A 288,358-nucleotide genomic window follows, 5' to 3' on the forward strand; every position below is an offset into this window, starting at 1 on the left:
TCATCTATGAACATTTGAACATCTTGGCCATGTTCTGTTATAATCTCCACCCGGCACAGCCAGAAGAGGACTGGCCACCCCTCATAGCCTGATTCCTCTCCAGGTTTCTTCCTAGGTTCTGGCCTTTCTAGGGAGTTTTTCCTAGCCACCGTTTCCTTCTACACCTACATTGCTTGCTGTTTGGGATTTTAGGCTGGGTTTCTTAACAGCACTTTGTGACATCAGCTGATGTAAGAAGAGCTTTATAAATAAATTTGATTTGATAAGGACAACTCATAGTATGCTATTCTGTTGTTCTGAAATAGACTACACTTCCTTCATATTGTCACATCCGTTTAAAGGAGTGGACCAAGGCGCAGCGTTTTGAGAGTACATACTTGTTTATTTAACGACGTCGCCAACAAAACAATTGTAACGACTCTCGTCGTTGGTTGAAGGAGAGGAGGACCAAAACGCAGCGTGGTATGTATCCATTTTTATTAGAATACTTTTCTAGACGAACAAAACAATAAACAAAACGAAACCAACGACGCTACAGTCCTGAACAAGTGAACAATGAAAAAACAATGAACGCACGAACAGGAACAATCACCCACAAACAAACAGTGAACACAGCCTACCTAAATATGGTTCCCAATCAGAGACAACGTAAAACACCTGCCTCTGATTGAGAACCATATCAGGCCAATCAGACACACCTAAACCAATGAGACACAAAACATAGAATATACCCACCCAGCTCACGTCCTGACCAACTAAACAAAGACTAAACAAAGGAAATAAGGTCAGGAACGTGACAACAATAAACAACCAACCGACACGTGCAGCCAACGTAGTGCTCACAGGCAACTAAACATGGACAACTACCCACAAAACCAACATGGAAAATGGCAACCTAAATAGGCTCCCCAATCAGAGACAACGATAAACAGCTGTCTCTGATTGGGAACCCATTCAGGCCACCATAAACCTACATACCCCTAGACAATACAAAATCCCCATAGATAACCAAAAAACCCTAGACAAGACAAAAACCCCTAGACAATACAAAAACTAAACAAACCACCCTTGTCACACCCTGACCTAACCAAATAATAAAGAGAGCAAATATAACTAAAGTCAGGGCGTGACAGTACCCCCCCCCCCAAAGGTGCGGACTCCCGGCCGCAAACCTAAACGGGAGGGTCTGGGTGAGCATTTCTCCGCGGTGGTGGCTCTGGTGCGGGACGTGGACCCCGCCGCGGGCCCCGGACAGGAGGGCGACTCTGGCAGCTCTGGACAGGAGGGCGACTCTGGCAGCTCCGGACAGGAGGGCGACTCTGGCAGCTCCGGACAGGAGGGCGACTCTGGCAGCTCCGGACAGGAGGGCGACTCTGGCAGCTCCGGACAGGAGGGCGACTCTGGCAGCTCCGGACAGGAGGGCGACTCTGGCAGCTCTGTGCCATGGATCATCACTGGAGGCTTCTTGCCATGGATCATCACTGGAGGCTTCGTGCCATGGATCATCACTGGAGGCTTCGTGCCATGGATCATCACTGGAGGCTTCGTGCCATGGATCATCACTGGAGGCTTCGTGCCATGGATCATCACTGGAGGCTTCGTGCCATGGATCATCACTGGAGGCTTCGTGCCATGGATCATCACTGGAGGCTTTGTGCCAACTTCAGCCCGGCACGTTCGAGGTGCTGACACAGGACGCACTGGGCTGTGCAGGCGCATGGGAGACACCTTGCGCAGAGCCAGTGCAGGATACCCTGGACTGTGGAGGCGTACCGGAGGTCTGGAGCGTGGAGCTAGCACAACTCCTCCTGGCTGGATACCCCCTGTAGCCCGGCAAGTGCGGGGAACAGGCCGCACTGGGCTGTGTTGGCGAACCGGGGACACTGTGCGTAGGGCTAGCGCAGGATAACCCGAGCCGAGGAGACGCACTGGAGGCCAGATGCGCTAAGCCGGCACCATCCCTCCTGGCTCGATGCCCACTCTAGCCCGGCCGATGCGAGGAGCTGCGATTTAGCGCACCGGGCTATGAGTGCGCACTGGGGACACCGTGCGCGTCACGCATAACACGGTGCCTGCCCGGTCACTCTCTCCCCACGGCAAACACGAGGAGTTGGCTCAGGTCTATGACCTGACTCCGCCAATCTCCCCGTGTGCCACCCCCCAAAAAATCTGGGGCTGCCTCTCGTGCACGCGTCCTCGAGCCAACTCCTCGTAGCGTCGCCGCTTCGCCTTAGCTGCCTCCAGCTCCTCTTTAGGACGGCGATACTCTCCCATCTGTGCCCAGGGTCCCTTGGCGTCCAGGATTTCCTCCCATGTCCAACTCTCCAACAAATGCTGCTCCCTCCTACCACGCTGCTTGGTCCGTTGGTGGTGGGTGGTTCTGTCACGTCCGTTTAAAGGAGTGGACCAAGGCGCAGCGTTTTGAGCGTACATACTTGTTTATTTAACAATGTCGCCAACAAAACAATAAACAACCAACCGACACGTGAAGCCAACGTAGTGCTCACAGGCAACTAAACATGGACAACTACCCACAAAACCAACATGGAAAATGGCAACCTAAATAGGCTCCCCAATCAGAGACAACGATAAACAGCTGTCTCTGATTGGGAACCCATTCAGGCCACCATAAACCTACATACCCCTAGACAATACAAAATCCCCATAGATAACCAAAAAACCCTAGACAAGACAAAAACCCCTAGAAAAACCCTAACCCAAAAACTAAACAAACCACCCTTGTCACACCCTGACCTAACCAAATAATAAAGAAAGCAAATATAACTAAAGTCAGGGCGTGACACATATCCTGTTTGTTTAGACCTGTCTAAAAGAAATAATGGATGTATTGTAATGGTGTAGGCTATATTAAATTCATTTAATAGACTTTTTAAAATGTAGATGTTCCAAAGGTCTGCATCACTGGCTTGTAGGCTATGCGTGGAAGCCAGGAGATGCTAAATGTGTTTGTGCTAATTAACGGTCAATTACAGTGAGACCAGCAGTTATTTTCTTGACAATCACAGGCTGACAAAATGTCATGACCGCCACAGCCCTAACCCTATTCCCTTTATAGTGCACTACTTTTTACCAAGGCCCAAATAGCACTATAGGGGAAAGGATGCCATTTAAGACCTTACTCAGCAGGACCTTTAGAGAAGGGCCCTCCTCTCTATGCCCCTAATACTGAGAACAGAGGAACAACAAGTGTCTTCAGACTGAGGCAAAGTATAAGCGTTCAGTGGCCAGGGTAAAACCTGAATAGCCTAGGTCTTGCCATGGCATTGTCAGCTCATTTTGGACTTTTCCATTACAGGAGTGTATTTGAATAAGCTTAAGTGACGTTCTAAAGGGACATTCATGTATTCATTGCTGCACTTGGAATTTCACTCATGCTTAGAAGCTTACTATGCACGTTTTAAAAGTAGTCTAACAACAAATCCAGAATTGTGCAGAAAATAAACAAGATGTGTGCTTTATTTTCTGTACAATTGTTCTACTAAACACACACACACACACACACACACACACACACACACACACACACACACACACACACACACACACACACACACACACACACACACACACACACACACACACACACACACTGCTGTTGTGTTGCTTTGTTGTGCAGTGCACCCAGTCCTAGTGGAGCCCTGCCTTGGAGGAATGTCTGTGTGCTCTCTCAGGGGACGTGCCCAGAGTGGACAAATCCTGCTAATTGTCTGGGAGAGAAACAGAGCGTTAGACCCAAGATGAAGGCAGAGAGGGAGGATCTCTCCAAAGCCATAGCCGCTCCTCAACTTTTGCTGCTCTGGTGTCTTCTTGTCTCACCTCAGTCAGGTAAGGGAAACTTTCCCGTTTTTGGAAAACACATCTGTGTAGTGTTCACTTGCAAGGCTAAGACAATGTGGGTGGGAAGTATTTAGAGTGGAGTGGGCAAGTGTAGGTTGGTTTATGCATGTTTTCTGACTGCCGTATTTGTTTGGCTGATAAGTTGAACACATACATTTTGTGTCCTACTAAATTATGCCTACTTTTGCTTGTAAATTTGTTCATGTAAATTCATCTATTCAATAAAAAAATATGACTGTCAATCATTCAACAGCCCCTAATAAGACCCCTATTATGAATTTAAATGTCTCAGAATATGTATTGAATTAATTTGATTAGCATATATGCATAGGTCCCATATAAATTACAAAAACAATTATATAAAACACAATTTCCATGTTTAACAAGCAAATAAACATTTCCTTGTTGTGTACTAGCTTATATTCTGAAAAAAACGTTATTTAAAACATTCAAACTGACTGCACAATGCCACACAGTATGTATTTTTATTACTATTGCTCAATTACTAGAAAGACAATGACACTCTGATGACACTCATAAAACTATACATAATCTGTGGATTTAAAAATAGATTGATGAAGATATATTATTTGACAGAAAGCAGTCACAATGGGACCCAGATTCAATCCTGGAGTAAAATGTACTTTCAATGGACATTCTCTATTGAGAACGGTTTTTAGTCCAGGACTGCATCATCTGGGTTTGGGAAACCGGCAAATAGGGTTTAGACTTTAGAGAGTTTAGGCGTTCGGTCTGTACAAAAAGCTGTTTAGTTCATATCAATGGTATTTGATCTCTGTAGAGCCCATGTGGAAACTATGCTACTCAGATGTCTTCCGGTTGGTTCAGCAGGTTAGCCAAAGGTTGGAGAAGGACCTGAGCTCAGGCTATTGAGGTTTGACCTAGATACATAAATGGAAAGCTATACGAGGAATTGATCATTTTGTACATATATAATTCTAATTGTATATGAGATAAAGAAAAAAGGTGTGCCGACTCAAACATAGAAATATGATACTTGGTACTTTTAGAGGTGCGGTTGTGTCATGTCATTGCGGTTGTGTTGTCATCAGCAGAATCACTGGGGCCCTCTGTCTTCGGGCTCAGCCAATCGGGGAGCTTGTGTTGCTCTGAGGCCTCTTTCATGGGCTGCCAGGAAGGAAATTGGTCCAAACAATCCCCCCTTTTGTCAGCTCATCACAGCCGTCCAAGAGGACTGCGAGCCGTTACCACGGCGATGCAGTGCTGCCACGCAGGCTCCATGCAGCGCACTCTGCCCCGGCGGAGGAGGGGGCCCGGTGCCCACAGTCAAGTCATCAGCAGCCTGCCGCCCACAACAACAGCCAGCAGAGCTAGTTACAGTCCTTTGGCTCTCACTTTATAAGCCCACTCTGATCACATACTGTAGGCTATTACCATCAAAAAGAATCCTCTGGTCAATCAACTCTGAAAGAATTTCTGCAAAATCTGTTGGCCATAAGTTAGACGGTTTGAGATATGCCTTGCCTTGCTAAGAGAATTCTTAGCATAACCCAGACAATGACCTGTTAACAATGTCACGCCTTCTAGCCACAAATGCTTGAATAGAAGCATGTCACTTAATCAAGGACGGTTTAGACACGACTGGGATGGTGGTATTGGTGGTGTGGAGATTGTGGACAGTCCAATATTTTTCTGAATACTAACCTTCACAGTGTAATGGAATAGGAATGGTCCACAGGAGGCTGCTGAGGGGAGGAAGGCTCATAATACTGTCTGGAATAGACCGAATGGAATGGAATCAAACACTTGGAAACCATGTGTTTGATGTATTTGATACCATTCCAGTAATTCCACTCCAGCCATTACCACGAGCCAGTCTTCCCCAATTAAGGCGCCACCAACCTCTGAGGGAAGTGGGCCAAGTGTCCTTGGGTACACGATCTGGGTAAAGCTTGTTTGTTGGATGGCATGCTAGTGTAACCGGTGTGAAATGGCTAGCATTTCAATCGGTGAGGTGACAGAGGGTCCCTGGTTCGAGCCCAGGTTGGGGTGAGAAAAGGGATGGAAGCAACACTGTTACACTAGGCCTATTTAAAAGACACTTGTAGCAAGCTGAAATGGCATTGCAGGTAGGATACACCTGTACCCTATTGCAGTGTAATGCATGTATCAGTTTATCCATGTCACACATGCATGTAAGTGGTGGAACACGTGTACCATTCATATGAACTGAGACGTGTATAGAATAGAAATCTGCTAAATATATAGTATAACCTGAATAAATAGACTCTGTTCCATCTCCTCTGCGTCCAGGACGTGTCAAGGGAGTCAACATCACCAGCCCTGGCTCTCTGATCCGGGGCACGTTGGGCGGGGAGGCACTCCTCTCTGTTCGCTACAGCAGCTCCAGCCCCGACGCGCCAGTCATCAAGTGGCAGCTGAAGAGGGACGACAAGCCCGTCACCGTGGTCCAGTCCATTGGCACTGAGATCATTGGGAACCTGAGGCCCGAGTACCGGGACCGCATCCTGGTGTTTGAGAATGGCACCCTCCTACTCCACAACCTCAAACTCTCTGATGAGGGAACCTATGAAGTGGAGATCTCCATCACTGATGATACTTTCACCGGAGAGGGGAGTATTGACCTGACTGTGGATGGTATGTGGTCCATAGTGTAAGCAAGAGCCTATCTCCTGATTCTGTAGCGTGAGGCAGCTTGATGTACAAGTAAACCCCTTGGACAGGATGCTAGTCTATCACAGGGCCTTACCCCCCAATCCATCTCCATAATGCTGAGATACATTGGGTACAATTTTTAGAGTCTTTGGTATGACTTGACCCCCCAACCTTCCAATCTCAGGGAAGACACTCGATCCACAAGGCAATTGAGATGTTTGATGCATATTTTAGTATAAGTATACTTGTCCTTTATGACATGACTTGCTTGTAGGAACTGCTGGGATTGTCTGTGATAAAACCAAAGGATTTTTTTCCTTTTTGTTTATACAGTATTTCTCACACATTTGTATGACTGTAACATCGGCTGAATTGTCAAGGAAAGTGCAGGGGACAATGGTCCAAACCGTGTTGTTCTTGTAAAGGCATTGTTGCAATGAGGGTCACCTGAGAAGTTGTTAATGTACACCTGAGCTAATTTTTTAACCCATCATATCAGTATAACCTTTGGCCCAGAAGGAAGAGACATGACTTGACGTGTCTGACTACTATACTTATTCTCCATAGAGCCCATATCCAGACCTTACGTCCACATGGAGGCGTCCTCAGTACTGGAGCTCAGCGAGCACTTCACCCTCAACTGCTCCCATGACAACGGAACCAATGCCAAGTACAGCTGGCAGAAAGGAGGGAAACTGTTGACCAATGAGACGCGTCTGCAGCTGTCACCTGACCAGAAGCTCTTGACCATTGTGCGGGTGCTGATGGTGGATGATGACATCTACGGATGCGCGGTGGAGAACCCTATTGGGAGCATGAAGAGCCTGCCCATCAAACTCACTGTCTACAGTAGGCTACACAGTGGCACTATAGGCTTGAACCAGTGGCAATTCAAAGTCACAATCTTTAATCCGGTTTTAGGTCAAACGGCAACGTTGTCACATGCTTTGCTATAAAATTGAGGGATGAGGCTGGATAACTCCTGTAATAATCTCTGGCTATTTAACCCATGATATAGGCGACTTTAGAAAGTACACACTAAATCAATTGAAATTATTTTCATAATGTCATCTCAGAGTGCTTTTCCCCTATAGTCCTACTTGTCACTGGTTCAAGCCCAGGGCGTGCAAACAAATACTTCACTGAAAAGCAAGTCCTTGTATGTGAGAGAAGGGGTGAAAAAAAGGCAAATGCAAGCAATAGATCGTTTTTTTTTACTAACTGTAGCCTAATGTACTAGCAGCAAAAAGATAATGAGTGGGAGGGAAGTTGATCACTGGCCATGCATCCAGTACATGACTACATCACAGAGACATGAGTGTGTGCGTGGGAGGACGGGGGAGGAAGTACATGCTGTAATTCTGTTTGAACATATTGTTAAGTAGTTCTACTGTGCCGTTTGTTTTCCTATGTTGATGCGTCCCAAATAGCACCCTATTCCCTATATAGTGCACTACGTTTGAACAGAGCCTCGGGGGCCCTGGTCAAAAGTGTACACTAAATATGGAAAAGGGTGCCATTTGGGACAAAGCCTATGACCCTCCTACCCTCCCCCAACAGGGAGGAGTTCCCTATACATCATTCTCTCCACCGGGGGTATTTTCCTCCTTATCACCTTGGTTACGGTGTGCGCCTGCTGGGGGCCGTCCAAGAAGTAAGAACCAAACACACTTTTGTCTCACTCTCTACATGTTTCTGGATGCTTCGGTCTGTTCATGGTCCTATGTGTTGGGAATACAGCAAGAAGATTAGTAACATGGCAGAAGCATATTGATAGTCAAGTTCATTAATGCAATCCAGTTAACTTGATAATAATTATTGAATTATACAATTATTCGTCAAATTTGTATTAAAATAATAATTACTATTTTATAGTACAATAATTGTACTGATATACTGTAGTGTTAAATAGACAAAATGCTAAATTTGACATGAACAATGTTGTTTTGAACAGTTTTTGTCACGACTTCTACCGAAGTCGTTGCCTCTCCTTGTTCGGGCGGTGCTCGGCGGGTCGACGTCACCAGTCTTCTAGCCATCATTGATCCATTTTTCATTTTCCATTGGTTTTGTCTTGTCTTCCCACACACCTGGTTTCAATCCCATTCATTACCTGTTGTGTATTTAACCCTCTGTTTCCCCTCATGTCTTTGTCAGAGATTGTTTTATGTCAGTGTTGTTTATGGTTGTATGGGTTGTATGGTTGTATAGGGTCCTCGTACCCATGTTTATTTTATGTATGTACATATAAGTGTTTGGAGCATGTTAAGTGGACATATATTAAAAGACTCCATTTACACTCCGTTTGACTCTCCTGCGCCTGACTTCCCTGCTACCTATACACACGACTCTGACAGTTTTATACTGTATAATTTAAGCACACAGTTGATTCTCACGTACAGTATATTGTATGTTTATTGTGCAGAGAGCGGCAGAAACAGCAAATGAAGCCCAGAGGGTTGGCAGGACTGCCAAGGCATTTAATAGAACACCCTGATTATTCCCCAATCAATCATGCAGGTAAGGAACCTAATAATTACTTGTTTTTATATTTCCTATTTATTCATAAGAATTATAAATTGTTGTGCTACACCAAAAGTCTTCATCCAATGTATTTTTCATCCTCTACAGTTGACGTTGTACCAAAAATGATGACTGAACATGAACGCAAGAATCCAGTGGCACTCTACATCCTCAAAGAGGTACCTCTTTAAATAACAAAAAAGCTGTCATCAGTATCTGACTCAAAACATAGCTAATAATACATTTGAATTTAATAAATCAATAAAAAGCCCAGAGATACTGTGAGGACTTGTAGGTTTTTATCATTCAGGTGTTAAGATGACTACAATATCTCAATGTAGAAAAAATACAGCCAGTATGTATTGTTTGGGACCTGTTCAGAGCATTGTGTGTGTGTCTGAGTATTGACTTGGTTTCCCTCGTTGTAGGATTTCCCTCAGGGCGACCATGACTCACCCGGCAACATGGGCCTTGGCCCCTCCTCTGAACCACCCAGCAGCCCCCCCGGCTACAGCAGCTCCCTGACTCCCTCCTCACTCTCCCCTGAACCCCCCGCCCACTCCTCTCGCAGGTACCCCCGCACCCCGATCAGCTCCCCCCCTTCACATCACAACAAGGTGCAGAGCAAGTCCTCCACCCCCTCCCCACCCCGCACTCGATGCTCCGGGCGCATGTTTCGCGCCCCAGTGGGCATACCGCCTGCCAGTCAGTTGGAAGAGCCCGCCCCCACATTGGAGAGCAACGGTACCACTCAGCCTTGATTGTCTTTCTACAAGTCCTGGAGGGATGAAGTGTGTGCAGACTTATGTTTCAGCCCAGCAATAAGACATCTGGTCTAAATTCAAAACCTTGACTAGTTGAAATAAGGATCGTATTCATTAGGCACCAAAGGGAACAAAATGGCCTGAAACAGGGATGGACTAACTGGAATTTTCCAAAGAAACATTAATTTTATTTTTTCTTTGCAAAAAGTTATTTTGAATGCCCTAATGAATATGGCACTGGTGTGGTGAAGCTGGGCCAGAAAAAAAGCTGGCACAGTGTGTCTCCTGTTGTCTACCCCTGGTCAACATGTTCTTCCCCCCTCCATGCCTTGGTGCTGTAGAGAGACATTTATCTGTATGTTTACATGGTGACTGTATGTATATATGTAAATAGATTTTATATGAAGTTATAGTGAAGTAATGTTTGTCTCAGAACCCAACATAGCACTTAATCATGTCAATAGATTTGTAAATACACTGTCATCCTCCACAACTTTATGAGTCAGGTTTAGGTTTGAAGTTATGACACGTTAGTTAGCCTATTATTTTTTCTTCAATTATATTATGTCCTATTCATAAGACCTGTTCAATTGTATAAAACCTCTCTTTAAAGATACCCATTTATTCATATGTTGGTACATTTTGTATTGTGTGGATGTTTGTAATTTAACTAATCATTTTCTTTGTTATTGGCTATCATAGCTGAATAAACATTCAATGTTTTTCCGTGGTATAGATTCATAGAATTATTAAGAAAATCAAAGGATACATTGTACATATCAGTAGAGATGTTTATTAAAGGCGTGATGAGGAGGAAATATTGGTTGTCATTTATACATTTGTTTCACTCAAAGTTAAACTTTAGTGAATGTTTGAATGTTTCAAACACTTTATCCTCAATATTGTCATTTTGCATCTTCAGGTGAGCATGCATTTTTGCCATTTATCTATGCAGAAATGAATTGGAAAAATAAGTTAGTGTAGCAGATGGCAATCTGTGAAACTCACTCCTTAGCCTGAAGTGCCTCCACTTGCGCTGCTGAATAGCTACTTTTTCAGTGGTGCGACTATATAAGACCCTTCGAGAGGGCGGTTACGTGTGATAGCGAGGCAGAGGTCCTGGGTTCGAGCCTCGGTATGAGTGAATCAGGAGGAAGCTGTACCCGCTAACCAAGCAGCGTGACGTCTTTTACAATGGTGCCGTGTTCCGGATCATCAGTTGGGCTCAGCTCAATGATGGGGTCGCTGTGGAGTGGGTTTGGGGGGTGAATGTAGGAGATGGCGATGTGTGATACTCACTCCTCAGCCTGAAATGTCTCTACTTGTGCTGCCGAATAGCTAGCTTTTAGGTGGCGCAACAGGGTAAGATGCTTCTGGAAGGTGGTCAGGGGTGTTAGCAAGGCAGAGGTCCTGGGTTCCAGCCTTGGTATGAGCCGAATCAGGAGGAAACGGACCTCGCTAAGCAAGCAGTGTGACTTCCTTAACATTAGCTTATGTGGGACTTCTTCAGACAGTGGTAGGCTGCACCCATCGTTATCAACATCAATGCAATCTCCTCATCTCTCTCCACAGAGAATGTTTGTGCCCTGCAATAAAACAGAGGGGACATACTTTCAACAAAGTACAGTACAGGCTTTATGTAATTTGTTCCTTTTTGTCAAATGCTCCTCATTCTGTTCTCTCACACACAGATAATTTGTTTGCTGATTCACAGTCATAGGACAATAGTATGCCTGTTCAGTGACCACTACAGCTGTGTAGTTGAGGCATGGAGAAGAAAGAAAGTGGTTATACTGCCTATCCCAATATATACACTACCGTTCAAAAGTTTGGGGTCACTTAGAAATGTCCTTGTTTTTGAAAGAAAAGCAAATTGTTTTGTCCATTAAAATAACATCAAATTGATCACAAATACATTGTAGACATTGTTAATGTTGTGAATGACTATTGTAGCTGGAAACTGCTGATTTTTAATGGAATATCTACATAAATGTACAGAGGCCCATTATCAGCAACCATCTCCCATGTGTTCCAGCTAATCCATGTCTGTGTTCTTTTGCCCATCTTATTATTTTATTTTTATTGGTCAGTTTGAGATATGGCTTTTTCTTTGCAACTCTGCCTAGAAGGCCAGCATCCCGGAGTCGCCTCTTCACTGTTGACGTTGAGACTGGTGTTTTCCGGGTACTATTTAATGAAGCTGCCAGTTGAGGACTTGTGAGGCATCTATTTCTCAAACTAGACACTCTAATGTACTTGTCCTCTTGCTCAGTTGTGCACTGGGGCCTCCCACTCCTCTTTCTATTCTGGTTAGAGACAGTTTGCGCTGTACTGTGAAGGAAGCGTTGTACAAGATCTTCAGTTTCTTGGCAATTTCTCGCATGGAATAGCCTTAATTTCTCAGAACAAGAATAGTCTGACGAGTTTCAGAAGAAAGTTCTTTATTTCTGGCCATTTTGAGCCTGTAATTGAACCCACAAATGCTGATGCTCGATACTCAACTCGTCTAAAGAAGACCAGTTTTATTGCTTCTTTAATCAGAACAACAGTTTTCAGCTGTGCTAACATAATTGCAAAAGGGTTTTCTAATGATCAATTAGCCTTTAAAAACGATCAACTTGGATTAGCTAACACAGCATGCCATTGGAACACAGGAGTGATTGTTGCAGATAACGGGACTCTGTACACCTATGAAGATATTCCATAAAAAATGTGCAGTTTCCAGCTACAATAGTCATTTACAACATTAACAATGTCTACACTGTATTTCTGATCAATTTGATGTTATTTTAATGGACAAAAAATGTATACGTTGGAGAGTAAAGACATTACAAAATTTGTCCACAGAACGGAGAAAGATTATTACATGCCTGGATAACAATTACGTGTTGTTACTATGTTTTCTCACGAGAAAACTGTCACTGTGTACTTGGACTTTTCAGTGGGCCTAAATCAAACGGCCTATTTCCATTTATCTGCAAATGTATTCTAAACCAATCCAGCTTGTTTCAGTTACCGGAGAAGAGTTTGACATGAGGTTTATGTAATGTATTAGTAGCTGACCAGTGCAGAGAGTAACACAGCTGAAGAGGGGGACTGTAGCGCAGAGCAGACCGTCTATGGTCACGACAGGTACACCAAAAGCTGGGCCTTGGGTACTGGCACATGCACTGCTTACATTCCCGCTCTTTCGGGAAAAGTGTCTTCACACACATAGGCAGCTGAGAAAAGTGTCTTCACACACATAGGCAGCTGCGACAGCAGGTGAGAAGGTGGACTCGAGCCGTGGACCCAGCAGTGCAGACGAGCACCAGGACAGCGATGTGTTTATAGTGTGTGTGTGTGTGCAAGCTTCGTCAATGGTTTATAACCTAAACAAAAGCCTGGCCTTTAGTCGTAACGGCAGTATGCTGTCCACCACTTTTTTGCTGCTTTATTACTATGTATCAAATAATTGCCCCTCTTTTAATCGTGGAGGGCAGGGAATAGACAGGGAGAGGTTGAACACATCTGTTCAACAGATTCTAACAGCCTAAATATAATTTTAATCAACTCACTTTTATGCCTAGGGTGCTTCTGAGCAGAGAGGAAGTTTTGAGCAGGCTAGACTGCGCATGTTTGAGTCAAACAAATTTTGATGGACACCTGGTACGACCATTCAGATCTCAGATTCTCTAATCCAGAAGAAACCCAAATAAATGAAGTGGGCGGAGCAAAAATGGTCGCACTATTATTACGTCACCAACAACAAGAAGCGTCTACTGTGGCAGTTGAGAAGCCAAACACACTTCAGTATTTAAGAAAGGTTATGTTCACAGATACTAACAAATAATTTATAGCCCTCCGGACAATTAATACTCATGTCAACGCTGTTGCACATGAAACGTATTAGGTTGGTTGAAGAAGTAGCTAGCTAACGTTAACTCAGAAGTTAGCAAACGTTTCCTGGATAGTTAGCAATCTGGCTAGCAACATGCCGCCTAATATCAATCCTAAAGTAAAGGGCACAACGAAAGTTTCAATTAGTGGGATAACAGTACATGCTCAAAGCAAACATTGTCATCGAAATAATGTATTGGCAGAGAGGAATCAGGCAGTTGCACCTGTGGGCGCCTGGGTGGAGAGTGGACAAGACTGCCAGGATGAGCATCCAAATGTAAGTGTAGCCGTACATCAGTTATTCTACTTGAACAGGTAGCTAGTTAGCATATTTACCTGTTGACTTATTCTTTCGTATGAGCCAGGTTCGTGCCATGCTAACGGAGGAGCTACAGATGGAGATTCAACGGGAGAAAGAGGAGAGTCTTCGCCGGTTTCAGGAAGAAGTACGCCGCCGCGTGGCACAACATGCTCAAATCCGCAAGAGGTGGCAGCTTAAGAAGTCATGCGAGATGGTGACTAGGCTATATAATGTGGATAATTAACATATTGTATTACAATTGCTGTTCATGATGGAAGACAGTTAGTAGGCCAACATCATTAAAAAACAACAAAGCATTACAAATGGCAAGAATACAGTTACAGTGGGGAGAACAAGTATTTGAGACATTGCCGATTTTGCAGGTTTTCCTACTTACAAAGCATGTAGAGGTCTGTCATTTTTATCATAGGTACACTTCAACTGTGAGAGACGGAATCTAAAACAAAAATCCAGAAAATCACATTGTATGATTTTGAAGTAATTAATTAGAATTTTATTGCATGGCATAAGTATTTGATCACCTACCAACCAGTAAGAATTCCGGCTCTCACAGACCTTTTCGTTTTTCTTTAAGAAGCCCTCCTGTTCTCCACTCATTACCTGTATTAACTGCACCTGTTTGAACTCGTTACCTGTATAAAAGACACCTGTCTACACACTCAATCAAAACAGACTCCAACCTCTCCACAATGGCCAAGACCAGAGAGCTGTGTAAGGACATCAGGGATAGCATTGTAGACCTGCACAAGGCTGAGATAGGCTACAGGACAATAGGCAAGCAGCTTGGTGAGAAGGCAACAACTGTTGGTGCAATTATTCAAAAATGGAAGAAGTTCAAGATGACGGTCAATCACCCTCGGTCTGGGGCTCCATGCAAGATCTCACCTCGTGGGGCATCAATGATCATGAGGAAGGTGAGGGATCAGCCCAGAATTACACGGCAGGACCTGGTCAATGACCTGAAGAGAGCTGGGACCACAGTCTCAAAGAAAACCATTAGTAACACACTACGCCGTCATGGATTAAAATCCTGCAGTGCACGCAAGGTCATCCTGCTCAAGCCAGCGCATGTCCAGGCCCGTCTGAAGTTTGCCAATGACCATCTGGATGATCCAGAGGAGGAATGGGAGAAGGTCATGTGGTCTTATGAGACAAAAATAGAGCCTTTTGGTCTAAACTCCACTCGCCGTGTTTGGAGGAAGAAGAAGGATGAGTACAACCCCAAGAACACCATCCCAACTGTGAAGCATGGAGGTGGAAACATCATTCTTTGGGGATGCTTTTCTGCAAAGGGGACAGGACGACTGCACCGTATTGAGGGGAGGATGGATGGGGCCATGTATCGTGAGATCTTGGCCAAAAACCTCCTTCCCTCAGTAAGAGCATTGAAGATGGGTCGTGGCTGGGTCTTCCAGCATGACAACGACCCGAAACACACAGCCAGGGCAACTAAGGAGTGGCTCCGTAAGAAGCATCTCAAGGTCCTGGAGTGGCCTAGCCAGTCTCCAGACCTGAACCCAATAGAAAATCTTTGGAGGGAGCTGAAAGTCCGTATTGCCCAGCGACAGCCCCGAAACCTGAAGGATCTGGAGAAGGTCTGTATGGAGGAGTGGGCCAAAATCCCTGCTGCAGTGTGTGCAAACCTGGTCAAGAACTACAGGAAACGTATGATCTCTGTAATTGCAAACAAAGGTTTCTGTACCAAATATAATGTTCTGTTTTTCTGATGTATCAAATACTTATGTCATGCAATAAAATGCTAATGAATTACTTAAAAATCATACAATGTGATTTTCTGGATTTTTGTTTTAGATTCCGTCTCTCACAGTTGAAGTGTACCTATGATAAAAATTACAGACCACTACATGCTTTGTAAGTAGGGAAACCTGTAAAATCGGCAGTGTATCAAATACTTGTTCTCCCCACTGTATCTTGGTTTCCAAGTATTGTAGCTAGCAACTGCACATGTAAATGACATGGACTATGGGTAAATGAGCACCACCTCTATCAAGAATGTCACAGGCTAGTGACACAACCTGGGAATGCCATGCAGTCCTCAAACTCCTCATTTGATGACAGCATATTACCCAGTTTAAAGCCTGCGTTGTTTGTCTTTACAGGCAGAGCAGGAGGAGAGAGTGCTCCAGCAGTCCAGCGATGCAGCGCAGAGATTGACCCCCAGGAAGAATCCGTTCCCCTACTCCCCACAGAGAGAGCTAGCCATCTGCAGCCCCAACTCCCGCTGGGTTCGAGCACAGGGCCATGAGAGCAGCGACAGAGAAAACAGGACAGATCTGCAAACGCATCAGGTGGCAAAATTTATCTGTGATGATCTACATTGACATGTTAGTCATTTAGAAGATGCTCTTCTCCAGAGCATCTTCTATTCCATGCATTAAATGGAAGTAAGAAAAACGACCACATATCTCAATCATTGCAAGGGAAAAAAAACTTCTAAATACCAGTAGCTTTGCAAAATCTGTGCTTGTTATAGTAAAGGAAAAGCAAGTAGTATTTGTTTAAAAAATAAATAATCTGTTATAAAAACATTGAATGAAGCCACACAAGCACTGAGTGGATATTGTTATTGATTCGCATCTACAGTGGGGAGAACAAGTAATTTGATACTGCTGATTTTGCAGGTTTTCCTATTTACAAAGCATGTAGAGGTCTGTAATTTTTTATCATAGGTACACTTCAACTGTGAGAGACGGAATCTAAAACGAAAATCACATTGTATGATTTTTAAGTAATTAATTTGCATTTTATTGCATGACATAAGTATTTGATACATCGGAAAAGCAGAACTTAATATTTGGTACAGAAACCTTTGTTTGCAATTACAGAGATCATACGTTTCCTGTAGTTCTTGACCAGGTTTGCACACACTGCAGCAGGGATTTTGGCCCACTCCTCCATACAGACCTTCTCCAGATCCTTCAGGTTTCGGGGCTGTCGCTGGGCAATACGGACTTTCAGCTCCCTCCAAAGATTTTCTATTGGGTTCAGGTCTGGAGACTGGCTAAGCCACTCCAGGACCTTGAGATGCTTCTTACGGAGCCACTCCTTAGTTGCCCTGGCTGTGTGTTTCGGGTCGTTGTCATGCTGGAAGACCCAGCCACGTCCCATCTTCAATGCTCTTACTGAGGGAAGGAGGTTGTTGGCCAAGATCTCGCGATACATGGCCCCATCCATCCTCCCCTCAATACGGTGCAGTCGTCCTGTCCCCTTTGCAGAAAAGCATCCCCAAAGAATGATGTTTCCACCTCCATGCTTCACAGTTGGGATGGTGTTCTTGGGGTTGTACTCATCCTTCTTCTTCCTCCAAACACGGCGAGTGGAGTTTAGACCAAAAGGCTCTATTTTTGTCTCATAAGACCACATGACCTTCTCCCATTCCTCCTCTGGATCATCCAGATGGTCATTGGCAAACTTCAGACGGGCCTGGACATGCGCTGGCTTGAGCAGGATGACCTTGCGTGCACTGCAGGATTTTAATCCATGACGGCGTAGTGTGTTACTAATGGTTTTCTTTGAGACTGTGGTCCCAGCTCTCTTCAGGTCATTGACCAGGTCCTGCCGTGTAATTCTGGGCTGATCCCTCACCTTCCTCATGATCATTGATGCCCCACGAGGTGAGATCTTGCATGGAGCCCCAGACCGAGGGTGATTGACCGTCATCTTGAACTTCTTCCATTTTTGAATAATTGCACCAACAGTTGTTGCCTTCTCACCAAGCTGCTTGCCTATTGTCCTGTAGCCCATCCCAGCCTTGTGCAGGTCTACAATGTTATCCCTGATGTCCTTACACAGCTCTCTGGTCTTGGCCATTGTGGAGAGGTTGGAGTCTGTTTGATTGAGTGTGTGGACAGGTGTCTTTTATACAGGTAACGAGTTCAAACAGGTGCAGTTAATACAGGTAATGAGTGGAGAACAGGAGGGCTTCTTAAAGAAAAACTAACAGGTCTGTGAGAGCCGGAATTCTTACTGGTTGGGAGGTGATCAAATACTTATGTCATGCAATAAAATGCAAATTAATTACTTAAAAATCATACAATGTGATTTTCTGGATTTTTGTTTTAGATTCCGTCTCTCACAGTTGAAGTGTTCCTATGATAAAAAATGACAGACCTCTACATGCTTTGTAAGTAGGAAACACTGCCGATTTTGCAGGTTATCTATCAAATACTTGTTCTCCCCACTGTATATCTAACGTGTGTCTATGGCTGCGTTTACACCGGCCTTTTGACCAATCAGATCAGATCTTTTGGGCAAAAGATTAGAATTGGGAAGCCTGTGTAAACGTAACCTATGTCCATCATTGATCTCTGCAACAAATGCTGAATTTACACAGGCATCACAATTCTGATCTTTTTGCCACTAATTGGTCTTTTGACCAATTAGATCCATTGCCTATAATTGGGCAAAAGATCAGAATTGGGGTGCCTGTGTAAACCTAGGCTACCTACCTGTTTATCCCCAATAATGCCAAAGGATTATTTACACCGATGTTGAAGCCATTCTGCTCATATTAAGTCAGTGACATTGCCATTACTTCTGTCATTAGCGCTATAGATAAAATAGGTAATCATATGGGTTGTTTCTGGTATTTCAGCTCAGCAAAGTCATGAGGCAGGTCAGACACAGACTGGCAGCCTGTCAGACGATCCGTGACGGAGAAGTGATGTCAGAGCTCCCTGGGGGAATATGGAAGGTGTCTCCTACCAGAGATGTGAGTTTGTTTATGCTGACCCTTTCTAACAGGCCAAAGTCAATTTTTTCAAAAATGTCAGACAACCATAGAATTAGAATTAATTTATTCTACCTCCTATGATTTGGCCAGCAGCATACTACCCTGCATCCCACTGCTGGCTTGCCTCTGAAGCTAAGCAGGGTTTGTCCTGGTCTGTCCCTGGATGGGAGACCAGATGCTGCTGGAAGTGGTGTTGGAGGGCCAGTATATGAGGCACTCTTTCCTCGTCAAAAAAAAATAAATATATATATATATCCCAATGCCCCAGGGCAGTGATTGGGGACTTTGCACTCTGGTCACTGAAGATCCCATGGCACTTATCGTAAGGGTGTTAACCCCGGTGTCCTGGCTAAATTCCCAATCTGGCTCCATACTGTACCATCATGGCTACCTAATCATCCCCAGCTTCCAATTGGCTCATTCATCCCCCTCTCCCCTGTAACTATTCCCCAAGTCTTTGCTGCAAATGAGAATGTGTTCTCAGTCAACTTACCTGGTTAAATAAGGGTTAAATAAATAAAATATAAATTATTTTTCATTCTGTTTCTTTGGCTATAGCTTTATCATTTGGAACTCTCAATTGGAGGAATACTGTCTTTTCTGTCAAATTTGTGTCAACATTTTAGTACAAGGAATTATTGTGCTTTCTAACTCAAAACAGAAACATGTATATCGGGTGACAAGAGAAGAAGAGGATCATGAAAAGGAGGAGGAAGATATTCCTTTGATTGGGCAACATGACTCCGCTCTTCAGAACTTTGATCCTCACGAGGGTTACAGGAGCAAGACTGTCACCTTTGACAACAATCCGGTCTGTCACCACAAGTGTTCTCTTTTTGACACTTCTCCAATTTCCAAACGCTCCCATTTCCCCAAACCCCACACAGTCAATAGTCCTGTGACTCACATGCTTATCCTAACATTCCTTTAGTCAGGCTCTAGCAAATTGTTTGTTTATCAATCTATATAGTTACCTTTCTAGCTCCAACTAAACTACCCTAAAGGTTTAATCTTACATAATGCACAACAAGAGGTACTCAACTCTTACTAAGTTCTGTAAATGATTCTTTGGGTGCTTTTGTCCAGGAGTCACCTGACTTTTATGAAAAAGACTGCTTTAAGGCCAAAACACATCTATTGTGACAGCTAATAATCAAACTTTCATACCTGTGTTTGTTGCAGGTCTGTCAGAGGCTCTTTAGTGAGCCTTATCCTGCAGGTCATAGTAATGAGTTTAGTACTGACCATAGAGCTGCTCAAGTGCTGTGGCCCCAAGAAGACCAGGAGGAACTGAAGAGACAGGTGATTAAGGCCAGTTAGAACTACATTATAGGGTTTTAGTGTTTATGAATATAAGCCCTGGGCCTTAGATGGCTATTAAATAACCCTTATCACTGACCATATTTACACACAGCCCTCCACCAAATCCCCCCTTTAGAGATCAACTAACACTGTATGACACATAATGATTCATGCAGCACGGTGGCCCAGTGTATTTTCAGCCCAAAAAGTGCCACATATTTTCAAGACACACTTTCGGCTAGTTAGCATTTAGTGAAATACACTACAGGGCCAACAGTATGTGGACACCGCTTCAAATTAATGGATTCGGCTATTTCAGCCACACCCCGTTGCTGACAGGTGTATAAAATCGAGCACACAGTCATGCAATCTCCATAGACAAACATTGGCTGTTGTTTGGATGCCACCTTTCCAACACGTCAGCCCTGCTAAAGCTGCCCGGTCAACTGTAAGTGCTGTTATTGTGAGGTGGAAACGTCTTGGAGCATCAACGGCTCAGCGACGAAATGGTAGGCCACACAAGCTTACAGAACCGCAGAGTGCTGAAGCACGTAGCACGTAAACATGGTCTGTCCTCGGTTGGAACACCCACTATCGAGTTCCAAACTAACCCTGGAAGCAATGTCAGCACAATAACTGTTCGTTGGGAGCTTCATGAAATGGGTTTCCATGGCTGAGCAGCCGCACTCAAGCCTAAGATCACCATGCACAATGCCAAGCGTCAGCTGGAGTGGTTTAAAGCTCTTCGCCATTGGACACTGGAGCAGTGGAAACGCGTTCTTTGGGGTGATGAATCGAATCACGCTTCACCATCTGGCAGTCCGACGGACGAATCTGGGTTTGGTGGATGCCATGAGAACGCTACCTGCCGAATGCATAGTGCCAACTGTAAAGTTTGGTGGGGGAGGAATATTGGTCTGGGGTTGTTTTTCATAGTTCGGGCTAGGCCCCTTTAGTTCCAGAGAAGGGGTATCTTAACGCTACAGCACACAATGACATTCTAGACGATTCTGTGCTTCCAACTTTGGGGCAACAGTTTGGGGAAGGCCCTTCCCTGTTTCAGCATGACAATGCCCCCGTGCACAAAGCGAGATCCATACAGAAATGGTTTGTCGAGATCGGTGTAGAAGAACTTGACTGGCCTGCACAGAGCCCTGACCTTTGGGATGATTTGGAACGCAGACTGCAAGTCAGACCTATTTACCGATGGGTACCCGACCTCACTAATGCTCTTGTGACTGAATGGAAGCAGGTCCCCGCAGCAATATTCCAACATCTAGTGGAAAGCATTCCCAGAAGAGTGGAGGCTGTTATGGCAGCAAAGGGGGGACCAGCTCCATATGATTTTAGAATGAGATGTTCGACGAGCATACTTTTGGTCATGCGTGAATTTTCTTTAAACTTTGGTCTCTGCTTCAATTGCATTAATGTGCTGGAACATTATTTTTCTCCATATGCACATTTTATAAAAAATATACCCCGTGACACCATAAAACAACTTTACCTTAACTGTAACAATGTTTGTTTGTAGGGTCAGTCTCAGTTTCTGATGTACCGACGCCTATTCATGGACATTGAGAGAGAACAAGTCAAGGAGCATCAGAGACATAGGAAGCACCTGAGGAGAATCGGAAGGTGACTCGGCACAACCACAATAAACTAATTTAGTTCCTCTGGTTATACTGGTTTTAAAAAAAAATGTCACTATTAGTAAACTGTGCTGTCACATTTGCATTCATATCAGGGTTGGTGTACATCTCATTTCAATGCAGTCAATTGAGATATTAAACTGAAATTCTAAATTTCCCTAGTTTTTCTCGTTTGAATTTCAGTGTACTTGTTGAATTGACTAATTTAAATGGAATGTAACCCAACCCTGATTCATACTGTACCAGTCAAAAGTTTGGACACACCTACTCATTCAATGATTTTTCTTAATTTTTTACTATTTTCTACATTGTAGAATAATAATGAAGACCTCAAAACTATGAAATAACACATATGGAGTCATGTAGTAACCAAAAAAGTGTTAAACAAATCAAATATATTTTATATTCTTCAAAGTTGCCACCCTTTGCCTTGATAACATCTTTGCACATGCTTGGCATTCTCTCAACCAGCTTCACCTGGAATGCTTTTACAACAGTCTTCATGAGCACCTTTTGGCTGCTTTTCCTTCACTCTGCGACCCAAATCATCCCAAACTATCTCAATTGGGTTGTGGTCAGGTGATTGTGGAGGCCAGGCCATCTGATGCAGCACTCCATCACTCTCCTTCTTGGTCAAATAGCCCTTACACAGCCTGGAGGTGTGTTGGGTCATTGTCCTGTTGAAAAACAAATGATAGTCCCACTAAGCGCAAACCAGATGGGATGGCATATTGCTGCAAAATGCTGTGGTAGCCATGATGGTTAAGTGTGGCTTGAATTCTAAATAAATCACTGACAGTGTCACCAGCAAATTACACCCACACCATCACACCTCCTCCTCCATGCTTCACAGTGGAAACCACACATGCGGAGATCATCCGTTCACCTGCTCTGTGTCTCACAAAGACACGGCGGTTGTAACCAAAAATCTCAGATTTGGACTCATCAGACCAAAGGACAGATTTCCACCGGTCTAATGTCCATTGCTCGTGTTTCTTGGCCCAAGCAAGTCTCTTCTTATTGGTGTCCTTTAGTAGTGGTTTCTTTGCAGCAATTCAACCATGAAGGCCTGATTCATGCAATCTCCTCTGAACAGTTGATGTTGAGATGTGTTTGTTACGTGAACTCTGAGGCATTTATTTGGGCTGCATTTTCTAAGGCTTGTAACTAATGAACTTGTCCTCTGCAGCAGAGGTAACTCTGGGTCTTCCTTTCCTGTGGCGGTCCTCATGAGAGCCAGTTTCATCGTAGCGCTTGATGGTTTTTGCGAATGCACTTGAAGAAACTTTCAAAGTTCTTGAAATTGTCCACATTGACTGACCTTCATGTCTTAAAGTAATGATGGGCTGTCATTTCTCTTTGCTTATTTGAGCTGTTCTTGCCATAATATGGACTTGGTCTTTTGTATACCAACCCTACCTTGTCACAACATAATTGATTGGCTCAAACGTATTAACTTTCAACAATGCACACCTCTTAATTTAAATGCATTCCAGGTGACTACCTCCATGAAGCTGGTTGAGATAATGCCAAGAGTGTGCAAAGCTCTCAAGACAAATGGTGGCTACTTTGAAGAATCTCAAATATAAAATATATATATATTTTTTTTCTCTACATGATTCCATATGTGTTATTTCAGAGTTTTGATGTCTTCACTATTATTCTACAATGTAGAAAATAGTACAAATAAATAAACCCTTGAATGAGGAGGCGTGTCCAAATTTTTGACTGGTACTTTATAAACATTCATACTCCTTCAACATGGTCTCTTCAATATAATGGATAAAATGTGTTGTTAACAATGCAGACAGTGGCATTACATCCCATTGCGAAATAAGAACACATTTTAATGTAGTTTTATCTGAATTTCCTTTTAGGATAAAAGCAGAAAAGGAACAGAAGAGGTTGGAAGAGGAGAGGAAGCTGGAGAGATTGCGTCAGCTTGAGGAGGATAGACTGGAAATGGCTGAGAGGGAATTTCTGATTCTGGAGCGACTGAGGATTGAGGAAGAGGAGAGGGCAGAGGTGTTAGAGAAGAAAGAGAGAGCAAAGAAAGATAAAGAAGCCACAAGGTAACTTTTTATTAATCAATACAATCTGAAATTAAATGGACTACATACAGCCCGGAAGGTTTTTGATAATTGTACAGTATCTGACATAGAATGAAGGGTCAATCTTCTGCCAATATATATAATTGTTTTGTCCTTGAGCAACACATCATGTGCACTACTCCTCCAAAAGTCACATTGGGAAATATGAAAGACCTTATTCTTTCTAGAAAATACCAGTGTAAAAAAGGAAATTCTGATGTTTGCTCGTGATAATCATGGCAACCAATTTTTTTATACTTCAGATAACACATCTACATTCTATCCTACTCCTGACCCCACTCCTAGACTAGAAAGCATGCTGAATGATTAATCTCCTTTGAAAGTACTTTTTAGTCCTGGAATAATCTTGGTCCAGGAAACTGGCCCTAAATATGTTTGTGCTGGTCAACTAGAGAATAAGGCCCTGTGTCCCAGCCTGTTTTGTGTCTTGTGGTAGGTACATCGAGGCTCTGAGAGCTCAGATGAAGGAGAGGATAGTTCTGGAGAATACAGAGCTCCCTCCTCTCTGTTGCTGCGGAGACAGTTTCTGGGACTCCCATCCTGACACCTGCGCAAACAACTGTGTCTTCTACAACAACCCTAAAGGTACAAACGGTACCAAATGTCTCAACCATAAGCCAATAGGCTACCTCCAAAAGAACAGTATGGTAATTATTTGACCTGCTGCAAGCCAAGATAGGTGACTTGCACCCTTGATGTATGTTTACAATATAGAGGATGTATCATTTCCCATATAATATTTGCATCAATTATTCAGTGGTTCCTAACACCAATGTTAGGAATGTTCACTTTTTATTTTCTGGTAGTAACATGCCTCGAGGAGTAATTAACGCAACTACAGTGGGGAGAACAAGTATTTGATACACTGCTGATTTTGCAGGTTTTCCTACTTACAAAGCATGTAGAGGTCTGTAATTTTTATCATAGGTACACTTCAACTGTGAGAAACGGAATCTAAAACAAAAATCCAGAAAATCACATTGTATGATTTTTAAGTAATTAATTTGCATTTTATTGCATGACATAAGTATTTGATCACCTACCAACCAGTAAGAATTCCGGCTCTCACAGACCTGTTAGTTTTTCTTTAAGAAGCCCTCCTGTTCTCCACTCATTACCTGTATTAACTGCACCTGTTTGAACTCGTTACCTGTATAAAAGACACCTGTCCACACACTCAATCAAACAGACTCCAACCTCTCCACAATGGCCAAGACCAGAGAGCTGTGTAAGGACATCAGGGGTAAAATTGTAGACCTGCACAAGGCTGGGATGGGCTACAGGACAATAGGCAAGCAGCTTGGTGAGAAGGCAACAACTGTTGGCGCAATTATTAGAAAATGGAAGAAGTTGAAGATGACAGTCAATCACCCTCGGTCTGGGGCTCCATGCAAGATCTCACCTCGTGGGGCATCAATGATCATGAGGAAGGTGAGGGATCAGCCCAGAACTACACGGCAGGACCTGGTCAATGACCTGAAGAGAGCTGGGACCACAGTCTCAAAGAAAACCATTAGTAACACACTACGCCGTCATGGATTAAAATCCTGCAGCGCATGCAAGGTCCCCCTGCTCAAGCCAGCGCATGTCCAGGCCCGTCTGAAGTTTGCCAATGACCATCTGGATGATCCAGAGGAGGAATGGGAGAAGATCATGTGGTCTGATGAGACAAAAATAGAGCTTTTTGGTCTAAACTCCACTCGCCCTGTTTGGAGGAAGAAGAAGGATGAGTACAACCCCAAGAACACCATCCCAACCGTGAAGCATGGAGGTAGAAACATCATTCTCTGGGGATGCTTTTCTGCAAAGGGGACAGGACGACTGCACCGTATTGAGGGGAGGATGGATGGGGCCATGTATCGCGAGATCTTGGCCAACAACCTCCTTCCCTCAGTAAGAGGATTGAAGATGGGTCGTGACTGGGTCTTCCAGCATGACAACGACCCGAAACATACAGCCAGGGCAACTAAGGAGTGGCTCCGTAAGAAGCATCTCAAGGTCCTGGAGTGGCCTAGCTAGTCTCCAGACCTGAACCCAATAGAAAATCTTTGGAGGGAGCTGAAAGTCCATATTGCCCAGCGACAGCCCCGAAACCTAAAGGATCTGGAGAAGGTCTGTATGGAGGAGTGGGCCAAAAAACCCTGCTGCAGTGTGTGCAAACCTGGTCAAGAACTACAGGAAACGTATGATCTCTGTAATTGCAAACCAAGGTTTCTGTACCAAATATGAAGTTCTGCTTTTCTGATGTATCAAATACTTATGTCATGCAATAAAATGCAAATTAATTACTTAAAAATCATACAATGTGATTTTCTGGATTTTTGTTTTAGATTCCGTCTCTCACAGTTGAAGTGTACCTATGATAAAAATTACAGACCTCTACATGCTTTGTAAGTAGTAAAACCTGCAAAATCGGCAGTGTATCAAATACTTGTTCTCCCCACTGTATGTCAAGGTCCCTCAACATGAACCTACTGACGTTTATCAGTTACCCAATATACACTGCTCAAAAAAATAAAGGGTACACTAAAATAACACATCCTAGATCTGAATGAATGAAATATTCTTATTAAATACTTTTTTCTTTACATAGTTGAATGTGCTGACAACAAAATCACACAAAAATGATCAATGTAAATCAAATGTATCAACCCATGGAGGTCTGGATTTGGAGTCACACTCAAAATTAAAGTGGAAAACCACACTACAGGCTGATCCAACTTTGATGTAATGTCCTTAAAACAAGTCAAAATGAGGCTCAGTAGTGTGTGTGGCCTCCACGTGCCTGTATGACCTCCCTACAACGCCTGGGCATGCTCCTGATGAGGTGGCGGATGGTCTCCTGAGGGATCTCCTCCCAGACCTGGACTAAAGCATCCGCCAACTCCTGGACAGTCTGTGGTGCAACGTGGCGTTGGTGGATGGAGCGAGACATGATGTCCCAGATGTGCTCAATTGGATTCAGGTCTGGGGAACGGGCGGGCCAGTCCATAGCATCAATGCCTTCCTCTTGCAGGAACTGCTGACACACTCCAGCCACATGAGGTCTAGCATTGTCTTGCATTAGGAGGAACCCAGGGCCAACCGCACCAGCATATGGTCTCACAAGGGGTCTGAGGATCTCATCTCGGTACCTAATGGCAGTCAGGCTACCTCTGGCGAGCACATGGAGGGCTGTGCGGCCCCCCAAAGAAATGCCACCCCACACCATGACTGACCCACCGCCAAACCGGTCATGCTGGAGGATGTTGCAGGCAGCAGAACGTTCTCCACGGCGTCTCCAGACTCTGCCACATGTGCTCAGTGTGAACCTGCTTTCATCTGTGAAGAGCACAGGGCGCCAGTGGCGAATTTGCCAATCTTGGTGTTCTCTGGCAAATGCCAAACGTCCTGCACGGTGTTGGGCTGTAAGCACAACCCCCACCTGTGGACGTCGGGCCCTCATACCACCCTCATGGAGTCTGTTTCTGACCGTTTGAGCAGACACATGCACATTTGTGGCCTGCTGGAGGTCATTTTGCAGGGCTCTGGCAGTGCTCCACCTGCTCCTCCTTGCACAAAGGCAGAGGTAGCGGTCCTGCTGCTGGGTTGTTGCCCTCCTACGGCCTCCTCCACGTCTCCTGATGTACTGGCCTGTCTCCTGGTAGCGCCTCCATGCTCTGGACACTACGCTGACAGACACAGCAAACCTTCTTGCCACAGCTCGCATTGATGTGCCATCCTGGATGAGCTGCACTACCTGAGCCACATGTGTGGGTTGTAGACTCCGTCTCATGCTACCACTAGAGTGAAAGCACCGCCAGCATTCAAAAGTGACCAAAACATCAGCCAGGAAGCATAGGAACTGAGAAGTGGTCTGTGGTCACCACCTGCAGAACCACTCCTTTATTGGGGGTGTCTTGCTAATTGCCTATAATTTCCACCTTTTGTCTATTCCATTTGCACAACAGCATGTGAAATTTATTGTCAATCAGTGTTGCTTCCTAAGTGGACAGTTTGATTTCACAGAAGTGTGATTGACTTGGAGTTACATTGTGTTGTTTAAGTGTTCCCTTTATTTTTTTGAGCAGTGTAGTTACCTCCTGTTCATTCAACATATCAAATTCCTTCCATATTTTCCCAATTTTTGATTCTTACCTATTTCGATTCTTCCCTTATTTCGATTATTTCCTATTTTCCCTATTCTAGTCTACCTGGGTCATGTTCATTAGGGGACGCAATATAATAAAAAATGTACAAAGTTTGGAAAAAGATTGTTAATTGTCATGGTCGAAACATGTAGATTCACTGGTTGCAAAGATGGGGAGAGGTCTAGGCATAATAAAGAGATGCTCTGCTTTTTTGACCCCACACTCCAAAAAGCTAGTTCTGCAGGCTCTAGTTTTGTCTAATCTAGATTATTGTCCAGTCGTGTTGTCCAGTGCTGCAAGGAAATACCTAGTTAAGCTGCAGCTGGCCCAGAACAGAGTGGCATATTTTGCTCTTTAATTGTAATCAGAGGGCTGATATAAATACGATGCATGCCAGTCTCTCTTGGCTAAGAGTTGAGGGAGACTGACTGCATCACTTCTTTTTACAAGAAACATTAATGTGTTGAAAATCCTAAATTGTTTGCATAGTCAACTTACACACAGCTCTGACACACACACTTATCCCACCAGAGATGCCACCAGGGGTCTTTTCATAGTCCCCAAATCCAGAACAAATTCAAGAAAACGCACAGTATTATATAGAGCCCTTATTGCATGAAACTTCCTTCCATCTCATATTGCTCAAATAAACAGCAAACCTGGTTTCAAAAAACAGATAAAGCAACATCTTGTGGCACAATGCCTCTCCCCTATTTGACCAAGATAGTTTTTGTTGCATTGATATGTAGACTACGTGCGCCTTTTTAAAAATGTATGTAGTTCTGTTCTTGAGCTGTTCTTGTCTAATGATGTTCTGTATTATGTAATTCTGTATTATGTTTCATGTTTTGTGTGGACCCCAGGAAGAGTAGCTGCTGCTTTTGCAACAGCTAATGGGGATCCTAATAAAATACCAAATACCAAACTGAAAATGATAATTAGGGTTTCTTATTGGGCAAGTCAATTTTTCAGTCAGTTCTACGTTTGTTTCCTGATGAACATGACCCAGAGGTTCAGAATGATGTGCTATGAATGGGATGGATGTGTTAATGATTGTGTTTGTCTTTCATCCAGCCTATGTCCAGGCTCTGCGGTCTGCGCTGTTGAGCTGTGATCTGAAGGACAGGAGCCACTCCACTCACCAGCGAGCCTCGGCTCGCCGGATTGCCTCCTTGCACGCCCTTTCACCCAGGAAGGAAACCACCTCGCAAAGGAACAAAAGAAAAGAGGACATTTGAATTTCAGCCCTCTTTGTTTTTTAAAATCAATAATGACCTTTAAACGGTACCATGAAAGGACATGTCGTTTTGTCATTCTATTGATTTTGAATCATACCTTGCCGTCTCTCACTCTCGAATACTTATCAGTTGTATTTCCTTGAAACGTGATGTCGTTTATTTTGTATGGTTTTATTTTAATTATCTGTCTTTAGTTATGTCAAAGATGTACACTTGGTTTTACGCTGTGCTTAATTGCTGAAAAATTGCTGATTTTAAAACCTGACATTTTATCTTTTGAACCTCGGGATGATGTTTCAGTGGTGTTTGTTCGTCCTATAATGTATTTTGGATGCAGCAGTGGGCATAATCACTAGTAGTGTCCTAATCCTTCCTATGACAGTATATATTATTCCATTCCTGTGGAAAAGTAGGGGATGAAAATGTCAGCTGGTTTCATTTCCTATAAAATGGGGAAAGAGTGACTCTTGTCCTAGGCAACAGACCTATGATTAAAATATTTTTTTTTACATCAATGTATTATTAATGTGTTACTCATTGCATTGTTTGGGTGATTTGTTACTGTTTCCTATTACGGTAAGATTGATTTTAAATGTATTTTTTAGTGTTCACCAAAACTGAATGAATGTAAAAGGCCTTCCTATATGATAAATGCTCATGTTTATTAATGAAAAAATGAGAAGCTAAACTTGTAGGATACAGTGCATTTGAGAAGTATTCAGACCCCTTGAATTTTGTTACATTAAGGCCTTACATTTTGTTACATTACAAAGCAAAAACAGGTAGATTTGTTTTGTAATATTTTTTTAAAATGGAAATATCACATTTACATAAGTATTCAGACCCTTTACTCAGTACTTTGTTTGGCAGCGATTACAGCCTCGAGTCTTCTTGATTATGACGCGTCAAGCTTGACACACCTGTATTTGGGGAGTTTCTCCCATTCTTCTCTGCAGATCCACTCAAGCTCAGTCAGGTTGGATGGGGAGCTTTGCTGCACAGCTATTTTCAGGTGTCTCCAGAGATGTTCGATCGGGTTCAAATCCGGGTTCTGTCTGGGCCACTCAAGGACATTCAGAGACTTTTCCAGAATCCACTCCTGCGTTGTCTTGGCTGTGTGCTTAGGGTCGTTGTCCTGTTTGCAGGTGAACCTTTGCCCTAGTCTGAGGTTCTGAGCGCTCTGGAGCAGGTTTTCATCAAGCATCTCTCTGTACATTGCTCCGTTCATCTTTCCTTCAACCTTGTTTCTCATAGTCTGAGAGTCCTTTAGGTGCCTTTTGGCAAACTCCAAGCGGGCTGTCGTGCCTTTTACAGAGGAGTGACTTCAGTCTGGCCACTCTACCATAAAGGCCTGATTGATGGAGTGCTGCAGAGATGGTTGCCCCTCTGGAAGGTTCTCCCATCTCCACAGAGGAACTCTGGAGCTCTGTCAGAGTGACCATCGGGTTCTTGGTCACCTCCCTGACCAAGGCCCTTCTCCCCCGATTGCTCAGTTTGGCCGGGCGGTCAGCTCTGGGAAGTCTTGATGGTACCAAACTTCTTCCATTTAAGAATGATGGAGGCCTCTGTTCTTGGGGACCTTCAATGCTGCACAAATGTTTTGTACCCTTCCCCAGATCTGTGCATCGACACAATCTTGTCTCGGAGCTATAGGGACAATTTCTTCGACCTCATGGCTTGGTTTTTGCTCTGACATGCACTGTCAACTATGGGATCTTATATAGACAGGTGTGTGCCTTTCCAAATCATGTCTAATCATTTGAATTTACCACAGTTGGACTCTAAGTTGTAGAAACATCTCAAGGATGATCAATGGAAACAGGATGCACCTGAGCTCAATTTCGAGTCTCAGCAACAGGTCTGAATACTTATGTAAATAAGGCATTTTTTAAATATTTTTTTTTAATACATTTGCAACATTTCAAAAACACTTTTTTCTTGGTCATAATGGGGTATTGTTTGAAGATTGGTGAGGGAACAAATATATTTAATCCATTTTAGAATGAGGCTGTAACGTAACAAAATGTGGGAAAAGTCAAGGGGTCTGAATACTTTCCAAAAACTCCAAGGCATTCTTACCAGAAGATAAAAGCGAGTCTAATATCAATGCCACAACTAAGCCTGGTAAACGAGATCACATTACCATAAACTATTGCTATTAGAGAGTGCACAGATTCTTCTGCTTTTTCACAAATTGCCAATGTGTGTAGTTCTAATTTGATGGTTAAGACGGCTAATAATAAAATGTTTTCTCAACACTTTATTTGAAATTCTGGTGTGTGTTTTTCCACTCTCACTGTAACACAGTTCATAAACTCTAATCATGAGACTCACTCATCATGACCACCCTCAAGGTGTTTGTGCATCAGTACCCTTTTCACAAACTGTAATAAATAATATTTTATTTTCACACTGTCCATTTCAGCACACTTCTGGGGAAGGGGGATATCTAGTTAGTTGTACAACTGAATGCTTTTAACCGAAAAGTGTTTTACGCATTTAATCCAACCCCTCTGAAATCAGAGATGCCTTAATCAACATCATGTCATCGGCTGCCGTGGAGCAGGTGTTGTTAGGGGGGTTAACTGCCTTGCTCCAGGGCAGAACGGCTGATTTTTCCACCTTGCCGGTGTTGTGCCGAAAATCTCCCCCAACATGACCCAAGAAACGTTTAAATTTGTAATTTTAGAGAATGTATATAAAAATATAGCCATCATTTTCTGCTGTAAGTAGGTTATAACACATCAAGGAAGACAAACCGTACTTCTCTGCTACTTGAAGAGTTAATGGACGATATTGTTTTTTCATAGCCCGGTGCCTGGGTTGAATGGAGATTACATTTCATGTACAATAGAATGGACTGAACTATACAAACTGTGCCCACCCATGAACTCTCTCATTCAATCATCGCTCCTTTAATTCTGTGACGTCAGACACGGGAATCACGTGTCTACACACTTCGGAATATAGATTTTGTTCAGGCGTTTTGCCTGAGTTTGGAAAACATTAGAGAAGGACTGCCTTCAAACTATTATGCACACAATCTGTTAAGATATGTACACATTTCCTTGTGACATGGTAGAGAAGTGCATAGAGTATTTATAGGAACCGGCTTTTATAACGCTATCAGCGGACTCGAGCAAGTATGGAAATCGATGGGAATTCATTGTTTGTGGAGATTCACCCACATCATCATGAAGTAGGAATAGCAAAGCGACTGAAACTTTTTTGATCAGTGCGCGGAGTGTTTTTATTCTTTATATTTTAAATTAATACATTTTAAATTAATAAAAGAAAAATCGGTGTACTTTTAATCAAAGACAAGTGGAAAAGAATTCAAGCGAGAGCCTGTGAGAAAAGAAGCTGTCCCATGTAACGAAACGTAATCTTTTAAATTTGTTTTTAGCTAGTTTTAGAGATTTTTTTGTAGTCCTAGTTTTGGTACAAATACTATATCATCAATTGGGTGTATATAAGGCGCCCGATATATCTTTTGAAGCCATGTCTTAGAGAAAATTTTAAGCGGTTTTAACAAGTTTTAAGAAGTTGTTTTGGCTACTACACCAAAGATGAGGTCTTCTTTGGCTCCCGGCATTAGACTGATCACGTCCTTCTCAAGAGACAGCTGGTAAATTGACACTGTGTTTGAATTATATTGTGACACCCTTTATGGAAACAAAACTAAATGCATTGCATTTTACAGTATGTACTTTGATGATGGGGGAGGGGAAGCGGCGGTTTTGTCCTTAATCAGCTAGATGTCAATGATTGGCAAGAGATTTGGTGTCATTCTATCTATGCATTACTGACATACTGACATTCTAGAATGTTAGGAATTAGTCAACCGTCTAGATTTCATTTGAGTGTTTCATTAGGTATAGTTAAACCCCATATTCAAATATGTATTTGCAAAAAGAAGCATTGACAATCATAGAATGTTACATGCAATCATCCTAGGTGAAGGCTCTTGGATTTGGAAGGCTGTTGGATATCTGTAACTCTTCTGCAATCAACAAAACGTTCTGCATTATTGCTGTCACTGATCCAGTATGCTTAAAGGGTTAAAGGTCACAGCAGGCTTAGTCTCAGGCACTACACTTCCTCCCGAATGGCTGAGTCTGAAATGGCACCCAATTCCCTATGTAGTGTACCACTTTTGACCACAGCACATGGTCAAAAGTAGGACACTAATATGGTGTAATTTGAGAAGCATTCTATATGTTGTGCGCAATTAGCCTGGGTATGAGGAGGTTACACTAGGTTGTAAGTGAGGTGTTAACTGAATTTAACTTGTGGTAAAACCTGCCTTTCCACTCCAGGAAAAGTAAACAGTCAGTACAGAACATGCACTGTGTGTGGGTTGTAGCTAGCTGCCTTCCTGTGCAGTGTGCACCTAGTGTCATGAGGCAGCCAGGTCCCTGTACTGCTCCCAGCACTGAAGAACTATTCTGAATACCCTGTTTTGTTTCCATGTCAGGTTCCCACAAAAAAAAAAGCTTATGTGTACTGTCTACTGTACAGACAAGTCCATGTGAACGATGGTTTTGTGTTCTCCCCAGAACCCTCTCCAGGATGGTAGTTTGAAGCTTGCCTCTCGGTCTCTCTCCCCTCTCCTTCCTTCCTGGTCCTATGATGCTAACATCCCTGGAGACTTCTAGTCTAGACCATGTGAAAGAAAGAGACTGTCCTAAAAACTGTAGAGGGTGTGCTTTGACTTACAAAGAGGTCGAAGTTCATGGCATGGTATTTGCTTTGGATAACATTAGAATGAGCTCTTCTACTCTCTCTGTCCAGGTACCGAGGTTTCACCCTCTTCCTCACCTTCCTCTTCTATACCAGCTACCATCTCTCCCGGAAACCCATCAGCATCGTTAAGGTGATACACTGTCTCCACAAACCTGTATTAAACGTTATTGAAATGTATGGCCACACTGTTTAGCTTTTATATTGTTACATCTCTAGGTGTTATAGGCCACAAAATCCCTAGAACACTCGAGCCGCACTACAATAGTTAACACTATATACTGAACAAAAATATAAAAACAACATGTAAAGTGTTGGTATCATGTTTCATGACCTGAAATAAAAGATCCCAGAAATTTTAAATACACACAAAGTTTATTTCTGTTGTGCACAAATTTGTTTACATCCCTGTTAGTGAGCATTTCTCCTTTGCCAAGATAATCAATCCACCTGACAGGTGTGGCATATCAAGAAGCTGATTAAACAGCATGATCATTACACAGGTGCATCATGTGCTCGGGTCAATAAAAGGCCACTTTAAAATGTGCAGTTTTGCCACACAACACAATGCCACATATGTCTCAAGTTTTGAGTGAGTGTGCAATTGGCATGCTGATTGTAGGAATGTCCACCAGAGCTGTTGCTAGGGAATTTAATGTTAATTTCTCTACCATAAGCCGTCGTTTTAGAGAATTTGTCAGTACGTCCAACCGGCCTCACAATCGCAGACCACGTTTAACCATGCCAGTCCAGGACTGCCGCATCCGGCTTCTTTACCTGTGGGATCGTAAGACCAGCCACCCAGACAGCTGATGAAACTGAGGAGTATTTCTGTCTGTAATAAAGCCCTTTTGTGGGGAAAAGCTCATTCTGATTGGCTGGCCCTTGCGCCCATTGGGGGGGGCAGTCTCCCAGGTGGGTGGGCCTATGCCCACCCATGGCTGTACCTTTGCCAAGTCATGTGAAATCCATGGATTAGGGTCTAATTTATTTATTTAAATTGACTGATTTCCTTATATGAACTGTAACTTAGTCAAATATTTGAAATTGTTGCATGTTGTGTTTATGTTCAGTATAGCTTGTGAGAAAGTGATTTCATAGTTGTTTTTCTTTCAAGACGTTTAGTTCTTTGCCATCTTTATGCAGGTTGTCTTAAAGGCTGAGTGTTTTGTGTCCATGTGTGTAATCTCTGCTTATTGCCCCATGCATTTACAGAGTCAGCTGCACAGAAATTGTTCCACCCTCATTCGACCTCCAAACCTCAATGGAACTGACAATGAAACCTGGTGTGACTGGGCGCCCTTTGGTGAGTTTTCTGAGTGCTTACAAAACCAACATCTAGAAAGCACAACATGTCAGTAGAATGGGACCGCAGATTTCATTTGGATATTTTCGGTGTCCTCTTGTTCTGTCCAGACCAGGACAACTACCAGACACTGTTTGGAGCCGTGGACAACTCCTTCCTGGTTGCTTATGCCATTGGCATGTTTTTCAGGTAGGCAGAAGGATGTATTTGATTGTGTTTTGTATATGTGTGTTAACTCACTACAAGCAGTTGACCAGATGATGTTGTGCGGTTTGACAGTGGGATATTTGGAGAGCGCGTGCCCCTGCGCTACTACTTGACCATCGGTATGCTTCTCAGTGGTCTCTTCACGTGTCTGTTTGGCCTGGGCTTCTACTTGAACATCCACTCAATATGGTACTACGCCTTCGTCCAGGTACGGGTTAAATCTCCAAAACCATTCAGTCACTTGCTCACACTCTGCAGCATAGTTACCAAATTTTTTATTTATTACTTTATTTATACTTTTTTTCGCCATACACTACCATCCCGTCCCTGACTGGAGTAAACTAACGGGAAACAATACTTCTACTGCTACTTACAGCCAGAGGTGTGGACTCGAGTCAGATTCGTGTCACAAATATGATGACTTGAAAATCGTCTTTGACTTTAACACCAATGACTCGTGACTTGACTTGGATTTGAGCCTTATGACTCGACCTGACTTGATACCCTCCCCAAGCCCAAATATAAAAAATGATGCTATTAAAAAAAGTGTGCAGCGCATCAACTCTTCATTTAACGGATTACAGTTTGAATCGGACAGCAGCCAATCAAATTGTGCCAGCTGAGAAAAAGTTGTGCGTGGCAGTGCAGAGGAACGTCGGCGGGTGAATTCAGATGGAGCCCTTGGAAAGATGATACCCAGAATTATTATTTTCGGATATAAAGACAACGCTGTATCAACAAAAAACGGATTGCAACTTGCAAAACATGCGGGAATAAAATTACAGACGGAGGCGCAACAATTTCCAACTTTGTTCAACATTTGAAGCTGCACAAAGAACGGTAAGTCGTGGCTAATATAACCGACAGTTATATATATTTTATTACTTTACTAGTGTATCATGTAGACTAACGTAACGTTAAAACAATGAGCCTCCACACAGTCAGTCAGTGCGGGAACGTGATCATTGCACTCAAGATTGAGCTACAACTGGCTAGGAATTTCTTATTGCACAAGTCCAGGTAGCCCCTTTCTGTTTCAGTATCATGTGACAGCGATAGTGTGAGGGAGGGAGGCTGAGAGAGTGTTTCAATGCCAGTACTTTTCTCAAGGCTGTTTGTGAGAATGCAATGTAGGAAACCAGCCCTCCCACCTTCTCTTTTTATTTGTATCTCTTTCTTTCTCTCTTTCTCGTTGAGATACTTTTTGTATCCCAATCTCCCTCTCTTTTTCTCTCATTGGGTCGGGTGTAGGGACATATTTAATGTTGAAATAACAGAGAATTTAAAGACCTCAATCTCCCTCTTACTTTCGTAGGCAATGAATGGACTGGTGCAGACGACGGGCTGGCCTGCAGTGGTGGCCTGCGTTGGGAACTGGTTTGGAAAAGGGAAGTGAGTGAGACATATCCTTACTGTAGACTGGTTCAGCAATGCTGACTACGCAGTATCAGTACCCTCTTTTCCATCTCGTGCAGGGTTTTTATCTGTTGCTCACAGTCAGTCACATGATGTGAAAGTAAAAACAACTGTACATTCAGCACCTTTGGTTGAGCAGGTTTGATTGTAATAAGATTTTGGACATTCAAAATAGGAACTATTTACAGGCGTCCAGTTCCTAATTCAGCATTTGAATGCCAAAAGCTGTCCTCGGTATTTAGTAAGCTGTCTCACTGTTCACCGTCAAGATGTACAATGCTTCTCAAGGTAAATCCACCTCTCATTTCCATCCTATCTGTATGTGTCTGTCCCTCTCCCTCCAGACGAGGGTTCATCATGGGCGTCTGGAACTCCCACACCTCGGTAGGCAACATCCTGGGCTCGCTCATCGCTGGCGTCTTCGTATCCTCGGCCTGGGGCATGTCCTTCATCGTGCCTGGCATCATCATCGCCTCCACTGGCGTTCTCTGCTTCTTCTTCCTGGTGGAGAGTGAGTCTGACCTCTTGGCCCGTATTCTTAAAGCGTCTCAGAGTAGGATTGCTGATCTAGAAGTTTTGCCTTTTAGATTATAATGAATGGACAGAGGGAGCCTGATCCTAGATCAGAGTTCCTATTTTGAGACGCTTTATGGATATGCCCAGACCTTGTTCAAAACATGCCAATAGTGCTGACTGTAATCCATTACAATTTATTGAAGCTTGATAGATCATAGTCAAAATGTTCATTGCCACTATAAAGTTATGGAGGATACATTTTTATTAAGCTAGTTTGAAAAAGAATCATGTTGCATTTCAGAGTTTTCACTGCAGCCATTTCATCTTAAACCTAGACTGTTAACATTAAGACAAAATGTCAAATGAGAGTTGGCTTGTCCCAAGACTGTATTTTGACATGAAAATGTATTTGTGAGCAAAACCTTTTTTCTGTCACAGAACCAGAAGATGTCGGTTGCAGCCCTCCGCAACACCATGTAAGTACAACCAAAGAACACATTAAGTAATTGGTGCCCTTAGTAGTATAGAGAAGGGCTGCCTTGCTAAAGGCCACAAGGGCAGTAGGTGTAGGTTGCACCTGAGATATGATGCCTGGCCCACTTCACTAACCTCTAGGCTACCAGCTATGCCCAGTTTTTGACCTTATTTTTGTTTTGTGATGACCACCGTTTTGTCATTACATTACTTTCCTTCGTAAGACTTGATATTATAGAGTAATAAAATAAATGTCAGACAGACCTATTCAACCTTAAAACAGTCAATAGTTGCAGCCCTGGTTAGACCCATGCTAATTGCTGTGTACGGACAGGAGGACAATGAGAAGGAGCCTCTCTTACAGAACTCATACAATAATGAGGAGATCTTCAGCAGTCCTGGCCAGTCCAACTCTATCTCCTCTGAGCCGGCAGAGGAGCACACCAAGGCCATCAGCTTCTGTGGGGCCCTCAGGATACCTGTGAGTGGGGATCACAATCTACTTTCATTTCAAGCTGTTTCAGTTGCTGAATCTCATCAAATGTTACACAAGTATTCCTCTGGCAAAACAGACACAGGCAATCAAAATAATAATGGGTTGTATTTTATGTCACTGCACCTAAGCCTTGAATTCCTGTTTCACCTCTGTTGTGACTCATTGTTGGTAATTACTCTCAAAACCCACATGAATGCAGTTGACTGTTGTTATGACAGTTGCTATGACTGTAATATGTGTGTTATCTTACAGGGCGTGATGGAGTTCTCCCTCTGTCTGCTGTTCGCTAAGCTCGTTAGCTACACTTTCCTCTACTGGCTTCCTCTCTACATTGCTAACGTTGGTACGTACTCAGTTTAGCTCCTATTTGTTTACAGTTGTCATTTCACCTGAGGGTTCAAATGCTAACAATGTTTATAAGCTGATAATGATTTGCTTTGCATTGTGAGATAAGCTGTCAATTATTTTTGCGTACTGTGTCACTTAAAATTCCCAATGTTTATTTCCTCAGCCCATTTTGACCCCAAGGAAGCTGGGGACATGTCAACACTATTTGATGTAGGAGGAATTGTTGGTAAGCCTTAACAGTTTTGTGGCGGACTTTATATGGCATTATCTAACCTTCTTATAGCCCAATAATCTGTAAAATCATATGAGGAACCAGGACGCTCTTCTCTGATTACCTGGATGTTTTGTCTGCACTGTAGTTATAACAAATCATAGAAATAATGAGTGGTTTCTGCAGTCATAACAAAAGAGGCATAACAAGTAATGTCTGCAGTCATAACAAAAGAGGCATAACAAGTAATGTCTGCAGTCATAACAAAACAGGCATAACAAGTCATGTCTGCAGTCATAACAAAACAGGCATAACAAGTCATGTCTGCAGTCGTAACAAAACAGGCATAACAAGTAATGTCTGCAGTCGTAACAAAACAGGCATAACAAGTCATGTCTGCAGTCGTAACAAAACAGGCATAACAAGTCATGTCTGCAGTCATAACAAAAGAGGCATAACAAGTAATGTCTGCAGTCATAACAAAAGAGGCATAACAAGTAATGTCTGCAGTCATAACAAAACAGGCATAACAAGTAATGTCTGCAGTCGTAACAAAACAGGCATAACAAGTCATGTCTGCAGTCGTAACAAAACAGGCATAACAAGTCATGTCTGCAGTCGTAACAAAACAGGCATAACAAGTCATGTCTGCAGTCGTAACAAAACAGGCATAACAAGTCATGTCTGCAGTCGTAACAAAACATGCATAACAAGTAATGTCTGCAGTCGTAACAAAACAGACATAACAAGTCATGTCTGCAGTCATAACATAACAGGCATAACAAGTAATGTCTGCAGTCAAAACAAAACAGGCATAACAAGAAAATGTCTGCAGTCATAACAAAACAGACCATTTACAGTGTCTTGGAAAAGTATTCATATCCCTTGGATTTCTTCAGTTTATTGTGTTACAAAGTGGGCTAAAAATGGATTTAGTTGTATTTTTTTGTCAACAATCTACTCAAAATACTCTGTCAAAGTGGAACAATTCTAACATTATTCTAACATAAAAAATTTTACTCGCTCTGTGTGAAAAAATAGGGGTTAACATGATTTTTGAATGACTAAACCTTCCTCTGTCCCCCAAACATACAGTTGAAGTCAGAAGTTTACATACACTTAGGTTGGAGTCATTAAAACTCGTTTTTCAACCACTCCACAAATTTCCTGTTAACAAACTATAGTTTTGGCTAGTCGATTAGGACATCTACTTTGTGCATGACACAAGTAATCTTTCCAACAATTGTTTACAGACAGATTATTTCACTTATAAATCACTGTATCATAATTCCAGTGGGTCAGAAGTTTACATGCACTAAGTTGAGTGTGCCTTTAAACAGCTTGGAAAATTCCAGAAAATGATGTCATGGCTTTAGAAGCTTCTGATAGGCTAATTGACATCATTTGAGTCAACTGGAGGTGTACCTGTGGATGTATTTCAAGGCCTACCTTCAAACTCAGTACCTCTTTGCTGGACATCATGGGAAAATCTAAAGAAATCAGCCAAGACCTCAGAAAAATAATTGTTGACCTCCACAAGTCTGGTTCATCCTTGGGAGCAATTTCCAAAGGCCTGAAGGTACCACGTTCATCTGTACAAACAATAGTACACAAGTATGAACACCATGGGACCATGCATCCGTCATACCGCTCAGGAAGGAGACGCATTCTCTCTCCTAGAGATGAACATACTTTGGTGCGAAAAGAGCAAATCAATCCCAGAACAACAGCAAAGGACCTTGTGAAGATGCTGGAGGAAACCGGTACAAAAGTATCTATATCCACAGTAAAACGAGTCCTATATCGACATAACCTGAAAGGCTGCTCAGCAAGGAAGAAGCCACTGCTCCAAATCCGCCATAAAAAAGACAGACTACGGTTTGCAACTGCACATGGGGACAAAGATCGTACTTTTTGGAGAAATGTCCTCTGGTCTGATGAAACAAAAATAGAACTGTTTGGCCATAATGACCATTGTTATGTTTGGAGGGAAAAGGGGGAGGCTTGCAAGCCGAAGAACGCCATCCCAACTGTGAAGCACGGGGGTGGCAGCATCATATTGTGGGGGTGCTTTGCTGCAGGAGGGACTGGTGCACTTCACAAAAGAGATGGCATCACGAGGAAGGAAAATTATGTGGATATATTGAAGCAACATGTCAAGACATCAGTCAGGAAGCTAAAGCTTGGTTGCAAATGGGTCTTCCAAATGTACAATGACCCTAAGCATAATTCCCAAGTTGTGGCAAAATGGCTTAAGGACAACAAAGTCAAGGTATTGGAGTGGCCATCACAAAGCCCTGACTTCAATTCTATAGACAATTTGTGGGCAGAACTGAAAAAGCGTGTGAGAGCAAGGAGGCCTACAAACCTGACTCAGTTACACCAGCCCTGTCAGGAGGAATGTGGAAGCTTGTGGAAGGCTACCTGAAACGTTTTACCCAAGTTAAAGAATTTAAAGGCAATGCTACCAAATACTAATTGAGTGTATGTAAACTTCTGACTCACTGGGAATGTGATGAAAGAAATAAAATCTGAAATCATTCTCTCTACTATTGTTCTGACATTTCACATTCTTAAAATAAAGTGGTGATCCTAACTGACCTAAGACAGGGAATTTTTACATGGATTAAATGTCAGGAATTGTGAAAAACTGAGTTTAAATGTATTTGGCTAAGGTGTATGTAAACTTCTGACTTCAACTGTACTACATCTGTAAGGTCCCTCAGTCAAGTATTGAATTTCAAAAACAAAGACCAGGGAGCTTTTCGAAAGCCTCATAAAGAAGTGCAGTGATTGGTAGATGGGTAACAATAACAAATCAGACTTACAATATCTCTTTAAGCATTGTCAAGTTAATAAATATGCTATGGATTAAACGTATTAAACTACCCAGACACATCAAAGATACAGTCGTCCTTCTGAACTGAGCTGCAGGACATGAATGAAACTGCTCAGGGATATTACCATGAGGTCATTGGGGATGTTAAGAGCTAGAGTTCAATGGCTGTGATGAGAGAACTGAGGATGGATCAACAACATTGTAGTGACTCAACAATAATGACCTAAAAAGGAGAATACAAATTACAGAATAAAAAATATTACAAAACATTAATCTTGTATGCAACAAGGCACTAAATTAATAATGCTAAAAAACACAACAAAGGAATACACTTTTTAGCCTAATTCAAGGCCTTATGTTTGGGGAAAATCCAACACAACTCATCACTGAGTAACTGCCTCCTTATTGTCAAGCATGGTGGTGGCTGCATCATGGTATAGGTACGCATGACAGCGGCAAATGCTGGATAATTTTTCAGGATAAAAAGATACGGGATGGAGCTAAGCACAGGCAAAATCCTAGAGGAGAACCTGGTTAGTCTGCTTTCCAACACACTGGGAGAGGAATTCCCCTTTCAGCAGAACAATATCCTACAGCACAAGGCCAAATCTACACTGGAGTTGCTTACCAAGAAGACCGTGAATGTTCCTGAGTGGCCTAGTTACAGTTTTGACTTAAATCTGCTTGAAAATCTATGGAAAGTCAAAAAAATGTCTGTCTAGCCATGATCCCCAACATCTTGACAGAGCTTGGATATTGCACAATCCAGGTGTGTAAAGCTCTTAGATTTACCCAAGAAGACGCATAGCTGTAATCGCAGACAAAGGTGTTTCTAACATGTATTGACTCAGGGAGCTCAATACTTATGCAACGACTATATTATAGTTATACGTTTAAAAAAAAATATATATATTTTTACAATGAAATCGATTTTAATCCCATTTTGTCACACAATACAGACCATAGTCATAGCAAGTAACTGCTGTAGTAGTCTGCCAGAAGAGTTCTCATTAGAATTGGTCAATTAATGGCTCCTACTGTATGGTGTCGGAGCACTTCCCATAGTATTGATCATCATGTAGCTCCCTAAATCCCATGGATGAATATTTTCAGGTTATGTAGGACTGCTGTCTCTGCCTGTGTGTTAAGGGTGTGTGCTGTGTTTCTGCAGGGGGCATCGTGGCTGGACTGGTGTCGGACCAAACTGGGGGCAGAGCCTCTACCTGCTGTGTCATGTTAATCCTGGCTGCCCCTATGGTGAGTGTGCTTTCACACAAGACATCACTGGCTTTTAACCATGTGTAAAACCATGGCCATTTATAGTGTCTCTTTAGTATAGTACACTTATGACTCCTTAAATTGTAAATGTGGCATTCAAGGGAAATCTGTACATTCCAAACTTTAGAAAACCGGTGCTGGGCAAAATATACTGTTGATAGGGAAAGGCCTGCACAAATGCCTGAATTATAAATGTGGACTAGACACTTTATATTCACTTATGAAAAGAGGCAATTCTCTATGTCAAAGTTTTGATCACACTCACATATATGCAATGTAAATATGACTGCATGATGGACACAGAAAAAGGAATTTGGCTGTGCTTGGAGCTCTGGATTTGGCAGTGAACTTCACCCGCTGCCCAAGCCTGAAAACATTTTATGTTAGTCTGTGAGCTCCTTTACAGTAGTGTGTCAATCCGTTTTTCAGCATAGCTCAATGTTTTCCTTTGGGTCTGCATGTGGGTTAGTAAATCCTTCAAGAGTGACACATTTGACCCACGATCCAATCTAAATGTTTGTTTTTTGATGCTTTCCTAGCTGTTCCTGTTCAACCACATTGGACAGCATAGCCTAGCAACCACAATCGGTAAGAGTTAAGTTATTCTGTATGAAATTTGACTTTGAAGCCATGGAGCTATTTTGGTTTCAACGCCTCTTACTGAACTACATAAATGCTCCAATTTAACACATTGTACTTTACTGTGTGTCGGTTGTGTGTTTGTAGCCTGTGGATTTCACATTTACGCTTTGTCATTTGGCAGACACTCTTATCTACGACTTGCAATCGGTGCAACCAATATAACAACCACAATATCACTATGAAAAGCTTATTAAAAATAACTAGCATACTGTACATGCCTGATCCACTTGTTGCTGTTTTCCTCTGCCTTGTAGGGATGCTGTTGGTGTGCGGAGCCCTGGTGAACGGCCCCTACGCCCTCATCACCACCGCTGTGTCTGCTGACTTGGTAAGCACATCCATCCCAGGCTGCACTGCTGCATACCTTTCTCACATGAAGTCCTCAGCTCTCCCGAAGTGGAGATAAGCCCTTCTTTGCCCCAACTCACCCCAAATTCCCCAGGTTCCCTGTTAGTCCAAGACACTGTCTAATGCGTCTTTCCTCGATTCCTTGCATTCTATCTCCCTCGCCTCTTTCTCAAACCGTGTTGGAGAAGACGATCCCAAGGTCCCTCCCATCAGACCTTCACCTTCCATGCGTTTTGAGAAGAGGCGGAGGAGAGAGAACGCAAGGAATTGAGGAGAGACACATTTGGAAAGAGTCCAAGTCTTTTATGCTGAATGTTGATTCAAAATGAGGGTTTTCCTTTCATAGGGGACGCATGAGAGCCTGAGAGGAAATTCTAGAGCGTTGTCAACGGTCACTGCAATTATTGACGGCACGGGGTCAATAGGTATGTGGGGAATTTCTAGGACACACACGGGGGATTGGTACTCTTTGATCTTGTTGTTTTTAGATTTGATGCTTGTAATGGTAACTAGTCATGGGTTGGTGGTGCTAAGATGCCTTTGTGTGCCTGTGTCAATGCATGAAGGAAGGTTTTTATTTTAGGTCGCCTATGTTTTGAGAGATGCTCAGTCATTGCAGTGTTATGTGACAATTACAAATTGTATACAGTTTATGTACAAGGTCCATGGCTCATACAAAACTATTTTCCATTGTAAATCATGTGGTGTTCTAAAGGCAGACTTTTTATGATTGTTGTCCCAAATCAGATTGTATATCCAGTCCTGGTTCCAGGTGCTTTGGTTCCCCTGACTCTCTTATTTTCTGACTGTCCTCTAGGTGCCGCCCTAGGTCCTCTGTTAGCAGGGCTGATCTCTCCGACGGGATGGAACAATGTCTTTTTCATGCTGATCACTGCTGATATCCTCGCCTGTTTGGTTAGTTTTTAATCTTTGTTTTTATTAACATGTTTTATAAATCACTACAATATTTTTGCCACATGTTCAAAGAAGGTGCTACACCTGTGGATTTTGTACAAAATGAATGATACCCTTGATACCAAATGATACACTACATTACTACAATACACTACAAAAGTATGTGGACACCCCTTCAAATTAGTGGATTTGTCTATTTCAGCCACGTGTATAAAATCGAGCACACAGCCATGCAATCTCCAGAGACAAACATTTGCAGTAGAATGGCTCGTACTGAAGAGCTCAGTGACTTTCAATGTGGCACCATCATGGGATGCCATCTTTCCAACAAGTCAGTTTGTCAAATTTCTGCTCTACAAGAGCTGTCCCGGTCAACTGTAATTGCTGTTATTGTGAAGTGGAAATGTCTAGGAGCAACAATGTCTCAGCCACAAAGTGATAGACCACACAAGCTCACAGAACAGGACCGCCGAGTGCTGAAGCATGTAGCGTTTAAAAATTGTCTATCCTCGGTTGCAACACTTCGACCGAATTCCAAACTGCCTCTGGAAGCAACGTCAGCACAATAACTGTTCATTGGGAGCTTCATGAGATGGGTTTCCATGGCCGAGCAGCCTCACACAAGCCTAAGATCACCATGTGTAATGCCAAGCGTAGTCTGGAGTGGGGTAAAGCTCGCTGCCATTGGTCGCTGGAGCAGTGGAAACACGTTCCCTAGAGTGATGAATCAAGTTTCACCATCTGGCAGTCCAACGGACGAATCTGGGTTTGACAGATGCCAGGAGAACGCTAACTGCCCGAATGCATAGTGCCAACTGTAAAGTTTGGTGGAGGAATATTGGTCTGGGACTGTTTTTTAAATTGTGTTACATATATATTTCTATGTGTAAAAACATAGATATGTTTTAGTAAGCTGTGTTGAGTGTGCTGTCTCCCTGTTTTCTAGCTGCTGTCCAGGCTGGTGTATAAAGAGGTGAGGGGCTGGTGTGGACACAGCCCCAGACATGGAGGGTAAGCCACTCACGACTACACTGCTGGGAATGATAGCCAATCAGGAAACCCAAAGCTGGTTTCCTTTTCTTAAGATAAAGAGGCTGCTAAGTGCAATAAGTCATGTTAGTAATAAAATCATACCCATTTTATCCAAGAAGTGAACAAATACTGGCTACTTAACTTAAAAGGGGCAAAATGCAATTTGACTTGAGTGTGGACTAAAATGACTATTCCTTTAAATACAGGTCAAAGCCACAAATAGAGCTACTTCCCAGAGCTTTATACATTAGCCTTTCCCTAGAGGTTAAGGGTGCTCATTATTCTACTCCAAAGTGGCCTCCAGGCTGCTGATTAATTGGCTAGCTTTAATAAGGGAAAAATTGCAATTGCACCTCAGGCTATTTTAAAAAATCAAAAGTTGTCATTCACGATTAACCTGGGACCTTGATTGCGTCTTGAGAGTTGTATATTTCCACCAGGTTCCCATAGGATTTGAGACGTGATTGTCTTTGAATGGATGACTAGAGTTGGTGTTATTAGACACTGTATCAAATTATTTATATATACATACACTACCGTTAAAAAATTTGTGGTCACTTAGAAATGTCCTTGTTTTCCATGGAAATATAGTCAAGACGTTGACAAGGTTATAAATAATGATTTTTAATTTAAATAATAATTGTCCTTCAAACTTTGCTTTCGTCAAGGAATCCTCCATTTACAGCAATTATAGCCTTGCATACCTTTGGCATTCTAGTTGTCAATTTATTGAGGTAATCTGAAGAGATTTCACCCCATGCTTCCTGAAGCATCCCCCACAAGTTGGATTGGCTTGATGAGCACTTCTTACGTACCATACGGTCAAGCTGCTCCCACAACAGCTCAATAGTGTTGAGATCTGGTGACTGTGCTGGCCACTTCATTATAGATAGAATACCAGCTGACTAAATATTTCTTGCATAGTTTGGAGCTGTTCTTTGGGTCATTGTCCTGTTGTAGGAGGAAATTGGCTCAAATTAAGCGCCGTCCACACGGTATGGCATGATGTTGCAAAATTGAGTGATAGCCTGCCTTCCTTCAAGATCCCTTCTACCCTGTACAAATTTCCCACTTTACCACCACTAAAGCACCCCCAGACCATCATATTGCCTCCACCATGCTTGACAGATGGTGTCCAGCATCTTTTCATTTTTTCTGCGTCTCACAATTGTTTTTCTTTGTGATTCGAACACTTCGAACTTAGATTCGTCTGTCCATAACTTTTTTTCCAATCTTCCTCTGTCCAGTGTCTGTGTTCTTTTGCCCATCTAATCTTTCATTTTTATTGGCCAGTCTGAGATATGGCTTTTTCTTTGCAACTCTGCCTAGAAGGCCAGCATCCCGGAGTCGCCTCTTCACTGTTGACGTTGAGACTGGTGTTTTGCGGGTACTATTTAATGAAGCTGCCAGTTGAGGACTTGTGTGGTGTCTGTTTCTCAAACTAGACACTCTAATGTACTTGTCCTCTTGCTCAGTTGTGCACCGGGGCCTCTCACTCTTTCTATTTTGGTTAGAGACAGTTTGCGCTGTTCTGTGAAGGGGGAAGTACACAGCGTTGTACGAGATCTTCAGTTTCTTGGCAATTTCTCGCATGGAATAGACTTAATTTCTCAGAACAAGAATAAACTGACGCAATTCAGAAGAAAGTTCTTGAGCCTGTAATCAAACCCACAAATGATTATTCTCCAGACACTCAACTAGTCTAAAGAAGGCCAGTTTTATTGCTGCTTTAATCAGCACAACAGTTTTCAGCTGTGCTAACATAATTGAAAAGGGGTTTTCTAATGATCAATTAGCCTTTTAAAATGATTAACTTGGATTAGCTAACACAACGTGCCATCGGAATACAGGAGTGATGGTTGCTGATAATGGGCCTCTGTACGCCTATGTAGATATTTCATAAAAAATCATCCATTTCCAGCTACAATACTCATTTACAACATTAAAAATGTCTACACTGTATTTCTGATCAATTTTATGTTATTTTAATGGACAGAAAATGTGCATTTCAACAAGGACATTTCTAAGTGATCCCAAACTTATGAACGGTAGTGTGTGTATAAACTCAGCAAAAAAATAAACGTCCTCACTGTCAACCTGCGTTTATTTTCAGCAAACTTAACATGTTGAATCTTATGTTCATCCAAATATTTACACAACTGAGACATAAACTGTACAAGTTCCACAGACATGTGACTAACAGAAATGGAATGATGTGTCCCTGAACAAAGGGGGGGTTAAAATCAAAAGTAACGGTCAGTATCTGGCGTGGCCACCAGCTGCATTAAGTACTGCAGTGCATCTCCTCCTCATGAACTTCACCAGATTTGCCAGTTCTTGCTGTGAGATGTTACCCCACTCTTCCACCAAGGCACCTGCAAGTTCCCGAACATTTCTGGGGGGAATGGCCCTTGCCCTCACCCTCAGATCCAACAGTTCCCAGACGTTCTCAATGGGATTGAGATCCGGGCTCTTCGCTGGCCATGGCAGAACACTGACATTCCTGTCTTGCAGGAAATCACGCACAGAACGAGCAATATGGCTGGTGGCATTGTCATGCTGGAGGGTCATGTCAGGATGAGCCTGCCGATAGGGTACCACATGAGGGAGGAGGATTCCTTCAACGATAAATGCGAATCCGACCATCACCCCTGGTGAGACAACCGCGACTCGTCAGTGAAGAGCCTGTCCTGTCTGGTTCAGCGACGGTGGGTTTGTGCCCATAGGCGACGCTGTTGCCAGTGATGTCTGGTGAGGATCTGCTTTACAACAGGCCTACAAGCCCTCAGTCCAGCCTCTCTCAGCCTATTGCGGACACTCTGAGCACTGATGGAGGGATTGTGCTTTCCTGGTGTAACTCGGGCAGTTGTTGTTGCCATCCTGTACCTATCCGCAGGTGTGATGTTCGGATCCTGTGCAGGTGTTACACGTGTTCTGCCACTGCGAGGATGATCAGCTGTCCGTCCTGTCTCCCTGTAGTGCTGTCTTAGGCGTGTCACAGTACAGACATTGCAATTTATTGCCCTGGCCACATCTGCAGTCCTCATGCCACCTTGCAGCATGCCTAAGGCACGTTCACGCAGATGAGCAGGGACCCTGAGCATCTTTCTTTTGGTGTTTTTCAGAGTCAATAGAAAGGCCTCTTGTGTCCTAGGTTTTCATAACTGTGACCTTAATTGCCTACCGTAAGCTGTTAGTGTCTTAACGACCGTTCCACAGGTGCATGTTCATTAATGGTTCATTGAACAAGCAAGGGAAACAGTGTTTTAAACCCTTTACAATGAAGATCTGTGAAGTTATTTGGATTTTTACTAATTATCTTCGAAAGACAGGGTCCTGAAAAAGGGATGTTTCTTTTTTTGCTGTGTGTGTGTGTGTGTGTGTGTGTGTGTGTGTGTGTGTGTGTGTGTGTGTGTGTGTGTGTGTGTGTGTGTGTGTGTGTGTGTGTGTGTGTGTGTGTGTGTGTGTGTGTGTGTGTGTGTGTGTGTGTGTGTGTGTGTGTGTGTGTGTGTATTTAAATGTATTCATCACATGCTTGGTAAACAGGTGTAGACTAACAGTGACATGCTTACATATAGGCCTTTCTCAACAATGCAGAGAAAAAGAAAATGGAGAAATAATAGCAATGTAAAAAAATAAAATAAAAATAAAAAAATACACAATGAGTAATGATACACTAGGTGCCAGTGTCGAGTCGATGTGCAGGGGTACGAAGTAATTGAGGTAGATATTGTATGTGCATATAGATAGGGGTAAAGTGACAAACTGTATCAGCAGCGTATGTGATGAGTAAAAGAAGTTAGTGCAACACGGCTCAATGTAGATAGTCCGGGAAGCTATTGCATTAACTTAAGGATTCCACCCTTTTTTCAATTTTCGCCTAAAATGACATGCCTAAATCCTCCTGCCTGTAGCTCAGGACCTGAAGCAAGGATATGCATGTTCTTGATACCAATTGAAAGGAAACACTTTGAAGTTTGTCGAAATTCATGTAGGAGAATATAACACATTAGATCTGGTAAAGATAATACAAATAATTGTATTTAAAAAATAAATAAAAAAATTACATGTTGTACCATTGTTGAAATGCAAGAGAAAGGCCATAATATATTATTCTAGCCCAGTTGCAATTTAGATTTAGCAATGTATGTGCAAAGTTTTAGACTGGTTCAATGAACCATTGCATACAGTGGGGAGAACAAGTATTTGATACACTGCCGATTTTGCAGGTTTTCCTACTTACAAAGCATGTAGAGGTCTGTAATTTTTATCATAGGTACACTTCAACTGTGAGAGACTGAATCTAAAACAAAAATCCAGAAAATCACATTGTATGATTAAGTAATTAATTTGCATTTTATTGCATGACATAAGTATTTGATACATCAGAAAAGCAGAACTTAATATTTGGTACAGAAACCTTTGTTTGCAATTACAGAGATCATACGTTTCCTGTAGTTCTTGACTAGGTTTGCACACACTGCAGCAGGGATTTTGGCCCACTCCTCCATACAGACCTTCTCCAGATCCTTCAGGTTTCGGGGCTGTCGCTGGGCAGTACGAACTTTCTGCTCCCTCCAAAGATTTTCTATTGGGTTCAGGTCTGGAGACTTGCTAGGCCACTCCAGGACCTTGAGATGCTTCTTACGGAGCCACTCCTTAGTTGCCCTGGCTGTGTGTTTCGGGTCGTTGTCATGCTGGAAGACCCAGCCACGACCCATCTTCGATGCTCTTACTGAGGGAAGGAGGTTGTTGGCCAAGATCTCGCGATACATGGCCCCATCCATCCTCCCCTCAATACGGTGCAGTCGTCCTGTCCCCTTTGCAGAAAAGCATCCCCAAAGAATGATGTTTCCACCTCCATGCTTCACAGTTGGGATGGTGTTCTTGGGGTTGTACTCATCCTTCTTCTTCCTCCAAACACGGCGAGTGGAGTTTAGACCAAAAGGCTCTATTTTTGTCTCATAAGACCACATGACCTTCTCCCATTCCTCCTCTGGATCATCCAGATGGTCATTGGCAAACTTCAGACGGGCCTGGACATGCGCTGGCTTGAGCAGGGGGACCTTGCGTGCGCTGCAGGATTTTAATCCATGACGGCGTAGTGTGTTACTAATGGTTTTCTTTGAGACTGTGGTCCCAGCTCTCTTCAGGTCATTGACCAGGTCCTGCCGTGTAGTTCTGGGCTGACCCCTCACCTTCCTCATGATCATTGATGCCCCACGAGGTGAGATCTTGCATGGAGCCCCAGACCGAGGGTGATTGACCGTCATCTTGAACTTCTTCCATTTTCTAATAATTGCGCCAACAGTTGTTGCCTTCTCACCAAGCTGCTTGCCTATTGTCCTGTAGCCCATCCCAGCCTTGTGCAGGTCTACAATTTTATCCCTGATGTCCTTACACAGCTCTCTGGTCTTGGCCATTGTGGAGAGGTTGGAGTCTGTTTGATTGAGTGTGTGGACAGGTGTCTTTTATACAGGTAACGAGTTCAAACAGGTGCAGTTAATACAGGTAATGAGTGGAGAACAGGAGGGCTTCTTAAAGAAAAACTAATAGGTCTGTGAGAGCTGGAATTCTTACTGGTTGGTAGGTGATAAAATACTTATGTCATGCAAATTAATTACTTAAAAATCATACAATGTGATATTTTCTGGATTTTTGTTTTAGATTCCGTCTCTCACAGTTGAAGTGTACCTATGATAAATATGACAGACCTCTACATGCTTTGTAAGTAGGAAAACATGCAAAATCGGCAGTGTATCAAATACTTGTTCTCCCCACTGTATCTGTTCAAAATGTTGTATCAAGACTGCCCAAATGTGCCTAATTTGGTTTATTAATACTTTTAAGTTCATAATTGTGCACTGTCCTCAAACAATAGCATGGTAGTCTTTCAATGTAATAGCTACTGTAAATTGGACAGTGCAGTTAGATTAACAAGAATGTAAGCTTTCTGCCCATATCAGATATGTCTATGTCCTGGGAAATATTCATGTTACTTACAACCTCATGCTAATCACATTAGCCTACGTTAGCTTAACACCGATCCTATAGAGGTTTTAAGTACCTGACTATGTTTTCAAATGGTCAAAAAGACACATAGCTTCCTCCAAAAAGACACACAGCTTCAATTTCTCAGGCACCAATTTTGCTAGGGCTCTCTGGGAGTGGTCTGAGTGGTGAGGGGAACACTGAAAACTAGCTAATGGAATTTAGAATGCACTTCCTTATTGTTTTATTAACTAATTTACCACCTGGTGAGGTCACCAGGCAGGCCAAAACTCCATCACACCAAACAGGCTGACATTTCAGGCAGTGTTTTTGAACAGCTCTTACACCAAATAAATAAATAAAACACAGAAAATCTAGTTTTGGGCTGCACTGGGGCTTGTAGGCTTTTTTAAAATGATAGCAAGACTACATTACCCAAAATACATGGTGTAACGTGTTTGGGTTTGTCATAATACAGTTACACTACAAGCCAAGGTGTCTGTTTCTTTGTGCTACAAAACGGTGTTGAAGGTTAAAGGAAGCTGTATGGTGGATAATCCACAACTGAGCATCGCGCCGGCCACTCTCACGCTGTCCCGTTTATTCCAAGTTCCAAACTAACCCTCACATCCTGTGAAATAATGTTGCTTTCAAATAAAGCAAGACCCCATCTCAAACAACAATTGTGCACCTCATTGCTCTATGCTGCCCCCCATTTATTCCACCTCCCAAACTAACTCGATAGCATTAGCCTCTCTCCAGCAAAATTGTGAGTAGGCTAGGTGCCATTGTTGACTTGTTAATTTTATCAATCAATCAAATGTATTTATAAAGCCCTTCTTACATCAGTTGATGTCACGAAGTGCTGTACAGAAACCCAGCCTAAAACCTCAAACAGCAAGCAATGTAGGTGTAGAAGCATGGTGGCTAGGAAAAACTCCCTAGAAAGGCCAGAACCTAGGAAGAAACCTAGAGAGGAAGCAGGCTATGAGGGGTGGCCAGTCCTCTTCTGGCAGTGCCGGGTGGAGATTATAACAGAACATGGTCAGGGTTCCATAGCCGCAGGCAGAACAGTTGAAACTGAAGCAGCAGCACGGCCAGGTGGACTGGGGACAGCAAGGAGTCATCCGGCCAGGTAGTCCTGAGGCATGGTCCTATGGCTCAGGTCCTCCGAGAGAGAGAAAGTTAGAGGGATCATACTTAAATTCACACAGGACACCGGATAAGACAGGAGAAATACTCCAGATATAACAGACTGACCCTAGCCCCCCGACACATAAACTACTGCAGCATAAATACTGGAGGCTGAGACAGAAGGGGTCGGGAGACACTGTGGCCCCGTCCGACGATACCCCCGGACAGGGCCAAACAGGCAGGATATAACCCCGCCCACTTTGCCAAAGCACAGTCCCCACACCACTAGAGGGATATCTTTAACCACCAACCTACCATCCTGAGACAAGGCCGAGTATAGCCCAAGAAGATCTCCCCCACGGCATAACTCAAAGGGGGGCGCAAACCCGGACAGGAAGATCACGTCAGTGACTCAACCCACTCAAGTGACGCACCCCTCCTAGGGATAGCATGGAAGAGCACCAGTAAGCCAGTGACTCAGCCCCTGTAATAGGGTTTGAGGCAGAGAATCCCAGTGGAGAGAGGGGAACCGGCCAGGCAGAGACAGCAAGGGTTGTTCGTTGCTCCAGTGCCTTCCCGTTCACTTTCACACCCCTGGGCCAGACTACACTCAATCATAGGACCTACTGAAGAGATGAGTCTTCAATAAAGACTTAAAGGTTGAGACCGAGTATGCGTCTCTCAAATGGATAGGCAGACCATTCCATAAAAATTGAGCTCTTTAGGAGAAAGCCCTGCCTCCAGCTGTTTGCTTAGAAATTCTAGGGACAGTAAGGAGGCCTTCGTCTTGTGACCGTAGCGTACGTGTAGGTATGTACGGCAGGACCAAATCGGAAAGATAGGTAGGAGAAAGCCCATGTAATGCTTTGTAGGTTAGCAGTAAAACCTTGAAATCAGACCATGCCTTAACAGGAAGTCAATGTAGAGAGGCTAGCACTGGAGTAATATGATCAAATTTTGGGGTTCTCGTCAAGATTCTAGCAGCCGTGTTTAGCACTAACTGAAGTTTATTTAGTGCTTTATTCGGGTAGCCAGATATACTCAGTTGAAGATTCTGTGGTGGTTCCTACACCGCCAGTCCTCAAATATGAAATGACATTGAATTAATCAGATCCAATGATCTGGTGCCTATGTTAATAACCGGAATAGGTTTGCATTCGGTCCATTCTGAAATAGGCTAATCTAACCTTGTGTTGGCAGGTTCAAAGAAATCTGAGTGGCCGCCTGGGACAAGAGACCGTATCACACCTGCGAGGATGGGCGCAGGAAAAATTACCCAGTAATAATCCCTGAGGCACACCATGATTCATACGGTTCTAGTCCTTTCATCCTTCAGCCTTAATGGGTCCAGACCTCGTCCCCAGTGGATGAAAGGAGCTGAAAAAGGAGGAAGGGGCCATTGATATTCTGGGACCGTCTGACAGAGAGAACATGTCCTTTCCTCAAGTGACCGCAAAGCTCTTTCTCTTTTAAACCCCAAAAATACACTTTTTTTTTTTTTTTTTTAATAGACTGTCTCTCTTATAGCTCCTCTCAGTGCAGTGTGCATCTTTCATGTTTTAGCATTACAATTCTGTGCACACTGTGCCTTTCCCCAATCTCCCCTCCAGTTGACATCATTTTGCACAGCCGGGGGATGCCAAACTACATAAGCAGTAAAGGAGGAGTTTCAAGGTAATCAAAGGCTGTGGAGGTGAATGTCATCACCAACAAAAACACAACAGATAAGGAAACATTTGCTGACCGACCTAAAAAATTAAAAAATCTCAGACAGCACCATCACATTATTCCATTTGTCTCTGATGCAAATGGTTGTTGAAATGTTTATTGATAAATGATTAGAAGTTAGTTTGTATCCACCATGTGCACTTCGTTGTTTTGTTTTTGACTCCACCCCTCCTAGCCGGCCTCGTCGTCAATTTTGAGCAGGGTGTGTGATGATACTGATGGTTTGTCGGGACTAATATTTTTTTACGGTTGTGGCTAGATAAAGAGTTCCCAAACTCTTTTGGCCCACGACCCCTTTAGATTTTTTTTGTGATTTTTAATTGTCTATAACCGTCTAATACAAATCAATCTGACAGTACATTTGACAGTATTTCAATCTGAAGGAAGTATGGTTTGAAGTGACTGAAATGCATCAACGGTATTGGGAAGATTCAGAAGATCATCACGCAATAATTCTGTGTAGAAAAGAACACCATCATTGATGTTCTTTTCCCACCCAGTTTGATTTAGTTAGCGCCTAGTCTTTTGCACTCTGTTCTAATGAATCCTGCGTGGCTTGTGGGCATTGTAGAGGAAAACATACGTGTTTTTTAGAGTCTTATCTTTCAGTGATGGGGTTATAATATTGTGTAGCTTAAACCATTCAAAAGATAGAACCACATTTGCAGGAAGAGAACAGAAACCGCTCTGTTTATTACAACTAAAACTAGCAGCTTCTATGAACTAAGCAACATTTCAGACTTTCTCTTGTGACCCACATTGGGAAACGGTGGGCTAGATGGAGTTCAGCTACGGAGAGAAGTTTCTGTACATAGCAGGTTAGGAGAATTAATTTAGCAGGTTAGGAGAGTTCATTTAGCAGGTTAGGAGAGTTCATTTAGCAGGTTAGGAGAGTTCATTTAGCAGTTTAGGAGAATTCATTTAGCAGGTTAGGAGAATGAAGTTAAGGTTAGGAAAAGGGTTGGGCTTAGCTAAAATGCAACGGTTGTCAACAACTGTTGTCCTCGACGCGACATCTAGATGGAGCTGTACTCCATCTAGTCACAATCGTCTCTCCCGACAAACCATCGGTATCATAACAGGGGCTTTTGACTTTTGCCGTCGGGCTCCTAAATTGCAAGTTGAGCGCCAACTCCTCCCACGCGACCAACAAACGAGCTCACCCAATGTTTTCAAGTGGGACTTTGATTGTAAATGTATCCCTTTTAGTGGCACGCTACCTACTCTCCTACATATTTATTTGGCATAGAAGCTAAAATGTAATTTGGCTCTATACTCCAGCTTTTTGGATTTGAAATCAAATGAGCTGACAATACATAATGTCACCTTTTTATTTTGGGGTGTTTTCTGTTTAACTATTTAGAAATGAAAGCATTTTATGTATCTAGTCCCCCCATTTTTGAAGGTGTCATACGTTTTTAGACAAATTCACTTAGTGTATTACATTTATTCAAGTTTAGTATTTGGTCCCATATTCCTAGCACACAATGGCTACATCAAGCTTGTGACTACACATTTGTTGGATGCATTTGCTGTTTGTTTAGGTTGTGTTTCAGATTATTCTGTGCCCAATAGAATGGTAAATAATGTATTTTGTCATTTTGGAGTCACTTCTATAGTAAATAAGAATATGATATGTTTCTGAACACTTCTACATTAATGTGGATGCTTCCATGATTCCAGATAATCATGAATGAATTGTGAATAATGATGAGTGAGGAAGTTAGAGGCATAAATATTATACCTTAACCTCCCCTGTTATTGATAATGATGAGAGGTTAGAATTTTTTTAGGGGCATGATCTTTGTGCGTCTAACTTTCTCGCTCATCCTTATTCACCCTCAAATAACAGGTCACATTCTGTCTTGTAGGGTCATATAAAACATTTAATATCAAATCCAAAATGCTGGAGTATAGAGCTGAATGTAAAAGTTTTAGCTTCACTGGCCAAGTAAATACCTAGGGGACCAGTGTCCGTATTCCTTTTTTTTTCAATGAATTGATGTTTCATTCTTTGTAGATATTTATTTTTTGTTGACATTTTAGTCATTTAGAAGACTCTCTTATCCAGAGTGACTTACAGTAGTGAGTGCATACATTTTCATACTTTTTTTGTACTGGTCCCCCATGGGAATCGAACCAACAACCCTGGCATTGCAAGCACTATCCTCTACCAACTGAGCATCCTCGCCGGTGGGCCATGTTATTAAGGTAATAATTGTACTTTAGGGACCCTCCGTTGCCTTGTAGTCAGAGGCGTTGTTAGAGGGGGCGTAATCTTTTTTTAAATATAATTGAGGAGGGATGCAGATAGTTGTAGTGCCCCAAATAAAGTCAGATGTTATACCATGCATAAGCTATGCTGAGGGCAGGCTGTATTATGTGACATGACTAATATTCCAAGTACATTTAGAAAAAAATTAAATGATGAAGTGTAGGTACATCAGATGTCTGATTTAAGCTGAATAAATCTGAGCATGACCAACTGTATTTCATTTCCTGAAAAGGGCATGTTTTACTTTATATATAATGAATATTAATTGGAAGTCTACCTAAAATCTGAAATGTAAAATGCAACTCCTCACTGTAAAAACCGTTGAGTGGTGTAAACATGCTCCAGGATGTTTTTATCTTGTCATATTTCATGTAATGTGGAAAATTGGTAACGGCACAGAAACGGCTCATACTCGCTTATCTAAATCCCATATCCCTCAAAAACATATTCTGGTACCACATCACCCATGTCTGCATTGCATTCCAAAAGGCACCCTATTCACTTTATAGTGCACTACTTTTGACCAGGGCCCATGGGACTCGTCAAAAGTAGTGTACAATATAGGTAAAAGGGTACCAGTTGGGATACACACATACTTCTAACACCATCTGGACCTTTCATTTCCACGACCCTAAGTGAACTATTAATTAATCAGAACAAGCCCACTTTATTAATGATGTATGACGTGCACCATTCACCATTCAAGGGGTTACCTCAGATTTGAATAGGCATTACCTAATGAGACCATCAAAGCTAAACACATGCACATGATGTCAATGTTTGATTATTCTCCACCACCATGGGTGCATCCTCAAGTGTTTCCTTGATTCCTCTTTCTTAGCCGCCTCCTCGAACTGTGTTGGAGGCGACGCCGCGAGAAATCAATTAAATACCAATGAGATTTTACCTCCATGATCTGAATTCAGAGTTTATTGAAAGGAGTGGATGATGTGAGAGGGTCAGGGGATAGCCTACTTCGCCGTAGTAACGGTACCTTGGCAACTGCAGAGTTAATGGGTGATATTTAAAGGGCTGGTGGTGGATCCCTCCCCCAGGTTTCATACAGGTTGTATTCCCTCGCTCTCTGGATCTGCAGCATATCAACAGGCAGGAGAGGTTTGCTTCTGACAGTGACTGACGGAAGTATGTAAGTCTAGTTTCATTAGATTCTTTGCAAGATGAATTAGCATTGAGATATTTTTGATCTTGATATTCGTTTTTTGCTACAGGAGTGTGTTTATATTTCAATGTGTTATGTAGCAACTGGTTGACAGGGAAATTATAGTATTTATCTATATTCATCTATTATTTAATTTATTGAAAGTATATGCAATTAATATTTAAAAATGATGATGAATAAGGTTACTTTTACTTGCTTTTCATGGTAATGATCCAGCATGAATGTAATACATGGAATGGATAAATAGCTGCTCTGAATTAATTTCATCCTAGACATCAACATTTGTATTTCCTTCTGTACCTGCATACTTATTCTCAACCCCACGGTACACCACAATGATATGAAATGAATTGTAGACAGGTGAGCGTGGTACCAACGATCCACATGAGCAAAAGTACAACTGTCATTTGTGCCTTTCCCAGTTCCCATTTCATTTTTTCACAGAGACGAGGAGCGAGGCACAGGGTCACTATGGGTACCAGCTCCTCATCGTACGCCCCAAAGACAGTCTACCTAGATGTGGATGGGAAAATGCAGAAGGTGAGTGAGACCAGAGATCTGTCTATAATGACAAGATGCTTATGTTCCAAAGGCGGGAAGGCAGGCGACAAGCTTAGGTCCAAAATAAGCCCATAGAAACACATTGGGCTTATTTTTGACAGATGTTGGCAAGAGTGAAACCTCTTGCCTCTTCCTCTTTGGTGAGACTGAGTGACACAACTTATGATCCTGGTACACCAGCTGTCATTATCATTTCATTACAGCTGATATAATGCAAATAATATCAACAACAATGACATGTATGTTTTTAAGGAATTATATAACACTTTATAAGGAGGAGCTTAAGTAGTGTAACTGAATCATAGGTATTGAAGGGATGGATGCTTGAGGTATTTCAATTATATTAATTTGTAATTGTCATGAATGAGGATGGAAAGAAAGTTGAAGGAAAATGTGTTTTATGTTTGATGTTGATTGCATTAGCGGATTTTTAGATGTAGTAAATATGAAGTAGTTTGATGGATAGAGCTTACAACTCAAACCACTTGAACTCTCTCTGCCTTACATGTGACCACCTTGTGTTCATCTCCTGTGAAAGTATGGGGGCTTTGGTCAGGTCAAGAGGTGCCGAGATAAGACACAGGTGATTCACAGGTGGTTGTGACACAAAAGGCAGGTGTAACACCTGGAGTGAACATGCTCTCATCATTATTGATATTCATTCTATTGATTTCAGTTGTTTGGAGTTTACGGTTATAAAGAAAATCATTACTTGAGTAGTATTATTTATCTTCGGTATCCCTGAAATACTTTATGTGCAAATACAGTACCAAGACACTATTAAGTATGAAGATATGCAGTTTGATCTACATCAGTACTATTTGTATCGATGTATTGTATCTTTAAATGGTCTTGCCTCTGTTTTTAGGTGATTTTCAGTCGATACTGCAGCCCCTGTGACATCCGAGAACTGCTGTGTTCTTCCTCTAACATAGCCAGGTCAGTGGCACCTCACTGCCCTTTTTCACTCAAACACAAACACATCTTCATTTGAGCCAGTTTGCTACAGCAGGAAAATAATCCTGCAGCAACAGAAAATGTGGATTATAATTAATGGACATTTTTGTTGGGGTTGATACATTCTTTGTAAGGGGAAATCAAGTCTAAAATTTCAAAGTGGAAATTACAAGCGTCAGAAGCCTTTTTAATCCTCAAATACACTACAAGTTTTACATTTCCTGTATTGCAGGAAAATTCTCCTGCAACAGGGTGGTCAAATTAAGATCCTACATCTGTACACCCTTATGTCCTGCACATAACGTTAAATCAATATGCCAACTGTCTAACATTACTTATTATGCTAAAACTCTTGAGTTTGCATAATGAATCTCCTCGCCTTTGAAGCTTGCATTGTCTGTCCTCAGCTTCAAAGTGTTTTTTTACTTACCGTTTCCCTTTTCCCCACTTAACATGATGCAGCCTACAATACTTTGATGTATTTAATACTTTGTGTAATACTTTGATTTGTCCTCAGAAATACTGCTATAAGGCTGGTGGACTCCGAGGGAGCGCTGGTCTCCATCGATCCCACAATGCCTACCAACACCCCAAAGTAATGACACGTGTTTTTGGAAACACTGTATTTTTTACAGTCCGCTGTTTGACCTGGTATTTATTCAGACAATACATTGTGAATAGGTAATAAGCTTATATTAGTCATTGGTTTGGTGTAGACATGGTAATAATGTATACTTTCTGCTACTATATAATTTCCTACAATATATACACTACAGTGCAAAAGTTTGGGGTCACTTAGAAATGTCCTTTTTTTTAAAGAAAAGTTTGAGAAACAGATGCCTCACAAGTCCTCAACTGGCAGATTCATTAAATAGTACCCGCAAAACAGTGAGGAGGTGACTCCGGGATGCGGGCCTTCTAGACAGTGTTCCTCTGTCCTGTGTCTGTGTTCTTTTGCCCATCTTAATCTTTTCTTTTTATTGGCCAGTCTGAGATATGGCTTTTTCTTTGCAACTCTGCCTAGAAGGCCAGCATCCCGGAGTTGCCTCTTCACTGTTGACGTTGAGACTGGTGTTTTGCGGGTACTATTTAATGAAGCTGCCAGTTGATGACTTGTGAGGCTTCTGTTTCTCAAACTAGACACTCTAATGTACTTGTCCTCTTGCCCTGTTGTGCACTACTCCTCTTTCTATTCTGGTTAGGGCCAGTTTGCGCTGTTCTGTGAATGGAGTAGTACACAGCGTTGTATGAGATCTTCAGTTTCTTGGCAATTTCTCGCAGAATGGACTGACGAGTTTCAGAAGAAAGTTCTTTGTTTCTGGCCATTTTGAGCCTGTAATCGAACCCAGAAATGCTGACGCTCCAGATACTCAACTAGTCTAGAGAAGGCCAGTTTTATTGCTTCTTTAATCAGAACAACAGTTTTCAGCTGTGCTAACATAATTGCAGAAGGGTTTTCTATTGATAAATTAGCCTTTTAAAATGAAACATTTGGATTAGCTAACACAATGTGCCATTGGAACAGGAGTGATGGTTGCTGATAATGGACCTCTGTATGCCTATGTAGATATTCCATTTAAAAAAACAGGTGTTTCCAGCTACAATAGTCATTTGTAACATTAACAATGTCTACACTGTATTTCTGATCAATTCGATGTTATTTTAATGGACAATTATTTTATTTTTTTCACAAACAAGGAAATTTCTAAGTGACCCCAAACTTTTGAACGGTTGTGTATATATTTTCAAATATAAACAACAACAAAAAATTTGCGGGGACAATACTTTAAAGTAATATTGTGACACTGTGTAGGTAAACGTTTTTCCAGATGGTTCAAGCTAAATCACTTAAATTGGAGCGTGGGATACTAGCTGCAATTACTGTGGTTACTGAAATCTGCCATCTGTTGTTGTTTTGTCTCATTGCAGCTCCCAGTACAAGGTAATGCCTCAGTCGACTGGTCAGGTGGGAGGTACGCTACAATACGAAGCATTTGCGAATTCTATAATTTTCAGTCACACATACAGTAATGGTAAATAGATAATACAGAAGCAAAGTCAGAACCACCGATATATATTTTTCCTCCTTTCAGACAAAGAAGACATGTTCCAGAATGTTTTGTCTCAGGTGGCAGAGCAATTTAGCAGGTGATATACAAGTATTCATTTTTTTTTAAATATTTTAGTCATTTAGCAGATACTCTTATCCAGAGTGTTTTGTTTAGTATAGTTTATTCGATCAAGTTAGAGATGATATCTGAGAAAATATCTGTGGCCATCGCACCAATTTCTGGTTTTGTCTCTCTTTTCATTCATCTGTTCAGTCTGTGTTGATTTTATTTGTAAGTTTAAAAAAAAGAATACATAAGTGTCCACTGTTGCCTAGGCTCACACAGATTTCTGCTCAATTAAAGGAGTTATGTTTTCCTCCATTTCTGTTTCAGGGCTTTTCGAATCAATGAGTTGAAGACAGAGGTGACCAATAGGCTTGCCATGTTGGAGAAGAGAGTGGAGTGTGAGTGATGGCGTTACTGTATTAACGTTGGCACCACTGGCTTTAGTTTGTGGGAATATTCACACCTACACTCTATATACTTTTATATGCAATAGAAAAATGGAATATATAAAAAATAATATATTGGTTTTGTTGTGAAATATTTAATACTATACATTGACTCTCTGTTGCAGTAGAAGGGCTTAAAATGGTGGAGATTGAGAAGTGCAAGAACGACCTGAGGAAATTACGGGATGAGATGACCTCAAAGGGAGGAGGAAGGTCAGACAACTGCAAATAAACCAAATTATCATCTCAGATAGTAGTAATAATAATAATGAATTAAACAGAATCCAGAGGTATATGTCTACATTTACAACATTTAAGTTTAAAAGGTCAATGTTGGTGAGGTCAATGTTGGAAGAATTATATAGAAGACACTCAAATCCGTGTTGATACATTCAAAAGGCCTTTTAAGGGCCCAAAGTAACATATTGTTCAGTACATTTCCCTTTAAGGGGCAATCTGCAATTGCTACATCCATTTTTGGATTGTTAAATTAATGATATCCATTGATTCTTGAAGAATATAACTTATAAATGCCTCATGAGCTAAGTTCAACTGTCCTACCCCATCAGATCCCAAAATATAAGCATGTTTTAATACCTTTTTTTGTAAACAATGTAATTGTAAACAAACACTGTATAGCCTCAAAACATGGTTCAAATGATAATTGTTTCCTCGTGGATAGTCAGCTTTGTCTATGAATTTGAGTGGTTACCATTCTCCAGCTCAATCCTCAGCTCTTTCCAAAACAGAGGCAGGGTAGCCGCTTTTGTTATTCTTTGAACTGCAGATTGTCTCATTAATACTGTATGTGTGGTCTATTATGATTTAAAATAAGAGCCTCTTAAAATTGACTAAGCCATACGTTGCCCTTAAATCAGTGTTGATTGAAGGTCCATTACATGAAAGACCCTTGAATATGTTCTTCTATATTCTTAACTTGTAGGCTACCGCCCTTCTGTTTTCCCCAATATTGCTTCTTATTATTAGAGTGACTTGTGGTTGCAAATATAGCTTCACAGAGGACGGCAAGAAACTGTCCCCAAGACGAGACGTTCCAAATTACCCAAAGGTAAACAGTTAAAGCATAATAACCAGTACACCTTTTGTTAATGGTGAATAAATGACTTACATTACTCTTTGCACTATGTCTACAGTATACTCTATCCCAGGAGACCATAGAAGCTCTGAAGAAACCTACATTTGATGTTTGGCATTGGGAGCACAATGAGGTTGGGGATATTTCATGTAGCCTAATTTGGGCAAATATGCATTGCATGTATGTATGAATGATAAATGTATTTTTATCTGACAAATGATTATTCTTGCTTTGGTACTTTTTCCAAGGCAATCTATAAAGATAGCTAATCAGCATCTTAGTCCCAATTGCTATGTGTAGCATTAAACATATTCTGATAGTACTCATTACTGTATTGTGTTTCCAATGTGGAGATGCTAAGCTGTCTGGAGTACATGTATCATGATCTGGGCCTGGTGAAGGAGTTTAATATGAACCCCATCACACTGAAACGATGGCTGGTGAGTTAGATCCACACTTGTGAAACCCCTATCTATCCCACGTAGTCATTAGCCTCGATTTCCATTTTTTATCTCATGAAAGAAAAAATATGCACTTTTGAGCTGATTCAAAAACTATTAAAAAAGGCTTGATTTCTTGTTTGTAAGATGTTTGTTGCTTTGTGTTTCAGCTGGGAATCCAGGAGAATTACCGCAACAACCCGTTCCATAACTTCCGCCACTGCTTCTGTGTCAGTCAGATGATGTATGGAATGATTCACCTGTGCAACTTAAAAGTGAGAACACACCTCATATAATTTGTGTGTGTGTGTGCGCGTCACTCTGACTCTAGCTGTGTTTCTCAGGAGAGGCTCACCATGACTGACATGTGCATCCTCATGACAGCTGCCGTGTGTCACGACCTAGATCACCCAGGCTACAACAACACGTAGGTCACATTACATATACCTTTATATATATACAGTTGAAGTCGGAAGTTTACATACACTTAGGTTGGAGTCAATTAAAACTTGTTTTTCAACCACTCCACAAATTTCTTGTTAACAAACTATACTTTTTGCAAGTCGGTTAGGACATCTACTTTGTGCATGACACAAGTAATTTTTCCAACAATTGTTTACACACAGATTATTTCACTTATAATTCACTGTATCACAATTGTAGTGGGTCAGACGTTTACATACACTAAGTTGACTGTGTCTTTAAACAGCTTGGAAATTCCAGAAAATTATGTCATTGCTTTAGAAGCTTCTGATAGGCTAATTGACATAATTTGAGTCAATTGGAGGTTTGGTTATGAAAAGTGCAAATCAATCCCAGAACAACAGCAAAGGATGTTGTGAAGATGCTGGAGGAAACAGATACAAAAGTATCTATATCAACAGTAAAACGAGTCCTATATCGACATAACCTGAAAGACCTCTCAACAAGGAAGAAGCAACTGCACCAAAACCGCCAGAAAAAAACAGACTACGGTTTGCAACTGCACATGGGAACAAAGATCATACTTTTTGGAGAAATTTCCTCTGGTCTGATGAAACAAAAATAGAACTGTTTGGCCATAATGACCGTCGTTATGTTTGGAGGAAAAAGGGGGAGGCTTGCAAAAAGAAGAACACCATCCCAACTGTGAAGCACGGGGGTGGCAGCATCATGTTGTGGGGGTGCTTTGCTGCAGGAGGGACTGGTGCACTTCACAAAATAGATGGCATCATGAGGAAGGACAATTATCAGTCAGGGAGTTAAAGCTTGGTCGCAAATGGGTCTTCCAAATGGACAATGACCCCAAGCATACTTCCAAAGTTGTGGCAAAATGGCTAAAGGACAACAAAATCAAGGTATGGGAGTGGCCATCACAAGCCCTGACCTCAATCCCATAGAACGTTTGTGGGCAGAACTGAAAAAGCATGTGAGAGCAAGGAGGCCTACAAACCTGACTTAGTTACACCAGCTCTGTCAGGAGGAATGGGCCACAATTCACCCAACTTATTGTGGGAAGCTTGTGGAAGGCTACCCAAAATGTTTTACCCAAGTTAAACAATTTAAAAGCAATGCTACCAAATACTAATTTAGTGTATGTAAACTTCTGACTCACTGGGAATGTGATGAAAGAAATTAAAGCTGAAATAAATAATTCTCTCTACTATTATTCTGACATTTCACATTCTTAAAATAAAGTGGTGATCGTAACTGACCTAAGACAGGGAATTTTTACTAGGATTACATGTCAGGAATTGGAATAAACGTATTTGGCTAAGGTGTATGTTAACTTCCGACTTCAACTGTGTATATATATATATATATATATATATATATAGTACCAGTCAAAAGTTTGGACACACCTACTCATTCATGGGTTTTTCTTTATTTTTTACTATTTTCTACATTGTAGAATAATAGTGAAGACATAACAACTATGAAATAACACGTATGGAATCATGTAGTAACCAAAAAAGTGTTAAACAAATCAAAGTATATTTTAGATTTGAGATTCTTCAAAGTAGCCACCCTTTGCCTTGTTGCCAGCTTTGAACACTCTTGGCATTCTCTCAACCAGCTTCATGAGGTTGTCACCTGGAATGCATTTCAATTAACAGTTATGCCTTGTTAAAAGTTAATTTGTGGAATTTCATTTTATGCGTTTGAGCCAATCAGTTGTGTTGTGAGAAGGTAGGTGTGGTATACAGAAGATAGCCCTATTTGGTCAAAGACCAAGTCCATATTATGGCAAGAACAGTTCAAATAAGCAAAGAGAAATGTCAGTCCATCATTAATTTAAGACATGAAGGTCAGTCAATACGCAAAATGTGCAGTCGCAAAAACCATCAAGTGCTATGATGAAACTGGGTCTCATGAGGACCGCCAAAGGAAAGGAAGACCCAGAGTTACCTCTGCTGCAGAGGATAAGTTCTTGGATAAGTTCATCATTTTTGCAAATGTATAAAAAAATCCATACAGAAATATCTAATTTACATATGTATTCACAACCCTGAGTCAATACATGTTAGAATCAACTTTGGCAGCAATTACAGCTGCGAGTCTGTCTCTAAGAGCTTTGCACACGTAGATTGTACAATATTTGCACATTTATTATTTAAAAAATTATTCAATTTTGAGGCTCAGATCTGGGGAAGGGTGCCAGAAAATGTCTGCAACATTGAAGGTCCCCAACAACGCAGTGGCCTCCATCATTCTTAAATGGAAGAAGTTTGGAACCACCAATACTCTTCCGAGAGCTGGCAGCCCGGCCAAACTGAGAAATCAGGGGAGAAGGGCCTTCTTCAGGGAGGTGACCTAGAACCCGATGGTCACTCCGACAGAGCTCTCGAGTTCCCCTGTGGAGATGGAAGAACCTTCCAGGAGGAAAACCATCTCTGCAGCACTCTACCAATCAGGCCTTTATGGTAGAGTGGCCAGACGGAAGCCACTCCTCAGAAAAAGGCACATGACAGACCGCTTTAAGTTTGTCAAAAGGCACCTAAAGACTCTCAGACTATGAGAAATAAGATTCTCTGGTCTGACGAACTCTTTGGCCTGAATGCCAAGCGCCATGCTGTGGGGATGTTTTTCAGCGGCAGGGACTGGGAGACTAGTCAGGATAGAGGCAAAGATGAACGGAGCAAAGTACAGAAAGATCCTGGATGAAAACTTACTCCAGAATGCTCAGGACCTCAAACTGGAGCGAAGGTTCACCTTCCAACAGGACAACGATCCTAAGCACACAGCAAAGACAACGCAGGAGTGGCTTCGGGACAAGTCTCTGAATGTCCTTGAGTGGCCCAGCTAGAGCCCGGACTTGAAACCGATATCTGGAGAGACCTGAAAATACTTGTGTGCTAATGCTATTTATCTGGTAGGTACCAGATAAACGCTCACACAGAGCTGGCGGTGCGCTACAACGACATCTCGCCCCTGGAGAACCATCACTGTGCCGTGGCCTTCCAGATCATCTCCATGCCAGAGTGTAACATCTTCGCAAACATAGAAACGGAGGCCTTCAAACACCTCAGACAGGTGAGGCACCAGGTTTCTCACAGCAAGGGCCTCACTGAAATTTGAATAACAACGTATTTGTGAAGTAGCATGTATTATAGTTTAGAAGCTAAAAATGGGGTTTAGCAAAGTTGGGATAAAAATACACTGAGTGAACAAAACATTAGGAACACCTTCCTAATATTGAGTTGTACCCCCTTTTGCCCTCAGAACTGCCTCAATTCATCAGGCATGGACTGTTCAAGGTGTCGAAAGCATTCCACAGGGATGCTGGCCCATGTTGACTCCAATGCTTCCCACAGTTGTGTCATGTTGGCAGGATGTCTTTTGGGTGGTGGATCATTCATTTATTGATACACACGGGAAACTGTTGAGCATGAAAAACCCAGCCGCGTTGCACTTCTTGACACACTCAAACCGGTGCGCCTGGCATCTACTAACATACCCCGTTCAAAGGCACTTAAATATTTTGTCTTGCCGTTCACCCTCTGAATGGCACACATACACAATCCTTGTCTCAATTGTCTCAAGGCTTAAAAATCCTTCTTTAACCTGTCTCCTCCCCTTCCTCTATACTGATTTGAAGTGGATTTAACAAGTGACTTCAATAAGGGATCATAGCTTTCATCTGGATTCAACTGGTCAGTCAAGGTCATGGAAAGAACAGGTGTTCCTGATGTTTTGTACACTCAGTGTGTAGCCTACCATGAATAGAAACCAACGTTATTGTAAAATAAATGGTATTACACATCACCACCTAAACATAGGGATAGTTTTGCACAGAGGATGGCTTTTGCTTGTGATTTTGGCCAGGATTGGTTTCTAGTATAGTATAATGATATTATTTGCAACCTTGGCAGGCTATCATCACTCTCATCTTAGCCACAGATATGGCCAGACACGGTGAGATACTGGACTCCTTCAAGCAGAACGTGGACAACTTTGACTTCACCAACCACAAGCATGTGACATGTGTATGTATGCAATTACGTATATCCTCAAGTCAAGGTTGACATACAGCATGTGTCAAATGTATTGCAGAGACTTTGGGGGAAGCCCAATCCCGGGTCTAGCAATGGACAACCCAGCACCTTAACCTTAATGCCAAGACGTCTGAACCTCTTTACAAGGTTGTAAGGTGTTACATCCGTTATGTTTGAGGATTGTTGTTGCGTCTCTGTGCAGCTTAAGCTGGTGCTGATCAAGTGCTGTGACATCTCCAATGAGGTGAGACCCACGGAGGTGGCCGAGCCCTGGCTAGACTGCCTGCTGGAGGAATACTTTATGCAGGTAAGTTACAGCTTTTTTGAAAATGATTGTCAATTAACTTGTGAAGAAAAAGTATAGTCTTGACTAATCTCGGACACAGAACCAAAATCGTGCAAATTAAGTTCTGGGGGGAGACAAGACTAGCAAAGTCTCCACCCCTCCAAATGAAAACTCTCAGCCAGTTTTGGGCATGTCTATAGGACAAATGTCCCTTCCCCTTCCAAAATGTGAGAGCCTGTGCAATTCAGATTTGTCCAAATGATTAGTGACAAAACAGTTGTGTACTGGAACAAAGTTCTCATTATTCGTTGAATCCCACAGTCTGTCGACAGATGCTACTACCATGTATGGTAAGTGTATTTGTCCACGAGAGATGTCCACGAGTCTTGACCAACCTTTAATGTTGCAAGGAAGTATTTTCACCTTAAAGATATTTACGTTTCTTATCTCATGAAATCACACACATCCTTGGTTTAAGGCAAACTATATATGCATTTGCCAATGGGTGTGTGGAGGTGTGCCCCTTTCTTTCCAATGAGGAAAGAAGCAAATGTTCTGTATAGGCTTTCATTATCTGTTTTTGTGTTCAGAGTGACAGAGAGAAATCTGAGGGTCTCCCAGTAGCTCCTTTCATGGATCGGGACAAAGTGACCAAACCCACCGCTCAGATCGGCTTCATCAAATTCGTCCTCATTCCCATGTTTGAGACTGTTATGAAGGTGTGTTTCTGTTTCCGAGTGAGCCTGTAACTGAGATCCAGAGTGAGATTCAACAACCCAAAATGTTTGCCAACAAAAATGTATGCTATAACACTGGGGCGGTTTCCTGGACAGGGGTTCAAACTTTAGAACCCAGTTCCTACATTTGAATATAAAAATAGATTTTATCAAACAAAACTATGCCACATTTTTATCTCTGGGACCCTCAGGATGACAAATCAGAGCAAAATTACTGAATATAAGTACATTATTTACCTTCAGAGGTGAATGTATCAAACCAGTTGCCATGATACAAGTTTTTTGTTGTTGTGCACTCTCCTCAAACAATAGCATAGTATTTTTTCACTTAATTGGACAGTGCAGTTAGATTAACAAGAATTTAAGCTTTCTGCCCATGCAAGACATGTCTATGTCCTGGGAAATGTTCTTGTTACTTACAACATCATGCTAATCACATTAGCGCACATTAGCTCAACCTTCCCGGGTAGACGTTAATCTATGGATGTAAATCAGTGGTGGCAAGTGACTTAAAAAAAAATTGAAGGATAATGGATGAAAACTATTTTGGGACAAAAAGCTAATGGGATGACAATCTTTCAAATGACTACATCTAAATGTGTGTCCTAGCTTTTCCCCCAGATTGAGGAGATTATGGTGCAGCCTTTGCGGGATTCTCGAGACCACTATGAAGAACTTAAACAGATTGACGATGCTATGACTGAGGTAAAACCTTTCTCCTCACACCTCGTTGACCTCAAGAATCGAGGTCAATCTCATTTGTATTGTATGTAAAAAAAAAAAAAATGGAAAAAACATGGAATACATTATGGCTGACTCATTATACAGACTCTTGAGAGAGAAAAACAATAGAGAACATGGGTATTTGTAGTTAGAATTGTGTGTTTAATTATTTTCCTGAATTGACTGAAGTTAAGCTGAATGTGTCATGCCCATTGAAAATGGGGGCCCTTTTATTAATTTGTTTGCTGAAAATATAAAATAAATGTTTCTTCAATGCATAATTAACTCAAAGATATCGAATTTGGCCGTCATTTACCCCTTGAAAAAATTAAGTGCATGACACCTCTGCCTCATCATTGCTTTCCTTTTATTGTGTGTAAATGCGGTATGTCCTGTTACAAGGCACTACTACAGCAGCGTAGTACTGATAATAACTGGCTCAGGGGTGAAGTTTCCCCTATGTGCAGATCGAGACTCAGCTTCCTCAATCCTAACCTTAGCACTAGTGGGGAAACTTTTAAACTGACCCAAGATCAGCATCTAGGGGTAACTTCACCTTGACCTTTATTACTCTATAAAATCCCTCCACCTCCGTCTTGTCTTAACATAAAGGTGTCTTTTGTTCTACAAGGCACAGAAGAAAAAAACTGAGAGCAAGTCATTAGGAGGAAAGAAGAAATAAACTTTTCCTGCAAACTCATTGGTGCCTTGTAAGTTTAAACATTAGATAGATGTGACGTGCCCTCCTCTTTCACTCTCTGACCAAACTTTATCCCACTAATGATGTAGTTTACATTTATCCCAATATGAACAGGATATTTAGAGGGGACCTGATCCTAAATTAACACTTCTACTCTGACACATGCAGCCCATATAGCATTGGTAGGCCCTAGACTGGTTTCAATAGTAAGTGTCATGTGCCATCTAGTGGTCATACCAGTGTTACCATATGGTTTATTAGGCTTCAGATTAAATAAATGTATGAACTTCACAGGCTGGTGAAAGTGCACGGGGATTTTAATGCTGCTTTCCAATAAATATCGAGGGTCTTATTCTGCTGACATGATGATCGATGCTTGACATCCGTTTGACAAATAAACATTCTCGCTCTTATCCATAATAATCTTGTCATGTAAACGCAGGTGCCAAGACCAGAGTAGGCACATTTGCTATTTAACGGAACAGTTTTTTTGACAACTATCGATAGAGTTTCAAAATGCAATGGAAACACATTGAACTTCAGATTTTTATTCGGGACATGAAATCTTAAGCAAAAAAATAGCTTTTTGTGTCACCACCGAAAGACAAAACCCCTGCTCATGCAAACCTGGTGATTAGAAGGTCCTGTGTAGATTGTATTTTCAACCAGAACGATCAGGAAATAACACTGATGTACGTTTTTCCAATGAGGAAACAGTGTTTGTTTAATCAGCTCTTGTACAATATGATACACATAAAATGTAATTTTGACCGCACTGGACCTTTAAATCAACTCATATTACATAGCAGTATTGCCGATTTATCATATGATTGATATTGTTATGACATTCTATAAAAGGTAAAGCTTCTATACTAACTATTTTAGAAGGCATATTGACATGGCTGTTCTATTGTAGAGAAGTGTGTGTGTAATAGGTCCACCTCACCCCATTCCTCTCTTTTGAAACCTAGTTCTGTGTGACCTTTGGTACGATCTCCAGCAGATGCATATTATGCAATCTTTTCCTCTTATCCTGTTCTCCTCATTTGACCCTTGACCTGAAGTAGAAATAATCCAGGATCACAACTCTGGAGGCTGAGATCTGTTGTGTCCTAATCATGTACTTTCCTCCCCCTTGAATTGCATGTGTTGATATATCAGCGGTGGCTGGTGACACTTTAAATCGAAGGACATGTTCATTGTAATGGCTAACATTCCATTCAAGCCATTACTATGAGCCGTCCTCCCTTTACCAACCTCCACTGTTAAATGAATTATCTGTATATTAATTGGCCTTTGAATAAGATCCCATTGATGGATGGCTATGTCGATAACGCCTCACTGTACAATGTAGATCTTCTGTTGTTCATAATGATAGTCTTCTCACACAATGACCCTCGTTCCCAATTAACTGGTTATGCCCACCTCTATGTTTTCTGGCTTTAGAGACCTCGGATGGTGTTTCCATTCCGAGGGGGAAGCAAGGCGTCTGCCTGAGCCTGAGCAACCGTCTTGGCCTTGGCCATAGAAAGGGAGACTCCTCCCCTAGTACCACAACTTCCTGTAGTTATATAGTTATATAGTTATGTAGCCAGCCCAGGCAAGTAGGGTGAAGAAAAATACAAATTAACTAATCAGAACCTTCCCTCTCTCCTTAGCCCCTCCCAACATAAAGTGAGAAGAGGAGAGAAGACGGCAGTGATATTGTTTGGCCTTAGGTGTGGCAACACTGGGGCTGGTTTTGTTTCATCTTGTTATTTTTGCACAAGGTTTTCTTTTGGTAGAGAAGGATGAAAGATTTCGGGAAAAATATGAAGAGATTGTGTCTTCTAAATTAGTATGTGAGGTAGGTTAAATAATAGTATTTATAATATGGATAGTATTTACGTAGGGCTTTTCATTGTATGGGGCTAACGTACTGTACCTCTGCCACCTTATGGGCATTTTAAAGACAAAGTTGGAGATTAGGGACATATAGCAGGTCGGAAGTATTTTAACTTAGCCGGTTTTGTAGAAATCACTACATGATTTACAGTGAAAGGACAAATACATTTATACCAGTGTATATTATGACTTTGCATATCAAATAAAATGGCAATACTTATTGGCCGATCATCTCGAAGATGTGTCTTTATTTTAATGTTACTTTTAGATAAACTTGCGTCTCCTGAGAAACTGGAGAGGTCAGTGTGTGACAGCTATTACACTACATTTTATTTCTCCACCTGCTGGTTATTTGGGACACCTTTTCCTTTCTGAGGCCTACTGAGACTTTTTTGTCACACTAGTTTTCCTCTTTAAAAGAAGTTATCCATCATCATTATCAACCTGGTCTCTCATACATACTGTACACACAAACACCCAGAAGCAACAGCCAGCTGCAAAACATTCACAATGCAGAGTGATACAACATCACAACTTTATATATCAGGGATCAGCAACTAGATTAAGCCGCGGGATGTTTTTTTTCTTGAGAGATGTTCAGGGGGCCAGAACATAATTACAAATAATTATGCAGACTGAAAATTGACCTCAAGAAGCCCAAAAAATATAACATTTGACTAAAACATAATTTCAAACCTTGCTTAAATTTCACATAAATCCAATCAAAATCAAATTAAATGGTATTTGTCACATGCTTCGTAAACAGCAGGTGTAGACTAACAATGCAGAAAGAAAGAGAAATAATATTATAAAAAAATAACACTAAATAGTAAAAGTTATAATAATATACAATGAGTAACGATAACTTGGCTTTACACTGTAGTGTTTTCACGATACCAACCTTGTATTAACGATACAATACCAGGCCAAAGAAATAATAGAAAAGTAACAGAAATAATAGAAAAGTAACTTAATAATATGCTATGAGTAATGATAACTTCGCTATACACTCACTATCTCTTTATTATGCGTAGGAACACTTCGTAACAGATTTCCAAAATTATAATGACTGGTAGTTGATTTGCTGGTATTTTTAGTCTTTTATGTCCAACATTTAATTATTGTTTTTTTAAACCCTTTATTTATTTTATTGTATTTTTTGCACAGAAAACTTGGGGTGCCACATACAATTACCTGGGGGCTGCTCGTTGGGGAACCCTGCTCTATATGATGATGATAATTGCACTACTATGAAGAATCTGTGAAAGAGATTTCAGGTTGTTCTGTTGCCGTCCTGGTCGGCCTTACTGACCTCGTCGATGTGGAAGACGGAGCAATTGAGGGCGGAGGAGAAGGCGCTGGGCCTGGCAGTGCAATGTCTTCTTCGCCTTGCTGTCAGCATCAAGATGACCGGCTCTGAGGGCTGGGCTGTCTGGAGGTGACTACCCAGGTGGATCGTACTCCTCAGAGCGCTGGTTGGGGAACACCTTTGTCACACTCTCCATCTCCCTGAGTAAGTCGTCTCACTGCCAGGAAGGCCAGCAGAAGCCAAAGGAAGAATCAACGTTCGCACATTATCTATGGAAAAAGCAGAAACGGGCAGATAAGGCTACTGTATTTGACCATCATTCCATAGACCTAAAGCTGAGTTCACAGAGACCATCTGAGTAAATCTAGACCAATCTCAACTAGCTGGTTTAGATTTTGGAACACTGGAACCTGTTCACATAGAAAATCAGACAAAATCCAAAACTGATCAATCCACATGTTCAATCTTTCTAAACTGAGAAAATCTCAGTTTTAGAACTTTTAAACTGGATTGTGTCAGATTTTCTCTGTTTTTGTTTTACCCTTTCTCAGATGGTCTCTGTGAAAATAAAGTAATTCCTTGTTCACCACTGCAACCACCCAAGCCATAGACTTCTCTCTGCTTCTGCACAGCAAACGGTGCATCAAGTTTGACACCAACAGGCTCCTGAACAGTTTATATCCCTAAGCCATAAGACTGCTAAATAGCTAACTAAATAGCTTACAAAATGGCTACACGGACCGAGTTTACCCTAATTTTGCAGTCTCTATGCATATCTCTATGCTCATTCAAAGGGCCCTACACACTTACACACACTGAAACTCCAACACACATACAATCACTCACGGCATCATTTGCTCACCCACACATAATATGCACATACATATATACACAAACATATATACTGACTCTACACACACCCACTCACATACAGTTGAAGTCGGAAGTTTCCATACACCTTAGCCAAATACATTTAAACTCAGTTTTTCACAATTCCTGGCATTTAATCCTCGTAAAGATTCTCTGTCTTAGGTCAGCTAGGATCACCACTTTATTTTAAGAATGTCAAATGTCAGAATAATAGTAGAGTGATTTATTTCAGCTTTTATTTCTTTCATCACATTCCCAGTGGGTCAGAAGTTTAAATTAGTATTTGGTAGCATTGCCTTTAAATTGTTTAACTTGGGTCAAACGTTTCGGGTAGCCTTCCATAAGCTTCCCACAATAAGTTGGGTGAATTTTGGCTCATTCCTCCTGACAGAGCTGGTGTAACTGAGTCAGGTTTGTAGGCCTCCTTGCTTGCACACACTTTTTCAGTTCTGAACACAACTTTTTGATGAGATTGAGGTCAGGGCTTTGTGATGGCCACTCCAATAACTTGACTTTGTTGTCCTTTAGCCATTTTGCCACAACTTTGAAAGTATGCATTGTCCATTTGGAAGACCCATTTGCGACCAAGCTTTAACTTCCTGAATGATGTCTTGACATGTTTCTTCAATATATCCACATAATTTTCCTGCCTCATGATGCCACCTATTTTGTGAAGTGCACCAGTCCCTCCTGCAGCAAAGCACCCCCACAACATGATGCTGCCACCCCCGTGCTTCACAGTTGGGATGGTGTTCTTCGGCTTGCAAGCATCCCCCTTTTTCCTCCAAACATAACGATGGCCATTATGGCCAAACAGTTCTATTTTTATTTCATCAGACCAGAGGACATTTCTCCAAAAAGTACGATCTTTGTCCCCATGTGCAGTTGCAAACCGTAGTCTGGCTTTTTATGACGGTTTTGGAGCAGTGTCTTCTTCCTTGCTGAGTGGCCTTTCAGGTTATGTCGATATAGGACTTGTTTTACTGTGGATTTAGATACTTTGTACCTGTTTCCTCCAGCATCTTCACAAGGTCCTTTGCTGCTGTTCTGGGATTTTTCCGCACCAAAGTACGTTCATCTCTAGGAGACAGAACACGTCTCCTTCCTGAGCGGTATGATGGCTGCGTGGTCCCATGGTGTTTATACTTACGTACTATTGTTTGTACAGATGAACGTGGTACCTTCAGGCGTTTGGAAATTGCTCCCAATGATGAACCAGACTTGTGGAGGTCTACAATTTTTTTTCTGAGATCTTGGCTGATTTCTTTTGATTTTCCCATAATGTCAAGCAAAGAGGCACTGAGTTTGAAGGTAGGCCTTGAAATACATCTACAGGTACACCTCCAATTGACTCAAATGATGTCAATTAGCCTATCAGAAGCTTCTAAAGCCATGACATCATTTTCTGGAATTTTCCAAGCTGTTTAAAGGCACAGTCAACTTAATGTAAACTTCTGACCAACTGGAATTGTGATCCAGTGAGTTGTAAGTGAAATAATCTGTCTGTAAACAATTGTTGGGAAAATGACTTGTGTCATGCACAAAGTAGATGTCCTAACCGACTTGCAAAAAGTATAGTTTGTTAACAAGAAATTTGTGGAGTGGTTGAAAAACGTGTTTTAATGACTCCAACCTAAGTTTATGTAAACTTCCGACTTCAACTGTATCATAAATCCTGATGCCTAGTTACCCCTATGCATACACTATATACACAAAAGTATGTGGACACCCCTACAAATTCTTCTATTTCAGCCACACCTGTTGCTGACAGGTGTATAAAATTGAGCACACAGCTTTGCAATCTCCATAGAAAAACAAAGGGCAGTAGAATGTCCTTACTGAAGAGCTCAGTGACTTTCAACGTCATAGGATGCCACATTTTGTCAAATTTCTGCCCTGCTAGAACTTCCCCGGTCAACTGTAAGTGATGTTATTGTGAAGTGAAAATACTAGGAGCAACAAAGGCTCAGCTGCGAAGTAGTAAGCCACACAAAGTCACAGAACGGGACAGGCGAGTGCTGAAGCGCATGGCGCGTAAAAATTGTCTGTCCTTGGTTGCAACAATCACTACTGAGTTCCAAACTGCCTCTGGAAGCAATGTCAGCGCAATAACTGTTTGTCGGGAGCTTCATGTAATGGGTTCCCATGGCCAAGCAGTCGCACACAAGCCTAAGATCACAATGTGCAATGCCAGCGTCGGCTGGAGTGGTGTAAAGCTCGCCGCCATTGGACTCTGGAACAGTGGAAACGCATTCTCTGGAGTGATGAATCATGCTTCACCGTCTGGCAGTCCGACGGACAAATCTGCGTTTGCGGATGCCAGGAGAACGCTAACTGCCCGAATGCATTGTGCCAACTGTGAAGTTTTGTAAAGGAAAAATAATGGTCTGGGGCTGTTTTCATGGTTTGTGATAGGCCCCTTAGTTCCAGTGAAGGAAAATCTTAACGCTACAGCATACAATCACATTCTAGACGATTCTGTGCTTCTAACTTTGTGGCAACAGTTCGGGAAGGCTTTTTCCTGTTTCAGCATGACAATGCCCCCGTGCACAAAGCGAGGTCCATACAAAAATGGTTTGTTGAGATTGGTGTGGAAGAACTTGATTGGCCTGCATAGTGCCCTGACCTCAACCCCATCGAGCACTTTTGGGATTAATTGGAATGCCGACTGCGAGCCACACAGTCACAGGCCTAATCTGGCCTAATCTCCCAACATCAGTGCCCAACCTCATGTAATGCTCTTGTGGCTGAATAGAAGCAAGTCCCCGCAGCAATGTTCCAACATCTAGTGGAAAGCCTTCCTAGAAGAGTGGAGGCTGATATAGCAGCGAAGGGGGACCAACTCCATATTAATGCCCATGATTTTGGAATGAGATGTTCGACGATCAGGTGTCTGTATACTTTTGGTAATGTAGTGTATCTACCTTTATCGATCCAGTATCCCAGCACATTGTAAATATGGTACTGGAACTGACCCTGTATACAGTATGCTTACTTACTTCATCGTGTTCTTATTTTTATATCTTGTGTGTTTTTTGTTCTACCTTGTTATTTTTAGTATTACATTGTTATTGATTACTGCATTGTTGTGGTTAGAGCTTGCAAGAAAGGCATTTCACTCTACTTGTGCATGTGACATTAAAACTAGAATTGTACTGTGGAAATTTACACTGCACATTTTATGAATGGAAAACTCATGTTATCGTGTTCATTTTTGTTTTCAATTTGTGTAATCCATTAATTCTAACTCTAAATTCTAACTCTAAATAAAACTTGTTTTTTATGTGACCAATTCTTTATTATTAGATTTTCAGTCAAGTGTGCAGGTACAGTACATGATTATTGGATTTTATCATCAATGTAATTTATCATCAGCATAAACATAATCGTTTTCTTAATCATTCATTATAAAAGTTATACTACTTTAATTGTATAAAGGCCTAAAGGTTGCATGTCCATGTTAAAGAATCCATAAGAAACCATAGTAACTACCTGGTAATAAGCAGGCTATGAAAGAGAAAAAGAAAGAAAGAGGAGGCCAGAAGTTTCAAATTGCTAAAAGCTATTCTGATCCATATTCATCCTCTTGGGAATCCCTTTCATTAGAGTCTCGTTTTCTCTACTGTCTCTGTTTTGACTTGGTGCCATCAGTTAAAGTGCTGTTCAGTGCCACCTAAGGGTGAGACTGTGAATGGTGGATCTGCTCAGAGAAAACAGACACTCTTTTTATATAACACTTTGTTTTTACTTAACTGATGCAGTTTTTATTTAATTTAGTGATATTCTGTTAAAAAACTAGGATATTGAAACAGTCCAGTGTGTAACCAACATCCACACTCTTACATTGAACTTTACTCTCTTTGAAAAAAGGACTCCAAAAGGGTTTTTCGACTGTCCCCATAGGAGAACCCTTTTTAGTTCCAGGTAGAACCCTTTTGGGTTGCGTGTAGAACCCTCTGTAGAAAGGGTTCTACATGGAACCCCGAAAGGTTTCTATTTGGAACAGAAAGGGGTTCTTCAAACGGTGCTGCTATTGGGACAGCCAAATAACTATTTTAGGTTCTAGATAGCACCTTTTTTTCTGAGTGTAGGAACCAATGTTTGGCGGGCTGGAAGGCTTTTGCCAATGCTGTCAAATGCATCAGCATGTAGCCTAATCTCAGCCTTGCAACTTCAAATGCAGAAACTGACTTAAGTCAGGTTTATATTATAGGTATAAGGAATAAAGTTGAGTTCACAGATGAACTGTCAGTACTGTTCTCTCATATTCGTGGTGGTATGAGATATTCATCAGGCAGCTTACATGTGGGAACCTTTCACATCCAGTTATTTTTAATCCTTTTTTATCCCTCTTTGATCAACAATATTTTCTCAGGTTACCATCTTGTTGTGATAGACTGAAGAAAGAAACTAGTGGACTGAACTTTCTGTCGTCCTTATTGTGCCCTTATATGTCCAAAGTGGCAGTGATTAAGCTTGTACTGGATATTGCTGTTCCACATGTTATTATTACATTATGCTAATTATAGTCCATCTATCTCTCTGAGGGATTAGATTTTACAAACAAAAGTTACCTAATGCATACACACAGTAACAAAACATAAAACTTTATTTTTGAAATATGTAAACCATTGGATGATGGTAAGTGCCTTAACTTTTCACTGTGTTATTTGATTTTAAAGTAATTCTATGGTTTAAAATGTTTTATGAAAAGAAATATGCCGTTGAAGCTCACAATGTTTTCTAAAAGTGTGTCTAGCTTTGACAAATTAAAATCCTAAATTGTCTTCATACTAATGCTTCTTCTATTGGGTATCATATTGCAAAGCTCATTAGATTTGTGGGTATATAAACATCATAATGCGCCATCTAAAACCATGCTTTGGAAAACACTCCCCATCTTCCAACTTCTCGTCATGGTGAAGATGCTGGTGCTTCCACACATTTGGGGTTCCTGAGTTAATTAAGCAATTAAAACATCCCATCACGCTTAGGGGTCATGTATAAAAATACCATGGCTAGAAGAAGAGATCTCAGTGACTTTAAAATAGTAGTCTAATGTGTGTCTCAGTCACCAACACAATTGAACACTTATGTTAGATTCTCGAGCGGTGTCTGAGACAAAGTGTTTTCTACCGCCATCAACAAAACACCAAATTATGGAGTTTGTTGTGGAAGAATGGTGTTGCATCCCTCCAATAGAGTTCCAGACACTTATAGAATCTATGCCAAGGCACATTAATGCTGTTCTGGTGGCTCATGGTGGCTCAACACCCTATTGAGACACTTTATGTTGGTTTTTCCTTTATTTTGGCAGTTACCTGTATGTTCCATCCATATAATGCACAAACATCCATTGTGGAGTTTGACTGCCCTCTGGTGATGACTGGACTGAAGGTTGCCTGACTAACTACATTTCGGAGAGTTATCAGCTATAGAATAGCTTTAGCCTGTAGCTCAGTTAAATATAAACTATGCTTTTAAACTGACTTAAACAAACATTTAATATCTAGCAGTTTGATTAAAAACACCATTTGGCCAGATTTGCCTACAACCACATGTGTGGTCCACACATAGAAGTAATTTTGTGGGGGAAAACTAATTCTGATTGGCTGGGCCTGGCTCCCCAGTGGGTGGGTCGGGCTCCCAAGTGCACTCCCAGGCCCACCCATGGCTGCGCCAGTGGTGTAAAGTACTTGGAATTAATGCCTAAACTGTAAACCTTTGAGTTGTTTCTGTTTTAGCCCTGTAACCACGTAGAATTAATGCGTCAAAAATAGACATCTATGAGTCAAAGGGCAGTGGGCTGGATTCAAACCCACGCCGACTCTGACCTATGTGTGGCTATAAAAACTGGACCACATAGGCACTGAGGAAACCAATCATTTATTCTGCCTAGTGCTTGCCTCCAGGACCTCCACATCCGGCTTCTTCACGTGCAGGATCATCCGCTACCAGCCACCCGGACAGCTGATGAAAAGCACCATTTGACCAGATTTACATTTTGTGGTCCACATATAGAAAAACGAATTTCTTCCCCTCCCAAGTGGGTGCGCCTATGCTCTCACAGGCCCACCCATGGCTGCACCCCTTCCCAGTCATGTGAAATCCATAGATTAGGACCTAATGAATTTATTTAAATTGACTGATTTCCTTATATCAACTGTAACTCGGTAAAATCGCTGAAATTGTTGCATGTTAGTACTGTCTACCTGTGCCCTAAAAACGTACTTCCTGTTTCCTAACAATATTGTTGTTTGATCAGTGTCTATGAACTTGAAGTGGACAACAAGAATATATTAGCCTAAATAATACATTTTGCATCACTTATCTTTCTATCATAGAAAGTTTTACTTTTCAATCGTAATTATTGGGTGTGCCGAAATAGGCTTTTATTTATTTATTTTATTTTGGAATTTGCCATATATGGTAAATTCGCCTATGGTATGCGCATGTGTGTGTTTGTCTTTCTATGGGAACAAAGTGTGAAGGAGCGTATCCAATGGCATGAAAGACAGTTGAAGATGCTGTTTCAACAAGCCAACCACAGAGAGAAGTATCAGCTGTTTACTCAGTCATCTGTGCCATTCTCCCTCTGGACATAAATATTATCTTTAAGTGTCTTAAGTTTGACCAACTTCATTTGCATAAAGGTCTTTGTGTGCCTTCTTTTCTTTATGCTTAGATGTCATTCAGGCAGACAGACCTGAGGTTGTTGCATCATCTCAAAACATGCTAGCACAATGTTTTATAGTGAATAGAAACAGATGAGAATGCACTTGAACCAAACCTGTCATCATGGTTTATACATTAATAAAATGTTATAAATGCTTATGAATTGTAATGCTTGTAAATGCACATGTTTATAAATGTTTACAAATAATGAAATACAAATGTATTGATTATTAAATAAAGCTGATTCATGAAAGGTACTATAAAGTATTGTTCCCATTTTGGCGGTCTGCCCATTTTGTCTGCCCATTGGTAGATTTCAATCTTGTTCCACAGTAACAAATAACTATGATGTAAAGCTTATTATTCTCTCCACAATTTGTCCTGATTTGATGCTAAGTTATTATCGCAACATGCTGTCCGCTTATTCATCTCTTTATACAAACACATACACTGAAAAGCAACTTTTCTAAGTTCGCAGTCAACCCATTGTTGTTTTATGCAAAAAAAAACGAGACTGGATAGGACACACCGAGAGACTTATGCAAATGACTCTCTATCTGCCTGTGTGGGGTACTGAAAAAGGTGCATTTTCCTCCACTAACCCACTTAGGTAAATGCAGATGACCACTAGTAGATATTATACATTTCCATCCCAATACCAGCATCTTTTTAGAGACAAAAGGGACATATTCACATAGTGCTATCTATACCGGTGAGTGGAACAATTGTTAAATCCAGGTAAGTAATTTATATATATATTTTTTACATAAAACATTTATAAATTACCTGTTCACATTTTCAATTCTTATATTCAATGTAATATAAAGTAAAAAATGTTAAGCCATTTCACCAAACTTTGTGAGTGTCTGTTGACTTGATCCATCTGGTTTTGACTGAGTTCAGATAGGGAGGAGAGCTGGAGCAACTGTGCTGAATACTGAATGGGGATACCCTCCAACTTATGAATATTATAACAGCAATCACATGTGGGAGAAAATTTGAAAGTACGCCGCATTAGAATAACCTCAAGATCATTTTACTGGTAGAGCTGAGTGCTGCATTGTCCCAGTGAAGTTACAGTCCTTTAGGAAAATCAGCAGTATTTATCATTTACAGATATTAAGATGAGCACAGACGGGGTGGAACACTCAGAGGCTCACCATGAACAAGCAGGTAAGGATGTTTCACCTTTCAATGTCTACTTTTAATTTGTCAGTTTGTCGTTATCTCTTGTCAGGCATATCAGAAGAAATTATGATGACATATATCTTGGAAAATTATGTTTACTTTTCTCCTCCATCGCACCTGCTAAATGTATTTCTTGGTGATAGTGGTGTTAAAAACAAAATAAACTTACAGAAAGACATTTCTGCTTATTCTTATGTTAAGATTACCCTACAAACATTTCATTTCAACATTTCTTTATTTGATAGCTTTTAGTAGCACAATATGATTTTGTTATTATTTATTACTTTTTAATTACATAATATCTCTGAGGAATCATTGTGTGCTTAGTATCCCTGGATCTGTGGTGCATACTTACATACAGATTTGCACTGAAAAATAGCTAATTTTGCTTTTTTAATTGAAATGATTAACTGAAACAGACACATTTACTGAAACAGAACACCCCCAATAACATTGAATATTATACACTAATTGTTGACAGGAAATGTTTTAGTGTGTGTGCTTTTCTTACTCCAAATGTTGTCATGGATTTTGGATGCAAGAGTATGTGGAGCCTCCAGGCTGACAGTTTCACATTGCTATGGTTGTTTATTATTTCGGAAAGCTTATTTCTGAAGTTATGGTGTGTCTGGACATTTGTTTTGATCGCTACAGGCTGTATTTATCAATAACACTGTAAATGTGTCTCAACATTTCTTGTACAGTCCTTTGCTGATAAGTGGGCCATTAGGGTGTGTTGATTACCACAGTGTGAATAGTGAATGACTATTTCTCTGTATAATCTTTCTGATTGAAAGTACCTTATCAACAGCCAACATCTCCCCCCAACAACAACTGGAATAAGTGTTTCTGAAAGTGTTTCTAGAACTGGATGTGTTGATTCTGTTGGTTGGCGGCTCTACCAGGATGTAATGTGTGTACCTCAAGCTGTTTGCAGAGAAGTTGCCACAGCCCCAGGTGACATGGATGAGGTGGTAAAATACAGAACAAACTAAATGAAAATGTGGAACTTGGATTCAGATAGAGCAGCATAGTGTATGGAAGTTTTTATTTTTTTGTCAAAATCTGACAAAATAGGCTTTTAAAGTTCCATCATGCATTTGCCTCAGCTATCATTCAAGCAAATCACTGTAAAACATACAACTTGGGAAAAAGTCCAAATACGTTACATGTCCAAGTTGGCTGGACTTAAAATTGGGAGAATTTGAAAACATTCTGAATTAAAACTTTGGCAAATGTAGGAATTAATGTTAGTAGAACTTTCCTGCCCCAGAGTTGAGTAAACTTCAAGTCAGAGTGCAGCAGCAGCTGGGTGCCTTAACCTTTTATGTTCAATCAATTTCACCTCAAAGGATCCTACTAACGATCACACCAGATATGATTTCATATAATCTAACACTAATAGCCACAACACGATGCAAGACCATCAGGTCAGAGAGGAAATTATCACAATAATTTTACCCTGACAGCAATGATATCATGCATCTTTTCACACAGCTTGCAGTTCATTGTTTTAGTGTGTTATTTTCAACACAAATTAACCAAAATTAAACTAACAACTTGACTCCCTAATTGAAAAGTGAATGAAAGGTCTGCATGAAATATAGGTCAGAAAGAGAGTTCTGTATATGTTCCCAAGTGGCGCGGCGGTCTAAGGCACTGCATCTCAGTGCTAGAGGTGTCACAACTGACCGTGATTGGGAGTCCCATTGGGCGATGCACAATTGGCCCAGTGTCGTCCGGGTTTAGCTCTGGTAGGCCGTCATTGTAAATAAGAATTTGTTCTTAACTGACTTGCCTAGGTAAATAAAGGTTAAATAAAAAAATTGGCCCTTTGAGAAGATGTCCCCTAAGCCAATTGATATTGTATGATATATTACAACCTTAATCTTTTGAAGACATTCTTTCCAGAAACTGAATTAAGAGTCTATTTGCTGAGTTATCAATATATTTTTATTGTATAATTATAATGATTATTTGCAGAAAGTGGCTTTCCAGATATCGCTCTGAGGTGCATTTGATTTCCATAGCAGTGTATCCTTGATGGAAGGTGTTGACACTTGACTCAGAAACTGGCAGTCCCTTGGCATGATCCGTTCAGTTTAGACTGAAAACCTGTCTGAGTAGTCATCAAGAGCATGCAACCAGACAGACTATTCTGGTCATCTAGAATATGCTGCTGTGCAAATCAAATGCACGTTTGAAAGCACTATCCAGAGAGCCACTAAAGGTTAATGGTCTCTTCGGGATAAAGGTTAGAATAATGCAGGCAGTGGCCTGGGCTGGTCTAAGGCTCTAAAGGGCCTTATACACTTCATGCAAAAAGAGCGATGGAGCGCCATATACGGTCCATAAAAAAATTATAGCCACACAAAAGTACATAGAACTACATGAAATAAAAAAAACAATTACGCATTCCTGCGCCTGTCTCCCGACCCTTTATACCAGCGTGACAGAATAATCGACCATTAAGGAAGACAGCGGGAATGGCCCGTCTGACGACGCTGCTACTGGTCCGTCCGGCGCCGCCACAACCGGTCCGTCCGACGCCACTGCTACTAGTCCAACCTACGCTCACACAACTTTGGCAGTGGCAACTGGCCCGTCCGACGACAACGCAACTTTGGCAGTTTCATCAGGTCCTGAACGACCCGCACTGCGTTCCTGTGATCGTCCTCGAGTCATTGCGCTGCTAATGCAGCGCGTCAGCGGGGGTACTGTCACGGATCCCTCCGGAACTTTCATTACGCACACCTGACCACTATTCCCAGTGATTCATAATTGTATAAGTGTGTCCTTGGTTTACCATTGTTCTGTTGATTATTGTTACAATGTCTGTTGGTTATTTATTCGAGGTACTCCTCGCTTTTTTGTTTGGGTTTCAACCCTGTGTTTTATATAGTGTTTGTTTGGTCTTCGTCCCCGTGCCCGTCCACCTTTACGTGACACGCAGTAATTTGGGTAAATAAAAACCCTATTACGCATTCCTGCGTCTGTCTCCCGATCCTTCTGCGTCTGTCTCCCGATCCTTCTGCGTCTGTCTCCCGATCCTTCTGCGTCTGTCTCCCGATCCTTCTGCGTCTGTCTCCCGATCCTTCTGCGTCTGTCTCCCGATCCTTCTGCGTCTGTCTCCCGATCCTTCTGCGTCTGTCTCCCGATCCTTCTGCGTCTGTCTCCCGATCCTTCTGCGTCTGTCTCCCGATCCTGGACCATTATCAACCATGCTACTGTATATTACGGGAAACAAAATCAGAAGACACTTTTTATCAACGCTTTTAGAATTACAAGGGAATTAATTATTGCGAAGTTGCGAAGGGACCGAATGCAGAACGTGATCAACCCCAGCCTTCCGATGTTAAAATGAGATTGAACTGACATAAGGGGACTTGGATGCTGCCAGACAATTCTGTATAATACGATAGTACAATAATAATAATACAGTATACATATTGTTCAAAGTTTTGTTCTATCCTGTGTTGCCAATGCTATCCCAGTTCCATTATTGTACTGGGTTTAGAGTTAGTCAATGTGTAGTGCACCTGGGGGTCTGTAAACATTACAATGGAAAGGCCTGAAAAGGTTGTCAAGGCTACGCAGCTGATTTGCATGGCACCATAATTTCCATACTGGAAGTTTGGCCTGGGGGTGGGGGGGAGATTTCCATACTGTGGGTCGAGCAGGAACATCACTCGCCACAAACTCCCAGAGGTCCTATTTGAAATTCAAATGAGGGAAGATTACCTGACACAGCAGACCTTTGAACTCTCTGTCTCGTATGGCATCGTTGTGTTGTAGGGAGGGTGCCAGTATCTTAAAAGGGTTAATGTGATCATAACATTTGTAATCATTCACTCCATATGGTGGTGAATCATCCATATGGCTGTGTTGGATTTTTTTACACTATATCCCTGATGAGGATATATATGGTCAGTGCCAAGAAACTGTCTAAATAAACTACATCTTGTGTATTTTTATCCTACAAATTGAGGACACACTTGTGAGGCACAAGGGCTTCTCAGTTTCAGTGGGCATGGCGTCTCGATATGTGGTTTGTCTGTAACACTTCATAATAACTTTCGTGAAATAAAATGCATGAACTATTACATCATTTGTAAACATGTATTAACAATTATAAGTATTATGAGCATTACAATTTATAATAATTTATAAAATGTATGATAATTTAGCAACTATTTATAAACATTTACAAGCATTTATGCCTTATTCATGAAAGTTATTATAAAGTGTTAGCAATTTGCCTATTATTGAGTTTTGTATCTTAATTATCAAAAATCCTCCATAATGTTATCCAGAGCGCTACTTCAGGTGTAGGCCTATTCTAATAAACAGAAAACCACAATGTGGCCCTAATATGCTTGGGGATAGGTATGACATTGTAATTTATGACTGTTTAATCATTTATATTTACTTTCTCCTACAGACAATGAACAAAATGGAATTGACTTCACCAGACAAGTGAGTATAGAATACACATGTAATTTTAACTTCAGATTATCCAATGAATTGAACCGTGAACAACTTTTTTAAATTTTAATTTAATCTTTATTTAATTAGGCAAGTCAGTTAAGAACAAAATCTTAGAGAATACATAGTAGGACATTACAGGAAAACTATGTTTATCATTTATTTTATATATATTTTTTAATGGTTTTTACTTCATACCACATGGGCTCCCTTGTGGCACAGCGGTCTAACGCGCTGCATCGCAGTGCTAGAGGCGTCACTACAGACCCTGGTTCGATTGCAGGATGTGTCACAACCGGCCGTGATTGGGAGTCCCATAGGGCGACGCACAATTGGCCCAGCGTCTTCCGGTTTAGGGTATGGCTGGGGGTAGGCCGTCATTGTAAATAAGATTGGTCTTGTACGTGTAACAGAAATATTGATTGTGATGTCTATCAATACTGAAAGTCATGTACTCTAGTCTGTGGAAATCCTGTAATAAGAACATCTAGTGTCATATTACATGAACTCAGTACCACTTATTGTAAGTGTGCTGGACAGTTCCACTAAGATAATTTTTTCACACCACTCTTTATATACCTCAAAATGTCCACCTATTATTAAAACCTATTATCTTAGTTTAGTTATTCCTAAACTATGTCTATCCATTTGGCAGTGGGAGATTGTTAAAGGGAGGTTTATTGTTTTAGTCCTGGGGGTTATTTGCATACTACACTGCCTGAGGGGAGGGTGTTTATCAGAGTTTGTATCTTGTTTAACAAGTCCTGCAGCCTAACCCAACCGGTCAAGGAGCACACATACGCACACACACACGCGCACACACACAGTTTCCCAACTCCAGTCCTCAAGTACCCCTAACAGTATGCATTTTTATTGTAGCTCCTGATTAAACTCGTCAACTAATCATCAAGCCCTCAATTAATTAAATCAGGTGTGTTTGTTCGGGGCTACAACAAAAATGTGTGCTGTTGGAGGGACTGGAGGACTGGAGTTGGGCTGTTGGGGGTACTGGAGGACTGGAGATGGGCTGTTGGGGATACTGGAGGACTGGAGTTGGGCTGTTGGGGGTACTGGAGGACTGGAGATGGGCTGTTGGGGGTACTGGAGGACTGGAGTTGGGCTGTTGGGGGTACTGGAGGATCGGAGTTGGAATAACATTGATACTGTTGATGACAAGATAGACCAAATGTCAGCCTGGTTGTTCTATGTCAATTGGTCACACACAATTGATATCCACATTTCCAGTGAAAACGACAAGACCGTGTTTATGTACTGTTATTCTTCGAAAGACAATTGCAACATCAAAAAGTAGGAATAGAACAGTGAGTAATATTGTGATGTGATTGGTTTCCAGATCAAGACAGAGGTCCTCAATGACTCTCCCCATTCTGTCTTATCACACAAGACATGTCACCTGACACAAGGAGCCCCAATATCTGGTGGCCAGCTATCAGGGGTAGGTCACTCATCTTCTGCCTTAATATAGAGGCCTTTAAGTTAATAATTAATATGATTATATGAATGGGGGGGACCTGATCCTAGATCAGCACTCCTACCCTAATGTGTTTGATATGTACAGCCCCTGGCCCCATGTTTAATGTCATGCCAAGCTATAATTATTTATCATTTTCTAAGAATGGGAGAAAACTGTCATTCTGTAATGAGAGCATTTGGATGGTTGTTTTTTGGTTTAGATCCAGGTCTCTCCTGCGAAAGAGATTATATCTCAACAACTCACCTGGATAAATAAAGGTTAAATAAATGAAAAATCTAAGATTGTATTTCTGTTGTTTCAACAGGAGCTCTCCTCCCTACACACCATGCAGCAGTTGGTGCTTATGCCAGGCTCTCACCACCTCTCACCTCCATCCTCCTTCCTCCTCTCACAGACACAACACACGGGGCACCAAGGTACACATGAACAATCAAATGAAAGGGTTGTAATATTCTGGAAACTTTCCCAAAAGTCACAGACTACACCAGTTTGAGGACTCCCGAAATCAGGAGAGAATAAGCAGGGAGAGAATCCTCCAACTGGGAATCCTTCAAACAGGATTTCTGAAAAATGTGGGAAGTGTGAAAGTTACAATATCTATGATACTTCTCTAAACAAATTGTATTAATTAGTCTTTTTCCCCCCCCCGTGTAGCACTTCTGCAGCAGAACCTCCTCAGCTTTCCCACCCAGAGCCAGTCAGGCCTCCTCCAGCACCAGCCTGGGTTAGCATTGACACCTCAGGTAAAAATCCCACTTCTTACACCAGTTGACATGATTAGCTATATGTATGAGGCAGAGAAATGTAAGTAAAGTTATCATGTTTACTGAGAAGACAATAGGGCAACACTACAGGTCATGCATCCGGGTCCTTGAACTTGATAACAGAATTAACCCTTTACAGGACAGACCATGAGAGGGATAAGGATTTATCATAGAACTTTCAATGACATCAGTCAAATACATTAATATGAGGAATTATGAAGAGAGAAATTTGCATAAGACACAAACATATTCCATTTCTGCATGAACAAGGTTTCTAACACTGCTAATTTTTTCACATGGCTAAACATAAAAACACAATTACTTTCGTCACCCATTTAACAGTATTCCTCCTCACCACTGTGTTCCCTAAAGGCCATGAGTCGGTCGGGCCTGACGTCGTCGTCCATGGAAAGCCACCTGGACATGTCCCACCTGCAGGTCCCCAAACACATGGGGCCCCCCCAGCAGGACGAGGCCAGTGACCTGGAGGAGCTGGAACAGTTTGCCAAGGCCTTCAAACAGAGACGCATCAAACTGGGCTTTACCCAGGTACAGAGGGCCACTGGCTCAAAATACAATACAACTTTATCTTTCTGCCGTTTTATGTTTTTTCCCAACCCCCCAGACACCACAAATACTGATACACTAACAAAAGTGTCTAGATGCCACAGAACAGCGCCCCTTGAACAGGTTAGGGGTTAAATGTCTTGCATAATGACAATATATGGCACCTATTATTGTGATTCTCAATCCCACCAGATATTTTCCTGTCAGTCCTGGGATTTGAAATGGCAACCCTTCAGTTACTGGCACGCCTCTCTAACCTTGAAGCTACCGCCACTGGCTCTGATTACTGATATGCCACCTATCTTCTGTACTTGGTGTATTTGCTCATTCTGATATCATTTAACTGTTGAAACACACATAGCGCAAAGGCAGGAGTGAAGTGACTTAACATTTCTGTAGTCAACACACTTGAAGGAGATTAATAATGTAATACAGGTATTGAATTCATGATGTAGATTGAAACGAGATTATAATTTTAAAGTTTGCCGTAAACAGATTCAAATGTGTTCACTGTGTGTGTATCAGGGTGATGTAGGCCTGGCTATGGGGAAGCTGTATGGGAATGACTTCAGCCAGACCACCATCTCCCGCTTCGAGGCCCTAAACCTAAGCTTCAAGAACATGTGCAAGCTGAAGCCTCTACTTGAGAAGTGGCTGAGTGACGCAGGTACTATACAGTATAACAATACACTGAGTATACCAAACATTAGTAACACCTTCCTAATATTGAGTTGCACCTCCGCTTTTTCCCTCAGAACAGCCTCAATTCGTTGGGGCATAGACTGTACAAGGTGTCGAAAGCATTTCACAGGGATGCTGGCCCATGTTGACTCCAATGCTTCCCACAGTTGTGTCAGTTGGCTGTATGTCCTTTGGGTGGTGGACCATTCTTGATACACATGGGAAACTGTTGAGCATGAAAAACCCAGCAGCGATGCAGTTCTTGACACACTCAAACCTGTGTGCCTGACACCTACTACCATACCCCGTTCAAAGGCACTTTAATATTTTGTCTTGCCCATTCACCCTCTGAATGGTATGCATACATAATCCATGTCTCAATTGTCTCAAAGCTTTAAAATCATTATTTAACCTCTCTCATCTCATTCATCTGCACTGATTGATGTGGATTTAACAGGTGACATCAATAAGGGATCATAGCTTTCACCTGGATTAACTTGGTCGGTCAGTCTATGTCATGGAAAGAGCAGGTGTTCCTAATGTTTTGTACACTGTGTATATTTTGTAGATGGTTTGGTATTTCTCAGTCATTTACATCATGTGCCATTGCATGTCTTTACACACTATTTCTATGTCAAGAGGATATTTATTTTGCTATATTGGCTGGAAATGTATTTTAGAGGAAATGTACGTTGGTAAATCATGTTCATGCTCTTTCCAAATCAGAGAATTGCCCCTCTGACTCTATGAGCAATGCTGTCTCTCTACCCCCCCTGATGGAAGGCTATGGAAGGAAAAGAAAAAAGAGGACAAGCATCGAAACCAACATAAAGCTCACCCTGGAGAAACGCTTCCTTGACGTGAGTTAACTCTGTCTGTCCTTTAATATTGTCCCCTGCATTTCCAATCATAAATGCTGAAAATAATTTTGGAACTGTTGATATAAGTCGTATTTAAAAGCACTTTTCCATGCTTTCCAGGGAGCAAAACAATCCACCATAATGCACATTGTTGTGACACTTGAGTGACTACATAGCAGCCATTTTGAGTTAGTTGCAATGCTGACACATATGATATGGCTTATTTTAAGACATTATAAAGGCTCATGCATGCTTATAACAAGTAATAAGCATTATGTCTGCAGGCTTTACAGTGTTAGCTACCAACGTTTCTTTTTAGAACCCCAAGCCCATCTCGGAGGAGATCACACTGATTTCAGAGCAGCTACATATTATATGCCTTATTACAAGACATTATAAAGCCTCATGCATGCTTATACCACCTAATACCAATATTCCTATTCAGAACCCCAAGCCTAACTCGGAGGAGATCATGCTGATCTCAGAGCAGCTGTCTATGGAGAAGGAGGTGGTGCGGGTGTGGTTCTGTAACCGCAGACAGAAGCAGAAGAGGATCTACTGCCCCGTGTCCACCTCACCAATGAAATCACACAACTTCAACTCCAGAATGGTTAGCCTTAAATCTCTCAGTTATAACGTTTTGGGTTAAATTCCGCATGTTTCTTCCTGATGGTGAAATGGCCAGCTCTAAATACGTACAGTAGCTCTCTATTTTCAAGTCAGATTGAAAGTATATTTTCAAATGTTCATTGTTATGATAAGAGTTGTGTAATGAAAGAGTAGTGTGATAGTAATGCATAGTTACGCTACAACACATTTTCAGTACATTGTCTTGTGTTTTGTCTCACCAGCCATCATGTAACTGTTGTTTCAGGCATCCACGTCCAGATCATACAGCCCTCCTGCTTCAGGAGGCAAGTGTAACCATATGTACTTGATAATCTGTATTTAAGACTACTCCACATAGTCTGTAGTACTTAAAACCTGTATTTAAGACTACTCCATATAGTCTGTAGTACTTAAGATCTGTATTTAAGACTATTTCACATAGTCTGTAGTACTTAAGATCTGTATTTAAGACTACTTCTTATAGTCTGTAGTACTTAAGACCTGTATTTAAGAAAAAGTAAATGGCATAGAGACATTTTCTGTGAAATCGACACAGTGTGAGAAATCAAACCTATAAAACCTTCCTCCATATGAAACTCACTGTATGAAGTTTCAAGCTTTCTTGTGAAATCAGTGTGCATGTTAAATTGAGTGTATTCTTCTGTGCTCTAGTGTCATCGAGTTCCTCTCCCAATAGTCCTAGTCGTGGGCCTTCGCCTGGAACACTCCGGTCTGGCTCCGCTACTCTGACCTCTCAGGTCAACCAGTCCTTCAGCTCACCAGGGTAAGGGACACTTGCTCACCACAGCCAAGGACATGTGAACAGTGTCTATATCCCAAATGGCACCACATTACCTATATAGTGCACTACTTTTCACACGAGCCCTATGGGCCCTGGACAAAAGTAGTGCACTACATGGGGAATAGGGTGCCATTTGGGAGATACACAAAAGATTAGTCTAACACTGTATTGGCAACATGGTATTGTACAGATGAGAGATGAACCTGTTATCTTTGCGTTACAGGTCGTGGTATCGCACATGGAACCCTACGTCCTATCACCACTGAGAAAGCCTGCCTGTTGTGGAAGAGAACTAAAACTATGATGTCAATGAATGGAAACAGAAATAGATACAAACCAGCAGACACACGTGAAGACCTTTTAAAATTCTATTGAGAAACTCTATGCATTTGGAATCAAATGTGAAATGTCATAATCAATATTTATAGCATCAGTTTAGGGCACCTCTGAGGTCATATGCAGCACAAACTGAATTTGAGCCTACATTATCTATAAGAGTAAAACTATTGGAAGCAAAAAATAATAATAGAAACATCAGAGTCAGGGACGGATTCTGTTAAACCTGCCGTTAGAATATGTTGACGCAGCAACTGTTAAACTACTGCCCACGCACAAGTGGCTTACTCAGAAAACTGGATCAATATGACCTAAAATGGGTCTACCTGGTATTTTACAGTAAAATCCAAATCATTGCTAATTTAATTTGACCACCAGAAAATAAGATACAGTATGTCTGTATGCCACTATGTAGCCTATGCAGCTGTATGAGTTGGATTGAATTTAACTGCCCATGTATGTTTACAGTGCGGTTAATTTGGCCATTTACTTTGATATTCATCAGGAGTTCAGGTGTGAGAATAAATGTGCGAAGGTGTATATATTAAAATGCCATACAGCAATCTAAATAATGATGTTGCCTACTGTTTGTATTTTTATACAGTTGAAGTCGGAAGTTTACATACACATAAGCCAAATACATTTAAACTCAGATTTTCACAATTCCTGACATTTAATCCTAGTAAAAATGCCCTGTCTTAGGTCAGTTAGGATCACCACTTTATTTAAAGAATGTGAAATGTCAGAATGATTTATTTCAGCTTTTATTTCTTTCATCACATTCCCAGTGGGTCAAAAGTTTACATACACTCAGTTAGTATTTGGTAGCATTGCCTTTAAATTGTTTAACTTGGGTCAAACGTTTTGGGTAACCTTCCACAAGCTTCCCACAATAAGTTGGGTGAATTTTGGCCCATTCCTCCTGACAGAGCTGGTGTAACTGAGTCAGGTTTGTAGGCCTCCTTGCTCGCACACGCTTTTTCAGTTCTGTCCACAAATGTTCTATAGGATTGAGGTCAGGGCTTGGTGATGGCCACTCCAATACCTTGACTTCGTTGTCCTTAAGCCATTTTGCCACAACTTTGGAAGTATGCTTGGGGTCATTGTCCATTTGGAAGACCCATTTGCAACCAAGCTTTAACTTCCTGACTGATGTCTTGAGATGTTGCTTCAATATATCCACATAATTTTCCTGCCTCATGATGCCATCTATTTTGTGAAGTGCACCAGTCCCTCCTGCAGCAAAGCACCCTCACAACATGATGCTGCCACCCTCGTGCTTCACGGTTGGGATGGTGTTCTTCAGCTTGCAAGCCTCCCCCTTTTTCCTTCAAACATAACGACGGTCATTATGGCCAAACAGTTCTATTTTTGTTTCATCAGACCAGAGGACATTCCTCCAAAAAGTACGATCTTTGTCCCCATGTGCAGTTGCAAACCGTAGTCTGGCTTTTTAATGGTGGTTTTGGAGCAGTAGCTATGTCGATATAGGACTCATTTTACTGTGGATATAGATCGTTTTGTACCTGTTTCCTCCAGCATCTTCACAAGGTCCTTTGCTGTTGTTCTGGGATTGATTTGCACTTTTCGCACCAAAGTACATTCATCTCTAGGAGACAGAACACGGTATGATGGCTGCGTGGTCCCATGGTGTTTCTACTTGCGTACTATTGTTTGTACAGATGAACGTGGTACCTTCAGGAGTTTGGAAATTGCTCCCAAGGATGAACCAGACTTGCCGAGGTCTACAATTTTTTTCCTGAGGTCTTGGCTGATTTCTTTTGATTTTCCCATGATGTCAAGCAAAGAGGCACTGAGTTTGAAGGTAGGCCTTGAAATACATCCACAGGTACACCTCCAATTGACTCAAATGATGTCAATTAGCCTATCAGAAGCTTCTAAAGCCATGACATCATTTTCTGGAATTTTCCAAGCTGTTTTAAGGCACAGTCAACTTAGTGTATGTAAACTTCTGACACACTGGAATTGTGATACAGTGAATTATAAGTGAAATAATCTGTCTGTAAACAATTGTTGGAAAAATTATTTGTGTCATGCACAAAGTAGATGTCCTAACCGACTTGCAAAAACTATAGTTTGTTAACAAGACATTTGTGGAGTGGTTGAAAAACGAGTTTTAATGACTCCAACCTAAGTGTATGTAAACTTCCGACTTCAACTGTATATCATGTTTGCTTAAATATATTTAGGTTGTGAAATGAGTCGAAATGATAGAGGGAAAAGAGCTTTGGAAAAAATAATAAAGATTTTAAAATCAGCACTAGTATTTTTTAAGGAATGTTTCAGAAGCCTATCACGTTTTGCCATCTGCAATGTGTTTCAGTGTGATCTATCAATGGTTCAATGCATACATTGTTACATTTTGTTATTTTCATGAAACACACTTTGTTACATTGTAACAAGTTTTAGTGTAGTCTCTAGGGCATGGATGTATCGTTATGGGATCTATGCATGTTTTTTTTTTTTTATCTAGCAGATGGAGTAATTACCATTACTACTGTTGAGATGATAGCATGAAGACAAAGATGTAAGATGTCATTCACCTCAAATGACCTGGAGTACTTTGGGGTAATAACCAGAGACAACCTAGTCCTGACTGTCCTGCCACAGTCAGATTATGGTTAATCTGGATGCGGGATAAAGCTGCCTGTCTGCTTCTGTCTGCTTCACACACAGCTCTAAGTGTCATTAACTAACAGTCCCGAGGGAAAATGTGGTAGCCCGTCTATCGTCATGCCATTGAGCATGTCATACATGGAAACACCAGTTCCCTAGAATGTGTTATGATGCTGGTTAGACCCTGCACACTTGTGTCTCACTTTTAATTCCCAGGCTTGTAATGCCTGTCACCTAGAAATCCAGACAGAATTCAGCTCTGTTGCTAGTTTGTTACGCTCCACTACTAAAACATAGCGTGATTCAGTCTAGATTTTGAGGCTACCTGTCTTCCTAGGCAGTCTATATTCACTACAATGTCCTATATTTCACTACATTCTCATATCATCAAAGTTTCAGTCATAGAGACTGTTGCATGTAGTCTGTTGAGGAGACAGTAAATGCAGGACTGCATATCTCTTGCTTGTTCTACAGCCAGGGTAGCTGGAGGGAATCGACTAATCTCATAAGAGGCTAAAGCTGCTTGAGAACCAGGGGCAAGGGATGTAGACTAGCTAGGGGACAAATTTATTGTAGTAGGCTTGCTTGACGTTTTATTGCAGTGAAAAAGTTAACATGTGCTCCGTTTCAAATGTGCCAGGCCTTTTTGGAATGACTTTCGAGGCAGATCTGAAAGGTCATAGCAACACCAATGGAGGCTGAAGATGGCGGACATTTGTTGGAGTTGATATTTCAGATCTGAATACCAGGTTAGGATGCATCTGGAGAGTAGAAGATAAAGGTATGTAGGCTATAGTTGTATGCTAGCATTTCGGCTATGATCTTCTTGATTGTTACTAGCCTATTATTATTGCTACTAGGCCCAAGTATTACATTGTTTTGTTGTTTGACCGTATTCTTAAGAATGCCTAGGTTTTGGACCAAAAAAGTGTGACATATGGTACGTGTTTTGAAATGTCATAGCCTAAGCATTGAACTAATAAGCCTGTTCTCTGACTACAATTGACACCTTGTAGCCCTAGTTACTTAACAAAATGTAACAATGACTGTAAAATATGAACACTAAATATTTTAATTATGTGATATGAATATTATGTAGCGTAGGCTATTGGGGGATAAAACTAGAGCGGAGATTATACTAGTGTATGCCTAGATATTGCATTGCCTCTGTTTGACATAGTAATGTCAAGTTGACTCTGGTTTCCCCTGTACAGCGACAACAATGCTTCTTTTGGAGGTGTGCTGCTGCCTGATTGGCTGGATTTCACTCTACTTTGCATTCTGTTACCTGAATGGCCCGCGGGGCAAGGAGTGGAACTGCAGGCTGGTGACACTGACACATGGGATCCTCATAGTATGTCTTACTGCATACATTAGCTTCATCGATGGGCCCTGGCCTTTAACACATGCAGGTGAGGTTTGGATGTGTGTTACTGCAAAGCATGCAGGTGTGTTAATTTTAGATTTATTTCAGTATACATGGCAACTATTTGAATTGCAGCATGAGATTGACCTTGACTAATTGACCTTGTCCCGTTTGTGACCTCAGGTACAGAGAACACCCCGCTCCAGATCCTGGCCCTGGTGGTTAGTCTGGGCTACTTCCTATTCGACTTTGGTTGGTGCATCTGCGTCCGTACCGAGGGCCCTGTCATGCTGGCCCACCACACCATGAGCATCGCAGGCATCCTGTTGGCACTGTGCCTGGGCAAGTCGGCAGTGGAGACATGTGCCGTGATTTTCGGCAGCGAGATCACCAACCCCTTGCTGCAGGCCCGATGGTTCCTTCGGCAGGTGGGCCGCTACGACAGCCTGTGGGGTGACGCGGTGGACCTGCTCTTTATCCTGCTCTTTGCCCTGGTGCGTGTAGGCGTGGGTGGCATGATGCTCTACTGTGAGCTCATCTCTCCCCGGCCCAGCCTCATCATGAAGGGAGGGGGCCTGGCCATGTACACACTGGCCTGGGTCTTCATGGTGGACATTGCCAAGTTTGCCTGCAAGAAAAGCAGGACAAAGTACAAGAGGTGGCATGAGATGTGCAAGTTGGGAGAGGTGAATGGACACACAGGGAAGACTGAGTGAAGAGTGAGGTGACTGGGGTGGAGGTATTTGATCTGAGACACATTGAGCGACCGTCAGCTGCAGTCCCGACATTGTGTTTCAGGGATCACCTGCTGGGTGGTTGTGAGCGGTGGGCATCTAACCAGGTTCAATATGTAAATTATGGGATGGAGGTCTGAGATTGGCTCAGGGGTGTGAAACTATCAGATCCTTAGGGCTCTTTCCCCACACGAAAACAGAAGTGAAATGCAAATAAGTAGCCTGGGCAATGTGTTCCAATGCATATTTAACTACAAAATGTTTTTCAAATATTTTGGCAGTCAGTAACAGTCTCCCTGGTGTATATCAGCTTTTACCCTTGGTGGCTGAACTACAGTACAAGTTGGATGCTGCTCTGCGATATTGCGTCCGTCCACTTACTGATGGTGAACTGATGAGTTCGATGTCTGATGAACAATTGATCAACATTTGTACAAATGCAGCTCTACCTCATTTTGACATTAATTGTGGAACTCCCTCACAGGGAGTGTTTGACATCAGTGTTTGATGTCGGTGTCACTGAAGAGGTTTGAATACAAACTCTAGCACACATATTTTATTGTAATCTCATAGGAATGCTAAAAGAAGGGAAAATCTAGTCTACCTCAGTGAAGTTAGTTAATACCTTGTCAATGTGTTTAAGTTATGACAAATTACATATTTCCCATTTCAAACTAGTTCTAATTTAAACTGACAAACAAATCAAGCTATTATCAGACTTGGTATTCAATATGGTTTAATGGACCATGTTGTTGTGCTTGAACTAGATTTTTGTGTGTGCAGCTTAAAGTTAAAAAGTTGATCCTTGCATCACAGTTTACATGGAATGTTACTGATTGTTCAGAAACCTTGATCAGTAACCAAAACTAAGCTGTACTTCGATCATATGCTGGTATGGTCAATATTGTACAATATTTAAAGTGTGACTGCCGAGGCAAGTCTCACTAATATACTGCTATTGCAACTATTTTTTAATTGGTGCTGCAATACATTATATGTCCTCTGTGTGACAGTATACGCTAATGTTATGTTTCCAAGAGCGTCATGAGAAAGTGTGCCCCCAAGATTGAAATAGCACTGATGGAAGTTCCTCTACACTACAGTAGGCCCTTACCTATCAGTGTCAGATGATGCAAGTGAAGTGGTCAAGTGTTCACTCCTTGAATACTGTTATTGTTTGTCTGCAGGTACATTTTCTATATTAAACACAATGATTTAGGGAATCTCTTTTTGTACAGATTATTCTATTGATAATGATATTTGGAAGTATCAATGGAGGTATTAGGCCTATTTTGGCATCAAAACCTACAATAACCAATTGCATTTGATGCACCACCTTGGTTATTTTATGACTAAATAATGAATAAGACTGTAACAACCAATAACTAATCCTGATTGATTTTAATTTGTGATGAGATAATTGATGTTATTATAGTATGTTATGCAGCCGGATAAAGTGCTTTAAGCAGGTAAGCCTAGGCTATACCATGACTAATTACCAAGTGCTTAGATTGTCCATGCTATGGGCTAAAGATGTGGAAAGTCTGATACATTACCAGACATAAAATCCTCTGCTCATGGATGAGGGAGACAAAGAAGGGAATACCATTAGTTATTTTCAGTGTATAGAATACACCACAAAACAGACTGTCATGCAGAATATATGATGCTATAAATGATTAACAAAGGATTTTGTGCTCAAATTATGGCTGTAGCCTAAAGCGCTTCAGACTTGAGTAATTTAGGCCTAATACTTATATAGCCTATGGTATCTATCTATATATATACACCGTTGAAGTCGGAAGTTTACATACAACGTAGCCAAATACATTTCAACTCAGATTTTCACACTTCCTGACATTTAATACTAGTAAAAATTCCGTGTCTTAGGTCAGTTAGGATCACCACTTTATTTAAAGAATGTGAAATGTCAGAATAATAGTAGAGAGAACTATTTATTTCAGCTTTTATTTATTTCATCACATTCCCAGTGGATCAGACGTTCACATACACTCAATTAGTATTTGGTAGCATTGCCTTTAAATTGTTTAACTTGGGTCAAATGTTTTGAGTAACATTCCACAAGCTTCCCACAATAAGTTGGGTGAATTTTGGCCCATTCCTCCTGACAGAGCTGGTGTAACTGAGTCAGGTTTGTAGGCCTCCTTGCTCGCACACACTTTTTCAGTTCTGTCCACAAATGTTCTATAGGATTGAGGTCAGGGCTTTGTGATGGCCACTCCAATACCTTGACTTTGTTGTCCTTAAGCCATTTTGCCACAACTTTGGAAGTATGCTTGGGGTCATTGTCCATTTGGAAGACCCATTTGCAACCAAACTTTAACTTCCTGACTGATGTCTTGAGATGTTGCTTCAATATATCCACATAATTTTCCTGCCTCATGATGCCATCTATTTTGTGAAGTGCACCAGTCCCTCCTACAGCAAAGCACCCCCACAACATGATGCTGCCACCCCCGTGCTTCACGGTTGGTATGGTGTTCTTCAGCTTGCAAGCTTCCCCCTTTTTCCTCCAAACATAACGACGGTCATTATGGCCAAACAGTTCTATTTTTGTTTCATCAGACCAGAGGACATTTCTCCAAAAAGTACGATCTTTGTCCCCACGTGCAGTTGCAAACCGTAGTCTGGCTTTTTTATGGCGGTTTTGGAGCAGTGGCTTCTTCCTTGCTGAGCGGCCTTTCATGTTATGTCGATATAGGACTCATTTTACTGTGGATATAGATACTTTGTACCTGTTTCCTCCAGCATCTTCACAAGGTCCTTTGCTGTTGTTCTGGGATTGATTTGCACTTTTCGCACCAAAGTACATTCATCTCTAGGAGACAGAACACGGTATGATGGCTGCGTGGTCCCATGGTGTTTCTACTTGCGTACTATTGTTTGTACAGATGAACGTGGTACCTTCAGGAGTTTGGAAATTGCTCCCAAGGATGAACCAGACTTGCCGAGGTCTACAATTTTTTTCCTGAGGTCTTGGCTGATTTCTTTTGATTTTCCCATGATGTCAAGCAAAGAGGCACTGAGTTTGAAGGTAGGCCTTGAAATACATCCACAGGTACACCTCCAATTGACTCAAATGATGTCAATTAGCCTATCAGAAGCTTCTAAAGCCATGACATAATTTTGGGGAATTTTCCAAGCTGTTTAAAGGCACAGTCAACTGAGTGTATGTTAACTTCTGACACACTAGAATTGTGATACAGTGAATTATAAGTGAAATAATCTGTCTGTAAACAATTGTTGGAAAAATTACTTGTGTCATGCACAAAGTAGATGTCCTAACCGACTTGCAAAAACTATAGTTTGTTAACAAGACATTTGTGGAGTGGTTGAAAAACGAGTTTGAAATGACTCCAACCTAAGTGCTTGTAAACTTCCGACTTCAACTGTATATATACAGTTAATATAATATAATACTTGTAGCTGAAGGAAAATGTTGTGCTCTGATTTATTTAATTTATCCGTTGGAATCATGTGCGATAAATTGGCCATCTACTGGTCTGTATTTTAGCATTTTCTTTAGAATCATGACGATCCCATTTGCTGGCCAGCCAAATTAGCGGCTGACAGCGTTTTGAAAGTTCTATTCCGAAAATGTACTCTGTCGTTTGGGTTTCAATGCATGTAATTTCATGAAAAGTAGTCAAATAGGAACTAGGCTAAAGAAAACGGAATTTGTCGAGATCCGTGTGTTGCTTTCAAAAGTTGCTGTTACGAATGCTGTGTGCGAACAGAGGAAAGGAGCTTTTTTTTCCCCTTTTGAGGGGTGGGGGTGGGAAAGCGTTTCCTTTTTCCATCCGCACTACAGTACAGTAAAGAACGAGAGGCCTGTACGAAAGTGAAGATCACTCATGTAAATTAACGGGGGATTCGGAAAACCTTTAGAACGCGGCGTGGATCACTTTCATTGTTGTCAAAGTTGAGGAAATTATTCGGGGCATGAAGGACCAAATTCGTCTGGGATAACATTAGGGGCGAATTGGGAATGTTACCATGAAAACATTTCGGAAGGAAATATAAGGGACACTCGAGAGGAGCCAAGCTTCATTTGAGATAACTTAATTAAAGGAAAACTATGACCAGGAGTCTTCTCGACGATCAAGGACTAGTCTTGTCAAGATATTGTTCAAAGGAGTAACTTTGTGGAGTGGTATTTCTCATGGAAACAAATAGGTTGCCAGTCTGCTAATATTTTCCCGGTGGTCCATTGACAAAGACTATTGCTGACAGCGGCAGGCGATGCCCAGGCTACAATGTGTTCGCATTTAATGTTTCTCCTGAAGATATTGAGAGGTTAACTTTTTATTTTCTCGGAACATTTCACTATATTCAGTGTTATCAATGTAACTGCGTTATTTCATGCACGCCCCGGTAATGTTTTTAAAGAAGAACATGTTTATACTTACCTCTGATTTCTCTTTCTGGACACATTTTTTACATCAATAGCTGGAATAAACAAAATAAGCCAACGAATTCAAGTCTACACTGTGGAAAAGCCCATGTATATTTTCTTATTTTAATGGATTCAAACATTTTTTATCGTTGTGGAACGCTCTTGGACGGACATTGAAAAAGTCAAGACGTAGTCATTCTCCAAAATACAGAGGATGTCATTTTGGTAAAAATGCTAGTTGGATAAAAAAGCCTACTCGGGGAAAAACACATAACGGAAGCCCAATGAGCGGCATACAGTCAACACTCCCTGAAAGGTAAATCATATCTAATAACCACGATGTAAGAATGGTAGCTCAACTCCTATACGGGCGTCGCAATCAATGTCATTTCACTTTTGCAGTTGTATTTGTCCCTCCCTTCCCAAGGCTATGTATTGGTATTTTAATGTGGCCAGCAGTATATTGTCATGTAACCTAGCTATGCACAAAATGTGATCTGGCCATGTCGTGTTTTCAGACCAGAGGTGTACTACAAAGCAGGATCAACGAGTGAGCCAGCTAACTTTGATAAATAAAATACAATTGAATTTCTGGTTAATTAAGAAAGCTAAACCTAGATATGTGTTTTTGGTTGTTGAATCAATTAGACCATGTCCATTTAATGCTCATCTTCTTAAACAATACATAGTTATTTCAGAATGTTCTGGGAAGCTAGCTGGCTAAGTCATAGCCCATTCATAGATGCGAACTACCTTCTGTGTTAAAACTGGTTAAAATAGTGTACAGTAAGTTTATATTTTTCATTTGTGAAATCAATTTTGATGTGATATGAAAGTATAGGGCTTTTTTTATGTTTCTAGAACCCTACCGAAATTGAGAATTGATTCACGTTTAGATGGCTGTTTTGGTTGCGAGAGACAATTCGCCTTTAAACAGAGCATGTAAGGTCCTTGGACTACAAGGAGTGACGTTAGTCTCCTTTAGTCCATTATTGGGCAAGCTAAGTCATTGATCTTGCTTTGTAGTATACCCCTCGGGACCAAATAATTTGTTGTTTGTTATCAAACCCCTCTTTTCTCCTTTCTAATGTGATTAGATTAGTCTGATTTTCTCCATAAGTAATACGATATACTCCGTGTGGGGCATCTCCTATTCAAGTATTGCTGCCTTAGTACCAGGAACACTATTGCATGTCTTGTTAATCCTAGAAATGTCATATACCAAATATGATATGAGTATTCTATGTGCTGTCCTCCAGTGAAAGTGGATAGCAAAGCACAGGGATTTGAGTGGCGACAGTAGCCTGTGCAATTTTTATTTTTTATTTTACTTAACTAGGCAAGTCAGTTAAGAACAAATTCTTATTTTCAATGACGGCCTAGGAACAGTGGGTTAACTGCCTTGTTCAGGGGCAGAACTACAGATGTTTACCTTGTCAGCTCTGGGATTAGACCTTGCAACCTTCCAGTTACTAGTCCAACGCACTAACCACTAGGCTACCTGCCTCTAACCACTAGGCTACCTGCCTCTAACCACTAGGGTACCTGCCTCTAACCACTAGGCTACCTGCCTCTAACCACTAGGCTACCTGCCTCTAACCACTAGGCTACCTGCCTCTAACCACTAGGCTACCTGCCACCCCATGGATGAAGAGGACTTCCTTTGCCTTTGGATAACCTGATAACCTGGAATCTGTGCCCAACTCAGTTTGGTGTGGGTGTGTAAAGATTGCTATGTAGTATCACTGGTTTCACAGGGACTTAAAACTGGCTTTGGGAGGTTGGGAACCAGCTGAATTATCCATGTTGAGTCTTGTACTGGAGTGTATTCAACATTAAGTTACCTGTTTATTGAGAAGGGTGGGGGAGAGGACATTAACAGGTGCTACTGTGGCAAGAGCTCAAAACCAAACCAGAAAACTAAAAAAAAATATATATTTTATTGTCACATACAGGTGCAGTGAAATGTGTTGTTTTACAGGGTCAGACATTGTAGTATAGCGCCCTTGGAGCAAATTAGGGTTAAGTGCTTTGGTCAAGGGCTCATTGACAGATTTTTCACCATGTCGACTCGGGTACTCAAACAAACGACCTTTCGGTTACTGACCCAATGCTCCAACTGCTAGTCTACCTGACCCAATGCTCCAACTGCTAGTCTACCTGACCCAATGCTCCAACTGCTAGTCTACCTGACCCAATGCTCCAACTGCTAGTCTACCTGACCCAATGCTCCAACTGCTAGTCTACCTGACCCAATGCTCCAACTGCTAGGCTACCAATACAATACAGAAACTACAATACAATACAGATACTACACTCTTATCATGTGGAATAAAGAGTCATGCAGCTCTGTCTAATATATTCCTATTTGAAACATGAATAGTCTGCCCCATCGAATAAACCCACCAACATATCTGAACAACAACAAAACATGCTATAGGAGAGTAGACAGCCATGCCTCCTTTGCTCTTGACATCGTATTTGTGTCGTGACAAGGAATTTTGGAATGGAATAGATTCCATATAAAGTCTTCTATCAGAACTGTTGTACATTTTTTCCATTGGTGCCAGTCTCGAATGCTTCGGCTGGCCTTCCTTTCATTGCACTTTCCTAGCCTAAATGTCAGGGAATGGAAAATACATTTCTTTCAGCAGTTTTGTTTCCAGCACATTCACAGTACTTCAGTACTTCACAGTACTTCATGTACCATCTTGACACTCCACTGTCTCTGCACTCTTCTAAGGAAAGACAAAAGCTAGAGGCACTCATGATTGGACTCAAAAGTCAAATAGTGTTTTGATGTCTTTAACCTCTATAATCTGTATGCAGATAACAAGATTAAGCTATTATATTTTTGCACAGTTGTTGTGCAACCACTGCCTCCTTCACATTGTTTTGCTTGCATCTGATGTTTTTGTATCACCAAGCCAACCCCATTTTTATTTCCAGGACTGTAGCTTCTGGTTTCATGATCATGTCATGCGGCTTTCCAGAGGTCAAGGTACTCAGGCTTGCAAAACTTCCAGAATGTTCAGTAATTTAGGTAATTAATGCTGAAATCCTCATATTAAACACCAATGGTATTCCCTAAGTTTATGGTTTATATTTAGGATCATGTTTTACAGCTTTGGTATTCTATTTTTTTATAGAATATATATATATATTACATGTGAAAATGCCATGTCCCAGGCCCCAAGAACCTGATTCAAGCTGATTTGCTAATTTAAAAAATATGGGCTATTCTGTGGGAAAGTCACCGGAGCATGAAAATCTTAAGTTTACTATACTACATTTGAGAAACATTTCAGATGATAACAAATCTTTTATGATACTGTAGCTTTTGTTCAAGAAATCTTTAAGTTATGAATGTCAATTTCAGACTGTGACATCAATAACAGTAGTTTTTCCTCCCTAAAGTAATAATGGGAATGAATCTTTTTGAAATGATAATTTGTGTGTTCAGCCAAGCCTTCCTTCGAAATGGCTAACCATGTTTTGACCTAAGACAAACTCAGACTTTTGCTAATATGTTCAGTCTTCTCAAAAAGCTTATCCATTTCATGTAACATCCATAGCACCTCTTATTTGCTATATTTCTCCAACATGCTAATATTTATAAGTCCGCTTTTTTGGATATACACTCCCCCCAAGGGGTACAAAAGACACACACATCAAAGTTTCATTTATATTTTGTTTGTCCATTCTATGAGACAAGTTGTGATTTTGCGTGCAAATGTAACATCTATAACACTGGAATCGCCCAAATGCATTGACCTTTACTAGAGGAATATTATCAACATTCTAAACGATCCAACCATGCCCCCTACAAAATGCTGTGGGTTATGCACATTTTCAGTGGTTTGCCTATAGCCAAAAGCCCTTTGTGTTGTCAGTGGCGCCGGTATATCCTACCTCTGGTGCCCACCTGCATAAAGGCACGCTAGTGGGTGGAGTTCCTTTATAGTGCCCAGGCAGATGAGTTCCTCCACCTCCCAGCACAACCCTGCATTAAGCAGGGACTCTTGCAGGCTCCCAGGAAAACATGCACTACCCAGGGCCGGATACAGCCATGAGGTGATAGGCCAAGCCAGGAAGCAGGGTCATCATGATCATCATCTCCTCTGTATGCTTAGCCCATCGCCTCTGCTTAAGGAGAGAGCACCAGCACAGTGGAGCAGCTCCGCTCTGACTTTGTTGGAGTCCCTCCCTATTATTGTGAAGTGTTTACTTCTTTGGGCCCCTTTTAGTTGCCGTCCTAGACTGCTATTTCTCCAGAGGGTCCACAACAAGGAGCATGAGCGTTTTATTTCCAATTCATTTTGGTTGAAAGCAGCAAATCAAACATGTAGGTTAGTGAAGATTCAAATATGGTTTCGGACAGCACGTAAGTGATACAGCAATTCAACTGAATTTCCCACACCCTGCATGCAACGCACTAAGTCTTATTTTAGGTCTAGAGATCCTCACTGTATTTGACAGACGGATCTTTTAATTAAGATATTGATCACACTAACACAGACCAAATGGATTGCCCTTTGTCAGTTGAATATCGGAGCACTATTGACATGTATAGTTTGTTTCATTGCCAGAAAACCTGTTATGGTTGTATGTCTTTGACTGACTGCCACAGAGGGCCAGGGTGTTCAGGCCCTGTTGGAAGTATCATGCTTGAATGACTGATGAAGGCTGGGACATGCGACTGGCTCTCTTTGCTCTTTGTCACAGAGTTTAGCTGATCTGGGTATTTTCACCCCCCACCCGCCCTCACGGGAAGTGGTGACATCACTGATAAACAATGTCTGTCAGCCCGGCCAGGCCACCAGCCCTTCTTGACAGAGCCGCTGGCCAGAGCGGTGCAGAATGGGAATGAGCTGAGCCTCCCTGTCATTCTACGCCCTTGACAAATTACAGCATCAAGGGCCCTGTTTGTTTGAGCAGAGGTTCTGTTACAATGTTTTGACTATGTTAGAACATGTTTGGTTCTGTTACATTGTTTTACTATGTTAGAACATGTTCGGTTCTGTGACAGTGTTATGACTATGTTACAACATGTTTGTTCTGAATGTAATTTAGTCATGTCTACTTTTCTTTAATCATGCAAAGTTGCTGCTGAGTTCAGTTGAATTGACCAGTTATGTTTATCTCACTCTTATGAGTAATGATCACTTTTTAGGTCATATGAATGACTGTCTAGGGATACCAATATCTTAACATCTGTAGTATATTCCTACACATGGAGGAAGTCAGACAGATGTAGACAGACTTGCCTAGTTAAATAAAGGTAAAATAAAAAAATTTAATAGTGGTTGCACAAGTTGAAATATATCAACACAGTGACCAATAATACCCCACAATTAAGTGGTAGCTTTATGTTTTAGCTGATTATAGAGAAATCATATACAGTAGCGGTGCGTGGGTAAAATCACTGGGGACCCCCCCAACCTATGTGTTGTGATAATTGCGTGGTTTGCTCTATAACCTGTTAACTCGTATGCCTTGCGACTGTGATATATAGGCCTAAAGGCCGAGACAAGAAGAAGACAGTGGCAGAATAAATTCAACCACACATTTGTTTTATCAGAAAACCAGATAACAACCTCTGTCCAGTGAAGTCCACAAAGAATATTGCATGTACAGTGACAGACAGTTACATGACCTACAGCATGGTCAAGCAAGTTAATGTTTCCAACACTTTCGGACCACTAAACAACTATTGATTTAGAACCACAGAGTTACTGCAAGTCTCAAAGAAAACAGGAGCTGCCTTCACTATTCCAGCACCATTTCAACTTCAACATTTCAACATCATCAAATCACCTTTGCTTAGTCTAATACAGTGACAACTAAATGATACCAAAAACAATTTAGTGCAATCCATGTAAACTAAATATGATGTGGCTCTCCATTGTTCTGATTTCTGTGTGTGTGTGCTTGTACGTTCGTGCAAGTAGAAAAATGTTGACTCACTGTACTTGTAGAGAAACGGCAATGCCATCCTCCTCTCTTTCATGTTGACGATCACTCTGTCATACAGTACACACTTATATTTTTGTTGTCATAGGCTACCTGACTAAAATGCTTGCTCGCTAGCCTAACTTCCATTCATGTGTAACATTAGCTCGTTAGCATTATCCTTCTACATCTAGCTACATATTGAACTTCCATCCTCTCAGGCTAGGGGCGGCTAGCTAGCCACCGGAGGACAACAACATAACGATATGCAACGATTCAAGTTTTACTGTCAATGACGTATGCTCTCAATGGGATTTGATGGGAGTGACACCAAATCAAAGCTGGCTACACTTTACACATTGTTTTGGTGTGCCAGGACCATTCACTGTTGAGCTTGCTCAGTTTAGCTCATCTCTGATTGGCAAATACTTTATACTTTTTTTGTCAAGGGAGGCCAGATGCTCGCTGGTTTCCCTTGCCTTCAATGCTATGGGCGGCAACAATGTCATACTCGTTTAGACCAGACAGCTTCAGATAGATGGCCTACACGTAGAGACAGAGGGGCGCTGTTTTGCTCGCTCGGATGCTTTCCCCTCTGAGATACATTCAGCCTCTTGCGAATTGGAAGGAAAATTATGAAACACAGAGAGACAAAAATACATTTAATCATGAATAAATAAAATATTGTAACTATTCACCCCCCCCCCCCCCCCCCCAAAGTCAATACATTCAGCTCCTTCAAGTTGGATGGGTTCCGCTGGTGTACAGCAATCTTTAAGTCATACCACAGATTCTCAATTGGATTGAGGTCTGGGCTTTGACTAGGCCATTCCAAGACATTTAAATGGTTCCCCTTAAACCACTCAATTGTTGCTTTAGCAGTATACTTAGGGTCATTGTCCTGATGGAAGGTGAACCTCCATCCCAGTCTCAAATCTCTGGAAGACAAACAGGTTTCCCTCAAGAATTTCCCTGTATTTAGCGCCATCCATCATTCCTTCAATTTTGACCAGTTTCCCAGTCCCTGCCGATGGAAAAACATCGGTGTTCTCGGGATGATGAGAGGTGTTGGGTTTGCGCCAGACATAGCTTTAGTCTCATTTTAGTCTCATCTGACCAGAGTACCTTCTTCCATATGTTTGGGGAGTCTCCTACATGCCTTTTAGTGAACACCAAACGTCTTTGCTTATCTTGTTCTTTAAGCAATGTTTTTTTTTCTGGTCACTCTTCCATAAAGCCCAGCTCTGTGGAGTGTACGGTTTAAAGTGGTCCTATGGACAGATACTCCAATCTCCGCTGTGGGGCTTTGCAGCTCCTTCAGGGTTATCTTTGGTCTCTTTGTTGCCTCTCTGATTAATGCCCTCCTTGCCTGGTCCATGAGTTTTGGTGGTCGACCCTCTCTTGACAGGTTTGTTGTTGTGCCATATTCTTTCCATTTTTTAATAACGGATTTAATGGCGCTCCGTGGGATGTTCAAAGTTTAGAATATTTTTTTATAACCCAACCCTGATCTGTACTTCTCCACAACTTTGTCCCTGACCTGTTTGGAGAGCTCCTTCGTCTTCATAGTGCTGCTTACTTGATGGTGCCCCTTGCTTAGTGGTGTTGCAGACTCTGGGGCCTTTTAGAACAGGTGTATATATACTGAGATCATGTGACAGATCATGTGACACTTAGATTGCACACAGGTGGACTTTATTTAACTAATTATGTGACTTCTGAAGGTAATTGGTCGCACCAGATTTTATTTAGGGGCCTCATAGCAAAGGGTGTGAATAAATACGCACGCACCACTTTTCTTCTTATTATTTTTATTTTGTTAACTTCTTACGGCTGAAATCCCGTTAACGGGATCGATATGACAACAGCCAGTGAAAGTGCAGGGCGCCAAATTCAAACAACAGAAATCTCATAATTAAAATTCCTCAAACATACAAGTATTATACACAATTTTAAAGATAAACTTGTTGTTAATCCCAACACAGTGTCCGATTTCAAAAAGGCTTTACGACAAAAGCATACCATGCGATTATGTTAGGTCAGCACCTAGTCACAGAAAAACACAGCCATTTTTCCAGCCAAACAGAGGAGTCACAAAAAGCAGAAATAGAGATAAAATTAATCACTAACCTTTGATCTTCATCAGATGATTTCATGTTACACAATACATGTATGTTTTGTTCGATAAAGTTCATATTTATATCCAAAACTCTCAGTTTACATTGGAGCGTTATGTTCAGTAATGTTTTGCTTCCAAAACATCCGGTGATTTTGCAGAGAGCCACATCAATTTACAGAAATACTCACAATAAACATTGATAAAAGATACAAGTGTTATGCATGGAATTATAGATAAACTTCTCCTTAATGCAACCACTGTGTCAGATTTCAAAAAAGCTTTACGGAAAAAGCACACCATGCAATAATCTGAGTACAGCGCTCAGAGACCAAAACAAGATACCAATACAGATACCCGCCATGTTGTGGAGTCAACAGAAGTCAGAAATAGCATTATAAATATTCACTTACCTTTGATGATCTTCATCAGAATGCAATAAGTGTTTGTTTTGTTCGATAAAGTATATTGGATAGGCAAAGACTTGAAAACCTACAAACCTCAGATTTCCCACTTCCTGGTTGGATTTTTTCTCAGGTCTTTGCCTGTCATATGAGTTCTGTTATACTCACAGACATCATTCAAACAGTTTTAGAAACTTCAGAGTGTTTTCTATCCAAATCTACTAATACTATGCATATCTTAGCTTCTGGGCCTGAGTAGCAGGCAGTATACTCTGGGCACCTTATTCATCCAAGCTACTCAATACTGCCCCCCAGCCATAAGAAGTTTTAAACAATCTTTTTTTTTTCACTACACCAACATGGACTATTTTGTGTATGTCCATTACATGAAATCCAAATAAAAATCTATTTAAATTACAGGTTGTAATGCAACAAAATAGGAAAAATGCCCATTACATGAAATCCAAATAAAAATCTATTTAAATTACAGGTTGTAATGCAACAAAATAGGAAAAATGCCAAGGGAGATGAATACTTTTGCAAGGCACTGTATATCATAGAAATCTTCAAACACTGGACAGTTACTTTAAGAAAGTCAAAGCTTATTAAGCTAATAAGAAGAGTAGTTCAATCCAGTCATTTTGTTGATGTGGCCATGTGTCAATGCTTCTACAGCACCAAAACATTAAGTAGATCTCACAAAACCTTGCATGCCTTGTCAGGCAGTGAGCACCCTCGGAAGCATCCGGTTTTCAGGGGAAATGGAAAGAGAGCCTGTGACACGACTACCGCTTTTGGACGTTAACAAGTCGACACTCCATCTTAACTCCTCCTCCACATTTACTAGATTGGTTGAACAGTGCAGAAGAGAACCCCCCTACATTTGTATTTTTTTCTTGTCAGGACCAGAAAGAAAGAAACGCCGCTCAGGCTACGTTAGGTTAGGCTGTTAATAAAGGGGATCCCTTTTCCAACCAAGGGTCACAGTCCATTTTACTCTGAGGCGATAGTCAGAAATTGGTTCATTTTAAGCTTTGCACGATTACTATCGCTACACTTTTCAACTGCCACTCTGTTACATCATTGAGGTCCATAAAGATAGCAGTCGTGTGCTGGCTGAGCGAAGCTCTTCTTCAACACTGGCTTTACTCTGTTTGGTCAGCTGACAATCACCAGCTTTAGTCTGCATGTTTCAATGTGCTCATTGGCAGAGGTTTAGTGGGTGAACCTACAGAAAAAGCACTGATAGCCTACATCTCACCACTACAATCACTGCTTTGCTGTATGGGCTCTTCTTATTAATGAAATCAATGAATTGCCTGTTTAGTGTGTGTCTGTATGGATCACAAAGGCTGTGTTTACACAGCCACCCTAAAAACCCAAATCTGTTTTTCTTTCTATTTTCAATCTTTTTTTCTGATTGTCCACACTCAGTTTTACATGTGACCCATATCAGATTTGCACATTCACATTGATGTAGCCTCTGAAGTAGCACACAGATGCAATGCTCAATTCCTGTCACTGTTTTTTTTTTCCATTTTGGGCTGTCATGTTAACAGCAGGTCATGTGCAAGAAAATCAGAGCGTCCAGACAGAGGTCACATAGGATCAGGTTTGTATCAGGATTCAGATCCACATATGGATGTGGTATAAATCTGACATCAAAAGATCAGATTCAATGTGTTTTTTTGCTGTTTACACATTAGGGAAAATATCCGTTGGATATCAGATATGCAAATTATCGGCAAAGATCTGAATTGGGCTTCCTGTGTAAATGCAGCCTTAGACCTGTCAACTTTGACTGACATACCGACTTCCGTTGCTGTACTACACCTATCAGGCTAGCACTTACGCTGGCACACTAGCTATTTTCATTAGTGTTTGTTTGATTGTACCCATTGATTCTTGAAGAACTTAGAAATGCCTCGTGCTTAGTTCAGTTGTCGTACCCCATCAAAACCCAAAATATAAGTTGTTTCACTCCATTGTTTGTAAACAAAGTAAATGTAAACAAACACTATATAGCCTCAAAACATGGCGAAACTACAATTTTTATGTCAAGGATGGTCAGTCCTTGCATCCATAGCTCTATCTATGAATTTGAGAGTGGTTACATTTCTCCAGCCCTATCCCTCAGCTTTTTACCGAAAAAGTGTAGACACTTGTTTTTTCAAGTGTCTACACGAACAGCTACAACCTGAAGTAATTATGTCCTTAGGTTATTGTTTGCCCTATGAGTATCGTGACCAGCTGTCTCTCCCTCTCTTTCTCCTTCTCTCTCTTTTCACCCTTCACTTTCCTCTACTTTCAGCATGTCTTGGCTTGAACTACAGACAGCTTTTTCCAGATGAGAACCACACCCAATGGAGTCAGGGATTGAATAACCAGGTAGTCCATTTGGACTGATATAGGCACTGCCAAGGTCTTTTCCACATAACTCAAGCAGTATTATGCAGAGATAGACAGTCATCAACTTCATGGAGCTGGATGCTTTACGTCAAGCAGAGCTAGTCAAACATGACTTTCATCGACATTCAGTTTCTTAATTTTATTTATGTCTGTTTACATTGCTGCAGTTGCTCGTCCAGTTTCCGTGTGCCTCAAATTTCCCTGACCACAGCTGAATTTGTCCTCAAGCCAGAGGCCAGGCTTTATCTAGGAAGAGTCTAGGAAAAAATGTAAATATCTAGTTGCTATGGGACTAAGAAACGTTGGCTCCACGGAACAGAGAGTGACAAGATGTTATGGCTTTCTGAGCAGTGTCAACTCAGGGATTGTTGGGGTCTGTGCTGATACCTTGGCAGTGGCACAGGCCCTTCTCGACATGCCTTCCAATTGCTCTAAATCCCTACCAAGCAATCTCTCACTCACTCACTCACACTCACACACACACACACACACACACACACACACACTTTTTTCATACAACTCTGCCCAGCTGTTTCTACACTCTGCTGTCCAGTTGCCACATGTGATGCAGCAGCAAGTCACATGGCTCTCAGAGAACATTATACTTCTGTTGTTACTTTTCATCATGTCTGTGGTATTTTGTGACGACAGTCACTTTACTCTCTTGATGCTTTTGGTTATTGCCACTGCTTCAGAATTCAGTACATTAGCTTATTAAAGTAGAAGGGACTTGGCCACAGAGTATCAAAACTGCTTATGGAACATGGTAAAGAAAGTATAATTGCGTCCACTTCCTATACTTGATTTTAGTTCCTTTTCTGTGGAGCCTCTGAAACAGCAGCGAAATGAGCATTATCTGTATACGTAATAAAAGGCTTTGAAGCAGTTTACCACCTTAGTGAAAGTAGCTAATAACGGAGCTAAAATCTAGCTACTTGATGTATAGTGGCAAGAAAAAGTATGTGAACCCTTTGGAAACTGATGAACATCAAGGCTTTTAGAGATACTTTTGTTTTGTAACCCTTTCCAGCTTTATGCAAGTCAACAATTCTTAATCTTAGGTCTTCTGAGATGTTCGAGGCAATCTTAGGTCTTCTCTTTTGTTCGAGGCATGGTTCACATCAGACAATGCTTCTTGTGATAGCAAACTCAAATTTTGTGAGTGTTTTTTTATAGGACAAGGCAGCTCTAACCAACATCTCCAATCTCGTCTTGTTGATTGGACTCCAGGTTAGCGGACTCCTGACTCCAATAAGCTTTTGGAGAAGTCGTTAGCCTAGGGGTTCATATACTTTTCCCAACATACACTGCAAATGTTTAAATTATGTATTCAATATAGACAAGAAAAATACAATAATTTGTGTGTTATTAGTTTAAGCAGACTGTGTTTGTCTATTGTTGTGACCTTGATGAAGATCAGATCAAATTTTATGACCAATTTATGCAAAAATCCAGGTATATTGTGACGCCCTGACCTTAGAGAGCCTTTTTATTTCTCTATTTGGTTAGGTCAGGGTGTGATTTGGGTGGGCATTCTAGTTTTCTATTTCTTTGTTGGCCGGGTATGTTTCCCAATCAGAGGCAGCTTTCTATCGTTGTCTCTGATTGGGAATCATACTTAGGCAGGCTGTTTTCCACCCTAGTTTGTGGGATCTTGTTTTTGCACTGTTGCTGTCTAGCCCTACAGAACTTTACGTTCATTTGATTTTTGTTGGTGTTCATTATTAAATATCATGAAAACTTTCCACGCTGCGCTTTGGTCTCATTCATTCTATGATGAACGTAACATATATTCCAAAGGGATCACATACTTTTTTCTTGCCACTGTATGTTGATGTAATAGGAGATAGAAACTTTGTGGACCAACAACATGCAAAAAGTCTCCAGTATTTGTGGGAGCCATGGAGCTGTGTGTGTGTGTGTGTGGGGCCTGCTTGGTGCTCAGTTCCCACAGGAAGTGGCAGAGGGAGAAAAAGAGAAAGAACCCTCTTGAAAAGGGAGGAACAGGCTCCTCTCTCTGTCTGTCTGTCCTCTCGCTTGGTGTGGTGTGTGTTTATGCGTGTGTGTGTGCGAGGAGCAGTGCAGTCCAGCACAGATCCTCGTGTCCCACACACGTGACGGAGCGCTCAACTTTCCCAGCTGCATCAGTCACCATGGAAACTAACAGTAATATTCGGCAGCTTTCCCATCCTCCCCCTCCCCCCTCTTCACTCCCTCCCTCTGCCAACAGTGAAGAGGGAGGAAAATGACTTCCTCAGGATAGCCTGACTGGCGACTCTCACAGTGACCCCCACCAGCCCACTGGTTGTCTACACTTATTGAGAATGCTCGCTATCACTTCCCAGGCCACTCATATCTAACTGACTGTTTTCTCACCACCGACTCCATTCACATATCTTTTACCTTGTTCTTGTTGTCTGTGGGTCCAGTTGTTTCCTCTAACAGAAAGTTGTCCCATTCTGTTATCTAGCCCTTAATTTAGCACAGGCTAGGTCCATTAGGTGCTTTAGGCACACTGTAGAACTTCGGTCCAACTTTTAACGGACTACAACTTTTGACGCTAAATGAATCCTTCATAAACTCCATAAAGGCTTATATAGATGTTTTAAACATCATTCATAAGTAAATGACATGCCATATAGTGTGTGGCAAAAGTGTTATGTCACATTTGGCAATGTACAGTGGGGAGAACAAGTATTTGATACACTGATGATTTTGCAGGTTTTCCTACTTACAAAGCATGTAGAGGTCTGTAATTTTTATCATAGGTACACTTCAACTGTGAGAGACAGAATCTAAAACAAAAATCCAGAAAATCACATTGTATGATTTTTAAGTAATTAATTTGCATATTATTGCATGACATAAGTATTTGATCACCTACCAATCAGTAAGAATTCCTGCTCTCACAGACCTGTTAGTTTTTCTTTAAGAAGCCCTCCTGTTCTCCACTCATTACCTGTATTAACTGCACCTGTTTGAACTCGTTACCTGTATAAAAGACACCTGTCCACACACTCAATCAAACAGACTCCAACCTCTCCACAATGGCCAAGACCAGAGAGCTGTGTAAGGACATCAGGGATAAAATTGTAGACCTGCACAAGGCTGGGATGGGCTACAGGACAATAGGCAAGCAGCTTGGTGAGAAGGCAACAACTGTTTGCGCAATTATTAGAAAATGGAAGAAGTTCAAGATGACGGTCAATCACCCTCGGTCTGGGGCTCCATGCAAGATCTCATCTCGTTGGGCATCAATGATCATGAGGAAGGTGAGGGATCAGCCCAGAACTACACGGCAAGACCTGGTCAATGACCTGAAGAGAGCTGGGACCACAGTCTCAAAGAAAACCATTAGTAACACACTACGCCGTCATGGATTAAAATCCTGCAGCGCACGCAAGGTCCCCCTGCTCAAGCCAGCGCATGTCCAGGCCCGTCTGAAGTTTGCCAATGACCATCTGGATGATCCAGAGGAGGAATGGGAGAAGGTCATGTGGTCTTATGAGACAAAAATAGAGCCTTTTGGTCTAAACTCCACTCGCCGTGTTTGGAGGAAGAAGAAGGATGAGTACAACCCCAAGAACACCATCCCAACCGTGAAGCATGGAGGTGGAAACATCATTCTTTGGGGATGCTTTTCTGCAAAGGGGACAGGACGACTGCACCGTATTGAGGGGAGGATGGATGGGGCCATGTATCGCCAGATCTTGGCCAACAACCTCCTTCCCTCAGTAAGAGCATTGAAGATGGGTCGTGGCTGGGTCTTCCAGCATGACAACGACCCGAAACACACAGCCAGGGCAACTAAGGAGTGGCTCCGTAAGAAGCATCTCAAGGTCCTTGAGTGGCTTAGCCAGTCTCCAGACCTGAACCCAATAGAAAATCTTTGGAGGGAGCTGAAAGTCCGCATTGCCCAGCGACAGCCCTGAAACCTGAAGGATCTGGAGAAGGTCTGTATGGAGGAGTGGGCCAAAATCCCTGCTGCAGTGTGTGCAAACCTGGTCAAGAACTACAGGAAACGTATGATCTCTGTAATTGCAAACAAAGGTTTCTGTACCAAATATTAAGTTCTGCTTTTCTGATATATCAAATACTTATGTCATGCAATAAAATGCTAATTAATTACTTAAAAATCATACAATGTGATTTTCTGGATTTTTGTTTTAGATTCCGTCTCTCACAGTTGAAGTGTACCTATGATAAAAATGACAGACCTCTACATGCTTTGTAAGTAGGAAAACCTGCAAAATCGGCAGTGTGTCAAATACTTGTTCTCCCCACTACAAGATGCTTTGACATTTTATATCACCCTTCCAGTATGGAGCTAATGTGTTTTTTTCTAAAACCCTAATCTTCATAGCCCTAGCCATACGATTACCTTCAACTGGTTTCACATGAGCAATTGGTCATTCGAAAAATGCAAGTGGTCTTTTTCTTGCATAACCAAACATATGCATTGTATCCATCACTAGCAACACAGCACTCTGTCCTTTGATATTGTTGTCTTCAATAGCTTGATTTCATAGCAGCTACAACAGAAATGCTGATGATCTTTTTCCTCAGAATTCTCCAGTAATTGGGTAAGACGTCAAGCACATCATGTTGCTGGGGAAAAACGATTACCTGAATGTTACAGTCCAGGATGGCTCTTATGTTGCCCAATATTGTGTTGGCCTGAAGTGAGTTGGATTGATTGCAGCCCACCTCAGAGACAGCTGCTCTGAAGGGAAGCCAGGGTCAGTGTGTCTGGAGAGAGAAAGTAAGAGAGATGTGCCAATCTAAACATTCCAGAGAAGTGTTATAGCCGCTGAAATCTCATGGATTTATGTATAGTGTTAAACATGAGTTGTGTTCTCGATGAGAAGGTCAGTGTTGAGCAAAAAAATAGATGTGTTTGGAAACTGTGACCGCAAAGAAATCTGCACCAGTTGGGTATATTTCATCTATTTTTCATGTTCAATAAGCCGCCATATTTGTTGCACAAATAGTGCGCACATTTTCTTTTGCTTTTCAAAACTAGCCATCATTCACGAGTCGGTGACTTATGCCATTAATTTAATCTAGCATTTTTTTTTTTTAGAAATCACTTGCTTAGAGCTTCAAATCCCATTGAACCCCGCAGCCACAATTAAGCTACTTTATTTATGTAACATAGGAATTGCATGAGTAAGCGAAGGAAATAGGCCGTATGCATCAAGTTGAGTTGGCTTGGCGTACATGTGGTGCACCAGGGAGGGAGAGAAAGATAGAGAGTCGGGGTGGGGACCGCTGCTGCTACTGCTGTCTCCCATGTAGCCCTGCTTTAGGCAGTGCACCTGGACCTGCAGGCCTCTAATTCCTGTTCCGGTCTCCCCCACATGCCTTGCTTTCTCAAGCCCACTGGAGCGAGTCTCAACAGGAGGCAGAGTCGTGGCCACCCCGCCGCTATTGTCACACACACTCACATGCACAATTCACACACCTACACACAAGATTCATACACACAAACACTCATTACATACACACACACTCAAACACGTTATGCACACAAAGACACAACCCATGCAAGCCCACCCTGCCAGGCTCTGGATGACCCCAGCTGGCAACATCTGGCCTGGCTGCAGATAAGAGAGGTGGGGTCGCTAGATACACCCCTTCATGCCTTTATCACTGCCATCAAATCACAGCAGGCCAACTTCCTGCGCTAACGGACCATTACCAAATCACCAGAGCTGTGGGTGTGGGTGTGGGTGTGGGTGTGTGTGTGTGTGTGAGTGAGAGAGGTTAGTTAGTGTGTGTGGAAGAGAGAGGGGGAGGGTTGGTGTTTGTGGAAGTGTGTGTGTGATCACATGCAATTGTCTGCACAGGCAGTTTGACAAATTGACATCTTGGTCAGGTGCATGTAGATAGAGTAGGTCTCCTAGTCAGGAGTGGTGCATACTTCACAGCCTGTGTGAAAGGGATGCACTTTTTGTTAGTATATGTTGCAAGAAAAGTCTTGTTTACATCAGCAATGCATCATTGTCAGCAGAAGTAACTTGGGGATAAGTGTGCCTGATTGCAAAGCAATGCAACCTTTGACCCTTGCAGCTGACTGGACTGAAAAAACAGTTGCAAAACAGCTGTGCAACTTTTCTTGTTCTCTAGACCTTTGAAGTGCAAAATTTAAATAGCTTTTTTTGCTGAACAGTTATCACAGGTTTGATATTGTCATTCAATTAAAAAAATGTAAATGTAGAGTTTTCATTATAATTATTTTGCATAGTGAGTCACTCATAGACTAGCAAACCCCACCTGATATTCTGTCAGTATCAAGGATAATTTTAGTCTGACAAAGAACGGTATCCTGTCTTTTCCTTTAGTAAAAGGCAGGATAGCTTTCAGCAAAGCTCCTGTGTGTTCATGTGTTTGGGGTGCTGTTTGTCGGCCTAGGTGTGGTATTCTCCCATACATGCATAGACAGCAGCTGTGTGGAGGACCATTGAAATGTTTGCACACTGTTCTCACTCGCTCTTAGTTACCCTGCCACAAAGACAACTGCTGAGCAAAGGGCTTTTCGTTTTGTTCTCCCTAAACAAAGTAGGAAAAAATGTAGAGCCCAACTAGTTATAGTGAGAATGTTTGTGCCTAAATGGACTCAGTAGAGGAGATGTCTTTGTCAGGCCAAGAAACCACTTGAAATTCTACAGCTGTTAGATGTGAAAGGGAGTTGTTTGTACAATGGAGGACTCTTCCTACCTCTCAATTCTTAAACAGGTGTGAAGTCCAGACATGAACTTCTGTGACAATGAGAAACAAGCTCAGGTTCTGCTGAACGTCTGTGAACTAACATGCCATGTTGATAAATGTTTTTGACTTAGTTTTGCAGGGAAAACATGAGTCACCTGGGGAAAAAGGGCTGCGATGACTGGAACCTGGGCCTCTTGCTATCTCCAGCCCTCTGTAGTTCAGCCTGTACTCTTCTGTGATCATCCCAGAGGGATTGTCTCGTATTTTTGGTATCTGAGACATGACTATTGTTGTAAAAAAACAAAAAAAACAGGTCCTCTTGATAACTGTATGGTTATAAATAGCCCAGAGAGGAGACACTCCCTGAACCCTGATGAAGGGGCAGGCAGTCAGATTTGAGCTATGACGCTAATCCTAGTCATACAGTGGTTGAGCTAGCTCAGTCGGTTTTAGGTTGTTGTGGAACGGACTCACCTGACCTTTTTGTTACATATCCTAGTTGCAGTGGTGGAAAAAGTACCCCCATTTTTATTTTATTTAACTAGGCAAGTCAGTTAAGAACAAATTCTTATTTTCAATGACAGCCTAGGAACAGTGGGTTAACTGCCTTGTTCAGGGGCAGAATGACATATTATTTTTACTTTGTCAGCTCGGGGATTCGAACTTGCAACCTTTCGGTTACTAGTCCAACGCTCTAACCACTAGGCTACCTGCTGTATTTGTCACATGTGCCGAATACAACAGGTATAGATAGACCTTACAGTGAAATGCTTACTTACAAGCCCTTAACCAACAATGCAGTTTTAATAAAATACCTTAAAAAAGTAAGAGATAAGAATAACAAATAATTAAAGAGCAGCAGTAAATAACAATAGCGGGGCTTTATACATGGGGTACCGGTACAGAGTCAATGTACGGGGGCACCGGTGTCGAGGTAATTAAGGTAATATGTACATGTAGGTAGAGTTATTAAAGTGACTATGCATAGATAATAACAGAGAGTAGCAGCAGCATAGAAGAGGGGTGTGGGGCAATGCAAATAGTCTGGGTAGCCATTTGATTAGATGTTCAGGACTCTTATGGCTTGGGGGTAGAAGCTGTTTAGAATAGAGGTCGACAGATTATGATTTTTTAATACCGATACCAATTATTAGAGAACCAAAAAAAGCCGATACCGATTAATCGGCCGGTTTTTATAGATATATTTGTAATAATGACAATTACAACAATAATGAATGAACAATGAACACTTATTTTAACTTGATATAATAAATAAATAAAATCTATTTAGTCTCAAATAAATAATGAAACATGTTCAATTTGGTTTAAATAATGCAAAAACACAGTGTTGGAGAAGAAAGTAAAAGTGCAATATGTGTAAAAAAGCTAACATTTAAGTTCCTTGCTCAAAACATGAGAACATATGAAAGCTGGTGGTTCAATATTCCCAGTTCTTCAATATTCCCAGTTAAGAAGTTTTAGGTTGTAGTTATTATAGGAATTATGACGCGTCGACTATTTCTCTCTGTACCATTTGAATTTCATATACCTTTGAGTATTGGATGTTCTTATAGGCACTTTAGTATTGCCAGCCTAATCTCGGGAGTTGATAGTCTTGAAGTCATAAACAGAGCTGTGCTTCAAGCATTGCTAAGAGCTGCTGGCAAACACTGTAAAGTGCTGTTTGAATGAATGTTTATGAGCCTGCTGCTGCATACCACCGCTCAGTCAGACTGCTCTATCAAATATCAAATCATAGACTTACTTTTAATATAATAAACACAGAAATACGACCCTTTGGTCATTAATATGGTCAAATCCGGAAACGATCATTTTGTAAACAAAACTTTTATTATTTTCAGTGAAATACGGAACCATTCTGTATTTTATCGAATGGGTGGCAACCCTAAGTCTAAATATTGCTGTTACATTGCACAACCTTCAATGTTATGTCATAATTATGTAGAATTCTGGCAAATTAATTACGGTCTTTGTTAGGAAGAAATGGTCTTCACACAGTTCGCAACGAGCCAGGCGACCCAAACTGTTGCATATACCCTGACTCTGCTTGCACTGAACGCAAGAGCAGTAACACAATTTCCCTAGTTAATATTGCCTGCTAACATTAATTTATTTTAACTAAATATGCAGGTTTAAAAATGTATACGTCTGTGTATTTATTTTAAGAAGGGCATTGATATTTATGGTTAGGTACATTTATGCAACTGTTGTGCTTTTTTTGCGAATATGTTTTTGTTATATCATCACCCGTTTGGCAAAGTTGAAGTAGGCTGTGATTCGATGATAAATTAACAGGCACCGCATTGGATTATATGCAATGCAGGACAAGCTAGTTAACCTAGTAATATCATCAACCATGTGTAGTTACCTAGTGATTATGTGAAGATTGATTGTTTTTTATAAGATAAGTTTAATGCTAGCTAGCAACTTCCCTTGTCTCCTTGCAGCCACAAGGTCCTTTCGACGCTGCACTCGCGTAACAGGTGGTCAGTCTGCCACGCAGTTTCCTCGTGGATTGCAATGTAATCGGCCATAATCGGCATCTAAAAAGGCAGATTACCGATTTGTTATGAAAACTTGACATCGGCCCTAATTAATCGGCCATGCCGATTTAATCGGTCGACTTCTAGTTTAGAAGCCTCTTGGACCTAGACTTGGCGCTCTGGTACCGCTTGCCATGTGGTAGCAGAGAGAACAGTCTAGGACTAGGGTGGCTGGAGTCTGACAATTTTTAGGGTCTTCCTCTGACATGTACTGGGCCGTACGCATTACCCTCTGTAAGGCCTTGCGGTCGAAGGCCCGAGCAGTTGCCATACCAGGCAGTGATGCAACCAGTCATGATGCTCTCGATGGTGCAGCTGTAGAACCTTTTGAGGAACTGAAGACCATGCCAAATCTTTTCAGTCTCCTGAGGGGGAATAGGTTTTGGCGTGCCCTCTTCACGACTGTCTTGGTGAGCTTGGACTATGTTAGTTTGTTGGTGATGTGGACTCCAAGGAACTTGAAGCTCTCAACCTGTTCCACTACAGCCCCGTCAATGAGAATGGGAGTGTGCTCGGTCCTCCTTTTCCTGTAGTCCACAATCATCTCCTTAGTCTTGTTCACATTGAGGGAGAGGCTGTTGTCCTTGCACCACACGGTTAGGTCTCTGACTTCCTCCCTATAGGCTGTCTCATCGTTGTCGGTGATCAGGCCTACCACTGTTGTGTCATCTGCAAACTTAATGATGGTGTTGGAGTTATGCCTAGCCGTGCAGTCACGTGTGAACAGGGAGTACAGGAGGGGACAGAGCACGCACCCCTGAGGGGCCCCTGTGTTGAGGATCAGCGTGGCGGATTTGTTGTTACCTACCCTTACCACCTGGGGGCGGCCCATCAGGAAGTCCAGGATCCAGTTACAGAGGGAGGTGTTTAGTCCCAGAGTCCTTAGCTTAGTGATGAGCTTTGAGGGCAGTACGGTGTTGAACGCTGAGCTGTAGTCAATGGATAGCATTCTCATATAGGTGTTCCTTTTGTGCAGGTGTGAAAGGGCAATGTGGAGTGCAATAGAGATTGTCATACGTGAGTAAAAGAGAAGATATCTTAATAGAAAATGACTCAAGTAAAAGTGAAAGTCACCCAGTAAAATACTACTTGAGTAAAAGTCTAAAAGTATTTGGTTTTATATATACTTAAGAATCAAAAGTAAATGTAATTTCTAAAATATACTTAAGTATCAAAAGTTGAAGTATAAATTGTTTAAAATTCCTTATGTTAAGCAAACCAGAGGGCACCATTTTCTTGTTTAAAAAAAATAAATACGGATAGCCAGGGGCACACTCCAACACACCAGCCAGATCAGGGTTAGTAGGTATGACCAGGGATGTTTTCTTGATAAGTGCATGAATTGGATGTCCTGCTAAGCATTCAAAATGTAATGAGTACTTTTGGGTATCAGGGAAATGTATGGAGTAAAAAGTACATTATTTTCTTTAGGAATGTAGTGAAGTAAAAGTTACCCCCCAAAAACTACTTAAGTAGCACTTTAAAGTATTTTTACTTAAGTATTTTACACCACTGCCTATTTGGTAGGATACTCAACCTTATATAACCTTAGCAAGGTTCATGAACTTAGGCTACAATAGTTACAAGGGTTTTTGTGGGACGCTCGAGAGACTACAATAGGAGGAAATGCAGCTAGCAATACATGTAAACAAAGTTTAGTTTGAATTTGCCCACAAGTTGAATTTGTGGGCATTGGTCCTGTATCATGTGAATACAACCAATAAACCGGCACTGTCTACCTTTATTTCAGACTGAGGCAGAAGTGTTTAAGGCCCGTTGATGCCCTATTGTCAATCATGAAATCTTGGCTAAGTCAGTGACCAATTAAATTGTTTTGATATTATAAGGGTCAAAGAAGGAGAAGGAAAACCCATTAAAGCGATACTGCGTTAATCTGGCAATTAAGCCTTTTTTCTATTTACCCAGAGTCAGTGCAATGACTCAATCTACAGGTACAGAAGCATATGCTAGCATTCCCGTAGACTTCCAGTCATTGTGCTGCTAGACCAAGTTAGCATTGGCTCGTGAAACTACCTCTAAAGGCGTCTGCATGCTTCAGTTCGACTGGCGCCTAGCTGAACTAGGCTAGCCAAATCGAAAGAGTGTGCTCACAGTCCCTTAAAAGACGTTCGCTTGAAAAACTCGAAAATAGCGGCAATAGGCCATTTTGAGATGCCTTAGCCAGTATACACGTCCTCAAAATAGTCAGAATTCATCTAAAATTACTCTAATTACGTCGAAGATGTTTGGTGCAGTATTTCTCAATGAAAAATGTACTTGAAAACGAGTCATCTCTTGTTGAATGACCAATCACTGACGAAGGGGCATAGACTTCAGCTTGCCTCTATAAAATATGTTGTTTGCTCTAACAGCCGGGAAAAAAACTCACCGCCGTGAAAAACAAACAAAAACGTCACAAAATCTTCAGAACTGTTTCAAATCAAATCAAATTTATTTATATAGCCCTTCTTACATCAGCTGATATATCAAAGTGCTGTACAGAAACCCAGCCTAAAACCCAAACAGCAAGCAATGCAGGTGTAGAAGCACGGTGTCTAGGAAAAACTCCCTAGAAAGGAACCAGGCTATGAGGGTTGGCCAGTCCTCTTCTGGCTGTGCCGGGTGGAGATTATAACAGAACATGGCCAAGATGTTCAAATGTTCATAAATGACCAGCATGGTCAAATAATAGTAATCACAGTGAACAAGTCAGGGTTCCATAGCCGCAGGCAGAACAGTTGAAACTGGAGCAGCAGCACAGCCAGGTGGACTGGGGACAACAAGGAGTCATCATGCCAGGTAGTCCTGAGGCATGGTCTTAGGGCTCAGGTCCTCCGAGAGAGAGAGAAGGAAAGAAAGAGAGAATTAGAGAGAGCATACTTAAATTCACACAGGACACCGGATAAGACAGGAGAAATACTCCAGATATAACAGACTGACCCTAGCCCCCCGACACATAAACTACTGCAGCATAAATACTGGAGGCTGAGACAGGAGGGGTCAGCAGACACTGTGGCCCCATCCGATGATACCCCCGGACAGGGCCAAACAGGCAGGATATAACCCCACCCACTTTGCTAAAGCACAGCCCCCACTGTGGGGATATCTTCAACCACCAACTTACCATCCTGAGACAAGGCCGAGTATAGCCCACAAAGATCTCCGCCACGGCACAACCCAAGGGGGGGGCGCCAACCCAGACAGGAAGACCACGTCAGTGACTCAACCCACTCAAGTGACGCACCCCTCCTAGGGACGGCATGGAAGAGCACCAGTAAGCCAGTTACTCAGCCCCTGTAATAGAGGCAGAGAATCCCAGTGGAGAGAGAGGAACCGGCCAGGCAGAGACAGCAAGGGCGGTTCGTTGATCCTGTGCCTTTCCATTCACCTTCACACTCCTGGGCCAGACTACACTCAATCATAGGACCTACTGAACAGATGAGTCTTCAATAAAGACTTAAAGGTTGAGACCGAGTCTGCGTCTCTCACATGGGTAGGTAGACCATGCCATAAAAATTGAGCTCTATGGGAGAAAGCCCTGCCTCCAGCTGTTTGCTTAGAAATTCTAGGGAAAATTAGGAGGCCTGCGTCTTGTGACCGTAGCGTACGTGTAGGTATGTACGGCAGGACCAAATCGGAAAGATAGGTAGGGGCAAGCCCATGTAATGCTTTGTAGGTTTGCAGTAAAATCTTGAAATCAGCCCTTGCCTTAGCAGGAAGCCAGTGTAGGGAGGCTAGCACTGGAGTAATATGATACTTTTTTGGGGTTCTAGTCAGGATTCTAGCAGCCGTATTTAGCACTAACTGAAGTTTATTTAGTGCTTCATCCGGGTAGCCGGAAAGTAGAGCATTGCAGTAGTCTAACCTAGAAGTAACAAAAGCATGGATACATTTTTCTGCATCATTTTTGGACAGAACATTTCTGATTTTTGCAATGGAAAAAAGCTGTCCTTGAAACAGTCTTGAAATGTTCGTCAAAAGAGAGATCAGGGTCCAGAGTAACGCCGAGGTCCTTCACAGTTTTATTTGAGATGACTGTACAGCCACAGAAGATCTCTTTGTTTCTTGGGACCTAGAACAAGCATCTCTGTTTTGTACGAGTTTAAAAGTAGAACGTTTGCAGTCATCCACTTCCTTATGTCTGAAACACAGGCTTCCAGTGAGGGCAATTTTGGGGCTTCACGGTGTTTCATTGAAATGTACAGCTGTGTGTCATCCACATAGCAGTGAAAGTTAACCTGTCTAGGACTGGGGTTTACATTTGGCTTTGCCTCCAAAACATCCCGTGAATTTGCATAGAGCCACATCAATTTACAGAAATACTCATAGATAAAAGATACAAGTGTTGTTCACAGAATTAAAGATATACTTCTCCTTAATGCAACCGCTGTGTCAGATTTAAAAAAAACTTGACGGAAAAAGCACACCATGCTATAATCTGAGTACAGCGCTCAGAGCCCAAATAAGCCATAAAGATATCCGCCATGTTTTGGAGTCAACAGAAGTCAGAATAGCATTATAAATATTCACTTACCTTTGATGATCTTCATCAGAATGCACTCCCAGGAATCCCAGTTCCACAATAAATGTTTGATAATAAATGTTTTATTTGTTCGATAAAGTTCATAATTTATGTCCAAACTTTTTGTTAGCTCGTTTAGCCCAGTATTCCGCATTCATGACGCGCGATCACTAGGAGCAGACGAAAAGTCAAAAGGTTCCGTTACAGTCCGTAGAAACATGTCAAACGAAGTATAGAATCAATCTTTAGGATGTTTTTAACATAAATCTTCAATAATGTTCCAACCGGAGAATTCCTTTGTTTTCAGAAATGCAATGGAACTCAAGCTAACTCTCACATGAACGTGCATGGTCAGCTCGTGGCACTCTGGGAGAGATCTCACTCAATCCCCTCTCATTCGCCCCCACTTCACAGTAGAAGCATCAAACAAGGTTCTAAAGACTGTTGACATCTAGTGGAAGTCGTAGGAAGTGCAATATGACCCCATAGACACTGTGTATTCGATAGGCCAAGAGTTGAAAAACTACAAACCTCAGATTTCCCACTTCCTGGTTGGATTTTTCTCAGGTTTTTGTCTGCCATATGAGTTCTGTTATACTCACAGACATCATTCAAACAGTTTTAGAAACTTCAGAGTGTTTTCTATCCACATCTACTAATAATATGCATATCTTAGCAACTGGGACTGAGTAGCAGGCAGTTTACTCTGGGCACGCTTTTCATCCAAACGTGAAAATGCTGCCCCCTATCCCAAACAAGTTAACATTATGTTTTCGAATGACATCCCCAAGAGGTAAAATATATAGTGAAAACAATAATGGTCCTAACTTGGAACCTTGAGGAACACCGACATTTACAGTTGATTTGTCAGAGGACAAACCATTCACAGAGACAAACTGATATCTTTCCGACAGATAAGATCTAAACCAGACCAGAACTTGTCCGTGTAGACTATTTTGGGTTTCCAATCTCTCCAAAAGAATGTGGTTATCGATGGTATCAAAAGCAGCACTAAGGTCTAGGAGCACGAGGACAGATGCAGAGCCTCCGTCTGACGCCATTAAAAGGTCATTTCCACCTTCACAAGTGCAGTCTCAGTGCTATGATGGGGTCTAAAACCAGACTGAAGTATTTCGTATATATTGTTTGTCTTCAGGAAGGCAGTAAGTTGCTGCGCAACAGCTTTTTCAAAATGTTTTGAGAGGAATGGGTAATTCGATATAGGCCGATAGTTTTTTTTATATTTTCTGGGTCAAGGTTTGGCTTTTTCAAGAGAGGCTTTATTACTGCCACTTTTTTTTATTTATTTATTTTTTATTTTTTATTTTTTTTTAAATTTTATCCCATTTTCTCCCCAATTTTTCGTGGTATCCAATCGCTAGTAATTACTATCTTGTCTCATCGCTACAACTCCCGTACGGGCTCGGGAGAGACGAAGGTCGAAAGTCATGCGTCCTCCGAAGCACAACCCAACCTAGCCGCACTGCTTCTTAACACAGCGCGCCTCCAACCCGGAAGCCAGCCACACCAATGTGTCGGAGGAAACACCGTGCACCCGCCCCCTCGGTTAGCGCGCACTGCGCCCGGCCCGCCACAGGAGTCGCTGGAGCGCGATGAGACAAGGATATCCCTACCGGCCAAACCCTCCCTAACCCGGACGACGCTAAGCCAATTGTGCGTCGCCCCACGGACCTCCCGGTCGCGGCCGGCTGCGACAGAGCCTGGGCGCGAACCCAGACTCTGGTGGCGCAGCATAGCACTGCGATGCAGTGCTCTAGACCACTGCGCCACCCGGGAGGCCATTACTGCCACTTTTAGTGAGTTTTGGTACACATCAGGTGGATAGAGAGCCGTTTATTATGTTCAACATAGGAGGGCCAAGCACAGGAAGCAGCTCTTTCAGTAGTTTAGTTGGAATAGGGTCCAGTATGCAGCTTGAAGGTTTAGAGGCTATGATTATTTTCATCATTGTGTCAAGAGATATAGTACTAAAACACTTGACTGTCTCCCTTGATCCTAGGTCCTGGCAGAGTTGTGCAGACTCAGGACAACTGAGCTTTGGAGGAATACGAAGATTTAAAGAGGAGTCCGTCATTTTCTTTCTAATGATCATGATCTTTTCCTCAAAGAAGTTAATGAATTTATTACTGCTCAAGTGAAAGCCATCCTCTCTTGGGGAGTGCTGCTTTTTAGTTAGCTTTGCGACAGTATCAAAAATAATTTTCGGATTGTTCTTATTTTCCTCAATTAAGTTGGAAAAATAGGATGATCGAGCAGCAGTGAGGGCTCTTCGATACTGCACGGTACTGTCTTTCCAAGCTAGTCGGAAGACTTCCAGTTTGGTGTGGCGCCATTTCCGTTCCAATTTTCTCTAAGCTTGCTTCAGAGCTCGGGTATTTTCTGTATACCAAGGAGCTAGTTTCTTATGACAAATGTTTATAGTTTTTAGGGGTGCAACTGCATCTAGGGTATTGCGCAAGGTTAAATTGAGTTCCTCAGTTAGGTGGATTTTTGTCCTCTGACGTCCTTGGGTAGGCAGAGGGAGTCTGGAAGGGCATCAAGGAATCTTTGGGTTGTCTGAGAATTTATAGCACGATTTTTGATGTTCCTTGGTTGGGGTCTGAGCAGATTATTTGTTGCGATTGCAAACGTAATAAAATGGTGGTCCGATAGTCCAGGATTATGAGGAAAAACATTAAGATCCACAACATTTATTCCATGGGACAAAACTAGGTCCAGAGTATGACTGTGGCAGTGAGTAGGTCCGGAGACATGTTGGACAAAACCCACTGAGTCAATGATGGCTCCGAAAGCCTTTAGGCTTTTTCCATGTGAATATTAAAGTCACCAAAATCTTGAATATTATCTGCTATGACTACAAGGTCCGATAGGAATTCAGGGAACTCAGTGAGGAACACTGTATATGGCCCAGGAGGCCTGTAAACAGTAGCTATAAAAAGTGATTGAGTAGGCTGCAAAGATTTCATGACTAGAAGCTCAAAAGACAAACACTTTTTTAGTGTGTTTTTTTTGTAAATTGAAATTTGCTATCGTAAATGTTAGCAACACCTCCGACCTTTGCTAGATGCGCGGGGGATATGGTCACTAGTGTAACCAGGAGGCGAGGCCTCATTTAGCACAGTAAATTCATCAGGCTTAAGCCATGTTTCAGTCAGGCCTATCACATGTTTCGGCTGTAAAAGCATGCTGACGCCTTAACTTCCTTCATACTGCAAACGGAGACATAAAAATGGTATCCATGACTTCATCTGACTCTGGGTAAGTAGGAAAAGTCCCAGAATCTCACAGTATCCCTTTAACTCTTTAACCCTGTTCTCGCTGTAGCCTTGGTATGTATTTTCACAATGGCAGGCAGTCTTCTATTGAAGACACTTTCAGAAACATGTCCTGGCCTTCGCTGCTCAGCCACCACAGAAGTTCTGTAGACAATAACGACCCGGTGTTTTGCGTTTGGCAAGAGCTCTCAGGAGCATGTCCCAGTGCTGTTTATAATAAATCTGCAATTAACTGGGCTCGAAGTACCACTGAGCAGAGTTACTGTTTCAAGAGTTTTGTACTTCACTGCACCCTTCAGTAGTATAGCAGGCAAGACATGACACACACACTGACCGTGAAATGGCTTAGTTATGGGCCATCGGCGCTATCAAATTGAAGTTTTGTATTGTTCCTCAGCTTTTTGGAATATGCACAGGCACAGCATAGGCCTACTATTGCAAACACATACCAGAGTTTTACTGAACCCCTCTGGGTTTAGTTGAACCTATCAAAGTTTGTTTTCTTGTGTACTCTTCACGGAAGACTAGTCAATTTGGTTCAAACTGCCATATCGGTTCGGCGGAGACTGAAATAATTAAACCGATGTAATTGGAGCATGTCAGGGGTATTGATTTGTGTAGCGACGTGGAGAATTGTCTCCTCAGCTGCCAAATCTGTGACACTGACTCCACTATTGTCATTAGGCTACCACAGCCAGGGAGCGAGGACATGGCTCGCCACCTCTCATTCTAGTTATGACACGAGGGGCCGGCGCTATTGATCTCTCTCTAACGGCGTTGACTTGGAGATGAGCGCTGATTTGGATTGATTTGATTGTTCTTGCCATTCTCTCCACCACCTGATGTGGTTGTATGTATGCTCAAATTTATTTTGGCACATTTAACTCAATGTTCTACTATAAGTGCAATTTGATCTATATCAGGGATGGCTAACTTTGATGGGGGTGGGGGTCGCAAAAAATCTAAAATCATCATGAGGGGCCGCAGTTGCTCGCGGGTCTGCAGGAACTACTCACATCCATAACACATTGCGAGCAAAACATTTTAGTGGCCCCCTTCTTGACAGCGGAGACAATAAAAATAAATGTTTTTGTTAATTTCGTGCAATTCTACAGATTTTGCCATGGAGCGGAGAGGAAAATGAGATGTTTTACAACACATTTCCTGCAATTTTACACATTTTGCCATAGGGTGGAGAGAAATGTTTGTAGTTTTATGATATCTGAGTCTGACTAACAAAATCAATGGGGGCCCCCCAGCTGGTAATTCGACCATAATAGCAAGTTTAGATAGCTAGCCACTAAACTCATTTAGCAATCTAAAAAATGTTAGCTGACATGGGCTAATTGACTGACTATCAGTGGCTAACATAAATAGAGAAAAACTTTGTCTATTATGCTATTCATTTTTTGGGATCTAGTTATCAACTGCTCCCCAATGACATATCGTGTTTCAGAACAAAGAGTGGATCGTTTTTTCAATACAGACAACTAGACGTTGCAAATGACTCTTTATAGTAGTCAATCAAATCAAATGTTACTTGTCACATGCTTCGTAAACAACAGGTGTAGACTAACAGTGAAATGCTTACTTACAGGCCCCTTCCCAACAACGCAGAGAGAACAAAAGAGAAATAATAGAAAAATAATAACACAATGAGTAACAATAACTTGGCTATATACACGGGGTACCAGTACAGAGTTGATATGCAGGGGTACAGGGTAATTGAGATGATATGTACATATAGGTAGGGATAAAGTGACTAGGCAACAGGATAGATAATAAACAGTAACAGCATTATATGTGATGAGTCAAAAGAGTTAATGCAAAACGAGTCAATGCAGATAATTAAGTAGTTAACCAATAGCTACCCAGACTAACTATTTAGCAGTCTTATGGCCTGGGGGTAGAAGCTGTTCAGGGTCCTCCTGGTTCCAGACTTGGTGCATTTGTACCACTTGCCGTGCTGTAGCAGAGAGAACAGTCTATGACTGGGGTGGCTGGAGTCTTTGATCATTTTTAGGGCCTTCCTCTAACACCGCCTGCTATAGAGGTCCTAGATGGCAGGGAGCTCGGCCCTAGTGATGTACTGGGCCTTATGCACTAACCTCTGTACCACCTTGCGGTCAGATGCAAAGCAGTTGCCATACCAAGCAGTGATACAGCCAGTCAAGATGCTCTTAATGGTGCAGCTGTAGAACTGTTTGAGGATCTGATGGCCCATGCTGAATCTTTTCAGCCTTCTGAGGGGGAAGAAAAGTTATGGTGCCCTTGACTGTGTTGGTGTGTGTGGACCATGATAATTCCTTAGTGCTCCACTACAACCTGCTTCACTACAACTAGCTATGTTGCTAATGGTAATGAAAAAAAGTTAGAAAAACATGCTCAACCCTCTTATGCTGTGCTTAATTCACACTCCGGGCTAATGAACTATTAAAGAGCTAAGTTATTCTCACTGAGCTGCCCTAAGCTTGGAGGTTAATCCAAGGTTATTGTATTACAAACCTCCATTTAATCACTGGAATCTGAGGCATGTGTGTCATTCCCTCCACCTTGTGCGAGTGTAGAGGTGTGCCTGTGTGTACATGTGTGTCTCTTTGTGTCTTGTCTCTGTGCTGTATGTGTACTCGACACAGACGGGGGTACACTGTATTCTGTTTGGGTGGACAGGCCCATATATGTGGTGCCACCTTGGTCGACCAATGGAATCAGACCTGTGGCAGGTTGAACAGCAGCCTGGTCTATGGCAGACACCGCAGGGGCTGTCCACACTATAGGAGCTTGTACAAGCTTAGCTTACCACCATTCTGGTGTGAAAGACACACACAAAGAGTTGCTGGCAGACAACATACACATACATACATACATACATACATACATACACACACTGGCAGACAACACACACTACACACACACACACACACACACACACACACACACACACACACACACACACACACACACACACACACACACACACACACACACACACACACACACAGAGAGTGTAGTTGGCAGACAGAGGCGGTGTTGTGTCAGCTCAGCTGCTGGTGAATCATCTGTTTGCCCAAGCCTCCCTCCCTGCTCCCCTGACTGCAGCATGTCTCCATCCAGCCCCACCCCTCACCTCCCCATGACCAGAGCACTGCTGCAGTGCAGCTAGTGTAGCCCTGACCTGACCCACACACTCAAGTGTTGTTGGTCTCAATGCCATTTTGTTATTATGTTTGAGCAAAAGAAGCTATGGCAAAATGCATAGAAGTGCAGGAAAGAAAAGTAAAGATGTCACCACTAAGATGGGGGCCTCCTTAAATTGTAAGAAAATGATTGCTGCTCCGACACGGGCTTCAGTGCTTATTGTAATGCCCCTTGCCACGCCCCTGCCACGCCCACCACCTAAGCCCCATTTGATCCAGAAAAAACCTTGTGATGTAGTGGTAAAAAACAAGTAGGTGGGGAAACCCAAATCACCGTTCGCGGTGAAAAAACTAAAGGCGTCAGTGTGCTCGCATACTCCCCTAAAAGACCTTCGCCTGAAAAACAAGAAAAAAGCGACAATAGTACTGTTTGTCCACTTTGAGACACTGTAGCCAGTATACACATCCTCAAAATAGTCCAAATGTATCTAAGATAACTGAAGCAATCTGTCATACATTTTAATTTTTTACCGAGGAGGTCTTAGTCGCGCAATTTTGCATCCGACTAGGATGTTTGGTGCAGTATTTCTCACGAGAAAAAATGTGCATGAGGACGAGTCGTCTCGTTAAATGACAACAGGGACTTCATTGAAGAATCCCTACTGTTGACCAATCGCCAACAAGGAGGAATAGGCTTCAGCGACCGACTTCGGCTTGCCTCGAGAAAAAATTTAGTGTGCCCGAACAGCCGAAAAAACTCTTTGCCAAAGTCCAAAACGAACAAAAACCTCACAAAATGTTGTCATAATATAGGCAAAAACTGTTATGAACTGCTACCTATATTTTCCATAATTTTTTTTGCGGTAGGTTGGTAAACGTTTGCACAAAAGGTAAAAAGGTGCATAAATGGCTACACCACTGATTGTACAACATGGATATGTGTGCCAGTGTTTCGTATGTTTATTCTGTGGTTGCTGGGAGGCCATTAAAAGTGCCTGGCCAGTGGAGAGAGAAATTGAGTGAGAGACTCTGGCTGTGCCTCAGGGCCTGTGGTGGGTGGGGGAGAGGTGAGGGGGAGAGGTAAAGTAGGGCCCTCTCCACTTTCTCCAGGCCCTGCATGATACAGATGAAAACGGACGTTGTCCCAAATGGCACCTTATTCCCAATAGGTGCACTACTTTTGACCAGATTCCTGTGGGCCCTGGTTAATACTAGATAAGCCTTGCTTCTTTGGACCCCCCTTCAGGCCAATGAGGAGTCATTTTGCCTCAACATTCTAACAGTCTAATAAATCAATTTCATATATGCTATCGGAAAAATAATACTTTGGTTGGGTTTATGAAGGTCTTGGGTAACATTAAAAGAACACAATAGCATTTTCATTAGTTTATGTTACTGTAGGCTATCTGTTGCTGCATGCTCACGTGTGGAGCACATGGAACGTGGTTATTCTTGGAAAAAGTGATATTTTGAAATAGAGCTCATCTCTTCAATTTTGAAGCTTATGGGGCAATGGTAAGTGTTTTGGAAACCTCAGAATCAGCTCTTTGTGATACTATATAGAAATCAAAACATCTTACCTGCATGTGACTCTGTAGAAGGATTGGAAAAAGTCACTTTCTGGCGCTCTGGGGAACGAAATGACATGTTCCCTTAAAGCTGCTTATAACACATTCTGTTTGTGACGAAATTCGAACAACTTACGTGTGTTAAATAGACATATTTAGGAAAAGTCAAGGACGGAGGGGGGCATTACTTAAGAAATGGCAGAGATATTTCAATTTTAAATTCATATTGGGTCAAAATGATCCCCTTGACCTTTCTTATGTTAAAAGTAATGCACTACAAAGGGAATAGAGTACCATTTGGGACATAAACAATTAGCACCTCACTGCAATGCATTTTCATTGTTTTAGTGTAAAGCCGCGAGAGCTACCTAGCTTGGAGTTGTGATTATGTGTGCACACAATTTGGGGAATGGTATTATAATTTTAGGGTCAAATGTATTTCTCTGAATATGTGTGTGTGTCTTTGTTTGTTTACAGTTATGGCCATACGTCCTATCAACATCTGGTAGACCGCTAAAGCCTGGGAGGTTAACCCATCCAAGCAGTGTCACGGAGGCTTTGTTACCTTGACACACACACACACACACACACACACACACACACACACACACACACACACACACACACACACAGCCAAATTGTGTCAGTTTACTTCAGCTGCTCCACACGTAGTGGATAGTGTAGGGGGAGAGGGAATGGTCTACACGGCCCCGTTTATTCAGAACAACCCATATTTTATACACTGAGTGTACAAAACATTAAGAACACCTGCCCTTTCCATGACATAGACTGACCAGGTGAATCCAGATGAAGCTATGATCCCTTATTGATGTCACCTGTTAAATCCACTTCAATCAGTGTAGATGAAGGGGAGGAGACAGGTTAAAGGAGGATTTTTAAGCCTTGAGACAGTTGCGACATGGATTGTATGTGTGTGTCATTCAGACGGTGAATGGGTATGGCAGTAGGAGCCAGGTGCACCAGTTTGAGTGTGTCAAGAACTGCAACGCTGTTTTTTTTACGCTCAACAGTTTCCAGTGTGTATCAAGAATGGTCCATCACCCAAAGGACATCTAGAAAATTTGACACAACTGTGGGAAGCATTGGAGTCAACATGGGCCAGCATCCCTATGGAACGCTTTTGACACCGTGTAGAGTCCATGCCCCGACGAATTGAGGCTGTTCTGAGGGCAAAGGGGGTGCAACTCAATATTAAGAAGGGGTTGCAACTCAATATACTACAGTCCCACATATCAGGTTGTTTATGCTGACTCCATGGGTTTGTGTGACAGAATGAGGAATGGGTTGAATTAATTCCATTTCAATCAAGCATAGTCAGACACTCACAATCTTGAATTTTGCATAGGAAAAAACATTTCTATAATTTCTAGAATCAAGTGTGCATAGATGTAGGAAATTATATCATGATTTATTATGGCATGGCATCAAACCCACAGTTGGCAGGGAATTGGTTTTGGACAATTCCTGGTTACTGTACATAAAACTGGATATATTTAGTGCTAGTTACTTACACTGAGGAGCAGATAGCCCCTCAGCCTCACTAGCCATACACAAGCTCCTTTCCCTGCATAGCTATACATTACCAAATGGAGAGAGGGAGAGATAGAAAGGGGGGAATTTCTTTCTCTCTGATACAAATCAAATCAAACCTTCTTTGTCACATGCGCCGAATACAACAAATGTAGACTTTACCGTGAAATGCTTACTTTCAAGCCCTTAACCAACAGTGCAGTTCAAGAAGAGTTAAGAAAATATTTACCAAGTAGACTAAAATAAAAAGTAATAATAAATAAGAATAACAATAACGAGGCTATATACAGGGGGCACCTATACTGAGTCAGTGTGCGGGGGTACAGGTTAGTTGAGGTAATTTGTACATGTAGGTAGGGGTGAAGTGACTATGCATAGATAATAAACAGCGAGTAGCAGCAGTGTACAAAAGGGAGGGGGGGGGGTGTCAATGTAAATTGTCCTGTGGTGATTTTATGAATTGTCCAGCAGTCTTATGGCTTGGGGGTAGAAGCTGTTGAGGAGCCTCTTGGTCCTAGACTTGGCGCTCCGGTACCGCTTGCTGTGCGGTAGCAGAGAAAACAGTCTATAACTTGGGTGACTGGAGTCTCTGACAATTTTATGGGCTTTCCTCTGACACACCTATTATATAGGTCCTGGATGGCAGGAAGCTTGGCCCCAGTGATGTACGGGGCCGTTCGCACTACCCTCTGTAGCACCTTATGGTCAGATGCCGAGCAGTTGCCATACCAGGCGGTGATGCAACCGTCAGGATGCTCTCGATGGTGCAGCTGTAGAACTTTTGAGGATCTGGGGACACATGCCAAATATTTTCAGCCTCTTGAGGGGGAAAAGGTTTTGTGTGCCCTCTTCACAGCTGTCTTGGTATGTTTGGACCATGATAGTTCTTTGGTGATGTGAACACCAAGGAACTTGAAACTCTTGACCCGCTCCACTAAAGCCCCGTCAATGTTAATGGGGGCCTGTTCGGCCCACCTTTTCCTGTCGTCCACGATCATCTCCATAATCTTGCTCACATTGAGGGAGCATTCCGGCGCCGACAGAGATGGCCGCCTCGCTTCGCGTTCCTAGGAAACTATGCAGTATTTTGTTCTTTTTACGTGTTATTTCTTACATTGGTACCCCAGGTAATCTTAGGTTTCATTACATACAGTCGGGAGGAACTACTGAATATAAGAGCAACGTCAACTCACCATCGTTACGACCAGGAATATGACTCTCCCGAAGCGGATTCTGTTTTGCCTTCCACCCAGGACAATGGATCAGATCCCAGCCGGCGACCCTAAACAACGACGCCGTAAAAGGGGCAAACGAAGCGGTCTTCTGGTCAGGCTCCGGAGACGGGCACATCGCGCTCCACTCCCTAGCATACTACTCGCCAATGTCCATTCTCTTGACAAGGTTGATGAAATCCAAGCAAGGGTAGCATTCCAGAGAGACATCAGAGACTGTAACGTTCTTTGCTTCACGGAAACATGGCTCACTCGAGAGACGCTATAGGAGTCGGTGCAGCCAGCTGGTTTCTTCACGCATCACGCCGACAGAAACAAGCATCTTTCTGGTAAGAAGAGGGGCTGGGGGGGGTATGCCTTATGATTAACGAGACGTGGTGTGATCATAACAACATACAGGAACTCAAGTCCTTCTGTTCACCTGACTTAGAATTCCTCACAATCAAATGTCGACCGCATTATCTACCAAGGGAATTCTCTTCGATTATAATCACAGCCGTATATATTCCCCCCCAAGCAGACACATCGACGGCCCTGAACGAACTTTATCTGACTATGTAAACTGGAAACCACACATCCTGAGGCTGCATTCATTGTAGCTGGGGATTTTAACAAGGCTAATCTGAAAACAAGACTCCCTAAATTCTATCAGCATATCGATTGTGCTACCAGGGCTGGTAAAACCCTGGATCATTGTTATTCTAACTTCCGCGACGCATATAAGGCCCTCCCCCGCCCTCCTTTTGGAAAAGCTGACCACGACTCCATTTTGTTGCTTCCAGCCTACAGACAGAAACTAAAACAAGAATCTCCCGCGCTCAGGTCTGTTCAACGCTGGTCCGACCAATCTGATTCCACGCTTCAAGACTGCTTCGATCACATGGATTGGGATATGTTCCGCATTGTGTCCAACAACAACATTGACGAATACACTGATTCGGTGAGCGAGTTCATTAGAAAGTGCATCGGCCCACAGCAACGATTAAAACATTCCCAAACCAGAAACCGTGGATTGATGGTAGCATTCGTACGAAACTGAAAGCGCGAACCACTGCTTTTAACCAGGGCAAGGTGACCGGAAACATGACCGAATACAAACAGTGTAGCTATTCCCTCCGCAAGGCAATCAAACAAGCTAAGTGCCAGTATAGAGACAAAGTAGAGTCCTAATTCAACGGCTCAGACACAAGAGGTATGTTAGCAGGGTCTACAGGCAATCACGGATTACAAAAAGAAAACCAGCCCCGTCGCGGACCAGGATGTCTTGCTCCCAGACAGACTAAATCACTTTTTTGCTCGCTTTGAGGACAATACAGTGCCACTGACACGGCCCGCTACCAAAACCTGCGGGCTCTCCTTCACTGCAGCCGAGGTGAGTAAAACATTTAAACGTGTTAACCCTCGCAAGGCTGCAGGCCCAGACGGCATTCCCAGCTGCGTCCTCAGAGCATGCGCAGACCAGCTGGCTAGTGTGTTTACGGACATATTCAATCAATCCTTATCCCAGTCTGCTGTTCCCACATGCTTCAAGAGGGCCATTGTTCCTGTTCCCAAGAAAGCTAAGCTAACTGAGCTAAACGACTACCGCCCCGTAGCACTCACTTCCGTCATCATGAAGTGCTTTGAGAGACTAGTCAAGGACCATATCACCTCCACCCTACCTGACACCCTAGACCCACTCCAATTTGCTTACCGACCCAATAGGTCCACAGACGACGCAATCGCAACCACACTGCACACTGCCCTAACCCATCTGGACAAGAGGAATAACTATGTGAGAATGCTGTTCATCGACTACAGCTCAGCATTTCACACCATAGTACCCTCAACTCGTCATCAAGCTCGAGACCCTGGGTCTCGACCCCGCCCTGTGCAACTGGGTACTATACTTCCTGACGGGCCGCCCCCAGGTGGTGAGGGTAGGTAACATCTCCACCCCGCTGATCCTCAACACTGGGGCCCCACAAGGGTGCGTTCTGAGCCCTCTCCTGTACTCCCTGTTCACCCACGACTACGTGGCCATACACGCCTCCAACTCAATCATCAAGTTTGCGGACGACACTACAGTGGTAGGCTTGATTACGAACAACGACGAGACGGCCTACAGGGAGGAGGTGAGGGCCCTCGGAGTGTGGTGTCAGGAAAATAACCTCACACTCAACGTCAACAAAACAAAGGAGATGATTGTGGACTTCAGGAAACAGCAGAGGGAGCACCCCCCTATCCACATTGACGGGACAGTAGTGGAGAGGGTAGTAAGTTTTAAGTTCCTCGGCGTACACATCACGGACAAACTGAATTGGTCCACCCACACAGACAGCGTTGTGAAGAAGGCGCAGCAGCGCCTCTTCAACCTCAGGAGGCTGAAGAAATTCGGCTTGTCACCAAAAGCACTCACAAACTTCTACAGATGCACAATCGAGAGCATCCTGTCGGACTGTATCACCACCTGGTACGGCAACTGCTCCGCCCACAACCGTAAGGCTCTCCAGAGGGTAGTGAGGTCTGCACAACGCATCACCGGGGGCAAACTACCTGCCCTCCAGGACACCTACACCACCCGATGTCACAGGAAGGCCATAAAGATCATCAAGGACAACAACCACCCGAGCCACTGTCTGTTCACCCCGCTATCATCCAGAAGGCGAGGTCAGTACAGGTGCATCAAAGCAGGGACCGAGAGACTGAAAAACAGCTTCTATCTCAAGGCCATCAGACTGTTAAACAGCCACCACTAACATTTAGTGGCCGCTGCCAACATACTGACTCAACTCCAGCCACTTTAATAATGGGAATTATTGGAAATTATGTAAAAATGTATCACTAGCCACTTTAAACAATGCCACTTAATATAATGTTTACATACCCTATATTACTCATCTCATATGTATATGTATATACTGTACTCTATATCATCTACTGCATCTTGCCATCTTTATGTAATACATGTATCACTAGCTACTTTAAACTATGCCACTTTATGTTTATAAACCCTACATTACTCATCTCATATGTATAAACTGTACTCTATACTGCATCTTGCCTATGCCGTTCAGTACCATCACTCATTCATATATCTTTATGTACATATTCTTTATCCCTTTACACTTGTGTGTATAAGGTAGTAGTTGTGGAATTGTTAGGTTAGATTACTCGTTGGTTATTACTGCATTGTCGGAACTAGAAGCACAAGCATTTCGCTACACTCGCATTAACATCTGCTAACCATGTGTATATGACAAATACAATTTGATTTGTTGTCCTGGCACCACACTGCCAGTTCTCTGACCTCCTCCCTATAGGCCGTCTCATCATTGTAGGTGATCAGGCCTACCCCTGTTGTGTCGTCTGCAAACTTAATGATGGTGTTGGAGTCGTGTTTGGCCACCCAGTCGTGGGTGAACAAGGAGTACAGGAGGGGACTAAGTACACACCCCTGAGGGGCCCAGTGTTAAGGATCAGCGTGGCAGATGTGTTGTTGCCTACTCTTACCACCTCGGCGCGGCCCGTCAGGAAGTCCAGGATCCAGTTGCAGAGGTAGGGGTTTAGTCCCAGAGTCCTTAGCTTAGTGATGAGCTTCGTGGGCACTATGGTGTTGAACGCTGAGCTGTAGTCAATGAACAGCATTCTCACATAGGTGTTCCTTTTGTCCAGGTGAGAAAGGGCAGTATGGAGTGCATCATCTGTGGATCTGTTTGGGCGGTATGCGAATTGGAGTGGGTCTAGGGTGTCCGGTAGGATGCTGTTGAGGTGATCCATGACCAGCCTTTTGAAGCACTTCATTGCTACCGACGTGAGTGCCACGGGGCGGTAATCATCTAGGCAGGTTACCTTCACTTCCTTGGGCACGGGGACTATGGTGTTCTGCTTGAAACATGTTGGTATTACAGACTCGGTCAGGGAGAGGTTGAAAATGTCAGTGAAGACACTTGCCAGTTGGTCCGCGCATGCTTTGAGTACATGTCCTGGTAATACGTCTGGCCCAGCGGCTTTGTGAATGTTGACCTGTTTAAAGGTTTTGTTCACATCAGCTACCAAGAGCGTTATCACACAGTCATCCAGAACAGCTGGTGCTCTCGTGCATGCTTCAGTGTTGCTTGCCTCGAAGCGAGCATAAAAGGCATTTAGCTTGTCTGGTAGGCTTACGTCACTGGGCAGCTCGCGTCTGGGTTTCCCTTTGTAGTCCGTAATAGTTTTCAAGCCCTGCTACATCCGACGAGCGTCAGAGCCGTGTAGTAGGATTCAATCTTAATCCTGTATTGACTTTGCTTGTTTGATGGTTCGTCTGAGGGCATAGCGGGATTTCTTATAAGTGCCCAGATTAGTCACCCGCTCCTTGAAAGTGGCAGCTCTAGCCTTTAGCTTGATGCAGATGTTGCCTGTAATCCATGGCTTCTGGTTGGGATATGTACGTACAGTCACTGTCGGGACGACGTCGTCGATGCACTTAGTCATCGGCTTCATCAATGAGGTGGTGTACTCCTCAATGCCATTGGATGAATCCCGGAACATATTCCAGTCTGTGCTAGCAAAACAGTCCTGTAGTGTAGCATCTTCGTCATCTGACCACTTCCATATTGAGCGAGTCACTGGCACTTCCTGCTTTAGTTTTAGCTTGGAATCAGGAATCAGGAGGATAGAATTATGGTCAGATTTGCCAAATGTAGAGCGATGGAGAGCTTTGTATGCATCTCTGTGTGTGGAGTAAAGGTGGTCAAGGATTTGTTCCTCTGGTTGCACATGTGACATGCTGGTAAAAATTTCGTAAAACTGATTTAAGTTTGTCTGCATTAAAGTCCCCGGCCACTAAGGGCGCCGCTTCTGGGTGAGCATTTTCTGCTTTGCTTTTGGCCTTATAGAGTTGGTTGAGAGCGGTCTTAGTGCCAGCTTCGTTCTGTGGTGGTAAATAGACAGCTATGAATAATATAGATGAGAACTCTCTTGGTAGATAGTGTGGTCTACAGCTTATCATAAGGTACTCTACCTCAGGCGAGCAATATCTTGAGACTTCTTTAATATTAGACATCGTGCACCAGCTGTTATTGACAAATAGACACACACCCCCACCCCTCGTCTTACCACAGGTAGCGTCTCTGTTCTGCCTGTCACGACTTCCGCCTAAGTCGGTCCCTCTCCTTGTTCAGGTGGCGTTTGGCGGTCGACTTCACCGGTCTTCTAGCCATCGCTGATCCACCTTTCATTTTCCTTTTGTTTTTGTTTTCTACACACCTGGTTTCTTTCCCCAATTACATGTTCATGTATTTAACCCTCTGTTTCCCCCATGTTTTTGTGCGTGATTGTTTCTATGTTCATTTGGTAGGTTATGGCTGGATTTCGACGGGTGCTGTTTTCACCCGTGCGTAATTGATTACCGTTTATTGTTGGTCAAGTGTATTGTTACCTTGTGCCTTTTTTTTTGAGTAAAGTACGTTGCTCACTCATTCTGCTCTCCTGCGCCTGACTTCATGCACCAGCTACACCCACCTTCTGACACTGCCGGTGCTTAGAAAATCCCTCTAGCTCTATATTGTCCGTATCATCGTTCAGCCAGGTCTCGGTGAAACATGTTACAGTTTTTAATGTCCCGTTGGTAGGATAATATTTATCGTAGGTCATCAATTTTATTATCCAATGATTGCACATTAGCAAGAAGAACGGATGGCAGGGGAGTTTACTCGCTCGCCTACAGATCTTCAGATGGATGCCCGATCTGCAGCCCATTTTCCTGCGTCTTTTCTTCACGCAAAAGGCGGGGATCTGGGCCTGTTCCAGTGAAAGCAGGATATCCTTCTCGTTAAAGGAAAAAGTTTCTTCCTTTCCGCGGTGAGTAATCACTGTTCTGATGTCCAGAAGTTATTTTCGGTCATAAGAGATGGTAGCAGCAACATTATGTACACAATAAGTTAAAAATAAAGTTACACAAAATGCAAAAAAACTAACAAAATAGCACAATCGGTTGGGAGAATGTAAAACGTCAGCCATGTTCTTCGGCGCCATCTTTCAAACATCCCCTCTTCCACTACTAGGCATACTCACTCCCTTGTCCCAAATTGCACCCTTTTTCCTTTATTGGGCTCTGGGCAATAATAGTGCACTATATAGGGAACAGGATGCCATTTGGGATGTCTCACCTTCTCTACCCTCTCACTATCTTCTCTATCCCCCTTTAGCCTCTCCTACCATCTCAACCCTCCATTCTCACTCACTCACTCACTCACTCACTCACTCACTCACTCACTCACTCACTCACTCACTCACTCACTCACTCACTCACTCACGCACTAGTACTTTGACCAGGGGAGCAGTTGGTCTGCAGTGCTTTGAAGAGTTCACTGCCATCAGTAGCCTCAGAACTGCCTGGCATCAACATGCCTTTTTCTGTCTGGCGTCAACATGCCTTTTTCTGTCTGGCGTCAACATGCATCTCTCTGCCTGGCATCAACATGTATCTCTCTGCCTGGCATCAACATGCATCTCTCTGCCTGGCATCAACATACCTCTCCTTCGTATCATCTGAGATCCCCAAGGATTGGAAAGCTGCCGCGGTCATCCCCCTCTTCAAAGGGGGAGACACCCTGGACCCAAACTGTTACAGACCTATATCCATCCTGCCCTGCCTATCTAAGGTCTTCGAAAGCCAAGTCAACAAACAGATCACTGACCATCTCGAATCCCACCGTACCTTCTCCGCTGTGCAATCCGGTTTCCGAGCCGGTCACGGGTGCACCTCAGCCACGCTCAAGGTACTAAACGACATCATAACCGCCATCGATAAAAGACATTACTGTGCAGCCGTCTTCATCGACCTGGCCAAGGCTTTCGACTCTGTCAATCACCATATTCTTATCGGCAGACTCAGTAGCCTCGGTTTTTCTAATGACTGCCTTGCCTGGTTCACCAACTACTTTGCAGACAGAGTTCAGTGTGTCAAATCGGAGGGCATGTTGTCCGGTCCTCTGGCAGTCTCTATGGGGGTACCACAGGGTTCAATTCTCGGGCCGACTCTTTTCTCTGTATACATCAATGATGTTGCTCTTGCTGCGGGCGATTCCCTGATCCACCTCTACGCAGACGACACCATTCTATATACTTCCGGCCCTTCCTTGGACACTGTGCTATCTAACCTCCAAACGAGCTTCAATGCCATACAACACTCCTTCCGTGGCCTCCAACTGCTCTTAAACGCTAGTAAAACCAAATGCATGCTTTTCAACCGTTCGCTGCCTGCACCCGCACGCCCGACTAGCATCACCACCCTGGACGGTTCCGACCTAGAATATGTGGACATCTATAAGTACCTAGGTGTCTGGCTAGACTGCAAACTCTCCTTCCAGACTCATATCAAACATCTCCAATCCAAAATCAAATCAAGAATCGGCTTTCTATTCCGCAACAAAGCCTCCTTCACTCACGCCGCCAAACTTACCCTAGTAAAACTGACTATCCTACCGATCCTCGACTTCGGCGATGTCATCTACAAAATAGCTTCCAACACTCTACTCAGCAAACTGGATGCAGTTTATCACAGTGCCATTCGTTTTGTTACTAAAGCACCTTATACGACCCACCACTGCGACCTGTATGCCCTAGTCGGCTGGCCCTCGCTACATGTTCGTCGTCAGACCCACTGGCTCCAGGTCATCTACAAGGCTATGCTAGGTAAAGTGCCGCCTTATCTCAGTTCACTGGTCACGATGGCTACACCCACCCGCAGCACGCGCTCCAGCAGGTGTATCTCACTGATCATCCCTAAAGCTAAAACCTCATTTGGACGCCTTTCCTTCCAGTTCTCTGCTGCCTGCGACTGGAACGAATTGCAAAAATCTCTGAAGTTGGAGACTTTTATCTCCCTCAACAACTTTAAAAATCTGCTATCCGAGCAGCTAACCGATCGCTGCAGCTGTACATAGTCCATCTGTAAACTACCCACCCAATTTACCTACCTCACCCCCCATACTGCTTTTATTTATTTACTTTTTCTGCTCTTTTGCACACCAGTATCTCTTCTTGCACATGATCATCTGATGATTTATCACTCCAGTGTTAATCTGCTAAATTGTAATTATTCGATTTATTGCCTACCTCATGCCTTTTGCACACATTGTATATAGATTCTCTTTTTTTCTACCATGTTATTGACTTGTTTATTGTTTACTCCATGTGTAACTCTGTGTTGTCTGTTCACACTGCTATGCTTTATCTTGGCCAGGTCGCAGTTGCAAATGAGAACTTGTTCTCAACTAGCCTACCTGGTTAAATAAAGGTGAAATAAAATAAAATAAAAAAACATCCATCTCTCTGCCTGGCATCAACATGCATCGACACGCCTCTACCTGGAGCTTCTCTTCAAACTCAACTATTTTCCACCCTAAACGCAACATGCAACAATTTCAAAGGTTTTACTGAGATACAGCTCGTTTAAGGAAATAAATGTGTTAGTCCCTAATCTATGGAATTCACATGACTGGGCAGGGGTGCAGCCATGGGTGGGCATAGGCCCACCAACTTGGCAGCCAGGCCCACCCACTGGGGAGCCAGGCCCAGCCAATCACAATGATTTCCCCCCCCCCACAAAAGTGCTTTATTACAGACAGAAATACCCCCCCTTCAGACGATCCCGCAGGTGAAGAAGCCGGATGTGGATGTCCTGGGCTGGCGTGGTTACACGTGGTCTGCGGTTGTGAGGCTGGCTGGACGTACTGCCAAAATTCTCTAAAATGACGTTGGAGGCAGCTTATGGTAGAGACATGAACATTCCAATCTCTGGCAACAGATCTGGTGGACATTCCTGCAGTCAGCATGCCAATTGCACGCTCACTCAAAACTTGAGACATCTGTGGCATTGTATTGTGATTGTATTGTGGGCCGAAACTGCACATTTGAAAGTGGCCTTTTATTGTCCCCAGCACAAGGTTGACCTGTGTAATGATCATGCTGTTTAATCAGCTTCTTGATATGCAACACCTGTCAGGTGGATGGATTATTAGGATGATGATGATGATAGATTGGATTTATGTCGTGCTTCACAAACTGAATCAATTATGTCACTCTTAAATAAATAAAGAATACATATTTTCCAAGTGCTCAAAGCACTTTACATTGTAATGGTGGAACACATTTTCTCCTCGTAAATGAATCTCTCTATCCAATACATATTTATTGCGGGTGCAGCAGGGATGTGTCCGTGCCCCCTCCAGTGTATTCCACAGAGGTTCCACTTCTCATGTGACTTTAGTGGTTCTAATGGGTCAATGTATTATTCATTGCCAAGTCTCCAATGTTTCTTCTCCCCCCCAAGCTTATGACCTGCCTTAAACGATAAGTTAAATATTACATTCATTTATTCATAAAAGCACCGTTTAAATATCCTGGCACTACAAAAACAACTTATCCTCAAGCATTTCACCCCCAAACCTATTGTGTTGGTCGCTGTATCACTGTAGGCTAGCCTACAGCCTAGCTTTGTGGAAACAAGACCAGGCCTTGCCTTCCCTGCCTGCCTAAAGGGATCAAACATGGTGGATATGGAGGTGCTGGCTAGTCTCTCTCAGGGGCTGGCTGGTTGTCTGTTCTTCTAGGGGATTTATCGTTCTCTCTCCCCCGTCCACACCCCCAGCCGTCCCTGGCTACGCTAATAAAACGTGAACAGACAGTGTAGCTTGAAGAAATGTACATCCCCAAGCCGCGTCAGGATGCACACTCTCTGATCAGGCTTATTGGGGCAGAACGAGAGGGGAGTGCCTGCTCCCTCCCTTCAGGCCCTGGAGAATGAGGGATGGTGAAAGAGGGGGTGCAGGGATAAGGGAGTTGCCGCTGTGTGTGAGTGTGTGTGGTCTGTTCTGACCTATGTTGAGTGGGACTAGAGGGTCTTCAGATACCCTTTCAAGGCCAATAACTTGAATTTCCCTAGATACAGTTAGCATTCCTGTGCATGCCACACAAAATAAACACCTTTGTTTTGAATAAGAGTACGGCCCCCATTGAAGAAATTATTTCACAGTACTCTGTTCCAATGTTGTTGTTGAATTCTTCAAGTGTATTATAATCTTACCACTGTGCATGCAGTACCACAAATGGAGTTGTAGTAAGTATTTCGGCAATAACATCCCAATAGTCTCAATGTACAATATATCATCTTTACAGACTATCCTTATTGATATTTATAAGCTGGGTGGTTTGAGCCCTGAATGCTGATTGGCTGAAAGCTGTATATCAGACCATATACCATGGTGTGACAAAACAAATATTTGTACTGCTCTAATTACGTTGTTAACCAGTTTATAATAGCAATAAGGAACCTCTGGGCCTTGAGGTATATGGCCAATATACCACGGCTAATGGGTGTATCCTCAGCCGTGGTATATTGGTCAAATACCACACTTCCTCGGGCCTTATTGCGTAATTATAGAACAGCGATAAATGTACAGTAATTCATTAGTATATTGACAGCCTTGAGTTAAATCGGCTTTTGGGTTTCAGTGGCAGACTTCCTGCGCTACTACGATACATTTACATTTTGATTTAATACATTTGATTCATGCAATGCTTCTCCAGTAGCTCAAAGCATCACCTTCACCTGAGTGCTACAGTCCCAGTCCATTCATTTGTTAATACGCTTACCTTGCAGTAATCCAGTTCAGCGATTGATCGTGATCAAGTGTGTCTGTCTAGGTACTGGAGTTATTAGAATAATATACACATACAGTTATGGAGAAGGAGGGTTTACTGGGCTAACTTTGATAAATGACATACTAATCTGATGATATTGTCCTCCCTCAGGTCTTTGCCTGGAGGTAGCTCTTCTCTGAACGTAGACATGCCTGGCATGTACTCTAGGCTACTCTCACTCTAGACGCTTGTAATAATGATTTGTACTCTGTACTTTTCCAGAACTTAATCTCTCTCTCTCTCTCTTTCCTTGTTTACTCAATTTGATTCAAAGGGCTTTATTGGCATGGGAAACATATGTTTACATTGCCAAAGCAAGTGAAATAGAGTATTTAAAAAAGTGAAGAAAACAATAAAAAATTTACAGTAAATGTTATAGTTTCAAAGGAATAGAGACATTTCAAATGTTATAATTATTAGTGTTGTAATGATGTGCAAATAATTTAAGTACAAAAGGGAAAATAAAAACATAAATATGGGTTGAATTTACAATGGTGTTTGTTCTTCACTTGTTGCCCTTTTCTTGTGGCAACAGGTCACAAATCTCGCTGCTGTGATGGCTCACTGGTATTTCACCTAATAGATATGGGAGTTTATAAAAATTGGATTTGTTTTCAAATTCTTTGTGGGTCTGTGTAATCTGAGAGAAATATGTGTCTCTAATATGGTCATACATTTGGCAGGAGGTTAGGAAGTGCAGCTCAGTTTCCACCTCATTTTGTGGGCAGTGTGCACATAGCCTGTCTTCTCTTAAGAGCCAGGTCTTCCTACGGCAGGCTATGCTCACTGAGTCTGTACATAGTTAAAGCTTTCCTTAATTTTGGGTCAGTCAAAGTGGTCAGGTATTCTGCCACTACTCTCTGTTTAGGGCCAAATAGCATTCCCGTTTGTTCTTTTTTTTGTTAATTACTTGACACATTGGAAAGAATTATCTTTTTGTTTTCTCATGATTTGGTTGGGTCTAATTGTGTTGCTGTCCTCCAGTTCCAACTTGCTTAGGGGATTCTTCTGTCGGTTAATCTCTTTGTAGGTGATGGCTTTGTTATGGAAGTTTTGGGAATCACTTCCTTTTAGGTGGTTGTAGAATTGAATGGCTCAATTCTGGATTTTGATAATTAGTGGGTATCGTCCTAATTCTGCTCTGCATGCATTATTTGGTGTTTTACGTTGTACACAGAGGATCTTTGCAGAATTCTGCGTCCATGAGTCTCAATTTGGTGTTTGTCCCATTTTGTGAATTATTGGTTGGTGAGTGGACCCCAGACCTCACAAACATAAAGGGCAATGGGTTGTATAACTGATTCATGTATTTTTAACCAGATCCTAATTGGGATGTCAAATTGTATGTTATTTTTGATGGTGTAGAAGGCCCTTGCCTTGTCCTTCTTGCCTTGTCCTTCTTGCCTTGTCCTTCTTGCCTTGTCCTTCTTGCCTTGTCCTTCTTGCCTTGTCCTTCTTGCCTTGTCCTTCTTGCATTTCTCTCTCTCTCTCTCTCTCTCTCTCTCTCTCTCTCTCTCTCTCTCTCTCTCTCTCTCTCTCTCTCTCTCTCTCTCTCTCTCAATTCAAAGGGCTTTATTGGCATTGGAAACATATGTTTACATTGCCAAAGCAAGTGAAATAGATACACAATCAAAAATGAACAGTAAACATTACATTCACGTTTCAAAGGAATAGAGACATTTCAAATGTCATATTATGGCTGTGTACTCTCTCTCCCTTTGTTGTAAATTTACCACTGTGTATCTCTTCAAATGCTATATTCTGTTGGTCAGACTGTGCTGTGTTCTGATGTGTTCAGTGGAGGAGGCAGTATGTTCAAGACTAGTTGTCTTATCTCACAAGCCCAGGTTCACCTTTCTTGTGAGCAGAGCAGCAGAGTTCTAGCCTCGCAAGCTGCCTGATCCCAAAAGCTTCCATGAATGTTTGCTGCACGGATATCATGATAGCGCAGCGGTAACCCTCTGGTATTTACGAGGCTGGCAGAGTTCACCTCAAATCCACTTCAATTAGTTTTATGGTTAGGGCTGAGTGCAGGTCAAATGTGATGTTTCAAGTTGACCATTTTCTTTTGTAACATAGGGATCCTCAACGTGTACTTGAATCAGTTTCGATGGGCAGTTGCGATAGGAAAGAAGGCTCAACATCCATTTCAGGATATCACTGTTTCTACTTGAGGAGGCATGAAGTTTACCCCCAAACTGGATGTTCTTTCTAAATGCCACTCCTCCTCAAAATGTGACCTCATATGGAACGGAGAGTGAAATGAAAGAAGTAGCCAGAACTGGTGATTCACGACAAGCTTCTCTCTGAAAAACGTGTGCTTTGGATCCAACACAAGGGGAAAGGGTTAAGCATCTCTGGCCCTGTAGCCTGTCTCGAAAAGGGATCAGGCCAGTTCCCAAAGACGTCCCTTTTCGAGTCCTGCTGCTGCAGTGCTGTTGCTCTCTATGCACTTTATCACTTTCCCCCCTCTTCTCAGTATTGTTTTGAAGCTCTTCCATAGACCTGACTGGCTTCAAAATCTTATAAAATGGCAGTGTCCACGTGCCAGGCCCCTTGGGCAAACTTGTTACCTCAGTCACACTTCCCAAAAAGCTTAATTTAGCTTAGAAGGTACCACTGAGTGAGGAACACTTTCTGGCACTCCATTTGTTATTGTAACAGTTTTAGAGACTCCACTGCAGTGAAGCGTTAAAGCGTTTACATGTGTCTCAGACCGGTGGGATAGACATGTTTGAGGTGATGCAGGAATGGTGTTCAACCCCTCTACATGTGGGGCTGGCACAAAATTAACATCCTTGAGTGCATCCCTCCGTAGAACTCTGGTGCTGTTTTCTTTCCTTTATCTTGTTCACTTGTGTCAGGTCAGTAAAATCAAAGAGGATGGGAAGTGTTCTGTCTTAGTAATAAGCATCTTTGGTGACATTGCTCATAGGAAAAACGTATAAGTGGATTCAGGAGGGAGGCAATGGGATGTGACAATCACAGAACTTTAATGTTACATGCAGTGGCTCAAGTGGCTCATCAGTGATGATGTTTTGCTTGCCATTTAAAACCTTCTTTAGGCTGCCATTGCTGCACTGCCAAAGCTATAGCGTTTATAATTTACCCATTTTCTTTAGGATTTCATGTAATAAATTGAGAGGATCATTCAATTATTTCAAGATAACCATAGGGTCTACTTGAGTTTTGCTAAATGCTTGTCCATTTCTGAGTAGTCTCTTGCTATATGATGTGAGCTTGGCCTTGTAGACAAAAAGTAGACAATAAATGTAGTATTGATAAAGATTATTTAATTTAAGGAATTAATTTTATAAAATGATCAAAATGAACTCTGAATAAATTAAAACCTACTTGCGGCAGGACTTAACTCTCTGTTAAAGCTAACAGCTAATTGTTAAAGGCTAGCAATCGATTTCACTACACTTGAATCTGTCACACCCTGACCTTAGAGAACCTTTTTATTTCTCTATTTGGTTAGGTCAGGGTGTGATTTGGGTGGGCATTCTAGTTTTTCTTTTTCTTTGTTGGCCGGGTATGGTTCCCAATCAGAGGCAGCTGTCTATCGTTGTCTCTGATGGGGGATCATACTTAGGCAGCCTTTTTTCCACCTTTAGTTTGTGGGATCTTGTTTTTGGTTAGTTGCTGTGTTAGCGCTACAAAACTTTACGTGTCGTTTATTCTTTCTTGTTTTTGGTGTTCATTTAATAAATTGATGATGTACGTCTACCACGCTGCACCTTGGTCCAATCCATCTTTCGATGAGCGTGACAGAATCTTTGTGTTTCCCATTGATCTGCCTTGTAAGCTAACAAGCGCATTGTTCCCCGCAAGCTTTCAACGTACCCATTAGGCCTCTTTTTATCCATTCTGAATGAGTCTGCATTTAAGTATCTAAATATCAGCTAAATCCCTTTCTTACCCAAAGCTAGCTGCACTAGGTGCTTAGCCACCACCCAGTGAGACTGATGTCTGTCCTCACCCAGACAGTATATCCTCTGGCCTGCCTCCTAATCTCCCCAGGGCACATCAGAGGAGAACCAGTTTAATAACTCCTCCTGTTCTGAGACAGTGTAGTAGTGAATCACATGTCTCTATTTGGCAGGGGTTCAATATGACTGGGTTGATGTCAGATTTGTTTTATTGAATGATGTTCATTTACTTTAACAAGTGTGCTATTTGGTTGAATTAAATAATGACCATTTCAACTATTAAGAAGTGTTTCTTAAATCCAAGGTGGTAGCAGTGGAAAGGTGTATCACAGTGTTTTTTGTAAATGTTATATATTAGGGATTTTGTCCATGATTAGACAGAGCTATGTTTTTTTCTGTGTCAAAAGAGATTTCCAAGTACGAGCTCTGCAGCCTAGGTACTAACACAGGATTCTCCAAATCCTGCCCCCTCCTGCCTTCTCTGAAAGATACCCACTCCCACTCATCCCCCTCCTCTTTTCCTCTCCAATCTCCCCTCTCATCCCCCCTTCTCCCACATTCAGGAAATGGGAGGCCTGCCAGAAGCGCTCTCTGTTTCCGGGAATCTGTCCCACAATGCCGCAATGTAGTAAGCTGGCTTTGACGTGAGCGCCATTGTTCAAAGTGCAGGCCCCATTGTCTGAGGGAAGGAACAGCAACAAAAACAAAAACCACCCGCGGAAGGAGGTGGAGAGGTGGAGATAGAGAGAGGGCCCTGTGCTATTTATATTAAGAACCCAGCCACCTCCTATCTCTGACTTAGGCATCTGGGTAGGGATCTGCATGTTTCATATGCCAACCAGTGGAACAACTTGGACCAAGAAAGTGCCTGAGGACATGAGGCTTATGTTGGCATCGCCACACCACCGCCCTTTTGATTATGAAATGAATTCAAGTGGGTCTGGTGTTCCATCATTTCTGGTCCCTCTGCGTAACGGTGGTGGTTGTGATCCTGTGATGTGTAAGCAGATGATGAAAGATGTACCTATGATAGTGCAGTCTACTGGTTAGCAGCATGTCATGAGACAGACGGCAAGGTGGGTTTGGAGGTGGGGGGTTAGAAGCTGGCTGTCTCTGACTGATGATGTCACTCAGTACACAGAAACATGCAAATGACAAGGAATTTTATTTTGTATTTATTTATTTTACCTTTGTTTAAGCAGGTAGGCAAGTTGAGAACAAGTTCTCATTTACAACTGCGACCTGGCCAAGATAAAGCACAGCAGTTCGACACAGACAACAACACAGTTACACATGGAGTAAAACAAACATCCAGTCAATAATACAGTAGAAAAATAAGTCTATATACAATGTGAGCAAATGAGGTGAGATAAGGGAGGTAAAGGCAATAAAAAGGGCACGGTGGTGAAGTAAATACAATATAGCAATTAAAAACACTGGAATTGTAGATTTGCAGTAGGTGAATGTGCAAAGTAGAAATACTGGGGTGCAAGGGAGCAAAATAAATAAATATATACAGTAGGGGATGAGGTAATTGTTTGGGCTATTTATAGATGGCCTATGTACAGGTGCAGTGATCTGTGAGCTGCTCTGACAGCTGGTGAGGGAGATAAGTGTTTCCAGTTTGAGATTTTTGTAGTTCGTTCCAGTCATTGGCAGCAGAGAACTGGAAGGAGAGGCGGCCAAAGGAGGAATTGGCCCTGGGGGTGACCAGTGAAATACGCATGCTGGAGCGCGTGCTACGGGTGGGTGCTGCTATGGTGACCAGCGAGCTAAGGCGGGACTTTACCTAGCAGGGTCTTGTAGATGACCTGGCCAGATAAAGCAAAGAAGGAAGACCAGAGCATGTTTTCATTAAGCGCCTCAGAGTAGGAGTGCTGATCTACGATCAGTTTTGTCTTTTAGATCATAATGAATAAGGTTACCCCGGAACTGTTGATTTATATACTTATCTTTTAATAAAATATATGTTTCTAGTGTAATTTTCTTGACGTAGCATGCAATGACAATACAAACATGGTAGCAAATGGAGAATATAAGGTTGAACATGGGGCTGGTTTCAGATACCCAGATTAAGGATATTCCTGGACCAAAAAGCACTTTCAATAGATTCTCTCTTCAACATGTTTTAGTCCAGGTACAGGCCTGTGAAACCAGACTTCTTTTCCTAGAACAATAAACTTGTTGCTTGAATTAACACTTCTGGAGTATAATGAATACTCAGGGAGAAAAAGGTGTAGATTCACACGCAGAGCGGGAGGTGTTTATCGCAGAAGGCAGGAATCGTGGTCACAGGCTGGCAATGGTCGTACACAGGTAGGCAAACAGGCAGGTGAATCAAAACTAGGACTGAAGGCTATAACTGGTTCTCACAAACAAGCTAGGAAAAGGCTTAGTAGAGTCAAAACGCACAATACCTCACAAAGACACAAACAGAATGAACTGAACGAAATAAGGAGGTGATGAGACCAGGTGAGTAACTAACACAGGTGAAATCAATTAATAAAAATGAAAGACAGGGCTACGTTCAAGAACACAATGAAACAGAACACAGATTGACTATGAAAATAAATACAGAACCTTACATAGAGCTACAATACATTTAACCTCACGGGGGTCCAATTTCATACAGTTTGTGAAATTTAACCTGTGTTGAAAAAATTATTCTGAATGTCAAAGTGGAATTAGGTTTTTAGAAATGTTTAAAAATGAACAAAAAATTTTCAACTAAAATGTATTGAATCAATAAGTATTCAACCCCTTTGTTATGGCAAGCCTAAATAAGTTCAGGAGTAAAAATGTGCTTAACAAGTCACATAATAAGTTGCATGGACTCATTTTTGAATGACTACCTCGTCTCTGTTCCCCGCACATACAATTATCTGTAAGGTCCCTCAGTCGAGCAGTGAATTTCAAACACAGATTCAACCACAAAGGCCAGGGAGGTTTTCCAATGCCTTGCAAATAAGTTATTAATTACACTTTGGATGGTGCACTGTGTCAATACACCTACAGTAGTCACTACAAAGATACAGGCGTCCATCCTAACTCAGTTGCCAGAGAGGAAGGAAACCGCTCAGGGATTTCACCATGAGGCCAATGGTAACTTTAAAACAGTTACAGGGTTTAATGGGTGTGATAGGAAAAAGGATGGGTCAACAACATTGTAGTTACTCCACAATACTAACCTAAATGACAGAGTGAAAAAAAAAACGTTTTTCCAAAACATGCATCGTGTTTGCAATAAGGCACTAAAGTAAAATGTACTTTACAATCCAACACAACCCATCACTGAGTACCAGTCTTCATATTTTCAAGCATGGTGGTGGCTGAATCATGTTATGGGTATGCTTGTCATCGGCAAGGACTAGGGAGTTCTTTTTAGGGTAAAAAGAAACGGAATAGAACTATGCACAGGCAAAATCCTAGAGGAAAACCTGCTTTCCAACCAACACTATGAGACAAATTCACCTTTCAGCAGGACAATAAACTAGAACACAAGGCCAAATCTACACTGGAGTTGCTTACCAAGATGACATTGAATGTTCTTGAGTGGCCTAGTTACAGTTTTGACTTAAATCAGCTTGAAAATCTATGGAAAGAAAATGGCTTTCTAGCAATGATCAACAACCAACTTGACAGAGTTTGAAGAATTTTTGAAAGAATAATGTGCAAATATTGTAAATTCCAGGTGTATGAAGCTCTTAAAGACGTACCCAGAAATACTCACAGCTGTAATCACTGCCGAAGGTGATTCTAACATGTATTGACTCAGGGGTGTGAATACTAATGTAAATTAGATATTTCTGTATTTCTTTTTCAATACATTTGCTAAAATGTCTAAAAACATGTTTTCACATTGTCATTATGGGGTATTGTGTGCAGATGGGTAAGAAATGTTTAATATTTAATCCATTTGGAGTTCAGGCTGTAACACAACAAAATGTGGAATAATTTAAGGGGTATGAAGGGACTGTACACTTAGAACAGGGTTTTACCAATGACAAATAGTATAATAGTATTCTAATCCTTTCTCGTCTTTGTTTTCACAGGTTTTCCAAAAAAGCAACCAGGTCAGAGTTTTTTCCTTGCTTCGCAAATCTTTGTCCACATTGTCAATCACAACGGACTACAATCATGACCTCCAGACAAACATCACCATATAACTAGAATGTATTACCAAAAAATAAATGATATGCCCCTAAGAGTTGGGTCACCTGGTATGCGTCCTAAATGGAACCCTATTCACTATTTAGTGTACTATTTTTGACCTGGCCCTGGTTAAAAGTAGTGTATTAAATAAGGAATAGGGTTCCATTTCAGATGCTGCCCTGTATTTGAGTTGATTTAGCTGGATATTATGAGGCTTTTGGACCCCATACCATGCCTGACACCCTGATAAGCATGTTAAGATGACACCTCATGTATCTAGAATCTGATGGTGCAGTCTTCCTCCTAAGCCGTAGGGATTTGGCTCTCTATTTCGTCTGGTAAAGGGTCTAAGTCCCTGGTGTCTAAGATACAGTATGTCTGAGAGAGTATTGTAACAGATAATATTACGTGAAAGTATAATATAATGGGGTCGTTCCACGAATAGAGTGACATTTTAAGTATACATTTTTCACCAATATTGAAATTTAAAAGCCTGGTTGAAAACCTGCACAGACGTGCGAAATCTGGTGTCCTGTGTATGTGTGTGTTTCTCACCATGCCATCTGTGTTTGTGTGTTCCCAGGACCCCTAGCATTCTCAGCAAGGACCATCCCCCAGACAAGAATCCCAAGAGTGACAAAAACACAGTCCCACCTGCGCATGAGTTTGACCCTACAGGTAAGTGTGCACGCACAAGCATACACACATACACAAACAAACAGAAAACAGGACTTGCGCACACTTGCAACATACACTCTTTGAACAAATTGTGCAAGCACAAAATATAATACACACCTCAATCCATTTCAATGTCTAATCTAATTTTCCACTTGGTTGGTGCAGTGTATTACTGTCGGTCAGTTACTGGTGATAACTGTAATAATCATTTGACACAATATTAGCTACTGACCAAATAAACTAAATTATATGGAAATAGTAATTAACAGCTCCTTATGGAGTGGAAAGAGTTTCTGTTAGTGGCGAATCCTAACTTCATAGCGACCATTAATGCACATTGGGGTTGTTTCAAAATTAAATTAAACTCTTTCACTGTTTACTGTATTGTCTGATATAAGCTCAAGCCAATCACTGTTATTAGACCCTTTCAGACTGTAAACGTGTCATTGATCCTGTTGTGGGTAGCACTCCGCTTCACTCACTCACACACATTAGATAATTGAATGTAAATTATGCAGCGTGTCGATGTGATAAGTGCTGCGGTGACATGCTGTAGCCTAGGTGGGAGCTACTAGAAACCAAACGGAAGAAAACAAACCGAAGCAGGGCGGGACTACCTGGACGTGTCCAATAGGAAACATTTGTTTTTGTTTTCCGTTGCAAAACGTTTTGCTACGCTGTGCACTAATGTATGCGACCCTGGGAACGGAAAATGTTTTGCAACAAAAACAATAGTTTCTTATTGGCCAAGTTCACGTAGTCCCTCCCTCTTTTTTAAAATTTGATACCTAATGAATAGGACCCTGTTATTAAAGGTCCACTCTGGAGACGAGGGGTTAATGTTTGGTCTGGGGTGGGGGGGTTAAATGGGAGCACCATGGCTCCCCAGCTGACAGCCAGATTAACAGCCAACACCAGGCTGATGCTTATCTTCTGTTAGGCTGGGGAAACGGGAGCGGCAGCAGGATGAAACACAAACACACACATGTACATACACACATTCAAACACACACAGTCACAATAATACTTGCACACTCGCACACACGTCATGGCTGCTGGAGTCTGAGGATGAAACACGCACACACACACACTCACACACACACACACACACACTGGTTAATAGTGCGCTTTGAGCCCTAGTCATGTGATGAGGTAGTCTACTCTTCAGACAGGCACAGCACCACAATCCCTCCCATTTTAGCCACATAGGTCTAGTCTGTGTTTTTTATGAATGTGCAATGAGCATACACAGATACAGGCACCCTTCCCAACTCAGTTGCCGGAGAGGAAGAAACCGCTCAGGGATTTCACCATGAGGCCAATGGTGACTTTAAAACAGTTACAGAGCTTAACTTCTCTGGGATATGTGGGACGTTACCCACTTGGCCAAAAGCCAGTAAAAATGCAGAGCGCCAAATCTAACCTTCATGAAATCACACATGAAAGACACCAAATTAAAGCTACACTTGTTGTGAATCCAGCCAACATGTCTGATTTCAAAAAGGATTTACGGCGAAAGCACACCTTGCGATTATGTTAGGTCAGTACATAGCCACAGAAAAACACAGCCATTTTTCCAGCCAAAGAGAGGAGTAACAAAAAGCAGAAATAGAGATCAAATTAATCACTAACCTTTGATGATCTTCATCAGATGACACTCATAGGACTTCATGTTACACAATACATGTATGTTTTGTTCAGTAAAGTTCATATTTATATCCAAAGTTTAGGCGGGACGCTACTGTCTCACTTGGCCAAAAGCCAGAGCGCCAAATTCAAATAAATTACTATAAAAATCAAACTTTCATTAAATCACACATGAAAGATACCAAATTAAAGCTACACTGGTTGTGAATCCAGCCAACATGTCAGAATTCAAATAGGCTTTTCGGCGAAAGCAAACAATGCTATTATCTGAGTTAGCACCATAGTAAACAAAGAGAGAGAAGCATATTTCAACCCTGCAGGCGCGACACAAAACGCAGAAATAAAAATATAATTCATGCCTTACCTTTGACGAGCTTCTGTTGTTGGCACTCCAATATGTCCCATAAACATCACAAATGGTCCCTTTGTTCGATTAATTCCGTCGATTTATATCCAAAATGTCAATTTATTTGGCGCGTTTGATCCAGAAAAACACCGGTTCCAACTTGTGAAACGTGACTACAAAATATCTCAAAAGTTACCTGTAAACTTTGCCAAAACATTTCAAACTACTTTTTTAATATAACTTTAGTTATTTTTTTTACGTAAATAATCGATAAAATTGAAAACGGGGTGATCTGTGTTCAATACAGGATTAAAACAAACTGTAGCTAGCCTTCTGGTCATGCGCCTCTGACAAACAGGACACTTCGAGTGACCCTCAATCAAGATCACCGTACTTCTTCATTACACAAAGGAAAAACCCTCAACCAATTTGTAAAGACTGTTGACATCCAGTGGAAGCGGTAGGAACTGCAAGAGTGACCTCATTTTTTTTTATCTGAATGGTTTGTCCTCGGGGTTTCGCCTGCTAAATAAGTTCTGTTATACACACAGACATGATTCAAACAGTTTTAGAAACTTCAGAGTGTTTTCTATCCAAATCCACTAATAATATGCATATCTTATCTTCTGGGGATGAGTAGCTTGCAGTTGAATTTGGATATGCTTTTCATCCAAATGTGAAAATGCTGCCCCCTATCCTAGAGAAGTTAATGGCTGTGATAGGAGAAAACTGAGGATGGATCATCAACATTGTAGTTACTCCACAATACTAATTTAATTGACAGAGTGAAAAGAAGGAAGCCTTTACAGAATGCAAATATTTCAAAACCTAATTTTCTATAATGCCTCTTACCAGATGATGGGCATTATTAGTGGATTAGTGGACTGCGTTGTGCATGGTTAATTTGTAACAAAAAATACATTTTTGTAGACCAACTTGAAAGCCAGATCAGTGACTATTGCAAAAAAGCAGGTTAAACTAATTTGATAAAAAATGAAATTATGAGTGGGTCTTATGGTTGTGGAAGACTTATATTTAGCTTAGGTATAATTTTACAAGCTTTGAATTCATTATATTATTCCTTACTGTTTGAAATGCCGTCTATTGACGTTTAATTGCGCAACAATGGTTATTTAAACTTTTTTATTTTTTTATCGATATATTTATCGTGAATTGGCCATAAGTTTGAAAAAATGTAGTTATGATTTTTAGGCCATATCGCCCAGCCCTAGTTGTAGACCTGATAAACAACAATGACGAGTCAGCCTATAGAGAGGAGGTACAGTGCATTTGGAAAGTATTCAGACCCCTTGACTTTTTACACATTTTGTTACGTTACAGCCTTATTATAAAATTGATTATTCTCATCAATCTACACAAAATACTTCATAATGACAAAGCGGAAACTGGTTTTTAGATATTTTTGCAAATGTATACATTTTTTAAAACAGATACCTTATTTACATACGTTTTATGACCCTTTGCTATGAGACTCAAAATTGAGCTCAGGTGCATCCTGTTTCCATTGATCATCCTTGAGATGTTTCTACAACTTGATTGGAGTTCACCTGTGGTAAATTCAATTGATTGGACATGATTTGGAAAGGCACACACCTGTCTATGTAAGGTCCCACAGTTGACAGTGCATGTCAGAGCAAAAACCAAGCTATGAGGTTGATGACAGGATTGTGTCGAGGCACAAACCTGGGGAAGGGTACCAAAAAATGTCTGCAGCATTGAAGGTCCCCAAAAACATAGTGGCCTCCCTCTTTCTTAAATGGAAGAAGTTTGGAACCACCAAAACTCTTCCTAAAGCTGGCTGCCCGGCCAAAGTTAGCAATCGGGTGAGAAGGGCCTTGGTCAGGGAGGTGACCAAGAACCTGATGGTCACTCTGACAGAGCTCCAGAGTTCCTTTGTGAAGATGGGAGAACCTTCCAGAAGGACAACCATCTCTGCAGCCCTCCACCAATCAAGCCTTTATGGTAGAGTGGCCAGACGGAAGCCACTCCTCAGTAACAGGCACATGACAGCCCGCTTGTAGTTTGCCATAAGGCACCTAATGGACTCTCAGACCATGATAACAGGATCCTCTGGTCTGATGAAACCAAGATTGAACTCTTTGGCCTGAATGCCAAGCATCATGTCTGGAGGAAACCTGGCACCATTCCTACGGTAAAGCATGGTGGTGGCAGCATCATGTTGTGGGGATGTTTTTCAGCAGCAGTGACTGGGAGACTAGTCAGGATCGAGGGAAAGATGAACAGAGCAAAGTACAGAGAGATCCTTGATGAAAACCTGCTCCAGAGCGGTCAGGACCTCAGACTGGGACGAAGGTTCACCTTCCAACAGGACAATGCCCCTAAGCACACAGCCAAGACAACGCAGGAGTGGCTTCAAGACACGTCTCTGAATGTCCTTGAGTGGCCCAGCCAGAGCCCGGACTTAAACCCGATCGAACATCTCTGGAGAGACCTGAAAATAGCTGTGCAGCGACGCTCCTCATCCAACCTGACAGAGCTTGAGAGGATCTGCAGAGAAGAATGGGATAAACTCCCCAATTACAGGTGTGCCATGCTTGTAGCGTCATACCTAAGAAGACTCGAGGCTGTAATTGCTGCCAAAGGTGCTTCAACAAAGTACTGAGAAAGGGGTCAGAACACTTATGTAAATGTGATAGTTTTTTTTCTACAAATCTATTTTTGCTTTGTCATTATGGGGTATTGTGTGTACATTAATGAGGGGAAAAAACGATTGAATCCATTTTAGAATAAGGTTGTAACGTAACAAAATGTGGAAAAAGTGAAGGGGTGTGAATACTTTCCGAATGCACTGTGTATATATACAGCAATGTTCTAACTTCTATTGGAAAGCCTTCCCAGAAGAGGGAAGGCTGTTATAGCAGCAAATAGGAGACCAACTACATATTAATGCCCATGATTTTGGAATAGAAATATTTGACGAGCAAGTGTCCACATACGTTCGGTCATGTAGTGTATATCTCACTGTTTCTTAACCTATCATTCAATAGCTCAACCTGTGCTGGTCCATGATATGTTGCTGACCGGTCTCTGAGACTTTAATCTGGGAGTTCTACAGAGTTAGTTTTAATGTAAACTGTCCCGCTAGGAGGAAAGAACATGGCTTGCTGGTCGCTGGTACAAAAAAGGTTAAGAAACATTTATCTTTATGCCTTCATTTTCTTTGTCTGAGAGCCATTTTAGGCTTGGCTTTTCTCAGAATCCTTCTTCTTTTGAATTCTGAATTCTGCTTGTTAATTCTGAATTCTCTTAACTAGAGGTCGACCGATTAATCAGAATGTCTTATTAATTAGGGCCGATATCAAGTTTTCATAACAATCGGAAATCTGATTTTTCTTTTTTTTTTACACCTTTATTTAACTAGGCAAGTCAGTTAAGAACACATTCTTATTTTCAATGACGGCCTAGGAACGGTGGGTTAACTTCTAATTGGTCCCAATCCCGGATCCGGGAGCACCCCCATCAGTAAAAAAGCTGACTAGCATAGCCTAGCATAGCGTCACAAGTAAATACTAGCATCTAAATATCATTAAATCACAAGTCCAAGACACCAGATGAAAGATACACATCTTGTGAATCCAGCCATCATTTCTGATTTTTAAAATGTTTTACAGGGAAGACACAATATGTAAATCTATTAGCTAACCACGATAGCAAAAGACACAACCATTTTTTTCCCTGCATAGGTAGCTATCACAATTTCGACCAAATAAAGATATAAATAGCCACTAACCAAGAAACAACTTCATCAGATGACAGTCTGATAACATATTTATTGTATAGCATATGTTTTGTTAGAAAAATGTGCATATTTCAGGTATAAATCACAGTTCTACATTGCAGCTGCAATCTGAAATAGTGCCGAAGCAGCCAGAATAATTACAGAGACCAACGTCAAATACCTAAATACTCATCATAAAACTTTTCTGAAAAATACACAGCGTACAGCAAATGAAAGACCAACATCTTGTGAATCCAGCCAATATTTCAGATTCTTTAAGTGTTTTACAGCGAAAACACAATATAGCATTATATTAGCTTACCACAATAGCCAGAAACACAAGCCGTTTACCAGCAGCAAAGGTTAGCGATCCTAACAAACCAGCAAAAGATATATAATTTTTGACTAACCTTCATATACTTCATCAGATGACAGTCCTGTAACATCATATTACACAATGCATATAGGATTTGTTCGAAAATGTGCATATTTAGTGGCACAAATCGTGGTTATACAATGTGATTAGTAGCAACATTTCAGGCAATCTGGGCGGCGCCATCTTGGAGAGGCACCTAATCTAATCGATAACTAATCATAAACTTGACTAAAAAATACAGGTTGGACAGCAAATGAAAGATACAGTAGTTCTTAATGCAACCGCTGTGTTAGATTTTTAAAATTAACGTTACTCGACATACAGCGTGCGTTACAGCGAGACCATGCCGAAATTAATGGCGGACTAATAATTTTACATTGTTCCACAGAAGTACGAATTAACATCATAAATAGCTCTTACTTTTGGATGATCTTCCATCAGAATCTTGGGCAAGTGGTCCTTTGTCCAGAACAATCGTCTTTTGGTTGAAAGATGTCCTCTACTCCTGTAGAAATTAGCTGCTAACGCCGATGTACCGGAGAGGTGCCCAACTCGCGATAACGCCTGACAAAGAAACTCCAGAAAATCGCAATAAACTGATATAAACTGCTATAAGTCGGTTTAAATTAACTACCTTATGAAGTTTTTAAGACAAAAAACAAATTAAATCAGAGCCGGAGATATAGAACTGCTAAACCGAAAGCTTTTCAGGATGCCATGCTGGTGTACCTCCTGCGTCAGGCGCCACGTCGAAAAGGTCGGTCCTTCCGTTCCAAGAGCCTTTATACTCCCCCAGATGGTGCTATCCACTCCATTCAAAGTCTCACCGCTTACTGACATCTAGGGGAAGGCGTATGCAGTGCATGTAGCCCCATAGCTTACAAGGGAATTTATAAACCGACCCTGGAACAGAGACCTCGATTTCAGAAATCTCACTTCTTGACAGGAAGTGTGCTGCAGAATGAGTTCTGTTTCACTCAGATAAATAATTCAAACGGTTTTAGAAACTAGAGAGTGTTTTCTATCCAATAGTAATAATAATATGCATATTGTACGAGCAAGAATTGAGTACGAGGCAGTTTAATTTGGGAACGAAAATTCTACAAAGTGTAAACAGCACCCCCTATTGAGAAAAGGTTAACTGTCTTGCTCAGGGGCAGAACGACAGATTTTTACCTTGTCAGCTCAGGGATTCAATCTTGCAACCTTACGGTTAACTAGTTCAACACTCTAACCACCTGCCTCACGAGGAGCCCGCCTGTTACGCGAATGCAGTAAGAAGCCAAGGTAAGTTGCTAGCTAGCATTAAACTTATCTTATAAAAAACAATCAATCAATCAATCATAATCACTAGTTATAACTACACATGGTTGATGATATTACTAGTTTATCTAGCGTGTCCGGCATATAATCGATGCAGTGCGCATTCGCGAAAAAGGACTGTCGTTGCTCCAACGTGTACCTAACCATAAACATCAATGCCTTTCTTAAAATCAATACACAGAAGTATATATTTTTAAACCTGCATATTTAGCTAAAAGAAATCCAGGTTAGCAGGCAATATTAACAAGGTGAAATTGTGTCACTTCTCTTGCGTTCATTGCACGCAGAGTCAGAGTATATGCAACAGTTTGGGCCGCCTGGCTCATTGCGAACTAATTTGCCAGAATTTTACGTAATTATGACATAACATTGAAGGTTGTGCAATGTAACAGGAATATTTAGACTGATGGATGCCACCCATTAGATAAAATACGGAACGGTTCCGTATTTCACTGAAAGAATAAATGTTTTGTTTTCGAGATGATAGTTTCCGGATTCGACCATATTAATGACCTAAGGCTCAAATTTCTGTGTGTTATTATGTTATAATTAAGTCTATGATTTGATAGAGCAGTCTGACTGAGCGATAGTAGGCACCAGCAGGCTCGTAAGCATTCATTCAAACAGCACTTTCGTGCGTTTTGCCAGCAGTTCTGCTGTTTATGAATTCAAGCCTATCAACTCCCGAGATTAGGCTGGTGGAACCGATGTGAAATGGCTAGCTAGTTAGCGGGGTGCGCGCTAATAGCGCTTCAAACGTCACTCGCTCTGAGCCTTCTAGTAGTTGTTCCGCTTGCTCTGCATGGGTAACGCTGCTTCAAAGGGTGGCTGTTGTCGATGTGTTCCTGGTTCGAGCCCAGGTAGCGGCGAGGAGAGGGAATGGAAGCTATACTGTTACACTGGTAATACCAAAGTGCCTGTAAGAACATTCAATAGTCAAAGGTATATGAAATACAAATCGTATAGAGAGAAATAGTCCTATAATTCCTATAATAACTACAACCTAAAACTTCTTACCTGGGAATATTGAAGACTCATGTTAAAAGGAACCACCAGCTTTCATATGTTCTCATGTTCTGAGCAAGGAACTTAAACGTTAGCTTTCTTACATGGCACATATTGCACTTTTACTTTCTTCTCCAACACTTTGTTTTTGCATTATTTAAACCAAATTGAACATGTTTAATTATTTATTTGAGGCTAAATTGATTTTATTGATGTATTATATTAAGTTAAAATAAGTGTTCATTCAGTATTGTTGTAATTGTCATTATTACAAATAAATCAAAAAAATCGGCTGATTAATCGGTATCCGCTTTTTTGGTCCTCCAAAAATCGGTATTGGCGTTGAAAAATCATAATCGGTCGACCTCTATTCTTAAACTCAGTTACCTTTATTTCAGTTTAGTTGTTTTCAAGGAAGCGTTATCTACATGTCCATACATAAATACATACAGTACCAGTCAAAAGTTAGGACACACCTATTCATTCAAGGGTTTTTCTTTTTTGACTATTTTGTACATTGTAGAATACTAGTGAAGACATCAAAACTAGGAAATAACACATATGGAATCATGTAGTAACCAAAAAAGTGTTAAACAAATCTAAATATATTTAGATTCTTCAAAGTAGCCACCCTTTGCCTTGATGACAGCTTTGCACACTCCTGGCATTCTCTCAACCTGCTTCACCTGGAATGCTTTTCCGACAATTTTGAAGGAGTTCCCACATGCTGAGCACTTGTTGGCTGCTTTTCCTTCACTCTGAGGTCCAACTCATCCCAAACCATCTCAATTGGGTTGAGGTCAGGTGATTGTGGAGGCCAGGTCATCTGATGCAGCACCATCACTCCCCTTCTTGGTCAAATAGACCTTACACAGCCTGGAGGTGTGTTTTGGGTCATTGTCCTGTTGAAAAACAAATGATAGTTTTTTATTTATTTATTTTATTTATTTAACCTTTATTTAACCAGGTAGGCAAATTGAGAACACGTTCTCATTTACAATTGCGACCTGGCCAAGATAAAGCAAAGCAGTTCGACACATACAACAACACATAGTTACACATGGAGTAAAACAAACATATAGTCAATAATACAGTGAAAAAAAAAAAAATAAGTCTATATACAATGTGAGCAAGTGAGGTGAGATAAGGGAGGTGAAGGCAAACAAATATATGTATAAATAAATAAAAATATAAAAGGCCATGGAGGCGAAGTGAGTACAACACAGCAAGTAAAATAAAAAATTAAAAAAAAAAAAAAAAATTAAAAAAAAAAAAAAAAAAAAAAAAAAAATAAAACAATGGAATGGTTGGTTTGCAGTGGAAGAAAGTGCAAAGTAGAGACAGAAATAATGGGGTGCAAAGGAGCAAAATAAATTAATAAATAAATACAGTAGGTAAAGAGGTAGTTGTTTGGGCTAAATTGTAGATGGGTTATGTACAGGTGCAGTAATCTATGAGCTGCTCTGACAGCTGGTGCTTAAAGCTAGTGAGGGAGATAGGTGTTTCCAGTTTCAGAGATTTTTGTAGTTCGTTCCAGTCATTGGCAGCAGAGAACTGGAAGGAGAGGCGTCCAAAGGAAGAATTGGTTTTGGGGGTGACTAGAGAGATATACCTGCTGGAGCGCGTGCTACAGGTAGGTGCTGCTATGGTGACCAGCGAGCTGAGATAAGGGGGGACTTTACCTAGCAGGGTCTTGTAGATGACCTGGAACCAGTGGGTTTGGCGACGAGTATGAAGCGAGGGCCAGCCAACGAGAGTGTACAGGTCGCAGTGGTGGGTAGTATATGGGGCTTTGGTGACAAAACGGATGGCACTGTGATAGACTGCATCCAATTTATTGAGTAGGGTTTTGGAGGCTATTTTGTAAATGACATCACCGAAGTCGAGGATTGGTAGGATGGTCAGTTTTACAAGGGTATGTTTGGCAGCATGAGTAAAGGATGCTTTGTTGCGGAATAGGAAGCCAATTCTAGATTTGACTTTGGATTGGAGATGTTTGATGTGAGTCTGGAAGGAGAGTTTACAGTCTAACCAGACACCTAGGTATTTGTAGGTGTTCACATATTCTAAGTCAGAGCCGTCCAAAGTAGTGATGTTGGACAGGCGGGCAGGAGCAGGCAGTGATCGGTTGAAGAGCATGCATTTGGTTTTACTTGTATTTAAGAGCAGTTGGAGGCCACGGAAGGAGAGTTGTATGGCATTGAAGCTCGCCTGGAGGGTTGTTAACACAGTGTCAAAAGAAGGGCCAGAAGTATACAGAATAGTGTCGTCTGCGTAGAGGTGGATCAGAGAATCACCAGCAGCAAGAGCGACATCATTGATGTAAACAGAGAAGAGAGTCGGTCCAAGAATTGAACCCTGTGGCACCCCCATAGAGACTGCCAGAGGCCCGGACAACAGACCCTCCGATTTGACACACTGAACTCGATCAGAGAAGTAGTTGGTGAACCAGGCGAGGCAATCATTAGAGAAACCAAGGCTGTCGAGTCTGCCAATGAGGATGTGGTGATTGACAGAGTCAAAGGCCTTGGCCAGGTCAATGAATACGGCTGCACAGTATTGTTTCCTATCGATGGCGGTTACGATATCGTTTATGACCTTGAGCGTGGCTGAGGTGCACCCATGACCAGCTCTGAAACCAGATTGCATTGCGGAGAAGGTGTGGTGGGATTCGAAATGGTCGGTAATCTGTTTGTTGACTTGGCTTTCGAAGACCTTAGAAAGGCAGGGTAGGATAGATATAGGTCTGTAGCAGTTAGGGTCAAGGGTGTCCCCCCCTTTGAAGAGGGGGATAACCGCAGCTGCTTTCCAATCTTTGGGGATCTCAGACGACACGAAAGAGAGGTTGAAGAGGCTAGTAATAGGGGTGGCAACAATTTCAGCAGATAGTTTTAGAAAGAAAGGGTCCAGATTATCTAGCCCGGCTGATTTGTAAGGGTCCAGATTTTGCAGCTCATTTAGAACATCAGCTGACTGTATTTGGGAGAAAGAGAAATGGGGAAGGCTTGGGCGAGTAGCAGAGGGGAGGGCAGTGCTGTTGTCCGGGGTAGGGGTAGCCAGGTGGAAGGCATGGCCAGCCGTAGAAAAATGCTTATTGAAATTCTCAATTATAGTGGATTTGTCGGTGGTGACAGTGTTTCCTATCTTCAGAGCGGTTGGAAGCTGGGAGGAGGTGTTCTTATTCTCCATGGACTTTACGGTGTCCCAGAACTTTTTTGAATTTGTGTTGCAGGAAGCAAATTTCTGCTTGAAAAAGCTAGCCTTGGCTGTTCTAACTGCCTGTGTATATTGGTTTCTGGCTTCCCTGAAAAGTTGCATATCACGGGGGCTGTTCGATGCTAATGCAGAACGCCATAGGATGTTTTTCTGTTGGTTAAGGGCAGTCAGGTCAGGAGAGAACCAAGGGCTATATCTGTTCCTGGTTCTAAATTTCTTGAATGGGGCATGCTTATTCAAGATGGTGAGGAAGGCATTTTTAAAAAATGACCAGGCATCCTCTACTGACGGGATGAGATCAATATCCTTCCAGGATACCCCGGCCAGGTCGATTAGAAAGGCCTGCTCGCTGAAGTGTTTCAGGGAGCGTTTGACAGTGATGAGTGGAGGTCGTTTGACCGCTGACCCATTACGGATGCAGGCAATGAGGCAGTGATCGCTGAGATCTTGGTTGAAAACAGCAGAGGTGTATTTGGAGGGCAAGTTTGTTAGGATGATATCTATGAGGGTACCCGTGTTTACGGAATTGGGGTGGTACCTGGTAGGTTCATTTATAATTTGTGTGAGATTGAGGGCATCAAGCTTAGATTGTAGGGTGGCTGGGGTGTTGAGCATGTTCAAATTTAGGTCGCCTAGCAGCACGAGCTCTGAAGATAGATGGGGGGCAATCAGTTCACATATAGTGTCCAGAGCACAGCTGGGGGCAGAGGGTGGTCTATAGCAGGCGGCAACGGTGAGAGACTTGTTTTTAGAGAGGTGGATTTTTAAAAGTAGAAGTTCAAATTGTTTGGGAACAGACCTGGATAGTATAACAGAACTCTGCAGGCAGTCTTTGCAGTAGATTGCAACACCGCCCCCTTTGGCCGTTCTATCTTGTCTGAAAATCTTGTAATTGGGGATGAAAATGTCTGAATTTTTGGTGGTCTTTCTAAGCCAGGATTCAGACACGGCTAAAACATCCGGGTTGGCAGAGTGTGCTAAAGCAGTGAACAAAACAAACTTAGGGAGGAGGCTTCTAATGTTAACATGCATGAAGCCAAGGCTATTACGGTTACAGAAGTCATCAAAAGAGAGCGCCTGGGGAATAGGAGTGGAGCCAGGTACTGCAGGGCCTGGATTCACCTCTACATCACCAGAGGAACAGAGGAGGAGTAGGATAAGGGTACGGCTAAAAGCTATGAGAATTGGTCGCCTAGAGCTACTAGAGCAGAGAGTAAAAGGAGGTTTCTGGGGGCGATAAAATAGTTTAAAGGAATAATGTACAGACAAAGGTATGGTAGGATGTGAATACAGTGGAGGTAAACCTAGGTATTGAGTGATGATGAGAGAGATATTGTCTCTAGAAACATCATTGAAACCAGGTGATGTCATCGCATATGTGGGTGGTGGAACTGAGAGGTTGGATATGGTATGGAGAGCAGGGCTAGAATCTCTACAGTGAAATAAGCCAATAAACACTAACCAGAACAGCAATGGACAAGGCATATTTACATTAAGGAGAGGCATGCTAATCGAGTGATCAATAAGGGTCCAGTGAGTAGAGGTTGGTTGGGGTCGTGGCGATCCAGACAGCTGGCCGGGTATATGGCTATCGGTAGCAGCATAGGATGGAGGTCTGTTTGTAGATACCTCGTGCGTTTCCGTCGGTAGGTTAGTGGGGTTCCGTGTAGTGGGGTTCCGTATGGTAGAGGGGATCAATCCAAATTGGCAAAATAGATATAGTGACCCAAGGAAAAAATAAAATAAATAAATAATAATAATAATAATAGTTGTCCAATATACTTGTTCAAATAGCAGCCGATAAGACAGCTAACGATTAGCGGGCCTCAGATGAGCGTTCAGGTAACGTCGGGACGGAGGTGCCAGTTGGATAAATCCCTCGGGCAGATAACGTCGGCAATCAGTCGCGGCAGTCAGTCGTGAAGGCCCGGTGGGGTTCCGTATCTGCAGCAGCAACAAAAGAAACGGGTCCGGATGGTGATGGAACTCCTCAGCTGGCTAGCTCCAGAATGATTAGAGTTTGCTCCGGGGTCGACGTAAGCCAATAGTCACACGGTTTGCAGCTAGCTAGCTGCGAAATCAAGGTACAAGTGTCCAGAGCCTGCGGCTGGAATCCGGGGAAACTGAGAGAAAAAAAGAGTCCCGGAATGCTCCGGTCCGAGTCGCGTAGCACAAAAGTGCCGGTAGATTATCGAGCTAAAGGAATAGCTGATGACCACTAAACGTGGGCAGCTGAAACACCAACGCTAGCCAGCAAACCGGCTAATTTCGGGGCAGCTACAGATTAGCTTCTGGCTAGCTATCGGAGTAGCTTCTGGTTAAGCTTTCAGGCTAGCTTCTGAATTAGCCCCTGGCTAGCTTCCACGATGGATTTTCAGATTGAGGTAAGTAATACTTTTTGTAATTGGTGAAGCGGGTTGCAGGAAAGCTTTTGCAGGAAAGCATTTGTAGTTGAGTTCTTGGATAATAAAATAGATAAAAGATATGCGAAGAAAGGTGTAAATATATATATATACAGGACACGAACAATACGGAACAGAAAAAGACGTCTGAACTGCTAAGCCACCTTGGATGCCCACCTTGGATGCCATTAAGCGCAAACCAGATTGGATGGCGTGTCGCTGCAGAATGCTGTGGTAGCCATGCTGGTTAAGTGTGCCTTGAAATCTAAATAAATCACAGACAGTGTCACCAGCAAAGCACACACCATCACACCTCCTCCTCCATGCTTCACGGTGGGAACCACACATGCTGAGATCATCCGTTCACATACTCTGCGTTTCACAAAGACATTGCGGTTGGAACCAAAAATTGTACATTTGTACTCATCAGACTCAGGGACAGATTTCCACCGGTTTAATGTCCATTGCTCGTGTTTCTTGGCCCAAGCAAGTGTCTTCTTATTATTGGGGTCCTTTAGTAGTGGTTTCTTTGCAGCAATTCGACCATGAAGGCCTGATTCACACAGTGTCCTCTTAACAGTTGGTGTTGAGATGTGTCTGTTACTTGAACTCTGTGAAGCATTTATTTGGGCTGCAATCTGAGGTGCAGTTAACTCTAATGAACTTATCCTCTGCAGCAGAGGTAATTCTGGGTCTTCCTTTCCTGTGACAGTCCTGATGAGAGCCAGTTTCATCATAGCGCTTGATGGTTTTTGCTACTGCACTTGAAGAAATTTTCTTCAAGTTCTTGACATTTTCTTGATTGACTGACCTTCATGTCCTAAAGCAATGATGGACTGTCGTTTCTCTTCACTTTTTTGAGCTGTTCTTGCCATAATATGGACTTGGTCTTTGACCAAATAGGGCTATCTTCTGTATATCCCCCCTACCTTGTCACAACACAACTGATTGGCTCAAATGCATTAAGAAGGAAATGAAATTCCACAAATTAACTTTTAACAAGGCACACCTGTTAACTGAAATGCATTCCAGGTGATTACCTCATGAAGCTGGTTGAGAGAATGCCAAGAGTGTGCAAAGCTGTCATGAAGGCAAAGGGTGACTACTTTGAAGAATCTCAAATAACACTTTTTTGGTTACTACATGATTCCATATGTGTTATTTCATAGTTTTGATGTCTTCACTATTATTCTACTATGTAGAAAATAGTAAAAGTAAAGAAAAACGCTTCAATGAGTAGGTGTGTCCAAACTTTTGACTGGTACTGTACATACATTCAATAAAACAATTACTAATTGCAACAAAATTCAGAATGAATGCTCACACACTGTAAGGTAAGGTGTATAGTCACACTGGTACAGAAGACTCACTCTTTTTTTCTGACATGTTTTTTTCTCCTCCCAATGTTTTAGATTTTCTTGTCTTTTGCTCTGTTTTCTCCTCTGTGTGTCCTGGTTGTGTTTTTACGTTACCATGTGAACTGTGTCGTGCTATACTAGACGTGCCTGTGCAGCGGTCTGGCTGTGTAGTAGCCGAGGGAAGCCCATCCGAACCCTGTGGTAAGATGGTCTTAATGGCTGTGTCTCAATAGTCTCTAAGTATCCTCTTTTTCTTGCCTCCTTTCCTTCATTTGATCTGAGGGAACAGGACAGTGGACAGGTGAAAACCCGATTCACCAGCACTAGGCTTTTTTCACGATAATAGCACCTATCCCGTCTGTTAAGTTCAGCCCTAACAAAGGGAGGCAAGTGGAAGTTGCCGTTTTAGACTTTTGAGATGCACCCCGTTAGTGTGTGGGGGCTGTTTTGTGTTGCAACGTCCCCAGTTCTTGTGCCATGTGACCCCCTGTTGTTCACTAACGTACTAACACGAGTCCTACACCCCTTCGTACTCCTTTTATTTAATTTTTATTGAACTCACCATTGCCTCTCATTGCCCTGGCAGTGAACTTTCCCGCAGTGTTGAGAAACATTGTCTGGATGTTTTAGTGTTACCTGGCCAGAGCAGCGAGAAGGAAGATGTTTGGGTTCATGACGGAATGCTACCAGGAGAGGTTGAGGGGAGAAAGTTGGAGAAAACGTACCTGTTTAACTATTTAGGCCTGAAAAAAATTCTGTCAGAAATGTTTAAGTGGCAGTTCAGCCAAATGACCTATTTATTTACATTTTCAAGGTTGGAGAGACTGAAATCCATGCTTTGGTGTTGTGAAGCTAGCTACTGCCACCAACTGTTAATGTTATAATTTTCTAACCAAAAAACTATGTAAATCAATGTCCTCAAGTTAGCATGCTTTCAATTTCATGCCCAGATCATCTTTTAAAGGGATTGTGTAGCCCAATAACTTTGAAGTGACTTTGAAGTGATTTGGGCATGACATTGAATTTACTTTGTTTTTTGGCTATAAAATTGCTAATACAGCAGGATTTTTTCTGGATTAAAATGTGGCTTAGGTAAGGGGTTTGGCTGGGGTGTGGCAGTGGGCCTGGGCCAATAGCGAGGTCATCGACCCCTTTTTTTGGAGGCCCTCCTCTTGCTCGCAGAGACAAAATGTTGCTGTTTTAAAGCGAATTTCCTGCAATTCTACAGATTTTGCTATGGCTTATGCCGTGCTCTTATGCTATCTGAGTGACTTAACAAAGTCAATGGGGGCCCCATGTCATGACAAAAATACTCCTGAATGCATCATTTTCTGTTTTGCTTTTATTTTGGTGATTGTTAGTAAAAAAAAAAAAAATCTTATTTAAAAATATATAGGTCCAATATGTTTTCTACATACGTTATATTAAGTTTACACTGAAAATGTTTTTCCATCCCAAAAGTTATTTCCCCCAAAAAGGCGGCCCGAAAAAAACACCTTCCATAAAAAAAACGCTGTACAATATCAGTTAGCGTCAGTGGCTAGTTTAACAAAACCAAAGCAATGACTGCAGTCTCCTTGTTCATAGACTGCTTTCAAGGTAAGGAAACAAATATGTGAATAAAAAATGTGGCTGAAATGTCCATTTAAAGTGCTTCAAAGTGAGACAGCACCACATTTTCTCACACGTTTGCAATAATTTGAGTAATACGTTGATGATTACATCTGTTGCTGGGTTGCAACATTAGCCATTATTTGACATTGCACAATTTCTTACTGTACCTCCTGCAACCTAGCCTCGTATGAACCCTCCTGATCTCGAGAGCTTACATTCTGTTTCGCCTAACAGATAACGAATCAGAATGTAAGCTTGCGAGATCAGGATGGTTCGTACGAGAGGTTACTTGCAACCTGGACTACTGGTTTAATCTGCTTTTTCGTTTGGCTTTGTTTACAGTATGCACTCGCTGTTTATAATGATGATATGGGTTTGGATGAACTATTGTGTTAGTGAAACTCACCTGCAAGTTTACTGGTGTGGTGAGTCAATGTCAATCTACGAATGTGAATCCGTGTGTCTCTCTCTATTTGAAAGTTAAACAACTCACAATCTGTGTTCAAACAAACATGACAGAGGGTGCTGCTGCCACTTGTGTCCTGATATCAATGTTCCCCAAACAACATGTCTTTATGTGAGCATCAAACTGGGTTCCTAGAGGGTCATGTGTTATGCCATTATTTATAACAGCCTATCAAAGCATCATACGGATATTAAAGGGATAGTTTAGCAAAACTATTTCGATATTTGTTTCCTTATCTTGAAAGCAGTCTATGGACAAGGAGTGATTGCAATCCACACTATACTTTTGTTTGTCTCTTTTTGTGGATAGACTGCCTTCAAGTTCAGGGAACAAATATCTAATATGCAATTTTGCAGAACTATCCCTTTAACAAAATGCATCCATGTATTAAAGGCTTTTGAAGAAGAGAGTGAAGTACTTTCACAACTGGGGCATAGTATTAAGTATTTGAAACCAGGTAATACCCTGAGGTATCAATCATTCATTGCTGCCACTCAATAGAAGCTTCAAAAGCCTCAGGTTTCATCATCATCATTTTATAACAACGACTAGCCACAAAACAGACCTCATCTATTGAGTGAGTGCCTCCATCACCAAGGAGACACATTGCCTTATACCTGTATATAGGAAAACAGTTTGACACCCACATTGCATATTGTTCCCCATCACGCACACCCTGTCCCACCACACCGTCCTTGATTCCTCTAACTGTGCCAACCCGTGTGTATGTTTGTGTGTGTGATGGTGTGTAACACAATATTTCTTTCTCTTCTGTCTGTCTATGTGTAGGGCTTGTCCAGCGTTGTGTGATCATCCAGAAAGATGAGAATGGCTTCGGGTTGACGGTGAGCGGAGACAACCCTGTATTTGTGCAGTTGGTCAAAGAGGGTAAGTCCTTTTCCATCCTATTCTAATCTACACCTTCCTGTTCTTTAGTCAAGTCAATTATGATGAGGTATGGTGTGGCTTAATTGGTAAAGCATGGTGCTTGCAACAGCAGGGTCACCGGTGCGATTCCCACTGGGGCCACCCATATGAAAATGTATGTACAGTTGAAGTCGGAAGTTTACATACACTTAGGTTGGAGTCATTAAAACTCGTTTTTCAACCACTCCACAAATTTCTTGTTAACAAACTATAGTTTTGGCAAGTCGGTTAGGACATCTACTTTGTGCATGAGACAAGTAATTTTCCCAACAATTATTCACCGATAGATTATTTCACTTATAATTCACTGTATCACAATTCCAGTGGGTCAGAAGTTTACATACACTAAGTTTGCTGTGCCTTTAAACAGCTTGAAAATTCCAGAAAATTATGTCATGGCTTTAGAAGCTTCTGATAGGCTAATTGACATAATTTGAGTCAATTGGAGGTGTACCTGTGGATGTATTTCAAGGGCTACCTTCAAACTCAGTGCCTCTTTGCTTGACATCATGGGAAAATCAAAAGAAATCAGCCAAGACCTCGGAAAAAAAATTGTAGACCTCCACAAGTCTGGTTCATCCTTGGGAGCAATTCCCAAACGCCTGAAGGTACCACGTTCATCTGTACAAACAATAGTACGCAAGTAGAAACACCATGGGACCACGCAGCCATCACACCGCTCAGGAAGGAGACGTGTTCTGTCTCCTTGAGATGAACGCACTTTGGTGCGAAAAGTGCAAATCAATCCCAGAACAACAGCAAAGGACCTTGTGAAGATGCTGGAGGAAACAGGTACAAAGTATCTATATCCACAGTAAAACGAGTCCTATATCAACATAACCTGAAAGGCCGCTCAGCAAGGAAGAAGCCACTGCTCCAAAACCGCCATTAAAAAGCCAGACTACGGTTTGCAACTGCACATGGGGACTTAGATCGTACTTTTTGGAGAAATGTCCTCTGGTCTGATGAAACAAAAATATAACTGTTTGGCCATAATGACCATCATTATGTATGGAGGAAAAAGGGGGAGGCTTGCAAGCCGAAGAACACCATACCAACCGTGAAGCACGGGGGTGGCAGCTTCATGTTGTGGGGGTGCTTTGCTGCAGGAGGGACTGGTGCACTTCACAAAATAGATGGCATCATGAGGGAGGAAAGTTTTGTGGCTATATTGAAGCAACATGTCAAGACGTCAGTCAGGAATTTAAAGCTTGGTCGCAAATGGGTCTTCCAAATGGACATTGACCCCAAGCATACTTCCAAAGTTGTGGCAAAATGGCATGAGGACAACAAAGTCAAGGTATTGGAGTGGCCATCACAAAGCCCTAACGTCAACTCTATAGAAAATTTGTGGGCAGAACTGAAAAAGCGTGTCCTCCAGCTCTGTCAGGAGGAATGGGCCAAAATTCACCCAACTTATTGTGGGAAGCTTGTGGAAGGCTTCCCGAAACATTTGACCCAAGTTAAAGAATTTAAAGCAATGCTACCAAATAGTAATTGAGTGTATGTAAACTTCTGACCCACTGGGAATGTAATGAAAGAAATAAAAGCTGAAATAATAATTCTCTACTATTATTCTGACATTTCACATTCTTAAAATAAATTGGTGATCCTAACTGACCTAAGACAGGGAATTATTACTAGGATCAAATGTCAGGAATTGTGCAAAACTGAGTTTAAATGTATTTGGCTAAGGTGTATGCAAACTTCCAACTTCAACTGTATATTCATTATATGTCAAGGTAATTTAATTGGATATCTTGGGGGTGTAAACCTCTGACGTTATCGCAATATGTTCAATTGGGAGCATAGCCCAATGTAAATATCTATTCATGCAGTCTTGATACCCAAGGCAAGGATACAATATATTGGATTTATCTCTGGAGGTTTCATAATACAGTCAGATACAGTAATATTTCTAACTTTTTATCATTCTCACTCCCTTTGCCTGTCCTGTCCTCTTCCGCAGATGGCGCTGCCATGCGAGCGGGTGTCCAGACGGGTGATAGGATCATCAAGGTGAGGCTCATTCCCTCTCTGGGGCCCATAACACTCTTCCAAGACATTACCCATAGCCTAATCTCTCGTGGACAGATGCATGTAACATAAATGGTAGTAGCATCTGTCGCAGACCTGGGTTCAAATACTATGTCAAATATCTGAATAGCTTTCACATTCGGTACATTCGAAGTAAGTATTCAGATATATTTTATTTGAAAAGACAAGTAGATAAATATTTGTAATTCATTTGGAACAATACTTGGAAAGTATTTGAAAATACTCATACAGTTGAAGTCGGAAGTTTAGATATATTTAGGTTGGAGTCAATAAAACTTGCTTTTCAACCACTCCACAAATTTCTTGTTAACAAACTATAGTTTTGGCAAGTTGGTTAGGACATCTACTTTGTGCATGAGACAAGTAATTTTTCTAACAATTGTTTACAGACTTTTTATTTCACTTATAATTCACTGTATCACAATTCCAGTGGGTCAGAAGATTACATACACTAAGTTGATTGTGCATTTAAACGGCTTATAAAATTCCAGAAAATTATGTCATGGCTTTAGAAGCTTCTGATAGGCTAATTGACATCATTTGAGTCAATTGGAAGTGTACCTGTGGATGTATTTCAAGGCCTACCTTCAAACTCAGTGCCTCTTTGCTTGACATTATGGGAAAATCTAAAGAAATCAGCCAAGACCTCAGAAAAAAATGTGTAGACCTCCACAAGTCTGGTTCATCCTTGGGAGCAATTTCGAAACGCCTGAAGGTACCATGTTCATCTATACAAACAATAGTACGTAAGTATAAACACCATGGGACCACGCAGCCATCACACCGCTCAGGAAGGAGATGTGTTCTGTCTCCTAGAGATGAATGTACTTTGGTGCGAAAAGTGCAAATCAATCCCAGAACAACAGCAAAGGACCTTGTGAAGATGCTGGAGGAAACGGGTACAAAAGTATCTATATCCACATTAAAATTAGTCCTATATCGACATAACCTGAAAGGACGCTCAGTAAGGAAGAAGCCACTGCTCCAAAACCGCCATTAAAAAGCCAGACTACGGTTTGCAACTGCACATGGGGACTTAGATCGTACTTTTTGGAGAAATGTCCTCTGGTCTGGTGAAACAAAAATATAACTGTTTGGCCATAATGACCATCGTTATGTTTGGAGGAAAAAGGGGGAAGCTTGCAAGCCGAAGAACACCATACCAACCGTGAAGCACGGGGGTGGCAGCATCATGTTGTGCTTTGCTGCAGGAGGGACTGGAGCACTTCACAAAATAGATGGCAACATGAGGAAGGAAAATTATGTGGATATATTGAAGCAACATCTCAAGACATCAGTCAGGAAGTTAAAGCTTGGTTGCAAATGGGTCTTCCAAATGGACAATGACCCCAAGCATACTTCCAAAGTTGTGGTAAAATGGCTTAAGGACAACAAAGTCAAGGTATTGGAGTGGCCGTCACAAAGCCCTGACCTCAATCCCATAGAAAATCTGTGGGCAGAACTGAAAAAGCAGGTGCAAGCAAGGAGGCCTACAAACCTGACTCAGTTACACCAGCTCTGTCAGGAGGAATGGGCCAAAATTCACCCAACTTATTGAGGGAAGCTTGTGGAAGGCTTCCCGAAATGTTTGACCCAAGTTAAAGGCAATGCTACCAAATACTAATATAGTGTATGTAAATTTTTGACCCACTGGGAATGTGATGAAAGAAATAAAAGCTGAAATAAATCATTCTCTCTACTATTATTCTGACATTTCACATTCTTAAAATAAAGTGGTGATCCTAACTAACCTAAGACAGGGAATTTTTACTCTGATTAAATGTCAGGAAACGTGAAAAACTGAGTTTAAATGTATTTGGCTAAAGGTTTATGTAAACTTCAGACTGACATAAAAATATACTCTCATGCATTTTACCCAGGTATTTGAAAATAGTATTTGAAATAATTTTTTGAAAATACTCTCATGTACAATTTTGTAGATTATTTGTTTTTTACAAATAACCGTTAAAATACTGAAATAAAAGTACTTGTTTTGGGCTGTGTATTTGAAAATACTCAAATACACCAAAAAAATTTTAATACCAGATACTCAAAAATATATACAGTATGTATTTGAACCCAGGTCTGATCTGTCGACAGACTGTGGGATGGGACGACTAACGAGGAACTTTGTTTCGGTACTCAGATTTTTAATCTCTGATCATTTGGACAATTCATGATTTTGATGGTGTTCGCATCTTTCTAATTTTGGAAGGGGAGGGGACATTTGGCACATAGATTTGCCCGAAACTAGCTGAGAGTTTTCATTTGGAGGGGTGGAGACTTTGCTAGTCGTGTATTACCTTTTCTAACACGTCTCCCCCCACATCTCCTGGGATTACCCTTAGCCTCAGATCTAGAATCAGTTCATCTTCCCAAAAATCTTACCTCATGCATTTTAACCAAAATGTAAAACTGAAACTAGATCAGTGTGAAGGGGGCAACTTCATCCTGCCGCTATCTCTAAAACAGAGACCTCTCCGGGTGAAGTTTTCCCAAGTTACCATTCTAGGATCAGTCTCCCCTCCCCAATCCTTACCTTAAAGGGGCAATCCGCAATTGAAACAATAACAAACCCCAATCCCTGCCTCTGTTTCGGAAAAAAATCTGAGGGATGGGGCTGGAGAAATGTAACCACTCTCAAATTCATACAGAGCTATGGATGCAAGATATAGTTTTAACCATGTTTTGAAGCTATGTAGTGTTTGTTTACATTATTTATTTATTTATTTTTACAGAAATGTGAGTTAAACATGCTTATATTTAGGATTCTGATGGAGGTACGACTGTTAAACTAATGAGCCATTTATAAGTTATATTCTTTAAGAATCCATGGGTACAGATAATTATTTTATAAGTCCAAAAATGTATATATTTGTATTTGTTATGGATCCCTATTAGCTGAGTCCTGTAAAATTAAGGCAGTTCTATACAATTAAAAACATTGCATTACATTTCACATCAGATTTCACAACACGTTAAGTGTGTGCCCTCAGGCCACTAGTCTACTACCACATGTCTACAACACAAAATCCATGCGTACGTGTGTGTATAGTGCGTATGTTATCATGTGTGTCTGTAGCAACTGGTGATTGCCCCTTAGTGGGGAAAATGCTAAACTGACCAAAGATCAGTGTTTAGGAAAAACTTAATTCTCTCAGACAAGAGAACCCTGCAGGCTACTGCAGTAGGTCGTGGGTCATGGGTTAGACCCCCTCCATACTTTACCACTGCCCTCTGCTGGGATGCTGAGTAGCTACACCATATAATGGCAATGCATTCCAATGGGTCATTGGAAAGGGCAGGATGGCTTAGTGCTGTGCATAGTGTCAGTGAAGAAAATGAATTGTTAGTTTGTGGGGGTGAATCTAAACTTTCACTTCAGTAACATTTTCAATTAGTCAATTAGTCTTCACTGACATTTTCAACCTCTCCCTGACACAGTCCGTAATACCTACATGTTTCAAGTAGAACACCATAGTCCCTGTGCCGATGAAGCCAAAGTAACCTGTCTAAATGACTGCCTTCCCGTATCACTCACATCTGTAGCCATGAAATTCCTTGAAAGGCTGGCCATGGCTCACATCAACACCATCATCCCAGACACCCTGGAGCCACTCCAATTTGCCTACCACCCCAACAGATCCAGAGAGGACGCAATCTCTATTGCACTCCACACTGCCCTTTCCCACCTGGACAAGAGGAATACCTATGTGAGAATGCTATTCATTGACTACAGTTCAGCGTTCAACCCTATAGTGCCTCCAAGCTCATCACTAAGCCAAGGTCCCTGGGACTGAACACCTCCCTCTTTAACTGGATCCTGGACTTCCTGACGGGCTGCCCCCAGGTGGTGAGGGTAGACAACAACACATCCTCAATGCTGACCCTCAACATGGGGGCTTCTCAGGGGTACGTGCTTAGTGCCCTCCTTTACTCCCTGTTCACCCATGACGGCATGGACGCGCACAACCCCAACACTATCATTAAGTTTGTTGACAACACAACGTTGGTAGGCCTGATCACCGACGACGATGAGACAGTCTATAGGGAGGAGGTCAATAACAACAACTTCTCCCTCAACGTCAATAAAACAAAGGAGCTGATCGTGGACTACAGGAAACGGAGGGTCTAGCACGCCCCCATTCACATCGACGAGTCTGTAGTGGAGCGGGTCAAGAGCGTCAAGTTCCTCGATGTCCAAATCACTAAGACTCTCTATCATGGTCCACACACAGCAACACAGTGGTGAAGAGGGCAGGACAATGCCTCAGTTGCCTGAAAAGATTTGGCAGATCCGCAATAAATTCTACAGCTGCACCATTGAGAGCATCTTGACTGGCTGCATCACCACTCGATATGGCGACTGCTTGGCGTCCGACCGCAAGGCGCTACGGAGGGTAGTGCGTACGGCCCAGTACATCACTAGGAAAGAGATCTCTGCTATCCAGGACCTCTATACAAGGCGGTGTCAGAGGAAGCAGGAAAAAATTGTCAAAGGCTCCAGCCACCCAAGCCACCGACTGTTCTCTCTGCTAACGCACAGCATGTGGTACCAATGCACCAAGTCTGGAACCAACAAGCTTCTACACCCAAGCCATAAGACTTCTAAACAAGAGTGCTAAATAGCTAATCAAATGGCTACCCGGACTACCTGCACTAACCGTTTTTTGCACTAACTCTCTTGCACTGACCCTATGCACACAGACTGGACTCACACGCGCACACGCACACACATATTACATACGCCCAAACACACATAACATGCACACACATGCATACTATACTGACTCCACACACACAATTTCAAACTCACCACATGCGCTGCTGCTACTGTCTATTATCTATCCTTCTGCCTAGTCACTTTACCCCTACCTATATGTACATAGCTACCTCAATTACCTCGTACCCCTGCACATCGACTCTGTACTTGTATTCCCTCTATATAGCCATGTTATTTTCTACTCTCTATGTATAGCTATGTTATTTTTATTTGTTCTCTGTATATTTATTAATTTTGTCACTTTCTATTTTTTATTACATTTTTTATCTTATCTTTAACTCTGTATTGTTGAAAAAGGACCTGTAAGTAAGCTGTTAGTCTACACCTGTTGTCTACAAAGCATTTGGCAAAAAATTGATTTGATTTGAATTAACATTTAGAAATAAATAAGGTGTTTCTTGGCTTGGAAAGAGTTATGTACACATGCTCCTGTTGAACATGAACTAATATGGGGCTTCCCATTTGCATTGTTTTTGTCATTTTTTGCTATGTTTTAGACAGAACACATAGTTCTCTTATAGAAAGTGTTGTATTTCATTTGAATGACGTTGATTTGAGGTGTAGTTTATGTTTTTGTTGCAGGTTAACGGGACCTTAGTAACACATTCAAACCATGTAGAAGTCGTCAAGCTAATAAAATGTAAGTTCAAGTGGCAGTTTTATATCCAATTATTCGTAGACATGAAAAATCGCAGGCTCTTCAAGAGACTTACTTTCTTAAAGCCAACCTGTAGTAGGCTATATGCACTTATAATGCATTGTAAGACTTGTCATAAGGATGTATAATGCCTTATTATCATCTCATGAGTCTGACCATACTGTATAATAAGCTAGCCATTGTGAGTGAAAAGTTTTCAGTCAATTTAAGTTGAAAGTTGGCTACATAGAGAGACATTACATGAAGATATATTTTTTATAATAACAATTAAAACTCATACAAGTAATAGAGCTGTGACCCCTATTGTCTCTATGTGTCAGCGGGCTCCTATGTGGCCCTCACAGTGCTGGGGAGGCCCCCGGGGCTGGCCCAGATCTCGCTGTCGGAGGGCGAGGGGGGAGACCTGTCCTCTTTCCTCTCCTCGCCCCACTCTCCTGGACCAACGGGGGGAACAGGGGAGCGCTGCGTCACTTCCTCCACCAGCCCCCAGGACCACATCACCTCCCCGCTGCCGCTCTGGGTACGACAGATGGCCAATTGGTTCTCTGTCTGCAACTGAAATGGCATATTTAGTATATAGTATACCACTCTATAGAATAAGTAGTGTACTCTATGGGATAAGTAGTGTACTCTATGGGATAAGTAGTGTACTCTATAGGGAGTGGGGTGCCATTTCAGACACTCTCTCTCATTTTATATACAGTACCAGTCAAAAGTTTGGACACACCTACTCATTCCAGGGTTTTTCTTTATTTGTACTATTATCTACATTGCAGAAAAATAGTGAAGACATCAAAACTATGAAATAACACATGGAATCATGTAGTAACCAAAAAAGTGTTAAACAAATCAAAATATATTTAACATTTGACATTCTTCAAAGTAGCCACCCTTTGTCTTGATGACATCTTTGCACACTCGTTCCATTCTCTCAACCAGCTTCGTGAGGTAGTCACCTGGAATGCATTTCATTTAACAGGTGTGCCTTGTTAAAAGTTAATTTGTGGAGTTTATTTCCCTAATGCATTTGAGCCAATCAGTTGTGTTGTGACAAGGTAGGGGTGGTATACAGAAGATTGCCCTATTTGGTAAAAGACCAAGTCCATATTATGGCAAGAACAGCTCAATAAGAAAAGATAAATGACAGTCCATCATTACTTTAAGTCAATCCAGAAAAGGTAAAGAAGTTTGAAAGTTTCTTCAAGTGCAGTCGCAAAAATCATCAAGTGCTATGATGAAAATGGCTCTCATGAGGACCGCCACAAGAAAGGAAGACCCAGAGTTACCTCTGCTGCAGAGGATAAGTTCATTAGAGTTACCAGCCTCAGAAATTGCAGCCCAAATATATGCTTCACTGAGTTCAAGTAACAGACACATCTCAACATCAACTGTTCAGAGGAGACTGTGTGAATCAGGCCTTCATGGTTGAATTGCTGCAAAGAAACCACTACTAAAGGACACCAATAATAAGAAGAGACTTGCTTGGGCCAAGAAACACAAGCAATGGACATTAGTGGAAATCTGTCCTTTGATCTGATGATTCCAAATTTGAGATTTTTGGTTCCAACCACTGTGTCTTTGTGAGACGCAGAGTAGATGAACGGATGATCTCTGCATGTGTGGTTCCCACCGTGAAGCATGGAGGAGGAGGGTGATGGTGCTTTACTGGTGACACTGTCTGTGATTTATTTAGAAGGCAAGGCACACTTAACCAGCATGGCTACCACAGCATTCTGCAGCGACACGCCATCCCATCTGGTTTGCGCTTAGTGGGACTATCATTTGTTTTTCAACAGGAAAATTACCCAACACACCTCCAGGCTGTGTAAGGTCTATTTGACCAAGAAGGAGAGTGATGAAGTGCTGCATCAGATGACCTGGCCTCCACAATCACCAGACCTAAACTCAATTGAAATTTTTGGGGACGAGTTGAACCTCAGAGTGAAGGAAAAGCAGCCAACAAGTGCTCAGCATATGTGGGAACTCCTTCGAGACTGTTGGTTGAGAGAGTGCCAAGAGTGTGCAAAGTTATCATCAAGGCAAGGGTGGCTACTTTGAAGTATCCCAAATACAAAATCTATTTTGATTTGTTTAACACTTTTTTGTTACTACATGATTCCATATGTGTTATTTCATAGTTTTGATGTCTTCACTATTATTCTACAATGTAGAAAATAGTCAAATAAAGAAAAATCTTTGAATGAGTAGGTGTGTACAAACTTTTGACTGGTACTGTATGTCTCTCTTTTTCTCTTGGTCCCTCTGTCTCCCTCTCTGTCTATCTGCCCCTCTCTGTCTTCTCTCTCTCTTTCTGTTTTTCCTGTCGCCCTCGCTCTCCTCTCTCTCCCGCTCTCTCTCCACAGTTCCACTTCCGTTCTTCACTCCCCCTTCTCCTTCCCACCTCAGTATCCACACTCACTCTGACTCTTTCACTTTCTCTTACTCTTCTCACTAGTTTCCTCTATTTCCAGTTAAACCTATGCTAAAGCTGCCATTCTCCCTCTGCTGCATGTCAGTGAAGTCCCCAAGCGAACACAGTTCTTATTATTCATTTTTGGGGTTGGTCCCTCAGGAGGAGAATAACGCCCTTCACAGCCAGAAGGTGGACATCTTACAGAAGATGCTGACCAAGGAGCAGGAGGATTTACAGGCAAGACACACACAAACACACACACAAACACAGTGTCACCATACTCTGAAGGTTTCTACATGAGGAGATGAGACAGTCATTCAGTCGAAGTTTGTTTCTTTGATTTGAAAGAGTGAATGCAGGTTTTTCTATGCAGCTACATTCATAAATCATCTCAGACAAAGTAGGAGTGCTGATCTAGAATTAGGTCTTTGTACATGTGATCTTATTCATTACCAAAATGTACAACTGATCCTAGATCAGCACTCCTACTCTTAGACGCTATATGAATACGGGGCCAGATGAAATTAAAATCATTCACACATTAAATTGTCATCAAATGCTCATCATTGAAGTGGATCACCCATAAATGCTTTAGCTTAATGATGTCATTACACGTTTCTGCACATTAATTATGTTAATTTGCAGCATGCTTCAGTTCAATCGAGTACTGGCTTAACTGAATAACAACAAAGACAGAATACAGTATGGAATTTTATTGAATAGTTTGAGGTAGGCCTTGTCTCAGAGGAATGGTCCTCAGAGCCAGATGGTGAGGACAGGTTTCCCTATGCTGGGCAGCTGGCATTGAACCCACCCCACTGGGAGAACGGGGATCTGATGACGGACCTTCAGTTAGTGGTGGTGGGGAGGTAGAAGGTCGTTGGAAGACTGTTGCTGCAAAACAGCAAGTGGGAGACACAAGGTTTGCGTTGACATATACAGTGAGCTCCAAAAGTATTGGGACAGTGACACATTTTCTGTTGTTTTGGCTCTGTACTACAGCACTTTGGATTTGAAATGATACAATGACTATGAGGTCAAGCCTGAATGAATCATGAATAAGGATGAGTGAGAAAGTTAGACACACAAATATAATTTCCCCCCCAAAAATGCTAACCTCCCCTATTATTGTAATGGTGAGATGTTAGCATGTCTTGGGGCTATAGTATTTGTGCGTCTGTAACTTGTTCACTCATAATTATTCACTATTCGTTCAGGATTATCTGTAATAATGGTAGCCTCCATATTAATGTAGAAGTGTTAAGAAACATATTCTATTCTTATATATAATAAAAGTGACTCCAAAATGACGCAATACATTATTTACCATTCATTTCTATTGGGCAGAGAATAATCGGAAACTCAACCAAAACAAACAAATGCATCCCAAAAATGTGTAGGTCACAAGCTTGATGTGGTCATTGCGTGCTATGATTATAGGACCAAATACCTAACTATTTACCACTTTAATACACATATAAGTGAATCTGTCACAATACTTTTGGTCCCCTAAAATGGGGGGACTATGTAAAAACAGTGCTGTAATTTCTAAACGGTTCACTCAAAATGGATGAAAATACCCTCAAATTAAAGCTGACATTATGCACTTTAACCTCACAGTCATTGTATCATTTCAAATCCAAAGTGCTGGAGGGCAGAGCCAAAACAACATCACGTGTCACTGTCCCAATACCTTTGGAGCTCACTGTAAATACTCCCCTAGATTCATTCCCATTGGTTGAAAAGGAAACAGATAATAGCACACGTTAGCCCATAGGTTAATCAGCAACTGTGGTGGAATTACCTTAGTGTTCAATGCTCATAGACTGAAGTTAATAGGGGAATGCTTGCTAATAGTATAGGAGGAGAGAAGTGACGCTAAGCTAATGAGGTAACATTTTCAAAACATTTCAAATCAAATGTATTTATGAAACCCTTTTTACATCAGCAGATGTTACAAAGTGCTACACAGAAACCCAGCCTAAAACCCCAAACAGCAAGCAATGCAGATGTAGAAGCAGGAACCTAGGAAGAAAACTAGAGGAACAAGGCTCTGAGAGGTGGCCAGTCCTCTTTTGGCTGTACTCTGTAAATATCTGCTATGCTGATGAGTGAGATAGGAAACGATGTGAATTATATGAGTTTACTAGATGAATGAAAAGTGACGATCCATTCAGACCAGCCTTACTGACTGAACTTTCGTAAACTACATTTCATAGCAGTGGCATCATTCCAGTTTAGCGTGGAATACTCACTGCGTTTCCTAGAAAGCATTGAATGAAGGCAAAGTTAATTAATTCTCATTAGTGTGTTTGTGTTTAAGTCCCCTGTGGGGCCTCTATTGATGCCTGCTTTGTCTCTCTGGGGAGTGCGAGCGCCTGCCTCCCATTTCAATGCTAAACAGGTTAGCTGTCAAAACTTTAAAGTAGCTTTTAGTGGTGTAGCTAGAGTCTTGTGGGTTGTGTTTATTAGGACACACCGTAACAAGATGTTTTGCAACAGAATGTGAGATGAGAGTTGCTTATTGGACGACTTTGGGTAGTACCTCCCCAGAACCAGTTTTCTTCTGTTTTGCGACGAATGAACATGGCCCTGTTGCAGTGGTGGGTGGGTGAGGGAGGAATGGAAGAAGGGATGGGGAAAATAAACAAATAAACAATCCTCAAGTCTTTCGTGAGCCATTTCTTCTCTTCCTCTGGGTCGTGTTCATCAGGCACTAAATGGAAGAAAATGAACTGAACAGGGAGAGGCAACCAGAACATTAAGAAATACTTGTTTTTGTTTTCTGTTACAAAACAGTTTTGCTACCATGTGCCCTAATGAATACGACCCTGTACCATCAAAGCCAATCATTCTTACCACTAAACAGATACTCTACCATGGTAACCACTCAAACACTGACTACATCTCACCCTCCTCTTAGTTTCACTTCCTCCTATGACTGACCATGAAATAGAACTAGGACCATGCCAACTGGACACATACACAGACATGCACGCAGACTCGTACACAAACACACGTGCACACACACACACACACCTCCCTCCACGGCCTCCCTCCTGTGTCCTCTCCTAAAATGTGTGCTGTGTCCTGTGTGTCATGTCATGTCCAGGCTATGAAGGAGGTGTACAGCAGGAACCCCACAGCGAAACTACTGAAAGACATCCAGGAGGCCAAGAAACACATTCCTCTGCTGCAGAGCCAGCTCAGCAAGGCCACAGGCACACCTCAGGTATACACACACACACGTATGTATACCAGGGTTTCCCGAACTCAGTCCTTGGGACCCCAGGGGGTGCACATTATTTATTTTTTTGTCATAGCACAGCTGATTCAAATAATCAACTAATCATCAAGCTTAGTCTCTCCTGTTCTCATTGTTTCTCTCATAGACACACACAGTCTCTCCTGTTCTCACTGTTTCTCTCATAGACACACACAGTCTCTCCTGTTCTCATTGTTTTTCTCATAGACACACACAGTCTCTCCAGTTCTCACTGTTTCTCTCATAGACACACACAGTCTCTCCAGTTCTCACTGTTCCTCTCATAGACACACACAGTCTCTCCTGTTCTCATTGTTTCTCTCATAGACACACACAGTCTCTCCAGTTCTCACTGTTTCTCTCATAGACACACACAGTCTCTCCTGTTCTCACTGTTCCTCTCATAGACACACACAGTCTCTCCAGTTCTCACTGTTCCTCTCATAGACACACACAGTCTCTCCTGTTCTCACTGTTCCTCTCATAGACACAGTCTCTCCTGTTCTCACTGTTTCTCTCATAGACACACACAGTCTCTCCTGTTCTCACTGTTTCTCTCATAGACACACCCAGTCTCTCCTGTTCTCACTGTTTCTCTCATAGATACACACAGTCTCTCCTGTTCTCACTGTTTCTCTCATAGACACACACAGTCTATCATGTTCTCACTGTTTCTATCATAGACACACACAGTCTCTCCTGTTCTCACTGTTTCTCTCAGACACACACAGTCTCTCCTGTTCTCACTGTTTCTCTCATAGACACACACAGTCTCTCCTGTTCTCACTGTTTCTCTCTCACACACAGTCTCTCCTGTTCTCACTGTCTCTCTCTCACACACAGTCTCTCCTGTTCTCACTGTTTCTCTCTCACACAGTTTCTCCTGTTCTCACTCTCTCTCTCACACACAGTCTCTCTTGTTCTCACTGTCTCTCTCACACACAGTCTCTCCTGTTCTCACTGTCTCTCTCTCACACACAGTTTCTCCTGTTCTCACTCTCTCTCACACACACAGTCTCTCTTGTTCTCACTGTCTCTCTCACACACCGTCTCTACTGTTCTCACTGTTTCTCTCATAGACACACACAGTCTCTCCTGTTCTCACTGTTTCTCTCAGACACACACAGTCTCTCCTGTTCTCACTGTTTCTCTCATAGACACACACAGTCTCTCCTGTTCTCACTGTTTCTCTCATAGATACACACAGTCTCTCCTGTTCTCACTGTTTCTCTCATAGACACACACAGTCTATCCTGTTCTCACTGTTTCTATCATAGACGCACACAGTCTCTCCTGTTCTCACTGTTTCTCTCTCACACACAGTCTCTCCTGTTCTCACTGTCTCTCTCTCACACACAGTCTCTCCTGTTCTCACTGTTTCTCTCTCACACAGTTTCTCCTGTTCTCACTCTCTCTCTCTCACACACAGTCTCTCTTGTTCTCACTGTCTCTCTCACACACAGTCTCTCCTGTTCTCACTGTCTCTCTCTCACACACAGTTTCTCCTGTTCTCACTCTCTCTCACACACACAGTCTCTCTTGTTCTCACTGTCTCTCTCACACACCGTCTCTACTGTTCTCACTGTTTCTCTCATAGACACACACAGTCTCTCCTGTTCTCACTGTTTCTCTCAGACACACACAGTCTCTCCTGTTCTCACTGTTTCTCTCATAGACACACACAGTCTCTCCTGTTCTCACTGTTTCTCTCAGACACACACAGTCTCTCCTGCTCTCACTGTTTCTCTCAGACACACACAGTCTCTCCTGTTATCACTGTTTCTCTCATAGACACACACAGTCTCTCCTGTTCTCACTGTTTCTCTCATAGACACACACAGTCTCTCCTGTTCTCACTGTTTCTCTCATAGACACACACAGTCTCTCCTGTTCTCACTGTTTCTCTCATAGACACACACAGTCTCTCCTGTTCTCACTGTTTCTCTCATAGACACACACAGTCTCTCCTGTTCTCACTGTTTCTCTCATAGACACACACAGTCTCTCCTGTTCTCGCTGTTTCTCTCATAGACACACACAGTCTATCCTGTTCTTACTGTCTCTCTCACACACAGTCTCTCCTGTTCTCACTGTTTCTCTCTCACACACAGTCTCTCCTGTTCTCACTGTTTCTCTCATAGACACACAGCAGTCTCTCCTGTTCTCACTGTTTCTCTCATAGACACACAGCAGTCTCTCCTGTTCTCACTGTTTCTCTCTCACACACAGTCTATCCTGTTCTCACTGTTTCTCTCATAGACACACACAGTCTCTCCTGCTCTCGCTGTTTCTCTCATAGACACACACAGTCTCTCCTGTTCTCACTGTTTCTCTCTCACACACAGTCTCTCCTGTTCTCACTGTTTCTCTCTCACACACAGTCTCTCCTGTTCTCACTGTCTCTCTCTCACACACAGTCTCTCCTGCTCTCACTGTTTCTCTCTCACACACAGTCTCCTGTTCTTACTGTCTCTCTCACACACAGTCTCTCCTGTTCTCACTGTTTCTCTGTCACACACAGTCTCTCCTGTTCTCACTGTCTCTCTCTCACACACAGTCTCTCCTGCTCTCGCTGTTTCTCTCACACCACACAGCAGTCTCTCCTGTTCTTACTGTCTCTCTCACACACATTCTCTCCTGTTCTCACTGTCTCTCTCTCACACACAGTCTCTCCTGTTCTCACTGTTTCTCTCATAGACACACACAGTCTCTCCTGTTCTCACTGTTTCTCTCTCACACACAGTCTCTCCTGTTCTCACTGTTTCTCTCTCACACACAGTCTCTCCTGTTCTCACTGTCTCTCTCTCACACACAGTCTCTCCTGCTCTCACTGTTTCTCTCTCACACACAGTCTCTCCTGTTCTTACTGTCTCTCTCACACACAGTCTCTCCTGTTCTCACTGTCTCTCTCTCACACACAGTCTCTCCTGTTCTCACTGTCTCTCTCTCACACACAGTCTCTCCTGCTCTCGCTGTTTCTCTCACACACACAGCAGTCTCTCCTGTTCTTACTGTCTCTCTCACACACAGTCTCTCCTGATCTCACTGTCTCTCTCACACACAGTCTCTGCTGCTCTCACTGTTTCTCTCACTCTCTCTCATTGTCTCTCTCTCACACACAGTCTCTCCGGCTCTCACTGTTTCTCTCACTCCATCTCATTGTCTGTCTCTCACTGTCTCTGTCACACACAGTCTCTCCTGCTCTCACCTTCTCTATCACACACAGTATCTCCTGCTCTCACTGTCTCTCTCACATACAGTCTCTCCTGCTCTCACTGCCTCTCTCACACAGTCTCTCCAGCTCTCACTGTTTATCTCACTCTCTCTCATTGTCTCTCTCAAACACAGTCTCTCCTGTTCTCACTGTCTCTCTCTCACACACAGTCTCTCCTGTTCTCACTGTTTCTCTCTCACATACAGTCTCTCCTGTTCTCACTGTCTCTCTCTCACACAGTCTCTCCTGTTCTCACTGTTTCTCTCATAGACACACACAGTCTCTCCTGTTCTCACTGTTTCTCTCATAGACACACACAGTCTCTCCTGTTCTCACTGTTTCTCTCATAGACACACACAGTCTCCTGTTCTCACTGTTTCTCTCATAGACACACACAGTCTCTCCTGTTCTCACTGTTTCTCTCATAGACACACACAGTCTCTCCTGTTCTCACTGTCTCTCTCTCACACACAGTCTCTCCTGTTCTCACTGTTTCTCTCATAGACACACACAGTCTCTCCTGTTCTCACTGTTTCTCTCATAGACACACACAGTCTCTCCTGTTCTCACTGTTTCTCTCATAGACACACACAGTCTCCTGTTCTCACTGTTTCTCTCAGACACACACAGTCTCTCCTGTTCTCACTGTTTCTCTCATAGACACACACAGTCTCTCCTGTTCTCACTGTTTCTCTCATAGACACACACAGTCTCTCCTGTTCTCGCTGTTTCTCTCATAGACACACACAGTCTATCCTGTTCTTACTGTCTCTCTCACACACAGTCTCTCCTGTTCTCACTCTCTCTCTCTCACACACAGTCTCTCCTGTTCTCACTGTCTCTCTCTCACACACAGTCTCTCCTGTTCTCACTGTTTCTCTCATAGACACACACAGTCTATCCTGTTCTCACTGTCTCTCTCACACACAGTCTCTCCTGTTCTCACTGTTTCTCTCTCACACACAGTCTCTCCTGTTCTCACTGTTTCTCTCACACACACAGCAGTCTCTCAGGTTCTTACTGTCTCTCTCACACACAGTCTCTTCTGTTCTCACTGTCTCTCTCTCACACACAGTCTCTCCTGTTCTCACTGTCTCTCTCTCACACACAGTCTCTCCTGTAGTCACGGTCTCTCTCACACACAGTCTTTCCTGCTCTCACTGTTTCTCTCACACACACAGTCTCTCCTGTTCTCACTGTTTCTCTCTCACACACAGTCTCTCCTGTTCTCACTGACTCTCTCTCACACACAGTCTCTCCTGTTCTCACTGTCTCTCTCTCACACACAGTCTCTCCTGTTCTCACTGTTTCTCTCATAGACACACACAGTCTCTCCTGTTCTCACTGTTTATCTCATAGACACACACAGTCTCTCCTGTTCTCACTGTTTCTCTCATAGACACACACAGTCTCTCCTGTTCTCACTGTTTCTCTCATAGACACACACAGTCTCTCCGGTTCTCACTGTTTCTCTCATAGACACACACAGTCTCTCCGGTTCTCACTGTTTATCTCATAGACACACACACACTCTCCTGCTCTCACTGTTTCTCTCATAGACACACACAGTCTCTCCTGTTCTCACTGTTTCTCTCATAGACACACACAGTCTCTCCTGTTCTCACTGTTTCTCTCATAGACACACACAGTCTCTGGTTCTCACTGTTTATCTCATAGACACACACACACTCTCCTGCTCTCACTGTTTCTCTCATAGACACACACAGTCTCTCCTGTTCTCACTGTTTCTCTCATAGACACACACAGTCTCTCCTGTTCTCACTGTTTCTCTCATAGACACACACAGTCTCTGGTTCTCACTGTTTCTCTCACTGTTACTCACTGTCTCTCTCTCACACACAGTCTCTCCTGCTCTCACTGTTTCTCTCACTCTCACTCACTGTCTCTCTCTCTCACACACAGTCTCTCCTGCTCTCACTGTTTCTCTCACTCACTGTCTCTCTCACACACAGTCTCTCCTGCTCTCACTGTTTCTCTCACCCTCACTCACTGTCTCTCTCACACACAGTCTCTCCTGCTCTCACTGTTTCTCTCACTCTCTCTCATTGTCTCTCTCTCACTGTCTTTCTCTCACACACAGTCTCTTCTGCTCTCACTGTTTCTCTCACTCTCTCTCACAGTCTCTCTCACACACACAGTCTTTCCTGATCTCACTGTTTCTCTCACTCTCTCTCATTGTCTCTCTCTCACTGTCTCGCTCTTACTCACTGTTACTCTCTCACACACAGTCTGTCCTGCTCTCACTGTTTCTCTCACTCTCTCTCATTGTCTCTCTCTCACTGTCTCGATCTCACTGTCTCGATTTTACTCACTGTCTGTCTCTCACACACAGTCTCTCCTGCTCTCACTGTTTTTCTCACTCTCACTCACTGTTTCTCTCACACACAGTCTCTCCTGCTCTCACTGTTTCGCTCACTCTCACTCACTGTCTCTCCAGCTCTCACAGTCTCTCTCACTCTCTCTCATTGTCTCTCTCTCATTGTCTCTCACACACAGTCTCTCCTGCTCTCACTGTTTCTCTCACTCTCTCTCATTGTCTCTCTCCCACTGTCTCGATCTCACTCACTGCCTCTCTCTCACACACAGTCTCTCCTGCTCTCACTGTTACTCTCACTCTTTCTCATTGTTTCTCTCTCACTGTCTCGCTCTCACTCACTGTGTCTCTCTCTCACTGTCTCGTCCTTACTCACTGTCTCTCACTCACTCACTGTCTCGCTTACTCTCACTGTCTCGCTGTCTCTCACTCTCACTGTGTCTCTCACTCTCACTGTGTCTATCACTCTCACTGTGTCTATCACTCTTACTGTGTCTCACTGTCTCTCTCTATCGCTCTCTCTCACTCTCTCTCTCACTGTCTCTCTGTTTCTGTCTGTCTGTGTCTCTTCTCACTGTCTTTCTCTCTCAATTCAAGTCAAGGGCTTTATTTGCATGGGACACACACTCTCAAAGGGACAGCCCAGTTACTGTCTGGCCTGTCACACATTTATAGTATGCATGATTCTGTGTGTTTTCAGGATGGCTCCCTCTCCCACCGGGACGGTGAGGTGGAGGAGGGGGGCATTGAGGCAGCCGATGGAGAGCATACCCCCTCCTCACGCGGAGAAAGCGGCAGTAACGGGCTCTGGACCAATAACGCTGTGAGTCAACCTGGCCAACTAGCCTGTCTGTTATTATCACCACCAGATTGTCCTTCCATGACAATTATATGTGAACTGGCATTCAACAGAATACCATTGTACTGGAACCAGGGTTGTGGTGGTTTCCTTTTCAATTCAGTCAAATCAGGAAGAAACTGAAATTCCAATTCCTATTTTCCTCAATGCTTTTGTTTGAGAAAATTGGACTGGAAAGTGTGGAATCAATACCACAATGCCCGTTCAAAATCAGAGACTGGCAAATGTAATATGTGACTGGTGTGTGGGTATTTCTATGTCAGGTGTCTCCCAGTCCCCTCCCTGAGAATCCGTGCCAAAGAGAGACGCCCTGCCACAGCCCAAAGACCACCCCCCGAGAGAGCCTCAACTCCTGCCCCTCGCCTGACGCAGAGGACACGGCGGACCTGGTGAGACTCACACACACAATAATAATAGCCCAGTTAGTGAGTGTGTGTGTGTGTGTGTGTGCATGTGAGTCCCATCATTGCACTAACACCTTGTCTCTGTGTGTGTGTGAATCAGAACTGTAACTTCCAGTCCAGTGTGGGCAGCCCCTTCTCCCGTCTCAACCCCCAGATAATCGGAGCAGAGGATGACTACTTTGACACAGAGCAGGAACAGGTACTGGGTGACTACTGCTAGACAACTGTCTGTCTGTCTGTCTGTCTGTCTGATTGGCTGACTGGGTATCTCTATACTCTCTCTCTCTATTTCTCTCCTGTCTGTTTCTGTCTCATTTTCTCAATGTCTCTCTCTTACTCAACTTGACCTTTCTGTTGATCTCTCTCTCGCAGATCAACGGTCAGTGTAGTTGTTTTCAGAGTATAGAGCTGCTCAAGTCTCGGCCCGCTCACTTGGCCGCCTTCCTCCATCATGTGGTCTCTCAGTTTGACCCTGCACCTCTGGTAAGTCAACCACACACAGACACACACCAAAACAAAATGCCTGCCTAACAGACACATACTCTTACACTCATTCACACCATTCATAAAGTACAACCATAGTAGCTACTGCTTGAGCTCTAGGCATGCAGCATTACGGTAACTGTCCCAAAATTCACAGGTTTTCCAGAAATTTGGGCACATTTTGCAGCCCCTAATGAACGCTGATATTTTCTAATTAGGGTACAGCAGTTGCTCTTTAGCACTTTGGTAGTTTGACCCCAGAATGCTTTGGTCAGTAGTTTAGACCTAACTGCCTCTGATTCTCTCCCAGCTGTGCTACCTTTACGCTGACCTGTACAAGCAGACCAACTCCAAAGAGACCAGACGGATCTTCATGGATTTCCATACTTTCTTTATGGACCGAGCAGCGGTAAGACACACACTTGTGCACACACATTATGTACAAGCACACATGCATTCACACACACACATATGTGCAAGTAAAGGGGCACACACACACACACACACACACACACACACACACACACACACACACACACACACACACACACACACACACACACACACACACACACACACACACACACACACACAAAGAAGACTGTAACTTTTGGCTCAGCTAAAGTATTTTAAATGGGATTTGACAGGGGCACACACATGTATAGAATAGATAGGTGACACCAGTGTGTGTGTCTGTCTCTGGGGCATTGACTACCAACTTTTTAAAACCCCAGCTGCTGGAAGAAGTCTGTCTGTTGGGTTTTATTCTCCTTTCAGATAATTAGGATCATTTTAAATGTACACTCTTTATCTGGTGCGGTGGGTGAAGGAGAGGAACGGGTATTGTTGTGGTTGTATTGCAGACGGTCTTCTAGCTTTCTTTTAGCTGAGAACTCTTTTTTCCCCCTTGCAGAATCTGAAAGTAGCTGTGCCTGAGTCTATGGCCTCTGAACTAGGTGAGTTATTACTTACTCATCTCATGTCTTGTATTAGTTTAGCAACACTTTTAGCAATGCAGTAGTGTATTGTCTAGTGTAATTGATTAGAATGTTTCCAAAAAAGGGAGACTGCTTCAAACTGTGTGTGTGTGTGTGTGTGTGTGTGTGTGTGTGTGTGTGTGTGTGTGTGTGTGTGTGTGTGTGTGTGTGTGTGTGTGTGTGTGTGTGTGTGTGTGTGTGTGTGTGTGTGTGTGTGTGTGCGTGTTGGCAAACATGCTGTTGTGTGTTCCCAGAGCGGCGGAGACCTGAGCTGATCCCAGAGGAACTGCACAGACCTTACATACAGCTGCTACAGGACACACTGCTACCAGACATCCAGAGGAACCTAGAGGACTTCAGGTCAGACACACACACACATTCAGACAGAAACACTCATACGTACACAGACACACTCGCACGGTCTCACACACATACCACACACGCACACCACAAACGCACACGTGCACAAACTCACACTTCTCAAAGATGATGTGCACATAATGATGCTGTGATGTCGTATTTCCTCATGGATTAATCATACACGTGTGTGTGTGTGTGTGTGTATCTGTCTGTGCGTGTGTCTGTGTGTGTGTGTATCTGTCTGTGTCTGTGCATGTGTCTGTGTGTGTGTATCTGTCTGTGTCTGTGCGTGTGTCTGTGTGTGTGTATCTGTCTGTACGTGTGTCTGTGTGTGTGTATCTGTCTGTGCGTGTGTCTGTGTGTGTGGATCTGTCTGTGTGTGTGTGTATCTGTCTGTGTGTGTGTGTGTATCTGTCTGTGTGTGTGTGTATCTGTCTGTGTGTGTGTGTATCTGTCTGTGCGTGTGTATCTGTCTGTGTGTGTCTATCTGTCTGTGTGTGTGTCTGTGTGTGTGTATCTGTCTGTGTGTGTGGCTGTGTGTGTGTGTGTGTATCTGTCTGTGTGTGGCTGTGTGTGTGTGTGTATCTGTCTGTGCGTGTGTCTGTGTGTGTGTATCTGTCTGTGCGTGTGTCTGTGTGTGTGTGTATCTGGCTGTGCGTGTTTCTGTGTGTGTGTGTATCTGGCTGTGTCTGTGCGTGTGTCTGTATCTGTCTGTGTCTGTGCGTGTGTCTGTGTGTGTATCTGTGTATCTGTCTGTGTGTGTGTATCTGTCTGTGTGTGTGTCTGTGCGTGTGTATCTGTCTGTGTGTGTGTATCTGTCTGTGCGTGTGTCTGTGTATCTGTCTGTGTCTGTGCGTGTGTCTGTATCTATCTGTGTCTGTGCGTGTGTCTGTGTGTGTATCTGTGTATCTGTCTGTGTCTGTGCGTGTGTCTGTGTATGTGGATCTGCCTGTGTGTGTGTGTCTGCCTATGTCTGTGCATCTGTGCGTGTGCGTGTGTGTATGTGTGTCTGCCTATGTCTGTGCATCTGTGCGTGTGCGTGTGTGTGTGTGTGTGTGTGTGTGTGTGTGTGTGTGTGTCTGCCTGTGTCTGTGCATCTGTGCGTGTGTGTATGTGTGTCTGCCTGTGTCTGTGCATCTGTGCGTGTGTGTGTGTGTGTCTGCCTGAGTCTGTGTGTGTGTGTGTGTGTGTGTGTGTGTGTGTGTGTGTGTGTGTGTGTGTGTGTGTGTGTGTGTGTGTGTGTGTGTGTGTCTGCCTGTGTCTGTGCATCTGTGTGTGAGTGTGTGTCTACAGGCAGAAGCGCAGCATGGGTCTGACCCTGGCAGAAGGGGAGCTGGCTAAGCTGGACACAGAGAGGGTGAGAGACCGCGTGTCGCTGGAGAGAGAACGCTCCTGTGCTGAACACATCATCTCCAAGATAGAGGACGTTCTGTAAGTCCCTGCAATACATGCACACTAGGGTTGGGCGATATTACGATAACATTGTGTATCAACGATGATTGACAGCGATCGTCGATGGTGACGAGAGAGTGATGTGACAGACAATGGTTTAGCCTATTTGAACTTGACTGGTACTGCGCAGTAGAACACGGAGTGTCTCAGCGCACAACAGGGAAGTACACAAGTGACATTCCCAGCAATTTGCCTATTCTTTGCTATAGCCTATTTCAATAAATATGTTATATATAGAACGCAAGAGGGGAATATAGGCCAGACAGAGCAGAGAATTGCACCATAGCAGTGCAAAAATGCATTAGGCTATAACCGGGATAGGCAACCCCCCCCTCCCAGAAGTAAAAAACATATATTTTTAGGAACTGTGTGGGTCTCAACTTACTGTTGTGAGTTAGAATAGTGGAATACACAAGGTGCAATTTGGCTGTGCATCAGCAATTTTTCTCTTGTTATGTCAGTCACTTTTAGTCAAGTCAATTAGCCCATGTCAGCAATTTTTAGATTGCTAAGTTAGTTTTGCGGCATTATCATGGTTGAATTACCGGCTGGGGAGCCCCCATTGATTTTATTAGTCAGTAAAACAGATCATTTTCATCTCTGCCCCATGGCAAAATTAGTAGAATTTCACGAAATTTGTTATAAAATTGCAAAATCTGCTCTCTGCCACCATGGCAAAGTGTGTAGAATTGCACAAACTTAACTCTAAAATGTAAAAATGCTCTCTCCACTGTCAAGGGGGGGGGCCACTAAAATGTGTGTGGGAGAGGGGCTGAGTTCAGATTTTTTGTGGCCCTATCGAAGTTGCCCATCCCTGGATACTCCACTATATTTTGTCTAGCTGTTTAAAAAAAAACTTTGCCTATATTCCCTTTCATCTCCATTCGATTGGCTATGAATAAGACTTAAGGCTACGCTTCATTGTTTTATGCAGGGCTTTCTCCATATCAAACAATGAATGTTACAGAGTTACATCTCATTATTTGAATAGCCTAAAAACTTAAGGTACACAACATGACCAAAAGTATATGGACACCTGCTTGTCGATCATCTCCTTCCAAAATTATGGGCATTAATATGGAGTTGGACCCCCCTTTGCTGCTACAACAGCCTCCACTCTTCTGGGAACGCTTTCCACAAGATGTTGGAACATTGCTGCAGGGACTTGCTTCCATTCAGCCACAAGAGCATTAGTGAAGTTGGGAGATAAGGCCTGGCTCGCAGTCGGCGTTCCAATTCATCCAAAAGGTGTTCAAGTTCTTCCACATCGATCACGACAAACCATTTCTGTATGGACCTCGCTTTGTGCAAGGGGGCATTGTCATGCTGAAACAGGAAAGGTCCTTCCCCAAACTGTTGCCACAAAGTTGGAAGCACAAAATCGTCTAGAATGTGATTGTATGCTGTAGCGTTAAGATTTCCCTTCACTCGAGCTAAGGGGCCGTGATCCATGAAAAACAGGCCCAGACCATTATTAGTCCTCCACCAAACTTTAGAGTTGGCCCTATGCATTTGAGCATCCGCCAAACCCAGATTCCGTCTCTCCAGAGAACGCGTTTCCACTGCTCCAGGGTCCAATGGTGGCGAGCTTTACACCATTCCAGCCAAAGCTTGGCATTGTGCATGGTGATCTTAGGCTTGTGTGCGGCTGCTCGGTCATGGAAGCCCATTTCATGAAGCTCCCGACAAGCAGTTCTTGTGCTGATGTTGCTTCCAGAGACAGTTTGGAACTCGGTAGCGAGTTTTGCAACCGAGGACAGACAATTTTTGCGTGCTACGCTCTTCAGCACTTGGTGATCCCGTTCTGGGAGCTTGTGTGGCCTACCACTTCACAGCTGAGCCGTTGTTGCTCCTAGACGTTTCCACTTCACAAAAACACGACTTACAGTTTCTTTTTTTTTACTTAACCTTTATTTAACTAGGCAAGTCAGTTAAGAACAAATTCTTATTTTCAATGGCGGCCTAGGAACAGTGGGTTAACTGCCTTTTTCAGGGGCAGAACAACAGATTTTGACCTTGTCAGCTCGGAGATTCAATCTTGCAACCTTCTGGTTACTAGTCCAACGCTCTAACCACTAGGTTTGACCGGGGCAGCGCTAGCAGAGAAGAAATTAGACAAACTAACTTGTTGGAAAGGTGGCATCCCTGAGCTTTTCAGGACGGGCCATTCTACTGCCAATGTTTGTCTATGGAGGTTGCATGGCTGTGTGCTCGATTTTATACACCTGTCAGCAATGTGTGACTGAAATAGCCGAAATAGACGAATCTACTTGAAGGGGTGTCCACATACTTTTGTGTAGCAAGAGAACTAATAATAAGAGAGAACAAAGAATATCAATAGCCTATAGAAAAATTCTAATGACAAGTTTCATCAGGTTTAAGGTTATTATGAAAGAAATTATCCATGCGGGAAGGGAAAATTATAGTATTATTTTAAGAGGCAAATAAAACAATTATTATCCAGTTCTGAAGACGGTAAACTGCTTCTATCCAGCCCATGATGCAGTCCTATAACCTAGCTCACTATGGTAAGACAGCCTGTTCCTCAACAGACAGTCACTGCTCCATCATGTGCGCTCCCTCATCATCAAGATGATTGAGTGATAACATGACACGAGTCAGGTCTCTGTTTTGCACTTCGAGATAGACAGGAGGCAAGTGTAGTGCACGATGCACGTTCTTTCTCTCTCGTTCTCTCTCTTGCACACACACACATTCTTTGTCACTCACGTACACACACATGCCATTACAATCACAGGAAGATGATGTTATCAGCGCCATACGGATTATCTAGTCTGGTAATGTTATAAATTGTAGGTTAGAGGTTAGAGGTGAATGGTAATGTTATAAATTGTAGGTTAGAGGTTAGAGGTGAAAGGAGTGCTGGGTCGTTCAACCTCAAAAAGCACAAGAAAGAGGATTTCAACACCCAACAACACTGTTTCTGTAACAGATACAAATAACTTTTCTGAAACATTATTTTGTTGAAATATAATTTGGTCTCTGAGAAATTAAGCTAAACGATTAGACCCAAATTGTCAATTTTAATTTACAGGATTCAGATAATATTCAATAAGTATAATGAGGAAGAAATTAGGAAGCCCAAAAAAATTGGCTAAAGCCACAACTGATTTTTGGGGGATATCCTGATAGACGAAATACATAATACAAAAATAAAAACAACTTTGTTTAATAAGTTAAACTTGGGAACTGACTTGCTGCGCAGCCTGCTCAACTTGGGTGCCGGTGAGTTTTACACAGGAGGGGGAGAGAGAGAGAGTAGCAATACAGACTTGTGCTAGTTAGACAAATGTATAGATTTCATAGGTTATCTGTCATCGCATCTGGTAGTGCCTGTCTTGACTGCATAAAATTGATGTAAAGATGCTAGCTAAGATATCCAGCTATGTTAACCAGCTACCTAGCTAGCTATCTAGGCTAAAAGTAATTGAGCCTATTTTTCTGCACTTCCTGTCTTTGTCTACAACAACTCCATTCAGATTAAACAACAGCCTACCTGATAGTTTCTTTTAGTTATAGCTTACTCCATCTCATTTAACTAACTTAATACTGTAATTGGCCAGCAGCATACCACCCTGCATCCCACTGCTGGCTTGCCTCTGAAGCTGAGCAGGGTTGGTCCTAGATTGGAGACTAGATGCTGCTGGAAGTGGTGTTGGAGGGCCAGAAGGAGGCACTCTTTTTCCTCTGGTCTAAAGACATAAAAAATCTCAATGCCCCAGGGCAGTGATTGGGGACATTGCCCTGTGTAGGGTGCCGTCTTTTGGATGGGACGTTAAATAGGTCACTAAAGATCCCATGGCACTTATTGTAAGAGTAGGGGTGTTAACCCTGGTGTCCTTGCTAAAATTCCCAATCTGGCCCTCAAACCATCATGGCCACTTAATCATCCCCAGCTTCCAATCGGCTCATTCATCCCCCTCCTCTCCCCTGTAACTATTCCCCAGGTCGTTGCTGTAAATCAGAATGTGGTTTCAGTCAACCTACCTGGTAAAATAAGGGTTAAATAAAAAGTTATTGTAATTCCATGTTGCATTGATTAGAGATCTCCCACATTGCTTAGTATGGAGCCACTGACTGCACACATTGCCACTTTGAATGGCCGACAATAACAGCAAACGTGTGAAGCCTGTGTAGGCTACTACGGTATGTCATTTTATGGGGCACACATACAAATTAATTCAAAAGTTTGTTGTTTTATTGAATTAAAAATGTCTAATGTCATGGTATATCCTTGTGTGTAGCAATGTCACATACTTAATTTAGACAAATACTTTTCATTGTTAAAATAGACTTATGATAAAAAGAAATCTGAATACTCTCGCAATTATTCGAATACTGTTGGGATATTAAAATATTTGAATAACCGTGCCCGTCCCTAGGTGTCATGGCTTACTGAAATGACATGGAACCACTCTGTTGTTACAGTTACCGTGTGTGTGTAGAAAAAATTGTACCACATACACGTGCCATTTCTGGGAATTATTTCCAGGTCAGTGCTTGCGTGTCTCCGCTCTCTGGGCCTCAAACACGCCAAGCTGTACAGATTACAGCGATTAAGATAGATACAAGTTAGATATTATCGCTCTCTCTCTCTCTCTCTCAAACACACACACACACAGACACACACAGACAGACAGACATACAAAGACAGATGACACAGACAGACAGAGACACACACTCGTACTTTCAAGACCACTGATATCATCTCACTCTCCCAAGACAGTCTCTCTTACCTGCACTCACCTGTTGTTTAGTGTTGTTGATGCCAGTGTGAAGGTTTAAGCCGTTTCGGGATAGACTGTAGCTACTAGTCACCAATGTTTTGACATGTGCATGCACATGCAGATTTTGGCCTTTTGAAATTGCCTTGTGAATATTTCGGGCCTTTTATGAATATTTCGGGCCTAAGCATCACAGAGATCCTAAATTATTCTACACTGAACAAAATAACACAACATGTAAAGTGTTGGTTTCATAACCTGAAATAAAAGATACCAGAAATGTTCCATATGCACAAAAAGCTTATTCCCTGTTAGTGAGCACTTCTCCTTTGCCAAGATAATCCATGCACCTGACAGGTGTGGCATATCAATACGCTGATTAAATAACATGATCATTACACAGGTGCACCTTGTGTTGGGGACAATAAAAGGCCACTCTAAAATGTGCAGGTTTGTCACACAACACCATGCCACAGATGTCTCAAGTTCTGAGGGAGCGTGCAATTGGCATGCTGACTGCATTAATGTCTACCAGAGCTGTTGCCAGAGAATTAATTGATCATTTCTCTACCATAAGCCGCCTTCAACGTTGTTTTAGAGAATTTCGCAGTACACCCCCTCACAACTGCAGACCATGTGTATAGTGTTGTGTGGGTGAGCGGTTTGCTGATGTCAACGTTGTGAACAGAGTGCCCCATGGTGGCGGTGGGGTTATGGTATGGGCATGCATAAATTACGGACAATGAACACAAATGTATTTTATCTATGGCAATTTGAATGCACAGAGATACCGTGACGACATCCTGAGGCCCATTGTCATGCCATTCATCCGCCACCATCACCTCATGTTTTAGCATGATAATGCACAGCCTCATGTCGCAAGGATCTGTACACAATTCCTGGAATTTATTGATATAGGGGACTTTTTCACACTCAAACATTTTTATATATGTATGGGTAGCTACCAATGTGTAGCACCCACCTGAATGATGCACGGCAGCCATTTTGTGCCAGAAAGCTCGCCAGTCATGGGCTGTTTCTCAACTAATCTTTATTTGATTCTTCACATCCTCTCTCCTCTCATCCTTCTCAAAACCTATTGGAGAAAAAGGTCAGAAGAAAGGGACCTTGGATCTTCTCCTCCAATACAGTTGAGAAGGAGGCGAGGAGATAGGATGTGAGGAATCACATAATGACTAATTGAGATATTAGACATGGGCTAATAGAACTGCATTACCATTGTACAAGCAGACTACACATTTGTCTATTTGAAGTAGAAGTGAAACTGCTTATTGTTGTGTGTGTGTGTGTGTCACTTAACCCTATTATGTGTTTATCTTCATCCAGGCTGACGTCACAGCCCACAGAAGAGGAGAAGTGGTAAGTGGAGATTTTTTATCTAAAGCAGGGGTTGGCAACTAGGTTTTTGTCAGTGGATGGTTGGGGGGGAGGCAACATAATTATAATAATTTGTACACTGCATATTGACCACAACTAAGCTCAATAAGAGATTTTATTTGAAAATGATTATTTCGTACCTGAGATACAGATTTCCTGTTTTGCTTGAGGGCCCCAAAAAATCCCTGCCGGCCACCTGTTGCAGACCCCTGATGTTAAAGTAACTAACCACATGATGTCACAATATGACGAGGATAGGTCTGTTCTCATACTAGAGTTCAGAAAGTTTGCTGGGGAGGTAGCGTGTTGATTGTTGAATGAATTCAAGTGAGTGTGTGTGGTCATACAGTGGTTGTGTATGAGTTCAATTACTTGTGAAGGTCGAGGGGAAACACCCACACTATCTGGGCCTGTATTCACAAAATCTGTCGGAGTAGGAGTGCTGATCTAAGATCATTTCCCCTTTTGGAAGTTGATGTTTATTATTATATTGACAGGGGGGACCTGATCCTAGATCACCACACCTACTATCAGATGCTTTGTGTATACAGCCCTGATCCGAAGTCCACGCGTATTGGAATTATGTTCTCTTGGTTTAATACTCTAAACCATTTCTTTCCACTATTTTCAGTCGCATGTAGTTAGCACACAGATTATATGATAGTGGTTCATATCCCATATGGCTAACCGGCGTTCTGTTCTGACTAAGGGGTCAGTGTGCTAGGACAGATGGTGTGTGTGTGTGCGTGCACAATGTTGTGTGGTCTATTTGGGGAATGGCTCACGTTGTGGCTGCATATTTCTAATACGTGAATTCCATCAGCATGTTGTTTCTATCCATGCTGTGAGAAGAGCTGTTGAAGTGACATGGGACACATATTCAGTAACCTAACTGGCACCCTATTCTCTATATTATGCACTACTTTTGCCCAAATTGGGTGCCATTTAGGACGCATCGTGTCTGCCATTACGTCATAGCGTAATGACTTGCCTAGTTAAATAAAAGGTTAAATACAAGTTAAAAAAATAGTGTCATCTGCCTCCATCTGTTGGAGATCTGTGGTACTACACACTTTGAGTTGTGCCAGGGTGGTGTTCATTAGTACCAAATGGAAGAAAACAGACCGAAGTGGGGAGGGCCTACCTGGTCTTGTGAAAAAAATATTTTTGTTTTTAGTTGCAAAACGTTTTCCTTTGCGCAAAATATTTTCCTTTACACGCCCTAATTAACACAACCCTGTTCTGACAATATGAAAGGTATTGAAGAATAGGGTGATTAGTAAAAACTGATTAGGTCAGTTTCCTAACCTTTTCATTCGATTTTCCCCACATGTGCTTCTAGTGATTGATAACATGTGTCCTATTAGAATTACTGTTTTCAAAGAGCCTTGGGAGACATTTATGTATCATGACTAAACCATTTTTCTAAGTATAATAATATCATCAATATGATGATTTAAATGATTTTATATTAAGATAAAGTGGGCTATACTGGGTTAATGGTAATATAAACAATTAATAAATAGTGTATTGTGTTGCAGCACTACTATGCAGTATGTCATCCTCACCTATATGAAACACCTGGGGGTGAAAGTAAAGGAACCACGTAGCCTAGAGCCCAAACGAGTCCGCATCAACTTCCTGCCCAAGATCAAGGTACAACAAACACACACACACACACACACACACATACTGTACACAACCAGCTTGATGCATCTATTATGTATTTTAGCACAATACCGTGGTCTTTTACAGCTTGTAGGAACTTCTAATTTGATGTAGCATAAATTATTCAGTTTCTTCACACAGCGGCACTGTTTTACTTCTTGCTGTGAGTTTTTTCTTGGTAACAAGCATGGTGACATAGTGTCTCACTTGTTAGCAGCTTTCCAGGGTAACGTTCAGTAGGGAACAATATTGTGCAACTTCCAGATAAAAATAGCATAAAACAAACATGCCTCTTTGACATGTAGAATATGTATAATAAGGAATCACGGCAGCTCTATTCATGACATGTCTATCTTCAACGGGGGTGGCAGGGTAGCCTAGTGGTTAGAGCGTTGGACTAGTAACCGAAAGGTTGCAAGTTCAAATACCCGAGCTGACATGGTACAAATCTGTCGTTCTGCCCCTGAACAGGCAGTTAACCCACTGTTCCTAGGCCGTCATTGAATATAAGAATTTGTTCTTAACTGATTTGCCTAGTTAAATAAAGGTAAAATACATTTTAAAAAATTAAATAAAACGTTCTACAACACTTGCCTACTGAAAGTGACCCAGTTTTAAATTCTCTGACTGGGCAGTTTGTATGTGTTTTGTTCTATGGAGCAGAAGAGCATCAAACCTGAGAAAGAGGGGGAGGAGAAGGTGAAGAAGCCTCGCTTTCCCAGCATCCTCGGCCCTCCTCGGCGGCCCAGCCGCGTGGATTCAGCTTCAAGTAAGTGTGGAACACTACAAATGGATGTAGTACACTTAACGGTTCCCTCCTAGTGTGCCAGTTTGGAACGCAAACAAAACGGTAATGGTTAGTTTGAGATGTGTAACAGGCTCTGTAGTGACAGATTTTTTATATACAAAAATAACAACACACATCCCTATGTGCCAATATCCACACTAGCATTTACCTAATATGCATGTCCAATACATCACCAGTAGTATGCAGGTGTGGATATTTGAACTTAGTTCAAGGGAATATATAGCCCTGGTATTGCACTGAGGACAGAAGCTAGTGGTGTTGTGTTCAGGCTCAGACACATTACATCTCACATCCAGCGCTGTAAGGAGATTGTGGACTTCCGCAACAGGAAGTGCCTGTCTGGAGTTGTGTGGGCCAGCTCCCCATTACGTTGTGCTGCTCCCTCCATAGATATACACATATTAGACTTGCACACACACTCATTTACATGTTCAAAGAGCCTTGGGAGACATTTATGTATCATGACTAAAACATTTTACAAGTATAATAAGTATTGCAGTTAATCAGTGTGATGATTTTTAAAAATGTATGATTTCATATTGAGATAAATACGTCTGTACTTCCATACTGCTCCTTTTCATTTGATCAGATGTCCATTTAGAAATGAGGAAGATATGGACCCTTTTGTCATAACATTGCTACTTTGCCGTTCTCAACCAATTGGCCAATCTAGTAGATCTAGTTGATCTATATCTGTATTGTATCAGCCAAGCCACTCACTGTGGTTCGTCTCAAGCCCCCTCCCTCTTCATAGCTGCTGCTCCTTCTTTCACCCTGAGCTCTGGGTTTGGAGATAGTGGGGCTGTGCATGGCTGTGTGAGCTTCTGACTCTCGTTTGGCTTATATCTGTGTGTGTGTGTGTGTGTGTGTGTGTGTAGTCAGTAAGGCCATGGAGTTGAACAAGCATCGGGGCCCCCAGAAGCAGCTCTCCCAGCCCGCCCTCAGCGTCTTCGAGCAACCAGAATTCTCGGCAGGCGGCATCCGTGCCCGCAGCCAATTCAGCGATCCAGGCTCTGACGCGGCCATCCACCCCTTGGCCTACATCGCATCCCCCCCCCACAGTGCCCCAGCCAGCCAGGGCTCCGACCCGACGGGACGCGACTCTGACTCGGGTAAGGACCCCTCTCTCCCCCAACCTATGCTTTTCCTCCTTACTGTTTCTTCCTATCTGCCTTTTCCTTTCCACTTCTCTCAAATAATGATAGAAGGTAAAGAATTGTGTCATACAGTATAGCGCTTTAGTGCTTCTCCAAGTACTCAAATAGCTATATATTTGAGGGGTGGACTCACTTGATTCAGTATAACCAATTATCTTTTCTCACTCTCTCTCGCTCTCTCTTTCTGTCTTCATGTCTTCCCTCCAAGCTGGCTTCCTCGCTTTCTTTCCTCCCCACGTTGTCTGTTTGCTTTTGTTCTGTCATACACTTCCCTCCTCTCAGACATGTTTTCTCCTTGGCCTTTTGTTGTCAGGACTCTTTTACACTGGCTTAGCCTGGTTTATTGTGGCCCAGCCCAACATAATTGCTTTCTTTGGCTTTTTCTTGTTTATTCCTAATTGGGGGGAGGCCTTGTTTTCAAAACGTCGTCTAGTCTTTGTCTGCATATGATCTGTCGAAACGACCCCTCTCTATTTTCTTTTTGAAACATCTGCTGTGTGTAGTGCGGATATTATTTTTGCACTGCTTTTAGACTATAGCGTATCTCTAGTCTTGGGCTTTTTCCACCGCTCGATAAGACAACTGTTGACTAACGCACTTCTCTTCCATGGAGATCTTGTTTGACCTTCAGAATGAAGAAACTTACGTGAGCCTTCGCCATATTGCTTAGGATAGATCAGCACTCCTACTCTGAGATGCTTTTTACGTACAACCCCTGACCTCTCCTCCTATTTTGTTCCCTCCTCTCCAGGACTCAGTCCCTCCTCTGCCCTGCCCAGACTGAGCACCGACGGGATCCACTTGGGCGACACCCTGGACGGGATGGTCCACCTAACCAGCACACACTTTGACTTCAGCCCTTACACCCTGGACCAATTACAGGAGGAGGAGCGTGAAAGTGACAGGTAAGGGCGGGAACAAGGGCGGGAACAAATTCATGGTCTCAGGGGTCGGATTCGAACCCATGCAGACTCTGTTAGACCACACAGGCCACAGAGGCGATACACTTTGATAGTGTCCCTCTTGTTATAACAATCTTCAGTGGAATATACACAGCTAGGTGTTGATTAGACTTTGCTAAATATACAACTTAATATGAAGCGGGTGTATAAACATAGGGGTGTGGAATCATGGCCACCTTCCTAGACAGTTGAAGTTATACATTTCTGGCGCTGACAGAGATGGCCGCCTCGCTTCCCATTCCTAGGAAACTATGCAGTATTTAGTTTTTTTATGTATTATTTCTTACATTGTTATCCCAGGAAATCTTAAGTTTTTATTACATACAGCCGGGAAGAACTATTGGATATAAGAGCAACGTCAACTTGCCAACATTACGACCAGGAATACGACTTTCCCGAAGCGGATCCTCTGTTTGGTCCGCCACCCAGGACAATGGATCGGATCCCAGCCGGCGACCCAAAACAACGGCGCTGCAGAAGGGGCAGACGGAGTGGTCTTCAGGTCAGGCTCCGTAGACGGGTACATCGCGCACCGCTCTAGAATATACTACTCGCCAATGTCCAGTCTCTTGACAACAAGGTAGACGAAATCCGAGCAAGGGTTGCCTTCCAGAGAGACATCAGAGATTGTAACGTTCTTTGTTTCACGGAAACATTGCTCACTCGTGATACGTTATCAGAGTCGGTACAGCCACCCGGTTTCTTCATGCATCGTGCCGACAGAAACAAACATCTCTCTGGTAAGAAGAAGGGCGGGGGTGTATGCCTTATGATTAACGAGACGTGGTGTGATCATAACAACATACAGGAACTCAAGTCCTTTTGTTCACCTGACCTAGAATTCCTTACAATCAAATGCTGACCGCATTATCTACCAAGAGAATTCTCTTCGATTAGAATCACAGACGTGTATATCCCCCCCAAGCAGACACATCGACGGCCCTGAAAGAACTTCATTGGACTCTATGTAAACTGGAAACCACATATCCTGAGGCTGCATTTATTGTAGCTGGGGATTTTAACAAGGGTAATCTGAAAACAAGGCTCCCTAAATTGTATCAGCATATCGAATGTGCGACCCGGGCTGGCACTTCCGCAACGCATACAAAGCCCTCCCCCTCCTTTCGGAAAATCTGACCACGACTCCATTTTGTTGCTCCCAGCCTATAGACAGAAACTAAAGCAGGAAAGGCCCGTGCTCAGGTCTGTTCAACGCTGGATCGACCGATCGGATTCCACGCTTCAAGATTGCTTCGATCACGTGGACTGGGATATGTTCCGCATAGCTGATTCGGTGAGCGAGTTTATTAGCAAGTGCATCGGTGATGTTGTACCCACAGCGACTATTAAAACCTTCCCCAACCAGAAACCGTGGATTGATGGCAGCATTCACGCAAAACTGAAAGCGCGAATGTTAAGAGAATTATGTTCTCAATGTTCATAAACTGAACTTCAATTAAACTACTCGGTCTGTTACCAAGAATTTGTAAGGTTCTTGTTGAAATGAAACAGACAGAGGCCAGTCTACAATAGTCAGCAACGTTTATTTACAGGAGCTCTGCTTATCATTTCCTGTACATTGGTTTATATACCTCTCATTTCGTCATAAATGTCCCTCCTCCTCTCAGACAATGACAATATAGTTCACAAGTCTTCTCCTACTCATACATTGCTTATCCCATTCTGCCACCTGTTATACAATCTACTACAAGCCCAAGGTTTCTCCCCTCCCTGGGTGGGGAGACTTCCTTCCCTGTTATCAGTTCCACAGTGGTCACAAGTTGGTCTTTCCTGGTCTGCTAACAATCCCTCTTTTCTTATGGACAAACATTCTTCATCATTATACAGAGACAGGGTAGAATTCTGTGAGATATAGTCCTATCATTACTTTAAATGTATACATCATTTAGTCATTATATATAAAATTCATAACAGCGAACCACGGCTTTTAATCAGGGCAAGGCGGCCAGAAACATGACCAAATAGAAACAGTGTAGCTATTCCCTCCTCAAGGCAATCAAACAAGCTAAGCATCAGTATAGAGACAAAGTAGAGTCGCAATTCAACGGCTCAGACACGAGAGATATGTGGCAGGGTCTACAGTCAATCACGGACTACAAAAAGAAAACCAGCCCCGTCACGGACCACGATGTCTTGCTCCCAGACAAACTAAACTTCTTTGCTCGCCACCGACACGGCCCGCTACCAAAACCTGCGGGCTCTCCTTCACTGCAGCCAACGTGAGTAAAACATTTAAACGTGTTAACCCTCGCAAGGCTGCCGGCCCAGACGGCATTCCCAGCCGCGTCCTCAGAGCATGCGCAGACCAGCTGGCTGATGTTTTTACGGACATATTCAATCAATCCTTATCCCAGTCTGCTGTTCCCACATGCTTCAAGAGGGCCACCATTGTTCCTGTTCCCAAGAAAGCTAAGGTAACTGATCTAAGTGACTATCGCCCTGTAGCACTCACTTCCGTCATCATGAAGTGCTTTGAGAGACTAGTCATGGACCATATCTCATCCACCCTACCTGACACCCTAGACCCACTCAAATTTGCTTACCGCCCCAATAGGTCCACAGACGACGCAATCACACTGCCCTAACCCATCTGGACAAGAGGAATACCTATGTAAGAATGCTGTTCATCAACTACTCAGAATGTAACACCATAGTACCCTCCAAACTCGTTGTAGCGGTATTTATTAGTGAGGGGTAAAGAAAGATTTTGTTCGGGCGCCAGGCAGGTATTAACCATGCCGAAAGGAAAAGAGTAGAACAGAGAGAGTACCACTACCAGACCCACACACATCAGCAGAAGAGACTGCCTAGAGTGTAGCCTGTTTACCAGATAGCCAGCGGAGAGAAAAGAGAATACACACCCTATAAAACCCACATCACAGCACAGTCCTTCCACAATTCTTGGTAACCCCACCAAGCATACCTCATACAATAATAATAATAATAATAATAATAATAATGGCAGAGCAATTAAACAGCAACTTCATACACGAAAGAACCCAGTCATCAACAGAGGATTTGCAATAATTTGTATTCTCTTCTAGTGGAGGAGTGCAGAGGGTATGAATGTGAGGGTGTTCATATACACAAGGCCTTAAAATGTCCACAATCTTCTCGGCCACATGTCCTTAGTACACCCCACCTCAACACAGTTCAAATAGTAATACACACTTTAAAGCAATCTCCCTTTTAACTAAAATGTCCACCCAAATACTTCTGGCAGGGCAATAATAGTCCAGCTCCAATGCACTTCACTGGGAAGTGCATTAGGAAAATAGAGAGTCTGTTTCAGGGTAAAGCACTGGAATGATGGAGGGAAGAGAAAGAGAGAAAGGGAACAAGAGAGATCTTAGCTGTGGTCTTCAGGCGTGCAGGTGTACTGTCTGACTGTCCGATGGTTTGTTGGTTTGTAGGTTAAAGCTTCGCAACAATGTTGCTACTAATCAATGCGATCCATAACCGGCGCGGTCCCAAACGAAAACAACCACGACGTAGAGCGATCACATCGATGATTGAGTTAAATACGTTATAAACTACATACGCTGAAAACAAACAAAACTTCTGCAGCATAGCACACACAATCAAACTGTCGCGCCACCCAAGAGCTCCTCCCCAAAGAGCTGAACGAGCTCTCTTTTATTTCCTCCTTCCTTACTGCTCATGCGCTCTTAAAGTGGCAGCGCACGGTGAAGGCTCCGTGCAGGATTTCGCCACATCGTCATTAAGCTCAAGACCCTGGGTCTCGACCCCGCCCTGTGCAACTGGGTCCTGGACTTCCTGACGGGCCGACCCCCAGGTGGTGAGGGTAAGAAACAACATCTCCACCCCGCTGATCCTCAACACTGGGGCCCCACAAGGGTGCGTTCTCAGCCCTCTCCTGTGCCCTCTCCTGTACTCCCTGTTCACCCATGACTCCGTGGCCATGCACGCCTGCAAGTCAATCATCAAGTTTGCAGACGACACTACAGTGGTAGGCTTGATTACCAACAACGATGAGATGGCCTACAGGGAGGAGGTGAGGGCCATCGGAGTGTGGTGTCAGGAAAATAACCTCACACTCAACATCAACAAAACAAAGGAGATGATCGTGGACTTCAGGAAACAGCAGAGGGAGCAACCCCCTATCCACATCGACGGGACAGTAGTGGAGAAGGTGGAAAGTTTTAAGTTCCTCGGCGTACACATCACGGACAAACTGAAATGGTCCACCCACACAGACAGCGTGGTTAAAGAAGGCTTAAAAATCCTTCTTTAACTTGTCTCCTCCCCTTCATCTACACTGATTGAAGTGCATTTAACAAGTGACATCAATAAGGGATCATAGATTCACCTGGTCAGTCTGTGTCATGGAAAGAGCAGGTGTTCTTAATGTTTTGTACACTTTGTGTATTTTACAATCGGTGGATAAAAAGGAAACGAAACAATTATTGTATGATTATCATTTCTGATAATCTTTGTGCTTGCAGCAGCGTTTACCCCCCTCCTATTGTTTACATAGTGACGTTATAGTGACTATGATAGGCTTATTGACTTGGTAACAGCACCTCCCCATGTAATGTGCTAATATACAGCGTAAAAATACAGAGGGCAGATCTGCTGTAATCAAATGTGATGGTTTCAGCAATACATAGTGAATATTCTAATCTGCTCAAGGGTTGAGATACTCTGATATATACCATCCTTTCACCTCAAATGGCTTATCTAATCCGAGTCAGGACTGTCCTCTGGGTCAACACAAATCTACACTAAGTCTGCCTCCCAAATGGCACCCAATTCCCTTTTGGCTCTTGTCGAAAATAGTGCACTAAATAGGGAGGCATCTGGGATGCAACCTAAATCTTATGCTGAGCGAGATTGCATGATCACTAAAATATTGTTCCGAATAGGGAGCAAGCTTTCCCGGGAAAAGCCTTCCAAGGCAGAATGTTTTGCTGCCGTGTTGGTCCACTGCCAAGCTCATCTGTTCTCATCCGACACAACCAGTCGACCGCATAGTCTGCAGTCTCACAGTCTCATACGGCCATACTGTTGGGATACACAGCCCATACCCAGCCATCATGCTCAAGGCCTCGGAGCCGTTTCCGGGTGCTGCTGCTACAGCACTCCGCTGCTGAATCGCTTTCTTTGTCTCTCCGATCATTCATGACCTCATTGAAACTCATTGAAAGAGAGGTCCTCTTATGGTGTATTACTTGGAGATGGGGAGTTCTCCAAATGATGCCTTAGGATCTCTGCTCAGATAGATGTGGAGGATTGAAAGGAGGGATTTGATGAATGGCAGAAAGTGTGTTGACAGGGACTGTGATCTTCTATCCCCAGGGCTCAAGAGGGAGGCACGCCAAAACCAGCCCGGAGGTGAGTCTTTCTCTATTCTTATTTTTTTGAGGTCTATTTTATCTGATGTTGTTACAGACCTGGGTTCAAATACAATTTGAAATCGAGCTTTTCTTTAGCGCCATATGGGCAGGGTTTGCAGTTTAAGGACTGTTCTATTGGTCAATTTAGCCAGGCAAGCTCAATCAAGTACGGTTAAATAATTTCAAATACTATTTGAACACAGGGTGTTGTTTTTTTGTCTCTAGTCATATGAATGGCATGAATGATAACTGATTTTTCCCAGTTGTTCGGGAGTACCAGCTTTTCAAAAAGTTTGTATTGCCCACATAATTGAATCAATTGTGATTGATTAAACACGATTAACATGATTAAACTTGAACTTAACTTTGGCAAAGCCTTTGAATAGAATTGATTGAGTTACTGGCCCCCCCTCTCTCTACCCATTATTACAGGCTTGACATCTGCACTTAGTAACTCGGTAACTTTCCCAATTAATCACACATTGATCTCAATCGTAGAGTTTCGCTTTAGTGTTGTTTAAGTGTGCCCAGGGCCGTGTTCATTAAGCACTAGGTCTCTCTTGTAAAAGAGGTCTTCTGATATCAACGGGACTTCCTGGATAAATAAAAGTTAAATTTAACCAAACTTAAGAAAATTAACTGAAACAGGGTTGGACTATCTAAACATTTGTCCAATAAGAAACACTATTTTTCATTTTCCATTGCAAAACATTTTGCCACTGCATGCCCTAATGAACACAATCCAGGTGTCATCATCAGAGACTTCTTGTTTTCATATCAGGATGGACGGGTTAGGCTGTGGGGATGTGCCGAGTGAGGACGACCAGGGGAACGAGATCGAGTGCGAACAGGACCCTCCCAACTGGCAGGCGCTGGTTAGCCGAGAGGTCCTGGCGGGCCTGACTCCACAGGAGATCAAAAGACAGGAAGTCATCAACGGTGAGGCCGGTGGCCATTTTGGCTCCACATACTGTACAGCTGTCTGGGGATCAATCATACAGATAGATAGCTGTTGAATATTCAAAGTAGTTTCAGCTTTGAGATGGCAAATATGATGCGCTGTATTAGAATTTGTCCTTTAGATTTTTATACCTTTATATACTATCCACCCCAGCCTCACCTAAACCTTATTGACTATTTGAGTCTGTCTATGACCAAGCCTACTGTGTCCGTTCAAGTCAAGTGGTGAACTCGTTCATCATGATTATCAGTGATGGTGGGTCCGCTAGCTAAATAAACCACAACAAGTTGCTAAAGTTTGTGTGACGTTTTCGTAGAAAAGTCTCCAAATTCTATGTTGCGTAGATCCTGATATACCAGGAAATCTGCAAGCCTCAATCCCAAATGAAAATCTTGGTTCCACCTCATTGTCTTACATCAGGTAGCGTGACAGCCGTCTGCGGGTGCGTTAGAATAGCACCATCTGTCGGAAGATAATGGGTTCCACCTGTCTTATGACGGTCTGACCGTAGAGATACGATAGAGCAGCGTTTCCCAAACTCGGTCCTCAGGACCCCAAGGGGTGCACGTTTAGGTTTTTGCGCTAACACTACACAGCTGATTCAACGTATCAAAGCTTGATGAGTTTATTATTTGAATCAGCTGTGTAGTGTTAGGGCAAAAACCAATACGTGCACCCTTTGGAGGACCGAGTTTGGGAAACCCTGTACTAGTGGCTAATGTCATAGACCTGCATAGCTTTAGAATGGGCTGATAATGGCAGCTATCTTGTTCTGTTTAATTCTGTGGGTCTAAATGTGTGCGTCTCCACAGAGCTCTTCTACACAGAGCGAGCACACCTGAGGATGTTGAAGGTGCTGGATAACGTGTTCTGCCAGAAACTAACCCGAGACAGCATCCTGCCTCCTGGAGACATTAAACACATCTTCACTAACCTAGAGGAGATTGTCCAGCTACACGGTATAGTGTGTGTGTGTGTGTGTGTGTGTGTGTGTGTGTGTGTCTCTGTGTGTGTGCAATGCTAGCTATACTCACCGCGGGGCTTCCTCTTCAAAGCTACAGTCAAACTCCTCTCTCAGGGATAATGCTAATTTACACAACTAGAATTTTAACTTCCTAAATCATTGAAATTCACCTATTCTCAAACAAATGTCCTCTTTTCCCTGACTTTTCTCTTCCTCCCTACAGTGTGGATAACGGAACAGATGACGGTCATTCGGAAGAAGAATGAGACGTCAGTGATAGACCTGATAGGAGACGATCTACTAGCTTGGGTAAGAGAAGACCAGAGCCCTATGGGCATTTTGGGATATATTTTCAGTCACTGCAGGAGAGGGGGAGTATTACATCCAAAAGCCATTGCTAACATTGCTGTGTGTGCGTGTGTGTGTCTGTGTCCTTTTCTGTGTCCCTGCGTTTCCATGTCCCTCTGTGCGTGTGTGTAGTTCAGTGATGACGAGGAGGAGAAGATCAAGCGGGCGGTGGGCACCTTCTGCAGTAACCAGCCCTTCGCCCTGGAACTCATCAAGACCCGGCAGAAGAAAGACCAGCGCTTCACCTCCTTTATGCAGGTACGGCACACTATACTATATTCTACTGTTCATGGGTTGCATGTTGTGTCACAATATTGTTCTGAAGGTTCTCTTGACGACTGGGCAGTCTACTCAATGCATTCTCAGTTGGCGCTAATGAAGATTTTTCATTATAGTGGCTTGGAAACACAATGATATCTCTAAAGGAAAGAAACTGGCTTTCGTCATCATTGTGATGTCGTCAGATTGACCATTTGATCTGGAGTGAGTGACTGTAGTACTGACTCGGGTGTGTCTCTCTCGTCCTGTAGGAGGCTGAGAGCAACCGTCTGTGTCGCAGACTGCAGCTGAAGGATATCATTCCAGTGGAGATGCAGAGGCTGACCAAGTATCCACTACTGCTGGAGAGCATAGCCAAGTACACAGGTACAGTAGACAACACCACTATAAAACACAGTCTGTCCACACAACTAATAAAGGTTGAGACATTGGCCTGAAAATAATTTGGATTACGTTTCATCTCTCTTCTGTGTCCATCTGTTGGGAGATAAGTATTGCATTTCTTTGTAATAGTTGATTAAAGAGGGATGTATTTCCATGCCGAATGATCTTTTAATGTTTAATAAAATGACTGAACTAAAGGAAAGCAGATTTAGCTACTCAAACCGTTACAACCAAAGATTGTCAAATTTGTCAAAAATTGCATGAAGATTAGGCTGTAAATAATCTTGGTTTACCCAGAACTAAGATATGTTTACGGAGTCTCTCCATAAGAGATTAGGCTGTAAATAATCTTGGTTTACCCAGAACTAAGATATGTTTACGGAGTCTCTCCATAAGAGATTAGGCTATAAATAATCTTGGTTTACCCAGAACTAAGATATGTTTACGGAGTCTCTCCATAAGAGATTAGGCTGTAAATAATCTTGGTTTACCCAGAACTAAGATATGTTTACGGAGTCTCTCCATAAGAGATTAGGCTGTAAATGAATCCGTCATCATCATCATGCCTTCACATTCTCGTGCACGTGGGTTTTTGTTGTGCACTTATTTGGTCCACTCCATGAGACTGATATCATCTGCTTGTTTGTTTTTTTGCCTGACAGAGGATGCAGAGGAGAGGGACAAAGTGAAGAGGGCCGGGGAGTGCTGCAGGACGATCCTCAACTATGTCAACCAGACAGTGAAAGAGGCAGAGAACAAACAGGTAACTGACTATGGAGAGGACAACCAGTGGGACTAGACACATGGTGAACACATGCACACATCTGGCTACACCAACAGTTGGACACTTGCAAGCTAAATTAAGCGAAACCAGTTCAGATGGCACCAATGGGATTCAAACACTTCCTACCTTAATATGGCTGTCTACAGTGGCTTGCAAAAGTATTCACCCCCCTTGGCATTTTTCCTATTTTGTTGTCTTACAACCTGGAATTAAAATAGATTTTTGGGGGGTTTGTATCATTTGATTTACACAACATGCCACCACTTTGAAGATGCAAAATATTTTTATTGTACAAGAAATTAGACAAAAACAACAGAAAACTTGAGCGTGCATAACTATTCACCCCCCCCAAAGTCAATACTTTGTAGAGACACCTTTTGCAGCAATTACAGCTGCAAGTCTCTTGGGGTATGTCTCTATAAGCTTGGCACATCTAGCCACTGGGATTTTTTTCCCATTCTTCAAGGCAAAACTGCTCCAGCTCCTTCAAGTTGGATGGGTCCCTCTGGTGTACAGCAATTTTAAGTCATACCACAGATTCTCAATTGGATTGAGGTCTGGGCTTTGACTAGGCCATTCCAAGACATTTAAATGTTTCCCCTTAATCCACTCGACTGTTGCTTTAGCAGTATGCTTAGGACCATTGTCCTGCTGGAAGGTGAACCGCCGTCCCAGTCTCAAATCTCATGTAAGACTGAAACAGGTTTCCCTCAAGAATTACCCTGTATTTAGCAACATCCATCATTCCTTCAATTCTGACCAGTTTCGCAGTCCCTGCCGATGAAAAACATGGTGTTCTCAGAGTGATCAGAGGTGTTGGGTTTGCGACAGACATAGCATTTTCCTTGATGGCCAAAAATCTAAATTTTAGTCTCATCTGACCAGAGTACCTTCTTCCATATGTTTGGGGAGTCTCCCACATGCCTTTTGGAAAACACCAAACATGTTTGCTTATTTTTTTCTTTAAGCAATGGCTTTTTTCTTGACACTTCTGTAAAGCCCAGCTAAAGTGGTCCTATGGACAGATACTCCAATCTCCGCTGTGGAGCTTTGCAGCTCCTTCAGGGTTATCTTTGGTCTCTTTGTTGCCTCTCTGATTAATGCCCTCCTTGCCTGGTCTGTGAGTTTTGGTGGGAGGTCCTCTCTTGGCAGGTTTGTTGTGGTGCCATATTATTTCAATTTTTAAATAATGAATTCAATGGTGCTCTGTGAGATGTTCAAAGTTTCGGATATATTTTTATAACCCAACACTAATCTGTACTTCTCCACAACTTTGTCCCTGACCTGTTTGGAGAACCCCTTGGTCTTCATGGTGCTGCTTGCTTAGTGGTGTTGCAGACTTTGGGGCCTTTCAGAACAGGTCCCATACTGAGATCATGTGACAGATCATGTGACACTTATTTAAATAAAGTCCACCTGTGTGCAATGTAATTATGCACCTTCTGAAGGTAATTGGTTGCACCAGATCTTAATTTAAGTTGACCAGTTCCTCTGCTAAGCTATGTGATTGGCTTTTCTTTGCTGTTTTTATTGCTGCTGCTGTAACTATTGCTGCCACCTGCTATGCATTGTCTGTTTTCTGCTAGCCTAGCACAACCCCAGCCTCCACCTATTTGGTTCTGCTTTTTTCCCCATCAGGGGGATTGATATATCTCACTCACTGCCTGTATTGTAATGGTAATAAGGGACACATGGCTCTGGCAGTCAGCTCCCATGAAGGAGCAGAGCCAAACACCAATACCAGATGTTTTGTCATCTATTTTAGTTTCTTAAATGGTTAAAGGAATATGTGAGTTTCCTGTCTGAACTCTATTAATGCAAAATGTAGTAAACAGTGCATCTCTTATGCCTGCCACCTTTCTACCAGAATATATCAGCTAAGGGACTGAATAGCATTTAGATCCTATTAAATGAGTGGTCTAACTGTATACTGTCTAGCCAGTGCTGGTAAGTGTGTGTGCTCCTCTCCCTACAGAGGTTAGAGGACTACCAGAGACGCCTGGACCTGTCCTCACTCAAACAGAGTGAGAACCCAATGATCTCAGAGTTCAAGGTGAGACTACTTGTGTCTCCATTTATTTACATGTATTTACCATTATTTGACCAGGGAAGTTAATTGGACATATTCTCATTGACAAGAACCCCCGTTGGCTTAAAGCTGTAGAAAGGTGCCTGTTCTGACGTGTGTGCGTGCATGTGCGTATGTGCGTGTGTGTAGAGTCTAGACCTGACCAAGAAGAAGATGGTGCACGAGGGACCTCTCTCCTGGAAGGTCAACAAAGACAAGACCATCGGTACGTACCCATAATTCAACAGAATGTGTTTTAGCGGTGTAGAAATGTTGATCATGTAGAGAATAATAATTCTTTTTTACCTGTAGGACAATTGCTATTTCCATTTTCAGCTTAGCCCTTTGGTACGCTAGAGTTGTCCTCATCCAATGCTGAAAAGCTAAGTATGCTACAACATACAATAGAAGACTGAGAAGAAGACCCAGGGTTCACATGCTATAGTAGTTTTTGCCCACATGAGGACTAGCTTGTCCTGTTGAGTGTAAGTGATTTTCTGTGTGTTGTAAACCATCTTCTCTCTATACCAAATGCCAGGACTGAGAGAAACAAAACGTTCCCCATGCCATACCAATGAATCAACAACTTGAGTCATGTTGTCATGAATTTCAATGATGTTTATCCATGTATTTCAGTGTCTGTGACTGCCATTTGGTTATAAAAACAAAAGTATTAACTTGAACTTCTGTGCCCTCAGAGTTGTACACGCTGCTCCTGGAGGACATCCTGGTGCTGCTGCAGAAGCAGGACGAGCGGTTGGTCCTCAAGTGCCACAGCAAGAACTTGGCGGGCACCGCCGACACCAAGCACATCTTCAGCCCCATCATCAACCTCAACACCGTGCTGGTGCGCTCGGTAGCCACCGGTGTGTCCATTCAGTTCAGTTCTAACAATAACAAAGCGTTTTCCCTCGTTTATGTTTCAGTAAAACGCTAAGGGATGGGGCTTGAGAAATGTAACCACACTCAAATTCATAGACAGAGCTATGGATGCAAGGACTGACAATCCATTGTATCAACATTATAGTTTTAACCACAAACTTATATTTTGGGTTTTGAAGGGGTACGACAGTTGAACTAAGCTCATGAGGCATTTATAAGTTATATTCTTGAAGAATCAATCAAATGTATGTAGCAACTGCTTATTTCCCTTTTAAGGGGGTTATTTTGTGTGAAATGTTTTTTTTTTTTATCTGATATAAATAGTTATTGCTCTATTTGTTACGTTTCCATCTGTGATGTTCTGAATGTTGCATCCCACTGAAAAGGCTCCTGGAATCATATCTTATCAAATTGCTTCAAGCAACATGTCTGTGGTAGCCTGGTCCCAGATCTGATTGTGCAGTCTTGCCAACCACCATGTTTGGCATGACAGTGACTATTGGCGTAAGCTTTTTGGAACCTGCCTGATCTTGCAATAGCTCACATTCTGTTTTACTGACGTGACCAGGCTAAATTGGAGTTGGCTATACAGCTCAAACAGATCTGGGACCAGGCTATATCTAGTGCACTTTGGAGAGGAAAGACAACATAGTAAAGACAACATAGAAGACTGTCAATATAATATACTGTATGTTCTAATGATATTGTCTCTTCTCCTGTCAGACAACAAGTCCTTCTTTGTGCTGTCTATGTCCGACAACGGAGCCCAGATCTACGAGCTGATGGCCCAGACCGTGTCCGAGCAAAGAACGTAAGTCGGTCTGCTCATTTTCATCCCAAAGTCACTTTATTCAAGCATCCCATTCAGTTGTTACCTGGCTGGAACTAGGATTGAAACATTCTGGACACTTTCCAAAAGTTCCCAGGTTTTCCAGAAATCCCAGGTGAAGGATTCCAGGGGAGAATAATCAGGGACAGAATCCTCCAACCAATATTTCAGAAAAATCTGGATTTGCTTGGTCCCTCCAAGCTAAGTTGCTCTCAAAGAGATACATTGCTTTCAGAGAGTATACACACCCCTTTATTTTCTCCACATTTTGTTGTCACAGCCTGAATTTCAAATGGATTAAATTTAGATGTTCTGTCACTGATCTACACACAATACCCCTTGAAATGAATAACAATTCAATTAAATGTATTCACTCAATAAGTATTCCCAGGTTTTCCTGAGGGCACACACTTAATGTGTTGTGAAATCTGTTGTGAATGTATTGTAATGTTTTTAAAATTGTATAACTGCCTTAATTTTGCTGGACCCCTTGGCAGAAGCTAATGGGGATCCATAATAAATACAAATATTCAACCCCTTTGTTATGGCAGACCTAAATAAATTCACAAGTAAAAATGTGCTTAACAAATCACATAAGTTGGTTAACATGATCTCTGTACCCCACACATACAATGATCTGTAAGTTCCCTCAAACAAGTATGTGCATTTCAAGCTCTGATTAAAGCACAGAAACCAGCAAGATTTTTAAATGCCTCGCAAAGAGGGGCACCTATTGGTTGATGCTGAATATCCCTTTGAGCATGGTGAAGTTATTAATTACACTTTGGTTGGTGTATCAATACACTCAGTCACTACAAAGATACAGGCGTCCTTCCTAACTCAGTTGACGGAGAGGAAGAAAACTGCTCATGGAGGACAAGTACATTAGTGTCTAGTTTGAGAAACAGATGCATCACAAGTCCTCAACTCGCAGCTCCATTAAATAGTACCCGCAAAACACCAGTCTCAACGTCAACAGTGAAGAGGCGACTCCGGGATGCTGGCCTTCTCAGTTGTGCACTGGGGCCTCCCACTCCTCTTTCTATTCTGGTTAGAGACAGTTTGCGCTTCTCTATGAAGGAAGTAGTACACAGCGTTGTACGAGATCTTCAGTTTCTTGGCAATTTCTCGCATGGAATAGCCTTCATTTCTCAGAACAAGAATAGACTGACGAGTTTCAGAAGAAAGTTCTTTGTTTCTGGCCATTTTGAGCCTGTAATCGAACCCACAAATGCTGATGCTCCAGATACTCAAATAGTCTAAAGAAGGCCAGTTTTATTGCTTCTTTAATCAGCACAACAGTTTTCAGCTGTGCTAACATAATTACAAAAGCGTTTTCTAATGATCAATTAGCCTTTTAAAATTATAAACTTGGATTAGCTAACACAACGTGCCATTGGAACACAGGAGTGATGGTTGCTGATAATGGGCCTCTGTTTGCCTATGTAGATATTCCATTAAAAAAAAAAAATCTGCTGTTTCCAGCTACAATAGTCATTTACAACATTAATAATGTCTACACTGTATTTCTGATAAATTTTATGTTATTTTAATGGACAGAAAATTTGCTTTTCTTTTAAAAACAAGCACAAAACAAAGTGATCCCAAACTTTGGAATGGTAGTATGTGTGTGTGTGTATATATATATATGACAAAACACATCACGAGAAGAGAGACAACACTACATAAAGAGAGACCTAAGACAACAACATGCTGTAGCAAGGCAGGCAGCAACACATTACAACACAGAATGGTAGCAACAGAACATGACAACAACATGGTAGCAGCACAAAACATGGCGCTGTAGATGGTGCACTTCCCAGAAAGACAGGATGGGCTCTCTTTCTATTTCTATGGTTGGTTTGTTTCTCATTAACTCCTCCCATCCACTAGGTGGCAGTGTCTGATAACGCAGAGTGCAGAAACCATGAAGACAAAAACACACATCATACCTTTACTTCAGACCGAGTGAGTTCACTGTCCTTGTTGGCTTTTTATATATATATTATATGTACTTTTATACACTGCTTTCTAATGAAAAAAGGCGCATCGCCCAAGTTTATCATTTACGTTTGTGTGTGCGTGCGTGCATGTGTTTGGCATGTGTGTTGCAGTGTGGAGCGAGACGCAGTGGAGATTATCAGCACGGGGGTGCCCAAACTGAACAAAGACCCTGAGCGCACCTCCATGGGATGTACCCAGTCCCCAGGTATCAATAACTAGACATTTAATACATTTTCAAAATTCTAATCAAATCAAATTTTATTGGTCACATATTTAGCAGATGTTATTGCGGGTGTAGCGAAATGCTTGTGTTCCTAGCTCCAACAGTGTAGTAGTATCTAACAATTCAGGAAAAAAACATCTACCCTATGAAAAGCTATGTGAGTTTGAATATTCTTCATGCAGCTGTAACACACCTTCATTACCCATGTGTCTGTGTCCACTAGAAAAAGACGTCACTTCCTTGCCGGGTCTGCAACCCACACCTACATCGACCAACCCATTTGACGGCGTCAAATCAGACGACGAGGAAGAAGAGGACTCGCCACTGCCAGACAGAAGAGAAGAACAAGAAGAAGAGGAGGAAGTGGAGGAGGTAGATGAGGAGGAAGTTGAAGCTTTTCTGGATGGAGAGCTGGCAGACAGACTGCCCTTCCTCCAGGAGAGGTCACGCCGGGGCATCGCCATCGACGACGAGGAGCCCGATGACGCCTTCGGCATGCCCACCTCCAGAGCTGACGAGGCCCTAAGAACCTGTGAGTTCACTGCCTAAGCCTTAGACCAATATGTCACATACAGTGATAGAATGACACATTGAATGGCACACTAAATGTTTTGCAACAGAAACCGAAAATGAGTGTTTCTTCTTAGCCTAATGAACATGACCCTGTAGCCACGCTGACTCTCTCCTTATCCCAGTGGCAGCCCTGAGGCAGGTCCTTCTCAACCACATGACGAGCAGAGCAGAGGGCAGCGACAAGGACAAAGAGAAGGGGAAAGAAAAGGAGCAGAGGAAGGGCCGAGCCCCTGGGGGCCGCCTGCTGAGGACCACGTCCCTGAGGGGCCCAGAGGACAACAACAGTACCTCGGCCCCAAGCAGCGTAGCAGCACCCTCTACTGGCTCCTCGGAGAACGGCGCCTTGGAGAAGACCGAGGCACGGAGGGAGGAGGAGGCCCCGGGGTCCAATGAACCATCGTCTGGGGACACAGGTTTCTTTGAGACTTCCGAGGACTACGGTGAGCCAACTGGGACATTCAAGGCAGAAAAGCGGCAGGGAATTCACCCCTTAGGTTAAGTAGAATTTCACTTAGTCATGAATCGATGTCAATAGGAGACCAAGTTCTAATTCTACTTAAGTGGAAGTTAGGATATACTGTTGCTTTTATAGCATGTTGTTCCTATATCTGATGTTTTATAATAAATCATCTTAATGCATGTTTGAGGTTCCTTCTTTTTAATTGTGAAAGTTACTCAGGTGGGCATAACTTACCCATTTCCAACTGTCTCTCCCTCTCCCTCCCCCTCCCTATTTCTCTTTCCATCCCTCCCCAGGCAGTTACATGGTCCTGGATGGCTACGGGGCCTCGGGGGAGAGCAGCACGGACAATGACGGTCAGGCGAGTGGCGGGGGGGGTGGGGCCCAATGGGGCCTGGACTCGGGCATCGACCTGAAGAAGCTGCTCTCCTCATCCTCGCAGACAGGGGGTGCCGGCCCCAACCTCAGCCGCCAGGTCATGACCCACATCCGCCTGCTCCAGGCCAACCTGCAGCACCTGAAGGTACACAATCAACCCCCCTTTAAGTAACATGAAGTTTCCCCCCCTAGATCAGACCTGGGTTCAAATACTATTTGAAATCATTACCTCGGGATTTTGACAATGATGCCCTTTATCTACTTCCCCACAGTTCGATGAACTTGTGAATACCGTTTTTATATCTCTGTCCAGTATGAAGGAGGTTAGAGGTAGTTTCGCGCGCCAATGCTAATCATTCTTAGCACAATAACTGTCAGTCTATGGTTATCTGCATGTATGGCGCTAGTTAGCAACTTAATTCAAACAGCACGCAGTGAAATAAAAATGGTGTCCACGATTTCATCTGACTCTGGGGAAGTAGTTAAAGTGCCTCTTTGCCAAAATCCCAAAGTATCCCTTTAAAAGACTTTACGTGGTTGATTGAGTATGCCTGATTTAGACCAATTAGAATAGTCCCAAAATGGCAAACCACGCCCATTTAGCACTTCAGGCAGGCTAGAGTAAGCGCTTAAAAGTGCACTATGCAGAAATTGCTGTGCCATTTCCTGGTTCCTAATATTCTAATAGTTCACCTAATTTCAGTTTGTGACAAAACAAGCAAGTATAGTGTAGAGAATAATTGTACCATCTAAACCGTTGTGAAATTTTCAGCTGTTTAACCTAGTGTACAAAACTGAAAGTAAAAGACGCAAAAACGAAACTTAAGAATGGGAAGCATAGAAATAGCACACAGAACAGATCTACCGCTTAGACTTGCTTTCAATGTGAATGACATATCTATAACTCATATTTCTATGTGAATTTGGTCAGCTCGCCCAAAAAGTGACATATCGCAGCTTTAAAGTATTTGAAAGATTTCAGATAAATCAGACCTGGCTTCAAATGCTAAGGTCAGTTTTTTGTTCTTAGCTGATCTTTGATGTGTGCCCCAGGGCATCTTCGGCCAAGAACTCACGCTTTGTGAAATGTATGAGAATGGCTTTATAGGTAAAGTTATTCCATGCCTATCATGCAGTCTCTCACGCGGCATGATCAAGACATCTGTTTGTCAATCTGCCAGTTTGCCCATACTATTATATTTTTTTACTGTATGGGGCCATCCACCCATACACTAATTTTATCCATCTGTATGTTTATATGTTCTACCAGAGCTAAGTTTCTATCAAAAATCTGCTTACAGGAAGTGGAGACCAAGTATAATGAACTGCGCCAAAGGCTGACTGAAACAGCTACTGACACAGAGGAGAACAAAGGTACTGTGAATTATTGATACTGCATCCCATATGACACTCTGTACTCTTTATCAGTAAAGTATCAGGGTGCGTCCCAAATGGCACCTTCTTCCCTATAAATTACACTACTTTTGAGAGCTCTATGGGCCCTGGTCAAAAGTAGTGCAATTTATAGGGAAGAAGGTGCCATTTGGGACGCACCCTGATACTTTACTGACCATGAACAGATACAACAGGAGTTCACATGCACAGGATGCTTGAAAGGGCTTTGGAGTACATACGCATCGATATATCTTGTGCTCCACCGATACATAGTTATTTCTGCAAGCATTGAAGTTTGAGTAAACCGTACACACGGGACAACAAACAGAATACGTATCACAACTTCAAACCAGATGTGTTGTTGGTTATCATAAGTATAGGTTTTGTGGTCAAATATCAAAGAGAAAAACACGATGAGGAAAGCAAAATCTAAATATGTGTTCATTATTTCTCTTTTTGTTGTCTCTCTCGCTCTTCAGATAATAGTTAGTGATGACAGAGCCCCTTCCCCTCCACCACAAGAGGACGAAGGAGGGACACGGAGGGGGACACCTCTTCCTGTCCTCTGGAGGCCCTCCACCTCAGCCCCCCACCCCTCCCATACTGCTGTGGCCCACAGTGGAGACTGGAACGATCAGGGGACCCCCCGCCCGGCACAAATGGCAATCAGGGAAAAGAACGCCACAACTCACACAGCGTTCTCACTAGGACCATTCCACCCCCAAACACCCCACTTTGGAAATTAACACAAGTGCTGCTCAAAGTGTACCGACTACCACCACCATCAGGATATTAGTAGATAGGGATTGAAGTAATTTTTCAACCCCCGCATCTTCTTTCTCCTGTGGATAAGAGTGCCATCTTCCCATTGCTCACGTGCATTCAGCATTCGGAACGCACCACTTTCAATATATCCATCGGGGGTCAGAAACACAACTGTACGTGATGCTATAGTCCAACTTAAAGCACTGCTGTGTTGTGGTTAATGGTTTGGACCTGGAGGACCACCATGACAAAGGCTTAGCAGAGTGAAAAGTGTGCAGAAGATGCAGGGTGGTCAATATACATACCTCTTCAGTTGTAATCATTCCATGATTGATCAAATTCCACTAGAACAAAAAATGGCAAGTTTAATCAGTGTTTTTTCTAACCCCCCCCATCATGCCTACAACACTGAAAGCCTTGTAGATTTTGATTAGGTATCTTAAGACATCCTGAAGTAATTCTTTAATCACTTAGGGGTGAATCCTATTGTAACTTCCACTTAAGTCAAATGTTCCCTTAAGTTAGGATTCTCCCTTTAATAGGTCCTCAAGTGATTTAGTAGATCTCAAGAAAAAAGGACTAGATCGGTCTGCTAGACTGGTCCACTTTGCTAACCCGCATCCTTAGCATGAAGCCTTGGTCTTGTTCACAGCAGATGGTGAAAGAATAAATTGACAAACTCCATTTTCTCGAGAGATATTTCAGTGATACACTGTCAGTGGTGAGGTGATAACAGTATACCGGTAAGCGCTCCATTTGTTCACCTTTTGGTGTGGCTGTATCTCCTCTGGCTTGAGTTGTGGCTCTTGGGAAGCACGTGGTGTGATATAGCAAAATACAAGAGGACAGTCTGTCATTAGAGTTATTGACTTCCCTCTGAAGTCATGTAGTATTCATCCATTCCTAATTGATAGGGACCCTCCTGGATCGGGGAACACCCCCAGCTCTTTGCCCAGTTTCCGTATACCTTCAATTTTTCTGTTTTTGGAACTCTAAACTCTCTACGTTACTGTACATCGTCCTTTGTGTACGAGCTACTGAGGAAGTCTTAACTCATAAATAAGCTTCTAGGGTGAGAGCACAGGACCTGTGTAATTTCATGGTTGGATTGAGAAAAGACTGGCACAACAAATATATTACTTTCACCAGCCGGAAGACTTGGCTTGGATTCTTGGATGAAAAGGACTTCTATGGACTATTTTAAATGTAAAAATAAATGACTAACAGTTATGAAAAACGTTGCATCTCTTAAAATGCATCTCCTGCTTTCTATATTATACAATCATGTATTACTTTGACAGAAACTACTAAAACCAGGAGAGAATAAGACTGCAACGTATCCCTAAAATATTAAATGTAATCTGTCTTTTTATTATTTTTGTCTAGACGTTATATTTTTATTATATTATTGTGAGCACTATTATTATGGTCTCTGGCTCTGTTGAAAACGTAAATAGTTATTTTAGGTGAGATTTAAATTAGACTGATCTATTGTTTTAAAAGGAAAGTTCATCTTCCTGTGTAAAGGGAGGGAAATATGAGTTTGGAATATCGGCCAAAACAACACAACTTAAAATGTTCAAATTTCATTAAAGAAGCTTGCTGGAAACACTGATGGTGGAGCGTTATTCTCTGTGCTTGGATGTGAAAATACTGCTGTATATTTTGGTATATCTTCTTGTTACGAATGTTTGTTTCATTTTATGAGCATTCTAGGGAGTTTTTCCTAGCCACTGTGCTTCTACATCTGCATTGCTTGCTCTTTGGGGTTTTAAGATGGGTATCAAATCAAATCAAGTTTATTTTATATAGCCCTTCGTACATCAGCTAATATCTCGAAGTGCTGTACAGAAACCCAGCCTAAAACCCCAAACAGCAAGCAATGCAGGTGTAGAAGCACGGTGGCTAGGAAAAACTCCCTAGAAAGGCCAAAACCTAGGAAGAAACCTAGAGAGGAACCAGGCTATGAGGGGTGGCCAGTCCTCTGGCTGTGCCGGGTGGAGATTATAACAGAACATGGCCAAGATGTTCAAAATGTTCATAAGTGACAAGCATGGTCAAATAATAATCAGGAATAAATGTCAGTTGGCTTTTCATAGCTGATCATTAAGAGTTGAAAACAGCAGGTCTGGGTATCTGTATGGTATGGTCAAGGTTATTTTTTTAACAGTCTGGCATGGACATGTTGGCCATGATTTGACCTGTAATCTTTCTGTCATACAGAAGATAGTGTCAAAATCGAAGGAAAACCGAGAGAAGTAAAGCACTGGCGAAGGTTAGTTGTACCCCGTCCACTATAGAATTTGTTGGCGATGCGCTTGTAGAGTTTATCCATAGAGATGTATAGATGACCCTAGTGCCCAAAAGCCTGTTTTAGCATGGACAGCACCATAGAGGACTTAAACCATTTGAACAAGTCAACTGGGTGAGACTTCCCATGAGTTAAGGATCACATAATTCCATCCAGGTCATGAGGGATCAGCCACTGAATTATACTTGTGAGCAAACATTCCATAACTGCAGGTGGCAGTAAATCACCAACCTTGGCTTTATACCTGTTTTATAACTGTTCAAACAACACAATTCAGGTGGCGGAATGCACCCTTTCATTTTGTTTACCAAGTCATAGAAGGACATTCTAATATGTATTGGGTCAGAGGTAGAATACTTATCTTATCAACTGATTTCAATATGATTTGTAATATTTTGGTACTGTCAATAAGGACTGCCGCTGACTGGATATTTTCTATTTGTCACACGATTCTCGGGAAACCCTAGACAATGTCGTGCGTGAAAAGTCCAGAAGGGCAGCCGTTTCTGAGATACTGGATCCATCCGGCGTGCCTGACACCGACAATCATACCACACTCAAGGTCACTTAAGTCACTGGTTTGGCCCCTTCTAACATTCATTTGAACAGTAACCGAATGTCTCGATGCATGTCTGCCAGCTTTACAGTGGGGCAAAAAAGTATTTAGTCAGCCACCAATTGTGCAAGTTCTCCCACTTAAAAAGATGAGAGGCCTGTAATTTTCATCATAGGTACACTTCAACTATGACAGACAAAATGAGAAAAAAAATCCAGAAAATCACATTGTAGGATTTTTAATGAATTTATTTGCAAATTATGGTGGAAAATAAGTATTTGGTCAATAACAAAAGTTTATCTCATTACTTTGTTATATACCCTTTGTTGGCAATGACAGAGGTCAAATGTTTTCTGTAAGTCTTCACAAGGTTTTCACACACTTGCTGGTATTTTGGCCCATTCCTCCATGCAGATCTCCTCTAGAGCACGTCCGTAGCCATGAAGTGCTTTGAAAGGTTGGTAATGGCTCACATCAACACCATTATCCCAGAAACCCTAGACTCACTCCAATTTGCATACCGCCCAAACAGATCCACAGATGATGCAATCTCTATTGCACTCCACACTGCCCTTTCCCACCTGGACAAAAGGAACACTTATGCTATTCATTGACTACAGCTCAGCATTCAACACCATAGTACCCTCAAAGCTCATCACTAAGCTAAGGATCCTGGGACTAAACACCTCCCTCTGCAACTGGATCCTGGACTTCCTGACGGGCCGCCCCCAGGTGGTGAGTGTAGGTAGCAACACATCTGCCACGCTGATCCTCAACACTGGAGCTCCCCAGGGGTGCGTGCTCAGTCTCCCCCTGTACTCCCTGTTCACCCACGACTGCATGGCCAGGCATGAGTCCAACACCATCATTAAGTTTGCAGACGACACAACAGTGGTAGGCCTGATCATTGACAACGGAGACAGCCTATAGGGAGGAGGTCAGAGACCTGGCCTCCTCCCTATAGGCTGTCTCCGTTGTCGGTGATCAGGCCTACCACTTGTGGTAACATAACCTCCCTGGTTATGTTAAGCTATCCCTTAACATAACCAAGACTAAGGAGATTATTGTGGACTATAGGAAAAGGAGGACCGAGCACGCCCCCATTCTCATCGACGGGGCTGTAGTGGAGCAGGTTGAGAGCTTCAAGTTCCTTGGTGTCCACATCAACAACAAACTAGAATGGTCCAAACACACCAAGACAGTCGTGAAGAGGGCACGACAAAGCCTATTCCCCCTCAGGAAACTAAAAAGATTTGGCTCTACAGCTGCATCATCGAGAGCATCCTGACTGGTTGCATCACTGCCTGGTACGGCAATTGCTCGGCCTCTGACCGCAAGGCACTACAGAGGGTAGTGCGTACGGCCCAATACATCACTGGGGCTAAGCTGCCTGCCATCCAGGACCTCTACACCAGGCGGTGTCAGAGGAAGGCCCTAAAAATTGTCAAGGACCTCAGCCACCCCAGCCATAGACTGTTCTCTCTACTACCGCATGGCAAGCGGTACAGGAGTGCCAAGTCTAGGACAAAAAGGCTTCTCAACAGTTTTTACCCCCAAGCCATAAGACTCCTGAACAGGTAATCAAATGGCTACCTGGACTATTTGCATTGTGTACCCCCCCCCCACCAACCCCTCTTTTTATGCTGCTACTACTCTCTGTTTATCATATATGCATAGTCACTTTAACTATACATTCATGTACATTCTATCTCAATTGGGCCGACCAACCAGTGCTCCCGCACATTGGCTAACTGGGCTATCTGCATTGTGTCCAACCCACCACCCGCCAACCCCTCTTTTACGCTACTGCTACTCTCTGTTCATCATATATGCATAGTCACTTTAACCATATCTACATGTACATACTACCTCAATCAGCCCGACTAACCGGTGTCTGTATGTAGCCTAACCACTTCTATAGCATCGCTACTGTATATAGCCTGTCTTTTTACTTTTGTTTTATTTCTTTACCTACCTATTGTTCACCTAATACCTTTTTTGCACTATTGGTTAGAGCCTGTAAGTAAGCATTTCACTGTAAGGTCTACACCTGTTGTATTCGACGCACGTGACAAATAAACTTTGATTTGATTTGAACATTAACACTACAGTATGGATACATGCTATGCTGTGAGATAGGAAGTGATGTGAATTATATTTAGCTTACTAGATTAATTTAAAAGTGACAAGCCATTCAGACCATCCTTCCTGATTGAATCTTCATAAACTACATTTCAATCGAGTACAGGCTTAACCGAATGACAGAATGCAATATGGAATTTTATTACTTACACTCAATTAGTATTTGGTAGCATTGCCTTTAAATTCTTTAACTTGGGTCAAACATTTTGGCTGGCCTTCCACAAGCTTCCTACAATAAGTTGGGTGAATTTTGGCCCATTCCTCCTGACAGAGCTGGTGTAACTGAGTCAGGTTTGTAGGCCTCCTTGCTCGCACACACTTTTTCAGTGTGCTACATTTTCTATAGGATTGAGGTCAGGGCTTTGTGATGGCCACTCCAATACCTTGACTTCGTTGTCCTTAAGCCATTTAGCCACAACTTTGAAAGTATGCTTCGGGTCATTGTCCATTTGGAAGACCCATTTGCGACCAAGCTTTAACTTCCTGACTGATGTCTTGAGATGTTGATTCAATATATCCACATAATTTTCCATCCTCATGATGCCATCTATTTTGTGAAGTGCACCAGTCCCTCCTGCAGCAAAGCACCCCAACAACTTGATGCTGCCACCCCCGTGCTTCACGGTTGGGATGGTTTCTTCAGCTGGCAAGCATCCCCCTTTTTCCTCCAAACATAACGATGGTCATTATGGCCAAACAGTTCTATTTTTGTTTCATCAGACCAGAGGACATTTGTCCAAAAAGTACAACCTTTGTCCCCATGTGCAGTTGCAAACCGTAGTCTGGCTTTTTTATGGTGGTTTTGGAGCAGTGGCTTCTTCCTTGCTGAGCGGCCTTTCAGGTTATGTTGATATAGGACTCGTTTTACTGTGGATATAGATACTTTTGTACCTGTTTCCTCCAACATCTTCACAGGGTCCTTTGCTGTTCTGGGATTGATTTGCACTTTTTGCACCAACTGATTGTAATTTTATGTTCTATTTACTTCTTTCTCAACTTCAGCCTCACCACCATTTCTGAATGGAGTTATGACCATGGTAAGATTCTTGACAACTGCAATGATGATTTCTCTATGGAGCACAAACATTCTGAGATACTGAATTCTCTGTCTGTCTATCTTTCTCAGGCTGTTGCTGACGGGTCTGTTATGGCCAATGGACAGTTCACATGACTCTCTTGGATAGAAAGTGCGCTTTAGAAACTATGGGATGCATTTCAACGAGGCATTTGCTGTAGACCAATTGATGCTCTTCAGAGAGGTACAGTAAGAGCACAACAGGGCTTTCCACATAGTAATTACTGTCAGGGATGTCATTTGAAAAAACACAACCCTCCAGGCGAGCTTCAATGCCATACAACTCTCCTTCCGTGGCCTCCAATTGCTCTTAAATACAAGTAAAACTAAATGCATGCTCTTCAACCGATCGCTGCTGCACCTGCCCGCCTGTCCAACATCACTACTCTGGACGGCTCTGACTTAGAATATGTGGACAACTACAAATACCTAGGTGTCTGGTTAGACTGTAAACTCTCCTTCCAGACTCACATCAAACATCTCCAATCCAAAGTTAAATCTAGAATTGGCTTCCTATTCCGCAACAAAGCATCCTTCACTCATCCTTCACTCATGCTGCCAAACATACCCTTGTAAAACTGACCATCCTACCAATCCTCGACTTCGGTGATGTCATTTACAAAATAGCCTCCAAAACCCTACTCAATAAATTGGATGCAGTCTATCACAGTGCCATCCGTTTTGTCACCAAAGCCCCATATACTACCCACCACTGCGACCTGTACACTCTCGTTGGCTGGCCCTCGCTTCATACTCGTCGCCAAACCCACTGGCTCCAGGTCATCTACAAGACCCTGCTAGGTAAAGTCCCCCCTTATCTCAGCTCGCTGGTCACCATAGCAGCACCTACCTGTAGCACGCGCTCCAGCAGGTATATCTCTCTGGTCACCCCCAAAACCAATTCTTCCTTTGGCCGCCTCTCCTTCCAGTTCTCTGCTGCCAATGACTGGAACGAACTACAAAAATCTCTGAAACTGGAAACACTTATCTCCCTCACTAGCTTAAACACCAGCTGTCAGAGCAGCTCATAGATTACTGCACCTGTACATAGCCCATCTATAATTTAGCCCAAACAACTACCTCTTTACCTACTGTATTTATTTATTTATTTTGCTCCTTTGCACCCCATTATTTCTATCTCTACTTTACACTTTCTTCCACTGCAAACCAACCATTCCAGTGTTTTTTTTTTTTACTTGCTATATTGTATTTACTTCGCCACCATGGCCTTTTTATATTTTTTATTTATTTATATATATATTTTGTTTGCCTTCACCTCCCTTATCTCACCTCACTTGCTCACATTGTATATAGACTTATTTTTCACTGTATTATTGACTGTATGTTTGTTTTACTCCATGTGTAACTATGTGTTGTTGTATGTGTCGAACTGCTTTGCTTTATCTTGGCCAGGTCGCAATTGTAAATGAGAACGTGTTCTCAATTTGCCTACCTGGTTAAATAAAGGTGAAATAAAATAAAAAATAAAACTTTCAAGAATCATTGAGCTAATTTCCTGCTATTCTACACGTGTTTTCAATAAAAAACTAAATAAACAAATCTAGTGGGCTGGAGAATAGCTAGCTGCCCAGTCATGTGTAGGTAAATTAGTAAGCCGTTTGGATAAGGGGATTATACATTTAAATGACAATTGTTTCATATCTATTTTACCTTATGATCACTGGGTACAAATTTGAAACCAGACACATGGCAGCAAACTGAAGCGCATCAACATATGACCTTTTCCACAGTAAAGTTCATGAAATTCTGGCCTGTTAACTTGCAAATATGAAATGTGGAGACCCAAACTGCACACATGACAGTATAGTGCCAAATCAACCAAGTTGATCTATGATTTTGTAGAATGTTTTAAATATACTTAACAAAAATATAAAACCTACCATGCAACAATTTCAAAGATTTTACTGAGCTAGAAGGAAATCTGTCAATTGAAATAAATTAATTAGTCCTAATCTATGGATTTCACATGACTGGGCAGGGGAGCAGCCATGGACGGGTCTGGGAGTGCAGAGGCCCACCCACTTGGGAGCCAGGCCCAGCTGAGTTTTACCCCACAAAAGCGCTTTATTACAGACATAAATACTCCTCAGCAGATGGATGGATTATCTTGGCAAAGGAGAAATGCAAACAAATTTGTGCATAACATTTTAGAGAAATATGTTTTTGTGCATATGGAAAAGTTCTGGGACCTTTTATTTCAGCACATGAAAAATGGGACCAACAATTTACATGTTGCATTTATAATTTTGTTCAGTAGATATGCCCAGACTTTCGACTGTATTCTTTTGTACAATTTGTATCTGTTAAGTATACGCCGGGAGTCAGGAAACAGGTACAGAAGGTGAGTTTAACAAATAGCAGATAAACAAACATGAGGCACGTACTGAAAATGAGAGAATCAATTACACCTAGTGACTGAAGACAACTGAGGGCTAAATAAAGGGGGAGTAATCAAGGAGGGAATGATGACCAGGTGTGCGTAATGGGAACAGGTGTGCATAATAATGAAGCCAGGGCCGGTGGTTAGTAGACTGACAATGTAGAACGCTGGAGGGAGGGAGGTCAGCGGCGGCATGACAGTATCATGTTAAATATTAGCCACTATCGGTAGCCACCGTCAGTTATACCAACATACATTTATAACTGTCACTTTAATGTTCGTTTCCTTATATTTTGCTTCATTCCATTACATCGTTGGTTTACCTTTCTTTCCTTTGTCACATTTGTGTGGTTGTTTCTGAGGATTGCTAGCAATAGTGGATCATATTAGGCTAACGTATTACAAGTTGTGCAATAATTTGGAACATGTAACCTATTTGAATCATTATGGAATGCAGACCATATGTAGCAGTTTAAACCTGGAGCCTGGCCACCGTTCATGGCAACTAGACAGTTGTCATCACAGTTCCAATCAGTGAGGATTATTAGGGTAGACACCTATTCTACACTTTTTTCACCTTTCAATATTTAATGGATTGAACAATTGAATATGGCAATTTTCAGGATAAAACTGACCAATATATTGATTCACCAATATATTTCATCCATGAAGGCTCTCGAAACCTGTTTTTTTTATTCATAAATACTTTCCGAACCATAAATAATATATAAGATCAGAGTATTTTAAATCTACCAAATGGTGCTGAAAAGGAGATGAATATATATTCTAATGAGTCTGTCGAGAGTTTGATTTAAAAGTACTGTAACGGCTGTCTAATTCCTCCTCCTCGGATGAGGAGAAGGAGTAGGGATCGGACCAAAACGTAGCGGTAGATGAATACATGAATGAATTTATTTAAAGACAAGACGAACACGAAAAACACTTGGAAAATTACAAAACGACATAGACAGACCTGAACTTGAGAACTTACAATATAACACGAAGAACAGGAACAGACTAACCAAACGAACACGAAACAGTCCCGTGTGGTGCCACAGACACAGGAACAATCACCCACAAACAAACAGTGAGAACAGCCTACCTTAATATGGTTCTCAATCAGAGGAAACGTCAAACACCTGCCTCTAATTGAGAACCATATCAGGCAACACATTTAACCCAACATAGAAACACATAACATAGAATGCCCACCCCAACTCACGCCCTGACCAACTAAACACATACAAAAACAAGGAAAACAGGTCAGGAACGTGACAAGTACACTGTATTTAAAGAGTTGGCTTTAGATAAATGTACTGAAAACCCTATTGAATGAAAACTCCATGAGAAAATCTGTCAGCAAGTGGGAGGGTTTTCAGTTTATTCAGTGTGTGCAAGGGAGCCACACCTAAAAACCCATTACGCACCTGCATAAGGTAAGTCTGAATTTCACCTATTGGGAAGCGCTTAAATCAAAACATCTGAATCTCGCCCCGTGGTGAATAAACTCAGACTTATCTTCTCACCTTTTTATTTATTTATTTCACCTTTATTTAACCAGGTATGCTAGTTGAGAACAAGTTCTCATTTGCAACTGCGACCTGGCCAAGATAAAGCATAGCAGTTGGACATATACAACAACACAGAGTTACACATGGAATAAACAAGACATAGTCAATAATACAGCAGATAAAAAAGAAAAAAAGTCTATATACAGTGAGTGCAAATGAGGTAAGATAAAGGAGTTAAGGCAATAAATAGACCATGGTGGCGAAGTAATTACAATATAGCAATTAAACACTGGAATGGTAGATGTGCAAGTATAGATACTGGGGTGCAAAGGAGCAAGATAAATAAATAAATACAGTATGGGGATGAGGTAGTTGGATGGGCTGTTTACAGATTGGCTATGTACAGGTGCAGTGATCTGTGAGCTGCTCTGACAGCTGGTGCTTAAAGCTAGTGAGGGAGATATGAGTCTCCAGCTTCAGTGAGTTTTGCAGTTCGTTCCAGTCATTGGCAGCAGAGAACTGGAAGGGAAGGCGGCCAAAGGATGAATTGGTTTTTGGGGTGACCAGTGAGATATACCTGCCTGAGTGAGTGCTACGAGTGGGTGCTGCTATGGTAATCAGTGAGCTGAGATAAGGCGGGGCTTTACCTAGCAGAGACTTGTAGATGACCTGGAGCCAGTGGGTTTGGCGACGAGAGTGAAGCGAGAGCCAGCCAACGAGAGCGTACAGGTCGCAGTGGTGGGTAGTATATCAAATCAAATCAAATCAAATCAAATCAAATCAAATTTTATTAGTCACATACACATGGTTAGCAGATGTTAATGCGAGTGTAGCGAAATGCTTGTGCTTCTAGTTCCGACAATGCAGTAATAACCAACAGTAATCTAACCTAACAATTCCACACTACTACCTTACACACACACACAAGTGTAAAGGGATAAAGAATATGTACATAAAGATATATGGATGAGTGGTGGTACAGAACGGCATGGCAGATGCAGTAGATGGTATAGAGTACGGTATATACATATGAGATGAGTACTGTAGGGTATGTACACATAAAGTGGCATAGTTTAAAGTGGCTAGTGGTACATGTATTGCATAGAGATGGCAAGATGCAGTAGATGATATAGAGTACAGTATATATACATATGAGATGGGTAATGTAGGGTATGTAAACATTGTATTAAGTGGCATTGCTTAAAGTGGCTAGTGGTACATTTTTACATAATTTCCATCAATTCCCATTTTTAAAGTGGCTGGAGTTGAGTCAGTATGTTGGCAGCGGCCGCTAAATGTTAGTGGTGGCTGTTTAACAGTCTGATGGCCTTGAGATAGAAGCTGTTTTTCAGTCTCTCGGTCCCTGCTTTGATGCACCTGTACTGACCTCGCCTTCTGGATGATAGCGGGGTGAACAGGCAGTGGCTTGGGTGGTTGTTGTCCTTGATGATCTTTATGGCCTTCCTGTGACATCGGGTGGTGTAGGTGTCCTGGAGGGCAGGTAGTTTGCCCCTGGTGATGCGTTCTGCAGACCTCACTACCCTCTGGAGAGCCTTACGGTTGTGGGCGGAGCAGTTGCCGTACCAGGCGGTGATACAGCCCGACAGGATGCTCTCGATTGTGCATCTGTAGAAGTTTGTGAGTGCTTTTGGTGACAAGCCGAATTTCTTCAGCCTCCTGAGGTTGAAGAGGCGCTGCTGCGCCTTCTTCACAACGCTGTCTGTGTGGGTGGACCAGTTCAGTTTGTCCGTGATGTGTACACCGAGGAACTTAAAACTTTCCACCTTCTCCACTACTGACCCGTCGATGTGGATAGGGGGGTGCTCCCTCTGCTGTTTCCTGAAGTCCACAATCATCTCCTTTGTTTTGTTGACGTTGAGTATGAGGTTATTTTCCTGACACCACACTCCGAGGGCCCTCACCTCCTCCCTGTAGGCCGTCTCGTCGTTGTTGGTGATCAAGCCTACCACTGTAGTGTCATCCGCAAACTTGATGATTGAGTTGGAGGCGTGCATGGCCACGCAGTCGTGGGTGAACAGGGAGTACAGGAGAGGGCTCAGAACGCACCCTTGTGGGGCCCCAGTGTTGAGGATCAGCGGGGTGGAGATGTTGTTACCTACCCTCACCACCTGGGGGCGGCCCGTCAGGAAGTCCAGGACCCAGTTGCACAGGGCGGGGTCGAGACCCAGGGTCTCGAGCTTGATGACGAGTTTGGAGGGTACTATGGTGTTAAATGCTGAGCTGTAATCGATGAACAGCATTCTCACATGGGTATTCCTCTTGTCCAGATGGGTTAGGGCAGTGTGCAGTGTGGTTGCGATTGCGTCGTCTGTGGACCTATTGGGTCGGTAAGCAAATTGGAGTGGGTCTAGGGTGTCCGGTAGGGTGGAGGTGATATGGTCCTTGACTAGTCTCTCAAAGCACTTCATGATGACGGAAGTGAGTGCTACGGGGCGGTAGTCGTTTAGCTCAGTTACCTTAGCTTTCTTGGGAACAGGAACAATGGTGGCCCTCTTGAAGCATGTGGGAACAGCAGACTGGGATAAGGATTGGGGCTGGTGGGGCTTTGGTGACAAAACAGATGGCACCGTGATAGACTGCATCCAATTTGTTGAGTAGAGTGTTGGAGGCTATTTTGTAAATTACATTGCCAAAGTCGAGGATCGGTAGGATGGTCAGTTTTACGAGGGTATGATTGGCAACATGAGTGAAGGATGCTTTGTTGCGAAATAGGAAGCCGATTCTAGATTTAATTTTGGATTGGAGATGCTTAATGTGAGTCAGAAAGGAGAGTTTACAGTCTAACCAGACACCTAGGTCTTGGTAGTTGTCCACATATTCTATGTCAGAGCCGTCCAGAGTAGTGATGCTGGACGGGCGGGCAGGTACGGGCAGTGATCGGTTGAAGAGCATGCATTTAGTTTTACTTGCATTTAAGAGCAGTTGGAGGCCACGGAAGGAGAGTTGTATGGCATTGAAGCTTGTCTGGAGGTTAGTTAACACAGTGTCCAACGAAGGGCCAGAAGTATACAGAATGGTGTCGTCTGCGTAGAGGTGGATCAGAGAATCACCAGCACCTACAGTGTGTATAACATTCTCCTGGGCCTGGACCCTATGGACTTCGTCCCTCCTTCCATCTGTGAGAGGGCAGTGCGAGAGGAGACTGGAGAGGCAGCCAACTTCTTCAGTGCCCTGCAGACACTGGCTCACGAGCAGCTGCAGTAGGGAAACCCAATAGAGTGCCTCAAATCACTGAAACATCAATGTCCGCCACGTCTCCAATCTGACAATGGCATTCGATTTTCTGCATATCAGCAGGAAAATTATAGGGTGTAAAGATGATTTCTATGTAAAAAGTTCGTTGAGCAATGTAGCTTGTCATAAGTTAACAATACTACCAAAGCCTGCTTCAGATCTGTATGTGCTTTGAGCCAACTCTTCTATCTGCTGTCATTACATCTGACACACATCTGGAACCAGACTACTAGTATTATATATATATACACACACACACATACATACACACTACTATAGTATATGTACTAGTATAGTACTAGTGTTCATGTTTGATACTATTATTGGAAGGGAGCGGTAGAGATTAGATACTTATTTTGCATTCCTTCAGTACATTATTAAAGTGGACTGTAGTGGAGTATCAGTACTTGTTTTTGTGCTTAGTGACACTTAAATAAAAGTAGAACACATTAAATATAACTTGTATTTTCACAGATTTCCTGCTCTCTTATTCAAAGTGTTTAGATGCATAAATTCAACTTATTATTATTGCGCTTTAAATTTCACAACAGTAACAGATGATAACTTTCATTTCTAAGCATTAAAGAGTTATTGGTTTCATTACATTATAAGACCACAATCCATGCTTTGGTTTTGTTTACCTGGCCACTCCAAATGCTTACATTTTAGCATTTGTGGCCCAAAACCAATGCAAGTCAATATATTTTTTTATTTGCGTTTCATATCCAAACATCCTAAAGTGTCAAAAAAAAATGTCTAGGTCAATTAAGTTGCTTGGTGATTTGGACATGAAGCACAAAATAATATTGTGATCTCTATTAGGAAATAAGCATTTTTTTGGTGAAAAGTATATAACTGAGAATGTTTATTTGTTTACAATAGGTCAGGCAGACTTATTATTGAGAGGAAGTACGTAACTGTTACAAACCACTGCTAACTGGAACAATCAGTTTCAATTAGCATTGCTCTGCATCTCCAAAAATGCTAGCCAGGAAACTCAAAGTTGCTAGATATGAAATAAAACTTTTAAAAAAGTGATCTATAACAATACACAAACCTAGTGTGGGTAGATACAATTATCATCTCAATGTGCCTCGGTCAAAAATTATTGAACTACATAGGACTTTTGGGTGCCATACATAGGACCCGTTTACCAGAATTGCTGCAAGTGTTACTACCCTCAGAATAAAGATGTGAGAGCAGTATGATATTAATCTGAAATGCAGTGGGAAAAGGCAGCACATGAGAATGTGATAAATAATGAAGCCAGCTCAGAACTAGCCTCTTACTAACCATTCACGATGGTTCGTACGAGGCTAGATCAGAACTCCTGATCCCTAGTCCAACACCAAAGTAAGAGCGTCCTCGTGTCCTGACTGTGATTGCATCTACTGCATAATAATGCCTCACTGCATAGGAATGAAGCCAAAATTAAACAATTATTCCCTGAATCTACTTTACTTTAAGTTTCAACTCAAGGATTTTCAACCCACTACACAAGCACAACATCCCATCACTCATAAGTGTAGTCATCCACCCATTTGTTTGAGTATCCTTACATACTGTAACCTTACATACTGGAAAGAAAGGGGGATGCAGTATAGAGGAGATTAGGACGTTTAATGGCTTTTACCTATACTTGGAATATTTTGTTCTCTCGTATTTCATGCACATTTAGCAAAGTTCTGGAAATAGTTTTTGGGTGAAGTTAAATCCCACTAAGATTTTGATGGAAATAGATGGTGTCCTACATTTTGCCTGAGATCCCTGGGATCCCTGGTGGGTGTGTGGTGGGTGTACGCTTAGAGTGATGTGCAGGATGGAAACTGGCATCTCCTAGCCAGCCCAATAACAAAGGATTTTGGCCAGTAACAGACACTGTGTGACTTTATGTGGACACTTACAGTGAAGTGCTTCCAAAGAAAATCCACTAAGTTCCACTAAGTTACTGTCACCTTGGACTCATTTTGTGCACTTTTCCTGGGTAACAATGCCCTGAATATTTCCCTTTACCAACAAATGTGGTCAGAAGCCATGTAGAGAATGTATGGAGAGGTACTGACCTTATTAACAGTTCACATTGGCACACGTCATTAATCCTCATCAAATGCAATCTCTAAGTCTCTTTCATGAGTCTTGAAACCATCATAACCACACTTCATTAAAACTTGATTACATGCTACACATCACAGAAAATCAGTACATCTTGCCTGCTGTTCAAATTCTGAGCTAGAGAGACAGTGTCTCAGAGGTCCAGTGATAATGTTGCCATACGGAGACAGACCATGAAGAGCTCCAACATCTATTCAGCTCTGCTCTCAGCAGGAAAATGCTCTGCTTTAATAAAACAAACTATCAGAACTCCAACACATACAGAAAAATATATTGACAAACTACCGTTCAAAAGTTTGCGGTCACTTAAATGTCCTTGTTTTTGAAAGAAAAGCAATTTTTTTGCCCATTAACATCAAATTGATCAGAAATACAGTGTAGACAATGTTAATGTTGTAAATGACTATTGTAGCTGGAAAGGGCTGTTTTTTAATGGAATATCTACATAGGCCTACAGAGGGCCATTATCAGCAACCATCACTCCTGTGTTCCAATGGCACGTTGTGTTAGCTAATCCAAGTTTATCATTTTAAAAGGCTAATTGATCATTAGAAACCCCTTATGGTTTGCTCTGGCAAACAAACAGCAGAGACTGAGGACACCATCCAACCTGGAACTGAGACAGACCAGATACAACGTCAATTAGCACTGAGGTGTGAAGTGTCAAAGCCTTTGAGCCCAACAAATGGCAGGAGTCTCACAGGCTACCTCACCCAAATCCAAAGGCCTTTGAAGCCCTATCCCGCTGTTCAGAGACCATCCACTGGCATTTTCTACAAGAAATCTTGCTCCATTAATAAAAGCTTTTCCCAAGTGGGTGTGACACCTACTCCCATTGCCTGCTGTAATGCTGCTTGGATACCACCTGGCGATCTGTTCACTGCCCTGGCTTGTCTCCCTTTGTCTGGTACAGGTACCCCCACCACACTCCTCCCTCTCTCCTGAGCTTTCGCTCGCCTCCAGCACACAGGCACTGTTGGGACGAGTGATTCTTAACTTACAATGGCTACCCCCAAGTCGTTAACAAACACGCCCCAAAGAAAATGAGAATTAAAAACAGGTTCAGCCCTTGGTTCGATTGTGATCTTGCAGAGTTACTCCACAAGAATTCCATTTGGCGAAACGCTCGGCACACGCATACTCAGGCTGATTGGCTCATTCAGGCAAATGAGAAATAAGTGCACTCAGGCTATCCGGAAGGACAAAGTTAGTTACTTTAAGGGGCAGTTCTCTCTCTGTGGGTCTAACTCCAAGAAGTTCTGGAAAATGGATAAAGACCTGGAGAATAAACCCTCCTCTTCACAGCTGCACATGTCCCTTAAAGTTGATATGGTTGTTACTGACAAGAAGCACATGGCTGAGCTCTTTGATCACCACTTCAATTAAGTCAGAATTCCTATTTGACTCAGCCATGCCTCCTTGCCCGCCCAACATTTCCTTATCTCCCACCCCTTCAAATGTCACTATCCCCGATGCTCCTTCCTCTTTTTCCCCTGCCCCGCTACAAAGTTTCTCTCTGCAGGCGGTCACTGAGTCTGAGGTGCTAAAGGAGCTTCTTATGGGCAGGTGGGACGGTAGTGTCCCACCTGGCCAACATCTGGTGAAATTGCAGAGTGCGAAATTCAAACTACAGTATTATAAATATTTAACTTTCATAAAATCACAAGGTGTAATATAACAAAATAAAGCTTAACTTCTTGTTAATCCAGCCGCTGTGTCAGATTTCAAAAAGGCTTTACGGGGGAAAGCAAACCATGTGATTATCTGAGGACAGCGCCCCACATATTTCAACCAGGCAGGTGCGACACGAAAGTCAGAAATAGCAATATAAAAAATGTCTTACCTTTGGTGATCTTCTTCTGTTGGCACTCCAAAAGGTCCCAGTTACATCACAAATGGTGCTTTTGTTTGATAATGTCCTTCTTTATTACCATAAAAACTCAGTTTAGCTGGCGCACTTCAGTCAATAATCCACCCAGTTTCCCTCCATCAAAATGCATACAAAATGAATCCCAAACATCACTAATAAACTTTTCCAAACAAGTCAAACAACATTTATAATCAAACCTTAGGTACCCTAATACGTAAATAAACCATACAATTTAAGATGGAGAATCATTATTGTCTTTACCGGAGAAAAATACCAAAGAACACGCTCTCTTCCACACGCTTGGGAACACTACAGCCAAAATGGGAGCCACCTAGAAAAACTACAATTTCTGGCTTATTTTTCCAACAAACATCCTGAAACTCTTTCTAAAAACTGTTAACATCTAGTGGAAGCCATAGGAACTGCAATCTGGGAGGACTTGGCCTTATAATAAAAGTGATAGCCATTGAAAATAGAGGTAGGTTGATTCTTTTTTTTGGGGGGGGGGGGGGGGGGGTTGTCCTCGGGGTTTCGCCTGCCATATCAGTTCTGTTATACTCAGACATTTTAACAGTTTTGGAAACTTTAGAGTGTTTTCTATCCAAATCTACCAACTATATGCATATCCTAGCTTCTGGGCCTGAGTAACAGGCAGTTTACTTTGGGGGCGCTTTTCATCCGGAAGTCAAAATACTGCCCCCTAGCTAAGAGAGGTTATTAATAACAATACCACTGAAAATATTAAAAAAGAAGGTGCAAGTGTCTTCGACAGAGGGGAACAAGCTGATTCTATACCAATTTACAGAGGCCAGGTCATGAAGGAAGGCTTGCTATTTTTTAACTATGACAAATCAGGACAGGTCGTTTCACTGAGCAGCGATTACGAACACAGGCTGTTAAACAGTGATCACTAAGGTCATTACAGAAAACACCCGACTGATACCTATCAGGATTATTTGTGAGGATAACATCGAGTACACCTTTTCTGGGTGTTTGGAGTCATACCTTGTGGGATTGGTAATAATCTGAGAAAGATTTAGGGAGTCTCATTGCTTTTGGACTTGGTCAGGTGGTTTAAGCATGTCCCAGTTTAGGTCACCTAGCAGGACAAATTCAGACTTGGTGTAAGGGGCCAGGAGAGAACTTAAGGCAGGTAGGGTACAGGCTGGTGCTGATGGAGTACGATAACACCCAGCAACAGTCAACAAAGAGCTATTTAAACGTTTTTAATGCTTAAAACCAGCAAATCAAATTGTTTGGGGACAGACTTGGTGGAGACTGAAGCACTGAAGGTGATCTTTGGTAAAGATTGCCACTCCCCCAACTTTGGAAGATCTGTCTTGCTGAAAAAGTTTATAACCAGAAAGGTTAACATCAGTATTTCAAACACTCTTCCTTAACCACGTCTCAGTAATGACCAACACATCTGGATTGGAGCTGTGATCCCACACTTTCAGTTGATCCATTTTAGGTAATAAGCTTCTAGTGTTAACGTGCAGAAAACCCAGGCTTTTACGAGAGCAGAAATCAGTGAAGCAGATATCAGAGCACAAGTCAGAATTGGGGCTAGCAACAGTAGATGGGCTAGGGTGTACATGCACATTTCCAGATATCATCAACAGTAATACAATCAAGGCACGGCGGAAGAGCTCTGCAGTGTTGATTTATGATATTTTATTGTGCATTAGATGGCAACAAGATCATATTATACAGCAATTTCTTCAGGTGACATGAATACAAAGCCGGCGAGAGGTGGTTAGAATAGGATGGGAGGCCAAAAGTCTGTGTAACCAATAGAGAGTCAGAGTCTCGAGTGTGGGAACAAACAGTCTGTTCCACATTTGGGTAAACAAAGTTCATAGTCAACAAAGCATGCAGGAGTCATGAGGCAAATAGCAAAATGCACAAGAAAAAATATATAATCCTCTACGAGATTGGTGTCCCCCCCACGGGACGGTTGAGCTAACATGCGCTAATGTAATTAGCATGAGTTTGTAGGTAACAAGAACATTTCCCAGGACATAGACATATCTGATATGGGCAGAAAGGTTAAATTCTTGTTAATCTAACGGCACTGTCCAATTTACAGTAGCTATTACAGTGAAAGAATACCATGCTATTGTTTGAGGAGAGTGCACAGTTACAAACTTGAAAATGTATTAATAAACAAATTAGGCACATTTAGGCAGACTTGATACAACATTTTGAACAGAAATGCAGTGGTTCATTAGATAAGTCTAAACCTTTACACATACACTGCTGCCTACTAGTGGCCAAAATCTAAATTGCGCCTAAACTGGAACAATACATTTTGGCCTTTCTCTTGCATTTCAAAGATTTTTTTAAAATCATGATTTTTTTCTTTGTATTATCTTTTACCAGATCTAATGTGTTATATTCTCCTACATTAATTTCACATTTCCACAACCTTCAAAGTGTATCCTTTCAAATGGTATCAATAATATGCATGTCCTTGCTTCAGGTCCTGAGCTACAGGTATTTTGATTTGGCTATGTCATTTTAGGTGAAAATTTCAAAAAGGGTCTGAGCATTATTAAAGAAGAAAGGGTCTAAACCATCTAACACAGATGTTTTTTTGGGGTCAAGTTTAAGGTTGCTGCCCCTATCATCGCCAAGCCTATCTCTGACCTTTTAACCTGTCTCTCCTCTCTGGGGAGGTTCCCATTGCTTGGAAGGCAGCCACGGTTCATCCTTTATTTAAAGGGGGAGATCAAGCTGATCCTAACTGTTATAGGCCTATTTCTATTTTGCCCTGTTTATCAAAAGTGTTGGAAAAACGTGTCAATAATCAACTGACTGGCTTTCTTGATGTCTATAGTATTCTCTCTGGTATGCAATCTGGTTTACGCTCAGGTTATGGATGTATCACTGCCAGTGGTGTAAAGTACTTCAGTAAAAGTACTTTAAAAGTACTACTTAAGTATTTTGGGGGGGTATCTGTACTTTACTATTTATTTTTTTGACAACTTTTACTTTTACTTCCCTACATTCCAAAATAAAATATTGTACTTTTTACTCCATACATTTTGCCTGACAACCCAAAGTACTCGTTACATTTTGAATGCTTAGCCGGACAGGAAAATTGTGAAATTCAAGCACTTATCAAGAGAACACGTGGTCATCCCTACTGCCTATGATCTGGCGGACTCACTAAACACAAATACATATTTTGTAAATAATGTCTTTGTGTTAGAGTGTGCCCCTGGCACACTTTCACTTTTACTTGAGTTACATTCTATGAAGGTATCTATACTTTTACTCAAGTTTAACAATTGGGTAGTTTTTCCACCACTGGTCACTGCAACCTTAAAGGTCCTAAATGATGTCACCATTGCCCTTGATTCTAAGCAACGTTGTGCTGCTATTTTTATTGACTTGGCCCAAGCTTTTGATATGGTAGACCATTCCATTCTTGTGGGCCAGCTAAGGAGTATTGGTGTCTCTGAGGGGTCTTTGGCCTGGTATGCTAACTACCTCTCTCAAGGAGTTCAGTTTACAGTATAAAGTCAGAACATCTGCTGTCTCAGCCACTGCCTGTCACCAAGGGTGTACCCCAAGGCTCGATCCTAGGCCCCACGCTCTTCTCAATTTACATCAACAACATAGCTCAGGAAGTAGGAAGCTCTCTCATCCATTTATATGCGGATGAAACAGTCTTATACTCAGCTGGCCCCTCCCTGGATTTTGTGTTAAACGCTCTACAACAAAGCTTTCTTAGTATCCAACAAGCTTTCTCTGCCCTTAACCTTGTTCTGAACACCTCCAAAACAAAGGTCATGTGGTTTGGTACGAAGAATGCCCCTCTCTCCACAGGTGTGATTACTACCTCTGAGGGTTTAGAGCTTGAGGTAGTCACCTCATACAAGTACTTGGGAGTATGGCTAGACGGTACACTGTCCTTCTCTCAGCACATATCAAAGCTGCAGGCTGAAGTTAAATCTAGACTTGGTTTCCTCTACCGTAATCGCTCATCTTTCACCCCAGCTGCCAAACTAACCCTGATTCAGATGACCATCCTACCCATGCTAGATTACGGAAACGTAATTCATAGATCGGCAGGTAAGGTTGCTCTCGACCAGCTAGATTTACTTTACCATTTTGCCATCAGATTTACCACCAATGCTCCTTATAGGACACATCACTGCACTCTATACTCCTCTGTAAACTGGTAATCTCTTTATACCCGTCGCAAGACCCACTGGTTGATGCTTATTTATAAAACCGTCTTAGGCCTCACTCCCCCCTATCTGAGATATCTACTACAGCCCTCATGCTCCACATACAACACCCGTTCTGCCAGTCACAGTCTGTTAAAGGTCCCCAAAGTACACACATCCCTGGGTCGCTCGTCTTTTTAGTTCACTGCAGCTAGCGACTGGAATGAGCTGCAACAAACACTCAAACTGGACAGTTTTATCTCAATCTCTTCATTCAGAGACTCAATCATTGACACTCTTACTGTCAGTTGTGGCTGCTTTGCGCGATGTATTGTTGTCTCTACCTTCTTTCCCTTCGTGCTGTTGTTGAAGACAATGTTTGTACCCTGTTTTGTGCTGCTACCATGTTGTGCTGCTACCATGTTGTTGTCATGTTGTGTTGCTACCATGCTATGTTGTTGTCTTAGGTCTCTCTTTATGTAGTGTTGTGTTGTCACTCTTGCTGTGATGTGTGTTTTGTCCTATGATTGTATTTCATGTATTTATATTTTTAAACCCAGCCCCCGTCCCCGCAGGAGGCCTTTTGCCTTTTGATAGGCCATCATTGCATCATTGCAAATAACAATTTGTCTTAATTGACTTGCCTAGTGAAATAAAAAGGTTAAATAAAAAATTTAATAAAAGTATTTTTTTTTTTTAAATGTGCCAACATGAAAGAGGAGAATGGCATTGGCGTTCAACTAGCCTACAAGTAGGGTGAGTCAAAATTTTTTGTTTTACTTGCTCGAGCATGCATGCACGCATCCACACACAGGAATCAATACTATGAACAGCCACATGATATTTAGCATCTTTTATGTTTTCAGTGTATTAAAGAGTGGTTTAAAGTACTTAAGTAAAAATACCTTAAAGTACTACTTAAGTAGTTTTTGGGGGTATCCGTACTTTACTTTATTTTACTATTCATCTTTTTGACACCTTTTACTTTTACTTCACTATATTCCAACATTTACTCCATACATTTTCCCTGACACCCAAAAGTACTCGTTACATTATAAATGCTTAGCAGGACAAGAAAACTGCCCAATTCATGCACTCATCAAGAGAACATCCCTTGTCATCCCAACTCCCCCTGATCTGGTGGACTCACTAAATACAAATGCTTTGTTTGTCTGAGTGATGGAGTTGGCCCTGGCTATCTGTAAATAAATAAAAAACAAGAATAGTGCCATCTGGTTTTCTTAATATAAGGAATTTGAAATTATTTATACTTTTGATACTTAAGTATGTTTTAGCAATTACATTTACTTTTGATACTTAAAAAGTACTGTATATTTAAAACTAAATACTTTGACTTACTCAAGTAGTATTTTACTGGGTGACTTTCACTTTAACTTGAGTAATATTCTATTAAGGTATCTTTATTAATCTTTACTCATACTCAAGTATGACAATTGGGTACATTTTCCACCACTGGTATTAAACTAAACATATATAGCCTTGTTGATTTGATGATGTTTAAATGTTTAAGTTGAAATGTTGCTGGAATACCAGTGTACCAGTGACTCGCTCAATACGGAAGTGGTCAGATGACGCAGATGCTAAGGTACTGGACTGATTTGCTAGCACAGACTGGAAAATGTTCTGGGAATCATCCAATGGCATTGAGGAGTATACCACATCAGTCACCAGCTTCATCAATAAGTGCATCGATGACGTTGTCCCCACAATGACCTTATGTACATACCACAACCAGAAGCGATGGATTACAGACAACAACCGCAGTGAGCTAAAGGGTAGAGCTGCCGCTTTCAAGGAGCGGGACTCTAACCCAGACGCTTACAAGAAATCCGGCTATGCCTTCAGACGAACCATCAAACAGGCAAGCGTAAATACAGGATTAAGATTGGCTCTGATGCTCGTCCAATGTGGCAGGGCTTGCAAACTATTACGGACCACAAAGGGAAGCCCAGCCGCAAGCTGCCCAGGGACACAAGCCTATCAGAAAAGCTAAACGTGTACTACGAGCATGCGCTGACCAACTGGAAAGTGTCACTGACATTTTCAACCTGTCCCTGGCCGAGTCTGTAATACCTACATGTTTCAAGCAGACCACCATAGTCCCTGTGCCCATGAACACCAAGGTAACCTGCCTGAATGACTACCGACCCGTAGCACTCCCGTCTGCAGCCATGATGTGCTTTGAAAGGCTGGTCATGGCTCACATCAACACCATCATCCCAGAAACCCTAGACCCACTCCAATTTGCATATCGCCCCAACAGATACACAGATGACGCAATCTCTATTGCTCAACATTGCCCTTTCCCACCAGGACAAAAGGAACACCTACATGAGAATGCCATTCATTGACTACAGCTCAGCGTTCAACACCATAGTGCCCTCAAAGCTCATCACTAAGCTAAGGACACTGGGACTAAACACCTCCCTCTGCAACTGCATCCCGGACTTCCTGACGGACCGCCCCAGGTGATAAGGGTAGGCAACAACACATCTGCCATGCTGATCCTCAACACTGGGGCCCCTCAGGGGTGTGTGCTCAGTCCCCTCCAACACCATCATTAAGTTTGCCGACGACACAACGGTGGTAGGCCTGATCACTGACACAGATGAGACACCTTATAGTGAGGAGGTCAGAGACCTAGCAGCGTGGTGCCAGGACAACAACCTCTCCTTCAACGTGATCAAGACAAAGGAGAACATTGTGGACTACAGGAAAAGGATGCCAAGCACACCCACATTCTCATCAACGGGCTGGAGTGGAGCAGGTTGAGAGCTTTAAGTTCCTTGGTGTCCACATCATCAACAAACGAACATGGTCCAAACACACCAAGACAGTCGTGAAGAGGGCACTAAAACTCCTATTCCCCCTCAGGAGACTGAAAAGATTTGGCATGGGCCCTCAGATCCTCGAAAGTTCTACAGCTGCATCATCGAGAGCATCCTCACTGGTTGCAGCACCGCCTGGTATGGCAACTGCTCGGCCTCCGACCGCAAGGCGCTACAGAGGGTAGTGCGTATGGCCCAGTACATCAATGGGGCCAAGCTTCCTGCCATCCAGGACATCTATACCAGGCAGTGTCAGAGGAGGGCCCTAAAAGTTGTCAAATACTCGAGCCACCCTAGTCATAGTCTGTTCTCTCTGCTACCGCACGGCAAGCGGTATTGGAGTGGCAAGACTCGGTCCAAAAGGCTTTTTAACAGCTTCTACCCCCAAGCCATAAGACTGCTGAACAGCTAATCAAATGGTTACCCAGACTATTTGCATTTATCCCCCACCCCTATTTTTTACGCTGCTGCTGCTCACTGTTTATTATCTATGCATAGTCACTTTACCCCTACCTACCCTACCTGTACATATTACCTCGACTAACCTGCGGTCTGCCCAATGCATCATCTGGTGCAAACTACCTGTCCTCCAGGACACCTACTGCACCCGATGTCACAAGAAAAAAAGATCATTAAGGACAACCACCTGAGCCACTGCCTGTTCACCCCGTTATCACCCAGAAGGCGAGGTCAGTACAGACTTAAAATCACTGGCCACATAATTAATTGGAACACTAGTCAATTTAATAATGTTTACATATTTTTCATTACTCATCTCATATGTATATACTGTATTCTGTCCTATTCTACTGCATCTTAGTCTATGCCGCTCTGACATTGCTCGTCCAAATATTTATATATTCTTAATTCCATTCCTTTATTTTAGATTGTGTGTATTGTTTAATATTACTTGTTAGATGTTACTGCACTGTTGGAGCTAGAAACACAAGCATTTCACTACACCCACAATGACATCTGCTAAACATGTGTATGTGATAAATAATTTTATTTGACCTGTACCCCCTCACATTGACTCGGTACCGGTAACCTGGAAAATTCCAGAAAATGGTGTCATGCTTTAGAAGCTTTTGATATGCTAATTGACATAATTTGAGTCAATTGGAGGTGTACCTGTGGATGTATTTCAAGGCCTAACTTCAAACTCAGTGCCTCTTTGCTTGACAACATGGGAAAATCAAAAGAAATCAATCAAGACCTCAGAATTTTTTTTTTTGACCTGATGAAAAATAAAAGCTAAAATAAATCATTCTCTCTACTATTGTTCTGACATTTCACATTCTTAAAATAAAGTGGTGATCCTAACTGACCTAAGACAGGGAATGTTTACTAGGATTAAATGTCAGTAATTGTGAAAAACTGAGTTTAAATGTATTTGGCTAAGGTGTATGTAAACTTCCGACTTCAACTGTATGTGTAATTGAATTTTTTCCGCCAACTTTTTGTTGGCCTTATTGTATATCACGGTGGCATGTGAAAGAATGAGTTATAGCGCAAACAACGCAATTATCACAGAAGGTTGTAAAATGGCTGTTTTACTACCTTGACTTGGCTTCCTCAGTGATTTCACCCACGCACCGCTACTGAACGATATGGAGAATAGGGTGCCATTTGGGATGTAGCCACTGAGTCTTCTGGGACGTAGTTAAGAATATAGGGCAGCGGTTTTGTGGGGTGTATCTCCCTGTACTGAGTGACTCCCAGCATTGGTGCTGCACGACAGCTACATAAGACGACAGCTACATCTTCAGAAAACCTCTCCCATTTCTCAAGGGTGTTTCTTTTGCAGCCACTGTCCCAGTCTGCCTAACTGACTCGTCTGGCATCAATCAACCTCGCCTGTCTGCTTATTTTAGCTCATTTCCCAAAATGGAAAAATGGGATAAAGTCTACGGAGAGCTGGTGGTGCTTTCCAACAAGATCGACATGGCGCTGGGGGCAACAACAATCCATTGGATTTGAAAAAGATTGGAGCCATTGAATATTGAATTGTGCATTTGGAATGGCTTGCCTGTCTATTGTTTTTGTTGCCGTTTTTCACGCCTGCTCTGCTTCGCTGGCATCTCATTATTGGGACTGGCTGCAAGAGGGATGGATATTCATAACTCTGGAGGTTGAGCCAGCCATCAGCAAGAGTGCAGGTGTAGAGCTGATATGAGTTTCAGTGTGTCGGGCTCATTCATCTCCACTGTTTCTCCATTACAGACTGATGAAAACCTGGGGGGCCCGACAGGGACAAGAGCAGTAAGGAACAAATGGGGAATCGATAGCCCGTTTTCCCAGCATTACAACCGAAAAAGTGTTTTAAAAAATGTAAAAGCTCCACACCAACGAACATCCCTGCAGGGCCATCTTATTCGGATCAGTTGTGAAACAGTGATTCATTTCATTTGCCTGGTTAGCTTGTCTTGATTCCATTTATTCCATTCCAACCAATACTATGAGCCCGTCTTCCCTAATTAAGGTGGCACCGGCCAACTGTGCTTGATTCTACAAAACTATAATTTTAATAGCATCTAGAATTGTTATTAGGGCTCAATATGAATATCTGAATAATCAACGACAGTATGCTACTTTCTACGACTGGTGTTAATACTGTTAACAGGGGCAAAGGACAATCGAGGTGTGTAATCTTAACATTGTCAAGGTTCAAAGTCCTACTCCAGTCTCCTTTTGAGCTCATTTATCACCTGATTTACTCAACAAAAGGCACATCTCAATAGGTGGACCAGGTATCCTTATGACATGGCACAAGTGGCTCGGGGGTGGGGGGGCCTTTCCTCTGTTGTTCTCTATTGCTCCTCTATTGTTCCTAGAGCAAGGGGGAGGCGGTGAGATCACAAATCCCCAGTAGACCTCCTTGAATGCCCTACTCGTTGAAGTTTGTAGTTGTGTCTATAAAACACTATTTTGCTCAGAATATATTTCTTTACCTTTTAGTGTGTGTATTTACCGTATTTATACTTGCCATATCTTAGGACGTCTTTAAATCAAATTAAAAAAAATACAATTGTATTTGTCACATGAGCCGAATACAACAGGTGCAGATTATTGTGAAATGCTTACTCACGAGCCCTTTCCCAACAATGGAGAGCTAAAAAGTACGAAAAAAATCATAATTTTTTTTTGCTAAATAAAAAAAAATCCCTGTCTTAGGTTAGTTAGGATCACCACTTTATTTTAAGAATGTGAAATGTCAGAATAATATTAGAGAGAATGATTTACTTCAGCTTCATTTATTTCATCACATTCCCAGTGTGTCAGAAGTTTACATACAATCAATTAGTATTTGGTAGCATTGCCTTTAAATTGTTTAACTTGGGTCAAATGTTTCGGGTAGCCTTCCACAAGCTTCCCACAATAAGTTAGGTGAATTTTGGCCCATTCCTCCTGACAGAGCTGGTGTACCTGAGTCAGGTTTGTAGGTCTTCTTGCTCGCACACGCTTTATTAGTTCTGCCCACAGATTTTCTATAGGATTAAGGTCAGGGCTTTGTGGTGGCCACTCCAATATCTCGACTTTGTTGTCCTTAAGCCATTTTGCCACAACTTTGGAAGAATGCTTGGGGTCATTGTCCATTTGGAAGACCCATAATTACAAGCATTTCATAAGTTTCAAAGGCTTTTATTGACAATTACATGAAGTTGATGCAAAGAGTCAATATTTGCAGTGTTGACCATTCTTTTCAAGACCTCTGCAATCCGTCCTGGCATGCTGTCAATTAACTTCTGGGCCACATCCTGACTGATGGCAGCCCATTCTTGCATAATCAATGCTTGGAGTTTGTCAGAATTCGTGGGTTTTTGTTTGTCCACCCGCGTCTTGAGGATTGACCACAAGTTCTCAATGGGATTAAGGTCTGGGGAGTTTCCTAGCCATGGACCCAAAATATCAATGTTTTGTTCCTCGAGCCACTTAGTTATCACTTTTGCCTTATGGCAAGGTGCTCCATCATGCTGGAAAAGGTATTGTTCGTCACCAAACTGTTCCTGGATGGTTGGGAGAAGTTGCTCTCGGAGGATGTGTTGGTACCATTCTTTATTCGTGGCTGTGTTCTTAGGCAAAAATGTGAGTGAGCCCACGCCCCTTGGCTGAGAAGCAACCCCACACATGAAATGTCTCAGGATACTTTACTGTTTGCATGACACAGGACTGATGGTAGTGCTCACCTTGTCTTCTCCGGACAAGCTTTTTTCCGGATGCCCCAAACAATTGGAAAGGGGATTCATCAGAGAAAATGACTTTACCCCAGTCCTCAGCAGTCCAATCCCTGTACCTTTTGCAGAATATCAGTCTGTCCCTGATGTTTTTCCTGGAGAGAAGTGGCTTCTTTGCTGCCCTTCTTGACACCAGGCCATCCTCAAAGTCTTCGCCTCACTGTGCGTGCAGAGACACTCACACCTGCCTGCTGCCATTCCTGAGCAAGCTCTGTACTGGTGGTGCCCCGATCCCGCAGCTGAATCAACTTTAGGAAATGGTCCTAGCACTTGCTCGACTTTCTTGGGCGCCCTGAAGCCTTCTTCACAACAATTGAACCACTCTCCTTGAAGTTCTTCATGATCCGATAAATGGTTGATTTAGGTGCAATCTTACTGGCAGCAATATCCTTGCCTGTGAAGCCCTTTTTGTGCAAAGCAATGATGACGGCACGTGTTTCCTTGCAGTTAACCATGATTGACAGAGGAAGAACAATGATTCCAAGCACCACCCTCCTTTTGAAGCTTCCAGTCTGTTATTCGAACTCAATCAGCATGACAGAGTGATCTCCAGTCTTGTCCTCGTCAACACTCACACCTGTGTTAACGAGAGAATCACTGACATGATGTCAGCTGGTCCTTTTTATGGCAGGGCTGAAATGCAGTGGAAATGTTTTTTTTACCCCTTTTCTACCCATTTCATGGTATCCAATTGGTAGTTACAGTCTTGTCTCATCGCTGCGACTCCAGTACGGACTTGGGAGAGGCGAAGGTCGAGAGCCGTTCGTCCACCGAAACACAACCCAAGCAAGTCGCACTGCTTCTTGACACAATGCCCACTTTAACCCAGAAGCCAGCCACACCAATGTGTCGGAGGAGACACCGTACACCTGGCAACTGTGTCAGCGTGCACTGCGCCCAGCCTGCCACATGAGTCGCTAATGAGCGATGGGACAATGACATCCCTGCCGGCCAAACCCTCCCCTAACCCGGATGATGCTGGGCCAATTGTGCGCCGCCCCATGGGTCTCCCGGTCGTGGCCGGCTGCGACAGAGCCTGCACTCGAACCCAGAATCTCTAGTGGCACAGCTAGCACTGCGATGCAGTGCCTTAGACCACTGCACCTCTCGGGAGGCCCAGGGAGCAATTGTCACGACTTCCACCGAAGTCGGTCCCTCTCCTTGTTCGGGCAGCGTTCGGCGGTCGACATCACCGTTCTTCTTGCCATCGCCGCTCCACCTTTCTTTTTCCATTTGTTTTGTCTTGTTTTCCCGCACACCTGGTTCACATTCCCTCATCAGACTAAATGTATATTACCCTCTGTTTCCCCCATGTCTGTGTGTGGAATTGTTCTTTGTGTAGGGTGTTACGCTACAGGCTGGCTTGCGCTAGGTTTGTTTCAAACCTAGGTTTGTTTGTTTTGTTTAATCCGGTTCATGTTACCGTGGTTGTGCTTTGTGCTGCCTCGCCTGTGCCTTTGGGCCAGGGTGTATATTAAAGTTCTCCTGTTATCACCCATCTCTGCTCTCCTGCGTCTGACTTCCCGGCAACCAGTCACTCACCCCGTTACAGCAATACAAGCTAGAACCGCAACTGATTGGGCTGTAAGCATTGCGATCGAATGCTGAGCATTGCCATACCAAGCGGTGATGCAGCCAGTCAAGATGTTCTCAATGGCGCAGTGGTAGACCTATTTGAGAATCTGCGGGCCCATGCCATATCTTTCAGCCTCCTGAGGGGGGAGAGGCGTTGTTGTGCCCTCATCACAACGTTTTATGATAATACGGTTTTAAGACGAATAGACCGTTTCTCATGACTGGAATTAACGGCTGACAGGACACAGCATAACAAACATTGACCGAGCGCAGCGCCTCTGACCACAGCAACTCTGGCCATCATTTTCTTTTAATTTTCCCGACAATTCTAGATCAGGGTTGCCCTAACCTTGGGCGGGATAGGCCGTCATTGTAAATAAGAATTTGTTCTTAACTGACTTGCCTAGTTAAATAAAGGTTAAATAACAAAATAAAAGAACAACTAATCATGTTCCCAAACACGTACCGTGCTGAAGGTTTTCACTCCAACCCTAATCTAGCACACATGATTCTTATAATTAGCTGGTTGAGAAACTGAATCAGGTTGGTTACTACAGCGGTTGGAGCAAAAATCTACAGGAAGGTAGCTCTCCAGCAACAGGTTAGGCAGCCCTGGATCTAGAATCACCACAGCTCGTCGACACCCACAAAGGTGAGCTACTGCATGGGGCCGTGTATGGCCAACATGCGTTATGGTGTGTGCCCTTATTAAGGGTGAGATCAAAATGACCGTGTGGCTAAGTTCCCTTGAATACATCATGACTGTCAGTGCTCTCAATTTGTATCTTCTTTAAGTTATTTATGTGCAGCTAATGTTTAGAAAATCCCATTTGTCCTCTATTCCCTGACAGGATCCCGCCGTGAAAACAGCAGGAGGTGAGATTTTCAATTAAAGCAACAGAAGCTTAGGTGACTAAAGGCCACTCTCGTCCCCCTCCCTCTACTCCCACGGCTTATCATACGCAAACAACTTGTGATGTGAGAACTCTGAGTTCCCAAAACACGACAGCGATAAAGTGTTTCCAGACTCATGCTTAGCACCTGAAATTAGCTGGGCCCATGGTCAAAAGTAGTGCACTACATTAAGAATAAGGTGCCATTTGGGATGCAATCTTAAAGTCTGCATCCACATATACAGTAGGTCTAGGTGCTGAAAAAGGAGGGAAATGATTAATAGCGTTTCCATTGTTGGTGTCTCTATTTGTATGGTGAGCCATAAAATCAGTGGGCGCCCTGCTATTTATTCAGCACAGCAAATTCTTTTGGACCCTGGAGGGAGGAAATGCAGTCTCTGCTGCTGATACAGTACATCCAAGGTGGCTTAGCAGTTCAGACGTCTTTTTCTGTTCCGTATTGTTCGTGTCCTGTATATATATATATTTACACCTTTCTTCGCGTATCTTTTATCTATTTTATTATCCAAGAACTCAACTACAAAAGCTTTCCTGCAAAAGCTTTCCTGCAACCCGCTTCACCAATTACAAAAAGTATTACTTACCTCAATCTGAAAATCCATCGTGGAAGCTAGCCAGGGGCTAATTCAGAAGCTAGCCTGAAAGCTTAACCAGAAGCTACTCCGATAGCTAGCCAGAAGCTAATCTGTAGCTGCCCCGAAATTAGCCGGTTTGCTGGCTAGCGTTGGTGTTTCAGCTGCCCACGTTTAGTGGTCATCAGCTATTCCTTTAGCTCGATAATCTACCGGCACTTTTGTGCAACGCGACTCGGACCGGAGCATTCCGGGACTCTTTTTTTCTCTCAGTTTCCCCGGATTCCAGCCGCAGGCTCTGGACACTTGTACCTTGATTTCGCAGCTAGCTAGCTGCAAACCGTGTGACTATTGGCTTACGTCGACCCCGGAGCAAACTCTAATCATTCTGGAGCTAGCCAGCTGAGGAGTTCCATCACCATCCGGACCCGTTTCTTTTGTTGCTGCTGCAGATACGGAACCCCACCGGGCCTTCACGACTGACTGCCGCGACTGACTGCCGACGTTATCTGCCCGAGGGATTTATCCAACTGGCACCTCCGTCCCGACGTTACCTGAACGCTCATCTGAGGCCCGCTAATCGTTAGCTGTCTTATCGGCTGCTACTTGAACAAGTATATTGGACAACTATTATTATTATTATTATTTATTTATTTTATTTTTTCCTTGGGTCACTATATCTATTTTGCCAATTTGGATTGATCCCCTCTACCACACGGAACCCCACTACACGGAACCCCACTAACCTACCGACGGAAACGCACGAGGTATCTACAAACAGACCTCCATCCTATGCTGCTACCGATAGCCATATACCCGGCCAGCTGTCTGGATCGCCACGACCCCAACCAACCTCTACTCACTGGACCCTTATTGATCACTCGATTAGCATGCCTCTCCTTAATGTAAATATGCCTTGTCCATTGCTGTTCTGGTTAGTGTTTATTGGCTTATTTCACTGTAGAGATTCTAGCCCTGCTCTCTATACCATATCCAACCTCTCAGTTCCACCACCCACATATGCGATGACATCACCTGGTTTAAATGATGTTTCTAGAGACAATATCTCTCTCATCATCACTCAATACCTAGGTTTACCTCCACTGTATTCACATCCTACCATACCTTTGTCTGTACATTATTCCTTTAAACTATTTTATCGCCCCCAGAAACCTCCTTTTACTCTCTGCTCTAGTAGCTCTAGGCGACCAATTCTCATAGCTTTTAGCCGTACCCTTATCCTACTCCTCCTCTGTTCCTCTGGTGATGTAGAGGTGAATCCAGGCCCTGCAGTACCTGGCTCCACTCCTATTCCCCAGGCGCTCTCTTTTGATGACTTCTGTAACCGTAATAGCCTTGGCTTCATGCATGTTAACATTAGAAGCCTCCTCCCTAAGTTTGTTTTGTTCACTGCTTTAGCACACTCTGCCAACCCGGATGTTTTAGCCGTGTCTGAATCCTGGCTTAGAAAGACCACCAAAAATTCAGACATTTTCATCCCCAATTACAAGATTTTCAGACAAGATAGAACGGCCAAAGGGGGCGGTGTTGCAATCTACTGCAAAGACTGCCTGCAGAGTTCTGTTATACTATCCAGGTCTTTTCCCAAACAATTTGAACTTCTACTTTTAAAAATCCACCTCTCTAAAAACAAGTCTCTCACCGTTGCCGCCTGCTATAGACCACCCTCTGCCCCCAGCTGTGCTCTGGACACTATATGTGAACTGATTGCCCCCCATCTATCTTCAGAGCTCGTGCTGCTAGGCGACCTAAATTTGAACATGCTCAACACCCCAGCCACCCTACAATCTAAGCTTGATGCCCTCAATCTCACACAAATTATAAATGAACCTACCAGGTACCACCCCAATTCCGTAAACACGGGTACCCTCATAGATATCATCCTAACAAACTTGCCCTCCAAATACACCTCTGCTGTTTTCAACCAAGATCTCAGCGATCACTGCCTCATTGCCTGCATCCGTAATGGGTCAGCGGTCAAACGACCTCCACTCATCACTGTCAAACGCTCCCTGAAACACTTCAGCGAGCAGGCCTTTCTAATCGACCTGGCCGGGGTATCCTGGAAGGATATTGATCTCATCCCGTCAGTAGAGGATGCCTGGTCATTTTTTAAAAATGCCTTCCTCACCATCTTGAATAAGCATGCCCCATTCAAGAAATTTAGAACCAGGAACAGATATAGCCCTTGGTTCTCTCCTGACCTGACTGCCCTTAACCAACAGAAAAACATCCTATGGCGTTCTGCATTAGCATCGAACAGCCCCCGTGATATGCAACTTTTCAGGGAAGCCAGAAACCAATATACACAGGCAGTTAGAACAGCCAAGGCTAGCTTTTTCAAGCAGAAATTTGCTTCCTGCAACACAAATTCAAAAAAGTTCTGGGACACCGTAAAGTCCATGGAGAATAAGAACACCTCCTCCCAGCTTCCAACCGCTCTGAAGATAGGAAACACTGTCACCACCGACAAATCCACTATAATTGAGAATTTCAATAAGCATTTTTCTACGGCTGGCCATGCCTTCCACCTGGCTACCCCTACCCCGGACAACAGCACTGCCCTCCCCTCTGCTACTCGCCCAAGCCTTCCCCATTTCTCTTTCTCCCAAATACAGTCAGCTGATGTTCTAAATGAGCTGCAAAATCTGGACCCTTACAAATCAGCCGGGCTAGATAATCTGGACCCTTTCTTTCTAAAACTATCTGCTGAAATTGTTGCCACCCCTATTACTAGCCTCTTCAACCTCTCTTTCGTGTCGTCTGAGATCCCCAAAGATTGGAAAGCAGCTGCGGTTATCCCCCTCTTCAAAGGGGGGGACACCCTTGACCCTAACTGCTACAGACCTATATCTATCCTACCCTGCCTTTCTAAGGTCTTCGAAAGCCTAGTCAACAAACAGATTACCGACCATTTCGAATCCCACCACACCTTCTCCGCAATGCAATCTGGTTTCAGAGCTGGTCATGGGTGCACCTCAGCCACGCTCAAGGTCATAAACGATATCGTAACCGCCATCGATAGGAAACAATACTGTGCAGCCGTATTCATTGACCTGGCCAAGGCCTTTGACTCTGTCAATCACCACATCCTCATTGGCAGACTCGACAGCCTTGGTTTCTCTAATAATTGCCTCGCCTGGTTCACCAACTACTTCTCTGATCGAGTTCAGTGTGTCAAATCGGAGGGTCTGTTGTCCGGGCCTCTGGCAGTCTCTATGGGGGTGCCACAGGGTTCAATTCTTGGACCGACTCTCTTCTCTGTTTACATCAATGATGTCGCTCTTGCTGCTGGTGATTCTCAGATCCACCTCTACGCAGACGACACTATTCTGTATACTTCTGGCCCTTCTTTTGACACTGTGTTAACAACCCTCCAGGCGAGCTTCAATGCCATACAACTCTCCTTCCGTGGCCTCCAACTGCTCTTAAATACAAGTAAAACCAAATGCATGCTCTTCAACCGATCACTGCCTGCTCCTGCCCGCCTGTCCAACATCACTACTTTGGACGGCTCTGACTTAGAATATGTGAACACCTACAAATACCTAGGTGTCTGGTTAGACTGTAAACTCTCCTTCCAGACTCACATCAAACATCTCCAATCCAAAGTCAAATCTAGAATTGGCTTCCTATTCCGCAACAAAGCATCCTTTACTCATGCTGCCAAACATACCCTTGTAAAACTGACCATCCTACCAATCCTCGACTTCGGTGATGTCATTTACAAAATAGCCTCCAAAACCCTACTCAATAAATTGGATGCAGTCTATCACAGTGCCATCCGTTTTGTCACCAAAGCCCCATATACTACCCACCACTGCGACCTGTACACTCTCGTTGGCTGGCCCTCGCTTCATACTCGTCGCCAAACCCACTGGTTCCAGGTCATCTACAAGACCCTGCTAGGTAAAGTCCCCCCTTATCTCAGCTCGCTGGTCACCATAGCAGCACCTACCTGTAGCACGCGCTCCAGCAGGTATATCTCTCTAGTCACCCCCAAAACCAATTCTTCCTTTGGACGCCTCTCCTTCCAGTTCTCTGCTGCCAATGACTGGAACGAACTACAAAAATCTCTGAAACTGGAAACACCTATCTCCCTCACTAGCTTTAAGCACCAGCTGTCAGAGCAGCTCATAGATTACTGCACCTGTACATAACCCATCTACAATTTAGCCCAAACAACTACCTCTTTACCTACTGTATTTATTTATTAATTTATTTTGCTCCTTTGCACCCCATTATTTCTGTCTCTACTTTGCACTTTCTTCCACTGCAAACCAACCATTCCATTGTTTTATTTTTATTTATTTTTTATTTATTTATTTATTTTTAATTTTTTTTTTAGTTTTTATTTTACTTGCTGTGTTGTACTCACTTCGCCTCCATGGCCTTTTATATTTTTATTTATTTATACATATATTTGTTTGCCTTCACCTCCCTTATCTCACCTCACTTGCTCACATTGTATATAGACTTATTTTTTTTTTTTCACTGTATTATTGACTATATGTTTGTTTTACTCCATGTGTAACTACGTGTTGTTGTATGTGTCGAACTGCTTTGCTTTATCTTGGCCAGGTCGCAATTGTAAATGAGAACGTGTTCTCAATTTGCCTACCTGGTTAAATAAAGGTTAAATAAAAAATAAATAAAACAGTCTATACTTTAATAAAATCCTGCCCATTCATTTTGCAGCATTGTTCCCATTCTATTTCTATGGTTGTCCCACATCATGATCATACAACCATGCTGTGGCCATGACCTACGGGTCTCTGACACTAGAGATCCAGGAGCCCTTTGAAATAATCCATGATGGGCGATAGTAAGACAGCACACCTCCAGACCCGCATGGAGAAAGTGTCTCAGCATTGCTAATAGGATCAAAGGCATTTTATACACTCTCCTTTCCTGTCACACTCTTATGTTTTAATCATGAAGCGGGAGAGGGGAATATAACGTTACACTGTATGAAATGGCAGGAAAGAAAGAAGACCTTTAGAAAGTGCTGTGATGCTGAACATGAAGTAATGTTTTTGCCTGTGGACGCCAAAGACATACACTTTTTGATTTGATTTGACAATTTAAAATACATAAAGAAGCCACACCAGGCGACTAATACATGTACCAAAATTGCTGAGGATTATATACACAAAAAATAAAATACTTGTTTCCATTGTGGTCCACTATTGGTAAGCAAGTGGCTGCAGGGCAAAACAAGTGACATGGGCACTCTGCGCCAAACATTCAATTATACACAATGTCCACATATTTACATATATACAAAAAAATATATATATACACATAAGAAATCCCTACACTAGAGCAGATTGGCTTTACACTTGGCTATAAGGCTATCTCAACATTAACCAAGCCTTGCGGGAGTGTTTGAACCTAAGAATGTCAGAAACAGTTTTTATCTCAGCCGGGTGTTTGTTCTACTCCACCACTGCCGTATATATAAACGTGTTCTGGCCAGTACCACTCTTGAATCGACATGGCACAATCTGTGGCACTGCCTTTCGTGGCTTAGGAATGAGAGTTCCTAACAGTAGTAAAATAGTTATTTAGATATTGGGGGAGTGTAACATACACTATTTTATGGGCCAATCCCAGCTTCAGCTGAATTACCATTTTATCAAGTGATAGCCACCCACTGTAGTTCACTGCGCTGAAAAGGGCTAGCATGAGCCAAGGACTAAGATTCAGAATGACCTTTAACATGGAGAGCTGTGATTCTTTGTTGAATCTCTCATGACGCAGGATCATTCAAATGGTAATTGTGAGATCTGTGGCTGGGTGTTAGAGTGATGAGGAACAATGACAGTTACTTCATTGAATTCCAAATTAAAAGCAGAACATAAGGATCATTGTGGGAACATAAGACACACACACACACACGCACACACACAGACAGACAGATTAATTTGAGGTGATCGAGTGGGTGAGGAGATGTGAGCCCACGACCAAGCACAAAGAGAATTCAGTTCTTCACTTAAGATGTGTGTGTGGTTGGAATACAGTACACTGAATGTCCTTGACGTACAGAACTGTATAATTCATTCTTATTTGTTTGAAAGGGCTGTCACTGCTTTAACCAAAACAAACCAATGTAGAGTGGGTGTCTGTGCGTGTTTATGTTCACATTTATTTCTATGCGCATGAAACAAATGTCCTGTAGATATCCATTGGCCATCTAAATGAACAGGTAATGCACCTCCCTCTGAAAATAAATGAATTCCTTCAAGTTGCATTGCCCTGCAATTTCACATAGAAAATAGAATAGAAAATGGGTCTGGTGCCTGGCCAACTCACCTGAATCAAGACAAATGTTGTCTGTATTCAGATACCTTTATTTTACCTTTGACGCCAACCAAGGCAACTTAAATACTTTACCTTAATTTCATCTAAAATCATTTTTCATTTAAAGAGCCGTAAAGCAATGGGGCGTGAAGGACATGATCATTAAGTTGAATACCCCACTGCTCAGCTCTCTCGGAGCATGCAGCATAGTCACTCACGCTACCTTTAATTACAGCTCTCCTTAACATCTTTCTTTTCTACAGCTCGGGCCTCAGTGGAGCGGGGTCTCGCTGTCAGTCCAATCTATCATGCACTAGATCGAATTCTAGTATGTTCACTTCACTGTACTTATTCAACAATGGGCACGGTGTAGTCGGTTTCATTTCTGTTCATCTTCTCACCCAAACATGGCTATTATTAGCGTTTCAGCAGCGAACCCTATCGTCTTTGTTGGCATTATTATTCTTAGAGCTAGAGACTTTGCAAAAGGTAAAGGTCCAAGAGATACACCCTCTTAAGCAATGCCATGTTAATGAGCCACATGGTGAAGCTATAACAAGCAACTGAAAGTGCACACCCCTCATCCCGTGAGACCTAGAGTCCTGAAATTCGGTACATAGGTCCCTCTCCTCACAAGGAACAAATTTGCCTCAATTATGGATTTTCCACCATTTTGAGGGGTCATTTTGGGGGGTCATGTTTCGGAGGACGCATGACTCGACCTTCGCGTCTCCCTAGCCTGTTGGGAAGTTGCAGTGATGAGGCAAGATCGTAACTACCAATTGGATATCACAAAATTGGGGAGAAAAGCGGGGTAAATTTTTTTTTTAAAAATAAGTAGTCGGGGCCTCCCAGGTGGCGCAGTGGTCTAGGGCACTGCATCGCAGTGCTAGCTGTGCCACCAGAGTCTCTGGGTTCGCGCCCAGGCTCTGTCGCAGCCGGCCGCGACCGGGAGGTCCGTGGGGCGACGCACAATTGGCCTAGCATCGTCCGGGTTAGGGAGAGACAAGATAGTAATTACTAGCGATTGGATACCACGAGAAAAGGGGGTAAAATTAAAATAAAATAAATAATAAAATAAATAAGTAGTCAACATCTTAATGTTTTTCTCCAAAATACATCAAAGGCATATTGCAGGATTTCTTGTTACTCAATTAGTCCATGTCAGCTAAAATGCTTTAGATTGGTAAGTTAGTCTAGCGGCCAGCTATCTAAATGTGTAGTAATCATGGTCAAATTACCGCCCGGGGGTCCCCATTGACTTTGTTAGATAGTCTCACTCAGATATCATATTAACTGTAAACATTTCTCTCCACCCTATGGCAAAATGTGTCAAATTGCATGAAATTAATTATAAAATTGCTAAATCTTCTTTCATGGCAAACTATGTAGAATTGCAGCAAACTTGCTTTATAACAGCAACATTTTCTCTCTACACCCCATGGAAAAATGTGTAGAATTGCACGGAATTTACGCGAAAACTACAAAAAATGTAATGTATTAGATGTGGTGGCGCAACTGCGGCTCCCCATGATGAGTTCAGATTTTTTGTGACCCCAACCCCCATCAAAGTTGTCCATCCTTGATCTATACCCATAATGAACTGTACCTCTCAAATGAGGTGTACACACAGCCTGTCTGGCTCCCATCTGTAACTAATCTGCTAATATTTAGTGGATAATAGGTGAAATGTCTAACGTTTTCCTGAAAATCGGGACATGATTACCTAGGGAAATATAAGTAAGCATCTCTTGAAACCAGGACATGTTACTTTCCTTCTTCGGGATCGGTGTCCCTTTCACGGGACGGTTGAGCTAACATAGGCTAATGCGATTAGCAGGAGGTTGTAAGTAACAAGAAAATTTCCCAGGACATAGACATATCTGATATTGGCAGAAAGCTTAAATTCTTGTTAATCTAATTGCACTGTCCAATTTACAGTGAACGAATACCATACTATTATTTGAGGAGAGTGCATAATTTTGAACATGAAAAGTTATTAATAAACATATTAGGCACATTTGGGCAGTCTTGACACAACATTTTTAACAGAAATGCAATGGTTCATAGGATCAGTCTAAAACCTTGTGCATACACTGCTGCCATCTAGTGGACAACATCTAAATTGCACCTGGGCTGGAATAATATATTATGGCCTTTCTCTTGCATTTCAAAGATGGTCGATTTTTTTTTTACAAAAGAACGTTTTTTTTTCTTCTTTGTATTATCTTTTACCAGATCTATTCTGTTATATTCACCTACATTCCTTTCACATTTCCACAACGTTCAAAGTGTTTCCTTTCAAATGGTACCAAGAATATGCATATCCTTGCTTCAGAGCCTGAGCTACAGTCAGTTAGATTTGGGTGTGTCATTTTAGGTGAAAATTGAAAAAAGGGGGTATCCTTATTATTAAGAGGGTTTACTTTCACTTTTTTATTTCCTTCTTTACATGTTATGAGAATCTATCGTCTGAGGCTGCAGCAATATCCCTTGACTGTACCTGAAACGATACAAGATCCCCGGTGAAGTGCAACCAGTGGAACGGAAGAAGAATTCCTCATTACCGGCATAATTTGTCATTGTTATCTATGTGGGACTGATACCAGAGCTGGTCACTTTTGAAGGACTTTGTGAATGATTACCTTGACAATAGGACGATTGAATATTATTGTCTTGCAGGCAAGTGAAGGATGTTTGAAATTATTTTCCTTTCCTCCTAATACAGGATGTGGGTGGTGTTTCCATTTCTAACACAGAGACGCATCAGCAGGATGAGGGACACTGGGCGTCAATACGTTTCTAGCCCTCTCTCTACACTATGCCACAGTAGTCAATCAAAGTAGCTGTTAGGTTTGTACGTATGCACCATTCACATCAAGGGCAGATATTTCATTAAGGTCTATTCCTTTCAACCAGAGTGAAATGTTGGGGATATGGAGAGATGTTAATTGGTATAATTGGGGTGAGAATGTTGAGTATCAACATGCGAGAGCACCTAGTTCTGCAGTACCTTCCTTAATTTGAAATGACCAATGACACTAATCATCGACCACCTTACCTAGTTACTACACATGCCCATGTTGGGTGGTTATGTTTTAATAGGTTACTTTCTTTAATAGGTTACAAAACTTGTCTCAACTGCACCAGGATGCGTTTGTCAAAGTAGGACAGAGTAATTGAGATCAGACAACAGATCTATCTATCTGCCTGTGACAGTACTAAGGTTGTGGAATGTCTAATGTCTGTTGAATTGACTCTCAGTAATGGCACTATGACTACTTTTTATGCCAATACCTTCGGTAATATCATCAATAATGGTATAATATCTCCTGGGACTTACTTTATCTGTGGATCTGGTTACCAAAGTTGTGGCAAGGGTCGTGTTATTTGGGATATGTTGTACCCCATCCCATGTAAGACATTAATAAACGTGGGATTACAGAAACGGAGAGATTATTTGTGATTGCTTTTCCCTCTTATGGTATTTCTAAAATAGCATGGGAAGTTATTAATATGGCTAACTCTTTGGAAATCCTAGCAAATAGAACAACAGAGTCTTGAGTTAATTACGGCTGAGATGGTTGCCATTCGGACTGTGGCGATGCAAAATCGTTTGGCCCTTGATTATCTTCTGTCTTCACAAGGGGGTAGATGTGCTGTTATTGGTGCTGAATGCTGTACTTACATTCCTGATAATTCTGAAGAAATAACTCACCTAATCCAAAAATCAGGATTGAGGGCGCTAAATATCATGATTACAATCAAGATTATTTAGGCTCAATCATGTGGTTGTCTTCCACATTCGGTACATGGGGACGTTTGTTGGTGAGCATGATACCTCCAATAGTGGGAGTTGTGGTTATTTTTCTCATCCTCATCCAGACCATCAAGCGTGCTATTGCCCGATGTTCGTCTGCTAAAATCCGACGGTCCAACTCATCCCAAACCATTTCAATTAGGTTGAGGTCAGGGGATTGCGGAGGCCAGGTGATCTGATGCAGCACTCCATCACTCTCCTTCTTGGTCAAATAGCCCTTACATAGCCTGGAGGTGTGTTGAAAAACTAATTATAGTCTCACTAAGTGCAAACCAGATGGGGTGGCGTATCGCTGCAGAATGCTGTGGTAGCCATGCTGGTTAAGTGTGACTTGAATTCTAAATAAATCATTAACAGTGTCACCAGCAAAGCACCCCCACACCTCCTCCTCCATGCTTCACGGTGGGAACCACATATGCAGAGATCATCCGTTCACCTACTCTGCGTCTCACAAAGACACGGAGATTGGAACCAAAAATCTAAAATTTGGACTCATCAGATCAAAGGACAGATTTCCACCAGTCTAATGTCCATTACTTGTGTTTCTTGGTCCAAGCAAGTCTCTTCTTCTTGGTGTCCTTTAGTAGTAGTTTCTTTGCAGCAATTCGACCATGAAGGCCTGATTCATGCAGTCTCATCTGAAAAGTTGATGTTATGTGTCTGTTACTTGACTCTGTGAAGCATTTATTTGGGCTGAAATCTAAGGTGCAGTTAACTCTAATGAACTTATGTTCTACAGCAGAGGTAACTCTGGGTCTTCCTTTCCTGTGGCGGTGCTCATGAGAGGAAGATTCATCATGGCGCTTGATGGTTTTTGCGACTGCACTTGAAGAAACTTTCAAAGTTCTTGACATTTTCTGGATTGACTGACTTCATGTCTTAAAGCAATGATGGACTGTCATTTCTCTTTGCTTATTTGAACAGTTCTTGCCATAATATGGACTTGGTATTTTTCAAATAGGGCTATCTTCTGTATACCACCCTACCTTGTCACAACACAACTGATTGGCTCAAACGCATTAAGGAAAGAAATTCCACAAATTCACTTTTAACAAGACACACCTGTTAATTGAAATGCATTCCAGGTGACTACCTCATGAAGCTGGTTGAGAGAATACCAAGAGTGTGCAAAGCTTTCATCAAGGGTAAGGGTGGCTACTTTGAAGAATCTCAAATATAACATATATTTAGATTTGTTTCACTTTTTTGGTTACTACATGATTCCATATGTGTTATTTCATAGTTTTGATGTCTTCACTATTATTCTACAATGTAGAACATAGTAAAAATAAAGAAAAACCTTAAATGAGTAGGTGTGCCCACACTTTTGACTGGTACTCTCTTATCTTAGAAATATGTTAAATCAGTGTGGGTAATAATTTAGCAGACGCTCTTCACAGAACATTCAATAGGATAATACTACTCAGTAAAGTCATCTCAATTCCAATGAAATGTCTGAATAATAGGCTACTTAACAGTTCATTGTCTTTGCCTACTCATCAGGACATGCATATTTGACGGGCTGCGCCATGCATGGTTTTGACTAGATTCATTAGTAAGATGAAACAGACAACACGGTATATGTCTTCAGTCGAAAGCTGAGTGGCTTCTCTGCGCGGCAGGAGCTTGAAACTGCTGGATATTTCTCCGTGGCATTCACTCTTCTTTATCTACGGCAACGAGAGGAAGAGCAGTAGCCTACCGTGAGCAAAACCCACAACACTGAGATCGGAATGGTTTGATTTTCATCGGCTCGATTCTATCTGCTGGACATGGCAGAATGATCAACAACCTCATCATGCTTTGATGCTCGCGTTCTCTCGGGAGACCCATAACTTCCAGACAGCAATAGACATGCACATGTTGTTGCACACAGACTGCCACGAACATTTAAACATTTCCACTATTCAAAGGCAGCAGGTGCAAGAAATCAAGACAAATAAATACCCAACCAAAAACTCAAGCCGTAAAACAAGCGGGAAACATCATCTTATGAATGGTCGGGTAAGCAGCCGCCGGTAAAGACAGTAATTTGTTCATGGATGCTTCTTTTTCAGTTAAGTTTTTGTGATAAACCCCACATCTGAACTATTATTTTCGCATATGGAGTGGTTCCCGTATGGAAAAGAAACATACAAATCAAAATCTATCTTGTATGCACAAGTTGATAACGTGTGAAAGAAAAATCGAATAAGAATCTGTAGTGCATGATTTGACAATGAAGGTGAAAATAAATGCTTTAAATTAAATAAATGCTTTCCTTATAGGTTCCACATTACAAACCATGACAAAAATGAGAAAAATTTTAATATTTGTATCGGCCCATGAACAAAAAAAATCAGATATGAGTTTCCATGGTGAGATAACATATACATTTAATATAATGTTTACAAGACTATTAACTATCTCATTGGCAACTTGTCACTTCAGAATATAAGCCCTGCCAGGAAAGAACCCAGGTGGCATAAGTAGTGATAAAGGCGTATTTTTCATGACATCTTATACCAACGTTTTTGGTGCAGTCTGGACCAGCCTTGATTTCAACGTCCAAGGACGTAATTTTTTGGTCCAGACCAATCATAGACTTCTATGTTTGGTTTAGATTTTGTCCGGTTTGGACCGGCCTTGAGTTCAATGTCCACAGACTTCCGGTCCGGCCTATATTTGTCCCAAACATAGAAGTCTATAATTGGTTCAGATTTGGTCTGGTTCAGACAAAATCTGAACCAATCTTAGACATCTATGTTTCACAAGTTTGGACAGCACTGTACAGTACAGTAGAGCACAGCTGAGTGCAGTACACAGTACAGTAAAGTATAGTACAATATAGTAAAGCACACTAGAGTAAAGTATAGTGTACTGTACCCTACTCTACTGAATAAAACTTGACCTTTCTGTACCATACTGTACTATGCTCTATTGTGCTCTACTGTAATGTTCAAACTTGTGAAACAGCCTAGACGTCTATGATTTGTTCAGATTTGGATCGCACCGAACAAATTTGTACTGGCTTGGGGTCCAAGTGCATTCGAATAATACCCAGCATACTTTGCAAGTGTTTGTTTTTACATTTACATTTTGGTCATTCAGCAGACACTCTTATCCAGAGCAACTTAGAGTCAGTGCATACAACTAAGGTAGATAAACAAAAAAAATTATTCTAGTTGAAGTGGTCTGTTGGTTTATTCTGTAATTCTGTAATAATTACTAAATATTACATGAATATTAAACATGAAATATCAAAACCAAATGTACACCCCTTTGTTAATATATATTGGCAATAATTCACTTAATGTGAGGCATAAAATGTATCTTTTGTCAGGCTGGATGTTTGAAATATGAGTTTTTTGGAATACTTTGAACATCATCGCTGCCAGTTTTAAAGCTTTTGAAAAAGCTAACATAAGTGCATGTGACAGATTGGTACAGATGTCTTTTCACCTTTCATTCAGCCCCAAAAATGCATATTTTAACCCCCGTAAAGGATGTCTTTTCAGTGTTTTTGTAAGATGTATTTTCAACGTCCATATAAGATGTTTTGTTGATGTCCATACAAGACGTCTTTTCGACTTCCGCTTAAGTCATATTTTCGACGTCTGTATAAGACGTCTTCTAACGTTTCATTCAGCACCTGAAATGCATGTGATGTCAATGTCATTTTGCTTACTAGGTGGTCTGTAACCCTTACCGAGAATGTTATTGTAGTTGAATTGGTCTGTTGATTTATTCTTTAGGTTTGACTACTTTGAACATCATTGCTGCAAGTTTTAAAGCTTTTGAAAAGGCTAACATAAGTGCATGTGACAGATGGGAACAATAATAACAAGACTCTTTTTTATATCAAGAGGCTTGAAAAAATATTATTGTGATATAATGCTTATTTAATTGAATGTATGTGCAGTTGAACTTTGGCCATAGAATTCATTTCCAAAAAATACGTTTTTTCAACTTCTGTAAATTATGTCTTTTCAGCGTCTTGAAAATACGTATTTTTGTCGTCCGGAAAATACATATTTTCACCTTTCATTCAGCACCTAAATTCAACGTACTGAAAATACGTATTTTCAACGTCCGTAAAGGTAGTCTTTTCGAAGTCCGTATAAGATATTTTTTCACCATCCAGAAAATACATTTTCTAAACTTTCATTCAGCACCTGAAATGCACGTTTATTTTATATATTTTATTTAACCTTTGTTTAACTATGCAAGTCAGTTAAGAACAAATTCTTACGGCTTACACATGTCAATGTCTGGAAAAGACGTCTTAGACGTAATTTTGCTTACTGGGTGGTAGTTTGGGTATGTGTTGGCTTCTAATGGTCATCTTTTGTCTGTGTAATTGCACTGTTTTGCTGCACATTTTCTTCTGTTTCACTGAATGCAATTTTGATGTTCTATTATGACTAAATTTGTTTTCAGAATTTAACAAATAGGCCTATGTATTTTATTTCATTATCCTATACAATCCACCATGATTTACCCCAAAAATATTTTTATCCTATTTATTTCCACCAATAATTAGTAAAATTATTGCCACTGAATTTGACCCTGGAAATACAGTATGACAATTAGATTTTCCTGTGATGTTTTTAAGCAATTAACATAAATGTGTGCAGTCATTTTATTTAAATTTCTGTATCTAAATAAGCAGGTAAGGTAAACTCACCCCATTCCGTACAAATGTGCGCAACCGCAACATTCAAACGAGGCTACAAAGAAAACTAATGGGACTGTAGCGACTGTGTTGACTTCAAAATCGGGGGTGTGAACTAGGTTTCTATTCAAGCGTTGATCAACATGGTAATGGCTCTATAGTATTGGAGAAAAGTTGAAAAAACGGACCCTCCGTTACATCGTGACGTGTCATGTCGTAACGTACAGCACGCATAAAGCAACTATTTCTTTCTTACAATCTCTCTCCACCAGGTGTAGCACTTCTCTCATCGTTTAAAAACAAGAAATGGACAGTGACGGGGGTAAGGGGGGATACCTAGTCATTTTTTGCTTCATCATTGCATGCGATCATCATTCTCAAAGCCGCTGTTTACTTCTAAGATCACTTTAGCACCGCCCTAAAAACCCGATTCATATTCGACACAAACCTTCAAATAGGTATGTAATGACACATACTCTTTATAGTGTTTTATTTACATTTTAGAGGCGATAAGGTGATAAGTGATAAGAGTGAAAAAAAGCAATTTTCCCACACAACCTCTCTACTTCTCACGCATTAGTTTCGCTTCCCCACCCGCCATTTTTAAAAAGACCCGACGGGGCTCATTGCCTGCTTGAATTATGCAGAAACGGGCAGCGTTTAGGTCATGTAATTGATCATGTTGGAAAGGGGAGAAATTGTGCTTTACAATGGTATTGACATTACAGTTGATCTGGAAGTATTACATTTTTGGGGCGCTAAAATAAGGGCAATTGTACGGACCAAGGCGATGTACGAGTTTACGTGAGTTTACGTTAGGCATATCAGTTCCAACTTAAACTTGGATTGGAAACTATGCCTTGCCGCAGCAATAGATCTCTGCATGCAGGCAGCCTTCCTGCTCAAGCGTATACATTCCATACGGCCGTTGGGACAGAGCGCCTGGTAGGCTACACAACAACACAGCTGGAAACGTTTCTCGAAATTTGCACAAAAAGAAATAATAATAATATTTGACTGCTAAGTGGTCGTCCATGTTTTCATGCATTCTTGATTTACTTTTGTAAGTAAAGTGGCGGTTTGTTGGGGAGAAGAACGTCAAGGAAAGTTTTGCTAGCTGGCTAATTTTAGCTAGCTAACGTTAGCTCTCTGGCTAATCCTCCATGGACATGGTAAGTTAAATTTTAATTTGTACCCACTAGCTAGTTAGCTATCTAATGTTTTGACATTTGATATGTTTAGTTACTAATGACAGTAAATGTGTGTGTGTGTGTGTGTGTGTGTGAGACAGAGAAATTATGATCACAATAACTTTAGAAAATATTGTCATACAAATAGTGTGTATGTGTTTGTGTGTGTGAGAGAGGGGGAGAGAGAGATGATCACAATAATTTATAGAAAAGGTTGTCATCATGTCAACATTGTCGTGTGTGAGTGAGTGAGTGAGTGAGTGAGTGAGTGAGTGCGCGCGCGCGCGAGAGAGAGAGAGAGGGTTGATGAATGCAAATAGGAAACATTGACTGTGTGTAACATTGTTAGCTAGCCTAATTCTTGAAACATGTACCTCCCAATACGAATGTGAAGTTTTTCTTGATTCATCGGGGATCCTTGCCTATCCCCCCTCAACACTCATTCTAACACCTTTCAACTACCCTTTTCAATTATTGATTCTCTTTATTGCAGTAATCTTCTAGCTTGGATGGCAGACAGAAGTTATCCAGCCGGCTGACTAAGAAATGTAAAAAGCTTATGTTTTGTTGTCTCTCTCTCTCCATCTGTCTGCTTATTATTACATTCTCAGCAACAACCTGGGGAATATAGTTACAGTCGAGATGAAGGAACCAATTGGAAGCTGGGGATGATTAGGTGACCATGATGGTATGAGGGCCAGATTGGGATTAACACCCCTACATTTACGATAAGTGCCATGGGATCTTTAGTGGCCACAGAGAGTCAGGACACCCGTTTAACGTCCCATCCAGCACCCTACAGAGCAATGTCCCCAATCACTGCCCTGGGGAATTGGGATATTTTTTAAGACCAGAGGAAAGATTGCCTCCTACTGGCATTCCAACACCACTTCCATCAGCATCTGGTCCCCCATACAGGGACTGACTCGGACCAACCCTGCTTAGCTTCAAAAGTAAGCCAGCAGTGGGATGCAGGGTGGAATGCTGCTGGCCGTTGCTGAAGGGCAACATAGTCAATGTACTTGCTAGGCTAAGTCTAACTTTCTAAAGACAGGTCTTCTGTAGCAGCTAGGTTGACTTAAAGGTGAATCCTGATTTGTCTCTGTCTTTACAGTTCCTTAAACATGTCAATGACCTGATGCAGTGCTTGTCCACCCACCTATTCTCCCACATCCCAGGGAAAGGATAGAGCAGAACCAGTCCTTCTTAAATCCATAGTCATTGACAGTAAGTTGTGTGAAAAATGTTGTTTTCTCTTTGATAATGTGTATTGATTCCTACTAAACAACTTGGTTAGAGCTAGGTTTGTACTATGCTGATGATCATTAAAGTTCTTTCTCTGCATCAGGTCTCACTGAGACTGTATTCCCCAAAATACATGCTATTCCGCTCCCCATGATTGCTTGATCTTAGTGTAAGTAGATCCAATTGAAATAGCACCACTTCTAATAATATAAGTTTGTAAAGCAAATAACATCCTATTTTAACTCACCTTTTTAGACCTTCCTTGGTGAGTCATGTAAAGTTTCTCCCCTTTCTCTCTTGCTCATTCTCCCTGTCGCTCACTCAAACGTTGCAGAGAAGAGGAATAGATTTGCGAATTACACCCATTTCAAACTAGCAATGTTTGCTGCAGGAATGATATGACAGACACACAACTTCTGAAAAATATAATATTTTATTGTCTCTATTTGTCTCTTTACATATACTTACATTTTTGTATTTACCTTTCTTTTTTTAAGACTGCCAAGCTGTCCTGGATTGGGGGAACTGTCCGGGATAATGTCCTCGGGACTGTAGAGTCGTGTGTTTATAAAAAGTTGTTGTAATATTAAAACATGTATTAGGATTAAGCAACACTACCCTATTTAGCGACAATTTAAACAAGGTAATGATCCAACTACTGTTTAATTTTTAAATGTTTCAGATTGATGAGCAATGAATTAATGTCCCACTTCAATATGAAGGGACAGAGGAGCAAACATGCCTTTGCTACCACTCGTGTGTGCTCCATTGTAATTGGTAAATAAATGTGAGCAGTTGAGACATTTGACATAGACAATGCGACATTTTAAATATATTTTACTGTGCGTTACTGTTCTGTCGTGTCCTGCATGCCCACATTATGCCAATCTGTAATGTATTCTCTTTTTATGCTTACAGTAAGTGTCATGAAAAGCCAGAGAACTTGGGAGGTTGATGTGTGCGGGCTGTCGGTAAAGTCCTAAAATGTGCACCTGACCGCCGTGGTGGAGGAGGACCTAAAGTATGTATATGAGCAAGTTGCTCTTCTTTGAAGACATTTCTAAGCTATAACTGCCACAATCTTCAACTTGTACCGTGGAAATACTTTTAAAAGTTTTAGCCAGCTGAATCCACAAAGTTTCTTCAGGAAGGTCCTTTTCTAGTTAAACTCAAAATCGATAAAGTTCTAATGCGCTGATTCTCATCACTGCAGATCTGACCCATCACACCACTCTTCAAAAGGGCCATTGCGCTCCAGATCGCCTTCTTTGCTCAGAGGTCCTTGATGAGGATCTACCTCACCACACCACTCTTAATAATCATCAATAATAAAAAGCAATAGGCCTTCATAGACTCTGCCCCAGTCTTTATATGCATGTAATGTCTGTGGGTAAATTATGAAAGAATTACTGTATGCAGATGTGCATAGAATTGTTTGATTTATTTTAAATGTAAGAATGTTTTGCAGATTGAAACTAATTGTTGACTATGGAAACAAATAGAAATGTAATGAACAATGTTTTCAATATCCAACTTTATCCCCTGCAATACTTTTTACAGTAGGTAATAAGCTGTACTCAGGGGGTCATTACCAGGTTATGATGAAGTCTTAACTATGACCAGTACATTATACCGGTAGCAAATAATGTAGTGGTCAGAATGATCACCAGCTGGTCGTATGGTGGTCAGAAAAATACATAGTATTCTGGTCATAAAACATATGTTTGCGACCAGAATAAGAGTTCTTTAAAAGACGTCTTTCAACCAGGTTTTTCCCACTGCGGAGGAATCACGCATTTCAGTGTCAATTATCCAATGAGTTTTTGATTGACAGTGCAGTTTACTTTGGGACAAGTTTAATGTAAATAAGCCTTAATGACAAATTAGGATTGCTGACATGCTGAAAAATCTAATTGTCTAGAAGAGCAATGGTCAGAAATAAAAACAATGTTCTGGAGCACTTAGGGGACTACTCTATTGTACTAGGCAAACTTAATCAAGGACAGCAATTTGTGAAAGAAAACTACAATAATAGTAATTGTTGTATTCATTTATTGCAGGCAAGTGTAATTACTACAGAAGGTTTGACTAGACTCCCTAAAAAAAACATCTTGTTATTTTGGACACCTACAATGAATTTAAGGAACTTCAAAGTTTAAGTTTAATCTCTGCAGTCCTCTAGTGATGAAGCACAAAAAGGATGCCACACTGTGCAAGCAAACAGTATTGACAGTTGTTTTACAGTTTTAGTCTGGTAAAGGATACATTTATGCACACAGACCTTTCTATGTTAGACATTTTCTATCAAAAACAGACTAGCTCCCATGTAATCATATTAATTATGATCTAAAATGCAAAAATGGTCTTAGATAAACACTCCTATGAGGCACTTTATGAATACAGGCCCTGACTCATTTAGGTTGCAACTGTGGTACAAGCCAGTTTTGCACACCCCTGTACTTACTTTTTAAGATCCTTTGCCATTGGTACTGTCACTCTGCTCCCACCTCAGTGCTGGAGCAGTTGAGCTTGAGGCTGGTTGTCACTCTTCACACGTCAACATTGTAAACATTGGAGCACTGACTTTTATAGAGACATCCCTTAACTCGTTATTTTCTGGTAAAATAAACTTGACGTCAAGTGTAGCAGGATATCAGTGATCACCTTCAATGAACAGCGCCTCCTCACCCACACACACAATTTACTGGAAAGGTGTTTGACCTCTGAGAAAAGCCTGCTTTATTATTTTTGTCCTTATTTGCCACAGGTCATATTTCAGAGAATATTTAAGCAGCTCCCCAAAATGTCCCTTGTCCAATAAATCACCTCTCTCCTTGTGACTCCAGACTACAGTCTTTTCAAGAACTCTCTATTCTGCATTCTCTATATGTGTGGACTCGATTAAAGCATCTTTCCTCAGTCAGCAACATGGCAATGGTAGCTCATGTATTTCCCAGCTGTTATAGTGATAATCTGTTATAATTGTTTTTGGTAACGAGCCATGGATATGTTCACTGTTGGACACATTTTGTTCAGTCTTAATCACTAGGAATGACTTAAAGGCACCAGACTAGAATGACAAAGTATAGATATATGGTAGATGAGTGCAGCACGTCAGCATAGTTCAGAAAGGAAACACCACGTAGAATTATGTTTAATCATTTATTAAATAATCAATAATTCAAGGTTTGAAAACACTCTGCTTCTTCAGGGTAGCTCACTGCCCAAGCAAAGCGACAATATATAAAATGACCTACAAGCAGTGAGCGCGGTAAACTTTACCAATCCATCAGCAGAAAAACAGAACCTAACAGGTGGAGGCTGGGAGCAAAATAAGCAAACGCATACTAGCAGTAGCAGCAAGCGGCAGCAGGATATGTGAGCAGAACCGGTCAGCTTAATAGTGTTAGGTTCTTATTTTTCAGAGTAAATAACTCACAGACACTAGAGAAGCTTTAACCATTCCCAAAGTTTCTGTACAGCTGGAATCAGACAGCAAAACATTTCAGACATCACAGTTTATATGCATCCAACTTAAGACACTCCTCCTCCTTACAGTTAATGGCTCCACAGGAAAGAAGGTAACCAGATACCGACCCTGATTACTCCCTTAAGGGGAACTGACCTCACCCCTCCTAATCCACAGATATCCATCTGTCTTCCCTATATCAACACATCGCTCTCCTCCATCAAACACATTACAAAGCCTTCTGGCTTTTTACAAACTCTTTCTTTTCAAGGCTTTGTCTCTATCATTTATTTAATATCTCAATGTTCAAAGTTTAGCCGATTCCAACAATAGCTAGGAATGACTTAAAAGGCACCAGACTCAAATGACAAAGTGTAAATATACTGTAGATGATGTCAGAATAATCTTTCAACAGTCATTAATATGATGATGCTGGAGATCATAGGGAAGCCTAGAAGCCTGGCATAGAAGGCACGTGGAGCACATTTTGAAAACTCTTCTCTGTATTCAACTTTTACTAAAATGGATTTTGAGAAGTGCTCCGAACGATAACAAACAAAATGTTTGGTGCAACAGCTGCAAGTGTGGATATAATCATTACAAGTAGAGGTTGACCGATTATGATTTTTCAACGCCGATACCGATTATTGGAGGACCAAATAAAGCCGATACCGATTAATCGGCCGATTTTTGTAATTTATTTGTAATAATGACAATTACAACAATACTGAATGAACACTTATTTTAACTTAATATAATACATCAATGAAATCAATTTAGCATCAAATAAATAATGAAACATGTTCAGTTTGGTTTAAATAATGCGCTTTTGTTAAATCATCCCCCGTTTGACGAAGTTGGCTGTCCTTGTTAGGAAGAAATAGTCTTCACACAGTTCGCAACAAATTTGCAAGGAGGCCCAAACTGCTGCATATACCCTGACTCTGTTGCAAGAGAAGTGACACAATTTTCCTAGTTAAAAGAAATTCATGATAGCAGGCAATATTAACTAAATATGCAGGTTTAAAAATATATACTTGTGTATTGATTTTAAGAAAGGCATTGATGTTTATGGTTAGGTACACGTTGGAGCAACGACAGTCCTGTTTCGCGAATGCGCACCGCATCGATTATATGCAACGCAGGACACGCTAGATAAACTAGTAATATCATCAACCATGTGTAGTTAACTAGTGATTATGATTGATTGTTTTTTATAAGATAAGTTTAATGCTAGCTAGCAACTTACCTTGGCTTCTTACTGCATTCGCATAACAGGCAGGCTCCTCGTGGAGTGCAATGTAAAGCAGGTGGTTAGAGCGTTGGACTAGTTAACCGTAAGGTTGCAAGATTGAATCCCCGAGCTGACAAGGAAAAACTCTGTCGTTCTGCCCCTGAACAAGGCAGTTAACCCACCGTTCCTAGGCCGTCATTGAAAATAAGAATGTGTTCTTAACTGACTTGCCTAGTTAAATAAAGCTGTAAAAAAAAAAAAAATGTCGGTGTCCAAAAATACCGATTTCCGATTGTTATAAAACTTGTAATCGGCCCTAATTAATCGGCCATTCCGATTAATCGGTCGACCTTTAATTACAAGACCTAACATTTCCACACCGTCTTAACTGTAAGTTTGTCTTGGGGACTTACATTGTGTGCTTAACACTGTATAGCATATATGCTGTATAATAATTTGTTGGACCCTTACATTTGTTGCTGTTTTTTTGCGTACCCAACTACCCCTGAGAGACCCTCGGAGAGTGGGGTCACGGCCAGCCATTATCAACGCCAACCCTAGAGCAATTTGGGTCAGTGGCGACCCATCATTCAGGGCAGAGCCCCGCCTGTTTTGAGACCCACATTTTTTGCAACAAAAAATATATATACGTTTTTTTTTGGGGGGGTGGATTGCATGTTATTTTGGCATTAATACGTGTCACATATACAGTTGCAAACAATGTAAAAAATATATACACTACCGTTAAAAAGTTTGGGGTCACTTAGAAATGTCCTTGTTTTTGAAAGAAAAGCCCATTTTTTGTCCATTAAATAACATCAAATTGATCAGAAATGCATTGTAGACATTATTGATGTTGTAAATGACTGTTATAGCTGGAAACGGCTGATTTTTTATGGAATATCTACATAGGCGTACAGAGGCCCATTATCAGCAACCATCACTCCTGCGTTCCAATGGCACATTGTGTTAGCTAATCCAAGTTTATGATTTTAAAAGGCTAATTGATCATTAGAAAACCCTTTTGCAATTATGTTAGCACAGCTGAAAACTGTTGTGCTGATTAAAGAAGCAATAAAACTGTTTTTTTTTAGACTATTTGAGTATCTGGAGCATTTGTGGGTTCGATTACAGGCTCATTACGCCTATGCAGATATTCCATACAAAATTTGCCGTTTCCAGCTCCAATAGTCATTTACAACATTAACAATGTCTACACTGTATTTCTGATCAATTTTATGTTATTTTAAATGGACAAAAAATGTGCTTTTCTTTCGAAAACAAGGACATTTCTAAGTGACCCCAAACTTTTGAACGGTAGTGTATATAATTGAGTTAATAAAGCCGCATACAAACATGGTCTCTTTTTTGTTTTCTTGAGTCAGGCAGCTCCAAAATGCAGGTGTTTCAGCCTAGCTCAGTACTTTCTGTGGTGGTGTTGCGGGCCACCAGAAAATAGGAGCATTGCACCGTGATTGGCTCAGTATTCTGTCACTCATGGGGACCTTGCACAATCGCCTAGCTTCAGTCCTTTAGTAATGGTAGATCCACAATTTCAGCCCTTTGGGTCCTACCATAGAGTTATATTACAAGTGCCCTTCCAAGAAGGCTCAAGGTCATTGGCCACAGAAATAACATCAAATCACGTTATATGTACAGTAGCTTTGATCTTACTTTCACAATCTTAGCTAGCAGTCATCATCGTGAATCAAGTCTACAGGCAAATCATTTTTAATCCTTGTCATATGAAGAGAAATAATGAAGAGAAAATATGATAAAACATATCGGTGCTCATCGGCCATTTGATATAAACATTACACAACAAGTTGTAAATCGCAAATTCAACAATGAGTTGTTTGGCGGGAATCGGTGACCGTGGCTAACCGCAAGCATTGCAACTGGGAAGTCAGACTGGGAAAATACGTTTTGAATGGTCATCCAAATCGGAATTGTAAATATTTTTCTTTGATGACAAAATTTGCCAACGAAGGACCGCCGCACACAACAAGGGGAGTCCAAAAATGTCTTATATGCTGCTGCATAAATTATGTAATATGCCAGGGAGATATGGTCAGCCATATCAGCTATGTTTTTAAAAAAGGTAGTAAATGAGGCTGAATTAACTGTTTCGCTGCCAGACAAGGCTCCGCTGATAGCCAGGTGTGGTGGTGGTAAGGATTCACTCCATGGTGCTGAAAAGAAAGCTCTGCTGTTGGGACAGCTTTATGTAGGCCCTAAACGTTTGTGGGCACCGCTTGTCGCAGAGTTTTCCCCACCAAGATTTACATGCTAAAATCGCCACTGATTAGGGTTAAGTGCCTCACTCAAGATGGGACGATATTAATTAATGTCTCTGAAAATCAAAAGTTCTAGGTTGAAAAAAACCATAGTTCTCATGGAGAAGAGTCTACCTGAGGAAATCCAACAGAGGTGATCTTTGGTGGGTCTCATGTATACTTGATATTGATATTTAATGATATTTAAATTTAAAAAGGCTCTTCAGATTAGGACATTTTCTTTATTCAATCATTTAAATAATTATCTGACGAGTGTCTTTGAAAAGACACACCTCTATATCTTGGGAAGAAAGAATTTCATGTGCCTTGAAAGCTGTTATTCATTCTGTGTGAAGAAAGATTCAAACAACCAAAACCTAGGTGGCAGCTGTCTATCATTTTTGTAGCCTAATGTTTGCGTTGGGAGAACTGTAGGATATAATAGATATCCTTCATCCCCATTGTGAATGAAAACCTAGTGTTTCTAACACGAGGCAGGATATTAAACCAGTTTGATAGAGATATTAGAATATATTTAGTACCTTTAATTACCTTGTGTCCAACCTGCCACCTGCTTTGCCATAATGCCTTTGATGTTTGAGGAGCTGGTTATTCATGTTATGCAAAGTAGTATATTATTTTAAAAGAGATTATTTTTACTTTTAGGTAATGAGAGGGTTATAAGACATTGTCAGTCATGCAGCTTGCGAGTACAGTACTCTAAGGGTGATCTAAACCCATCCTTCAACCATGTGACTGACTTACTGTCTGGTAGGGAAGATGTGTCGACCTGAACTGATGAACGCGTTTGAAGTTACCTGAACCAAGGAAGCTGCAGCACTGTACTGAGGCTGAGATCAAAGCAGTGTCTCAAGGACTAGCATGGTCTGATGGCTAAGGGATATGACAGGTATGAATATAGAGAACCTAAAAATGGAGAGCCTTACTTGCTTAACTGTGGAGTGAAGGCCTCGAGAATTGCAAATTTGGTCACGTTGGAAATATGCAACATCTAGAACTCAAATGCACCTTAGGCCTAGACCAAAGAAATTGTTCATAATTGTATTGTTAAAATGATTTGATATGAAATCTGTACATTATATTTAGAGTGCACCACCGTAGCTAATATCATGTAAATGTATATTGTATTATGATTTTTTCCACTAAAATACTTTGGTCTATTGTGCTTTCACACATTTTTTAAAGATTCAGTTAGACTACAAAGCATAAAGCACGTCGGAAAAATCATGTTGTTATCTTATAAGTAAGGCACATAGACATATTGAATTGGAAAATATTGTGCTACCGAGTTCAACGAATGAGCTAAAAAGCACAGTTTTTTTCTGAGGAGATGTTTTTTCTGAGATGCTGTGGAAAGGAAACCACAATTAATTCACGCACACTATTCTATTTTCTTTTTAAAGTTGCCATTTTGAATAGCCTACATCTCAGGATAGTGTGTTAAAGGAACATTACTATACTTGCTGACTTTCTGGGCACCGTCATTAGTTGTCTTTCATTATCTTTCGAATACTAATGCATACTAGAATAACCCTGTATATCAAGCTCGTTCCACATTCTTGGCCATATTGTGTCTAAAATGAAAAGACCGGTTACTCACTATTGCACAAACCATTGATTATTCATGCCAATAAATCTATTGAATGTTTATCCATAGGTTCTTTATTGTTAGGCTGCAAGCTAGAAGCTTTATAATGACTGTGATAATATGCCTGCCTTCCTGGGACTTTAATATTAAATCGTCTTGGCCTGCCAATGCCCTGAAGATTTGAGTCGATGACGTGGGCTGACTGTTCCTCATTTCAGTCACGTTTTCAGCTGCCAAAGAGAGTAGAGTACTATTGCCATTCTGTTCCCCAGTCTAACACCTTCCCTCTGCAGTTTCTGTGTTTTGGCTTATGCTGACACCACGTTTCCTGAGGCACTTTCATGACTGTAGAATTTAAATCAATACATGTAAATCAATAAACATCTTGAAATGGAGCCTTGTAAATAATCATCCCTTTCCTAAACAATTTAACTTCTCTTTGTATAAAATGTCACAATGCATGTCATTCCAGGTGCAATATTTGCTGTGTTCAAATGGCTCATATTGTAGTTTACCTGTGTGTTACCTGATAACAGTTTAGAAAAGGTCATGCATTGTGGGTATTATGATAATGTCTTGTAACAGTCTTATTTAAAACTTGGAAATCTGTCAGCGAACTTTGATGAATCTGAGATTCAGGTGGAAAAATCTAAAATGATGTGCACAGCGTGAACGATTCTTTAGAACAGTGGTTCCCAAACTTTATAGAGTCCCGTACCCCATCAAACATTCAACCTCCAGCTGCATACCCCCACTAGCACCAGGGTCAGCACACTCTCAAATGTTGTTTTTTGCCATCATTGTAAGCCTGTCACACAAACACACACATTTATTAAACATAACGATGAGTGTGTCACAAACCGGCTCGTGGGAAGTGACAAAGAGCACTTATAGGACCATGGCACAAATTATAATAATCAATAATTTTGCTCTTTATTTAACCATCTTAAATATAAAACTTTATTTATTAATCGAAAATTGTGAATAACTCACAACAGGTTAATGAGAAGGGTGTGCTTGAAAGGATGCACAGAACTCTGTAATGTTGAGCTGTATTCCAAGATGGCGTAGCAGTTGGATGTCTATTTGTCTTGTCCCGTCAGTCCCGTCCCATGTATATATCGTTTTCTTCGTATATATTTCGTATATATTTTTAATCTCAATTTCCATCTACGGACTGAACATACTCTCCTGCAACCCGCCTCACCCAATGTGGTACGGATCTGCTATTTTTAATACTTTAGAACCGGAACCCCCATCAGAAGCTAGCCAGCTAACTAACTACTAGCTAGTAGTTAGTTAGCCACTGCTAGCGGTCATCACCGTTAACTCGGACATCAGCCAGCCTCAGCCCGGTCAATTCCTTCCAGTCTGCACAGCGCAATATCAACCCAGAGCATATCGGACTGCTTTTTCTCTACCACATCTCCGGATTCCTACCGCAAGCTCTGAACCTTTACACTGGCTCATCGCAGCTAGCTAGCTGCTACCCGAGTGGCTACTCCTGGCTAACTGGCAAGCACCAGTTAGCCATCTCCCGGCTAGCCGAATTGGTCCTTCAGCCAATTCTTGGGCTACAATACCTATTTTGCCAATTGGCCCGGACCCTTTTACCGCCAACACGGAGCACCGCCGATCCATCATGACTGGTCTACCGACGTAACAGTCCGAGGGGGTCTCAACAGGCTATTCTGTTACGATGTCGCCAAAGAACCATCTACTAGCGCCGGCCTGCTAGCTTTTCTGAACGCTGTGTCGCCTGCTCACCTATTGTAATGGTGACTGCCGAATGGCACCCTGACTCACCTATTGCTGCTCTTTTGACCCTATGATCACTCGGCTACACAGCTGATGCCCCCTGGCCTGTTTCATAACACGGTACCTCATTTTGTTTACCTGTCGGCCCCAGCCTCGAACTCAGGTCCTGTATGTACCTAACTAACCCGCTCTGCCCATTCATCGTCATTTACCCGTTGTTGTCTTAGCTCTCCTGATCAACACCTGTGTTTGCTTTATGCCTCTCTCTAATGTCAATATGCCTTGTGTACTGCTGTCTTGGCTAGTTCTTACTGTTTTATTTCACTATAGAGCCCTCAGTCCCACTCAAAATGCCTTAGATAGCTCTTTTGTCGCACCCCACACACATGCGGAGACCTCACCTGGCTTAACTGGTGCCTCCAGAGACGAAACCTCTCTCATCGTCGCTCAACGCCTAGGTTTACCTCCACTGTACTCACATCCTACCATACCTTTGTCTGTACATTATGCCCTGAATCTATTCTACCACGCCCAGAAATCTGCTCCTTTTATTCTCTGTCCCCAACGCACTAGACAACCAGTTCTTATAGCCTTTAGCCGTACCCTTACCCTACTCCTCCTCTGTTCCTCTGGTGATGTAGAGGTTAACCCAGGCCCTGTAGCCCCCAGTTCCACTCCTATTCCCCAGGCGCTATCTTTTGTTGACTTCTGTAACCATAAAAGCCTTGGTGTCA

The 288,358-nt window shown here is 42.2% G+C and overlaps 8 protein-coding genes and 1 long non-coding RNA gene across 32 annotated transcripts in view; 8 read left to right on the forward strand and 1 right to left on the reverse strand.

Annotated features, from left to right (window-relative positions):
• Nucleotides 1-3,636: 3,636 nt before the first annotated feature.
• On the forward strand, nucleotides 3,637-10,621 carry LOC139537645 (hepatic and glial cell adhesion molecule-like). Its single transcript, XM_071339193.1, has 7 exons — nucleotides 3,637-3,846; nucleotides 6,154-6,498; nucleotides 7,084-7,365; nucleotides 8,077-8,170; nucleotides 8,942-9,036; nucleotides 9,148-9,218; nucleotides 9,468-10,621. The coding sequence occupies exons 1-7, from the start codon at nucleotides 3,759-3,761 to the stop codon at nucleotides 9,798-9,800; spliced, it is 1,308 nt and encodes a 435-aa protein (XP_071195294.1). The 5' UTR covers nucleotides 3,637-3,758; the 3' UTR covers nucleotides 9,801-10,621.
• Nucleotides 10,577-14,154, reverse strand: LOC139537646 (uncharacterized). Its single transcript, XR_011667577.1, has 2 exons — nucleotides 14,019-14,154; nucleotides 10,577-11,389 (listed from the first exon to the last, which is right to left on the reverse strand). It is a non-coding gene; the product is annotated as an uncharacterized lncRNA (long non-coding RNA).
• On the forward strand, nucleotides 13,524-29,706 carry ccdc15 (coiled-coil domain containing 15). Of its 4 annotated transcripts, none has more exons than XM_071339189.1 (10): nucleotides 13,524-13,959; nucleotides 14,048-14,197; nucleotides 16,125-16,313; nucleotides 18,620-18,736; nucleotides 19,419-19,568; nucleotides 19,940-20,059; nucleotides 21,591-21,694; nucleotides 23,586-23,780; nucleotides 24,256-24,404; nucleotides 29,024-29,706. In XM_071339189.1, the coding sequence occupies exons 1-10, from the start codon at nucleotides 13,777-13,779 to the stop codon at nucleotides 29,185-29,187; spliced, it is 1,521 nt and encodes a 506-aa protein (XP_071195290.1). In that variant the 5' UTR covers nucleotides 13,524-13,776; the 3' UTR covers nucleotides 29,188-29,706. The 4 variants fall into 4 exon arrangements, with proteins under 4 accessions (XP_071195290.1, XP_071195292.1, XP_071195293.1 ...); XM_071339190.1 differs by having other exon boundaries at nucleotides 13,639-13,959; nucleotides 14,048-14,128; XM_071339191.1 differs by lacking the exon at nucleotides 19,419-19,568.
• A 2,442-nt stretch (nucleotides 29,707-32,148) lies between these two features.
• slc37a2 (solute carrier family 37 member 2) lies at nucleotides 32,149-57,301 on the forward strand. 2 transcript variants are annotated; one of them, XM_071339204.1, is made up of 18 exons: nucleotides 32,149-32,815; nucleotides 33,982-34,063; nucleotides 35,146-35,236; nucleotides 35,347-35,425; nucleotides 35,516-35,651; nucleotides 36,759-36,835; nucleotides 37,204-37,370; nucleotides 37,814-37,851; nucleotides 38,214-38,330; nucleotides 38,598-38,688; nucleotides 38,857-38,919; nucleotides 42,915-43,000; nucleotides 43,561-43,609; nucleotides 43,918-43,991; nucleotides 44,358-44,436; nucleotides 44,829-44,926; nucleotides 45,873-45,937; nucleotides 54,284-57,301. In XM_071339204.1, the coding sequence occupies exons 1-18, from the start codon at nucleotides 32,757-32,759 to the stop codon at nucleotides 54,297-54,299; spliced, it is 1,467 nt and encodes a 488-aa protein (XP_071195305.1). In that variant the 5' UTR covers nucleotides 32,149-32,756; the 3' UTR covers nucleotides 54,300-57,301. The 2 variants fall into 2 exon arrangements, with proteins under 2 accessions (XP_071195305.1, XP_071195304.1); XM_071339203.1 differs by having other exon boundaries at nucleotides 32,150-32,815; nucleotides 38,184-38,330.
• A 647-nt stretch (nucleotides 57,302-57,948) lies between these two features.
• Nucleotides 57,949-72,926, forward strand: pde9ab (phosphodiesterase 9ab). 10 transcript variants are annotated; one of them, XM_071339195.1, is made up of 19 exons: nucleotides 57,949-58,806; nucleotides 59,696-59,766; nucleotides 60,302-60,379; nucleotides 61,714-61,757; nucleotides 61,878-61,932; nucleotides 62,229-62,299; nucleotides 62,473-62,560; nucleotides 63,335-63,416; nucleotides 63,502-63,576; nucleotides 63,797-63,883; nucleotides 64,054-64,158; nucleotides 64,228-64,310; nucleotides 67,240-67,396; nucleotides 68,236-68,349; nucleotides 68,561-68,665; nucleotides 69,235-69,363; nucleotides 69,991-70,086; nucleotides 70,736-70,814; nucleotides 72,463-72,926. In XM_071339195.1, the coding sequence occupies exons 1-18, from the start codon at nucleotides 58,612-58,614 to the stop codon at nucleotides 70,784-70,786; spliced, it is 1,686 nt and encodes a 561-aa protein (XP_071195296.1). In that variant the 5' UTR covers nucleotides 57,949-58,611; the 3' UTR covers nucleotides 70,787-70,814; nucleotides 72,463-72,926. The 10 variants fall into 10 exon arrangements, 8 of the variants coding, with proteins under 8 accessions (XP_071195296.1, XP_071195300.1, XP_071195295.1 ...); XM_071339199.1 differs by having other exon boundaries at nucleotides 57,949-58,229; nucleotides 58,711-58,806; nucleotides 70,736-72,926; XM_071339194.1 differs by having other exon boundaries at nucleotides 70,736-72,926.
• A 9,190-nt stretch (nucleotides 72,927-82,116) lies between these two features.
• On the forward strand, nucleotides 82,117-93,904 carry LOC139537668 (POU domain, class 2, transcription factor 3-like). Of its 2 annotated transcripts, none has more exons than XM_071339245.1 (13): nucleotides 82,117-82,254; nucleotides 82,659-82,715; nucleotides 87,172-87,206; nucleotides 88,570-88,671; nucleotides 89,015-89,126; nucleotides 89,365-89,453; nucleotides 89,847-90,023; nucleotides 90,567-90,708; nucleotides 91,449-91,582; nucleotides 92,028-92,192; nucleotides 92,457-92,496; nucleotides 92,864-92,975; nucleotides 93,217-93,904. In XM_071339245.1, the coding sequence occupies exons 2-13, from the start codon at nucleotides 82,667-82,669 to the stop codon at nucleotides 93,257-93,259; spliced, it is 1,200 nt and encodes a 399-aa protein (XP_071195346.1). In that variant the 5' UTR covers nucleotides 82,117-82,254; nucleotides 82,659-82,666; the 3' UTR covers nucleotides 93,260-93,904. The 2 variants fall into 2 exon arrangements, with proteins under 2 accessions (XP_071195346.1, XP_071195344.1); XM_071339243.1 differs by having other exon boundaries at nucleotides 82,127-82,280.
• Nucleotides 93,905-96,618: 2,714 nt separating this feature from the next.
• Nucleotides 96,619-98,124, forward strand: tlcd5b (TLC domain containing 5b). The gene is made up of 3 exons (XM_071339246.1): nucleotides 96,619-96,747; nucleotides 97,181-97,378; nucleotides 97,516-98,124. Exons 2-3 carry the CDS (start codon nucleotides 97,189-97,191, stop codon nucleotides 98,046-98,048), a joined length of 723 nt encoding a protein of 240 aa, XP_071195347.1. The 5' UTR covers nucleotides 96,619-96,747; nucleotides 97,181-97,188; the 3' UTR covers nucleotides 98,049-98,124.
• A 3,525-nt stretch (nucleotides 98,125-101,649) lies between these two features.
• On the forward strand, nucleotides 101,650-230,104 carry LOC139537670 (rho guanine nucleotide exchange factor 12-like). Of its 9 annotated transcripts, none has more exons than XM_071339247.1 (42): nucleotides 101,650-102,799; nucleotides 129,182-129,247; nucleotides 156,598-156,618; nucleotides 157,281-157,375; nucleotides 172,950-173,009; nucleotides 175,678-175,776; nucleotides 177,785-177,834; nucleotides 183,239-183,296; nucleotides 183,635-183,834; nucleotides 185,887-185,964; nucleotides 188,840-188,959; nucleotides 195,242-195,364; nucleotides 195,664-195,789; nucleotides 195,905-196,003; nucleotides 196,177-196,287; nucleotides 196,598-196,696; nucleotides 197,201-197,243; nucleotides 197,519-197,624; nucleotides 198,918-199,055; nucleotides 205,169-205,201; nucleotides 206,761-206,875; nucleotides 207,551-207,656; nucleotides 208,574-208,807; nucleotides 209,604-209,757; nucleotides 215,155-215,190; nucleotides 215,974-216,131; nucleotides 216,966-217,112; nucleotides 217,341-217,426; nucleotides 217,598-217,723; nucleotides 217,996-218,110; nucleotides 218,791-218,891; nucleotides 220,888-220,965; nucleotides 221,131-221,206; nucleotides 221,679-221,846; nucleotides 222,586-222,673; nucleotides 224,585-224,659; nucleotides 224,806-224,900; nucleotides 225,142-225,450; nucleotides 225,614-225,985; nucleotides 226,248-226,474; nucleotides 227,631-227,703; nucleotides 228,204-230,104. In XM_071339247.1, the coding sequence occupies exons 1-42, from the start codon at nucleotides 102,768-102,770 to the stop codon at nucleotides 228,212-228,214; spliced, it is 4,707 nt and encodes a 1,568-aa protein (XP_071195348.1). In that variant the 5' UTR covers nucleotides 101,650-102,767; the 3' UTR covers nucleotides 228,215-230,104. The 9 variants fall into 9 exon arrangements, with proteins under 9 accessions (XP_071195348.1, XP_071195349.1, XP_071195351.1 ...); XM_071339248.1 differs by having other exon boundaries at nucleotides 183,659-183,834; XM_071339249.1 differs by having other exon boundaries at nucleotides 101,651-102,799; nucleotides 225,614-225,931.
• A 41,482-nt stretch (nucleotides 230,105-271,586) lies between these two features.
• LOC139537672 (glutamate receptor ionotropic, kainate 4-like) overlaps nucleotides 271,587-288,358 on the forward strand; it is a 117,753-nt gene continuing 100,981 nt past the window's right edge. For both annotated transcript variants that reach the window (XM_071339256.1, XM_071339257.1), the window contains exon 1: nucleotides 271,587-272,193. The gene's annotated coding sequence lies outside the window, so the exon portion shown is untranslated. The remainder of the gene's footprint in view (nucleotides 272,194-288,358) is intronic.

This window comes from Salvelinus alpinus, chromosome 13 (genome assembly GCF_045679555.1).
Source record: "Salvelinus alpinus chromosome 13, SLU_Salpinus.1, whole genome shotgun sequence".
In the NCBI taxonomy this organism is placed as follows: Eukaryota; Metazoa; Chordata; class Actinopteri; order Salmoniformes; family Salmonidae; genus Salvelinus; species Salvelinus alpinus.

Excerpts from the sequence above, each read along its gene's own strand:
- LOC139537645 (XM_071339193.1), top strand. The coding sequence starts at position 3,759 with ATGAAGGCAGAGAGGGAGGATCTCTCCAAAGCCATAGCCGCTCCTCAA. Across the intron at positions 3,847-6,153 it reads TCTTGTCTCACCTCAGTCAG|GACGTGTCAAGGGAGTCAAC; the intron begins GTAAGGGAAACT and ends CTCTGCGTCCAG. Across the intron at positions 9,037-9,147 it reads TTCCCCAATCAATCATGCAG|TTGACGTTGTACCAAAAATG; the intron begins GTAAGGAACCTA and ends CATCCTCTACAG.
- ccdc15 (XM_071339189.1), top strand. The coding sequence starts at position 13,777 with ATGCCGCCTAATATCAATCCTAAAGTAAAGGGCACAACGAAAGTTTCA. Across the intron at positions 18,737-19,418 it reads AGGTGTCTCCTACCAGAGAT|AAACATGTATATCGGGTGAC; the intron begins GTGAGTTTGTTT and ends AACTCAAAACAG. Across the intron at positions 24,405-29,023 it reads CTTCTACAACAACCCTAAAG|CCTATGTCCAGGCTCTGCGG; the intron begins GTACAAACGGTA and ends TCTTTCATCCAG.
- slc37a2 (XM_071339203.1), top strand. The coding sequence starts at position 32,757 with ATGAGGTCTTCTTTGGCTCCCGGCATTAGACTGATCACGTCCTTCTCA. Across the intron at positions 43,001-43,560 it reads TAATCCTGGCTGCCCCTATG|CTGTTCCTGTTCAACCACAT; the intron begins GTGAGTGTGCTT and ends ATGCTTTCCTAG. Across the intron at positions 44,437-44,828 it reads TGACGGCACGGGGTCAATAG|GTGCCGCCCTAGGTCCTCTG; the intron begins GTATGTGGGGAA and ends ACTGTCCTCTAG.
- pde9ab (XM_071339194.1), top strand. The coding sequence starts at position 58,612 with ATGAATTGTAGACAGGTGAGCGTGGTACCAACGATCCACATGAGCAAA. Across the intron at positions 61,758-61,877 it reads GTCGACTGGTCAGGTGGGAG|ACAAAGAAGACATGTTCCAG; the intron begins GTACGCTACAAT and ends TCCTCCTTTCAG. Across the intron at positions 63,884-64,053 it reads TCACACTGAAACGATGGCTG|CTGGGAATCCAGGAGAATTA; the intron begins GTGAGTTAGATC and ends TTTGTGTTTCAG.
- LOC139537668 (XM_071339245.1), top strand. The coding sequence starts at position 82,667 with ATGAGCACAGACGGGGTGGAACACTCAGAGGCTCACCATGAACAAGCA. Across the intron at positions 87,207-88,569 it reads GAATTGACTTCACCAGACAA|ATCAAGACAGAGGTCCTCAA; the intron begins GTGAGTATAGAA and ends ATTGGTTTCCAG. Across the intron at positions 89,454-89,846 it reads GGTTAGCATTGACACCTCAG|GCCATGAGTCGGTCGGGCCT; the intron begins GTAAAAATCCCA and ends TGTTCCCTAAAG.
- tlcd5b (XM_071339246.1), top strand. The coding sequence starts at position 97,189 with ATGCTTCTTTTGGAGGTGTGCTGCTGCCTGATTGGCTGGATTTCACTC. Across the intron at positions 97,379-97,515 it reads CTGGCCTTTAACACATGCAG|GTACAGAGAACACCCCGCTC; the intron begins GTGAGGTTTGGA and ends TTGTGACCTCAG.
- LOC139537670 (XM_071339247.1), top strand. The coding sequence starts at position 102,768 with ATGAGCGGCATACAGTCAACACTCCCTGAAAG. Across the intron at positions 183,297-183,634 it reads AGTCGTCAAGCTAATAAAAT|CGGGCTCCTATGTGGCCCTC; the intron begins GTAAGTTCAAGT and ends TCTATGTGTCAG. Across the intron at positions 196,004-196,176 it reads TTGACACAGAGCAGGAACAG|ATCAACGGTCAGTGTAGTTG; the intron begins GTACTGGGTGAC and ends TCTCTCTCGCAG.